At 46.9% G+C, this 288,358-nt stretch overlaps 2 protein-coding genes and 3 pseudogenes across 3 annotated transcripts in view; 3 read left to right on the top strand and 2 right to left on the bottom strand.

Annotated features, from left to right (window-relative positions):
- The window catches only part of RAB12 (RAB12, member RAS oncogene family), a 23,240-nt gene extending 13,124 nt beyond the window's left edge, over positions 1-10,116 (top strand). The window contains exons 3-6 of the mRNA XM_060028686.1: positions 5,409-5,547; positions 7,199-7,288; positions 7,892-7,996; positions 8,929-10,116. Coding sequence (XP_059884669.1) covers positions 5,409-5,547; positions 7,199-7,288; positions 7,892-7,996; positions 8,929-9,042 — 448 coding nt within the window. The 3' untranslated portion in view covers positions 9,043-10,116. The remainder of the gene's footprint in view (positions 1-5,408; positions 5,548-7,198; positions 7,289-7,891; positions 7,997-8,928) is intronic.
- Positions 10,117-48,623: 38,507 nt separating this feature from the next.
- On the top strand, positions 48,624-172,270 carry MTCL1 (microtubule crosslinking factor 1). Of its 2 annotated transcripts, XM_060028684.1 has the most exons (15): positions 48,624-49,852; positions 59,408-59,632; positions 60,722-60,880; positions 119,521-119,580; positions 124,860-126,134; positions 127,178-127,333; positions 134,492-134,614; positions 137,439-137,669; positions 138,879-139,076; positions 150,473-150,640; positions 155,548-155,802; positions 160,462-160,758; positions 162,650-162,681; positions 164,116-165,601; positions 170,634-172,270. In XM_060028684.1, exons 1-15 carry the CDS (start codon positions 48,803-48,805, stop codon positions 170,826-170,828), a joined length of 5,910 nt encoding a protein of 1,969 aa, XP_059884667.1. In that variant the 5' UTR covers positions 48,624-48,802; the 3' UTR covers positions 170,829-172,270. The 2 variants fall into 2 exon arrangements, with proteins under 2 accessions (XP_059884667.1, XP_059884668.1); XM_060028685.1 differs by lacking the exon at positions 134,492-134,614.
- LOC132436378 (small ribosomal subunit protein eS27-like) lies at positions 70,597-70,806 on the bottom strand (annotated as a pseudogene).
- On the bottom strand, positions 80,800-81,219 carry LOC132436574 (large ribosomal subunit protein eL33 pseudogene; annotated as a pseudogene).
- A 46,604-nt stretch (positions 172,271-218,874) lies between the features above and the next one.
- Positions 218,875-219,203, top strand: LOC132436573 (small ubiquitin-related modifier 2 pseudogene; annotated as a pseudogene).
- Positions 219,204-288,358: the final 69,155 nt, after the last annotated feature.

Here is a 288,358-nt window from a genome sequence, read left to right as displayed (position 1 = left end):
GGAGCCATGTGCCCTGAGGCCCTCCGTGCCCCATGGAGGGGAGCCCGGAGAGACTGGGCTCCCTGCACGTCAGGAGCGTGTGAGAGACTAAACCAGCCATGTGCGGACCGCTCAGCACTCGGCCACCGCGGGGACCCCCGGAGCCCCTCTGGAGGAGGGCCCGGGGGCGGCGGCAGTGGGAGCGGCCCTGCCGGGGGTGTCCCAAGTCGCCCTTGCTGTTAACATGGTCGCGCGGCAGCATCTCAGCCACTAACTCCTCCCGCAGGTAGACCTCAGCTCTGAGTGTTTGTCCGCCGTGTGTGTGTTGCTTTCATCCGCGTTCATTGCTGCCACGTCGGTAGCTCCATCGTCACCTAACGCTTGCGTGTTAGTGCCATGCCTCATCCTCACCCGTGTCCCTGTCTGGGGCGCCACTGCCCCCGAACCAGCGGAGGAGCTCGCCGGCCGTCAGGTAATGTCTGCATTGGTGACTGCTGACTGTTTAACCCACTTGAAGGATTGGGGTGGGGAAGTGTTGCTTTTCTGTTTTGTGTTTTTGTTTTTCGTATTTTTGTTTGGGGCTTGACTATGAGACGTTTATGGTCTTGCCTAAATACTTGGTAATAGAAAATGGGTATTTCTTACTCTGTTAGCCCATGACTGAAGAAGGCATCAGGCTGTGTGTGTGCATTGCTACCCAGGTTTTGAATTCTGGAAATAGCAGCCGAGTACCTTTCACGCGAGCCGCTGTTTCTAACCGTACACTCTTTAAGGTAAAGACAGTCTTTAGGGACTTCCCTGGCGGTCCAGTGGTTAAGACTCTGCGCTTCTACTGCAGGGGGCACAGGTTCAATCCCTGGTCAGGGAGCTAGGACCCCACAGGCCACATGGCGTGGCCAAATTTAAAAAAATAAGACGGTCTTTAAAAGGATTCTCGGAGGCTTCCCTGGTGGCGCAGTGGTTGAGAATCTGCCTGCCAACGCAGGGGACACGGGTTCAATCCCTGGTCCAGGAGGATCCCACAAGGCGTGGAGCAACTAAGCCCGTGCGCCACAACTACGGAGCCTGCGCTCTAGAGCCAGTGAGCCACAACTACTGAGCCCACGCGCCATAACTACTGAAGCCCACGTGCCTAGAGCCAGTGCTCCGCAGCAAGAGAAGCCCGCGCACCGCAACCAAGAGCAGCCCCTGCTCGCCGCAACTAGAGAAAGCCTGCGTGCAGCAACGGAGACCCAACACAGCCAAAAATAAATAAAAATAAATAAATTTATTTTTTTTTTAAAAAAGGATTCTAGGGGTGTGTCCACCTCCGTACCTGGCACCTGTGAAGGTTGCCTCACAAAGGAGACACAGGTGTTGTGAGAACGTTTGTGACGCACAGTGGGTGACAGCAGTGTCCCAATGATGACACTGTCACCTGTCCAAAGAGGCACATCCTAGGTGATGTGTTAATACTTGGGTTCCATCTCAGGCAGGAGTAATCTGATTTACAGAGGTATTTACGTCCAGGTGTCCTGTGCCCTGGAACTCTGCTCACTACAGGACTTCTGTGCCGGTGACATTGGATCCTTCTGGAATCCAGCTGCCTTCCTTTGAATCTGAGCTAAGACGGCCCAACCTTGTGAATCCCGCTCTGGGGGGTAGAGTGTGAGCGTGCAGCTATGGGAGATGCACGCACGCCCCGACACCACGGCTCTCTGGAATGTGAAAGCTGCCTCCACGTCACTTCTCTGCTGCTCCTCACCCTTTGCACTTCATTCCGGAATTTTTAAAACTGCACAATGTTGGTGGAAAATATAACTGAGGGAGGGGCCGTCAGATTCATTGGAATTTTTTTTTTTTTTTTTTTTTTTTTTTTTTTTTGCGGTACGCGGGCCTCTCACTGTTGCGGCCTCTCCTGTTGCGGAGCACAGGCTCCAGATGCGCAGGCTCAGGGGCCATGGCTCATGGGCCCAGCCGCTCCGCGGCATGTGGGATCTTCCCGGACCGGGACACGAACCCGTGTCCCCTGCATCGGCAGGCGGACTCTCAACCGCTGCGCCACCAGGGAAGCCTGTCATTGAATTTTTTGAGAGGTTGATTGCCAGTTTTCTACAGGGAGTGTCCCAGGGATTCAGTGAGGAAGTAGAGTTTGTCTTTTCCAGAGGGGTTTTCACCAGTGAATAATGTACCTACTGACGCCAGCTACCTACTAGTCCCTTAATACTTGAAATAGGATTCTTATCTGAAATAGGATTTTTATCTTCTGGAGTATATTATTTAAGGAAGGAAAAACCTTCTTTCCATCACTGTGACCCCGTAGGTAGGAAGGAAGCACTGGAGTCGTGGCCCAGCCGGTAAAGGGACGCGGGGCTTCTTTCCTCCCTGGGAGCCGTCCTCAAGCTGTGGCTGTTGTGACCTGCTGTGTCCCGGGTGTGCTGTCATCACTTTACTCTGTCCCGGTCGAGGGCGTAGGGGGAGCCGATGTGTTGGAAAGAGCTCTTCAGAGACCCTGTGCTCTGACCTAGACTCAATCCATGGAAGCTTCACTGCTGGCCGGTTTTCACAAGGAGGTTGTGTTAGTAGACATGCATTTTTTCTTGATGATTTCTGGATCTAGCCAATCTAAGAAAGTATTATTTACTACAGATTCCTAAAGGTTTAAGGTAGCAAAAGCTGCAGATGTCATTGTCGTGTTTTTAGGTCACACTTTATGTCATTGCCACATTTTTTAAGTCCCTTGATTATCTGTGGTTAAGAAAAGGACCATTTTCCCATCTCTGCTTGAAGCGTTTCCAAGTGTATGTATATAGAACTTGGTGTAAGTATAGCTAAAATAAGATGTCGACCAGAATGTAGTTTCATGAATTTGTATCCACATGCTGTCTGGAAATTATTCACAGAGACTTAGGTCTGTTGTGTTGAGATGGACTTGAAGCTGAGAACTTAGCCTCCCACCTTTAGGCAAACACAGAATTAAGATGCTTCCTATGAAGGCCTCTTGTTCTGTCCAGTGCTCACTGGCAGGGAATTTGGTCTTCACCAGCGTTCTTACGTTGACATCAAGTTTGTTTCCTTTCATTCTCTGCTTGAAGAGGTAGAACGCTTCATACACTGACTTTGGTTCCTACAAATTAAGAATTGTGTCATTTAAACTGATATATTAAATTTTTAAAATGACAGTCTTTGAATTCTCAAAGCATGTTTGCATTACCCAACTGTGGAAACAGGATAGCAGGAAGTTTTCAATTTGCACCAAAAGCAGAGAGAGAAATAATAATGAGATCACAGGCCACCGGTAATAAATGATGATTTGGCTGACAGTAATAAGCTGTAAATCTGTAAGAATCAGCTCTCAGTCATTACAGTGAAAATTCAGGTTCATTGAGATAAAGATGGGAAATACTAGGATTCTTCATCTTCATAGGTAGATAAACCAGGATCCGGGCATTGGTATCGTGTTATCATCTAGCTGTGTGAAAAGTGGAGAGTACTGTGGAATTTTTGTGGTACTGGCTCAGCGTAGGTATTTAATATACACTTAACTTTTGCAACCCAGACATTTTGGAAATGTGGAATAGTCTCTCAAGGGAAGACGCTTTTCTGCCGCAAGCAGTGTGAATGAGGCACAAAGAGACGGAGTCAAAGGAATGGCCTTAATGTCTCCTCTCTGGGGTCTTGTGAGCTGGCCTTATTTGGACTTATTTGTGTTACAGGTCGCCTCAGAGTTTGCCTCTCGAGGTCTCCGCCCTCTTTCTGTGTGTCTGACTTAAAGCGGAGAGAGTCAGCTAACTTCACAATGTTTCTAAGATCCCTAAGTGTGCTACTCATGTAGTGGGTTTTTTGAAACTGTATCAAAAATGCCCGTTACAGGCTTCCCTGGTGGCGCAGTGGTTGAGAGTCCGCCTGCCGATGCAGGGGACACGGGTTCGTGCCCCGGTCCGGGAAGATCCCACATGCCGCGGAGCGGCTGGGCCCGTGAGCCGTGGCCGCTGAGCCTGTGCGTCCGGTGCCTGTGCTCCGCAGCGGGAGAGGCCACAACAGTGAGAGGCCCGCGTACCGCAAAAAAAAAAAAAAAAAAAAAAAAAAAAAAAAGATCCACATCCAAAAAAAAATCTTAAAAAAATAAAATAAAGTTTGTTTGCCTTGAAGTGACATCCACTTTCTGCATTTTACCCATGTAACCTTTTGTTCAACACCTGTGGATCGAGGGCCCGCAGTGGGCCGGGCACCCACTGGACCCTGGTGGACAAAACAGACCGGCCTCAGGTCGTGGGCCTTCCAGCCAAGGGCACAGGGCAGTCTTACAGCCTCTGGAGCAAAGCAAGTAGCCTTGTTTTACCAGAAAATGAATTTGCCAGCGAGCTTCGTCGTTTGTTTGGGCATAATGACATATCCCTAAGCGGAGCTAATTTGGTGGCAAGTCTAGTCTGATCAAAGCTGTAAGTTACAGCACCTTTGCCGTATGTGTTTTAGGGACACGGCCCCGCAAGTTTCACCCCATCCAATGCGTTGGGAAGAGGTGTCACATCATCTCCCCATTTCAGAAGCTCACATGCTGTCCTGTGAGAGGCTGTGGATGCCTTGCAGGGGAGAACCCCGTTTTCTGTGTACCCCACCGCCCCTTCGCTTCCTCTGCCACGAGCCACCCATGTCACATGGCCCTGGGAGTATGCTGTGAGTTAGGGTTCTTCAGGAAAAACTAAATTATAGGTGGTCTTTAAAGACAGTCTGTAGATTGTCTTTAATTATAGATTGTCTACAACGGTAGATTGTAACTAAAGATTGTTTTCCTGATCAGAAGGCCTGCTCTGTTGAGCCTCGGTTGTAAATTTGTGATGATTCTCAAGCAGTTTCTTGGCTTCTTAGGTTTAGAAAATGGGTTTCAGCCAGCTTCTGTGCACTATTAGTGTGCGTGTATCTTCATGTGGAAACGGACAACTTTTCCTGGAGGGAAATAAAGCTTTAGATTTCAGGGCAGCAGTCAGAGAGTGATGAGCTTGGTTGTTTGCAAAGCCATTTGGTACCTCTTCTCCCTTTGCCTTTGACCACTACTCTGGAGGGATTAAGATGATAACAAGACCAATTCTGTAGCGTTTTTCATTAGTGGGGACTCCATCAGCAAAATCAGATACTCACCGTCGAGTTCAGTTAAAAGAGTTCTAGGCTTAAATCTTTTCCGTTATCATCCATGCATTTTGTCACTGTTGATAACCACCTGGTTTATGGTGTGTTATACTTTCCACCATTTTACATGGCATTTGCTTCTCTTCAAAATCTTGGTTTGAAAGAAATTGGGGCTTCCTTATGATTTTGTTTGGATGTACTTAGCTCAGAAAAGCTACCCCCCACTAAGAGTGAATATGCACAGATGTGTGAGGAGTTGCTCACAATTGGGCTGAGGCTCTCCCTGTTGTTGTTCAGAACTAATTTTTGCTGCTGTTTCTTAGGGACACAGCAGGTCAGGAGAGATTCAACAGCATTACCTCAGCTTATTACAGAAGTGCCAAGGGGATCATATTAGTATATGATATCACAAAGAAGGAGACATTCGATGATTTGCCAAAATGGATGAAGATGATTGATAAGGTAGGTGTTGCGTTTCTCTCTCAGATGTGAACTCTTTGCCTGTAGGTATTAATCATTACAAAAGGAAGAAGGGAAACATTTATGGAGCATGTTTTTCCATCCTGAATGGCATTTAATCCAGATGACAGCGTTCAGAGTAGGTATATAGCCCTGCATCATAGATGAGGCAGAGAAGAACTAACATGTCCCCAGGATCCCCTTATAAATAATAGAGCCAGGATTTTTATTCTGGTACCTGGGCTGTGTGACTTCAAAGCCCAGACACGCTCATTGCACACTGTCCAGCTGCATCCCTGGAATCAGATTCAGGACTCCTTGTTTCTGCAGAAAGTTCACTTGGACGCACACTTTGTGAGTGTCCACAGAGTGACAACCTCCCAGGGACAGCTGTCTCTACTGTGCCCGTGGGAGATGCCAAGGGCCTTGGTCACCACGGGACCTCTGCCCTCAAATGAGAGATGGCCTTCACCTCCTCAGTTGGAACTAAAGAAGAGTTTATCCTTTGGACCACACTTGACTATATGGAGACAACCCAAGTCTATATGAATCATGTAATCTGTGGGTTCCCCTCTGAGAAACGGGGACCCAAAATACACATGTAGACGACACAGCCGCTGAGGGTGAGATGTGGTGGTCAACAGTGGCCACATTTTGAGAGTTTTTTTCGCCCTTATTCAGTAATTTGATGTTTAGTTCCTTTGTGTAACAAGCACACTTAGTATATTATAAATTGGATTTTGTTTACAAATTGTATTAAACCCATCTGTTAGATGATGTTGGAGAATGTTCCTTTGCAGGTCTTACTAAGCACATTTTCAACGCGTGCCTCTTTAAAGTGTGTTAGGGACCAGGGTTGCCAGGGTTACGGAGATGTCGGGACCCAGGGCGGGTCTGGGCTCTGGGATGGCGAGTCTCCGGATGTGATGTCCTCCCCTGCTGAAGCCGCGAAGTGTGCTCCTAAGGACCTCAGACAGGGGCGCCCTCGCTGCCAGCTGCCAGCACGAAACCGAGGGATGGAGTTAAAACCGAAGGCAGTGGCCTCCATGTTAGGGGCTGCTGTTCTTTTAAAACTTAGAAATGGAGCTTAACTTTTCCTCATTCTAAAATTAATGGTACCTTGCCATTATAGAAAATTTAGAAAACCAAGAAAAGCACAAACGTAAATTTTAAAAATCTTTAGTTCTGTCATCCAGAAAAACTAGATTGGGTCCCTGCTCCATTTAGTTTTACACCTGCTTGTTTAACTAACTATTGTCACAGGGGCCTTCCTGTGTCAGCTTAATGTTCTTCCGAAGCTTTTGTTTTGTTTTGTTTATCGCTTCATTCTTTTGTGTACTTTATTTCATTCTTCACCTGCTTTGTGGGATTTTTAGGTTTTTTTCAACTAAGTGTAAAACTTTGCCTATATTTTGAGTCATTTCCCTAGGATAGATGCTTAGGAATCATGGGTCAAGGGTTGAGAACATTGTGCTTCGTCAGGCCTGTGACCACAGTGCCGTGAGCCCAGCAGGAACCCTGCCCGGGACAGAGTAGATGCTCAGAGATCGTGAAGCAGGTGGTCGGAAGGGTGAGACGTGTTGCCTTGGTTGATGTTTCCCGTCGTGTGTGATGTGCCTGTCTTTGAAATGCAGCTTCTTTTACAATCCCACAGTACGCTTCAGAAGACGCAGAGCTTCTTTTAGTTGGAAATAAGTTGGACTGTGAAACTGACAGAGAAATCAGCAGACAGCAAGGTGAAAAGGTGAGGAAAGGGGGTCTTAGCACCCACGCTCTGTACAGTGAGCACTCTGTGTGCTTTCCCTTTTAATAAATGACCTTATAATTATTTCATAATTTTAAAAAAGTAATCACTCAGTTGCATCCTTCTTATTCATTTGCTCTTGTTAACTTCCTGCTCCTTTAAATTCATTTTGAAATGGAGGGGAGAAACACGCATTAGTGTATCCTGCATTATTTAGTATCTCACCTGACATCTTATACAGAGAAATATTCTTTTAAACCATATAATCGCTTTCGTCGTGGTTTTTCTCTCACTCTGACCTTCCGTGGAGAAACTGTGATACTCACGTTTTAAATGTCAGATACACTACAGTTTAGAAACTTGGGCATGTAGTTTGACTTGGCGTCACCTTACAGGTTTTGTTTTGTTGTTTTCTTATCATGTAGGAAATTGGCTACACTTGTGAACTTTACATTTGAGGGTAAACAGGACTTTCCAGGCCTTTCGTCCCAGCCCTTCCCTGAAAGCCGAAGCCCCAGAGCTGTCCGTCCCCCGTCACAGGCCCCGTGCGTGTACATTAGATTGTGTTGCATCCCCGCAGAGAAAAATAATTTGTTTCCTTAGTTTGCACAGCAGATAACTGGGATGCGGTTCTGTGAAGCAAGTGCCAAGGATAACTTCAACGTGGACGAAATATTCCTGAAGCTTGTGGATGACATCCTGAAAAAGGTAAAAAGAGAGAATCGTACATCGTGAAAGCGTTTCATCTGAAACCTGTTCATTGTTTCCTTTGCTATTTTTGGTTGGGAAACTTTTACGTAGAAAGGGAAGCACGGGGGTCATCGTCAGGCTGAAGACCAAGGGGGCGAGGACCCGGCCCAAGGAGCCAGCTCGCTGCCGTGGCAGCCTCTCCCCACGTCCCTAGTGCCACGTTCCCGTCCTCGCTCAGCCTCACACGTGGTCTGGGGAGCGGGTGTGACCGCGGGCTGTGTTATTTGACTTTTGCTCCCCTCTCGGAGTTTTCCGACAAAGGACTGAGTTAGATACAGACAGTGGAGGTCTTGCCCCGCCTTGGGGCCCTGCTGTCCGGCGGGACCTGAGGCCGTCCCGGGGCCTTTTGTGGCGCCAGGTGGCAGGAAGATGGCTTCACTGGACAGCAGCACTTTGTTCAGGCATCTTTGGACTTGCATCCAAAGATTTCTTAGTGAGATCTTTAAGTGTATTTGTATTACTGTTACACATAATCGACTCTGTTCAAACGTAATTCAGAAGCTTCTAATACAATGGCTGTCTGTACAATTACCAGGAGAAGGTGCTTCTTTCTTTAGTAATGGTATAACCCCGGAGAACACAGAACTGTTTTTTCCTTTTTTGGTACGTTAAGTTTCCATTATACTGGACTGTGAAAATAAATGTTTATGAGGTCCGTCGGCTCTCTTCTGCCGTAGGGTGTGAAATAGGCTGCGCGGCATTTGTGTGATGGTTGAAGCTCCCTGAACCTGGTTCTTAGGTTTTGGCTTAATGTTTTCATGCCTAATTAAATTCTGATGATTGAAGAGTTTTCTATACAAAATACTTTGGTCTTCTATAATGGTATGATTTGTAGTCTTTACATATACATTGCTGGGTTAAAAGGTACTTGTCTTTTTCTTTATCCTCAGATGCCTCTGGACATGCTGAGGAACGAGCTGTCCAATAGCATCCTCTCCTTACAACCAGAGCCTGAGATCCCACCAGAACTGCCTCCACCCAGACCACACGTCCGATGCTGTTGATTCACTACTTTGGAGACAAAGTGGGAGCAATTCCTGGAGAGGGGAAAGTTTCCATTCTGCACTACAATCATTTTGACCATTTCCTTTCGCACTTTGTAATCCAAGTCAGAGCTATACACTAACTTGTAAATACGCAGATATGCAATCCTGGGTAAGTTTTGGTTATAAATGACATATTTCCCTCCAAATTGTTATATTTCATGCATTATCCCGGTGCCTAGTGTATGTACACTGGGAAACGTAGTACTTCTAATACGAAGAACAGGAGAAATGAGAGCTATAATGTTTCTTGAAATAAATAATTGTCCTTGTTAATTATATTATGAGGACAGAGATATTCTGATAAGAAGAAAGAACGTGGTGCTTTGCTTACTGTTTTAAAGAAAATTTGCAAAACTAAAGACTTTTGGGGGAGGGGGGAAAGCGATCTTGAATGCTTTTTCTTTATTTACATTTCTCCCAGCCGTAGCATCTTTGAAGTGTTGGAGTGTTTCCCACAAAGCAAGCCCATTTGTAGCCGTCTTGAAGGTTATTTATTCACATTACGTATTACTGATAGAATATGACTAGTTAGAAGGTAGGACTTGAATTGGCCGCGAGGCCCGAATCTCTCTGGTTTCCTGATGGACATACCCTGTGCTTTTAAGAACTACAAAGATTCAATAAAGAAATGTTTTTGAAACTATAGAAGATTTAAAAAGAACACTGCTGTCCTAAACAAATCTTGTTTAAAGGAGTTTTAAAGAGATACATTTTACTATATCAAAGAACGTACATGTATTTGCCTAAACATTCTATATACCTTTGTAATGATAAAACTTCTCCCCTTGATGGTGAAGCTTATTCCTATTAAGCCTAGACTGTGTTCTTTTTTTTTCCCCCCCTGGTCTGATAATGAATTTGTGAACTCTGTCTTTGGTATATCTTTTCTTAAACTGCACTGTTTGTTTAGTCAAGGTAAATAAGTCATTATGTATTTGAATAACTTGGCGTGTCTTGAGTGTTGTGATATGAGAAGCATTGTGGTCTTTCTACACTAATGAAATGCAAATAAAATTTTGTATTTATGAATGACAGTTGAGTTGCCACACTTATTTGTGCAGTTACAAATTACGTGTTTGACAATATTCTTCCAAAACTCCACATCTTAATCTTTTGAGTGTCTTCGATAAGAAAAATGCAGCCTCCTCCTCCATGGAAAACATTTTGATAGTTTCTCAAGAGTTTTAAGCATAGAACTACAATACCACCCAGCAATTCCACTCCTGGGTCTACATCCCAAAACATCAAAAGCTGGGGCACAAACAGATGCTATACACTAATGTTCACAACTTTATTCGCAGTAGCCAAAAAGTGGAAGCAACCCAAGTGTCCATCAGCGGGGGATGGATTCTGACACAGGCTGCAGCGTGGATGGCCCTTGAGGACGTCATGCTGAGTGAAATGAGCCAGTCACACGAGGGGCCTAGGCTAGTCCAATCCACAGACACAGCCCTGGTGGGTGCCAGGGGCTGGGGGAGAGAGGAATGAGGAGTTACTGTTTAGTGGATACGGAGTCTGAGTGCAGGATGATAAAACTTTTTGGAGGTGGACGGTGGTGATAGTTGCACAACAATGTACTTCATGCCACAGGGCTGCACACTTTAAATGGTTAAATATATGTCTGTTTACAGATAGTGTCCTCAAGAGAACGTTCTGTTTATCCTCAAGAGAATGTTCTGGTTAATGTCTCTGCCTTCTGCCGTCCAACAGCCAGTCACGGATCGTGCCGATCATTTACCTGTTGTCTCGCCTCCACGACGGCCCTCCTGTGCTCTGCCCTGTGATGCCAGGGCCCCAGCTCTGAAGGACACCTGCCAACACCCCTGCTCTTCCCGTTAGACCTGCTGCTGGGATGAACTCGGGGGGATGGGAGGAGAGGGGAAGGGACTTGCCATTTCCCCCCCCGCTCTTTTCCCCTGCAGAGACAGCTGACCTTCAGCTCCAGCTCCCTGCGGACCCTCAGCTGAGCCTGGCTGCACCCACCAGAGAGGCCAGGGCAGTGGCACCGCTACACTGCTCCTTGCAAAGTCTTCCTTTTTCTACCTCCTGGATCCTTGAGGTGCTGTTTCAAGTTGGTAGGTGGTTTTATTTAACACTTTAATTAAAGTTTTGACTATTAAAACTGAGGGGTGGGACTTCCCTGGTGGTCCAGTGGTTAGGACTCCACGCGTGCACCACAGGGGATTCAATCCCTGGTTGGGGAACTAAGATCCCTCATGCCACTGAGTTTGAGGACGCAATGAAACGAGATTCGTCTTGCTTGTCTCAAGCTGTAAAGCTACCTAAACTTAGTTGGTGGGTATTTTCCCCCCACAAATGACTTGCGTTACCAGGGAGAGAGAAAGTACTTATCTTACAGATTATTTATTGCCTAGAAGTTGTAAGTAGGCCACAGACTGCAGCTAAGGGTGGGTCAGGACATGATATACGGGCTAGTATTTATGCTACGATCCCGTGGTGAACAAAGGTGATGTTTATCGCATGGTTGCTGTTAAGCCAGGCCCTGTGCTTGGAGCTGTAGGGACATGACAGAGACCATAGACAGACCCTGCCCATAAGGATAAGTTCATCAGGTGCAACAGAGGGACCCCTAACAGGAGTGAGTGCAGGGCAGAGCTTCCATCGTGAAAGGACGGGTGCAGAGTCTGGGAAGCGGAGGAGGAGAAGCATGGCCGGTGTGGGGAGAAGGGGTGGAGGGAGGTGGGGGTGCTCTTCCTGGGCCTTCAGGAATGAGTAGGCTACTGACCGGCGGCTAGAGGGATGGTGTATTCACAAGCTGTTGATTTGAAACCAAAGGGACCCTCTGGAAAAAGCAGACCTCATAGTAAAGCGTGCACTGCTATCCCCATGGCTTATCGCTTCCTGAACACTTGGCCACTCCTTGGAAATGTTCTCGTGGTAGAGACGAGGCAGTGACTGGAAATTCAGTCCAGCCGTTTGCATGCAAAACCTGGAGCACGTCTCATTCCCATAAATGGACAGTTACTACTGAAAATGGTTCTGGAGATCTGCCCCTGTGAGCTGATGAGTTTGGTCCATTTGCCAACAGGTCTGCTCTTCCATAGGCTTAAACCGTAACCCTTTTTGACGATGTGAGAACAGGATAAACCAGCCCCAATCCACCCACTATTGACAGAGAACTCAGCCGCGCACACGCCCAGTGGGTGGAATTTCCCAGGTGCCCTCCTAGCAGAGACAGCAGGGCCCCAGGGCAGTGAGGACTTCATCACCCCTGTTGACTGATGCAGGCCTGGGGGTTTAAGGCTGTTGGGCAAGATCAACAGTAGAATCCCTACATTGTACTGGGTTTCTTTCTTTAAAAAAAACTGCAGACCTTTCCAAAGACAGCTCGGCAAATGCTTGCGATTAAAATGCATTTTATTGGAAGAGTGCGTTTTCTAAAAGACAAGGGGTGCTGCCGGGGCTAAAGCTCTCTGGAAGAGACTGGCCTCAGGGTGTGTCTCAGATCCAGCAGGCCTATGGGGGTCATCATCTTTACCTGTAGGGTCAGCTGCTTAAACCCGTGGTTAGCTCAGGGGCCCCTCAGCCCATTAAAGATGTACCTCAAGTTGTTGAAATGCCCTTTAACTCTGGAAACAGCTTTTCAGTCCATAATTCGAACCAAAAGATTATAGTATAAGTAACTTGTTAGTTTGAATCCCCATCAAAGAGTAATCTGGTGTTGCCGAGTACCAATAACTGGATGTTGAATGGAGCAGGAGAGTGTGAGGTACCTGAAGGGGGATCATGAAAATAGGTAAGAAAATGGTTTAGAAAGAGAATGAGGCCAAAAGCAACTGGGCCAACTTCCATTTGGCTCTCTCCTCAGCCAGGCTGGACAGACTACAGACGTTCACCCCACCACCATCTCCCCCAGGCCCTGCCGCTCTGCGCTCTTGGGTGGTTGCCACCTACTGCGGCCTGTCGTGGGACCATTGAAAATGTGTCCAATGCAAGCAGAAGGAAGGAAATAATAAAGATGAAGCATCAATAAACGAAATTAAGAACATAAAAATAATAGTCAATAAACCAAGAACTGTATCCACACAACAATTTAAAGAAAGACTTCATTTTTAAATGGGTAAAAATTAGTCATTAGGGAAATGCAACTCAAAACCACAAATGAGATGACTTCACACCGGTGAGGATGGCTATTATCAAAAGAACAAAATAAGTGTTGGCAGGGACGTGGAAAATTTGCAACCTTTATGCAAGGTGGGAATGTAAAATGGTACAGCCACTGTGGAAAATGGTACGCAGTTCCTCAAAATATTAAACATAGAATTACCGTATGATGCGGCAATTCTGCTTCCGGGTATCTGCCCCAAAGAAGTGAGCGCAGAGGTTCAAATCGATATTTGTACATCCATGTTCGTAGCAACATTATTCAAAATAACCGAAAGATGGAAGGAAGGAACGCATGTGCCTATTGACGGATGAATAAAGAATGTGTTCTGTGATATATACTTACAATGGAGTATTAGCCTTAAAAAGGAAGGAAATTCTGACACCACGTGCTACAGAATGGACGAACCTTGGGGACATTGTGGTGAGATAAGTCAGTCACAAAAGGATATACTGAGTGATTCCACTTGTATGAGGGACCTAGAGCAGTCAAACTCACAGGGACATAAAGTAGAACGATGGTGGCCAGAGGCTGGGGCAGGGGATAGGGAGTTAAGTGTTTAACAGGTGCAGAGTTTCCATTTGGGAAGATGAAAAATTCTGGAAATGGATGGTGGTGATGGCTGCACTGTAGTGTGAAATGGATGTGATGCCCCTGAGCTGTACATCTACAAATGGTTGAACTGGTAACTTTTATGTTACGTATATTTTACCACAATGAAAAAAAACATTAAAAGAAATGTGGGGGGAAAGGTATCTTTTAAACGATCAACAAAATTGACAAACCTCTAGCCAAGCTCATCAAGAATATAGAGAGAAGATCGAGTTACCCGTATCTGGAATAAAAGAGGGACATCATTACAGGCACTTAAGACATCAAAAGAATGGTCATGGAACACCATAAAACTATTCTGTGCACATAAATTTAACAGCCTAGATAAAATGAACAAATGTCTTGAAAAATACAGACTGCCAGAGCTCATTAGGAAAGGAAAGAAACAGGAAATTTTCTCAACCTGCTGAAGGTCACCTACAAAACCCCACAGCTAACCTCATACTTGGTGGTGAAAGAATGATCACTTTTCCTCTAAAATTAGGAATAAGGCAAGGATATTTGTTCTTTAACATCATACTAGAGATCCTAGCCTGCAGTAGAGCGCAAAAAAAATAAAAGGAAATAAACAAAACGCTCTCTATTCGCAGATGGTGTGATTGTCTACATAGAAATTCACAAAGAATTTACAAGAAAACTGTTAGAACTAATAAACGAGATGGCAAAGCAAAGGTGGCTGCCCCTCCCCCTTATTTGTCACCGCTTCTCCATCTCCCCCAGGACTGATCCGAAAATAACTTGCCGCAGCCTGTTTTAGAAAAGCCGATAGAAGATGCAGTGGTTGCACATAAACTGGATGCCAAGAACGATGTTGGAGGAGCCCCCCGTCGGTCTAGCACTTGCATTAGGCTTTTTATTTTCCATCAGGATTGAAGGCACCCCTCCCATATGCTTGGTGCTTTTAAACATACGGACTGCGCTTCATCAGCTGCACAGTTACCCATACTCCAAGCTGTTAAATTCAAATATCTGCTGCTCGACTTTGTCAAAAATGCCGTAGCTCATAGTGGACAAGCCGTAGTCTCCATTCCCTTCTTTCTTGTTATTCCCCAAGTCGGGACAGCTCATAGGAGAGCTGGGTAAGGAACCCGTGGTCTTCACTTCCAGGAATTGTCTGCACTGTGCCCTGATGTCATGCCTTCAACTAACATGGAGCAACCCCAGGAAACCTCTCATGGAACCCATGCTTACCTTGAGTGAAGGGATGTGGTTGAGTGCACTGTTAGCCTGAATTTCTATTTTTTTTTTTACTCTACTCTAGTGCCTGTATTCATTAACCCGTCTAAAATCCCTTGGGAAGCCACATGGACTGTATAATGCAACGAAATATCTTAGTGGTGCAAGGATCATCTCTGAAGGAATTCTGCAATGATGCAAACTTTCCATTAGGGGGAGCTAGAGTACTAATGCTAAAAATACTGCAGGTTAAAATAACATCGTTTGCAAATTGCACAATTGTTTCTCAATTAGTCTTTATTATTTTCATGTTTTCCGCTATGTATAAAAGGCATACATAATTTAAAGGTATCATTTGAATATATGGTATAATTTAGGAGGGGAATGTGAATCTTAAAACTTACGCCCTACTTTTTAACAGTACTTTGAACAGACCTGATGAATTTGATTTGAACTCGGGAATTTTCCTAAATCAAACGCTGAAGTTTTTTTAAGCCTAAAAATGTTTTAGAGGTAAACAGAGTACAATAAGAGTTTTAAAGATAATTCTTTTGGTAAAATGTATTGTTTGCTTTTTATCTGTCACTGAAGGAAGACAAAAATGTATTTTATTCACTAAATCTACCTGGCGTTTACTTTTTAAATTGTAACCACGGACCACACTCAGAGATTAGGACTCACAGCTGTGGGCATATATAGCAGGACCAGTTAAGGAAAGGAGTGGGTGCTGCCAGGTAAGGAGTCCACAGAAGGCTGAAAGGGAGGGAAGCAAGGGACCGGTTTTCCGCCACGCGGCACAGTCCCCGTGAGCCTGGGGAAGGAGTTTAAAGAGGACACATTAATGTCAGAGCGTGAGGAGCAAAGAGGCCAGAAGTACAAAATCTTCTCCGAGGAAGAGAAAAAGAGACGCCAACGTGAATTTTGTAAGTATGTAACCCTTGGCCGGCATCCCTTTGGAGGGTTATGATCTAACTTACACCAGCAGGATGTAAAACAGGACTCCTCTGGCTACAGGATTGTGTTTGGTAATGATTCAGTTTAGAGTGTAAGCAGAGGATGTGAACTTCCCTCTGGTTTCTCTCCTTGGCAGTTGGGTTTAGACAGAGAGAGTGCTTGGAGAGGCCACGGAGGGGTGAACAGGAGAAAGAGGAGAGGAATAGCAGGTGCTGAGGAAAGGTCATTGTCTCCTGGTTTCTTTGAAAGTAGGGCATCAGCAGCAGGTGACCAGGGGGGTTCCAGGGGGGCGGGGGTCCCGGGGACTGGGCCGGAACAGGGCTTCTCAGCCCGCAGGCTCTCCTGGAGATTTTCTGGTTTGGTTCTGTTCTGTGCTATTCCAGTCATTTTTATGGCGGTATACATAAAGAAAAGGACACAAATCGTAAGTTGTACAGAGGACAGGTTTTTCTCAAAGTGGACAAGAAAGAGTAGCCTCCAAACCTCAGAAGTTGCCTCTGACGCACCATCCTAACTGCTAACGCCACAGCCTAGTCTGGCGGCTGTTGAACTTTATGTAAATGGGTTGTTTGTAATGTATGTAAATGAGTTGCTCTGTTGCACAGAACAGGGCCGATAGGGACATTCTCGCTCTGTCATGTGGTGGACAGAGGTGTGCACCCCTGTTGGGAACACCTAGGGGGAGGATTGCTGGGTCATAGGGTGTGCTTATATACTCATAGATACCAACGAAGAAGTTTCCCACAGGACTGGTACCAATTTACAGTGTCTGTGTAGCCTGTTACCGAAAGTGGGGTCTGGCTGCTCGCCGCTCAAAAGCCAATAAAGAGCAAGGTTGGTGGAAAGGAAAGTTGGCTTCATTTCGGAGGCCGGCAACTGAGAGAGAGGGCAGACTCCTGTCCAGAGGCTGACTCCCCCCTGACATCAGTGGGCGAGAGCTTTTAGAGGGGTGTTTCAGGGGTGTATAGTCGGAGGGAGGGGGCTACATGCAGAAACAGCACAGTCAGCTCTGACCGTCATCTTGAAATTGGCCATCGGTGGTCTGACCAGCGTCGTCTTGATTGTTTTAAGTGCAGTTAGTCTTCAGTTCCAGGGTTGGTTTGTTCCCACTTCCTTGAGGCCAGTTCTCGGAATTGTGGCAGCTTATGTCATGGCTACAGTCTGGTCATCATGTAGTTAACTTCTTCCACCTGGTGGAGGTTTCAGTATCTACAGGACAGCTCACAGGAGATGGCTCGGAATCTATCTATAGCCCTTGAGAAGGAACTGAAGGTCCTTGACAGTGCTTAATGACTATTATTATTTAGTCTTGTGGGACTGTTTTCCTTTGCTTCTGCATTTTCCCACTTCTCTAATTAAACTTATTCTTTTTTTTTTAATATTTATTTGGCTGCACCCGGGTCTTTGTAGTTGCAGCATGCATGTGGGATCTAGTTCCCCGACCAGGGATCAAACCCAGGCCCCCTGCATTAGGAGCCAGAGTCTTACCCACTGGACCACCAGGGAAGTCCCTAAACTTATTCTCTGACTAAAGTTTTTCTACAGGCAAAAGGCAGGCGGAGGACATGGTGGGGAAGGACCATAGGGTTCTGCTCCATTTTAATACCAGTGGCTCTATAATTAAGCTACTGGCATTTAATATTACTGTAATAATAACAATCTATTATCTTAAAATACTATGATTATTCAAATAATCAAATAAATAAATATAATTGTTAATGATAATTATATTAATAGAATCTCTTAACAATTGTATATGGTCAGGCCACTCAAGATGGCTGTTCTCTTGCTCTCTGGACATCCCCTGCCCGACCAGGGCCTGCTTCACCTACGACCTACTTACAAGACTGACCTCCCTATGTACTTGCCCCAGGCCCCAGCAGGTGATTATACTTATAAAAGTGGGTGGTGAGGGGTGTGCCCCTCTGCTGGTTTCCCTGGTAACTAATGAGCCCACCTGAGTCAATTCCCCTGTAACTGGCAATCTCCCCTTCCCCCACCCCCGGGAGTGAAGACTGCCACTATGTCCGGCCTCCTGTCCACTGCACACGGTGGGGTGTCGCTCCAGGACCCTGCTTCATATGTGTAAGCTCCCCCATCCATTAAACCACTTACGTCTGTCTTGCTGACTCTGGGCTCTTTCTTCGATCTTGAAGCTGGGCAAGCAGAGGGTTTGTAGGCCTGTGAGGTACAGCCCAACGACTTGAAATTGCCCATCTTTTTTCATTTTGTCCATTTTGATGGGTGTATTATTTCATTGTGGTTTTAATGGGTTTTTTTCCATTTTTTTCTATTAAGTTGTCCGCCTTTTACTTAATGATTTGTAGACACTCTACATATCCTGGATACTCTCCTGAAGTATTCGTGTAAAGCTATAAATGCTAACTCCTGATACCAGAGACACCGATGTCTTTGAGCAGACAGAGCCTCAGGGAGAAAATCGTAGATGGTAAAGCTCTTACTCAGCGGCAGCTGGCCTTCCCAGGACTGTGGTTCAAAAAGCCGCAGGTGCCAACGCCACTGTATGGGTCACTTCCAGGAAACAAGGGTGTAAGTTAAAAGCAACCCAAGGAATATGTGACTCTGATTTACTGGAAAACTTTTTTGTCTCATCTTCCAAAGAAAGTCACGGTGTTGAGAGCAAGTTCGAGAATGAGGGATTCCCTCAAACTGTGGTCCACGTGATCTATAGGCGAAACAAGCAAGCTTCATACCTGGCTAACGACTTGCTCTAAAATGAGCCCCACCTGGCGCTAAGCAGAATCCTGGCATCGACTCACTGTCTGGGAAACAGTCACATGGGTTCACTCAGATGAATTTATAATTACCAGCCATTGTCACTCAAGAGTTAGGCCTTTCAGGTTAGGCTGTGTGAGAGTCAAGAAGGCTGGAGGCTTTCTCAGGGGTGACCTTCCCACTCAGGCTCTAATGCCTGGTCTGCAAGCCCAGCAGCCTGGCCAGGGGTCCTCTTACTTAAACAGTGACAGCCAATTACTCACCCAGTTGGCCCCCTGGAGTATCTTATCTCTCACCAGGTGGATAAGGGCTTGGAGAACAGATTTGATAAAAGACAGGAACTCCTGCAGATTTGGCCTTAACCTGACAATAAAGCAAAACTTTATTGTCTGACCCTTTTTTTGCATTTTGACCCTGGCATAATTTATGATGACTATTTGAAACTAAATAGTTTCATTTAAATTAAAGCCATGTTCACATTGCAAGAAAGGTCTGATTTCATAGGAAGAAATATCAATACTTGAAGTTTAAAGGCAGTGCAAATATCTCCAGCCATCGCCAGCACTGATACAAAGCAGTTGGTGAACTCCTGGGTGCCGGTGGCCTCAGCCCTTTCATTTCCATCACAGACCTGGCTTTGTCATCGCCAAGGTCACTTCCAGCCCCTCCCGGTCACACGCTGCCCCGGGCTGCAGGCAGAGGGAGCTGCCTCGGACTCTCATTTCCTTTTGCCTTTGGCCCAAAAGATCCAGGTTCCTTTTTTCTTTTGCCTTTTCTCCTTGGGCAGGAATTTAAATTGTGCCCCCGAGGTTTTCTCACTATCCCAGGTCTTCGCTTTTAATGCCTGGCACCTGGTCCCTTTCAGGTTTTCCTGTTGGCTTTCCTTTTCTTCACCATTTGTGCAATATTTTTCATCCTCACTACTTTATGATTTTTCCCTTCATTAGGAAGAAAAATGCTGTAAGTCTTACAGATGCTCGAAGGTCCTTTGGAACTGCTGGGCCCACCATACCCTCTACCCTGACCCCATGCAAGCTTAGCAGCTGCCAGGCCTTCCTCCTCTTCGGACCCCACCCTGTGGAGTGGGGGAGGAGTCATGTTGCCATGACAACCAGCAACCTGCAAGTCAGCTAGTTGAAGGTGTGCTAGCTCAGGCCTGGGGCCCTGGCCCAGCCTGGGGGCCCTCCCCAGCATTATCAGAAACAACCCCATTGGGTGCCCCCCAAGTCCTGGCGTGCTCTCCCAGCTCTGTGCTCACTGGTCTTAGCAGCTACTTAGGGTGAAGCCTACAGCTGGGGAGGGTCCACAGAAAGTGATGAGTATTTTCTCTGCAGGGAATCAGTCATCACTCTGTCCTCAGTGTGTTTATTCCGAAGTCAAGAATGAATGTCCAGGGACTTCCCTGGTGGCGCAGTGGTTAAGAATCTGCCTGCCAATGCAGGGGACACGGGTTCAAGCCCTGGTCCGGGAAGATCCCACATGCCGCGGAGCAACTAAGCCTGTGCGCCACAACTACTGAACCTGCGCTCTAGAGCCCACAAGCCACAACTACTGAGGCTGCGCTCTAGAGCCCGTGAGCCACACCTACTGAAGCCCACGTGCCTAGAGCCGTGCTCCACAACAAGAGAAGCCACTGCAATGAGAAGGCTGCGCACTGCAACGAAGAGTAGCCCCCGCGTGCTGCAACTAGAGAAAGCCTGTGCGTGGCAACAAAGACCCAACGCAGCCAAAAATAAACAAATAAACTTATTTAAAGAAAAAAGAATGAATGTCCAAAGCCGCCATGATGGTCCAGCTTGGTCCTGACGCTGAAGGCAGGGGAGAGAGGAGAGCTCTAAGAAATTGGAGGGGAAAACCGGACAGATTTGGTACCTCATTTGCAAGGGCAGATTTGATTTTAACATCTTGCCATCCTTAAACCATAGTAGTTCTTCCTAGGGAAGGCTTCCTGGGGGGGTCTGTGCAGTGTCTGTCTGGAATGCTGCTTAGCAACCAGCTTAAACACGACACGGATGGATCATGTATAAACCACTTTGAAACAGAAGCTCACAGGCGCTGGTCACCGGGAGACACTCCAGAGGCAGCTGGGGAGCAGGGAGGCCGCCTGAGCCGGCGACTGGCTGTCCTGTGTGGCCCCAGCAGCAGAAGCTGACGGTCTGACCTTAAGATAAAATCCCTATTGATCGACAGTTGTCTGGGCACTAACAGATCAGGAAGCAGAAAGGCTTTACTCTTTGCTTCATGTGACTTTCCTGCTAATGATGCTGAGATGAATAACAAGCCTCAAACTGAAACTCAATTTCCTCCCAGGCTGCAGAGGGAAACAGGGGCAGCTGGAGACGGGGTGGCCGGTGGTGACGCACCTCGTCTGCCCAGGGCACGGGCGAAGCCAGCGCAGCCCATCACGTCCACCGACTGTAATTAGGAAAAGGCCCTGGACTCCGACAGATCTTGGTTGTAGTTTTTAGTCTGCCGCTTAGGAACTATGAATTTGGAAATTTCACCCGATTCCCTGAACCTTCGATTTCCTCTCCTCTATAATATGAGATTGTCAGGAGGATAAGAGCAGATATGCAGGGTCCTGCCTGAGACAAACACTGGCTGGGAGTGTTCACATTTCCCCCATTTGGGGCTGAAAAAAGGGCATATCCCTGGGAGCCAGGCATGGGTGGATGGCCCCTGGGTAGATGTCCTAGCCCCCATCACAGAGGAGGACCCTCAGAATGGTTCATGGACTTCGGGGGCTGAGTGGTGACGGAAGCCCAGGCTCCTCTCTGCTCCTGCTGCCGGAAGCTTGCACCCTCCTTGAGCCCGGCTCAGATGAACATCCTCGACCCTGGTTCCCTCCTTCCTTCATCGCAGGCAATGACTTCTCACCCGTAGGCTGGTTTCAGTGCTTAACTCTTCTGTTAAAGCCTTTCTCACGCTCCGCTTTGGATGGCTCTTTCCTCCCCTGGCTTCTGCCACCGCAGACCAGCTCTGCGGTTTTTGAACTTCATGCAAATGGACTCACCAAGTGTGCTATTGGTGGACTTTTACAAAATGCTGGGTACATTCCCATCAGCTCCGGAATTGGAGGCAGGTGAGCTCCCTGCTCACAGACCCTGACCTGCCTGCAGGCCCAGTCAGGACCAGCTTCTGGAAGGAGAAGCGTTGAAAAAAGTAAACAGCTTTCCACTGAATGCCCGATGGGAATGGAGCACGCACAGCCTGGCGGGGACTGTGGCCACTCAGGTGGGCCCCTGACCTGGCTGCAGGTGTCTCGGATTCTACGTGGCTTCCTAGGTGGTTCTCTTGGATGTTATGAGACCTGTGAACTGGAGGAAAATCCATACGTGAAAATCCAGACCAAACAAAGTTGATTAATCAGAGTCATCACCAAATGATGGTAATTTCCTTGCTTTGCCAACGTGACCTAAAATGAATTGAACCGATTTTCAGGAACATATCCACACGTCTATCCAGATGTACCTGATTGGACAGTATTTATGTTTTCATTCATTTATTTGATCCTTTATTTGCCCATCCTGCTTTAGCTGTCAGCCACAGGGTGAGAACAAGAACAGGAACTGACTGTGAATATTAAGGTGACTTTCTTGACTCCACAGGCTGGTGTAGGCTGCTCCCTATTTGAGTTATAATTACTTCTTGAGTCTGTCCCCTGCAACTAAATTGTAAAGTACTTGAGAGCCTGGGAGGTTTCAACCTTTGTAAATGTCTCTGACCCAGAGTAAACATTCAGTGAATGTACCCTGATAATAAATGTTTCTGGACAGACAGAAAGGGGGGAGGGGAGAACGGAGAGGGAGGGAGGAAGGAAAGGAGGAAGAAAAGCAATGCAGTGTGACTGTACAGAGCTGGGGCATTTCTGTAGGTACATGGATGGATACACAGATACATGTAAACCACACCCCTGCAAAGTTCTTGAAGAAATGCGATTTCTGTTTCCTTCAGAGACAGAAGTCTACATTCTTACAAGCTTCACTGTCATATTGTAACTTGAGAATGTAGCATTAATTGCTACACAGAAAGCAAGTGTAACTCACTTGTGAAAAGGCAAATTGCGCTGTTGTGCTTGCTTTATTTATTTGGCCTCTGAATGCAAATTGAATAATAAATGGCGAACAATCGAACTTGCCATGGATGGTATTGACTGGGAGAAGGATTAAGGCCCACAGTCCGCAGTGACGGCTGGAGGTCAGCCTTTACCAGTCGGGGGCGGTCGGGCTGGTGTCCCGGCTCATTTTTATTTTCACTTTTACTTCCCTCTCCTCCCTGTGACTTTACCCAGGAAAATAGCACCGCCTGTCACCTAGGAAACTGGGCTCTCTCGCTGGCAGGTGGAGATGGGTGACCCCACCCTGTCTCATTACAAATGTGCATTTGCAGCTGGGCTCTGGGTGACCTTGCCAAGGACAGAAAGCTAATCCGATGATGCTGGTGAATTGAGGCCCAGCCCCACCCACCTGGCGTCCTGAGGGCCCGGCTGAGGGGTGGGGATCTGCCTGTTTAAGCTGCTAAACACGCCCACCTCTTAAGAAGGAGGCTGCAAAGTGGTTTCGTTCTGAAAATGATTAAGAAATAAGCCTGATGCTCTGTATTGTGACCGTGCAAGACCCCGGGCCTCTAACTTTGACCACCTTCCTTTTCACCGGGTTCCCCGGAGCGGACGGTTAGCATTGGACTTGAGACTGGGTGAGCTGAGGACAGAGGCCTTGGGTTCCTCCTTTAGTTATGTTAATTGAGAGAGAAGACAGGGGTGAGGGCCGGGACAGTGGGGCCCGGGCGGCCGCTGTCTGCGGGCTGAGTCTTTATTCTGCAGCTTTGGCAGTGACGGCTCCTTTCTGGGCCCTTTGTCGCTGTTGGCTCAGGGACCTCGGGGCTGCGCTCCAGCTGTATGCAAAGTGCGGCCAAGGGCTCGGGGAGGGGGCCCAGCGCATTGTCCTTCTGTCGCAGCCTCCCTACCATCCTCCCATCCTTTATGTGATAACAGCAACCAGCACCTTTGGCTACTAGGTGCTATTTTAAGCCCTTCGGCTGGTGAAAGGACTTGATTCTTACCACAGCCTAGGGATGGGCACGGTGTGTGCTCTGATTTCAGACGTGGGACCACAGACTCCCAGGCTGCCTGAGTGCCCGCGGGGGAGGTGGGCCCAGTGGGGAGGGCCACGCGCCCTCCAGGTGGCTCCTCCGTCTTCACTGGCTGTCGGCCTGTCTGTCCCCTGCCGTCTAGGGTGACCCGCCGGGCCTGGACCCAGAACTGCCGCGTCCTCCCCGCCTGGCGTTCCCAGTTCCGACCACGGCCGGCTGCAAGGCTAAGGGCAGTTCCAAGGTAGGGTGCTCCCCGCAGGACAGTCCAGATTCCAGGGAAAAGACACCTCTTGCTCGTCTAAAGAGAGGCTGTGTGTGTGTCTTTTACCCAGGAGAACAATGATGGAATCAACGATTTTAACCTGCGTTGTAGGAGCTCCTAACCAGGTGATGCTCTGGGAAGCAGCCAGCCAGGGGCCCACGCCCAGGAGCTGACCTTCCCAGGGCAGTGGGCGAACTTTTTCTTCTCTATTTTTATTAAAAATAAATTATGAAGTTTATTTATTGATTTTTGTATAATCCAACTAAATAAAAGCATTTTGACTTATGTATCCCTCGACTGACTTTTGTTCTGTACGTGTGTAATCCATGGTGAAAAACGAGGCCCTCCCTCACACTGTTCCGTCTCCCATTTCTGAGCTAAAGAAGTTTGTACTGCTGTTTTCACTGGTTAATTAATTGTCTCATCTTTGGGTAGTTACGGTTTTAATCCAGGTGTTAGTGATAAAGTTCTCAACTTTAATAAGGTTGAGAAAACAGGGCTAAATTTTTGCACTTCTAAGTGAAAAACATGCATGTTGTCAGTTTCTCCAGCTGATATAAAATGTGACATGTTTCCTTAAATCAGCAGTTGACTAAACTTCCTATGGTTAAGAGAAGGTTTAACTTAAGGCACGTTTTTAGACCTTCATTTGCAAAATTGCCACATTCCCTTTATAGGAGGGATGGGGAAATTTACAAAACGTATTTGAATTCTGGAGGCCAAGCCTTTGCTTTTCATTGTCTCTTGAAATTCTCACCTGGAGTTTGCTTGCCAAAACGTCAGTGGAATGTTATAGCTATTGCTCCCCTTTTCCTTCAGGAACTTCTCAGAACTTGAAATGGGAGCTAGCAAGGTGTGGTGGAAAGGAAATTGCACCGAGGTAAGGCGATCCGGTGAGGCTGATGAATGGCTAAAACTCTGTTTCATGTGATTTGTGTACTTTCATCTCTAAATATGATGTACAAAATCTTTTTAATTTTTTTCTATAATTTAATGAGAGTGTTTGTAAACTACTGAAAGGTGGATTTACGTAAAAGGTTTTTTTCCCCTTTTGAAGATGTCAGATTTGAGGCCCTTGTTCCTCCTCTCCGGAGCCCTCCCCCCACCCCTGTGCAAAGTCCCACAAGGTGGGACAGGGGGCCCAGGCAGGTAGGCAGGAGTCGGGCAGGGAAAGCTCCTCAGCGGCTGCCTGTTTTCTCTAGACCAGCAGTTCTCAAAGTATGGCCCCTGGACCAGCAGCCACAGCATCACCGGAGATCTTCCTGGAAATGCAGATTCTCCCCAGTCCTGCTGAATCAGAAACTCTCGGTTTGGGGCTTCCCTGGTGGCGCAGTGGTTGCGAGTCCGCCTGCCGATGCAGGGGACGCGGGTTTGTGCCCCGGTCCGGGAAGATCCCACATGCCGCGGAGCGGCTGGGCCCGTGAGCCATGGCCGCTGAGCCTGCGCGTCCGGAGCCTGTGCTCCGCAACGGGAGAGGGCACAACAGTGAGAGGCCCGCTTAACCCCAAAAGGAAAGAAACTCTTGGTTTGGACCTCAGCGATCTGTATTGAAACAAACCCTCTGGGTGATTCGGATGCACATTAAGAATCACGACCCCATAGTCCCAAAGACAAGAATATTTTCAAATTAAGAAGGCTCTGTGGCCTCTTCAGATGCCAGTTCAAAGCAGGAAAACAAAACACGAAGGGAAATAATACTGGATAAAAGCTTTTCTTTCTAAAATATACAAGAAGAGAAGTGTGGAAGAGACGTCACCACAGTGCACGAATGTTCATTATAGCTGGTGGACAAGATGTTATTTTCCATAATTTGTTCAAATGGTTTGAAAAATCCAAAAGAGAAAATGCTACTTTTCTAGTTAGAACTTTTCACTTTGCCTTTTCCTTTGCTAAATTCTTCTAGGAATCAGTGGTGTAAATTTAAGAGACACTCTTTTAAGTATAAACACAGTGACATATATCTTCAGGATTTTCTTTCCTCCCAGCATGAAAATGCTTAAAAACAGGGAATACCCTGGCAGTCCAGTGGCTAGGACTCCACGCTCCCAATGCAGGGGGCACGGGTTCGATCCATGGTCAGGGAACTAGGATCCTGCCTGCTGCACAGTGTGGCCAAAAAAAAGCTTAAAAACAATAGTCAGAATTCCCAAAGGAGATAATTTCCCTATGTTCTTATGGTGCCTGGTTAGCTAATGGTTGATTTGACACGTGGCCAGTAATAGTTTACTCCTGTCTACCCGCGGACCCCCAGGGAGGGGCTGCGAGCACAGGTATTAGGACATGAGTGTCCTCCTGACCTTTGACTGTAGCACGGGGTCCCCGCCTGACACAACAGTGTCAAGTTGTGATAGGTCAAAACTCTACCAATAAAAACACAACCTCTGTTGACAGAAAGTCCTCGAAATATTGACAAAATTTAAATTCAAAAATGAACAAACAAAAGAAAGGAAGGAGGGGAGGGGAGCAGAGGGGAAGAAAGGAAAGGAATCCTCCCCTAGAGAACCTACCCAGACGCCTCATGCTGACTTTTATAAGCCATTGTCTCTGTCGGGGCTTACAAAAGTTTTTTTTTTTCTCCCATAAACTGGCCCAAAATAACACACATGCTATGAAATCCACACCTTCAGTCAAGCATTTGGATTACAGTTAACGATATGGTTTAGACCCTTGAGATCAAGGTATAATTTTACACATTCATAATTTTTGTCACCTTTTTTGCAAAAAAAAAAAAAAATTGACAAATGGTCACACTTCTCTGGAGTGTGAAGAGCTGTGTGACTCCCTTGGTGTCCTGAGCTGACAGACCTGCTTCCATGGAGCCGGGCTGAGGATGTGCCCGAGCCCTGAGGTGACACGAGTTGTGTGGCTTTAAGGGGGCAGATCAGGGCTCAGAAAACCATCCTATCCCTGCCATCCTCCACAGGCGGTTAACCAGAATCCTCTACCTGGTTCTCTAAACCCCTACGAATTGGCGAATTTGCAGAAGAAATGAAGAAGAGAGGAAACTTACCTTAGTTACTGAGTGCCTGCGTGCTTTACACACAGAGTCCTGTGGAGGTAGGGTCCCCAAGCTGGTGGTAGCTGACAGCGTCCATCTCAGCCTCGCTGCCCACACTCTCCTTTCAGGATGAGTGCGCGACCCTTGACCCCGGGAGCTGGCAGCCGCCCTCACAGGACCAGGGGCAGACACCTGGCCCAGGCTGGGTCAACCAGATTTTCTCTCCTGGGAGCTCAGGGACACAGCGGCTGTGTCGGATAGATGTGGGGAGCAGAGCTGCAAAGGCAGATGTGGTCAGCGGTCCAGGCCATCACTGCAGGAGACCAAACCCACAGACGGAAAAAGTACTAGAGCAAACAGCCACAGGGAGCCTAGACAGATCGCTGGCAGAGAGATGTGGAGACAAAGAACTCCACTGCTGTGCAGAAGGCAAACGCTCTCAGATTCCCTCATGCCACGCAGCGGGGCACCGTTTCCTGGAGGTCTGAAGGGGTAGCTCTGGGTCCTCCTTAGTGAACTTGAGTGGGCTTGTGATCCTGGTGTAAGAGAGTGTATGTCCCAAACCCAACAGACTTCTGGGAAGACGTTAGCATTCTTCTTCTTTTTTAAAAAAATTTATTTATTTGGCCGGGCTGTGTGGCACGCAGGATCTTAGTTTCCCTAATAGGGATCAAACCTGTGCCCCCTGTTTTGGGAGCGTGGAGTCTTACCCACTGGCCCACCAGGGAAGTCCCAGCATTCTTGATTTTTAAAAAGTTAAAACAACAATTTAACAAATGATAAACTTTAATGGGATAAAGAACTTGTACTGAGAAACCTGTCACCCGCCCACCCAGTCAAGTGAGACAAAAGTGATCTTTAATCAAACATCCTTTTCTTATCGTATCTGGTCTAACAGCAGTCATCTAATAATCTTTTCCTTCTCCTATAAAATGTCCCTGGCAAGAGTGCATCGTGTATCTCTACCAGGGGCCTTTATCTCTGCGTGCAAGATTGCACTAAATCTCAGATCGTGATCTGCAAGGTTTGCTTCAGGCACAGGGATCAGTCATGCCCTGGGACAGCGGCGGTCAAACGTGGTCTCACCTGGGAACTTGCTGGAAACACAAATTCTCAAGTCCCACCACAGACCTACGAATAGGACCCTGGAATGGAGCTCCAGGTGACGCTGACTCGGGGGAAATTGAAGAACCACCGCCCGAGGACTCGGAAGCTCCTAACAGTGGCTGCGGGATACCTGTCAGGCCTGCCCTTGGGTGGGTTGCATGGAAATGGAGAGACCCACCCATAAACCACTTTTCCATATTCTTCTTGACCCCGAGAGGCCTCATTCCACTGAAATGAGCCCTCTCTCACTGAAAGGGGCCCCCACCTGCTGTTTACACTTAGCCGGGAGCTTTGTTTGGGGAGCACAGCCGGTTGCTGTTTCACTGCCCTGTGGTAACCCTAAGCTGTTGGCTGCCCAGTTTCCCGGCTCACTCGGGAGAAGGTTAATGAGAGCCTGCTGAGCCCTCCTCGTGGGGAACAGGCCCCAGCAAGGCAGTGAGACCGGGCTCGGCTTGCGGTTCTCAGCTGTGCAATCCCCCCACCCCGACACACTTAGCTTGGGGATAACGTCACGTCCCCAGTTGGGAGGCTCCAACTTGACAGATGGCAAGAGCTAGCGTCTTTCTTTAGAATGTGGAGCAGGGAAGGAGCCTTAATAATCAAGGGAATGCAAATTTGGAAAAGACAAAAGCGGTCACCTCCTTTCTAGACCATCTCTCTACCAGCCCCCTCCTCCTTCATCAGGGAAAATCATTCACTCTTTCCTCTGTGCCCACTGCACCCCTCTCCCCGACACAGTGTAACACGTCCACCTTGCTGGTTCCCTGGCTGCTTAACAAGAGTCTTTGAGGCCAAAGCAATGGTTAGTCATATTTGTGTTCTCTGTTGGGCAAAAATTATTTGCTGAATGAATGAGGCTTAACTAGGGCTGACTCAGATGTTTGGGTGGAAAATGGAGTCAGCCAGCAAGTCCTGAGACCCATTCCAGCAAAGCTTCCTGACTATACAAGTTCCTCTTGGAATCTACACGCATGCACACATGCACACACACACACACACACACACACACACACACACACACCTTTTTTTAAATTGAGGTCTAGTTGATTTACAATGTTGTGTTAGTTTCAGGTGTACAGCAAAGTGATTCAGTTATATATATATATTCTTTTTCAGATTCTTTTCCATTATAGGTTATTATAAGATATTGAATATAGTTCCCCGTGCTCTACAGTAGGTCTTTGTTGTTTATCTATTTTATATATAGTAGTGTGTATATGTTAATCCCAACTCCTAATTTATCCCTCCCCACCGCTTTCCCCTTTAGTAACCATAAGTTTGTTTTCTATATCTGTGAGTCTGTTACTGTAAATAAGTTCATTTGTATCATTTTTTTAGATTCCATGTAGAACTGACATCATATGATATTTATCTTTCTCTGATTTACTTCACTCGGTATGATAATCTCTAGGTCCATCCATGTTGCTGCAAATGGCATTATTTCATTCTTTTTTATGACTGAGTAATATTCCAGTGTGTGTGTGTGTGTGTGTGTGTGTGTGTGTGTGTGTGTGTATCACATATTCTTTATCTATTCCTCTGTCAATGGACATTTAGGTTGCGTCCATGTCTTAGCTATTGTAAATAGTGAACATGGGGTGCTATGAACATTGGGGTGCATGTATCTTTTCAAATTATAGTTTTCTCCAGATATATGCCCAAGAGTGGGATTGCTGGATAATATGGTAGCTTCATTTTTAGTTTTTTAAGGAACCTCCATACTGTTCTCCATAGCGGCTACTCCAATTTACATTCCCACCAACGGACACAAACACACATCTTGATGGTGATTTCAGGTCAGTTAAAATTCCCTTAGCTTCCAAAAGCTTCAAGAGGCTGTCACAGCCCATTGCAACACTCCATCCAAGTACAATTACCTTCCTCCACCTTCCCTCCAGACCACAGGTGGCTACTGCTCACATGTGGGGTCATGTCTGTTCCCATCACTGAACCGCAGAAAAATCTTAAGAATTCAAACTGCATTTTGTCAACCCGGTCAGTTCCTTAGGGGCTGGTCAGACATGGACCATTGTGTTCCCAGTGAACAAGCGTTCGCTAAGGAAGGGAGGAGGGTCAGTAAGATGGGACACTACTTTCTTGGTTGAGTTCTGCAGGCACAACCCAGGGACTGGCAGTGTCATTTACATATAAACAATGTAATTGCAGTGAGAGGAGGAGCTGGCAGAATTAGGCTGGTGCTTGATATGCTAATTACAAGTCTCTCTAATATCTGTAGGCTGTTTGCAAAGAGAATTTGGAATTGGAGAGAACAAAACCCGGTGAGGTTGACTTGTCCGAAGGTCACAGGGCTAATTAATTGAAAATTTTCTGTGTGTTTCAAATGCACGAAAGGTCTTAAATACAGTATCTCATTTAATCCTTGCAATGACTCTCAGCTGAGTATTTCATTACTATTAGCTGTTGGTGGAGAAGGGAAGCCAAAGGTAGTGAGTGAGGGATCCACTGTGGTCCTCCGAGATTTCAGCCAAGGTCAGTCTGGTCCCAAAGCCGGGCGTTTGCAGGTCATTCTTTCCTTACGGGGCAGAGCTAAGTCTGGGTGTCCCAATTCTTAAACCAGCAAAGAACATATGCCGCCTAGTTCCCATTATTTCTGTACATTAAAGCTGGTTTCTTAAGCCAGAAGAAAAACAAATCTATACATTTTCTATAAATTCAAATTAGCCTTCCAGTTAGTTCCTGAATAAATTTACCACTAACAAGATATTTCTATTTCATTCTACTCACAAGCTAACTAGCAACAAAGGTTTTATTAATATTGCAAATCAGGATCAAAAACTGTATGTCTTTTCCATTTCCCCCTTCATTTGAGGTTTGCAGTGTATCCAGTGGTGATTGATGTGACATATTCTCTGTCCTTTTAAAAATTAAAAAAGTAAACATTCACATCTACATCTTTGGAGAGGAGTCCTTATATTTTGCACAGCAAAGGTAATAAATAAATAAATACATGGATAAATAAACACATTTCTCCTTTAATCATTTTTCAGCAGCTAGCAGGGCATCTGTCAGACATATCCTGAAATTTGTACACACCCTGGTCCTGGTTTTTCATGCAGGATAAATATGGGAATAAAGGAAAGCGATTCATATGCCACAGTCCTAGTCAGACATTCCCCTCCTGAAGCCCGCCAGGCAGCAGAGGAAGCAGGGGGCAGTCATTGCCCAGAGGCCTTAAGAGAGCTGAATAGGGTTGTTGACTGAAAAAAAAAAAAAGCACAACCTAAAAGTTGAGAAGAATGTTTTATTTGGCAGACAAAACTGAGGACTTAAGCCCAGGACGCAGCCTCTCAGATTGCTCTGATGGACTGCTCCCAAGAGGTAAGGGAGAAGCCAGGATCTATAGGGGGTTTTGCCACAAAGACCAGGTAGTTGGAACATCAAAAGATCACTGTTAATTAAAGAAAACCAGGCATCTCAAGTTAAGGAATTTAGCGCTTTTCTAGGTATGGGAAGATGTGAGTCTGGGCTCACTGAGATCATTCCTTTGACATGCACCTCAGCTCTCTGGGGCCAGCATCCTGTGCTTCCCCATCCTGAGGCCCCTCAGGGTGCACCTTCGGGAGTGGCTGCAGTGGCTGAGGGCTTGATAACGGGCATCCTGTTTCCACCCTGAGTGCCCTCGGGGCTCACCGATGGGGCGGCTGTAATGTGATGGCTTGGTGGCTGCAGCATCCTTTGTGTACTGATAAGGCAGCAACATTTTTCATTCGGAGGGGGCAGGGTGGAGCTGAGGGGCTGGGACAGGGACGCAGGAGGAGAGGTGATGCCTGTGCCTGGTGTAAAGAAAATGCTCATTGAAGTTTTGGGAAAGCAGAAGGAGAAGGTAAACTCCTGGGACCTGTACCATCTTAAAGAGACAGGAAAGCAGCATGAGAAGGGCCTTCTCTCCTAAACATCTTCCTGCTGCTCTGTCCTCTAGAAGGTCTTCCTACTAAAATTTCAGGGGCACGTGCCTGGCCATCCTTTTCCTTTCTCCTTAGATCAACCGTCAGTTACAACACAGCCCCAGTAGACCTCAATGTCCTCCAAAACAGACAAACAGAGGAAGCACAGGATTGTTGCAGCCCTCTCCCTAATCTTTAATGTGGAAAAACTGCCATGGGAGACAGGGAGCTGAACACGTCCACTGGGACCTAATAAGCTCAGCCACTTACACACACACACACACACACACACACACACACACACACACACACACATGCAAAAGCATCCATAACATCACGCAGCCTGATGGCAGGAGTTTTGCATCTGTGATGCTATTACTGTTTTCAAGGGCTTTCCTAAAATATCTGGTTAAATCAGCATTCGATCTGATCTCACTGTCTCTGTGCTCAAATGAATGTCTGGGATTGAGATACCCATAGTTTTTGTTTGTTTGTTTGTTTTGTTTTGTTTTGCCATACATGGGCCTCTCACTGCTGTGGCCTCTCCCGTTGTGGAGCACAGGCTCCGGACGCGCAGGCTCAGCGGCCATGGCTCACGGGCCCAGCCGCTCCGCGGCATGTGTGATCTTCCCGGACTGGGGCACGAACCCGTGTCCCCTGCATCGGCAGGCGGACTCTCAACCACCGCGCCACCAGGGAAGCTCGAGATACTCATAGTTTTTGAAGCTGTGGGTCAAAGTCCTGCTTCTTACTCACCCTATAGCTCGTAATGCAACCCAAGACCACTCTTGGTGGCCGACACTGGTCCACTGTTTATTTCACAATGCAGCACGAGGGAAACGTGTCCAAACACAAGAGTGTCCTTAAACAGACACTGGAAAATCATGAGTAGGTTCCCTGATGCCTTAACAGTCTCTGTTTTCCCGAGTCTCAAAGAATCTAACTGCGTTGTCCTTTGGTCCTCTCAGATAACATCCTCCCCGGACCACATTTAAACTTCTGGAGGGATCTGTAGACGAGTTATTTCCACAGCTTTAGGCTAGGCTTCCCATGTGTGGGTGATACTGCTCCACACTCGATGGCCCTATTTACATTTTTATTTCAAAAACTGTTTCTCCACCTTTTCAAATTCTAACTTATATAGAATTAGTTTAGCAGATCTTGTTCTTCCTGTACGGACACCATTCAGCCCCAAAGACCTGCAATTCCTGATAAATCTAAAATCCTCCTCCCACTATCATCTCACCTGGGAGTGGAAATTCCAGAATGGCTCCCAGCTTTTAGAACTCAGAGGGCAGACAATCTAGCATTACATTTCCCTTGAAGAGGGCAGACCCGCGGGCATCACCTACCTGACAGTCGTCAGTTCTTTCCTTCCAGCTGTCTCTCCAGAAGTTCTCTCCTCTGCATCCTGTAAGGTGGGCTGTTTCACTCCTGGGAAAGGTCCGCAGCCACTCTGATTGGGGGGAGGTGTGTGTGCAGCACGTGCTAGGAGTGGGGCGCAGAGTACAGTGGGGTGGAGGGTGTGCATGGACACGGCACTTCTGAGTGTAAGCCTGGTCCTGCCACATAACAGCCTTGTGTTTGGTGAATTACTTCTTTGTGCTTTGGTTTCTTCATCTGTAAAACTGAAAGCCATCATGGCTAGGATCCATTATGCCTTGTGATAAAGCTCATTTTCTTCCTCCATCAGAGAGCCTCACCAGATTAATTACTTCCCTCTGTATGTTTTTGTTCTTGTTTTTCAAATTTGCAAAGCAGAATATCTATTTATTATTTTCCAGTGAGGAAGGTACTATCAAGCATATCCGTTGCCTGCAGGCAGTTGGATAGAGGAAGTTAAATTACTATCAGAAAGTTGGTTACTGAGTATGGAGCCCTAGATGCTGGTGTTTGGAAGCATCATCTCATACATTCGTCTCTACTAGCAACAGCTCATCTTTATTCACGGCTTGCTAGATGCCAAGTCATATGATTCTAAATATTTATATGTACATTAAAATCTAATCCTCACAATAACACTATGATCTAGGAACCATCGTTATGCCCATTTTACAGGCAGGAAAGCTGAGGCACAGAGAGAGTAAGTAACTTATCCGAGGATACATGCAGGCAATGCTGGGGTCTGGCCCCAGAGCCCAAGCTCTCAGCCACCGTGCTGTGCTGTCTCTGCAGAAAGAAGCCTCCTGCTGGGCTCCGTGAAGGTGTGGTGAAGGCACCACACCTTTCATCATGGACTTTCATGCCCCTGGGCGGGCTTCCTCCACATGACCTGGGCAGTCAGGCAGGATCCCTGCTTAGACGGGCTCCATCTTTGGCTTATAGCTCTGCTGTTGCATTAGACTTGAAATTCTTACTACGTTTAACTTTGAACCTGTTTTTTCAATTTACTTTTTATTTTATAATGGAGTATATTTGATTTACAATGTGTGTTAGTTTCAGGTGTACAGCAAAGTGATTCAATTATACACATACATATATCCATTCTTTTCCAGATGCTTTTCTCATATAGGTTATTACAAAATATTGAGTAGAGTTACCTGCACTATATGGAAGGTCCTTGTTGATTATCTATTTTATATATAGTAGTGTGTATCTGTTAATCCCAAACTCCTAATTTATCCTTCCTCCCCCACAACCTTTCCCCTTTGGTAACCATAAGTTTGTTTTCTAAGTTTGTGAGTCTGTTTCTGTTTTGTAAATAAGTTAATTTGTATCATCTTTTTTGGATTCCACATATCAGTGATATGATACTTGTTTTTCTCTTACTTCAATTAGTATGATAATCTCTAGGTCCATCCATGTTGCTGCAAATGGCATTATTTCATTCTTTTTTTATGGCTGAGTAATATTCCATTGTATATATGTGCCACATCTTCTTTGTCCATTCTTCTGTCAATGGACATTTAGGTTGCTTCCAGCTACTGTAAATAGTGCTGCAATGAACATTGGGGTGCATGTATCTTTTCAAATTATAGTTTTCTCCAGATATATGCCCAGGAGTGCGATTGCTGGATCTTATGATAGTTCTTTCTTTTTTTAAAAAAAAATTAATTAATTTATTTTTGGCTGCATTTGGTCTTTGTTGCTGCACGCAGGCTTTCTCTAGTTGCAGCAAGCAGGGGCTACTCTTCGTTGCGGTGCACGGGCTTCTCATTGCAGTGGCTTCTCTTGTTGAGGAGCATGGGCTCTAGGTGTGCGGGCTTCAGTAGTTGTAGCACGCGGGCTCAGTAGTTGTGGGTCGCGGGCTCTAGAGCGCAGGCTCAGTAGTCATCGTGCACGGGCTTACTTGCTCTGCGGCATGTGGGATCTTCCCGGACCAGGGCTCGAACCCGTGCCCCCTTCATTGGCAGGCAGATTCTTAACCACTGCCACCAGGGAAGCCCCCGGTAGTTCTATTTTTAGTTTTGTAAGGAACCTCCATACTGTTCCCCATAGTGGTTGTACCAATTTATATTCCCACCAACCGTGTGAACCTGTGTTTTTAAGGGAAGTCCAGTGGGACAGTGAAGCAGATGGATGAACAGAGTAAACCCATGTTACATGTACGTCTGCTGTTCCCCGAGCCTCCTTTGCATCTGCATCTGTGATGCCCCAGAGAGCAGGCAGTTCCCGGCAGATCCACGGCAGACCCACGATGCAGAGCGTTCAGCAGACTCCAAGTGAATCCAGGTAAGTGTGTTATGTTTATGAGTGAGCAAGGGTGCTGGCGGCTCTTAGAGGCTTTCTTTTCGAATCAGAAACTGCTTTGACCAGAACTAGCTTCAAAACGCAGAAGGTAATGATGTTCGAAGAAACATGAATGGCCAAGGGACTCTATCGTAGTATTTCTTACTTGTGCCACTCCCCTGAATTAGCCACGGATTCCACTGAAAATAACATAAAAGGAAAGGAGAAGAAAGGGCAATCCATCATTTCTTCTCCTTTCAGGGCTTTCCCTGAAGGTGGGGAATGGTGGGAAATGTGTGAATATTGAGAAGCAAAATAAAAACAGTTGAGCTAGTTTGGGGAAATGTTTCCACTGTCTTAATAAGAATGAAACACATATACATGTATGAGAATCAAAATACAAATTGTGTAATTTCTGTGATTCAATATATGAGCTAAGAGTTGCTGTTTTTGCATTTAGAAGTGGCATTGCACAATGTAAAGATTTAAGGCAAAGTTCATGCTCTTGATTTCAAATCTTAACTTTTCTTTACTTAGAGCAACATAAATAGCAAATAAAAACACCAGGACAAGTTGGAAGAGAGACTGTGGATGAAACGAAAAGCTTTGTCTTTTGAACTTTCATGGCACTTTTCCCCTGATTTTTAGAACAAAGGGTTCCTGTACTGAGCCCTGCAAATTACGTAGCTGGCCCTGGATTCTCCTAGCATAGAAACTTCCTTTCAGTATTTTCATTTTTTTAAATGTCTGTCTCAAAAAAGAAAAAAGAAGTCTGTCCAGAAACTTCTCAAGGGCAGAGGCCAGTCGTTTTCATCTTTTATATAAATTCAGTGCCTGTGACAGCATCTTTTGAAAGAATAAATGAAAAGTGTGTAGGAATGAATGAAGGTAACAGATGTCTACAGAACAGGTCACAGAGCCCCTCTGAGTTGTTTCTCCAGTCAGAAGTCCCCAGAGACCAGGTCACAAAGCCAGAAATCTGTCCCTGAGTCTCAATGCTCTATGTGATTAGCTATTAGTTACATTCATAAACCAGGGAGATTGGTTCAGTATTTGTATTTTCCACATGAGATAGCTTTTGTCAGTTTTAAATGGTTTGCTTGTCTTAATAACTTGGCTGAATTTTTGTTTTTGTTTATTTCTTACATGTGTTGTTTTCCCGAGAGGTAAGATGGGGTTGGTGGATTCCAGTTGGACACAAGGGTTCTGGGCATCTTCAAGTTTCACAGGAAGGACCAAGTGGTATGAAAATACCAACTGTGGTTTAGTGAAGAAAGTTGTCTCTCAATTGCATCTTTCAGCCCACTTTATGTCCATTTCAGGAGGACCAAGACCCAAAATTTATATAAAAATTACACACTGTGACTCTTTGTATCTTTCATACCTCAAAAATAGCCCGCCCTCCGCAGTTCCTGAGTTTACGAATTCTTTAAAGGGTATGAATCTGCTTTGTAGTTCACATTGAAAAGTTCCAGGTTTCTAGGAGGTATTAACTGCTGATGCTTTTTTTTTTTTTTTTTTTTTTTTGGTGGTACGCGGGCCTCTCCCGTTGCGGAGCACAGGCTCCGGACGCGCAGGCTCAGCGGCCATGGCTCACGGGCCCAGCCGCTCCGTGGCATGTGGGATCCTCCCGGACCGGGGCACGAACCCGTGTTCCCTGCATCGGCAGGCGGACTCTCAACCACTGCGCCACCAGGGAAGCCCCGGCTGATGCTTTTGATTTTGATTTCTCTACACTTTATTAGTTGAGAGGAAAATGAGTTTCTATTTGAAAAAGCTGTAAGATAACTGAACTTCCGGTCCATCTTCCCTCCCTGGAAGTATATATAGAAGTGATATAAAGGAAAACTTTGGTCACCATTATTTTCAGTGACTAAAGCAAAAATGAAATCTAGAATGTTCTGTGTGATAGAATGTAGTCTAAGATTCTAGAATCTTGCAGGGTGACTAGTTGGAAGGAGAGATTTAAGCAGAGGACAGTTTGAAGTTTTTCTAAGTTCTAAGTAATAACTCCTTTGAACTTGATACATGTGTAGAAACTTTTAAGAGTAAGAGCAAGGGAAGAAAAATGAAGGCTACTTTTATGACTGCGTACACTTGCTCCCCTGGTGACTGATATCAGTTATATAACAGGCAAAGACACATTAACTACCTACTGTCAGCGGATTTCTGTACTGCCCTGGGGCTCTGTACTACAGAAGGTTACACTCTATGGAAGAAGCATGAATGTAACTATAGAGATGAAAGCAACCCCTTTGCCCAGATAAGCATCTCCTCTACAGCATCCTTGAAAGATTACCATCAGCCTAGGCAGCATCCTTCCAGAGGCCATCCAGTGGTACTTCCGGAGACAGCCCATTCCACTCTATTTCTCCTATCTTTTTAGGGACAAAAACAATTACAGCCTTCAAATTATATTTTAGAAGCATCCTGCAGAGAAAATAGAAATGGATAAACACAACTTCAGTGCACGGCGGAGAGGCCTTGAGAACTCATGAAATCACTGACTGCTGTAGCCTAGATTATAAAACGGCATTATGTTGGTGCAAAAGATAAGATCCTTGCTTCACAGTGGAACAAAAGAAATTCATGGAGATAAAAGACTTTCTCTTCATCTCCAAAGCAGGCTTTGATCTGGGCAAACAGTAAGCAGATTTAGCTGCTCAGAGATTTATAGCATTTAAATATATCGATAATTTTTTTTCCATATTTATGCCGTCTTTTTCAAAGAGCAACAAGACCCATTAAAGCACAAAAACTATGTTTCACATATTGATATATTTGTAAAACAGAGAATGGGTGCTATGTTAGGTTTCCTCCGGAGTCATAATTATCCTACCAGGAGCTCACACACCGCGGTTGAGTACGTTGGGTTTATTGCCCATGGCAGTGGAGGGATGGACACTGTGGGAAGCCCTCTGCAGGACATGGATTTGGACTTGTGTTAGGTGATTTGGGGAGGGTCCAATGGAGCAGGGCTTTGGGGTGGATTGGATGCTGTCAGGAAGCAGGGATAATTCTATGACTGGGTATCTTAATCTCACCTAGAAGGGGGGACCACTTAGGCAAAACTGACGCTGTAATTGGTAAGAAACAGCAGCTCATATAGCAGGGAGAAAGGGATATTTGGTCGTTTCTGTGGTTTAGAAAATATCCGTGTTTCGTCTGTATTCAGACATGACTACAGAGTGGTCTTGCTTTTGTCTTGACCCATCACAGTCCCAGAGTGACCTTGTCTGATGTTGAGGTTCTGTAACGTTGTATATATTTGATAGGAGACTGCCAGGGCCTGGCTTTGAGAGCCAGGCCAGACCCTAGGAACGTGGAGGCCTAGGTGATACGGAGGCCAGCTCCGGTACCTGGGGCAGCTTTTCTCTTCCTCATTATATTTTCTATATGAGATGATGAGCCCCAAAAAGGCAGATGCCATGTTTTTTTCATCCCTGCTATTCCCATTATCTATACATAGCCTAGCATTTTAGAAGGGGTTCAATACATAATCTTTTTCTTTTTCTTTTTTTAGGCTGCATTGGGTCTTCATTGCTGCACGCAGGCTTTGTCTAGTTGCGGCAAGCATGGGCTACTCTTTGTTGCGGTGCGCAGGCTTCTCATTGTGGTGGCTTCTCTTGTTGCGGAGCACGGGCTGTAGGTGCAAGGGCTCAGTAGTTGTGGGTCGCAGGCTCAGCAGTTGTGGCGCACGGGCTTAGTTGCTCCGCGGCATGTGGGATCTTCCCAGACCAGGGATCGAACCTGTGTCCCCTGCATTGGCAGATGGATTCTTAACCACTGCGCCACCAGGGAAGCCCCAATAAATAATCTTTGAATGAATGAGTACATGAGTGAGTGGATGAACAGGCTGTGGAGATTCTTTAACAGGCTTCTCTCCCAAGTATATTTAAAAGAGATAAACAAAGTGAAAAGAGTTCATGTTCTTAGAGTAAGTGGATGTAAACATGAGTCAGTCTGACCCAATCTGGAGACATTCTTACCTTGAGGAATGGACATTAATCACAGGTGACCGTACAGCCTGAACCAGCTGCCCTGGTCCACTTCAGGCCTGTTGTCTCGTGTAATTACTAACTGTGCCCCCTTTCATTCTCAAATATTCTACGGTCTGGATGATAAATTATACAATCACCCTAATTATGGAAGGGAGGTCTGCTTCAGAATTACAACCAGTGGATACCAGCCCCGGGGTTTCCCAGATAGGAGCTGATGAGCGAGAGGACTGCTGTGCTTTCTCTTTGCGCTCAAATTCCTAGATCCTGATATTTAAATATTTAAAGAGGCAAATATGACATGGACTTGTCCTCAGGAATAATACTGAGAATCTCTTAAAAACATGATTAACTCTCAATAGTCTGCCCCAGTACGGTAAGTAGGAATATGTCTAACGTTTGTCATACTTATTCCATCCTATTAACCTTCTAAATGATGTTGTTCTTGTATGAAAATTAGTTCATATTCTTTGAGGATACTTTGTCTGAGAATGAACAGAGGTGACCTACAGTTTCCTATGAATAATCCCATGTTGATAATTAAAATAGCACTGAAAAGTTTACCTCAGTCCTCGGATATGTGAAGCTGGGACATACACTAAAGCTTCAGTTCAACTCTCTAACTTGGTAGATTAGGCCTTGAAGGCCCAGGAAGACTGGGCTCTTTTGTCCAAGGTATCTGAACAAACCACTGTGCCCAGGCATAGAACCCACATCATTCTATCTCCTCGTTCCTAAAATGAGCTTGACGGTAATTTTATGAGAATTAATAATGAAAATGTATTTTATGTGTGATTTTCTTCTAGGGGGGTGTGCCATGCTATGCAGCTTGGGGGAATCTTAGTTTCCCAACCAGGGACTGAACCTGGGCCCTCGGCAGTGAAAGTGTGGAGTCCTAACCACTGGACCACCAGGGAATTCCCTTGTGTGTGTTGTCTTAAACAGTATCCCATCTTCTGTATTAATCAGGAAATGTATGCCCTAAGTACTTTCTGCTATGCAACCTACAAATGCCTGTTCTATTTCTGCTTTCCATGTGAGCCTACTCTTATTTTGTATGGGAAGATGAGCATTGAAGTTGGGCAGGAACCCCAGAGTCAGCAGGAGGAAGTAGTTATTGGCCTCATATCTCCTTTTCTGTTCTGAAGGGTTGTAAGTCTGTAAGTAGAGAAATAAATAATGGTGAGTTACAATAAAACAAGAAATGCCATGCATTTCAGAACCTGCATGAGGAAATGAGCGATGTTCTAAATTAAAGCGGTGACAACATAACCTATTAATTTCCCTGAATTTTTTCAGAGTCCACATGCTGCCGATCCGGAAAGATACAGTACTTTGCTGAGTTTTCCTTTTTAAAATTTTATTATTATTATTTTGGCCACGCCGAGGTAGCATGCGGGATCTTAGTTCCCCAACCAGGGATCGAATCCACGTCCCCTGCATTGGGAGTGCGGAGTCTTAACCACTAGACCACCAGGGAAGTCCCGAGTTTTACTTTTTTCAGCAATATGTTTTCCATGCGCATCAAGCTGTGAATCCCACAATCGTTTTTTAAAAATAATTTTACAGATTTTAGCAGTTATGTTGTAAGAGGAAAGAAGTCTGAATTTTTAATTTCAAGTTTAGCAAACATGCAAAAGCTTGCATAATGAAACACTGCTTCTTTTAATGAAAGGACACGTCTTAGAATCTCCAACCTCCTCTTCCTCCCCCCCAGGGGACACTTCTAGATTCAGTTTTCTTCCTGTGGGGGAAGGGATGTCATCCCAACACCCACCACGAGGGGGCACCCTCCACAATAGCTCATCTCTTTCTGGGCAGGAGCCCCGGTTCCCAGCAAGGGCAGCACATCGCCCCACCTTTTCTTACAAATGCCCTTTCCTTTCGTTCAATGAGAATCAGTTAGTGTGTGAACATCTCCCCAAAACATGTATTTTTAAAAAATCAATACAATGCTCTGATAGTAATATAAAAGAGAAATAATAAGAAAGTTATTTATAACAAAATAATATGTATTTAACATATAAAGCTTACAAATATACTAGAAAATATATACAATGAAGTACTCAGATCTTATACACAGAGACAATTGCAAAAATGCAGACAAATACAGGTGTTATACTGATGACTCAAATATTTTGAGTGGCAGTGCCATCAATGACGAAATGATCAAAGATGAAAAACTTATTGCAGGGCTTCCCAGGTGGCACAGTGGTTGAGAATCCGCCTGCCAATGGAGGGGACCCGGTTTCGAGACCTGGTGTGGGAAGATCTCACATGCCGCGGAGCAACTAAGCCCGTGCGCCACAACTACTGAGCCTGCACTTTAGAGCCCATGAACCACAACTACTGGAGCCTGCGCGCCTAGAGCGCATGCTCCGCAACAAGAGAAGCCACCGCAATGAGATGCCGCGCACCGCAACGGAGAGCAACCCGCGCTCGCCGCAACTAGAGAAAGCCCGCGCAGCAATGAAGACCCAACACAGCCAAAAATAAATTAATTAATTAGATTTAAAAAAAACACAACAACTCATTGCAAATCTCCAAATAAAATGAAGTCCAGTCTTGATTTCTACTGCGGCTGCATGCCTTAAAAAAATCCAGTATATAGTAAAACAAACTAAAAATACTGCCTTATACGTAAAAGTGTTGTGTTTAGGTGTGAAACCGTGCTATAGATTGAATGTTGTGTCCCCCCAAAATTCATGTTAAGTCCTAATGCCCAAGGTGATGGTATTAGGAGGTGGGGCCTTTGGGAAGTGATTAGCTCATGATGGTGGAGGCTGCATGGCTGGGATAAGTGCCCCTATAAAAGAGGCCCCAGAGAGATCCTTTGCCCCTTCTGCCAGCTGAGGACATGAGATGTTGGTCTGTAACCCAGAAGTGGGTGCTCTCCAGAATCTGACCTTGCTGGTGCCTTGAGCTCAGACTTCCAGCCTCCAGAACTGTGAGAAATAAATGTCTGTTTTTATAAGCCACCCGTTCTGTGGGATTCTGTTATAGCAGCCCGACCGGACTAAGATAAACAGTTACGTTCTAGGCTCAGATGATGGTAAGCAAAAAAATTTTTTTTTTTTTTTTACCTTCATGAATGTTTCAGGAGGACATTTGGAAGTTGTGCAGCATATGGGGCGATTCTCTGGGGTTATTGCAAAACATCCAGCATCCCTGACTCCCCTCCTAAAATCAGCTAGTGCTCCCCAACCCAGTTTTTGCAACGACAGAAAATACCATAACAAACTTCCCAAATGCTCCAAGAGGGAGCTCCCTCCTCATAAAGAACCACTGCTCACAAGCAAAGAGCCCCCTTGCCACCATCTAGCCCCTTCCTCTGGGTTCTTGGATCAGAGAGACACCACTTAAGACTGGCTCTAGGACAGGCCTGGACTTTGTGACATTGTCTACAGCTGGGGCTTCACTGGCTAAACCTTTATCGTGGTCTCTGCATCTCTTATCCGCCAGAATCTCATACCAAAATGGGAAGGACTCAAACTGAACCAGGAGGAAATGACAAGCCTGTGATGCTTGGAGCTGTGTTTGAAACACTAACTCAGGGCTTCTCGGGTGTGGTCAGAGGGTCATCAGCATCAAACGTACTTGTTAAAAGTTCAGACTGGGGCTTCCCCGGTGGCGCAGTGGTTGAGAATCCGCCTGCCGATGCAGGGGACACGGGTTCGTGCCCCGGTCCGGGAGGATCCCACATGCCGCGGAACGGCTGGGCCCGTGAGCCATGGCCGCTAAGCCTGCGCGTCCAGAGCCTGTGCTCCGCAACGGGAGAGGCCACAGCAGTGAGAGGCCCGCGTACTGCAAAAGTTCAGATTGGGGCGCCACTCCACACCTTTGAAATCAGAGCTCCAGGGCGTGTGGCCATAGAACCTGCATTTGTAACAAGCTCCCCAGGTGCTTCTGGTGTCCTCAAGATTTTTGAGCCTCTGAAGCCATCATCGTGACCATATACAGGGGCCAGTCTGGCCATGTGAAGGGGTCTGTGGGCCCTTGTAGGATTGGCCTGCATCAAGTCCCACGTGGCATTTTGGCAGTAACCCTGCATGGGCAGCTGGGAGGCACCTGCACCCCACGAGGGCCACCTGACTTCCAGCTGTCCCTTTTCAACCCCACCTTTCCTGAGGTGCCAAAAACTAGCCCACTCTGTTAAAAGTCTCTTCTTTCCACTCTTTTCAAAGAGGATGACTTCTTCTGACTTAGACCAGGAATGATTTCACATTCTAAAGTGCCTTTGTGTTAAAATAAGGGAAATAACTGGAAAATAGATAAGTACTGTGGACAAGGTTTTGAGGGTGCAGAAGTTCTGCAAAGAACTCTGTCGTCCAGAGGCAGTCATGTTTTTCCCCTCTATGAGTCAAACAAGAAAAAAAAAATTTGTTTCGCTTTATATAACTGTACAGACACAGACTAGATTTCTAACTCTCACTCCAAGTTCGCTTTACTCACATTTTAAAGTATTGGAGATTACGCCACTGGTATTAAATCATAGTGATGATGATGATATTGATGATAATACTTTACCCAAGGCCACACACAGTGCAAGTGACTTAGGCAGGATTTGCCCCAGATCTGCCTGGTGGCAAAATCTCAGCTCTTGTTACTGTAGCACGCTGCTCTTTGACAAGGCTTTTTAGAAAAAAGCCTTTTTAGAAAAAATTTTTTTAGAAAAAAAATTAAATATTTAATCCGAATTTTCTCTTTATTTTTCAATGAATATTTGTAATATATTTTCTTTTCAGTTATACATATTCATATATATATTCATTCTTTTTCAGATTCTTTTCCCTTATAGGTTATTACAGAATACTGAGTATATCCCTGTGCTATACAGTAGGTCCTTGTTAGTTATCTATTTTTTTTTTTTTTTGGTTATCTATTTTATATGTAGTAGTGTCTGTATGTTAACCCTATGCTCCTAATTTATCTCCCCAAACTACTCTTCACACCAGTGCTGCATGCAGGCCCTAGACAGGCACTGCAGTGCAGGGACTGGTTATGGGCTGGGGGGATCAAGGGCCGAACAGGGGCAGTGACGTCACCCACAGATTTGCAGCCCCAGGAAGCCATAACCATCCTTGACTGAGAGGCTTGTGAGGAGATGAAGTTACCGGTAGGAGCAGGTCATCTGGGGAAAGCTGGAACCCCAACAGGCCAGTCCGCAGAGGAGACCCAGCCGCTCAGAAGCCACTTGAGGCACAGAGAGAGGATAAGAAATCCCCTGATTTCTTCCTTGCTGTTACCTTCCAATCTCCTGACCGCACCTCTCAGAGGCCAAACCCAATCAGCAAACCCAGGAGCCCAGCAAGCCCACCTTTGTGGGTTGTTCCCTGGCTACACAGAGCAGGGGGCAGGGTCTGAGGGCAGACAGACCCGAACAGCCACACCCACACTGGATTTTGTTGTTGTTTTCCAGAACAAAGCACTTTAAGGCTCCTTTAAATAGCAAACCCCTAATGCCTTAAGACTAAGTTGATTTAACAAGAACAAAACGTTATTTTAAAATCATCTGTGACTTTAAAAACCTATGATGCAAGCAGGTATCTGGTACACCTGTAACGCACTGACTGCTGGGAACAAAGGAAGCATTCCTGGACACCGCCTTGCCAAGGTCCAATGGAAACAATCGCCAGGCTAATCGTTCAGAGGATGAAGTTTGTTTGACTTACTAGCTGAGGGAAAGGAAGCTGGCGACAAAGAGTATGGTCACCTCGCTGATATTTTTGGAAGACTAGCTTACCGAAACATTTTTGAGCTGGTCTTTTGCATGATTAGATGCGGTGTGAGAGCTGGCAAGCTTGTGCTAAGTGTCCTGGACATAATTCTTGAGAAATGTGAGGGTGTCAGGGACGTCTGTGTCTCTGGAAGAAGGTCGAGGAGAAGGTCCTAGAGTTCCAGGGGGCTGTGCTCTGGGGACTGATGGCGGCCGCTTTCTGATTAATCACTGGGCACCAGGGAGTGTTAGAGCGCCCTCTAGGGAGAGCTGGATGGGCCTGGCGTGGGAGCAGGGCACCTGTCAGCCTTTCTGCACTGTTGTCACCACCTGTGTCCTTTTTCTCCAAATACCCCATGATAGATGGCTGTGGTCTTATTAGCTATTGCGTCAGTGATGACTTTGTCCTGCACTTTCTTTTTTTTTTTTTTTTTTTTTTGCGGTACGCTGGCTTCTCACTGTTGTGGCCTCTCCCGTTGCAGAGCACAGGCTCCAGACGCGCAGGCCCAGCGGCCATGGCTCACGGGCCCAGCCGCTCCGCGGCATGCGGGATCTTCCTGGACCGGGGCACGAACCCGTGTCCCCTGCATCGGCAGGCGGACTCTCAACCACTGCACCACCAGGGAAGCCCTGTCCCGCACTTTTTGAAGGAGGTGGCTAAGTAGGGTGATTTAAGGTTAAGATCACAGACTTTGGAGTCTATGTTTTCCCTTTTTTTTTTTAACATTTTATTTATTTTTTATGTACATATATTTTTACTGAAGTATAGTTGATTTACCATGTTGTGTTAGTTTCAGGTATACAGCACAGTGATTCAGTTATACATATAGATATATTCTTTTTCAGATTCTTTTCCCTTATAGGTTCTATTTTTCCTTTTATCTTCAAAAATCTGTCCCCCTTTCTCTATTCCTACTACCACTGCCCTCATCTGCGCTTTTGGCCGCAGCTGCTAACTGCTCCCTGTCACCTGCCTCCTTCTCCTTGCTGCTGCGGCCAGTGGGATCCTCCTAAGTAGAGATCAGTCATGCTCAGCATCCTCCAAAGGCTCCCCCAGCCTCGAGGATAATGTCCCACCTACCTGGGTACTCACCTACTAGACCAGCCCATCCTTCCGGGGTCAGGGTCCGTGCCGACCCCAGCAACTTGTAAGCACTGCCCGCCTTTGCCTCCCAGCAAAGCCAAGTCTAGACGGCAGGCTGGCCCTTATTCCTCTGAGTATTGCCCACCATCCTGTTACTGAGTCCAAGTTTGTACTGCTCGCTGCACAACCGGCCAATAAATCCAGAGGTGAGCTGTTGGGGCAAGGAGTAGCGACTTTATTCAGAAAGCCAGCAGGCCACAATGCAGGGGACACAGGTTCGAGCCCTGAGCCGGGAAGATCCCACATGCCTCGGAGCAGCTAAGCCCATGCGCCACAACTACTGAGCCTGCGCTCTAGAGCCCTCGAGCCACAACTGTTGAATCCTGTGCGCCTAGGAACCGTGCTCTGCAACAAGAGAAGCCACCGCAATGAGAAGCCCGTGCACCGCAACGAATAGTAGCCCCTGCGTGCCGCAACTAGAGAAAGCCCACGCACAGCGACGAAGACCCAACACAGCCCCCCAAAATAAAAATAAATAAATAAATCTTAAAGAAAAAAAAAGCCAGCAGGCCAGGAGATGGTGGCCTCATGTCCCAAAGAGCCATCTTCTCCAAGTTACAATTCAGGATTCTTTTATACTGAAAGGGGAAGGAGATAGAGTCGTGTTTCTGGCCAAACTTGGCGGGGAATGTGTTAATTTCTTCCTTCCTGCAGCCATTCACAGGTGGGCCTGGTCAGGAGGGTTCCTGTGAGCTTAACAAAGGTGTTTTAGCTTAAAGCTCATTCCCTGGGAGGTGGGCTTCCCAGAGATGGGCGGGTCATTATGTATAATTTAAGCTTATAGGCAACGTCCCTTTAGTGATTAATTTGTAATAGGACACGAAGGTTCTTTTCTATTACGAACCAACACCTGGGACAAAAGCTGCACTCAGTGATATAGGACTGCACTTTACAGCTTACACAGTGTTTTCTCATCCTTGCTGAGTCACGCCCCACACTCAGGTGGAGGTATTTTCTAATTATGCAGAGGCTTGAAAAGGTCAGTGAGCCAGGCTAGAATCTCCTGTGGTCGAAGCGGCGCTCAAGCTCCGGGTTCTCCGAGGGGACAGCACGTAGGACTGAACACTGCACAGACTCGGGCATGAGTCCCAGCCAGCGTGCACTGGCTGCGGCACTGACTTCACCTCCCGCACCCATGTCCTCATCCTTCAAGAAGACAGAAGTAATTCGTAGTCGGGTTCGTTATGAGGATGAAATGAAACAATGCCGCTGCCCGAGTTGCTGGAGTGTCTAACAGGGCCTGGCTTGCAGCCGACACTAAATGTGAGTTCCCTTTCTGACGCCAAACTTGGCGAGATGCTTCTCCTACTCCAACAGCGGCTCCTCCTCTGAGCTCCAGAGGCCACTGGGGTGCCAACTCTTGAGCCCCGTGCGCCTCTGGACCCGATAGGTAGCTGCGTCGGGTCTCAGCACTCCTTAAAGGAAGGTGGAGACTTCGGCCCTGAGGGAGAGGACGGTGGGGCGGAACTAAGGGGCCGTGGGAGGCCGGCCTGGATGCGGGGGCCTGTGGGGCGGCGTTGTTCCGCGGAGGGGACGTCGGCGCCCCGAGAGTGCACCCCGCATTGGGGCCCAGGCACCCTCCCGGACCTCCAGGTTGCCGCCACCCTGGGGGGCAGCGCCCGCCCCCCCAGTTCACCTCTGCCCCTTCCCAGCTCCCGTACTGCCTCCCCGGCCTCCAAAAGCACGAGGGTCCCAGGGCGGAGAGGACCGGGGACCACAGCCGGCGCGCAGTCCGGGAGCGCAGCCCCGCCCCCATCGCGGCGCCGGCTGGCGGGAGGCGGGACATGCGCACCGGGCGGCGGGCCCGCGCTGGGAGGGGGGCGCGGGCCCGAGCGGGCGGTGCTGCGGAGAGCGGGCTGGGCGGAGAGCGAGGCGCGGGAGCGGGGAGCGCGCCGCCAGCGTCGCTGCCGCTGGACTAGGGCGGGTGTGCGAGCCCGGCGCGCCGCGCGCAGAGGATGCGAGCGGCAGGGAGCCGCCGCGCCGCCGCGCCCGGAGAACGCGAACGCGGGTGACCTCAGCCGGAGAAGAGCCGGGAGACGGAGGCCGCGAGCCCCGCGGGGATCCTCGAGGCCAGGGTGCGGGGGACGGCGGCGGCGCGGGAGTGCGAGGCGCACACCGGGCGGGGCTGGCGGACAGTGATGAGCGGGCGTGCGGGGAGGCTGCACGCCGCCGCCGCCCGGAGCATCCGCCGCCTGAGCTGCTGCTCGCGGCCCGGGCCCCGGCCATGGAGACGCTGAATGGCCCCGCGGCCGGCGGCGCCCCGGATGCGAAGCCGCAGCCGTCCGGCCAGCACCACCGCCACCACTATCTCCACCCGCTGGCCGAGCGAAGGCGGCTGCACCGCGCGCCCTCGCCCGCCAGGCCATTTCTCAAGGACCTGCACGGCCGGCCCGCGGCCCCCGGCCCGGCCGCCCCTTCCTCGGGCCGAGCCCCGGCGCCCGCCGCTCCGCGCTCGCCCAGCCTCGCGGGCAAGGCGCCGCCCTCGCCGGGGCCCCCGGCCGCGCCCGGCCGCGTCTCCCGGCGCAGCGGCGGCGCCCCCGGCGCGAAGGACAAGCCGCCGCCGGGCGCCGGGGCCAGAGCAGCGGGCGGCGCCAAGGCCGCTCCGGGCCCCAGGAAGGCGGCGCGCGCGGCGCCCGCCGAGCCGCTGCCCCGGGTCGGGAAGCCGCCGCTCGGGGCCGAGCCGCTGCCCGCCGCTGCCAAGGGCCGCAAAGCCAAACGCGGCTCCGGTGTGGTCCCCGCCCGCGCCTCCGGTCCCCGGGTTCCCATCGTCCCGGTCCCCGCCGTGATCCTCGCCGTGACCCCCGCGGCCGGCTCCCCGGCCCCCGGCTCGCGCATCAGCCACACCGACAGCAGCTCCGATCTCTCCGACTGTCCCTCCGACCCCCTGTCCGACGAGCAGCGCCTGATCCCCGCCGCCAGCAGCGACGCCGAGTCCGGCACGGGCTCCAGCGACCGGGAACCCCTGCGGGGAGCCCCCACGACGAGCCCCGCGGCTCGGGGGGCGCCTACGGGCAGCCCCGAGCCCTTCCCGCTCCTCGCCGTGCCCCCCGCCGCCTGCCTCGGGGGTCGGAGCAGCCCGAGCGGGGTCCCCGCGGGGTCCCCGGGGCCCGGCGTGGCGGAGGATGCCGGGGGGTGCGCTCCGCCAGAGCGAACGGTCCCCGGGAACCCCAAGGAGCACGGCCCGGGCGAGCAGCCCCGGCTGGTACCGGCGGCGGCGGCGGAGGAGCTGCTGCGGGAGATGGAGGAGCTGCGCTCGGAGAACGACTATCTCAAGGTGCGCAGCCCACCCCGCCGCCGGTGGCCTGGAGGCGACCCCACGTCTGGGTGCGGGCTGGAACCCGCGAGCCCCGCCTCCCGGTCCCGAAAGCGCTTTCTCCTGCTGTCGTTCACTTTCCTGCCCCCCGCACACACCGGGCGCTGGGAACTGGAGCCAAAACTTCTGGAAGGAGCAGCAAGACCTGTGGGTCCAGGCTGCTTTCCACCCACTTAGCTTGTTTCTAGAAGTCTTGCTGCTTTCCGCGGATGCCTCTGCCCCTGTTGATGCTGCGTTGATTATAGAGTGTCGGCTCTGATCACTTTTTGGATGTGCAGTCGACCCCCAGACCCCTAGCCTGTGGGAGCGGGTTTTCCCCAGCCGAAGGGCTCTGGGCCGGGCTCCGTGGGAGGAGAGGGGGGTTCGGAGGGTGTGGTGGCCCAGGCTGCAGACTCGCCTGCCGCTTCTCCCAGTTACAGAAAGACGGGCGCCCTCCGTGTCTCTCCCGGGGCTCACAGAGCAGACAGAGGGCCTCGGCGTTTTCAGTGATAAACCTGCAGTTCAGGAGTCTCTTGAGTGCGGCCTGAATGGAGGGACCACTGTGTCCTGCTGGCCGGTCCTTTGTAAGCGTCCACCACCTGGGTTTTCCGTGTCAGGAGAGGCCACTTGATGCCCTTCTCACGCCGGGGCACTTTCGAGGGAATCGCAGCCTCTGCGTCCTATCTGAGCACTTGGCGGCGGGGCCCGCTCTAAGAGGCTTCTGGGTCCTGTGAGCTTTGGGGCACAAGTCTGATTCCATCTTTTCCAGGAGAAGGAGGGCTGGCGCTGCAGGAAAGAGGATTTAGGCAGTGTTGGGGGTGGGGGTAGGTCACCTGAAAGTAAGGAGGGCTGTCCTGAAAGCAATTGTTTTAATTTATTGTGATACGCAGGTTAGTAAATAGCTCCACTGGTGTAAATCTCCTGTTTCTGTTAAGACAGTTAAATATATGTTTGCTCCGAAACCTCCTGTATCAGTGGGTTTTGTGATTCGCCCTGTGTTCTCAGCAAATGCTGACGGTCCCTGATGGAGGCCAAGTGTTGGCTGGTGGGACCAAGGATGTGAGCTTTTAAGGTGCTTGGTGATGAAGTGTGCAGTTCAAACTGGGATCAGAGCAGTGAACTGCTGAGTATTCCTAAACTCCGGCTGCAGAAGCTGCTCTAACTCACTGAGCCCAGTGGTTATTTTATCCTGTTCAAAGAGGCAGAGGAGGAGAGTGGTGGGGAAAGAGAGCAGATGGAGACTTGGAGTAAGACGTTTCAAATAGTGCATTTTTTTTTCTTAATTCATTTATTTATTTTTGGCTGCGTTGGGTCTTCGTTGCTGCGCGGGGCCTTTCTCTAGTTGTGGCGAGCGGGGGCTACTCTTCGTTGTGGTGCTTGGGCTTCTCATTGCAGTGGCTTCTCTTGTTGTGGAGCACGGGCTCTAGGCACACGGACTCAGTAGTTGTGGTGTGCAGGCTCAGTAGTTCTGGCTCGCGGGCTCTAGAGCGCGGGCTCAGTAGTTGTGGTTCACCGGCTTAGCTGCTCCGCGGCATGTGGGATCTTCCTGGGCCAGGGCACAAACCTGTGTCCCCTGCATTGGCAGGCAGATTCTTAACCATTGTGCCTCCAGGGAAGTCCCTGTCACTGACTCTTGTGTAATAGACAACAGTGAAATTCAGAGGTGTGGTAGAGAAAGAGCCACGGTATCATGTGGAACTCTGTTGTGAAATCAGCACTTTTGTAAATTTGCCCTGGAAGTAAGCTCCCTGAGGACAAGAAAGATGATCTTACTGAATTTTGTAGCCTTGGCTCTTAGCCTAATCCCTGACCCACAGCGTTTCTGATTGAATGATGTTTATCCAAATCATGACAGCTAAGTAACAGAAAATTAAGGGTTTTAAAAATTTTTTTTGAAAAGAGGTTTTCTCATTACATCTTTAATCTTAAGGTAGGCAGTCATTTCGGGGTTCATTCCTAGATGACTGGTTATTTGCTTTATTTTTTCATGTTAGATTCTCAATGAAGGAAATAGGTGTCTGACCCTGGCACCTAATCTGATGTATTTGATATTTCAGTGAATCTCACAGAAACATAGGGTATCATTGTTACATTTATCATAATCCCAATTTCACAGACAGGGATGCTGAGAGCTGAGAAAACTTAGTGACTTGCCCAAGGTCATCCAGCTAGTAAGTGATGCAGCTTGTATTTTCCCTGCCCCCAGACCTCTGTTCTTTCCCTGCTCCAGGCTGCAACCCTATTTCCATGAAGGCTCCTTTTCTGAGCACACGCTTGCCTTAGAGTTTATTAGCTCAAAATGTTCCCAGCGTTTAGCTTTCCTAGGGGCCCTCTTTTTAGGTGAAAGGGCCACCAAGAACACCTCTCCACTAGCCTGTGGATAAATGGTCCCATAAACCCCACTGACAATGTTTAATTTGTGGGAAATGTCAGTTGCCATTTCCTGTGGAGAAAAGGTCACAGCCGACCATTTATGATGCCTGAATCCATCTCCCAGCCTTTCCTCTGACAGGAGAGAAGCGGAGATAGAGGAGGTCTGGGGAGGCTAGGAAGTCAGAAGAATGATCACCAACACATGTGTGAGTTACGTGATTGGCTATTCAAAGCTTAAATGACAGTAGTTCAATGTGGGAAAGACAGACAACAACCCTGCTAGACTTTTCTAAAGGCCAGCGAGCCCACCCACTTGTGCAAAATGGGGCTGGGAGCATCAGTGACCTCCTGGGCAATGACGTTTGCTGTAGGCCTGCTTTGCACGTGAGGTTTAGAGTGTGTGTATTATAAGCCCAAACGTCTCTTTTTGTTCCTCTTGTCCTCACTGGTACTTCTTTTGATGGTAGATAAAAGCGAGCCCGTGACCTAATGCTTTCTTAGGGAATGCTGCACAGAACTCTCGCGATTAGAAAGGAGACTCCACCCAGAAATTTTACTTTGATATATTGTGGAGGATGGTGACCACAAGTATTACAAAGCTTTCCTGAGTCAGTTCTGTCACCATTACTGTATAAGACGGTTTCTGAGCTAGAATGACCTAAGAGTAATCTAGGCAGAAAACTAAGGCCTCAAAACTGTAGAAGGATGTGTTGCTGATCAGGAAATTTGAGGGGAATTCTCTTGGTTTTTACCAGCCTGCTGTATTTTCTTAAAAATCAACTGTCAACAGAGAAGTACCCCCTTCTGTTGTGTGGAGCTGTACGGGGCCATCCCTGACCCTGCTTTCCTACTGTCATCACGGAGCAACGTGGTGACTAGGTGAGAAGTGCATAATTAATCCAGGTAGCTGGCTTTTTGTCTGAAGGCACAGTCAGAAAAGCACTCTTGGCCCTTGACCACTGATGAATTCACACGTGTTCCGAAGGCTTTAGGAATTAAGGTGCGAGATTGAGTTCAGTTATTGAAAGGCATTTGCTTCTTTCTCAGACCAGACCCAGGCACAGGTTAGTGATGAGGGCGTCCACGAAACCCTGCTGGAGCGTTGCTTGCCCGCCGCCCCTGCGATTTTGCTCGATTGCTCCAAGACAGTCATACAAGCCTTAGAGCTCATTGTGAACATATTAATTATGTTCTCTGTTCTCACAGGCTTTTCAGGAGGGTTTTAATCGCTTTGAGTTTATTGGCCTATTTTGAAAATGCTTCTCGCGTTACTGGGGATGCTCGCACGACACCATTCCCCCTGCCCTCAAATAGTGTACCCCAAAGTTCCCGTGTCCTGTGGGGCCCGCGAGGTCAGTGGGGGAAAGGGCTGCTGAGTTTGCTCTGCCTTTTCAGTTACTTCAGAAGAATTATTTCTGGTTAAAACAAAAGTCAGCGCTAGCTACAGAGCAGGTACTATTGGATTCTTGGAGAGGAGTGATTTCTTAGGGAGACCGCTGGTGAGGCCATTTGGGTTGAGAGGTTGCAGTGCATCAGCGCCGATCCAGCCTCGCCATCCTGCGTCTCACTTGGAGTCTTTGGAGTTTCAAGGTCTGAAAGGATTTGGTTAAATCTGCCTGCGCAGAGCCCAGATGCTCAGCCGCCTGGAAAGGGTGGAGGTGGGGTGGACACGGAGGCAGGAATAAACAGTTCTGAGCTTGAAGCGCTGCAGCCCCTCCCTCCGTCCCAGGCCCCTGGCCCTCCTCCCTTCTTCTGGAAGGTTAAAGCAGACAGTATCCCTATTCTTTCCTGACCTTCTGCTTTCCACACCCACTCTTTATTCAGCCTTCAAAGCGGCAGTAATCACCTTAGGTGGCAAGATCATGTAGACCAGGGAACACAGGGCCATCGCTGCTGGATGAACTGTGCTTGGTAAACAATGGGAGGGTCCCTGAGCCCTCTGAGTCTCAGCTGGGACTCTGCAGAGAACAGTTCCATTGTCCGGGGGGAAGCGAGGTGGATTCATTGTATATTACAACAGAGGATAAGGTCTGTAACTCCCAGAAGAGGGAATTATTGCAACAGTAGCCAGCTGTGACTGCTCTCACTGTCTAAGTTGGGTCTATTTAGGGAGGGGTGATTAAAATAGGACTAGTTATTGATTTCAGGTTGTTTAAAGGCGATTAAGATCTGATGAGATTGTCAGTATAATCAAGAGTTTTCACCGCTTTCACCGTGTGGATTTGGTTTTTATATTGGTGGATAAAACTATCTGCAAAGAGGTTTTCGTTGAAATTTTAATCTTGGTTTATTCTAGTGCACACGTGGTACCTCATTATTTCTCGAATTTGATATGTGTCAGATAGATGTAAAATAACGCTTGATCATTATCTGCAGGCAAAGGGGAGTAGTTGGGGAACTTCCCACTACATCAAGATTTCATTTTACATACAAAATTTGAAAAGCATATTTAGTTAAAACTAAATTAGCTTTTCAGTGTGGTAATGATCTAACATTTGAGTATCTGACAGACCTGATGTTAATTCAATATAAAACTTGATTAAGGGCAGTTTTTTCTTAATATCTGTATTAAAAAACAACGATTTTCCACTTCTACTTACTGTGTGTAAATGTTGTCTGCCAGAAACATTATATGTTCTGCTTGACTTGGTTATTTTTAAGCATTTAAATGGCAGACATCTTTAAGGTTCTTGAATGTTTTCTAAATTAGAGCATGCTGTCAGAAAATTAATGTCATGTTAGTTTGAAAATCACTCTCATCATGACCCGAATCTGAATAATCAGTTTTGGCTTCTCAAATGTCTGCTGCCAGCTTACGTGGTTCATAATTCGCTTTTCTTAGAACTTCTTTTCATTGAACCTGAAAATTGCTTTTTTCAAGGCTCTATGAAAAGAGCTGAAACCCTGGCCTCGTCCCATCTCTGCTACAGGCTAGTGTTGGGAAGCATTTAAACTTTTAGAATTTCAGTGTCCTCATTTTAAAAACGGGGGTATGGATACCTTTTCTGCATATTATAATGCTTTCGTGAGGACCAAGTGTGAAAATAAGTATACCTGCACATTGACAATGTCAAGGTCTAAATGTTAGCTTGTTTTTATTATTTTACACCGACGATGGACTTTTAAAAATATGATTTAAAGCTTATTGTTTCGTTTGTCCTGGTTGTTGCAGATAATTTCTAGCACTTACCGGGAAGAGCCTGTGTATGGAACCAGACATCCTGGGTTTGTAGCTGGGCTTCCATTTATGAGCTGAGAGGGTTTGGATGTGTTTACCGGCTTGGGTTTTGCCTCCTTGTCTGTCAAATGGGGGTCGTGTGTCCCTGGCAGGGTTATTTTAGGCTTAGTAACGAAGGTAAAGTGCTTAATAAAGGATGCCTTTTGTTCTACAAATTTAGATAAAATGAGGTACAAAAGCAATGATTCAAATACATGCAAGTATGGTCTCCCCCTAATTTTCTTTTCAATGCATCTAATGTTAGTGATTATTTATGCCAAAAAATTTTAGCTGTTTACATGTGGCCTCCTCGGTGATCTGGAGGTGTGGGTTCGTCTAGCCCCGGAACAGACCTTTTCAGCCTGCAGCGGGGGGTGTAGGCGTCCGTAGAACGTAGCCAGCGTTTAACATTGGGCCGAAGAGGGCCTCCCCCAACCCCGTGCCACCCCCATTACGAAGTCTGAAAACCAGAGAACATTTTTTACCTGCAAGTCGTATCATGTCTTTTTATGGTTATGTCACATTTTAAAACTCGTGTTTGAATAATAGATCGTTTCAGGCATTAATGATAAGCTTTCTAGAAGGAAAAGCAATCGTAAACAGTTCCTTCCATAAATGGAACGCCCAACACCACTGGATATTTGTATGTGTACATACATATAGTGATTATTGCCTGTATTGAACTATTTTTTATTACCCAGTGTAACAATTAACTTTTAACTGTATTCAGACGTGTGTAGAGATGAGGCTTTTTCTCAAAGATCAGATTCACAGATGGGATCTGAGTGAAGCTTGACCTTGATTTTGAAGATTCAGGACTAGCTCTACTCTTTTTTTTTTTTTTTTTTTTTTTTTTTTTTTTTTTGCGGTACGCGGGCCTCTCACTGTTGTGGCCTCTCCCATTGCGGAGCACAGGCTCAGCGGCCATGGCTCACGGGCCCAGCCGCTCCGCGGCATGTGGGATCTTCCCGGACTGGGGCACGAACCCGTGTCCCCTGCATCGGCAGGTGGACTCTCAACCGCTGCGCCATCAGGGAAGCCCTAACTCTCTACTCTTTATGGGAGGATGGCATGCACAGGCCTGTTCTGAAGCTTGCAGCTGGTAGTTGGTCTCCTCCAGCGTGGGTTGGGTCAAGGGCACAGCTTCCATGGCTCAGTGCAGTGATCGGGCATCAGGAACAACCTCTTTGCTGCAGTTTGAAAGGACCTTCCTGAAATAGGTGGGTTCTCCAGGCACCTGAAGAGCCCAGCCTGTCCATTCTCTTCATGGATGTTCCAGTGACCGGCCTCTGTGCTCGGCCCAGTAACTCCCAGTGCCAACAAATTTTCCTACCAGGAACAAGATTGACAGGAAGAGATCTCCACGAAGAAAAAAACAGCAATGAAACTTGCTTTTACATCGTAACATTTTCAACGTTAAGATTTAACTTTCTTAAGACACATGAGAAGATCTTATATTTTTAATGAGGCTGTCATCACTGGTACAGAAATTCTGTAAGAACACGTAGCGGATGAGAACAAAAACGTTTTTATTCATTTGACTACTAGGAATGTTGGTAAAGCTTTCCCCTTTGACATCCGTTCTCCTTGGTGGTCCGTTGAAACAGGCTCCACTTGGAGTCATGGTCAGCTGAGTAGGTAATGCTCTTTGGTCAGGTGGTGTGGACAGAGTGAGAGAACCTACAGACTGGGACTTGGAATGAGGTGCCGCGTCTGTGCCCTTTCCCATATAGGTGATGGCTGCACACAGGTGGGGTTGGCTGGACAATTGTTTTCACCCCGTTGGCGCTAGTCTGTATTTTTCCACAAAGTTTCCCAGTTCGTTTGTTACACTTCTTGGACCTAATCTTACCCAGGGTAGGATACTCTTCTAGGAGATTCCTTTGTAGTCAATTTCTTGTCTACCTGAGGCTCTGGTGTTGGGAAACTCTTGTTCTTTATTGTAAATAAATCCCTGGGTTTAAGAATAAATGCAGGATTAGCAAGGGTGGTCAGACTCCAGGAACAGACTGACTAGGGTGAGAGCTGACAAGTTAGGGTGTCCACATTTGGGAGAGTGTTTCCCTTGAGCCTCAGTATTAATTGAGCAAAACAAACGGGAATGGGGAATTCTGTGGCGGTCCAGTGGTTAGGACTCCTAACGTTCACTGCCGAGGGACCGGAGAACTAAGATCCCACAAGCTGCGTGGTGTGGCAAAAAGAAAAAAAAAAAAAACGATGAACAAGTGTACCCTAATCTGGAGGCATTTATGCCATCAATTATCAAACTAATCAAGACAGTTCTAGAATGCTTTTCTTAATCTCCCGCCTTCCAAATTGCTCCTTGTTGAAGTCTTTATAATAGAATTTATATCTCATCACATGCTGCAGCTGTGTCTATGGGTTTGGGAAGAATTTTCCAGGACCAGACTGCAAGACTGGAACAAAGCCATGTGCGGGGATGTCTGGTTTGGGTCCTGTTTAGGGTTTAGTCTTTCTGGGTGTTGACCGAGGTTCATGGGTAGTCATTCCACAAATATTTATTGAGGGCCTGCCGTGTGGCTCGCGCTGCCCTGGACACTGGGAGACACCAGGTGTCTGCCCTCCTGGCGCTTATCTTCCTGGGTGGGCGACAGATGATGAACAGGAAGAAACGCAGATAACATGAGGCGGCGGGGAGGGGCAGGGCCTGGACTAGAGACTGGGGGGGTGGGGGATGGCAGGGGGTGGCATTGTGTGCCTTCCAAGTTGTGTGACAGTGTGACTGTGAGCTCCGCAAAGAGCTGGGGAGGAAGGGGAGGCCATAACAGGTGAAAGGACTCCAGCTGCCTGGACCCTGTGGAAGCAACAGGGTGTCAGGGAATGAGGGGTTAGCATGCAGGTGCTGGGGAGGACCTGGAAGAACTTTCTCTGTGATGCGGAGCCCCCTGGAGGGCATGAGTAGGGGGAGGAGGTCTGAGTTACTTATGAAAAGGGTAGGTCTGGGTGGAGCCTGAGCTATAGAGGGGAAGCGGGGCACCCAGGTGACAGATGGGCTTACCTGTGTAAGTCTTACCTGTGGCCCTCTTGAGAGGGATAGAGGCGGGAGAGCCGCAGGTATTTGGACTTTGAGCTGACAGCACTGCATTGGCTGTGGCCTGGCATGCGGCGGGGAGGGAGCCAGGAATAACTCCTGGGTTTCTCCTGTACCCGCGTGTCTTCATGTTGACACCAGAGTGGAGTGGAGATGGGAAATGCAGGGCAGACGAATGGGAAAGAAACAGCGCACGAGGTTTTATCTTTATTTTTTTTAACATCTTTATTGGAGTATAATTGCTTTAGAATGGTGTGTTAGTGTCTGCTGTATAACAAAGTGAATCAGCTATACATATACATATATCCCCATATCTCCTCCCTCTTGCCTCTCCCTCCCACCCTCCCTATCCCACCCCTCTAGGTGGTCACAAAGCACTGAGCTGATCTCCCGGTTTTATCTTTAGAATCATGAGTCAAGACAGAATTTTAGGGACATTTGCGGGTATAATTCCCGGACAATACAGTTATGACCGCACTAAAGTCTGTGTTCTTTGCAGGCAGTGTCTGTCTTACTGCCTAGATTGTGTCTTAGAGACGCGGGTTTAGGTCAGCGTTTGGTTGGAATCTAAAGGTTTAATTATCTGCAGAGGTGACTTCGTTTATGGTGATGATTATGTAAGGAAAGATTGGGAGCAGGATAAATGCTGAGAGCCTGCAATGCATAATCCTTGCTCGTTTTTGGCTTCTGGATCTATAAGATCTGAACAGACGTCTGGTGATAATTGTCTTGCATGAGAATTTCCAGAGTCCCTGTGTCGTATCACACAGTTGTGGCCAGAGGCCGACAGGTAACTGTGCAGAAGGTTCACAGTATTGCAAAGCAGGGGTGGATGGACGACTCCATCCTTTCTGATGGACCTGGCTTCTCAGTCTCCTCTGTCTGGCTTGTGTAGGATGAGTTGGATGAACTCCGTGCTGAAATGGAAGAGATGAGAGACAGTTATTTAGAGGAAGATGTTTACCAGCTGCAGGAGCTTCGGCGGGAACTGGACCGCGCCAATAAAAACTGCCGAATCCTGCAGTACCGCCTCAGGAAGGCTGAGCAGAAGAGCCTGAAGGTGGCAGAGACCGGGCAGGTGGATGGCGAGCTCATCCGAAGTCTGGAGCAGGACTTAAAGGTGAGTGAGCGGGGGCTTCCCTGGTGGCGCAGTGGTTGAGCGTCCGCCTGCCGATGCAGGGGACACGGGTTCGTGCCCCGGTCCAGGAAGATCCCATATGCTGCGGAGCGGCTGGGCCCGTGAGCCATGGCCGCTGAGCCTGAGCGTCCGGGAAAAAAAAGTTGGTCATAGCCACTTAAATTTTTTTTTTTTTGGTTATTTAAGTTTCTAGGATGCAGAAAACCTGAAAGTACCATAACCCAAGTAAGACTTGTAGTGGTGATTTAACTGAAAGAGAAATAGGAACATAACTAATTGTCTAAAGTGTCTTTGAGAATCGTTGGTGGAAGTGGGAATGAGGTGAAGAAATCCCAGACTTTATTCCATTTGTCCTCTCCACCATGGCTTCTCTCCTGCCCCAATTATCAAATCATTTATCTAGAGATGAATTATGTATAATATCCTCCTTATTAAACGAGTCCTTAGGAAATCTCATTTAGCCTTTCATTATAATAACAGAAAGAATCTTTGTAACTATCAGATTTATAAACCACTAACAAAATGTCATTCAGTGTGATAAAAAGGTGATTTATATTTCTCTCACAAAAATCTCCTTCCTTATTTCCTTTTATAAAGTAAAAATGTTTAACTGCCTTTAGCATTCAAATATTTTACCAGAGTAGACAATTTAAAACTTGACTACATGAAACATCTACTGCATATAGAATTACTTCATTTGTTTTTTTTTAAGCAGGTAGGTTTTGTATTATTTTGGGGAACAGAAATGTTTATTTTTTTGATGATGATGGTGATGATTTTTAACTTGTCATTTAAAGCATGTGCTCCTGGGATATTGATATTCTAGAAGGAGCAGGGCCTTGCAAAGTGGCTTTTAATCCAGATGAATGTCATATTTTCCCTTAATGTGGATTTCATGTTTCAAACTAATACCTTCCTCCTTTAAAACTAGGCTTGTTAATATTGCCAGCGTCTTTGCTCTTTGGTGTAATATAATATTCCTTAATGATTCTGCCTCTGAAGTTGTTTGGAGGTACCCTTAACACACAGAAAGCTTCCCATCCTGATGACAGTCTCTGTGGGTTGATGCAGGTGGCCAAAGATGTGTCGGTCAGGTTGCACCATGAACTTGAAACTGTGGAGGAAAAGAGAGCTAAAGCTGAAGATGAGAATGAAACTCTACGACAGCAGATGATTGAAGTGGAAATATCCAAACAGGCCCTCCAAAATGAGCTGGAGAGACTGAAGGAGGTAAATCAGACATGGATGGGGGTTTGCCCCTTGGGTTGAATTGTGAGGGACTTGGGACTCCAAGTGTCCTATTCTTTCTTACCATGGTCTAAGGCGGGTCGGCCAGCAACGGTTTGTATGGCCTGGGAACTAAGAATGGTTTTTACATTTTTCATAGCATTGTTGGGGGGAAAAAAAACCGCACAGAAACCTAAAAAAGCAAAGATGATGATGTGACGGAGGCTGTCTTGCTTGCAAAGCCTGGAATATTTGCTCTCTGGCCCTTTCCAGAAAAGGCTTGTTGAACCCTGCTCTAAAGCTGTTTTTTATAATTTCCATTCCGATGAGCTGGCCGTTAATTCCCTTTATGGGTCCAAGCGAGGTATATTATTACTAGAATACAAAATAAGGTGGTAGCATTTTTCTCGAGAGCCTTCTCTTCCAGTGAGCTGGAAAATATGTTACGCTTGTTCATTACCCTGTGTCAGCAGATGATGGGTGTGTGCTGCCTGTGTCTGTTATTCAGCCGATATGATTTATTTATTTATTTAACATCTTTATTGGAGTATAATTGCTTTACAGTGTGTTAGTTTCTGCTTTATAACAAAGTAAAAGTAAATCAGCTATACATATACATATATCCCCATATCTCCTCCCTCTTGCATCTCCCTCCCACCCTCCCTATTCCACCCCTTTAGGTGGTCACAAAGCCCCGAGCTGATCTCCCTGTGCTATGAGGCTGCTGCCCACTAGCTATCTGTTTTACGTTTGGTAGTGTATATATGTCCATGCCACTCTCTCGCTTTGTCACAGCTTACCCTTCCCCCTCCCCATATCCTCAAGTCCATTCTCTAGTAGGTCTGTGTCTTTATTCCCGTCTTACCCCTAGGTTCTTCATGACATTTTTTTTCTTAGATTCCATTTATGTGTTAGCATACGGTATTTGTTTTTCTCTTTTTGACTTACTTCACTCTGTATGACAGACTCTAGGTCCATCCACCTCACCACAAATAACTCAATTTCGTTTCTTTTTATGGCTGAGTAATATCCCATTGTACATATGTGCCACATCTTCTTTATCCATTCATCTGTCGATGGACACTTAGGTTGCTTCCATGTCCTGGCTATTGTAAACAGAGCTGCAATGAACATTGTGGTACGTGACTCTTTGAATTATGGTTTTCTCAGGGTATATGCCCAGTAGTGGGATTGCTGGGTCATATGGTAGTTCTACTTTTAGTTTCTTAAGGAACCTCCATACTGTTCTCCATAGTGGCTGTATCAATTTACATTCCCACCAACAGTGCAAGAGGGTTCCCTTTTTTTTAAATAAATTTATGTATTTTACTTATTTATTTTTGACTGTGTTGGGTCTCTGTTGCTGTGCGCGGGTTTTCTCTAGTTGTGGTGAGTGGAGGCTACTCTTTGTTGCGGTGCATGGGCTTCTCACTGCGGTGGCCTTTCTTGTTGTGGAGCATGGGCTCTAGGCACGCGGACCTCAGTAGTTGGAGCACGTGGGTTCGGCTGTTGTGGCTCGCGGGCTCTAGAGCGCAGTATCAGTAGTTGTGGCACACAGACTCAGCCACTCTGTGGCATGTGGGATCTTCCCAGACCAGGGTTCAAACCCCTGTCCCCTGCACTGGCAGGCGGACTTCTAACCACTGCGCCACCAGGGAAGCCCGAGGGTTCCCTTTTTTCCACACCCTCTCCAGCATTTATTGTTTCTAGATTTTTTGATGATGGCCATTCTGACCTGTGTGAGGTGATACCTCATTGTGGTTTTGATTTGTATTTCTCTAATGAATAGTGATGTTGAGCATCCTTTAATGTGTTTGTTGGCAATCTGTGTATCTTCTTTGGAGAAATGTCTATTTAGGTCTTCTGCCCATTTTTGGATTGGGTTGTTTGTTTTTTTTGATACTGAGCTGCATGAACTGCTTATAAATTTTCGGGATTAATCCTTTGTCAGTTGCTTCATTTGCAAATATTTTCTCCCATTCTGAGGGTTGTCTTTTCGTCTTGTTTATGGTTTCCTTTGCTGTGCAAAAGCTTTTAAGTTTCATTAGGTCCTGTTTATTTATTTTTGTTTTTATTTCCATTTCTCTAGGAGGTGGGTCAAAAAGGATCTTGCTGTGATTTATGTCCTAGAGTGTTCTGCTTATGTTTTCTTCTGTTTTATAGTGTCTGGCCTTACATTTAGGTCTTTAATCCATTTTGAGTTTATTTTTGTACATGGTGTTAGGGAGTGTTCTAATTTCATTCTTTTACATGAAGCTGTCCAGTTTTCCCAGCACCACCTATTGAAGAGGCTGTCTTTTCTCCATTGTATATTCTTTCCCCCTTTATCAAAAATAAGGTGACCATATGTGCGTGGGTTTATCTCTGGGCTTTCTATTCTGTTCCATTGATCTTTATTTCTGTTTTTGTGCCAGTACCATACTGTCTGGATTACTGTAGCTTTGTAGTATAGTCTGAAGTCCGGGTGCCTGATTCCTCCAGCTCTGTGTTTCTTAAGATTGCTTTGGCTATTCGGGGTCTTTTGTGTTTCCATACTAATTGTGACATTTTTTGTTCTAGTTCTGTGAAAATGCCATTGGTAGTTTGATAGGGATTGCATTGAATCTGCAGATTGCTTTGGGTACTGTAGTCATTTTCACAACGTTGATTCTTCCAATCCAAGAACATGGTATATCTCTCCATCTGTTTGTATCATCTTTAATTTCTTTCATCAGTGTCATAATTTTCTGCATACAGGTCTTTTGTCTCCTTAGGTAGGTTTATTCCTAGGTATTTTATTCTTTTTGTTGCAGTGGTAAAGGGGAGTGTTTCCTTAATTTCTCTTTCAGGTTTTTTGTTGTTAGTGTATAGGAATGCAAGAGATTTCTGTGCATTAATTTTGTATCCTGCTATTCTACCAAATTCATTGATTACCTCTAATAGTTTTCTGGTAGCATCTTTAGGAATCTCTATGTGTAGTATCATGTCATCTGCAAACAGTGACAGCTTTACTTCTTTTCCGATTTGGATTCTTTTTATTACTTTTTTCTTCTCTGATCGCTGTGGCTGAAACTTCCAAAACTATGTTGAATAATAGTGGTGAGAGTGGGCAGCTTTGTCTTGTTCCTGATCTTAGTGGAAATGGTTTCAGTTTTTCACCATTGAGAACGATGTAGCCAATATGATTTAAACACAGATTTCTTTTGAATTTTAAGGAGTGAATGTGTTCTAGCAAAGCAGTCTAGACAATGCGTATGTATTTTTTTTCATTTGCTACAGTAATGCAAATCCTGTTTTGTTGTTGACTTCCATTATAAGATTAAAGCTGATGTTCTCTTGGAAAATATCCTGCCTCTTGATGAAGTTAAAAGCTGTTGGTGAGGGCTTTAAGATGATGGCTAAAGCCAGTGTGTTACCTGCCAACAGCGTCACTTAGTACTTCATGGTTCCTTTGGATTTGTTTACTGATCCGACACCTTATGGATTTGGGTAAATTCTGCGTATGTCGCCACTTCCGTGAAAGTGCTGCATGTTCTAGTTCTTCGGCCCTCATCACTGTCCCCTTTGTGAATACTCTGTGGGCTCTGTCCGGGTCACTGGGGGTGCCTGTAGCAGTGCCTGCCCTCGGGGGAAATCGGGGACTCGCCGGGTGAGTGGGGGATGAAAATGAGAGCGTGGAGCCGTGCCGACCTTCGCGGCGGAGGCGGGGGAACCTGGGCAGGTTTGTCCCGGTGGGGGGCGGGGTGACCCTCCTCTGGTTGTGATCTCACCTCTACACTTACGCGTTCTAATAACTTACTTCCCTCTTTCCGCTTTGGTCCGAGTTTGCCAGGAGGCAGGCCGTAATGGTTCCTTTTCTCAAAATTTCCAGTTTGAGCCTGACCTTAAGGGTACGGACAACAACTTTGAAGTATATTTTATAAATTTTATATGCGTGTTTGTTTTTGTATAAATAGGTAAATTATACACACATAAGTAAATACATGTGTTGAAAGCGAGCAGGGATTCTTTTGCAGACATTCAAATGGATTTGTGAAGGACCTGGCCTCTGGTCACGAAAAGCTCTTTGGGGTGAGAAATGATCACTGACATTGGAGGCCCAGGCTGGCTGTGAGGAAGGGGTGGGGTGCTGGCCCCTCCCTTTCTTTACAGCTTAAAATTACTCAGAAGGATGGCTCACTTGGGACACAATCATAGTATTTTATCTCCAGAGTCGCAGTCAGACTGGTGGGGCTGCATATTGACACCAAACTTTTCAACGAAGCATGAAACAGAGTCTCAGGAGGGTCGGACGCTGGTGGACCGTTCTGGAAGCAGAGAAGGATGAATCAGCCACACAGGGTTCAGAGGTGGCGGAGGAGATGCTAATCAGAAAATTCGAGCTGGGGTCTCCGTGAATGGGCCCTTTGTAGCAAAGCCAGAACAAACTTTCTCGTGGGTCTCGCTCTAGAGGGAGGATAATGTTTTCTCTGTCCTGAGCCGTACTGGTTATTGTTCGCCTCTGAAGTTTGGTAAGTGGACGATGTGCCACATTCTGAGAAAGGCCAGGGTAGTTTGTGCGTGTGTCTCCACGACAGGCCTGGTTGCAGATGTGTCTGTGCCCCTCGGGGGACAGTCACACGGTGCATCTCTGTGCCCCTCGGCTCTGTCGCCGGGGCTTCTCTCTGCAGCTGCAGACTGTGCTTTCAGCCGCCTGGTGGCCTCCTCCAGGGTGGGTTTCTGGTCACCCTTCAAACTCAGACTGTCCAGGAACAGCCTGGTCACCTTTGCCCCCACCTGTACCTTCTTTTGTCTTTCCCGGCCGTGTTAATGGTGCCACTGTCCTTTTAGTCACCCCGGCTTAAGCGATGGCAATTACCTTACCCCTCCTCCTCCCCACCCTCAATTGCCGGCTGCTCTTTCACGGTCTTAGAAATTCTTTCTCACTGGTACATGCTACATGGGCGAACCTCGAAAATACACCGAGTGAAAGAAGCCAGACATGTTGTGTGAGTCCATTTATAGGAAGTGTTCAGACAGGTAAATCCACAGACAGAAAGCAGCTTGGTGGTTTTCAGGGACTGGGGGAGGGAGAAAGGAGCCTGGCTGGGGTTTCCTTTGGGGGTGATGACAGTGTTTTGGAACTGGATGGAGGTGATGGTTGCACAGCGTTGTGAATGTACTAAATGCCACTGGATTGTACACTTGAAAATGGTTCATTTTAACCTCTTAAACATTTTGATTTTATCCACGCTTTCACTCATCTCTCAAATGAGTATTTGAGGGCAGACAGTCTGTGGTCACCACATTAAAGGATGCACTACTTCTAGTCGTTCCGTTTTCTGTTTTACCTTCTGTATCCCCCAAATCCGACAGTGTTAATGCTTGGCTTAAACAAACAAACTTGCCTTGGGCCGGATTGTCTTAGCCCTTTAGCATGACACAGAGGTCCTTTCCTGCCTGGCCCATCCCTGTCTCCCAGCTGGGGTTCCCACCCCTTGGCAGGAAACCCTGCAGTGAATTACAAGGCAGTTGAGAAGGATGAGAAGACACAGGCCCTCTGGTCCTCTTGAACTGGTAGAGGTGTGTCTTGGAAAAGTCGCTTTCTCCACAGATAGATGAGACGCTTAAAAGAAGGCTGATAGTATTAACGCCTCTGGAATCGTCCCTTCTGGTTAACAGCTTCCTTGCTGGCTGGCTTCCTGTGCTGTTCACGCCATGTCCATGCACCCAAACCCCCATATACCACTTGTGCAAAGCTCAAAATTTTTTTGCCCTTTTTTTGGGGGTGTATATTTCTTCTAGTACTCTCTCTATGGTGGAATATCTCAAAAGGTTGAAAATAGTTCACCTTAGTTTAGTTCCAACTTCCTGAAGATTGCCCAAGTGCTTTCACTCAACTGTATTTCTTTCGTTCTACTGAAAGGTTTTTTGAGTACATGCTAGACACAAATAATAACTAGCCAAGTTAGTTGACACTTGCAAGGGACAGAGGCGTGTTTTAGATCGCTCCTGGGAACTAGGGTTAGTGAATGGAACCACAGGAACCAGCTAGCTGTCAGATAGCTCTTGGGGGACATCTTTCATCACCATTCAGGACATGATACTGATTCCCTGGGTTTGGTTGAGACTCCTTTTGTGCCAAGTAAATGATCAGATTTTTTAACTGTTTTTTGAGTGCTTGAGAGGAATTGTATATGCTCCAGTTTTTGGGTGAAGATGTTGAATCCATTAGATTGAAGACTTTAAAACTTGAACTATAACTCGCAGCAGGAACGACATTTTATACCATCACTGAATAAACAAATGGTGGAAGGGTTTCACTAAAATGCTTATTTTTTTGCCGTATAGGATGCGTTCTGATATTTTCAGTTCTATTTTATTTTGATGGTTGTAAGTTTAATCCATTACTAGATTGCCACAATTTGGAAAAAAGAAAAAGTATCAGATCATTTGTTAATTGTGTTGTTCAAATTTTTATATCCTTTATAGTTTTGTTTTGTCTGCTAAATACATCTCTTTAAGATGAAGATGTGTTAAAATCACCCATTAGAATTCTACATTTAAATTTTCTTCTTGTAATCTGTCACTTTGCTTTTTAGATTTTCAATATGAATGCATAAAGATTTAGAACTTTTTTGTGTGATGAGTTGTTGCCTTTATCATTTGATAATGACCTCTTTATTCTGATACCTTGCTTTTTTGCTGTAAGTTCTATTTTTTCTACACCATTATGTTTTAGGTGTATTTCTTCTGAATGAACTATAGCTACCTTTCTAAAAAAAACGGAATCTGGGAATCTTTTTTTTAAACTTGTGAATTTAATCCAGTTACATTTATTGTGGTTATTAATGTGTTTGAATTTATTTCTGTCATTGTATTTTATGCTCTCTATATTCCATGCCTTTTCTTTTTTTAACATCTTTATTGGAGTATAATTTCTTTACAATGATGTGTTAGTTCCTGTTTTATAACAAAGTGAACCAGCTATACATACATCCCCGTATCTCCTCCCTCTTGCATCTCTATCCCACCCTCCATGCCTTTTCTTTGTTTCTTTTTTCTATTTATTTTTTTTAAGATTTTTTGATGACCATTTTTAAAGCCTTTACTGAATTTGTTGCAATATTGCTTCAGTTTCATGTTTTGTTTTTTTGGCCACAAGTCATGTGGGATCTTAGCTCCCCAGCCAGGGATCAAACCCACACATGGTCCCCTGCATAGGACCACTAGACTGCCAGGCAAATCCCTCTATTTTTTAATGTTGATTTCTCTCTGAGTTTTTGTTTTTTTTGTTGTTTTGTTTTGTTTTGTTTTGCAGTATGCGGACCTCTCCCGTTGCGGAGCACAGGCTCCGGACGCACAGGCTCAGCGGCCATGGCTCACGGGCCCAGCCGCTCCGCGGCATGTGGGATCTTCCCGAACCGGGGCACGAACCCGTGTCCCCTGCATTGGCAGGTGGACTCTCAACTGCTGCGTGACCAGGGAAGCCCCCTCTCTGAGTTTTTAATTCCTGTGTTCTCTCTCTTGGTTAGGAAGTTATACATTCTATTACTATTATTTTAATGATCACTCTTACGTGTTTAACATGCATGTTTCTCAATGTCTAAAACTAATCACTATCTATATTCTTTTCCTGAATAATACAAGCATCTTAGAAAGCTTCAACTCCAACTCCTTTCATACTATTGTTACCCAGTATTTCAGTTTCATCTTTTTAAAATCATCTCCCCACCTAAGCTGACTAATTTCATAGCTGATTCTTATTTAGATTCATTTGCACATTTTCCAGTCTGTTATCATTGCTTCTTGAGTGTTGCTCCTTCCTTCTGAGTTCAGTTTCCTTCTTGCTGATCTATTAATAGATCTTTTAGTGGTTTATTTCAGTAAATGATATTGTCTAAAATACTTTTATTTCATACTCAGTCTTGAAAGATATTTAGTTGGGCATAGAATTCTAACACTTTGAAGATAGTATTTTTATTATCTTTTGGCCCTATGTTGCTTATCAAGAGGTCTGCTGTTAGGTAATTCTCATTTTTGTAGATAATCTGTCTTTACTTCCTGGTTACTTTTAAGCTTTTCTCTGCGTGTTTGGTATTCTGTAGTTTGAATCAAATGTATCTAGATTTATTTTTATTTTACTCAACACTCATTGCCAATCTGAGTTTTTGTCTTTCATAAACTGAAAAATTCTCACTCTTTGAATAGTCTTCTGTAGTGAAACTATCTCTTTGAATCATGTTTCTTCCCCATCCTCTGTATTTCTTCTAGAATTCCTGTTAGTCTTATGTGGGCCTTATGTTGGCCATTCTTATTCCATCTACCATCTCACTTACCTGTTTTTTTGGGTTTTTTTAAGATATTTTTATCTCTCTGTGCTACATTCTGGGTAATTTCTTGTCCAAGTTACTAATTCCCTTCTTTACAGTTTTATTCATCCACTAACTTTTCATTTCTAGAAGTTTTCAAAAGTTGCTTGTTCTATTTTCATAGTTTCTTCTTTCTTCATCATCTCATAGTTCTTGCTTTAAATCTTTAAACATTTTAAAGTCAGTCTTTTTCAGTTCTGTTGAGTTCTTGGTGTTACTAAGCCTTCAGTTTGTCTGATCTGGTGACTCTTACAGTGGATTTTATTACAAGTCCTTCTTAGTAGGAATTCCATGAAGTTTGTCGAAATGTCCTCCTAGGGAGCTTTTGTGTTGGTCTTTTCTGGAGGCCTTGGTGGTATCATTGGTCCAAATACAGTCCTTAATTTTTGGCTTGTGGAGTTGTGTACCAAATGGGTGTCAGTTGGACATTGAACTTGTATAGGCCTAGGGTATTTTCATATTTCAAAGGAGATTTTTTTCCACCACCCAGTGTCCTGAGCAGAAGCTTACTCTCCCCTCCTCGAGTGATTTTTAGTTTACTTTCAGTGGGGGTGCATCTCTGCAATGGGTTGCCTTGGTGCATTGATCGAAGCCTCTTCTTACACCCCTGGCCTATTTCTGGTAACTCCCCCCATCCCCTCCTGCCCCCCTTAACACATACCCTTGTGCTCATGGCTTCCAATCCCTTAGGCACTGCGGACACTAGGGAATTTTCCTTCTTTGTGTGTGTGAGTTCAGCTGTGTATAAACTTTTGCTCGTTACATTTTCTCTAACATTCCTAGCTGTTTACTGGGAGTGGGGCTCACGATAGCTCCCTGTGCCGCGTTGCCAAAACAGGATGTGACCGTTCTTGGGCCCCAGAGTAACCCTATGTGTACTGTCTCCTGACCCAGCACTTCATCCCTGCCTCCTTCTGTGGCTCCCCGACCCCCCCGTGACCTCAGAGCCTTTCCTTTTCATGGCTTCTCCACGTTGTGCCTCCTCCTCACTGTCTTCTCTTGGGGTGGCTGCTGTGGCCTGAATGTCTGTGTTGCCTCCAGGTTCATGTTAAATCCTAATCCCCAATTAGATGCTATGAGGAGGTGGAGCCTGTGGGAGGTGATTAGGTCATGAGGGCGGAGCCTCTCCCACTTCACAAGAATTAGTGTCCCCCTAAGAGGGACCCCATACAAGCACCGTCATTCCATCCATCACGTGAGGACACACTGGGACCTGGCCGTCTATGAACCAGGAAGCGGGTCCTCACCAGACAAGGAATCTGCCAGCATCTTGATCTCAGATTTCTCAGCCTCCAGGACTGTGGGAAATCATGTCCGTTCTTTTTTTTTTTTTTTAACCAAAGTGTGTTTATTGGGATGGTTTCCCATCCATCTTGATTCCAGGGGCTTTTAGTGCTGCTTCCGTCTGAAAGCACCCTTCTGTAAGCCTTGCTTTTCCTCCTGTGGGCTGGCAGAGGACGGTAGAGCAGCCAACACACAAAACTACTGTTTGTGCCTGGCTAAAGACGGTGGTCATTATATAGCATCCTGGGCATTTCACATCCATGAAATAGGAATTGGGGCTCTGCATCAGCCGCTTCTTCTTGTGTTTCCTCTTCTCTTCTGGAGAGGGATGAAGGAGATCCTTTGCGAGAGGCGTGTTCTCGTGGGGAGGTCATCACCGTCGGAAGAGGTGAGGTCTGTTCTTTAAGCCCCCCAGTCTCTGGTATTTTGTCAGAGCAGCCTGAATGGATTAAGACAGTCTTTCTACTTTTTTCTCAGCCAGTGGGTGAGGACATTTTTCTGTGTGTCATTATATTCAAGCTCTCAGGTGTCCATAATGTCTGGAAACAAAGGTGTACAAACATAGTAAAGGGTTTTATTGCTGTCATGCTACACTTTAATAGCACTGTCTGTGATTTCAGAGTTTATGGTCCCCCTTGTAAGAAAAAGATGTGTGTGAGTCAGTTGGTGTGAAGCACGTATGGGCAGAGTCCTCATGCCTGGGCGCCTCCCGGACCCTGACTAGGTTGCCATCGGCCGCCGCGGAGTCGCTCAGGCCTCGGCCCTGGCCGAGGCCGTGACTAGTGGACAGAAGGACGGGCAGGCCAGGTGGATGAGGCAGCCGTCCTATGTGGGAGCCTGGCGGGCTCTGTGGGCGCCTCAGGGAACACGCAGCACCTGCTCTATTTTGCTGACCTGAGTTTGGAGGGAGGGTGGCAAGCTAGAGAGCAGGATGGGGAGAGCAATCCGGTGTCCTGAGTGGTCTCAGTTATGTGCCTGCTAACTTAATAACGAGGTGACATGGGATGGAGTGGAAGCAGGAAGAACTGGAGGTGTCTGGTTAAGTCCTTTTCCCAAACGCTGAAGCATGAGTCTGGGGTGTGTGCGTGTGCATGCAGCATCAACACAGGAATCTGGAGGGAAACGGCCTTTGTGTGTCCTGCCCACACCCCGAGGGCAGGGGTACGATTGGACTAGAGCCCCATCAACCAAGGGAATGACCCCCAAGGCCGGGCGATGCAGAGCTCAGGGGCCTGGAGGGTGAGGAACAGGGCAGGAAGCACAGGAGCCCTTGGCAGGGACAGCTTTAAATGCTTCAGCCATGGGGCTTCCCTGGTGGCGCAGTGGTGAAGAATCCAACTGCCAGTGCAGGGGACACAGGTTCGAGCCCTGGTCCGGGAAGATCCCACATGCCGTGGAGCAGCTAAGCCTGTGCGCCACAACTACTGAGCCCGCGAGCCACAACTACTGAGCCCACGTGCCTACAGCCCGTGCTCTGCAACAGGAGAAGCCACCACAAGAAGCCCACGCACTGCAACGAAGAGTAGCCCCCGCTCACCACAACTAGACAAAGCCCGCGCGCAGCTACAAAGACCCAACGCAGCCGAAAAAACTTAAAAATAAAATGTTTTAGCTGTAAATGGCACAGTCTTGCTGTCTGGGAAGAAAGGGTGTGTGTGCAGTTAAACAACCGTAAATAGCACTAATGGCTGATTCACTGTTGTTGGAAGGGATGGGCCTGTCGAGGCCTGTGCTGAGCCCAGAACCTGGCCCTGGAGCCATATCTTGGGGAAGTCAAGGTGGAATCATATCAAGGTTTTCAACGAGACTAGTGAAGGCCGGGCGGCCCCCTCACCGCGGGTCCTGGCCAGGCTGGGACTTACGCACGCCTCTGACCCAGCAACCGTCCCCTCTCCTCTGTCCTCCAGACCTTGGCTCAAGCCCCACCTCCTCCTTTGCTGTGAACTTGGAAGGAGGAGGCTGGTGGGCAGGTGGGCACTGGAGGGGTGGACGGGAGCTCTGTGCAGCCGCCTGGACGGGGGGCCACTGGGGAAGCTGCCGGAGGAGGAGTGGGTCCAGGAGGAAGGGCATCCGCTGCTTGCTCTGACCCACTAATGCTGCTCTATAAAATTAATTTCTACTTTGGAAGTGTTCATTAAGCTGCTGCTTTCATCTCTACTGAGAAAATTCTAGGAAGAAGGAGGGCAGAGTGAGAGTGAGCACAGAGTGAGCACAGGCCCTCTCAGCCCACCTCACCCCTGCTCCCCCCGGACTGTACCTGGAGTCCCACCTCCACTTAGTGAGATGCAGCCCATCCTTTAAGATTCTCCCAGAAATGACACCTCCTTCTTGAAGCCTTCCCCAGCACTCTTTTTCTGAACTCTTTCATGAGGCCCTTGCAGATTCTCATGCAGTTGTAAGAAATAATACAGAAAGGTCCCATGTACCCTTTACCCTGTTTCCCCCAAGTTTTTGTTTGTTTTGGTTTTTCGGCCGCACTGCAGGGCGTGCAGGATCTTAGTTCCCTAACCAGGGATTGAACCTATGCCCCCTTTGTATGATCGAACTCATGCGAAGCGCAGAGTCTTAACCACTGGACCGCCAAGGAAGTCCCTTCCCCAAGTTTTATTAGGTAACGTAAAACTCTGGTATGATCTCACAACTAGGATATCACATTGGTTCAGTCAAGCTACAGAATGGTCCCATCACCACAGGAATCCCTCACGTTGATCTTCTATGGCCGCACCTGCTTCCCTCCTGTCCTAGCTCCCATCCTGCACCCCTGGCACCCACTGCTGTGGTCTCTGTTTCTATAATTGTGTCATTTCAAGAATATGACAAGTGGAGTCACACTGTGTAACCTTTGGGGACTGGCTTTTTTCACTCAGCGGCATTCTCTGGAGATTTGCCCAGGTTGTGGACACATCTGTGGTCTGTGCTTTTTTTTTTTAATTAAACTATTTTAAAATTTATTTTTCACTGCGTCGGGTCTTTATTGCTGTGTGCGGGCTTTAGTCGTGGTGAGCAGGGTCTAGTCTTCATTGCGGTGCGTGGGCTTCTCACTGCGGTGGCTTCTTTTGTTGTGGAGCACAGGCTCTAGGTGCGCAGGCTCAGCAGTTGTGGCGCACGGGCTTAGTTGCTCCGCAGCATGTGGAATCCTCCCAGACTAGGGCTCAAACCCGTGTGCCCTGCATTGGCAGGCAGATTCTTAACCACTGTGCCACCAGGGAAGTCCCCTTTTTTAAAAAAATTTATTTTTGGTTGCATTGGGTCTTCGTTGCTGCGTGTGGGCTTTCTCTAGTTGCGACAAGCGAGGGCTACTCTTTGTTGCGGTGCGCGGGCTTCTCATTGTGGTGGCTTCTCTTGTTGTGGAGCACAGACCCTAGGCGTGGGGGCTTCAGTAGTTGCAGCACACGGGCTCAGTAGTTGTGGCTCGCAGGCTCGGTAGTTGTGGTGCACAGGCTTAGTTGCTCCGCGGCATGTGGGATCTTTCCGGACCAGGGCTTAAACCTGTGTCCCCTGCGTTGGCAGGCGGATTCTTAAGCACTGCTCTACCAGGGAAGTCCAGTGCCTTTTTATAGCTGAGGAGTGGTCCACGGTGACCATGCACCACAGGGGGCTTAACCAGTCTGGTTGAAGGACATCTGGGTCGTTTCCAGGTTAGGGCTGTTATGAATTATAAAGTTGCCGTGAACGTCTGTGTGCAGGTTTTTGTGGGACCATCAGCCTTCATTTCTCTGGGATAAATGCTCAGTTCCTGGGTCACATGGTAGTTGCATTTTTTTTTTTTTTAAGCAAGTGCCCAACTATATTCTAGAGTGGCTGCAGCAGTTAATGTTCTCACCAGGCATGTGCAAGTGCTCCATTGCTCTGCGTCCTCACTGGCATTTGCTGTTGTCACTTCATTTTGGCCATTCTGATAGGTGATATCTCTTTGTGGTTTTAATGTGCGTCTCCCTAATGGCTAATGATGTTGGATAACTTTTCAGGCCATATTTGCCATCTGTATGTCCTCTTTGGCATCTTCATGTCTTTTGCCCATTTTCTAATTAGATTGCTTATTTTACTGTTGTGTGGTTTTTTTTTTAAAACTGCTGAGTTTGGGGAGTTCTTCTAGATACTTGGTCAGATAAATGGTTTACAAGTATTTTCTACCGCTCTGCAGTTTGTCTTCCATCCTTTCAGCAGGGTCTTCCCCAAGGCAAATGTTTAATTTTGATGAAGTTCAATTTATAAATATTTCCTTTTATGGTATCAATTCTCAGAGCTCTGCCTAGACCTAGATTCTGAATATTTTCTCCTGTGTTTTTTTGGGGGTGGGGTTAAGTTTTACAGTTTTACGTTTTACATTTCAATCCATGGTGTCCGTTTTGAGTTCATTTTTTTTTTTTTTTTTTTTTTCCTCTTCTTTTTTTTTTTTTTTTTTTTTTTTTTTTTTTAACATCTTTATTGGGGTATATTGAGTTCATTTTTGTATAAGGCGTGAGTCTCAGGTCAAGGTTCATTTTTTGCCTGTGGGCCTCCAGTTCTGGCACCATTTCTTGAAAAGGCTGTCTTGGCTCCATTGAGTACCTTTGTCAGAAATCAGGGGACGTATGTGTGTAGGTCTATTTCTGGGTGCAGTTCTGCTCTGTTGATCTCTGCCCACACAGCTTCGATTACTCAGCTGTATAAATCTCGAAAGTGCTTCCTTGGTAGATGTCTACTCCAGCCTGCAGTTTGAGGGTCTCACGGGATCCCTCAGTGGCATTTCGGATCTCCCATCTCTGACTTATCGGGTATATACACGTGTGTCTGCACGTCCTTGCCCTTGTCAAGCACTCAGTAAATATTTGTTGAATGAGTGAAGGTTTTGTCACCTTTATCTTGAGAAAGAGCTATAACATTATCTTAAAATCTCTTGGCGGGGAATTTCTGACTCTGTAAGTGATCGCCTCAGGACAGTTCATACAGACCTGAGATTCCAGGTGAGGTCAAGTATGAATATTTTGATGATGACTGAGTGCCATCAGATCGCCCTGTTTTGTTAGCTCTGAGGTTCAGGGGGTCCCTCGCTGGGGTCGTGCCACACCCGGTTATCCCTGTGAGAGGGCAGCCTCCTCTCTGCCTGTTACCTGTATCACTGTGGGCGCCCAGGTGGCCTTTCAGGCAGAAGCAGCGATGCTGTGTGAGCGGCCATCAGCTTCAGTCCACACTCACTCCCCCCTGAGATGTAAGACCCAGCCCTTCCTCTGCCCTCAGCATGGTCTGTCCTGGCACGTGGGAATCTTTTATACTGTGGAGGGCGGCTGTCAGCCTGTCATCTGCTGTTAAAATAAGGAGCTTGTGAATTTCAGTGACACAGACACCGTTCATGTGGCTTTTCTTAAAAAATAATTAAACTGTAGCCAGAGGGACTTCCCTGGCGGTCCAGTGGGTAAGACTCTGCGCTTCCACTGCAGGGGGCACAGGCTCCACACCCTGGTGGGGGAGCTAAGATCCCTCATGCTGCACAGCACGGCCAAAAAATATATATATATATGTAGCCATAGCACGTATTTCTGGATAATTTAAACTCCGCTAGACGGTTAACCGCATCCAGTTTGTAATGCGGGAATAAATAACACTTCTCTTTTCAAAATATACATTTGATGCTGGAGGGGGTGGTCTGTCATATGTATACACTGTACGTGGTGTTAGTGACGTCGTATGATTTGGATAACTTTTATCCTCAAACGCAGAATCAAGAGTCCGAGAAATAGAAATGCTTAGAAGATGCTGCCTGGTATGACTGTTTCCCGACTACACTGTCTTGGCATTTCTCTGACTCACGTGAGAACCATCAGACATTGAGTGGTATGATCATGGGCCAAAGAAGCTGTTTTCATTTTTCTCCTTCAGTCGTCAGAAATTATTCAGCATTGAAAAGACGCCAAGCTGTATATATAGTTAGCATCTGTGCAGAGCGTCTTGCTGTTGAGCAGCTGATTGCCAGCATTTGAATCCCTGACATAAGGATGAGCCTGGGAGAAATGAGAGAGAGACCTTGAGCCTCCAGGGTGCTTCGCCTTGGGCTGGTCAGTTCCTGTGCTGAGAGAAGGCTTGTGTGGGAGGCTTGGTTCTCATTGTCCCCCAGCGTCACAGATGTTCTTTTTGGTGACCCACAGCAGGTTGACTGGGACAAGGCAATGTCTATTCATCAGATGGTTGGTGTTTGAGCGTAGATGTTCTTCAGCTTTGGACGCTGGGAGCCCAAGCCCAGACTTGTGTGGATGATTTAACCCTGAACAGTTGGAGTAGCCTCTTGGTGGTGGTTTGCCCGTCTCACGCAGCTTCCCCTCTTCCGGCTGGAGGTCTCACCATAGTCTGGGCAGGGCTGGGAGCCGGAGGGGGCTGTTTGGGGGAAACCAGGGGTGAGATATGGCGGCACCGGCTACCGTTTCCATACCCCCCGCCCCAGGACTATTGGTCAAGGCGCTGGGAGCGGGGGAGGGGGCTGCGAAGAGGCTTGTGGATGTTCCATCACCTGTGCTTATTCCCGGGGATTAGCAATAATGTTTTTCATGAGTGAAACAAAGTCTGAAAAATCCTCCCTTATTTTTGCGGCTCCTAGCAAATAGGACAGTTCAAAGATGATGTAATTTTATGCAACAAGTGCCTGTCTGTCTGGGTCTAATGCGTGTGTTTAAAACACTCTTAATGATCGAGAGCTTTACACGCTCCTCCTGGAGGAGTCGTAGGAACTTCTCTGGGTGAAATGAGATGCCTTCCTTCTGGCCAACTGAGTCCATGGTTGGGCCGCTCGCTTCCTTTTCAACTTTGAAGTGTCGCTGGGAGTTTCTTGTTGTTTCCAAGGGTTCTCTTGTGTAGGGTTTGGGTTTGGATTTATTTTTAAACCAGGTAACTCACAGGGTCACTAAGTGACGCGGCCCAGGTGTCGCATAACCCTCACATTGTCGTATAACATTGCACATTGGGATTGCACGACGAATCCCTGCTGAGCCATCGCTCAGAGATGGTTTCTCAGCCTCGGCTCTGCGGGTGTTTTGGGCTGGATAACTCTTTGCCGCGGGAGGCCACTCTGTGCCCTGTAGGATGCGTAACAGCATCTCTGGCCTCCACCCACTGGATGCCAGTAACAACCCTCCATTTGTGCCAGTGTCTATGGGCAAAGCCAAGTGTCCCTGGGGAGGGAGGGGCCCCAAGTTACCCCCAGTTGAGCACCACCGGCTGGGAGAGAGAGACCACGTGCACAGTCTGGCCCGACACCTCTCCCCCAGCTCCCCTGGAGCTTCGGAGGGAAGCATCCCTGCAACCAGATGGGCGTGGGGTGCTGTCCACGTGCCCCTGGCCTTGACAGCGGAGTCGTGTTCTTCCTCTCGAGGGAGGGATGGTTTGACATGATTGTGAGGGGCTGCATAGGCTGTTCTGGTACCTTCGGAAGCCTTCTCATCTCCCTCCTCGCCCTGTATGGGCGGACACACACACACACACACACACACACCACACACCACACACCACACACCACACACCACACACCACACACACACACACACCGCCGAGCCTCCCCAGTGACGTCTGAGCTCGGCTAATTATTAGATTTTCCCGGGGGCAGGCTGGTGACAGGATGTGCAGAAAGCAGACACTGCTCGTTCGCCTTTGCTCTCAACCTCTTGACAAACATCTTCAGAGGTGCCCTTTGAAATGGGAAGGTGGGAGGGTAGACGTTCGGGTCTTTCTTTGCAGGAGGATTAGAGACCAGCAGTGCTCAGAGCAGGGAATAAGGTGTGCTCCCCGCTCCTCGGCTTTTATTAGGAGGTGAAAGGGGTCTTGTAAACCCGTGCCGAGGACGAGCCCTTGAGCCCTGTGACACTCGCCCCAGCTGCCTGATAGAAGAATCCCTGGGGAGGTTACAAACCCAGATGCCAGGCTACGCCCTGGCCAGTTGCGTCAGAGCATCTGGGGGTGGGACCCAGGCATCTGAGGGGTTGGTTGTGTTCTGTTTGTTTCTCAGGCAGCTGTGTTTTGTAAAACTTCCCGGTGCTTTTAGATCAGCTGCCGTCACTGCCCTGGGAGGATGTTGTGTCTGGAGCATCTCTGTAATTGTAGCTAAATAGTTCCCACCTAGGAGTGGAGCTGTGGGTGGGTGAGATTAACGAAGGGTGAAATAAGAGTTTGCAGGACAGGCGTTTGGGGAAGAGGAGGCCTTGGAGTGACCTCTTTCCATCGAAGCAGAGGCCCAGACGACGGGCGGCAGCGTGTAACTGCCCTCGGGCGTGAGTCGGTGCCCAGCCTCAAGTTGTGTGTTTATGACCACGGCAGTCGTAAAGGGCCATGACCATGGGGCTTCCTGGCCGCTAATTATAGTTTTCCTAACGCACATCACAGGCCTGATTCCGGCCTGCTCATGACAGTGGAATTCATCTCTCTCAGGTTCGTTGGAACCTGCCACTCGTCAAATTTGCTCTGCCCCTTTAGTTGTCTTTTTTCTCTTCTGTCCTTTCCCTCTTTGGCTCATCTGCAGCGTGCACACTTCTAGCTGTTGTGGATTGTGTCGTTTGTGTGTGACTCTGGTTCTCCAGGTGACAGCGGGACAGGAACCCGCATTAGGGGGCAGGGTGGCTGTGTGGTCAGTCTCTCCTGTCCTCCTGGTAGCCTCTGAGCCTCTCATGGGGACTTTGAAACCACCCACCCGAGCACTGGGACTTTGTTTCATTCAACTGAACACATTGTCAGTAAAAGGACACTCTTGGGACTTCCCTGGTGGTCCAGCGTGCTTTCACTACAAGGGGTGCGGGTCTGATCCCTGGCTGGGGAACTAAGATCCCACATGCCTCGTGGCGAGGCCAAAAATTTTCTTCTTAATTTTTGAAAAGGGAATAAAAGGACACTCTTGAATTTAATGTATATAAAAATATGACTTTTACACTAAACAAATGGGACTCAGTAGGGAAAACGTAAAATAGTTGATGTCTCCCCACAATTGCCTCATTCTAATTTATCTTATGAGTCTAGTCCTTCCCTGCTTCTTAAATGAAATCTAGATCTATAATTTCTATGGTCACTCTTGAATAATACATAGCCGTCTGTTCACTTTTAACTCCCCCAAATAGTCTCATTTCTGTAATTAAAATAATGATTCTTTTATAATGGTCAAACTCAAGGCCATGATATGTCCCACCAGTGGGCCCCTCTGACCAGTGGCTTGGCTTTCTTGTCTCTTGTTTTTGGGGCCATTTCAGCAGAATAAAGTGAATTTGGTTTGGGAAAGTGTTTGCTACTTTATTATTGGGTGCATAACAATTCATGATTATCATAACTTGGTAGGTGGTTCTCCTGTTATTAAATGCATTGTCTCTGTTAGTGCTTTTGCCTTGGATTCCAACGTGTCTGATGCTGCTCTCAGTATCACATTGTACCAATATTGCTACATCGGCTTTCTTTGCAGTATTGTTTGCTGGTATAATTTTTTTACTTTTTTGTTTTCAACTTTTCTGTGTCATGTTTTAAGCAGTTTAAGGCTGAGTGTGTGTGAGAGGTAATCCACGTTTATCTTAATAAGTGAGTTTGTTCCATTTAGAGTTACTGTGATTGCACTTAGAGTTGGACTTGTTCTGCTATGTTATTTACTTTTCCTGCCACCATGTTTTTTTTTTTCTTCTTTTTGTAACCTTCCTGCATTCCATCAAAAATACAGGGCTTGTTTTTTTTCTCTCTCTGTTGGTTTAGAATTTATATCTCTGTTCTTTGCAAATTTTAACAGACATACTTAAAAGGGTATTTACCATTCTCCTGAAGGACACAAACTCCCTCTGACACTGTGACTTGCTGAAAATAATTGAGTGTCAAATCCCTGCTACCCCATTTTAAGGTCCATTTTATTTTAATTGTAAGTACTTATGCTGATTCACCTTTTACATCTAAATTTACCAACTTTGGTTACCATTTTCTTTCCAGGTTCTGTTACTTCTTGCTGGGATGCATTTAGGGTTATTTCAGTAAGCATAAGTAGGAGATAATCTCTGCACAGAGGCCCCTGTCTATCTAAAAAATACTCTCAAATGGTAATTTAATTGGGTAGAGAATTTTAGGTTAACAGTTGTTTTCCTCAGCACTTCTAAAGATACAATTCCATTACTTTTTGATACCTGTTGCTGTTGTAGTAACTGTCAGCCTAATTGTTGTTCTTTGCTGGTAATCTGACTTTCCCTCTGGTTCCTTTTAAGTTTTTCTTGTTACCACTGCAGTTTCACATGCAGTGATTCATCTTGATGTGGATTTCTTTTTTTTTTGTAACTTTTATTTTAGTTTTAATGAGATATAATTGACATGCAGCACTGTATAAGTTTAAGGTGTACAGCATCATGATTTGACATATCATTTTTTTTTACAAGAGAACAAATCCACAGTTTTATCTACTTTTCAATAAGTTTAAATCCTTGAAGGGTACAGCATCACACGGATTCTGTGTCCAGTGGCGTTAGCAGGAAGGTTGCTTCCAAATTTGGCACAAACCATGCCACTGTTTCCATGAGTGCGAGTTATCTTTCCCCAGATTACTCTGGTTTTAGATTTTCCACCAGGAGTTACTGTGTTGTTCTTTGCTTTGTACATATAAGCACATCTCTTGCCTAGATAGAAATCAGTTTCATCTCGAGCATATACACCATCAATTTTCAGGAGAGCTGTGTGCTCCCTCTGGTTCCATAGACCCTGCTTATAGTCAGCAAAAATGGCCTTGGACCACAGCCTTCCAGACATATTTGTCATTTTAGAAGTCCTGTTCCCAGCAGGCTGGAGCACCCATTCTTGGAGGTCAGGGGACCAGCACCGTCAGTCCCATATCTCCTCCATTCTGTCTTCCCTGTTGCTGGATTCCATAGAAATCATGAGCTGGTGGAGCCTCGGGGCCACACCAGTGCCTCGTTGAGGCATATAGCCGAGCCTCCCCCACTTGTTTGCCCCCGGAGTTTCATATATCATTAAATGATTATCACAGTAAGTTTAGTAAGCACGCATCACCTCATATAAATACAAAATTAAAGAAATCAGGAAAAAATTTTTTCTTCCGATGAGAACTCTTAGGATTTACTCAGAACAGATGTCCTATATGTGGATTTCCTCTTATTTATCCACCTTGGGACTTGCAATGTGTTCTCATTTCTTATTGATTGTGGTGGCCCAGCCTGTCTAGCGCAGGGTATGTTTGCTGATGTCTGGGTCCCATTGCCCGGCAGTGTCTGGCAGGCATAGCTGACGACGCAGAGACTGGTAGCAGAAGGTCTCAGTCGGAGCTTCTGGAAGTGAAGATCTGTTTCCCCGAAATACAGGCTCTCTGAGGCAGCCACCGTGTAAATCTTACTGGAGTGCATTGGTCTAAAAGAATAAATATATTTCAATTTTCTTATTTCACCTCTAATGCTCTTCATGAAATAACAGTTTTAGTCAGTTTCATAGTCAACAGCATTTCCCTCCAAAAACGTTTTGCCTTGTCTCCCTTTCCATACTGGAGGACTTTCCTTTCTGTCTGTAGCTATTCACTGGAGCCGCCACCGCCATCCAACTAAAAAGCTTAGGAACCCTCTGCTCTGAGCTTACTAGTGCAGTTTTTGTTGTTGTTTGTTTTGCGGTACGCGGGCCTCTTACTGCAGTGGCCTCTCCCGTTGCGGAGCACAGGCTCCGGACGCGCAGGCTCAGCGGCCATGGCTCACGGGCCCAGCCGCTCTGCAGCACGTGGGATCCTCCCGGACCAGGGCACGAACCTGTGTCCCCTGCATCGGCAGGCGGACTCCCAACCACTGCGCCACCAGGGAAGCCCCCACTAGTGCAGTTTTTAAACGATAATTTTATGCATTGACCATTTGCTGGAGCACAATATTGTCATTCTAGCTAAGTTACTCTATATACTAATAAGTGTTTGCATTTATGGGTCTTACAGATGTATTTTTGTCCCAGTTTAAAGTAGGAAACTCAGAGTGAGCGAGTAGGCGATTTTGGTTTTCTCTTGCAAAGTTATTTTTTTATAGGTGCTCTTTTTAATTTATTTTTTGATTGAAGTATAGTTGATTTACAGTGTTGTGTTAGTTTCAGGTGTACAGCAAAATGATTCAGTTATATATGTATATATACGCATATGTGTATGTATATATATGTATATTCTTTTTCAGATTGTTTCCCATTATAGGTTATTTAAAAATAATGCATATAGTTCCCTGTGCTATACAGTAGGTCCTTGTTGGTTATCTATTTTATATATAGTAGTGTGTATCGGTTAATCCCAAACTCCTAATTTATCCCTCCCAGTCCTTTCCCCTTTGGTAACCATGAGTTTGTTTTCTATGTGTGTGGGTCTCTTTCTGTTTTGTATATATATTCATTTGTATCTTTTTTTTAGATTCCGCATATAAGCAATATCATATGATATTTGTCTTTGCCTGGCTTACTTCACTTAGTATGATAATGTCTAGGTCCATCCATGTTACTGGAAATGGCATTGTTTTAGTCTTTTTTATGACTGAGTAATATTCCATTGTATGTATATACACACACACACACACACACACACACACACACACACACACACACAGCACATCTTCTTTATCCATTCATCTGTTGATGGACATTTAGGCTGCTTCCATGTCCTGGCTATTGCAAATAGTGCTGCAGTGAACATTGGGGTGCAGGTATCTTTTCAAATTACGGTTTTCTCTGGGTATATGCCCAGGAGTGGGATTGCTGGATCATATGGTAGCTCTATTTTAGTTTTTTAAGGAACCTTCTTACTGTTCTTACTGTTCTCCATAGTGGCTGCACCAATTTGCATTCCCACCAATGGTGTAGGAGGGTTCCCTTTTCTCCACACCCTCTCCAGCATTTATTATCTGTAGACTTTTTGATGATGGCCATTCTGACCGGTGTGGGGTGGTACCTCATTGTAGTTTTGATTTGCATTTCTCTAATAAGTAGCAGTGTTGAGCATCTTTTCATGTACCTTTTGGCCATCTCTGTGTCTTCTTTGGAGAAATGTCTATTTAGGTCTTCTGCCCGCTTTTTGATTGGGTTGTTTTTTTTTTTGATATTGAGCTGTATGAGGTGTTTTTATATTTTGGAGATTAATCCCTTGTTGGTTGCATCATTTGCAAATATTTTCTCCCATTCTGTAGGTTGTCTTTTCATTTTCTTTATGGTCTCCTTTGCTGTGCAAAAGCTTTTAAGCTTAATTAGGTCCCATTTGTTTATTTCTGTTTTTATTTCCGCTATTCTCGGAGGCAGATCCAAAAAGATGTTGCTGTGATTTATGTCAAAAAGTGTTCTGTCTTCCTCTAGGAGTTGTATAGCAGCCAGTCTTACATTTAGGTCTTTAATCCATCTTGAGTTTATTTTGTGTATGGTGTTAGGGAGTGTTCTATTTTCTTTCTTTTACATACAGCTGTCCAGTTTTCCCAGCACTATAGGTACTCTTAATGCAAAGCCCCGTGGGTTGATAGCATGATTTTTGAGGAGCTAGTCTTTAATATTTGGAGACAAGTTGGCCAGTAAACACACATAATTAGAAAACTGCCTTGGGAGATTTGGGAAATCTAGCGGACCATTTGCAGAGAATGAAGGCATGGTGTTTCTTTTGCTTTTGGAACGGAAACTAGAGCTGCCTCTTGTGAGCTTGCCCCGCAACACCGCGCCCCCGAACACATTCTGCCCAAGAGCTGCCTTTTCAAGTCAGGTTGGACTGACCTGGTCCGTGGATGAGTAGCACACGGCGCTTTGAGAGTTGGGAGGGAAGCTCACCGACTCCTTCTTGGCCAACTTCTACCCTGCCTGGCTCTAGCCGCTACAGCGTATCCACAGACCAGGCTCCACGGAGCGAGAAATCACAGAAGAAGACCTCAGCACCAGGGGCTGTGTTGGAAGGGGGGCCAGTTAACTTGTGGAAGACACTGCAGAAGCCTGGAACTGGTGGCTTTCAGTGCTTGTCATGCACATCTGAGAAAACATCCCTGAAATGTGGGAGCTAAGGGGTGGCAGAGGGGTGCTGCCAGGAGGCAGGTTCCCCGGCAGGACTGGGGTGTGTGCACAGTAGGGGAGAGGCAGTGACCGAGGGCTGCCTGCCAGGAGCATGAACGTGCCTTCCTGTAGAAATCCCTCTGCGTATCTGTGGCGTCTGTAAGAGAGCCTACGCTGCCTGGGATGTTTCTTCCCTTGTTATTAAGGATGCGTGTTCCAGAGATGCACGCCAGCATCTGTCAGAGAGGTCAGAGTAATTCAAGAACGGACGAGAGCATTATTTATCTTGGTGAAGTCTGGTCAGGGAGGGCTGTGTGCACGTGGATGTGCTGGACGGAGGGTCGCCCCCGACGGCTGTGATTGTAAAGAGGAGCGGGGAGTGACGTAGCTTGTCTCTGGGTTATTAAAACAACCATCTCCTTGGAAAACAACTGAGCGTCTCCTGGAGCCTGTTCTGCTGAGCGAGTTTGGAGGCGAATGTGTCCTAGTAATTAGTTAGTAAAGAAATAGTTGTATGTTGCTCTTCTACTCACTCACCTCCATCTGGCTTGTTTTTTCCATTAACGAAAGTCCAGTCTTTAGAGCTCTCTTACTGCGTTCAGGGAAGCGGAAACCTGCTCAACTCTGAGAAATCCTTAACAAATAAGATAATGGCCATTTCGAGATAGTGCTTCATGCTTGGGTTTATTTGCACCTTTCAGCCCCTGTGAGGGGAACTGTTTCATCACCCCCATGGGACAGATGCCCTCGAGCCCAAGGAGATGAAGGTGTGTAACCTAAGACAGTTCCTTGCGAGAACCTTGTGGCTTGCTCGGGGCAGGGACTGTGGCTGTCGTTGTGTCCTGAGTGCCAAGGTGGTGCCTGGGCCAGAAGTTGCTCTGATATTTGGTCAGTGAAGTTAAAAATGGAGCATCAAGTGCCAACCGAGTGGTCTCCTCACCGCACGCCTCATGCGGGAGGATACTTGCTTTTGGCGAACATTTCGAAGTGGGATGAGTGGAAGGTTGAAGGGTCTTGGGATTTTTGTTGTGAAACCTCGGTCAGGTCTGCAAAAATGATATGGGTGCTGACGGCAAACTGCACAACCGAGAAAAGCCTGCGGGATGGGAAATGTGAGTGGAATAACAGCTAAATAGAAAACTGCAGGAGACGAGAGGAGAGGGCCCGATGCACCCACCGGCGAGGAAGGGCGTGAGGGAAGTAAGCAGAAACTCGCACATCGGTTAGCGGGTGCCGTAAATTGCAATGCGGTTGCTGCCGGGAGTTCATTTCTCTGTGCTCATCACATCAGGTTAATGGAGAGTTAAATGGCTCTTGAAACAGGCCGGCTGGAGGAGCTGGGAGCTGGGTCCTGTGTCCCGGGGCCTGGCCACGCTCTGCAGGGGAGGCTCCCTTGCCCATGCTCCGAGCTGCTTCCATTGCTGCCTGTCCGGCTCCCCCGTGGGGGGCTGCAGCAGAAGTAAGTCACTCGCTGGCTAAAATGAAGGTTTTCCAGGACTGTGTTCCTTTCTGGAGACTCTAAGAGAGGATCCGTTTCCTTGCCCTTTCCAGCCCCCAGGCACATCCTCATTTCTGGGCTCAAACCCTCTTCCTCCACCTTCAGATCCAGCAATGGCAGGATTCTCTCTCCTGCTTCCATTTCCAAGGACCCTGATGACATGGAGCCCACTGGGATAACTCAGGAGTGTCTCCCTATTTCAAGGTCAGCTGATTAGCAGCTGTAATTACCCTTTGGCATATGGCATCATGCAGTCGCAGGTTCCGTGGATTAAGGAAGCGGGCCTTTTGGGGAGGAGGGAATTGTTCTGCCGACCGCAGCAGGGAAACAAGTTTAAAGCTGGTGAGGCTAGAGCTCCTTTATTCCTTCCTGCAATTGCATAGTTGGGAAATTGAGGCCTGGGGCGTAACATTTATTATGCACCACTGGGTATTAAATGCTTCCAATGCTTGTCTAATCTTCACGACCACCCTTTGAAGTGGGCATTTTTATGTTCCCACTTTAATGCTAAGAAAACCAAGGCTCACGGCTGACAAGCCTGCCCTCTGTCAGCCTGCCCTGTGTCGCAGAGCCGGTACGTGGCAGAGCTGAGAATCTCACACCTCCAGGTGTCAGAGGGCCCAGCCCATCCATACCCTTCCTACCACCTACCACATGCTGGGTGGGTGTAGCTCCCTAACAGATCCCCGGTTTCCTGCCTGGTGTTCTTTTTCCGTTATACCATTCTGCCAGCTCACATTTTCCTCCAGTGATGGAGCAATAATACATTTTCCAGAAGTTCCTTTTTCAAGGAAGATTGCAGTATCATTGGTATTTCAAGCCTTTTCAACTTTTGTCACTCCTTATTGCCTTCTCTAAGGGGCACCATGTTTTTCTCATCCCCTCGGAGCATGATTTTTTATTGTGTTGATAAATTGCCCAGTTCAAACACATCAGAAGATTTACGTGGAAATTCTAAGATGAAAACTTCACCTGGTCCCCATTCCTCTCCCTACCTCCTGCTGTTTCTTGGGACTGAATCCTGGATTTCTTTTATTGTCTTTGGCACATTCCTTCTGTCTGTTTTGTTTCTTCTGTCTTTTTTTTTTTAACAAGCTTGGATACTTTAAAAAAGAATGTATGAACTCCGATGTGTGTATGACCCATTTGAACCCTGGTGTAATATCTGTCAGGTTCTGTGAAAAGCTACAGCAGCCCCTTTGTCCAAGACCACGGCCCTCACATACTGTTTTCTGTTCCTTTTCATCTTTGTAAGGCTCTGGGCTGGGCTGCACTGAAAATCGGAAGAGTCCCTCATTCCGCCACCCAGCCCCATAGGTTCCCTTGTTCTGACGCCTGTGCAGGGCGCAGAACAGGGCAGCCAACCCACAGAAGTTGTCCAGCCATGGTCTTTGGTCTCCACTAATCCCATGATCCACAAGGGGATAAGAGCTGGGGAGAGGTCTGGACTGCTCACAAAGGATCAGAGGGACAAAATCACCTCCTAATATGTGAGAGGGTTTGAGATTTGGAGCGTCTCAGTCGTAAACTAAACTCGTTCTCTTTTGCAAACACTGTTTTTAAAAAACATTACAAACTATATTATACAGAAAAATAATGTATTTAAAATATGTATACATATATGTATATATACATTATATATATTACATATAATATATGTAAAATTTAAAGAAGAAAGTAAAAAGAATACTCATCTTAGACAGTAGAATGTTGCCAGTTTGTTTGACCATCCATGTAAGATAATCTGTCACCCTCAGGTCAACATTATCTTGAATTCTAATTTTTCCTTCCTTTTCTTTATAGTTTGCCAACTGTTTGTATCCCAAAGAAGTATACTGTTTATTTCTTCTAATTTTTATTTTATATTGGAGTAGAGTTGATTAACAATGTTGTATTAGTTTCAGGTGTACAGCAGTGATTCAGTTATACATGCACATGTATCTATTCTTTTTCAAATTCTTTTCCCATTTAGGTTACTACAGAATATTGAGCAGAGTTCCCTGTGCTATACAGTAGGTCCTTCTTGGTTATCTATTTGAAATAAAGCAGTGTGTATATGTCAATCCCAAACTCCCAATTTATCCCTCCACCCCACCTTTCCCCTCTGGTAACCATAAGTTTGTTTTCTAACTCTGTGAGTCTATTTCTGTTTTGTAACTAAGTTCATTTGTATCATTTTTTTAAGATTCTGCACATAAGCGATGTCATATGATATTTGTCTTTCTCTGTTTGACTTACTTAGTATGATGATCTCTAGGTCCTTCTATGTTGCTGCAAATGGCATTATTTTATTCTTATCGCTGAGTAGTATTCCATCGTATATATGTACCACATCCTCTTTATCCATTCCTCTGTTGATGGAGATTTAAGTTGCTTCCATGTCTTGGTTACTGTAATAAATAGTGGTGCAATGAACACTGGGGTGCATGTATCTTTTTGAATTATGGTTTTCTCCAGATATATGCCCAGGAGTGGGATTGCGGGATCATATTGTAGTCCTATTTTTAGTTTTTTAAGGAACCTCTCTACTGTTTTCCATAGTGGTTGTATCAATTTACATTCCTAGCAGCAGTGTAGGGTTCCCTTTTCTCCACACCCACTCCAGCATTTACTGTTTGTAGACTTTTTGATGGCTATTCTGACTGGTGTGAGGTGATATCTCATTGTAGTTTTGATTTGCATTTCTCTAATAATTAGCGATATTGAGCATCGTGTTGCGATGTTGGCATTTTCACGTGCCTCTTGGCCACCTGTATGTCTTTGGAGAAATGTCTGTTTAGGTCTTCTGCCCATTTTTTGATTGGGTTTTCTTTTGATGTTGAGCTGCATGAGTTCGTAAATTTTGGAGACTAATCCCTTGTCAGTCACGTCGTTTGCAAACATGTTCTCCCATTCTAAGTGTTGTCTTTTCGTTTTGTTCATGGTTTTCTTTGTTGTGCAAAAGCTTTTAATTTTTTGTTTGTTTTGTTTGTTTTTTGCGGTACATGGGCCTCTCACTGTTGTGGCCTCTCCCGTTGCTGAGCACAGGCTCCGGACGTGCAGGCTCAGCTACCATGGCTCATGGGCCCAGCTGCTCCACAGCACGTGGGATCTTCCTGGACCAGGGCACGAACCCGTGTCCCCTGCATCGGCAGGCGGACTCCCAACCACTGCGCCACCAGGGAAGCCCAATCATATGATTTTTATTCTTCAGTTTGTTGATGTGGTGTATCACACTGATTGATTTGCAGGTATTGAAAAATCCGCGCATCCCTGGGATAAATCCCACTTGATCGTGGTGTTTGATCCTTTTAATGTGCTGCTGGATTCCATTTGCTAGTATTATGTTGAGGATTTTTGCGTCTATGTTCATCAGTGATATTGGCCTGTAATTTTCTTTTTTTTGTTGTATCTTTGTTTTTGGTATCAGGGTGATGGTGGCCTCATAGAATGAGTTTGCGAGTGTTCCTTCCTCTGCAATTTTTTGGTATAGTTTCAGAAGGATAGGTGTTAACTCTTCTCTAAATGTTTGGTAGAATTTGCCTGTGAAGCCATCTGGTTCTGGACTTCTGTTGGTTGGGAGTTTGTTTTTCTTTTTACCCTTTTGGGAAATTTGATATTCTAACCCAGGTAACTCCAAATTAAAAAATGCCAGCTTTTTCATAAATTTTTGTACAGTTCCACTTGCAGTTACATATAAACTTAGATATTAGTGATATTTTTAAAAATAAAAGGGAAGGCTTTTGCCAACTTTTAAAAAAATTTATTTTCTTACTAGTCATACATTTTATACACATCAGTGTATATATGTCAATCCCAATCTCCCAATTCATCCCACCCCCACCCCCCCACCGCTTTCCCCTTGGTGTTCATACGTTCATTCTCTACATCTGTGTCTCAATTTCTGCTCTGAAAACCGGTTCATCTGTACCATTTTCTAGGTTCCACATATATGCGTTAATATACAATATTTGTTTTTCTCTTTCTGACTTACTTCACTCTGGTTGAGAGTGTTTTAATCACAGTTTCAGTTTCATTACTTGTGATTGGTCTGTGCATATTTTGTATTTCTTCCTGGTTCAGTCTTGGGAGATTGTACCTTTCTAAGAATTTTTTCATTTCTTCTAGGTTGTCTATTTTATTGGCATATAGCTACTTGCAGTAGTCTCTTATGATCCTTTGTGTTTCTGTAGTGTCTGTTATGACTTCTCCTTGTTCATTTCTAATTTTATTGAATTGAGCCCTCTCCCTTTTTTTTCTTGATGAGTCTGGCTAAAGTTTTGTCAATTTTGTTTTTCTTTTCAAAGAACTGGCTTTTAGTTTCATTGATCTTTTCTATTTTCTTTGTCTCTATTTCATTTATTTCTGCTCTGATCTTTATGATTTCTTTCCTTCTACTAACTTTGGGTTTGGTTTGTTCTTTCTCTAGTTGCTTCAGGTGTAAGGTTAGGTTGTTGATTTGAGGTTTTTCATGTTTCCTGAGGTATATTGTTTAGTTTTGCTTTTTTTTTTTTTTTTTTTTGCGGTACGCCGGCCTCTCACTGTTGTGGCCTCTCCCGTTGCGGAGCACAGGCTCCGGACGTGCAGGCTCAGCGGCCGTGGCTCATGGGCCCAGCCGCTCCACAGCATGTGGGATCTTCCCGGACCGGGGCACGAACCCGCGTCCCCTGCATCGGCAGGCGGACTCTCAACCACTCTGCCACCAGGGAAACCCTAGTCTTGCTTATTTATTTATTTTTTTTTATAATTTTTTTTTTTGCGGTACGCGGGCCTCTCACTGCTGTGGCCTCTCCCGCCGCGGAGCACAGGCTCCGGACGCGCAGGCCCAGCGGCCATGGCTCACAGGCCCTGCCACTCCGCGGCATGTGGGATCCTCCCGGACCGGGGCATGAACCCGCGTCCCCTGCATCGGCAGGCGGACTCCCAACCATCTGCGCCACCAGGGAAGCCCGTCTTGCTTATTTTTGAATAAGCAATGGAATGGAGTCATACTGTAGATAGTCTTCTGTGACATATTGTATCACTGGATGGTACAGTTTTGATATTCATCCATGCTGATGCAGGTAGCTGTAGTCTATTCATCGTCACTGCTCTTTGTTACAGGCACTGTCTGGATTTCTCCTCTTGTCTTTTGGGTTGTTTGGTTGCTTCTCGTTATTATAAAACCGTGTTTCTGGTTATTATGTAACCATGTCATAAAAAGATGCCTCGGCATCTCCCCGTTCCTGTGTGTCATCACTTCTCCAATGTATATTCCTAAGAGGAGGTGTGCTGGGCTATAGGATGTGTATGTGTTCAATTTATGTTATTTTTATTGTTTAAAAATTGTGGCAAAATATACGTAACATAACGTTTACCGTTTTGACCATTTTTTGGTGTAGAGTTTAGTGACATTAAGCTCATTCACATTATTGTGCTACCGTCACCAACATCCATCTCCAGAGCATTTTTTCATCTTACAAAACCGAAACTCTGTGCCCATCAAACACGAATTTCCTATTCTCCCGCCTTCCAAGCCCTTAGCAGCCACCATTCTACTTTCTGTCTCTATGAATTTGGCTACTCTAGGTACCTCGTATAAGTGGAATCATGCAATATTTGTCCTTTTATGACTGGCTGATTTTTCTTAGCATGATGTCCTGAAGTTCATGCGTGTTATAACACATGTCAGAATTTCCTTCCTTGTTAAAGCTAAATAATATTCTATTGTGTGTATTGACCACATTTTGTTTACCCATTGATCTGTCAGACACTTGCGTTGCTTTCACCTCTTGGCTCTTGTGAATAATATTGCTATGAACATGGGTGTACAAATATCTCTTCAAGTCCTACTTTCAATTCTTCTGGGGTACATACTCAGAAGTGGAATTTCTGGATCAGATGGTAATTCTATTTTTAATGTTTTGAGGGCCCTCTGTTCTTTTCCACGATGGCTGAACTCTTTTACATTCCATCAGCTATGCACAAGGAGTTCCAGTTTATCCACATCCTCACCAACACTTGTTATTTTCTAATTTTTTCATAGCATCCGTCCTAATGGGTGTTAAAAGGTGTCTCATGGTGGTTTTGACCTGTGTTTCCACAATGACTGGTGATGCTGAGCATCTTTTCATGTGCCTATCGGCCATCTGTGTCTCTTCTTTGGACAAATGTCTATTTAAGTCCTTTGCATATGTTCCATTTTACTAAGAAATGCCAAATGGTTTATCAAAGTGGTTGTAATAGCTTATACCTAACCAGCAATTTATGAAAATTTCATTATGCCTATCTGTGCCAACTCTTGTATGGTCAGACTTTCTGCCATCTGCTGAATGAAATGATATATCCTTATGGTTTTGGCTTGCAAATGCTATAAAGTGTCATCTTCTGGTTTGTGATGTATCGTTCTCATTTTTTGGGGTAATATCTTTTGATGAACAGAAGTTTAAATTTTAATGTGGTTAAATGGATCAGTCTTGGGCTTCCCTGGTGGCGCAGTGGTTGAGAGTCCGCCTGCCGATGCAGGGGGCACGGGTTCGTGCCCCGGTCCGGGAAGATCCCACATGCCGCGGAGCGGCTGGGCCCGTGAGCCATGGCCGCTGAGCCTGCGCGTCCGGAGCCTGTGCTCTGCAACGGGAGAGGCCACAGCAGTGAGAGGCCCGCGTACCGCAAAAAAAAAAAAAAAAAAAAAAAAAAAAATCAGTCTCTTCCTTTATGGCACATGCTCCCAGGTCATGAACATATTTTCCTATAATTTTTTATAGGTTTGGCAACTTTCACAATTAGGTTCTTCACCCAAATAGGATTTAGCTGTGAGGTAGGGTGTGAGTGGAGCTTTTCTCATTTCCCCAGGTGGATGACCCGTTGAATTGTTTCTTAGAGCAGTCTGCCCATTATCAGGGACCTTTTGCAAACTGTACACCCTTTTCCCCCTATTCTGACAAGTGAATCCTGAAGTGTGTGTGTGTGTGTTTGTGAAAAAACACCCAGTGGGCTCTGACCTCTGCTCTTGCTGGGAACCGCTGCCACGAGGGGGAATATCTCACCTGTTGACGGGCTGCTAGAGTGTATTAGTAGAGTGGTCTGTTAGTCACGTGCCTTCAGCTCTGTTCAGAGCTAACCGGCTGCCCTCTCACGGTTGGACCTGGAACCTTGTCTTGTATTATATACTTTTACGTGTCTGTGTTCTGAAGAAATGAAGAGAGGGTTGACTGGCAAGTTTATCACAGGTAACATGAGGCAGCTGTAAGGATGCAGCCAAAGGGGTGATGGCCCTGGTTTTCCCACCTGGCAGATGTTTTTTTGACCTGTCCTCCCACGTCCTCCCTGGAGATGATGTTTCCTAGGAGGCCAGCATTTTCTTTTTTAATCGGGGTCGTTCCTGCCTCCCTCCCTAGGCAGGTGGTCATGGGGAGTTGGGAGGCGTGTCTAGGTTGCCTGGGGGATACAGCCATGGCTGTCACTGCTGTTACTGGCGTTGTTATTCTGGGCCAAGGTGAGGGGCATGATGGGGGGGCGTCCCATGTAATTCCAATCCACAAAACCCTGGAGATGCTAAAGTGGGTGCTCCCCCACATGATTCCTTGTCCTCTTTGGAGTAAAATAAGGTTGAGGGTCAGTCGGTGGTCTTCCTTCTTGTAAGGAAGTCTCTCTCCCAAGGTGCTTTTAGGCGCTGCAGACCCTGCTGCCACCTCCCCGCCGCTACGCTTGCTCGCCATCCCCCCACGCTGGAGAGCTGAGTCCTCCCTGTGGCGGAGCCCAGAGCTCCTGGAGCGATGGACGTGGGTTATTGATGCGGGATGATTAACCATAATTATCTCATGATATTTGGTTGCAATGAATACATACCTGAGGATTGGGTGTGCCTACAATGGGATTTTTTTTTTTAATTGGACTGATCTCTCTGGGCTTCCCATGGGGAAACTCTGTCCTTAAGAGACTTAAAACGCCGAGTTCACTGTAAATGCAAAAAGGGGGGGTGTTCTGTTCTCAGAGAGCGCAGACAGCAGCTGAATGCTGGGAGCCAGTTGCAGGTTTAGCTTGGGAATCTGGCTAAACTTGCAGGTTCGCTTCTCCCCATGACAACTGTTGCCTGGGGCCCACTGATAATCACAGCGGTCATTCTTCCCGAGTGTCCTGCAATGGCCTGGCTCTTCCCAGTGGAAATCTGAGAGGATGCTCAGCTTTCTGGAGTGACTACGTCCACAGCCTTAGACCTTCCCTGGCGGGTCCTCAGGTGCTGCCAACCCACACGGGTACCAGGGACCCCTGGGCTGCCGTCACAAAGTGCCACAAACTGGGTGTTGGCTTAAAAACCAGAAGTTTATTCTCTCCCAGTTGTGGAGTCTAGAATCAAGGTGTCACAGGGCCACGCCGTCTCTGCAGGCTCTGGGGGGGGGCCTGTCCAGGCCTCTCTGCTCTTCTGCTCCCAGGCTCCCTGGCTTCAGCTGCCTAACTGCCGTCTCTGCCTCCGTCCTCACAAAGACATCTTCCCCTATGTGTCTGCGCCCCACAAGCTGTTCTCTTTCCCTCCCTCTCTCTCTCTGTGTCTCTCTGACTCTGCTCCTCTAACGAGGACACCAGTCACGCTGGATTAGGACCTATCCTCGTCCAGGTGATCGCATCTTACCTCAGTGACATCTGCAAAGACCCCGTTTCCAGTTAAGGGTCCATGCACAGGTACGGGGGTTAGGACTGACCAGATCTATTTATTTATTTACTTATTTGGTTGCGCCGGGTCTTAGCTGCGGAAGGCGGGCTCCTTAGTTGCGGCATGTGGGATCTAGTTCCCTGACCAGGGATTGAACCCGGGCCCCCTGCATTGGGGGCGCAGAGACTTAACCACTGCGCCACCAGGGAAGTCCCATTGAGCAGATCTTTCTGGGGGACACAGTTCACCCCCCAGCACTGGACGCCCAGTGATGGAGAGAAAGCCCCTGGAAATTCTCGTAGGAATGTGACATCCACACGCAGGGTCAGTGGGCTTGCATGTTCCGTTTCTTCTCTTGGTAATTCATTTTACTGTACTTCTCTTAAACTGGAGGGGTCGCCTGAGCAGGGCTGCCTGACCCTATCCTCACCGCCTCCCCCCAAGTCCCCCACACTGGGGTCCCCCGAGAGGCCTCCCATGGGGGTCAGGACAGCTGGCTGGACGTCACCCCAGCTCCCCTTCCTCACTTCCATGTCGTGGTGGGTCCACTAGTCCTCAGTTCCCAAACGCTCAGAACTGCCCTTGGCCGCCATCTCTGCAGGCTCCGCGGGCCCAGTCAGCTTCCTCCACCGCAGGGTCTCCTGGTCCTGCCCCTTCAGTTCCGGCCTCTATTGCAGGGGTCCCATCCCCACCCCCCACTCGGCCCTGCCCTCCAATCAGTTGTGCACAGTCTCTCCCAATCCCAGCAATCACTGGGGACTGGCTTTCCGGTGGATGAAGTAAACTCCTTAGCTGGGCATCAGGAAGCCCCTTCCACCATTGTCTTCCACGCCATCCCCAGGAGCCCTGGTGACCGCCCAGGCCACGTGCCATACACCTGCTCCTGCCTCCAGGCTGCAGCCCCCTGGTCGGCTGCCCTTGCAGGGCCCTCTCCCCTCCAGTCCCTGGTGCTGAGGCTCCCAGATCCCTGAAGAACCCTCTGGAAGTGAGTGCTCCCTCCCTGGGAGCTCCAGCACGCATCACACACTGCCCTGTTTTTTTCTTATTCGGGTGTGCGTCTGGACATCTCTGCTGGACCCTAAGCTCCTTGAAGGCAGACACTGTCTTAGGCGTTTTTATCTCCATCACGGTGGAGTTCTATTTAACATATAGTCAAACTCAAATGACTATTTGCTGAATGAATGAATATCGGTGCCAACTAAGGCTGAGCAGCTGAGCCCACTCTGGTGAAGGTGAGGGCCCCTGGCACATGCGTCCCCATGCAGACAGGTGGAGCTCCTCTCCCTCCCCGCCGAGAATACAGGGCCATCATGCATCGCCACTACATTAGCTGTTGACGCCAACACACTAAGTTGATAAAAATAATTTTTTTTTAAACTGTAACCATTTCTACCTAAGTCCCTTAAAACTCCCCGTGGTTTCTGCTTTTCCTCGACAGTGAAATGTTTTATGACTTTGGTACAATACGTATAATGAGCAAAAGATAAACTCCCACTTGGAGAAAATACTAAACAAAAATTTCGACAAGCTTAAAGGAACCAAATATTTATAACCAAGAGAAAGAAAACGAAAATAGTTGATGGCAACTTATTTAATAACAGGATGAATGGAAATTCAGAGCTACAGAAAAATATCACTGACTCACGTTTTCAGATGCTAGGGTGTGAGATATATACCATATATAAGATATATAAATATGTGTAACATACGTATTTCTGTTGGAACTATGGAAATTGATGGATTGGAACAGATTCTTCAGAATTTCTTTTATGTTAGTTCAGGGTCAGCCACTTCTGTGTTTTGGGGTGGAATCAGTGGACCGAGGGTGAGATGTTGGTGAGGGAACCACTTGGTTTGTAAACTGGGACGGACACCAGATCCTTGTATCTTACAACCTGAGGTCATAGGTGGTCACCACTGCTTTTCAGGGGCTGTCAGTGACCTAAGGGGTGCTGTCCTTTCAAAGCACTTTGATGCACAAGGACGAAAGAAGTGTCCTCTGGTAGCACCACCAGCACATGACACCACCATCGCAGTGTCAGGCCTCATCTCTACTTTTAGTCCTGTTATAAATGGAGACCCAGGGCTCGCCTCGGGTGACCTCAGGAGACAGTTGGCCACTTACCTTATTTGTTTGGCAGCAGTAAGAGATGGGGTTTTTGATCCACCAGCAGCGTTTTTGATTTCTGAGGCTTTCTTCCCTGTGCAGTATCCCCAAACTCATTTCATAAAGGCATCGAAAAGCCATTAGAAAATAACAGCTGCTCTGCGGCACACTGGCTGCAGTTGCCCAGCCTCTGGCCCTGGCCTTGGCAGTGATGGAATTGTTTCAGAGAGGGACGTGCTGGAATGAGAGGGAGGGGTCAGATTGCCTGAGCGGGGCCTCAGGCCATGCAGTGTGACCGCCCTGGGGGCACAGGGTGTGGTGTGGCCGGGTTCAGCCGGCCAAGGGCAGACCACATGAGACGCGCGTCCTGCTCGGATTGTTGGATGAAGGCAGTGGAGCGCCCCAGGAGGGCTTTAAAAGGTGAGTGACACGCTTAGAATTGCCTCTTTGGGAGACGACCAGCAGGAGAGTGACGCCGGAGGAGAAAGGCCAGTTTGGAAGCTGTTGCAACAGTCTAAGCGGGAAACACCAGCCTGGACCAAGGCAGGTGCAGCAAGTGACGGGTTGGAGCTCGTAAAGGCTGTGCCACCTGCTAAAACCCATGAGAACAGTACCTCCCACTGTAGTGGCACCAGCCTCAGCGTACAGTGCCGGGGAGCCCAGGGCCTGTTCCCCTGTCACTTCCTAACCGTGTGTCTCAGGCAGATTGCTTAATCTGCAAGTGTGAAATAGACTAGTCCCTACCTCATAAGCTTGTTCTGGCGTTTAAGTGAGATGAAGCTTTGCTCCAAGAGGAGGTCTGGGCTAACATAAAATTATATTTTGAATTCGTTGTTGTTAATCTGTGAGAATATTAATGTTGTCAGCCGGTTGGCCGTGTGAGACTGCCACCGCCGGACCAGCCTGGACAGAGCCCAGACCCGGGGGCTGGGCACCCAGTGCCCAGTACCCAGCACTGCAGGAGCTGTCGGCTGGCTGGCTGGCTGGGCGAGGAAGGAAATTTCTATCTTATCGGATGGAGGGCAGGGAGCAGCTCTAGAGAATGGCCCAGCTCTTCCCTGGGGTTGCAAACCTGGACCCCAAATGCATACATCCGGAGGGACGCTGCTCTGCCACGGGCTTGAGAACAATTTTTCTCAGCTTGGGAGGAGTCGTAGCAAGATTATTGAAATGCTTTTTGAAGGCATGGCGGTTACAATCAGATTACTCATCTGACTTGAGGGAGTTCTTGGTTTATTAAAGTGGCTTTTCTTCATTACAGTTTAGCGACTTGCCAGTAGAAGTTTATTTTGGGGAGTCACAGGATAGGCATCTGTGGGTTTGCTGGAGTTGAGGCCTGCGGAGCTGCCTTCTGTGTGTGTGTTGATGTGTTTATTGGACCAGCATCGGGAGAGAGTTACTGGAGAGGGCAGGGGAGTAGCTGCGGGGCCAGTTGGGGGGAGGGACGCGGGGGGGAGGGAAGGGGCGGGGCGGGTCCCCCCCAGGCCTCCACGCGGGGAAGATACGATGCGCGGTGCTCTGGGCGCCGGACCCAAAGCAGAGCAAGTGCGCGTGGACAGGTGACTGTGCCTCTTCACGCTCCGCGTGCGCCCCCCTCCGCACTCGGGTTGTGTGTGTCTGGCTTCTATTGAGAAGAAAATATTTGTTCAAGAGATTGGTAAGGCTCACGCGGCCACCGACCTTGAGCTCTGACTTGAACGTTTATAAGGAATTTTAACATGTTTGGACATAGCTTGTGTGTGTTCTGTCAAAAGCAGGTTCCAGAAGAGCATTCCACCAGGCGCTTGGTTCTCTGTTTTAAGTTTTGTGTGAGGAGACGTTAAACACGTCTCTTTCAATGACCACCCAGGAGTGTAACGTGATATTTTAGCCGTGCTTCTGGGGATGCGAGCGATGCCGTTACTACCGTTCTGGGTTGTGCTCAAAAGGTGGCCATCCCAGTCCTTCCAGAATAGGTTGGTGGTGTTTTGGAACAAGATCATTTAAATTTTGTGCTATAATTTCTCACTGGGATGGTGTTTTTGACACTCATTGCCCGTACGTCAACACTAAAAACAAGCGCTTTTTGTTCTTGGGGAGGGGTTTGCTCCTTGCCCTTCAACAGCCAAAGAGACACGCAGCAAACCTTTCTCATTGTTTTGAATCTCGCATATCCAGTGCAGGAAGGGCAGGTGGAGGGGTGAGATACAGGGGGGTCTGCAGGAAGGGCAGGTGTAGGGGGTGAGATACAGGGGGGTCTGCAGGAAGGGCAAGTGAGGTCCGCCGCTGCCCAAAGAGGAGCCACTGCTTTTTGAGAGGGGACATCACAATAAAAAATAGTTCTATTTTGGTTGTCATGCAGCAAATGAGATTAAATTAGAAACGCCTGGCGCTGGGACAGGTGAAGTTGATGATATTGTCTCTGGAAAGTTGTTTTATTAATCTGGGCGTAAGGTGTTGAGGACCTAGCTTAGGGTAGTGATGCTGGAAATGAGGGGGACTGATACATATGGTGGGGGTATCTTGAAAGGGGGTCTGTTGATGAATTGATAAGACGGAATGGAAGAGAAGAGGTTGTGAGGACTCCAGTGCTTTGAATCTGGGACATCTTGATGGCAAATGGAGAGGGCTGATTTGGGGTAAAGAGGCTGAGGTCAGGGTTGGCTTATAGAACGAGAAAATCAAACATCATCTAATGTTTTAAGTGAGAACAGCTAAATAATGTTATTTTGAGGAAGACGTGTAAATTTCATCACGCTGTGTAAGAATCATCTGCATATTACAAGTACTGGAGAGTAGTTTTGCAGACTGTTAAACTTTTTTTTTTTTAACATTAAAGCTTCCACATACTCATTGCATAATAAAGGAAAGAGAGCTGACAGTTGATAACTTCAATAGAAAAAACATTTTTTTAAGTTTTATAGTTGTCTCTAGCAACTGTGACTTGTTTTTCCAGGTTTATTTGGAGGAAAGTTTAAGAAAGGCCAGGTCTGGCTCTTTGTCTCAGAGAAAACCACACAGAAGAGCAGATGAAACAAAGAGTGAAAATATGTCTAGTCTTAGGTGCACTGTAGTTTTTAGGCCAGATGCAGAGTGCTTCTAAGGTTTTGGGGGTAACTGTTTAAAAATCTTACTGGCTACTTTCCCACTTTTTTTTTTTTTTTGCGGTACGCGGGCCTCTCACTGCTGTGGCCTCTCCCGTTGCGGAGCACAGGCTCCGGACGCGCAGGCTCAGCGGCCACGGCTCACGGGCCCAGCCGCTCTGTGGCATGTGGGATCCTCCCAGACCGGGGAACGAACCCGCGTCCCCTGCATCGGCAGGTGGACCCCCAACCACTGCGCCACCAGAGAAGCCCTACTTTCCCACTTTTTAAACCCAGTAGAACGTTATTGAAAAGTATTGTCGCAGGTGATTTCTAGAAATGATGATCATTGATCTAGGCACTCCTCAAGGATGGTGGAGCTGCTTTGGGGGTGCAGGCGCCCTCTTGCCGGACACATAGGCTGTTGCAGGAGCACAGGGCCCCTGCCCTGCAGGAGGGATGAGCGGGGGAGGGTTTGCCCAGAAACCACAGGGGAGGCAGAAGCACTGGGCCCTGAGAAGCCTCAGGGATTGCGGAGGGCAAACTTGGGCACCACTGCCATACCTACCGTGCCCGTACTGATCTGTTTCTGCAGGGAGCCAGGGTGGAACTGAGCCAAGGCAGAGGCTGGCTGCACTTGAACTCTTACTCTCTTGGTCCCTAGGCCAGGAAACAGGTTGGCATAGCAGAGCCAGGGGGCCCTCAGAGAGGGATGAGAGGAGAAGTGGTGAGACCAAACCCCCAGTCAGGCAGTAGGGTCCCCTGGCTGGGCTGATGGCATCACCGACGGGCGACCTCGTGCACACTCGGAGCTGCACGTGGAGGAGCCCAGGGTGGGCAAGGTGGTTTTCACCACCAGTTCAAATCCCTTTTTAAAGGATCAGATGCTAAATTCTCTTGTAGGCATGACCTTTGAATCTAGTGGTTTCCCTTTCATTCAAATATAAAGTCCGTAGGCAACACGCAATCGTTATTTGAAGTAAAGATATTGACAGACATGGGATTTATTGATACGAGCCAACAAGCTAGCCTGTTAGAGTTCCAGGGATGCTGACGTGAGACTCTGGGGTCAGAAACAGAGGACTTTATTACTCGGGGCATAGCAGGCAGTATCACCAGTCAGGTCCCCAAGTCTAGGGAGCAGGACCCAATGGGCCCAGACGGATGCTGCAGTCACAGTGGGCTCGTGTCCCTGCTGAGGAACTGAGCTGCAGCGACCCCCTATTTCATAGCACATTGTAGGCAAGCCTGCTCTCTGTTGCAGAGGGAGATGTTACCGAATCCCTCAAGGTTGCTCCCTGCAAACACAGTGCTGAAAAGTGGTCCAGGTATAGACTGGGCCCGAGCCTTGCATGCGTGGCACACCCAACAAAATGTGTAAGTATGTGAGAGGCCCACAGATACCATCTCCTGATGATGTAAAAATATAACTGTAATGGTGTTATAGGTGAAAATCTGGAAAGAGTGTTAAAAATTTGTGTCTGTTTAATAAAGGACCATTTCACAGCATGTCATTTGGCTATATATTTCAAATTTAAAATATATATTCTTATTTCAAACTATTTGAAAGTCCTATTTTTCCTACAGACTGTGTTATAAACAACTGCTTGCAAAATGTTCTCCCCTCTGTCTCTTACTCTCACCTTTATTTTTAAACAATCATGTATAAAATAACCGCTGTGTGCACAGCATTCTACCAGGTGCCATTGGGCATACGGAGGAAGTAGGTGATTCAGTCCTAGCCCTTGGTTTTCTGACATATTAGGATGATGAGGCAGGCTTCCGTGAAGCCGCCAAAATAAATCTATGCAGTGCTTGATAATGCAATGCAATGATGCCAGAGAAAAGTGAACCAAATCATTTTGTACGCTTTCCATCAAGAGTGGTTACATTTTATTTTTTATTTTATTTATTTATTTTTGGCTGCATTGGGTCTTCGTTGCTGCGCGTGGGCTTTCTCTAGGTGCAGCGAGCTGGGGTTCCTCTTTGTTGTGGTGTGTGGGCTTCTCACTGCGGTGGCGTCTCTTGTCGTGGAGCACAGGCTCTAGGTGCACAGCCTTCAGTAGTTGAGGCACATGGGCTCAGTAGTTGTGGCGCACGGGCTTAGTTGCTCCGTGGCCTGTGGGATCTTCCTGGACCAGGGCTTGAACGCGTGTCGCCTGCACTGGCAGGCGGATTCTTAACCACTGCGCCACCAGGGAAGTCCCGGTTCCATATTTTTTTAATCGGTCTGCACTCCCGTAGCCATAGGCACCGTGGGTCCTAACAGCTATAGTGCAGGTGCGTGCAGTTCTGCAACATATCTGCTACCTGATAGTGCCACCCGACTCCCCTCGCTGTGTCTTGTGTGCTCTCTTGTTCTGTGTCTCTGTCTCCCAGGCATTAAGCATAGAGGTATCCGTGGGAAAGGGGTTTAGTTCCTCAGGCTTTCTGGTGGGAGGAAATTGCTCGCGGGTGGAACTCACACATCAGAAAATGTCCCCAAGGCCACACTGGCTCTTTGGTCATTTTCACATGACAGTGTCAGAGCCCCCTGGCTGGGAGCAGCTGGCTTGACCAGGAGGGGGTCAGCCGACACTGAAGCTGAAATCACTGAAATCATTACTTTAGAGTCTTTGGGAACCTGTGACGTAGACACGCTGCATAACGACGTAGCACCTTTGAGTCATGCCGAGCACATCCGTGCTACGTGCTCGCTCCCCACCTCCACTCTGGGGGGCGTCCACCCACGGGACGGCGTGGCCCAGGGCCTTGCCTGAGGTCATACAACTAGCGACAGGACGAGGTCCGGGACTCAAGCTTTCTGATGCCAAGGTCCCAAGTGCTTTTTGGGTTTTTGGCTGTTATTGTTGTTTTGTAAACCAGGATTTATTTGAGATGAAAACTACCATATCAGTACAAAAAATTGGTATGTCCTCGATGCTCTCAGCCTGCACAGGCGCCGTTCCTTATGAGAGCGCGATGACCCGGCAAGGCTTCCTGTCTGCCAGGGACACTCCAAAGGCATCATGCAGCCGTGTCCTTGCCTCCCCTGGGACCAACTCTGTCCCAGAAAATCCCCCGGAAGCCACTGCAGCTTCTTAGGATTCCAGGACATCTCTCCGGGGCCCCCAAGACAACCTGCCCTATTTTGTGAAGGGTCAGGACTATTTTTAGTGTCCAAGCCCCCTCTGAGAGAACATAGTCCCGTGTGTGGGGCAGGCTGGATGGGGGTTCGTACAGCAAGTTACAGCACAGCACACAAGTGTGATTACCCTCATCTGTTGTGCTGGGCTTGTATTCAGTGTTAGAACCAGCAGGCGTGGAGTGAGGGCCGTAGGCTCTGTCCTGGGAGCAGGGTGCCTGAGCTTTAGCACACGAGGCTGTGGTCTCTTTTGTAGGGAGCCAGGCCTCTCCAGAGGGAGCGAGGCAGTCTGGGGACTCGGGCCCTCGTCTCTTTCCATTACAAAACAGTGTGGGATTTCAGCCCTCTTCTCCTTTCCATTACGAAACAGTGTGGGATTTCAGCCCTCGCCAGCCATGAAGAATTGAGTGTAGCAAAAGCAAGAGATTCAACTTCTCACCCAGAGTTTCAGGACTATTGACGGAGGAAGGCAAACTTTTTGGATATAAAAAATTTACAGACTTTACAAGGGAGGGAGAGGGAGAAGATAGAGTGTGAAAGAGGAGAGAGGGCGTCTTTACCTGGAATTCAGATGTTGTCAGCTTTAAGCACCTAGATCACGGTCACAAACCGCAGAGTGCTTAAAAAATGCTCCGAAGCCCCAAAGGTGCTGCCGTGAATGCCGAGAGACGCATCCGGCGGGCGAGGTCTCCTCCTGGAGCCCTTCTCCCTGATGTTGGCTGGATTTTACCTGCGTGCTCATCCGGTCCCCCAGCCCCTAATCCATTGATACCAGCCGGTCAGCTGGAGCCAGGCAAAGGCTCCACTGATGTCCTAATGACCAGTGAGGGGGCAGCTCAGGCCCCGGGCACAGTCAGCCAGAGAGCCCGTGGCAGAGCTCACGAGGCTGGTAATGGGGTTCCAGACAGGACGACAGGTTGACCTGTATCCTGTCAACCCCTTTAAGGAGGCAGGGGGCATGGAGACCTGTGTCCAGGTGGAGTTCAAGTGTTACCGCTATTGGGGGTCAGTCAGAAGCGATGAGGAGGGTCTGGGAGGTCGTAGTGGCTCCGGAACAGGAAGGCTTAAGGCTCCACCTTCTACCCCATGTCCCGGTGCAGAAGCACATCTGTGGCGAACGCAAAGGTATATTCGGAGATGCACGTACAGAAAAAGGAGGTCATTTGTGGTTCTGAAAAGGTTTGTGAGGATCTGATTCTGACACCAATTCTAACGTGTGATCCCCCCAACCGCACCACCAAGGAATTAACTCAGTTCTGTCTACCTGGAGGTGACATCTGGTTTCACAGGTTAAGGGCTCAGCCACACCTTCAGATGCCAGCCACAAGTCCAGGTGGTTACCTGTGCTTCTGATGGACCAGCTATAGATGGAGTTTCCCACGACCCCCTTCTTTCAGTTTGATTAATTTGCTCGAGTGGCTCCCTGAACTCAGGAACGTTCTACTCCCTACAATACCAGTTGATTAGAAAAGGATGTAACTCAGGAACAGCCAGGGAAGAGGTGCACAGGGCGGGGCACGAGGAAGGGAATCACAGCCTCCGTGCTCTGTCCAGGCCCCACTCTCCCTGAATCTCCACACGTTCCCCAACCCGGAAGCTCTCTGAACCCCATCCTTTTGGGGGTTTATGGAGGTTTCGTTACGTAGGCACGACTGTGATTAAGCCATTGACATGGGCAGCTGATTCGATCTGCAGCCTCTGTCCCCTCCCCAGAGGTCAGAGGATTGGGACTGAAAGTTCCCATGGCCTAATCACATGATTGGTTCCTCTGGCCACCAGCCCCCATCCTTAGGTCCAAAAGTCACCTGGTGAACATAAACTCAGGGTGCTTGATAGGCATTTATTAGGATTATCAAGACACCTCTCATCACTTAGGAAATTCCAAGGGTTTTTGGAGCTTCGTGCCAGAAAGAGCAAATATCAGTGAAGACCAAATATGTATTCCTTATTATACATCACAGTGGAATATTGTCTTCTAACGATGGTGCTCTGCTGAAGTGTCCATAGTTCTTTAAGAGCAATATGTTTTTACTGTATTAGACACTGTCGTTGTCTTCAGTGTTGTTGGTATCAATAAAATGTCCATGTTCTTTTGATATAGACATTCTTTCTGTAAGTGGTTTTTTTTTTTTTTTTTTTGCGGTACGCGGGCCTCTCACTGTTGTGGCCTCTCCCGCTGTGGAGCACAGGCTCTGGACGCGCAGGCTCAGCGGCCATGGCTCACAGGCCCAGCCACTCCGCAGCATGTGGGATCTTCCCGGACCGGGGCACGAACCCGCGTCCCCTGCATCGGCAGGCGGACTCTCAACCACTGCGCCACCAGGGAAGCCCCTGTAACTGGTTTTACAGCTATAGATTTGGCTAAACAAGGTTTTTAAAGATTGGTTTGTCAGCTTTTTATCCAAGAAAAATAAAAGAAATGTTTGCAAAAATGACTCAAACTAGATGGTAGCACCCCCTCTGGCTAATCCTTCCCTCTGGAGTTATGCCTGACATCACGGAAAGCTTTTCCTAGTTATCTGTGGCGCACTTCACATTTCCCAGGTGGAAATAATTTCATGTTCTTCTATAGATCACGGTGGAACCATCACCTGGGTTTTCCTTAATCCTTAGGATTTAGGGTCAAAGACAGTAGATAGTTTCTCGGGCTGATTAATCTCATCTGTGATGAGCTTGGCATTTCTGCCTTAGGGTACTAGTTAGCCTCATAGGACTTGATACATCGATAAAAGTCTGGTCTTGCATGAACTACGATTGGGTGACTTTGTGCTGTTGACATTTTCCTGAGAACCATTTGTGCTAATTACATACCGAGGCACTTTTTCTCTCAGGAACCCCAGTGCCTCAATGAATTGTGAATTCTTGTTATCAAGTGTTTGCGATCAAACAATAGATAGACGATAATAAGTGGCACAAGGAAGCAAAACTCTATTATTGTGGGCTTCCCTGGTGGCGCAGTGGTTGGGAGTCCGCCTGCCGATGCAGGGGACGCGTGTTCGTGCCCCGGTCCGGGAAGATCCCACATGCTGCGAGCAGCTGGGCCCGTGAGCCATGGCCGCTGAGCCTGCGCATCCGGAGCCTGTGCTCCGCAACGGGAGAGGCCACAACAGTGAGAGGCCTGCGTACCGCAAAAAAGAAAAAACAAAAAACCCCTATTATTGCAAATTGTCCTTGATACCCTGGCAAGTCAATGCAGGGCTTTCAAAATAGAGATGAGGGGGAGCTGAATATACCAACATGGTAGATTTCTCTCAAAGAGTCCTCCTTTTTTCTCCCCTTACTGCAGACCGTAAAATATGGTGAAATACTTCCTCCGGAACCTCAGTCCAGGATAGTAATAGTAGAGGAGCAGAAGGAGAGGACCCAGAGGGATGGGGAATGTATTGTGAGGTGGGGTTACTGTTTTATTCCACGCTTGGGATCACTTTGCGAGGAAAAGTGCCTTGAGTGGAAAGACTTCAGTAGCAGATGCCACACACAAATGATGCAGGGCGCTTTTTTTTTAACTGAAAAAAAATATTTTTAATTGAAGTATAGTTGATTTACATTGTTGTTAATTTCTGATGTACAGCAAAGTGACTCAATTATACGTATATTCTTTTTCATATTCGTTTCCATTTTGGTTTATCCCAGGGTAATGAATATAGCTCCCTGTGCTACACAGTAGGACCTGGTTGTTTATCCATCCTATATGTAATAGTTTGCCTCCGTTAATCCCACACTCCCAATCCTTCCCTCCCCCACCCCCTCCCCCTCGGCAACCACCAGTTTGTTGTCTATGCGAATCTGTTTTGTAGATAAGTTCAGTTGTGTCGTATTTTAGATTCCACATATAAGTGATATCATATGGTATTTGTCTTTCTCTTATACTTAGTATCATCATCTCTAGGTCCATCTACATTGCTGCAGCTGGCATCACTTCATTCTTTTTTATGGCTGAGTCATATTCCATTGTACATATGTACCACATCTTCTTCATCCATTCATCTGTTGATGGACATTTAGGTTGTTTCCATGTCTTGGCTATTGTGAATAGTGCTGCTGTGAACATAGGGGTGCGTGTATCTTTTCGAATTATAGTTTTGTCAGGATATATGCCCAGGAGTGGGATTGCTAGATCATGTGGCAACTCTCTCTTCAGTTTTTTGAGGAACCTCCTTACTGTTTTCCACTGAGTGCCTTGAAATTCAGTGTAAAGCCCGCCCGGCTGCCGAGCAGGCCTGTCTGTGAAGCGCATCTATCCGTGTGGCTCACGGTCTGGAAGTGAAGGCAGGCAGGAGGAAATCGTGACGGGTCCTCAGGATTCTTCCCGAGCTCAGCGCTTTCGTCCATCCTCAGGCCTAGCTGGTCTCCCGCTGCCGGGTTCAGGAGGAATTCCGACAGAGCTGCTGAACCTTCTCCTGTCCTTACTTTGTCATGGGACTGTTTCCCCCGAAGGACCCCCTGAGACCCCTCTGATGAGGCAGTTTCGTTTGTCACGATGTGGAAACAGTCTCCTGGGAAGAAAGGAGGTTCACAGAGCAGAATGCCAGCCGTCATGAGACCCTAATTAGAAGGCGGTGGTCCTCTCCAACCCAGGATTTGTGGAGAAGCGTGTAACTGGCATAAATTTATAGGGTGTCACATCCATACATGACCAGCTGTTATTATATTATTATAATATATAGTATTATATTTCTATGCCCACCAGTAACGCGGAAAACACTAGACCAGGTCTGCAGGGTCCCCAAACTGGAAGGGGGGAGAGGGGACAGTGGGGGAGCTTGGGAGGGGTCACGACAGAGGGTGGTGCATGGGGTGGGACCCAGGGTTTTCCAGGGACTGCCTCGCAGGGGGCTCTGGTCTGCTCACTGGGCACGCTGCAGAATGGAGTCCTTTCTCCCATTTGTACGAGAGGCGAACGTGAAACGACTCTAGTCTGTGCTTCTGGCCCCTCTGTGCCCCCAAAACATGAAGGGCAGAGCACTGTTCCCTGTTGCATTCTCTGCTAGGTTGGGGGCCAGTTTCCCAGGCCACCTGGAGTGGGAGAGCAGTGGACAGCGGCGAGGACCCAGGCAGCCTCTCTTCTGTGCAGAGTCAGGCTGGGAGTGGTATGGTGCGGATCCTGCAAAGTAGGTTCTCCGAGCTTCCCTCACATCTGAGATGAGAACAGTAACACCCCTCGGTGGGGATGCCGTGAGGACAGATGGCGGATCGCGTTGGCTCTGATGGAACACGTCGTCGGATACACAATACATTGATGACGACCCTCCAGTGGGTGTATTGTCACCTCATCAGGTTTGCCTGACTCCCCCATCAGAAAGCTGGGTCATTATCTCAACGTATCGGTTGACCCTGAGGCCAAGGTCCACGTCAGCCAGAGCTCTGTCTGGAGCTAGAACATAACGCTTGGATTCACTTCCCTTTCTTCTTTCCAACTTCCTTAACCCCTTTCATTTTTTTCTTCCTCTATTTCCATAAGAAGCAAAATATGTGTGTGTGTGTGTGTGTGTGTGTGTATGTATAAGAAGCAAATATAAAATATTGTAGGAGGTACTCCTCCTGGTTTGCTTCTACTGAGTGTTAGGATTTTGAACTCTTGTGAAAACAAGTAAAATTTCTACCACTAGTATTCTCTGGTAAATTTTAGATTTTCTTTTTCTACAAATAAATTACGATCCTTGGGAGAAGGTATTGACTTCTTATGAAGAAACCATGCGTGTAATAGTAATAGTTGATTAAAATATAGTGGCTTGAAACATCAGTAGAGGAGAAACTACCCTTCAAGATATAATAAACATTTTTTAATGTGTGCCATTGTTTAAAAAAAATAAGTCTCTTGGAGAAAAAGCTTGCTAAGGCTTAGGTCACAGTTTAAAAGCTGCCTTCAAAACATTTATAAACAGTTTGAGTCCATCTGAATGTATATTTTACAGGTTAAAAACAGTACTGGCTAATCTTAGCTTCTTGGCCATAAAAGGAGAAAAAGAATGTATAGTACTGTACACATGGAACGTGAAATCAGTCAAGGGACCTTACAGGGACACCCAAAATGGAAGCTATAGCAATCCATAGAGTTTTGTTTGGAGTGCTTTGTCATGGCTCTTAATTTTGGACATAATTAGTTTTTTTTATTGTGGTCAAATATACGTAACATCACGTTTACAATTTTAATCCTCTAAGTGTATAGTTCAGTGGCATTAAATACGTTCACAGCGTTGTGCAGCCATCATCACTATTTTCAGAACTCGTTCATCATCCCAACAGCAGCTTTGTACCCATTAAGTAGTAGCCGCGCCCTCCCCTGCCCCTTCATCCTCCCACCCAGCCCCTGCGAGCCTCTATTCTACTTTCCATCTCTATGAATTTGCCTAATCTAGGTATCTCATATACGTGGACTCGTACAATGTTTGCCCTTTTTTTGTCTGGCTCATTTCACCTGGTGTAATGTTTTCAAGGTTCATCCGCCTATCAGAATTTCCTTTTTATGTAAACTGCGTGGGCAGAGCAGAGACCCTCAACTCCGAGCTCTCCGTGGCCTGGTTCCTGCCCTCCAGAGGCAGCTGTGGTGGTCGCGTCCAGCCAAGCACCCCAGGCGGAGCTGAGACTCCCGCCTCCCCCCCCCACCTCCCGATGTCCTGGGCGCATTCGGCAACCTTTCAAGCCTCGGTTTTCTCCTGGTCCTGGGGGACCACGAGCCCCGCTCTCCATCCTGGTGCGGTGCCAACACCTGTGCGGTTCCAGGCCCGTGTCACCCTCCCCCAGCCCAGTCTGCTTTGGGTGGGAGTGGTTTTGCTGAACGGCAGAATCAGAGAATCTAGAGGTTGGAAGGACCTGGCACATCTGCCCTCATCTCTGGGCAGGCGATGGCGCAGGACAGGTACGCAGGCTTGTCAGGGGTGAGCAGCCTGTCCCAGCAGGAACGGCCACGGGAGCTGCGTCCAGGGAGGAGGCAGGACCAAGCTCTCAGGCAGATGGTACTTCCTGATCAAGTCCTTTCCTCTGTCAATTCAGAAACCATTAGAGCCAGGCTTGTTGCACAAATGGGTCTACAGGCAGCCAGGGAGGAGCCGTTGTCGTAAGATGCTCCGCGAATAAAGAACGGTCTTTCCTATACCTAGATGAGGTCATCTCTGTTTTGATGACTTACGTGTAAACATCTAACAACATCTGGATTTTCTCTGAGTGGCTTTTCATGGGAGAAGCGGGTTATAGGTTTGGGGTCATTTAGAAGACAAGCAGCTAGACTGCAGTGGTTGCAACAGCACAAAGCGGATGCCACACACAAGATGGCATCAGGCCTGCAGCCCTGCGTGTCCCCAGTGCCACGCCGTGGAGTGATACCTCAGGCCACCTCCATCATTCCCAGAGAGTCTCGTCCACGATGTTCCATCCTCGGCAAGACACGAGCTGTCGGGGCTCTTTGCGGGAGAGGAGAGCTCCCCGCAGGGAGTGCCGCTGGGCTGCAGGACAGCTCCTGGGGCTCTCTGACGTGGTCGCCGAGTCAGAGCCTGGGGCCTGGCGGGCCGAGGGGGGGACTTGCAGGAGATGGCGGCTCTGACCTTGGCCACCCTGCTCTGGCGGTTGAGGGGCTGCAGTGGAAACACCTGGTCTGGCAGCCAATCGGGCTTGTAAACACTGGGAAGTTCTGTGCTGTCATCTGCTGGCAGAAATATGTGTGGTTTGGGGCGGCCGGCCTCATAGCCTGTGTTCACAAGAGACAGCACCACCTAGACAGTAAACCTGGCTTCTTTGCTTTTAATCACCTGAACCAGGGCTGTTTTTATTCTTCCACAGGAGGCCTGCTCCTAGCCGCATAGCTCTAGCCTTGCCTGGGGCCGTCCAGGGACAAGGCTGGGTCCCGCTGGGCAGGGGGAGCAGGGCCGCCCTCCCTCTGCTTCTCTGGCCTGTCCTGAGCCCGGGGTTACATCCCCCTGGGAGCACTTTTCTCCCCCCAGTGCTCGCTGCTGGCCCAGCTCAGCAGGCTGGGCTGGCGGCCCGTCCATGGCCCCAGCAGCCCTCAGGCGTCCAGGGCTATTCTCACACTGCGATAGCCCTCTTCCCGCAGGTCAGGGCCTGGTCTTGGCTGATTGAATCATCTGTAGTTCCCTGAAGGTGCTGGAGGCTCATGGAGAATACGGAGAGCCTTTGCTCCCTCGTGAAATCACGGTGCAGGCATCCCCACTGCCCTTAAATCGCGTGGAGCGTGTGCTTGGTGTCAGAGTTGGGAATCCAGGTAGCCACAGCTTGGAGATGAGAATCGCTGAAGATGTACCCAAGGGGCGGGACTGGCTTTGTGCAGAGCCCTAGGAGGGACACTTGGAGATTTCAGAGCCTTTTGGTGGGTGATCCACGGGGCTGAGTGATGGCTCCAGACAACAGGGCTTCCGGGCAGACGTGGGTCAGCACGTCGGCCTCGGTCTGCGGGGGAGCCTCTTGGAGAGGAAGCCATCAGCCCGGGAGGGCAATTAGAATCTGAGCCATCTGCCCTCCCCAAATGTCCATTAGGCCCTTCCTTGTCCTTTGTGCAAAGATGCATTTGATAATCCCCAGCAGCACAGTGCTAATCCTTCCCCGGGGGACTAATCCTCCAGTTTCATTTCCTGTTAGTTTCTACCTGGCTTCAGGGCTCTCGGTCCATCAGATCTGTCCACTGCAGCATTCGGTGTAGCCGGGTGCTTGCATCACGAGTCAATTCTGTTGTTTCCGAAATATAACATCTTTTCTGATCCAAAAAAATAGCATATGAATTTTGGCTCTTTCAGAGAAATTTTTTAAATCTATGAAGAAAAACATGAAGTCATTCATAATTCTACTGCCCATTGATAAGACCTGTTAGCATCTTAGTGTAATATTTGCTTCTAAACATTTCAAAGACAAAAATATTTAATCTTGATGAGATTATATTAAATTTGTTTTTCATCCTGCGTTTCAAAGGTTGGCATTTTGTGGGAAATTTCTCACGTCATTAAAATGTTTTAGTAATCATTTATAATGGCGATGCAATATTATATTAACTGTTTTCAGTGAAATTGGAAACGTGCATGTTTTTCTTCTGAATATTATGAAAGTTTTCAAACATAAAGTTTAAGGAATTTTCTAGTGAGCACCTGTATAGTCACCACCTGTATTCTACCTCAGCATTTTACTGTATTTGTTTATCAAATATCTTCATTCATCTATTAACCCATATTATTTTTTTGATGCATTTGAAAATGTAGACACCACTTTTCCCTCAATACACGTTGTTAACTGGAGCTTAATTTTTTTTTTTTTTTTTTTTTTTTATTTTTTTTTTTTTTATGGAGCTTAATTTTTGCTGATACTTTTTTTGAGTTAATTTACGTATAGTGAATGCACACATCTTAAGTTTATATTCCCTGAGTTTTGACAAATATGTGCATACACTGTAATAGTACAACAGTGAGGTCTGTGATTTAGAACAATGCTCAAGTCACATTAGAAGGTCCACAGGGTGCAATGGCAGATTATTGTGAAATAGAATCGTAAGTAAATCAGAACTGTTCCCTATGCTCTTTTCGAGTGCCAAGTATTTTCTCATGTGTCATGCACCTGAAAAGAAAAATCAGTGATGAATGTTCTCTGAAAAGGGGGCAACACTTGAATATATCATTTATTTGTATTTTTTGGTTTTGTTTTTCAAAGTACTTCTAACTTCTGTATTTCATCAGAATAGGAAATAGTTGGCCTGTCTTGAAGGACGGGCGAGTAGATTTCTTTCCAGTAGACCAGTGGGAGCCAGGAACAGATTATTTTTAAAAATACACGAGCTTGGGCTTCCCTGGTGGTGCAGTGGTTGGGAGCCCGCCTGCCAATGCAGGGGACACGGGTTCGTGCCCTGGTCCGGGAGGATCCCACATGCTGCGGAGCGGCTGGGCCCGGAGCTTGTTCTCCGCGGTGGGAGAGGCCACAGCAGTGAGAGGCACGCGTACCGCAAAAAAAAAAAAAAAAAAAAAATACACGAGCTTTCTCTTCAGTTCTGATAGGCAAATGGGAAACATTTCTATAGATTTGCAGCCTCCGTGAATGCCCAAGGGCCTTACTGATCACCTACTAAGTGAGTCAGGCTTCTGAAATGTGGATTCTAATTCAGTATTTCATGTAATGCTTGGTGGTGTGGCTGAGTGCCTACATGTGTATGTGCACAACGAGAGCTGAGATTCCTATAATCTGGGGAACGGACACTTTGTTTTTGCTGTAATCATCATTTTGGTCTTCAGTAGTCATGATTTTTCATGTTTCTTTTCACGTATTAATGATAATTTGTAGTTTTACTTTACCGTCTCTATTTTGTGATGTCTGGTTGAGAGTACTGTGCTGTGACATGGTTTAACCAACAATTGTCTTATTACTAGGCCTCCAGACACGTGTCTCTAAGGTTTAAAATGAATCCACCAGCCCTATTACAAATCATGTATGTGTCACAGTCCCCAAATTTGCGTGAGCAGCGACTTGTCTTTTTTTTTTTTTTTTTTTGCAGTACGTGGGCCTCTCACTGTTGTGGCCTCTCCCGTTGCGGAGCACAGGCTCCGGACGCGCAGGCTCAGCGGCCATGGCTCACGGGCCCAGCTGCTCCGCGGCATGTGGGATCTTCCCGGACTGGGGCACGAACCCGCGTCCCCTGCATCGGCAGGCGGACTCTCAACCACTGCGCCACCAGGGAAGCCCTGTGACTTGTCATTTTTATCATCGTGTCCTTTCTTCTCCCAGGAGAAAGTGGTGTCTGATAGGCTGGGTGTGCTGGCGGTCCCCATCCATCCGAGCGGGCCTCACGGCCCTGGATGGTGTGGCGTGTGGCTGGGCAGCTGCTCCCCTGGCCTCCCCCTCTGCGTCGTGGCTGAGGGGTCCCCACCAGCTGTACCTTTCTTCTGCCGAAGCGGCTCAGTATAACTTTCCTCCTCTCCTCCTCATTTACTTTGTGGTATTTTGTCCTCTGATAATGAGTTTTCTGTCTTTTCCAAGTAAGGACTTTTGCTGTCTGCAGCCTCAGATCCTTTGGAAATCAAGAGCGCCAGCAAATATTTCACTGCTTCGAGGTACCTCGTGAGTTGAGCAGTTTGCAACCATTCCTGTAATAGTCCTTAGTGCTCTTTTGCTAAAGAAAGGAGAGACTAGTTGGATGAAAAACCCCAGCCATTTGGGTCTCAGAAGCCTCAAGAAGACAAAAAGAAAACCAGACCAAATGGGGAGATTGGGCTGTTGGGCCTGGAGCGTGGCTCTGTGGGTCAGAGGGCTAGGAGTCAGGGTCAGGCTGGTGCCCCACCTCCAAGTTGGGGGACCTTGAAACATGACCTGACTTCTGTGTCTTCTTGTCTGTTAACCAGTGATAAGAGCATAGCTTATACATCATATATCTCGGGGCTCTGTGAGAAGTAAATTAGGTTACATGTATGGAGAGAGTTCATCCGGCCTGACACGAATAAGCAATCCAACAAGAGGCAGTTGTTAACATCGTAACTATCCTCCCAGGCAGGCCGAGGAGAAAGGTGTCCTTCCCACTGCGGCCTTGGAGGGTTTTCCCCAGAATCCCAGGGGCTTTTGTGTATTGGAGCCAGCGGTGTAACTGTGGTGCAGCTGACTTCAGCAGAGTGAAGGGAACCAGTCTCCCTGGGAGATGTTTAGGGGCCAGTGGAGAAGACGAGAGGGAAGGGAACGTCTGCCAGCTGGGACCTCGTGCTTCCGGCTGGAGGAGAACCTGGTAATCCCTTTCCTTCGCATCTCTTAACATAACGAGAACTGTAATGTGGGAGAAATGAACCCTGATAATGTCCTCCTAAAAGGAAGAAGATCTAGGCACCTTCATTTTCTTATTCTGATGGTATAACTGTGTGCTGCAAACCAGCCCCCCATATCCAAACAACTTTCTAAATAATAAGAATCTAAGAATTCTGGAATCTTCTGCTTCCATCCCTACTCTTCCCATACTGACTCATGATTTACAGCATTCTAAATTTCATCTGCCTCCTTTTTTAAAAAATTAATTAATTTTTGGCTGTGTTGGGTCTTCGTTTCTGTGTGAGGGCCTTCTCTAGGTGTGGCAAGTGCGGGCCATCTGCCTCCTTTTACTCCCAATCTAAATTTTAAGCCCAAAGCCTGTCTCTGAAACGTTGTAGCAATTGAGAGCTTGTTAGTTTTTCTGAAATCGCTTGGAAGAAACTGGCTCACTTAAAGTAGGAAGCGTTAAGAATTGACATTCAAGTCCAAATTGCCTAACTTCATGTTTTATTTAATCACGTTCGGTACTCAGCAAACGCATCAGCGTAGATGGATTCAGTTTGGATTCAAACTCAATTTTTTTCCCTTCTCAGTAGGAATTGAGAGTTGATTTGTTGGCAGTTGGCCAGACTAAAACGGAAGAGTGGACCGAATCACAGGGGAGCCGCCCTTCTGGGTTGTGTTTATTTGATAGTCAGCATTCACCCCTTTCCTTACTGTTTCTTGGTAGATACACTCCACTGGATCTGAGTCATCCAGAGGGGTGAACCGGCCATGATGCTCATACAACTCCTTCTGTACCCAGGGTCCCCAGCCAGTGCACCCAGAGCACAGATCCCTGCCTGGGCGAGACTCGAGGCGCAAGCGCAGAGGGGCCTGCACCCCGGCCGGGGGCTCAGGACGGCTTGGCACCTGCCTGCAGTGCCGTGGAGTACCTGGCCGGTTCCTGCTATCCTCGGGGGGCTTCCTGGTCTTTTTCACCAACCGTATATGTACCAGTCATACCTCAAGGACCAGACTAATAAAAACAATATCATCTTATGGAAAGAGACCCAAAAGTTGGCAGATAACTTCTAATGAAGCGCTACTGAAACCCTACGTAGGACATCAGCGATAGCCTCTTTTCTCTGACCTCTTTACAAACGGATTCTAATTTCCTGTTTTTTGTGTTTTTTTAATTGCAAAGGAAATAGTGTTCACTGTAGATAATTTGGAGACTTTGAAAAGCCCCAAAAAAGAAAATTATTGACTCACTCATAATTCTATCATCCGAAGAGGATCGCTATTAACATTCTGATATACATTTCTCTAGTTTACTTTTCTCACATACACATGTAATGCATATGCATACTTTTAAAAAAATTTTATTGGAGTAGAGTTGCTTTACAGTGTTGTTAGTTTCTGCTGTACAGCAAAGTGAATCAGTTCTACATACACATATATCCCCTCTTTTTTGGATTTCTTTCTCATTTAGGTCAACACAGAGCATTGAGTAGAGTTCCCTGTGCTGTACAGTAGGTTCTTATTAGTTATTTTATACATAGTATCAGTAGTGTATATACGTAGATCCCCATCTCCCAATTCATCCCACCCCCCTTCCCCGTAGGCATACTTATAACTTATTAGATATAAAGTGAAGTCACAAAATACATGGTGTTTGTCATCTGCATCTTCCTTCTAATGTATTATATTTCTGGCATCTTTAAGTATCCTTCAAAAACCTCATTTTAACAACCTACACGGTATTCATTTACTATTATAAAAGGTACTGTCACGAGCACTCTTGATTCATTCAAATCTTCACACAGATCTCTGCGTTTTTCCTTAGGGTGCGCTCCCAGAGGTGGGGTTCCTGGCTGACGATATATGCACTTGTCAGGCTGAGCTGCCCACTGGAAGTGCTATAGGACCCCTCGCCGGCCCCTGACTCGCGGATCGGTCGGGGGGGGGGGCGGCCTCTGGGGATACTTGCTAACACTGGACGTCATGCTTCTTTTGGTCCATAAATCTCGAAGTGAGAGACGATACCTTGTTGTTTTAATTACTAGTCATCGTGTTTATTGGCCATTTGTTTATTTTCTTATTAAGATGGTTTTATTGCTTTTGCCGAATAGTATTCTTTTGTCTGTCTTGTGTTTGAAAAATCTTTTTTTCCATTTTATCATTTGCTTTTTAATACTGTAAGTGGTTTATTTTGATAATATAAAAACATTTTAATTTATAAATCCACTCTATCTTTTCCTTGGATGTTTCAGCTTTTGTTTCTTGTGTTTATAAAGTTCATGCCCCCAGAACAAATAGAAATTCATCTCTTTCTTTCTGGGATTTTGTGTGTGTGTGATTTCTACATTTAGATTTTTAAATCATCTGGAATTTTTTAAAATACATGGTATAGATCTGGTTTTTTCTGATCCATAGATGAGGCTGTGCTCCAGTATAACTTAGTCACAGAAGAGGCTGTGGGTTCATTGGTGCTGACGGCCAAAGCTGGCCTATCCCTGATCTAGTTGAATTTTTAATCTTTCTGTCAAGTCCTTCCATCCTCTTATCTCCCTTACAGATACACAAAAAGTATTTGTGTGTGTATGTATACATACTCACACACACACATGCTATTTGTGTGTATATATGTTGCACTATGTATATATGGAGACAGAGAGGAGTTTGGTTAAAATGACTTATAAAATTATTCGGGGAAAACGTGACATCTTTGTAACATAGGTCTTCCCATCAGACAACATCTAGCATTCATTTATGTCCATCAGCAAAGTTTTATGCTTTCTTAATTGCTGGTTAATCTCAATCCTTGCAGTGTTTTTTGTTGTAGTTGCCACTGTGGCTGAGATCTATGTTGGGGGTCCCACAAACTCCTGCCTGTTCCCTGATTCGCTAGATGGATCACAGGACTTGGGCAGTTCTGCTCAGGGCAGGGCAAGGGAAAAAGACACCCGGGCGGGTCAGAGGAATCTGTGCCCGGGCCCCTCCAGCGGGAGCTCCCCCAGAAAGCGCCCCTTCCTCCAGCACCGAAACGCAGCAACTGTGATTCTGCATAGATTTTCAGAAACTTCTGTCTCCACTTCTAGCTTTCCTCTGGCTTCCAGACAGTTTTCTTTCAGCAAGTGCAGAATCTGTTTTCCGTTTCTTGGAAGATGTGATGCGGGAGGGCGGCTTGCAGAAGGCTGGCTTGCTGCAGTCACTGTGGGCCCTGGTTGCGACCACAGTCCCAGAATTAAACCCCTCAGGCTGAAGCCTCGGGAACAGCCGCTCTCCCTGATGCTTTATCGTAACTCTTCTCTATAGTCGGAAGCGTTCATCTCACTCGGCTCATTCAGATCAAAGAAACTCCTTCACTGCAGCGTGAAGAATCTTGGAAAACCTACTTACAATGGGTACAAAAACTCAAGCTCTTCTTAAGACAGGCTCAACGTCACCTGTTGGAGGAGATGGTGATTCTCTTTGTAGTCTGACCCTGCTTTTACAGAAAAAGCTAAAGGAAAGAAAGCCACTTCTGCAGCTGGGGTTTTAGGGACAAGCCTCCACCCCCCTTGGCTGGCCGGGGGGCGCCCACACCCCGTGCTGACTCTCTACTTTCTCATCCCTTATCTCAGTTACCTTTCTCCCCAGGCCTCCAGCCTCCGAGAGGCTCAGGGGCAGCTAGAATTTCAGTTGTTTCTTAACCCTGAAATTCATCCAGTAAATGGCACGGTCTAACCTTCTGACATCGAGACACTGTAATGCACACAGAACTGAGTGAATTAACGTTGAGATCTGATGTCACGGAGGCGACTTGCAGGAGAGCCTCCTTCCCAGGCTGGGCGGTGTGCGGGGTGCAGCAAAGGTACAAAGCAGAGAGGGCACTGCCCCTCTCTGGGTCAGCTCCCAGGGGACCCCGGTCCCCCTCATTCAGGTGAAGCTGGCCGTGGGGGGAGTCTCGTAACTTTCCAAATTGCTTTCTTGTAACTTGTGCTGTGATGACACCCATCCTTTCGGGTTTCAGGTTCCTTTGTCTTCCCTTCAGAGCTTCTGGCTCTCCTTCCAGCCGTTCTTTCTGGCTCCGCACTTGGCGTGAGCGGGAACTGCCTTGCCTCCCTGTGCTCCTGTCTCAGGCATCCCTTGGCCTTTTGATTTACTTCAGACACACTTCTTGCCCATAGCAGGCAAAGGTGCGCTGTAACGCATGTAAAACTAGGCGGGGACCCAGCCTGGCCGCTTCCCACATGAAGAAATGATGAACTCGCTAAGACCTAAGAGGTATGTTTAATCAGGAATTGGCGTGGGGTCGTGGAGAATGTCGCAACCTGGATTCTCCGTAAACAAGGGCCACCGTCTCTCCCTCCGACCACTTTTCACCTCACTGCTGACCACAGGTACTCAGGAAATGGTAATTCATTTTGATATTAGCCCAAACAAAACATAATTCGGAAGGTAAGGCAGCTCCAGAAACATTACATATCTTCTACCCAAAACTTCCTACCCTTTTCCTTTTCCCGTCTCCCCTCCACAGTCACAATGACCCAAGACTCCCTCCTTCATGAAACTGAAGGATTGGGGAAAACCCCAAATCCAATAATCAGGACTTAAAGCCTCTCAGGATGCGAAGGCCTCCCTGAGCTCACCCAGCTCCCTTTACTGTATTGTATTGTATTGTATTCTTTTATATTTATATTTACATACTTCTTTGGCTGTGCCGCGTGGCTTGTGGGATCTTAGTTCCCTGACCAGGGATTGAACCCAGGCCACGGCAGTGAAAGCTCGGAGTCCTAACCACTGGACCACTAGGGAATTCCCCCGACTGCCTTTATATTGTTGACTCTAGTTTGTTTCTTGATTCCAGTGACAAAAAGAGCCTCCGTCCACTGTGTGTGTCCCCTCCCAGTGGGGACCTGCCACCTAGTGCCGGCTCCCCCGTGTGACCCCCCCTCCTCCGTAACAGAATGTCACCTGGATCTATTTCAGAGTTCCCTGAAGAGAAGAGGCAGCCGGGAAATGTACAAAGAAAAGAAAGCCTTCACTCAGGTAAGCAGCGTTCCGCTCTCATGTTACGACGTCTCCTCATTTTGAATTTTCTCAAGTGTTAGTGTCACCTTCAATATCGTCAGAGAAACATGAGCTGCCCCAACATCTGGACTCATCCAAAGCCTCTGTGGGGTGAAAACTGTCTTCCCAAACCAACAGCTCTTTTGTTTCTCGCACCGATCAGCTGGTGGTTTCTTCAAGAAGGAGGAGAGCAAACCGGCTTCCTGAGCAGCATGATTGCATGCCGTTCAGGCAGGGCTCTCATATGCTCACAGCTGGTGGCAGGTGTTCTGGCCTCGAAGACATTCACACAGTAAAGCAGTAAAAGCACAGCTGCCGTTGTGTCGGGTCATCCGTACAGCATTGTTTTGAGTGTTGGTTTTTTTTTTTAATGCACAAACTGAAGGGTGTCTTAAATTGTCCTAATTGAAAACAAGGTGTTCTCTCTAAGGTGGTAAGAGTGGGGCCCTTTCTGTGCACATGGCACGTGGCCTTCAGAACTTCCTTAGCTTTTCTGAACACTCGCTTTGCTGGATTCCTTCTTTTAAAAAAAAACAAAACTGCTGCTAGTATTAGGTGTTGGCGAGAACAAGGCATCATTGGGGTGTCAGCTTCCTGAGCTCTCAGAGTGAGGACTAATTAGAGAAATGCAGTAAGTCCAGGAAACTACGAGCTCCGAGGCCCGGGGCCGGCCTCCCTGTGAATCCCACACCTGATTCCCTTTGCTTTCTCCCCTCTCCAAAGTCCCCCATCCCCAGAGCAGCCTTCACGGAGGGCCTGGCTGCGTGAGCTGGAGGAATGCCAGAGGTTAACTGTTCTCCACGTCTCTGCTCCCCAAATCTCCCTTTGGAATCCGCTAAGAAGGGCGACATTAAAATCTGTCGTCCCCACTACTGGGAGCTTCAACCCCCTTGGGCTTTGAGTCTGTTTCAACGTACTGGCTCCTGACCAGGGAAGAGCTTCTCTTTAAAAGGGTCGCCTCTACCCATCGCGGGATGGACAGCGTGCAGTGTACTCACCCGAGGGTCAGTCAGGCTGGGGACAGGAGAGGGGAGACCCGGGCTCGGGAGCAGGTTAAGTGCCCAGCCTGCGGGATCGTTGAGCAAGGAGTTTCTGTCTGGCAGAGCGGTGGAACGGAGCGCCTTGGGAACTGCAGGTCCGCAGCCAGAACTCAGAGGAAACTGGCGCCCCGGCGCAAGGTAGGCGCACGCGCAGTCAGCGCTGGGGGGCTGGCCAGACGGCAGACTTGCAAGCCTAAGAATATATACCCGTAGCGATATATTTCTGTCGCTTGTCAAGGCCTTTCCGCTGGTGGTGGCGGCGGTGGCCCTGTGTGTGTCCTCCCCTCCATGCCCTGCTTGCCTTCTCTGCCTGCACCAGGTGAGTCACGTGGGAAGGTTACTGGACCTGCTTTCACGCTGCATTCCTGGAGCTATCGGACCATCTCCTGAAACCAGAGCCTGAGATCAGCCTAGACCCCTCCCCTGGAGTCTTGGCTGAGTTTTAGAAAGTCTTCAGTTACAAGATAAGATGGGTATCCAGCCCATGCTGCTTTAGCTGAGGCTGTGATTCCCCATCTTATTAGAAGGACTTGGCTTCCCGCCCCAGAATAGGCTGAGCCCAGCTCCCCACACACCCAGTCCCCAAAACACTGCTCCAGCCGCCTCCACTGAGTGAGGAAGTCTGATCCCTTTGTTAAAGCCACACACTCCCTTGGCTTCAGAGATGGCCTTTCCGTCAAAAACTGCATTAGTCATGGTTTAGTCAGGCCCAGTAATGCATGGGTGTTGCATAGAAATGAAGCATGCTTTAATCCTCTATTAGAATTTCTCGTATGTGGGTAGTTTCTTTAAGGAACAGGAAGGCTTTGGGGATATTTGACCAATCCTCAGGTAATCTATGAATTGGACGCTCACTAGGGTATATCATAGAATCTTTTTTAAAAAAATTTATTTTATTTTTGGCTGTGTTGGTCTTTGTTGCTGCAAGCGGGCTTTCTCTAGTTGCGGCAAGCAGGCTTCTCATTGCGATGGCTTCTCTTGTGGAGCACGGGCTCTAGGTGCACGGGCTTCAGTAGTTGTGGCTTGCGGGCTCTAGAGCCCAGGCTCAGTAGTTGTGGCACACGGGCTTAGTTGCTTCACGGCATGTGGGATCTTCTTGGACCAGGGCTCGAACCCGTGTCCTCTTCATTGGCAGGTGGATTCTTAACGACTGTGCCACCAGGGAAGCCCTATCATAGAATCTTGTTTCTTTACCTGACCTGGGTTTAAGTTCAAGGAGACAGAGAAGGATGGTTGTAATTTATAATCAGACTGTGGGGAATGGCAGAGAGGGGGTGGGGGCGGATGGTGTGAGGTTTCTAGAAATCAAGACAATTTGAGGGCTCTCTGGGGTTTTTTTTTTACCTGTATGAGGGGGGTGCAGATGAGTACTTACAACCAAGTACAGAACCCTTGGGGAAGGCCCAGTCTCCATGTGCCTCTCGTGTGCCTACCCCGATTTCTCAGTTCAACTTTTGGGGGAAACTCTCAGGAGAGATGGCCTGAGACCCTCTGATCTTGGTTTGAGACAAAAGCATCCTGAACTGTGCAGGTGACTCTGCCCCTTGGCCTCCACCGTCTCAAGGCCTCACCAGTTGTGAGTTTCCAGGGAAGTAGGGTCAGGACACTTGTCACGGCTGGGGCCCTGCCCATCCCTGGGTCCGCCCAGGCTTGAGTCCTGGGCTGGAGGTGGAGTTCCCTTGTGGCTGGCAACATTCTCCTCTCTGATCTCCACGTCTGTCCCCAGGCACGAAGTTGAATTTCTGTGCTTCCGGGGAGATAGGATCGTTTAGGTGATTTTGGACACAGTACAAACACTGGCTATCAAGTTAATGATGGGGCTAAGGGTCTTCCTATGCCAGACTTGTCACCTCCAAACTGATTCATTTACAAAGTAGTGACAATCTATCTCCATTAATATGTATTTTAGTTGATTCAAACTCCATTCCTTCCTGTGACAACAAAGACCTCTCTGTGTATTTGGATACAATAGATTTCCTACAAATCTATGTTTACCAAAAATTGAAAAGATGCTTTTGATCTACTCTCAAAAGTTCTAAGAAACTGGGTTGTTTAACATGCCAATTTCTGGTACATAGTAGGTATTCAGTATTTACCGAAGGAATGAATGAATCAACAAATAAGTATGCTTTTCCCCTTAGGATTAAATATAGTACGTCTTTTACAGCCCGCGTATTCTAGGTAGGCCCTTTAAAATATATATATATCATTACCCCAGCAGTGATAACCCATCTTGCTCCATTGAGCAGGTCACAGACACCCTTGTTATGTCTGCCTAACCAAAAACAACCCAGATCCTTAATGTGATAAGTTCTTAGATCATGGAGACCATGCTCTCCTCCCAGTGACATTTATATATAACTCTCCTGATGTGCGAACAGGAAAAAAAAAAAAAAAAAAAACCAGAATTACTGGCTCCTTTTCCCCAAATTAATTGAGTTTCAGACAAAGCAGAAGGTTGGCTTCAGCGTGCTCGAGTGTGGAGATGGGCTACATACAAACTAGTCAGCTATATGCTGTTCCTTTTGACCTTCACAACGACCTTGATTGAGGGCTCTGCTTTGGACAAAAGGGGCTGGTTCCCCAGGGCTCTGCGCTCAGCCCCTGGTGCCGTGGACAGAAGGAGCAGGACCGGTAGGCCCTCTGCCGAGAGGTGGCGTGAGAGATAGTCCCTCAGAGGGTGTGCGGGCAGCACCAGGGCTGCTTTCCGTGTGGTTCTGGCTCACAGCTGGCCTGTGATTTTTCTTTGAATCTTACCTGTCACTCTGCTTTTCTTTCCTTCTATGGGTTTGTGGCTCGGGCAGGAGGGGTCTAGGGGTGGAAGGAGGAGGAAAGGTGTGGGCACCCGGGGAGGCGTTTCTATGTCTTTCTGCCCAATGGTAAGCGAGCGACAAGAACAGGGCAGAGAATGAGCCATGTTCTCTGAGGATGAGGCTGCGTCAGCCCTGCGGGCCTGTTTGCACACAAGTGATCTGGAAGAGTCATCCTCCCCCGGGGGGGCTGACTTGACGTGGAGATGACGACTCTCCCTCCCCTGGGTTGATGGAGTGTGACCGCCACCCAGCGCATCACTGAGTTTGCGTGGCAGGGGGAGCCTTTGCCTAAGCCTTTGCCCCCATGACAGCCTTTTGAAACTTGGTAGCCAATCCCAGAGGAATGATTCGTGAAATCGGTCACTGTTGCCAGCCACTGAATATGAAGAGTTTTCACGCAGCTTCAGGGCGTTGAGACCTGCGCTGCGCAGGCAGAGGCCACTTTCCAGTTGCTCCAGAAACTGCCTTCTTGACCTCAGCCGAGCAGTGTGGGCTTTTAGTAGCCGCGAGCCTGCTCCGGTGACCCTCCAGAATCCTCTGGGATCCCGATGACCACCACTTCTCAGGTTTTAAACCACTTAACACCTGGCCTTGGGTTTCTGAGTTTAATTTCGTGCTGTGTTACAGCCACTAAAGGCGCAGAACGTAACCAAAGTCAAGTTCGCGTGGGGAGAGGAGGGTGCGAGTCACCCGGGCTTAGGTTTGCAGTAACCATTTCATACTAACCGTCAGAGCTTGGTACTTTGCACCTAGGCTTCCAAAGCACCCTCATGCCCATCATCTCATGATTTGTCCTCGTGCCATCCCTGTGATTCGTTGGGGGAGGGGAGGCAGGGGAGGAGGAGAGTTGGGTTGCCGTGTCTCAGGTTCCAGCAAAGCCGGGCTCTGATTTGGGGTCACCTGGCCTCCCCATCCTGTTAATACCTGTGAGGTGCTGGCCCACCCCTCTGATGAGGTAGGAGGTAAGTGGCAACAGGTGGAAGTGGCCACAGAGGCCTGTCTACCTGCCCCAGGCTGAGCAAGGGGCCTGGGGTCTTTCACTTGTCAGGGTGGACCCACAAAGTAACGGAGCGGGGGGGGGGGTCGCCACGTTGCTGATGGGGCTGGGTTTCATCTCATTCACTCATCTCCTGGGTGATGGTTTTCATGTGCACGTTTTTCCAAACTGTTTGGTTTCCTTTGTTCTGTGACAAAGCCACCACCAGCAGTCCCCGGTGCCCCCATGAAGACCCCGGGCTCACCCTGGCTCTGTCGTGGTCCCTCTAATGAGCGACTCCACGCACTGATGGGAAGATCGGTGTTTTGTGTGTGCGTGTGTCGGGGGCGAGGTGCGAGGGAAATCGTCACAAACAGGAACACTGGGTGTTTTCAAATAACCGTCCTCTGGGCTGTTCTCTCCTGGCAGGATGACAGCGCCGACCTGAGGTGCCAGCTCCAGTTTGCCAAAGAGGAGGGCTCGCTGATGCTCAGGAAGATGGCCAGGCTGGGGCGGGAGAAGGACGGGCTGGAACAGGAGCTGCAGAGGTACAAGGCCCTCTACGGGGACGTGGACAGCCCGCTCCCCACGGGGGAGGCCGGCGGGCCGCCCAGCACTCGGGAGGCCGAGCTGAAGCTGCGGCTGAAGCTGGTGGAGGAGGAAGCCAGCATCTTGGGCCGGAAGATCGTGGAGCTGGAGGTGGAGAACCGGGGTCTCAAGGCGGAGATGGAGGACCTGCGGGGCCAGCACGAGCGCGACGCCGCGGGCCGGGAGCCCCTGCCCGGCGTTCCGACCTCGCCCTTCGGGGACTCCCTGGAGTCCTCCGCAGAGCTGCGCCGGCACCTGCAGTTCGTGGAGGAGGAGGCGGAGCTGCTGCGGAGGTCCATCTCCGAGATCGAGGACCACAACCGACAGTTGACCCACGAGCTGAGCAAGTTCAAGTTCGAGCCGCGGCCGGAGCCCGCGTGGCCGGCGGGGGGCGCGAGCGGCGGAGCGCCCCTGCAGGAGGAGCTCCAAGCGGCGCGGCTGCAGATCAGGGAGCTGAGCGGGAAGGTGCTGACGCTGCAGCATGAGAACCAGGCGCTGCTGTTGGGCGCCCCACGCTGTGACCCGGTCGCGCCCCCGGGCCCGCGCGCCCCAAGTCCCCGCGACAGCGACGCTGACAGCGACGCGGGCAAGAAAGAGAGCGACGGGGAGGACGGCCGCGCGCTGCAGCCCCGGCGGGAGGGCCCCATCGGCGGCGAGAGCGACTCGGAGGAGACCTTCGAGAAGACGTCGGGCTTCGGCAGCGGGAAGCCGTCGGAGGCTGGTGAGTGCCCGGCAGAGCTGCTCCGCGCTCGGGAGGGCTCGGAGCGCCTGGCGAACATCAGGCAGGAGGCCGAGCGGCTGGAGCGGACCGTGGAGCGCATCATCACCGACACCGACGGCTTCACGGACATGCCGCTGCAGGGCGGTGGGGCCTTGTCGGGAGCCGGCGTCCAGGGCGCCAAGGAGGAGCCCCAGCTGCTGGGGACCCTCAATGCGAGGATGAAGGCCTTCAGGAAGGAGCTCCAGGCCTTCCTGGAGCAGGTGGAGCGGCTGGGGGAGGGCCTGTCCCCTCTGCCCCACCTCACCGAGTCTTCCAGCTTCCTGTCCTCTGTGACCTCCGTGTCCCGGGACTCCCCCGTCGGGAACCTGGGGAAGGAGCTGGGCCCGGGCCTGCAGGTAAGGGGGCTCCCGGCTCTGCCTCCCTGCTCCCTCCTCCTCCTCCTCGCTGGCCTTGCCGCACTGCAGCTCATCCTGCTCACGGCTGCTTGGTTATGATCGCAAACCTGCATTGTACTAAAGCCTCAAGTTCCAACCAAAACCTTTCTATTGGTTGGGTTTCTCCTTTTTTTCTTTACCCCCCCCCCCCCAGTTTGGTTTGATTTGGTTTAGCTCTCTTTTGTCGCCTTGTTTCTTTCTCCCTTTTCCTCTTATTTTTAACTGCACCGCCGCTGCTCTTAGCTAAGAGCTCCTCCCTCTTGACACAAGGCTAATCCTGCTGGCAGCGCTAGGATCGTCGCAGTCTGTCCCTTCTTTTTTGTTTTGGCGTCCCGAACGACCAGCCATCCCAACGAAGAAGCAAAGAGGAGTTTAAGACGCAGTACAAACGCACTTCATGGTCAGGATAATTAGCGGACTTCCCGGGAGCGCGTGCGTCCCTGCCTGGGTTCACTGCCCCAGGGACAGTCCAGCCCTGAAGGCCGTAGGCAGCCAGCCCACCCGCTCCCTCTGCGACACAGCCCAGCCGGGCGAGGAGCGTGGCAGAGAACCCCCGGAGCAGCGGGCGGCGAGTGGAGTAGCCCCAGGACTGCTCTCGCGTGCGTCGCCCTGGACTGTGGCTTTCGCCGCGCGACCGCAGAGAGGAAGCAGCAGGAGCCTTGTTTCCGTATCCTTCGTGGGTAGTGCGCTTGCGGGCGAGTCTGACTCATGCGTCCCCATCGCATGCGCCTCATAACCAGCGTGCTGCCGCCTTCTCCCTCTTTCTCTGTTTGCTTTTCAATCTCTCAGCCCGCCATTTTGCTCAGCTTCATCTTGGCTCTGTTCTCTTTTCTCTCTGAGGCTGCTGTGTTTACGTTGGTTACTCTGGTCATGCTTTTCCTCATCCCGTAGTTCTCCAGCCATCTGTCTACCTTCCCCACCTCACCCTGCCCTCTTGTCCTTTGTGTTTTGTTTAAAATTTTAAAACAAAAACAAAAAACAAATCCCTCCCGTGCACCTAACAGTCCAAACTGAGAGATCAGCTGGAGTGGCAGCCCGGGCAGGAGCGAGGGGAGGAGCGGGGGCCCCTGCACCTCCGAGCCACACGGGAGCTGCACCGTCGAGCCGACGGGGACGCGGGGAGCTGCCGGCCCGGAGCCCAGAGCTGCTTCAACCTGGAGGTCAGCAGGGGTGGGTCCCAGCGGCCACGCCCCCTATCCTCCTTCCCTTCCTTTGCTGTGTATGGTGTGAGGGTTCCTACCTGGGTCCGAGGCCCCTACGGAACGGGGACGGGGGGCGATGTGGAACCAGGGGAGACTTAACTGAATCAGGATCCATTGCATGCAACTGAACTGAGGGGTCCATACAGGGTGAGGGCAGGGGCACTGGTTCTGCTGGGTTCTCTGGCAAAGCATATGAGACTGACTGGTGAGTGCTCTGTGGCTTCTTGTCAGGCAGTAAGGAAAGCAGGACTGAAAATGAAGCATGTCCCTCCTGCGTCTTGTGGGCCCGCCCCACGTTTTCCATGCCGGTGCTCCAGTTGTAGGGCAGAATCAGGGATGCTCTCCTGACCCGGCGGCTCTTCAGCAGTCCGTTGTCATAGCAACCCATGTCCACAAAGCTTGGAGCCACCACAAATACTCCATTGTATGCAGCAGTTGTCCTCTCGGTGAATGCTCTTCCCTGCAAGTAATTCAACCCAGTACAGAAGGACAGGTGGCCCCGAGGAGTGAGTGTCTGGCTCTGGTACTGCCCATTGAGGCAGGTTACTGCAGGGTTAGAGCCGTATGTTCTGCATTAGAAAAGGTCGGGATGAAGGGTCTTCATTCATCAGTCCCAGCGGGGATGTTGCCATTCAGCTCTGAGGCATCATAGCAGTTCCCAAAAGGCAGGGGAGAGGACGAGGAGTGTTGCGGCTCCTGTGGCTGGTACCGATTTTCTTTTTTTTCCTGTATGATTTTATAACTATAAATTTTATTTTATAACTATAAATATACAGTAAAAATGAGCAAAAACTAGTCAATCAGAGTACGTCAAATGATAGGACACGTAAGGCCACGACCGGCCCGTCTGCGGCCTGTCCTGCACACAGGGTACTGGCACCAAAACCCATGGCCAGAGGTGGGGTGTCGACGCCCGTTTTTCTCTGCCCACCGTGGCCCTTCCTCGTTTTCCACGGGCTGCTCCCTGGTCCTGTCCCTGGAGTCCTCTTCCCTCTGATACACCGTTCAGGGCATGTCCCATGTAACCATGTCCGGTTCACTCTGGTGAGTGTCAGAGGGCTCCTCGCCCCCCAGGCCCTGCTGGATCCTGCAGGAGTGATGAGCGTGCTCCTCGCTTGCCCAGACACGTGTGCTTTGCAGAGCTTCAGAAACTGGCAGTGGTTTTGGACAGAGGGAAATGCTTCGTTGAATCAAACAATGCTGTGGGAAAACTAAACCTTCGTAATAGGTCAATTAGCAGAGTTAGCTGTTGCCATGTGACTTAGGGTCACTGAACAGTGTAGCTCAGAAGGGAACTTCAGACGAATCCCCTCATTGTGCAGATGAGAAGAAAGAGTGTGATGCAGTGTCAGCAAATTCTCCCCACCCCCCAGCCGGTGGTGGTGGAACTGGGTCCAGAACCGTTTCCTCGGGCCTGGTCAGTCCTCTCCCCACCCCGACCCCTCCTGTGAGGAGTGCTGCCTGTACAACAGGGCCTGGTCCCCACTGGGCCTGGACACCTCCATACCGAGCTCTGTCTCCGTGGGGGTGGTGTTTCCAAATGCAGATCCCCCGGGGGACTAATTGTGTGGCCAGCTATCTTGCCGTGGAATGTTTCTTCTTTTAAGCATCCGTCTGGTTTCCTTTAATTTTATACATTTTAATGAGGAAGTAAAAAAACTCAAAGTGAAAGGCAAGGTCCAGGAGCATCGTTTTCTAGAAGGGGAAATAGAATTACTCAGGAGTTAAACATCCTTTGTTCTCATTTTTTATTCATCAAGGCATTTCACACAGAAGAGAAAACTCAATTATGGATGCAAACACATTGTATATTAAAATACTTTCTAAAAGATGAAACGTATTCTAGGACCCCTCTGATGGCTCCATAGTTTTCCCTTTTATAAGAAGAGCCGCGTGGAGATCGCTTGTAGGGTCTGGACTCAGTGGAGCTGCTGCATCCCTGGGGTGGACATCGCCCCGACAGACTGCTCAGTTTGGTCTTCGAATATTACTTTGGATTAAAGAATTGTACAGTGGACAGTTCTAGGGAGCAGAACTCTTAAAACCTTTTAATGAAAATGTAACCGAATTCATTGCCAACAGTTGCTTTCCTGTGAGGCTCTAATGGAAACAGTGCACAAAGCTTCCGTCAGGTAGCAGGGAGGCCCAGCCAGAGAAGCTGCTCTGGGTTAAAGACACACGTCACATGGCATGGGTGTCATTTCTGCTGTACAGCAAAGTGATTCAGTTATATATGTTCTTTTTCATAGTCTTCTCCATTATGGTTTATCGCAGGATATTGAATATAGTTCCCCTTGCTATACAGTAGGACCTTGTTTATCCATTCTATATGTAGTAGTTTGCATCTGCTAATCCCAAACTCTGAATCCATCCTTCCCCCTTGTTAGCAGTTTTCTTTACTACCTCTTCCGTTGTCCTTGAAATGACCCTGGTTTGTCTGCATAGCCAACTACTCCTGTACACGTGTGAATTTCCTTCAGCTCCTGGCCCTTAGCTCCTCGGAGTGGGTGGTGGAGGGACTGATGGGAGCCCCAGGATCAGTGGCTTAAAAGAAGAAACAACTTTCTGAACTTAAGCTGAAGTTCAGAAAATTTCTGAGTCCCAATTTCTCAAGTTCCATCTGTGAAGTACTTTCTATGTTTCTTGCCTTATGGATTTTCAAGTCTGGGGAAAGGGGAAAGAAGTTAAGTGCTTATTTGACAAGATTTGGGTGTTTGGCTAAACGCCCAGACTTAACTACTACTAGTACTAGCAGTACCAGTAGCAGCGGTAACAACAACAGGGTGAAAAAGAAAGAAACTACCTTCTTCCAGGGTACTGTGTTAGCAGATAACAGATCTGTGAAGTGAGAGGTCTGCCCCTCTGACTGCACACGATAAGCTCAGGGGAGGGGAAGGTGTATCTACCCAGCCTCAGAACTGTCACAGCCAGAGAGAGCCGGAGTCACAACCTGCTAACACCCACTAACCTACTAATGCAACCACACAGAAGTTAGCTGCTCAGAGGAGAACAAAGCAACCAGACTTCAGAAGGACCACTACTGCTGTTGCCCGTTCGTCTCGGTAGATATCAGCGAGATTCTCACGTGGCACCGGATTCTTCCCTGACTTTGCTCCCTGTGGCTCCCGGCAAATCTGCTGAGAGATTCCCATTTGTTAAGGAGAGCAGGGTACGGAGTATGTGGTTTGGAATGTGTGGGGTGCCTTAAAAATAGTTCTGAATGAGGAGTAGCCGAGCACGGGCACTGGTCAGATTACACACATAAATGACACCGAGCCTGTGCCCAGAGGATTGAGTTTCTGGGTCAGAAATCTCAGAGATCTTCTCCTGAGCCCCTCCTCTTGTCCTTTAATCAACGAGCTATCCCTTCGGCCTCAGCTGTGACATACCAGCCTCGATAAAACGACGTGGGGTTTATGCCAAGTATGTGTGCGCAGGTGTTGACCTGATAAACCACTTTGGGAAGAAGGGGTAGCAAAACCGGCCAGAACAAAATGGAAGTCACGGGAGATGAGGTCACAGGGATGCAGGCGGAACAGAGTCCTAGTTAGAAAGTAGTGTTGCCAGTGTGTAATAAGTAAGTGGCTACAATGAAAAGCTTTTTTGTTTGTGTTTGGTATATCGGGATAGTGAAGTTGTCTCCTTAAGTGTGGAAAGTAACTTATAAGCCACTATCTCTGAAGATGGCCAGGAAATTAGCAGTGTAAATGGGCGTGGGACACGCCACGTAGGGGCAGGTGTGGGCTGCGGGCTTCCCAGCAATAACACAGGGAGGTGGCTGTGGTGTCGAGACGAACGCGAGCCCACAGCCTGGGGGCCACTGAGGAGGGTGTCCGTTCACGTAAACGGTCTGCACGGGACGAGGTCAGTGCGTTCGATGTCTTAATCAGAATCTCAGGTGAGTGGGCGGAGGATGGTTTCAGAATCTAACCTTCGGGAACTTGGCGATGAAGGGGGAAGTACGTGTTTTCTGGAGGAGATCTCTGTGTTGCGTGAAAATGCTGTGAATGTGGCGGTTGTGTGGCCCTGGATGGAAATTTCTGCCACAGCCTGTTTGTATTTTGGCTTTTGTAACAATGGAGTAATGGCACCCTGACAAGGAGCAATTAGTTGTCCATAGAGTTTAATGTTCCGTTAGCAAAAATAGACCAGAAAAGAGTAAAATGTGTCGTAGATGAGGAGGATCTAGAAGTTTCTGTCGTCGACCAGCCTCCACAGATGACATGGGAGCCGCTGTAGGTGAATCAAATGTCCCAGATGAACATCCTCATAGGACTTCAAGGGTCCTTTTCTGTGACCCTTCAAAGGTGAGGTTCAAACAGAGGAACACATTTTTAATCGAACGACACTTGAAGAAGCCTGTATATTTGTTCAAAATAAAAAGTTTATATAATTATTAAGATGACAACCAAACGAAATAGTGTAATATGTAGAAACTAAATTAATAGGTCTGCTTTTCTTAAAAGATCAGCTTGATTTCAGTGCTCGTTTTAACATCTAATAATTCAGAGCTTTGGGCTGGTACCAAATGTGTTAAAATACGGAGGCTTTTCATATTTTAAATGTACAGAGTAGCATGTAACTCAAAAGTAAATCTGGGCCTTCCCTGGTGGTGCAGTGGTTAAGAATCCGCCTGCCAGTGCAGGGGACATGGGTTCGAGCCCTGGTCTGGGAAGACCCCACATGTCGCGGAGCAACTAAGCCCGTGCGCCACAACTACTGAGCCCGCATGTCACAACCACTGAAGCCTGCACGCCTAGAGCCCGTGCTCCGCAACAAGAGAAACCACCGCAATGAGAAGCCCGCACACCGCAACGAAGAGTAGCCCCCGCTCACCGCAACTAGAGAAAGCCCGCGCGCAGCAACGAAGACCCAACGCAGCCAAAAGTAAATAAATAAATAAATTTATTTAAAAAAAAAGAAAAAGTAAAGCTGGAGGAATTCCCTGGTGGTCCAGTGGTTACGACTTGGCGCTTTCATTGCTGAGGGCCGAAGTTCAATCCTTGGTTGGAGAACTAAGATCCTGCAAGCCGTGCGGCATGGCCAAAAGGAAGAAAAAAGTAAAGCCGGCCGAAGAGCAACCAGCTGACCTGGAAGCACTCCTGTGCCAAACTCCTAGAGGGGCAGGAGGGAAGCCCCAGGAGGGCAGGGGTCGGGGGCCGCTTACTTACTGCTTTGTCCCCAGCATAGAGCCGAAAGCTATAGGCACTCAGTAGATAGAAAGTGCTGCATAAAATATCTACTGTCCTTTTAAATATAGAGCTCTATTCCCAAGAAAGTTAGGAAAATCTTCAAGGGTTGGAATTGACTTCAGAATTGAAAATGGACAGGGAGAGAAATGAACCAGGACCACCCCTGCAAACTGCCCTTTAATGAAAGGCTGAAGAAGCGTCTGTCCATGACGGGGGTTGGGGGGGGGGGCAATAGGACAGCTTGCCCAGCAGCGTGGAGCCTCCCCAGGTACCCGTCAGGACAGCGGCCTCACCAGGACCAGGCTCTAAGCTGATGTCACCTGGAGCTGCAGAACCCCCGAGGAAAGGAGAATTTCTGTTCAGCTGCTGGCTTCTGCAAATTCAAGACCATCTGCGGACACATCCTCAGCCCAGGCCACACTCGAGATCCTAGCTAACGCCCCAGCACCGCAGATGCGCCCACGGCGCTAGCGCAGCAGCAGCTGGAGCCACTCTGAGACCTCCACGTCCTAAAATTAGCAGAGAGAGACTGTAAAAGAAGTGCTCTCAGATTGACCAAGGGCCAGCAAACAGGACAAAAAAGTAAGTTGTACTGTAAAAGAGCCCACATATTAAAAAAGAATAGAACTTTTAGAAATGAGAAATTAGTCATTGGGGTAAATTCGACATGTAGAGAAATACCCCTCTTCAGAGAGAACCCCAGACTCTGCCTAGTAGATATAAAAGGCTGCAGTAATAATATCTAGTAACCAGCAAAGTATAGAGGCATTCACGTTCTCAGTAGTTCTTGAGTCTCTTGAAAAGAGGATGACCTTAAATCTTTAGCTTTCAAACATTTTATCTCAAAGTGGTGAGTTCCCAGGGTCTCTGATATTCGGTCTCCATCCTTCTTTGTGTAAATTCTCTTGTAGTCAACCCTGTGCTAGGGCAAGTGCTCTGCTCTTTTATTGTCTGCATTTCCTACTCTTGGGATGTGATCTTCACTCATGACGATCCAGGCAACACCAGCTTATATCAGAGGAGAACAGCGGTACCCTCGGTGAGAAACAACAGATGAGTTAAATGTAATCAGAATGAACTAGCGAAGTGACAACTGTTTTTCTTGCAACAGACCACTCTAATCCCCAGCTTTATAAATCACCTATCTTCACGCAGCAGAAACCAGTGAGTAGCACGGCACGCCTCAATTTTAATGATGACTGAGATTTTCAATGACACCGTTTCCATCTCTGAAAAACATTTCAAAAGGAGAAGCTCGGCCTCTTTCATTGCCATTTGCACATAAAAGATGGATTTTACTAATAACAATTATGTTAAAGATTCCTTCAAGTATTTTAACCTAAAATGTAGCAAGCAGATCTTATGTAGCTCCTCCAAGGCACCGTGTGTGTCTGTTTGGCGAAGGAGCCCCAGGCCGGTTACCCAGAGCATCCTGGGTGGGAATGTGAGGAGGAAAGACAGGCCTCCCATGGGGCAGGGAAAACTCTAACAGGAAAGTGTACGAACTCATTAACTATGCAACTGAGAGGCACACGTGAACTTGGGCAGTGAATCTACGAGGCCGTGTGTGAGGGGGTCATGCTTGACCATCAGGACTGCCAGCTCAGGCGCCACCAGCATTTAAAAAGCCATCTCGAAGCTGCTATGGGGGCTGCCTCCTCTCGGCCTGGTTTGTCTTACCGTGGTGGCCGAAGCTCAAGTGATGGGTACCGCTTGCCCACCCGTCTGCTGGGGTGAGAGATGCAGGGCAGGCGGAGCCCAGGTGAGGCACTGGGGGAGCTGCCGAGAGTCACTCCTCTGCCGCCGCGCCCACGCGTGCCATGTCACTCCATGTGCGTCCTGCCTTGTGCACGTTTGTCCTGTGTCTTCAGCTCAGACCGAGTTCTTGCTGCCACTAAACCCCTTCCTTTGTCCCACCAATCAGCTCAGGGGCTCCCCCGTTTTACCTGAACAGAGTGTATCGATAAAGGAGCTGCAGGGTCAGCTTGTGCAGGTGGCCAGACGGCATCAAGAGGAGGCAGAGAGATTTACAGACACCATCCGGCAGGTAAATACGGACCACGGCTCAGCACCACCTTCTCTGTCTGCAGGGCCCCTCGAGAGAGAGACGAGAGAGAGAGAGAGACAGAGACAGAGAGAGAGAGACAGAGACAGAGAGAGAGAGAGAGAGACAGAGAGAGAGAGAGAGAGGGAGAGAGAGAGAGAGAGAGGGAGAGGGAGAGAGAACGAACAAGAGGTGTTTTATAAGGACTCTGTCTCCCGCACAGGCTGGGCAGCCTGGGCTCGGCGCTGGAGGGCCTGTGGAAGGGACATCCCTTCAAGCTGCCCCCTGGGGATCTCATAAAGATCACTATCTCCCTCCCTGCTCGAAAGCATGCACTTCCATGTTGACATTGTGGTCTCGGGAAGGTCTTCCTAACATCTAAACTTTCCTGCAGCCAGACCAGCAAAGCAAAGTAAGGGCCCTAAACGCCGGACATTAAAGCGTGTCCATAACTTTCACTGTCCTGCAGATTGGTATGTTTTGTCAGTATTAGGTTAATTTTCTGAGAGAAACATCAACAATTCACCCATTGTTTTCAGAAAGCTGCCGTTAACTGAGCTGTGGCCTTATCAGCTCTTTCAGCTGTTTTAGAGTAACCTGTTTCTGGCCCCTGATCCCTCATCCACTCAGTCCTTCCCTAGAGTTCCTAGGAGACGGACTTCACTGCCCACAGGCCTCTGAGGACCATCCAGTTCCTGCCACCCCGGATCTACTTGAGTCGTAAACAGACACCCAGGTTCGGAATTGCCGTGGCTGCTGCTTTCTGTATTTGTTCTTGAGAGAGATCTGTATCTTGAAAACCAAAAACCAGTTGATCTTGAAATGGCACCGTGGTATTTTAAATGCATGTCCTATGCAAAATAAGGTACCTGTGTATCCAAGAACTTATTTTGGCAAGGAATGTGCATTACACCAAAGCCCCGTGTTGCTGTGGCCGTGCTTATCTAAATGGGTCAAAAAACTGATTAAGGGAGCCCCTTCTGCACCTTGCCACGCAGAGCCGAGCCGGGTACCCTCCTTTACCACTAGACGTGCACCCCTTTTTAAAAGTTACATTTATAGGTCAAGTTTCATGTATTATTAGGTAATACGAAATAATGTTCCTTCTGTAAAGGGTAAATTCCTACGTAATTTAACTCTTTTGCATTGCACCAGAAATCATGCTTGAGTGAATTTATCCCTGGAGACGCCGTTAGCAGAATGGCAGGGTCCCAGGTGTTTCTAGTACTTGGATTCAGGATAAAGGGGTGGGTGTGGAGAGTCTCCCAGTCCTCAGTTGGAGGTGGAGAGATGGCATCTAGGCTTGTTCAGAGGGGAATGGAAGGGGTCCACCTCACCTCCCCGAGGGTAGAGGACCAGAACTCTGCGACTTGGGAAGTGTGTGGGGTCCTGGAGGAGAGGTCAGAGCCAGCGAGTCAGGAAGGGTCGTTTCCAGGAGGTTAGGGATGAAAAGACCAAGAGAACAGCCCCTTCCCCGGGCTGCGCCCCCAGCGGCCAATCCTGGGGCCCCTCTGGGGCACCCGCCATGCACTGGTCGCTGCACAGCATGACTTAGCGGCACTCGGCAGCTGAAACTTTACCAGGGTCAGTCGATAGCCTAAGATAACACAGAAATAAATTGCAGACACTGGATTTCCAGCAACTGCGCTGACGCTTCGTCACTCCGTCCTGTCCTGCATCCACAGGGGAGCGAGCCGGTGGTGGGACTCAGGGCTGCTGAGAGCGTGAATGAAATCGCCAGTGCTTTATGTTATCCCAGCTTCAAGTGCAAACTCGGTCTGGTATCACGACAGTGGCCATGCAAGTGATCGCATAGCCCAGGGCCTCACAGAGCGGCCTCGCTGGTCACCGGCCTTTAGCACGTCAGTCAGACCTGTGTCGACCTCAGGCAGCCACAGTCATGCTCCCATGGTCCCATGGCTTCTGAGCACCCATCAAGTTCTTCAGGGAAACAAAGCCAAACCCACCCATTGGCTTTTGGCACAAGAGGGGGTATTAGGTTAGGATAACGATAAGGCTGGCGCTCTAACCCTCTCTTTGGTCTGTGCAACAGAAAGCTTTCATCCCAGGTATCACTTTAGCTACTAGGGATGTTATTCCTGTGCCCTTATCTGTAAGTTAAGATTTTATTCGCACCCTTTTGCTTAGTCATTATTGACACGTAACAGTTGTTTCCCGCTTGGAAGAGTGTCTATACCCACGTGGAAAAGGCAGCAACTAACATCGTGATGGAAAACGTTTCTTTCCCAGCAATGCTTTTGTTTCCCTGAGTGTCGCCCATACCTGGTAGGAAGGTGGGGTCTCAAGCGTGGAAGTAGCTTGTCGGTCTTTCCTGTGCGCTCGCCCTGTGTGCAGTCTAGTACTAGCTTGTCCTCTTTCTGTCAGGGGCTGTGGGGACCACAGGGCCCAGGAAGTCAAGGGGAAGGATTCCCCCTTGCTCGGCCTCGACAACTGCAATCTGCCTTGGGTACCAGCCCCTGTGTGGAAGGCAAACGGGGTCTGCATATAAGTCAGCTGTGAGCCCTCTCTCCAAGAGACAGTTCTCCTGACGGAGTTTAGAAACATCTAAAAACACCATGAGAGACTCCATGATGAAAACTGATCTTGACACGTCCCCTTGAAAGAGCACTTGCTTCTGAATCAGAAAACGCTCAAGGTTTTGTAAATAGCGAACCTCTCAAGGAGTTTACTGAACGTGGGGGAGCTTCTGCGTTTCACGTCCCACGTGCAGAATGACACGGATTGGATGGCAGTTTGCAGAGACCCTCGGTTTGGGTGCCAGGACGGGACAGGTACCCGTGACACCGTCTCTTTTCTTCCGTTCAAGGTGGAGGAGGGGCACCTGTGTGCCCTGCGGCGGCGGGAGCTGGAGGTGCACAGCCTGGCCCTGCAGAACTCGCTGCAGGAGCAGACCTGGAGTGACGAGAAGTACTTGATGCAGCGGGAGCTGTGCTCCCTGAAGCAGAACATCTTCCTTTTCTACGTCAAACTCAGGTGGCTGCTGAAACACTGGCGGCAAGGGAAGCAGGCGGAGGAGGACGCAGAGGATTTCACGGAGGTACCTCTGCCGGGGGAGTTCCTTTCCTTTGCATCTGTTTTGCTCTTGCTCCCACCCCCAGCCAGGCCCTGCTGTCCCCCCTCCCCCGACACGTACAGTCATGTTCTGCTGTTTCAGAGTATTTTGTCACGTCCAGTCCAGGCAGTGGAAATGCAGTGGGTTGTCCGTGCTGCCCTTTGACCTCATTTTAAGAGCATGCTGGTCTGTAACATCATCTTGCAGACAAGTGTTGCTGCCGTGTCTTTTGTTGCTGATAGATGAATTCATTAGTTACCACCGAGAGCTTTGTGGAATGTCCTTATCGGTTCATTCCACAGTGATGGTTTGTAAAACCTAGTTCTAACTTGTTCTCTCTCCTTTCCATTTCAGTTTTTGGTCCTAAATGCCAGAGCCCGTTCTGCCAGTGCAGTTTCATACGGTCTCTCTGAGCTCCAGGGGGTACTTTCTTGCCACCTCTGCAATCTGTATACGCTTCCTTCTTATGCCTCAATTCACAGATTCACAACAGAACCAGAACTGAGTTATTTGCTTTCTGATTTTTATTGATTAAGGCGGAGTGACCTCCAGCTCTGCAGGCTCCTCCTTGGCCTTGCTCTCTGGTGAACCCAGGGCTGGAGCCGCTGGTGTCCATTTGCTCTGGACATCCGTGCCCCTGGCTACCTTGTCGGCTGCTTTCAGGGCTCTGTGACTGTTGGTTCCTTTTAGCCCCTAAACACCTTTCCTCTGCCTCCTACTCTCACAAACAGTGTATGCAATTTTAGGACACCCTATGAATGGGAAGATACAGTGATGCTCTTGCCTCAGGGTGAAGCATGTCTTCAAAAATGAATTCAACCTGCTTCCAAATAGCCATGACCTAGAAAACCACCGTTAAGCAGAACCTAGTAATGGTTGTAAAGTTTTCTGTTGATCAGTACTTTAGAGTTCCTCCTCCTCTCATTTATAAAACTGTTAACTGTGAGCAGTAATAATTTATAAATAGTAATATTTCTAATCTCTTCTAATAAACCTGGGCACCCACTCTATGAAATTTAAATGGAGAAAGTAGCCAATGAGTGCCATGGCCAGAATGAGCCTGTTAGGGGAAAGGGCTGAGAAGCAAAGACATGATAACCCCTGTAGTGGGTAATTATCCTCAAACACTAAAAATCAGGCTTCAGGGCAAAAGGATTCGGGTGGAGCTGTGATCATCCCCTCCTGCCGTTTCAGAGCGAGCTTCCAGAGACCTTCCACAGGCTTGGGGAGCCTGGCGTTCAGGAGGATGCGAAGGTGGACGGTCCAGACCCAGATGACGACGGTCCAGGCTGTGGCTTTTCCCTGGGGGAGCATCCTCCACAGTTTGGTGTGCAGATCGGTGACCACGGATCACGGCTGCAGCCCACAGACGGGGGACAGCTCCACAGGCAGGTGGGTGCCCACGCCGGGGAGAGGAGACCCCTAGTCTGTCTGTCATCAGTTCACGTGCTCTTGTTCCCAGGGCAGAAAGGTCTTGTTTATTTGGCTTATTGACATAAATAAGGACATGATAAGGTCACATGGATTGTGTCCCCTCAAGGCCAGCGAATGTACCTCAGCAGGAAGGAAAAACAGTATGGGATAGAGTAGCCTGTGCCTTATAAAGGTTGACCGTTCTTCCAAGGAGGAAGTACCATGACCATGGCCAGAAAAGGAACTTAGGGCTTTGCTGGCGTCTGCTGAGTGGGCATCGGCACCATCACTGAACTGGCACCGTAACGCACAGGAGGAAAGACACAACAAGTTTGGTTTTTTTAATCCCCAAACATGTATAAAGTGTTTTAGGATCTTTTTAAGCCACATGAAACATAATGTCCCAAATAAAAATATTTGACGACACTTGGAAAAAAAATTAAAGCGTGTGTAGAGAGGTGGGATTTCAGTGTAGAACCTTAATTATTAGTGCTGCCAAACGCCCCATTCATTTGTATAAGCAGACAGGCCCACAGGCCCTGCTGAATAAGCCGAAAGATACTACGGCCCCCAGAGTTTTTGCACTTTTCTACAAAACGGCAGGCGTAGCGGGTTTGGAGTGCTGAGGTCCTGTGAGACTAAGGCTTTCTTGCTCCTGGGCATCGTGGCCTGAGTCCCTCCTGACCCTGTGCTGCTTCTTTGAGGGTCCGGCAAGCAGAGCCTGGCTCTGGGGGGAGGCGCAGGGCGGGGTGGCCCCGGACACAGCTGCAGCTGCTCCGCCACAGGCGTTTGGGTGCTCCCTGAGCACACACCGGGCTCCACAGCTGCGGCCCCTCCCTCCGCCCAGAGCCTCAGGGCATCAAGGGGGAGAGGAATGGCAGCAGAACCTAGGCTCTGATCCAGAGGAGGAAAGTGGCGACGTCTGAGCTCAGGCCTGGGGGGGTGTGCCTTTCGCCTACTGCTTTCTCTCCGTGTACAACTCAGATTTTCACAACTGAAGACCTGCTTTCTACACATACTCATCCACCCTTCATTTTTCCCAGAATAATATGACTCAAGAAAGAGGTTATACTTTCAGATGAATTTTTAATTACCGTTATTAGGAAGTTTGTCATTAGGCCAGTGTCCATGGGGAGATTTTTAGCTCATGGAATGTGTTTTCCGGCAAAGATCCAGTTAGAAAATAAAATGCTACTTTGCAGAAACATCCTCTAAAATCTACCAGTTTTATCATTTTTAAAAGCGATGTTGTCACTCAGTCCTATGAAGTATCTGTGATTAATTCACATAGTATTCCTCAATTGCCATTTAGCCACAAACCCACTGCCTCTGAGGGCGCCTGTTGGGTGTTTCCCACACGTGCATCCAAGTGCTTTGGAAGGGAGGGGGGGAAACAATGTAACACATCTGGTTTCCCAAACAACAGTCATGGAAAATCTTCCCGTGAGATGGAAAATTATGGAAAGTCACTCAGCTGGAACCTCCTGTTCAGTGTATTTTAACATCCTCTCTCTTTGCTGCCGCCTCCTTCCAACATTCACTTCTCAGCTCTTCTGCTTGGAATGGACCAGTGAGTCTCCACTTTGCATGGTGCGGGGCAGGGGCAGAGGCTGTGGATGGGCTAACAGGGCGGCTTCCAGATGGCAGATTCAGATCTGCCGTTACTGGACCCGTCTGCCCATGGCAGTCAAGTGCACGCGGACGGCCAGCCGTCCGTCCGAGGACACAAGATTAATGAGCTCCACCGCAACGAAAGCTGGCTCGCCGGGAGTGCACGTTCCCGGGGAGGAGGTTTGTCCGCCCTGTTGCGGAGTGGGTACCAGCCAGGCAGCCCGGATGCAAGAGCCGAGCATGTGTCTCAAGGGAGGTGCCCCGCAGAGCTGCACTTTCTCAGAAACTCCCAAGAGAGCCTCCCAAGGTGATAAGCAGAGTGGGAAACGTGGCCTGACTTCTTTCCCAAGGATAACTTAGCAAGTAACAGAATTTCCCAGGCCTCGCTTGGTGTCATACTGAACATTCTTACAGTTAAACACAGTGGATGGCAACATTTATCATGTCAAATGAGGGGGAAAAAAATTACATGTACCGAGTTGACCTTGGAAATAGTTGATAAAAAACCACCAGATTGGAAAATGTTTGGCTCTGTGAACATTCCCCACTGACTGATGGTGCGGCAGGGACCCGACTGTCCTGGGAGCAGTGAGCACTTCCAGCTCGCCCAGCCTTCGAGGAAGGGCCCAGGCTGGGATGAGCTCCAAGACGCCCGCCACTGCATTAAGCTTCTGAGGCCAGAACTGCTATGGCTATGTATGCATTTCATACTTATTAGTAAGTCCTGAAATCAGGTTTTTAAACACAGGATGGTTAATAGGGCCAGAAGTATGACCTTGGGGTTCCAATAGCCAATCTTCCCAGAATTGGATTAATTAAAAGAGAAGTTACTTTTTCATTCAAGGCTGTGACCTAATACTTTCTTTTTTTTTTTTTTTTTTTTACATCTTTACTGGAGTATAATTGCTTTACAATGGTGTGTTAGTTTCTTCTTTATAACAAAGTGAATCAGTTATACATATACATATGTGTCCATGTCTCTTCCCTCTTGTGTCTCCCTCCCTCCCACCCACCCTATCCCACCCCTCTAGGTGGTCACAAAGCACCGAGCTGATCTCCCTGTGCTATGTGGCTGCTTCCCATTAACTATCTATTTTGTGTTTGGTAGTGTATATATGTCCATGCCACTCTCTCACTTCTTCCCAGCTTACCCTTCCCCCTCCCCGTGTCCTCTAGTATGTCAGCGTCTTTATTCCCGTCTTGCCCCTAGGTTCCTCATGACCATTTTCTTTTAGATTCCATATATATGTGTAAGCATACGGTACTTGTTTTTCTCTTTCTGACTTACTTCACTCTGTATGACAGACTTTAGGTCCATCCACCTCACCACAAATAACTCAATTTCGTTTTTTTATGGCTGAGTAATATCCCATTGTATATATGTGCCACATCTTCTTTATCCATTCATCTGTCGATGGACACTTAGGTTGCTTCCATGTCCTGGCTATTGTAAACAGTGCTGCAATGAACATTGTGGTACATGACTCTTTTTGAATTACGGTTTTCTCAGGGTATATGCCCAGTAGTGAGATTGCTGGGTCGTATGGTAGTTCCGTTTTTAGTTTTTTAAGGAACCTCCGTACTGTTCTCCATAGTGGCTGTATCAATTTACATTCCCACCAACAGTGCAAGAGGGTTCCCTTTTCTCCACACCCTCTCCACCGTTTATTGTTTGTAGATTTTTTGATGATGGCCATTCTGACCGGTGTGAGGTGATACCGCATGGTAGTTTTGATTTGCATTTCTCTAATGATTAGTGATGTTGAGCGTCCTTTCACGTGTTTGTTGGTAGTCTGTATATCTTTGGAGAAATGTCTATTTAGGTCTTCTGCCCATTTTTGGATTGGGTTGTTTGCTTCTTTGATATTGAGCTGCATGAGCTGCTTGTAAATTTTGGAGATTAATCCTTTGTCAGTTGCTTCTTTATCCCGTTCTGGGGGTTGTCTTTTCGTCTTGCTTATGGTTTCCTTTGCTGTGCAAAAGCTTTTAAGTTTCATTAGGTCCCATTTGTTTTTGTTTTTATTTCCATTTCTCTAGGAGGTGTGTCAAAAAGGATCTTGCTGTGATTTATGTCCTAGAGTGTTCTGCCTATGTTTTCCTCTAAGAGTTTTATAGTGTCTGGCCTTACATTTAGGTCTTTAATCCATTTTGAGTTTATTTTTGTGTATGGTGTTAGGGAGTGTTCTAATTTCATTCTTTTACATGGAGCCGTCCAGTTTTCCCAGCACCACTTATTGAAGAGGCTGTCTTTTCTCCATTGTATATTCTTGCCTCCTTTATCAAAAATAAGGTGACCATATGTGCGTGGGTTTATCTCTGGGTTTTCTATCCTGTTCCATTGATCTATATTTCTGTTTTTGTGCCAGTACCATACTGTCTTGATTACTGTAGCTTTGGAGTATAGTCTGAAGTCGGGAGGCTGATTCCTCCAGCTCTGTTTTTTTTTCGTTCTCAAGATTGCTTTGGCTATTTGGGGTCTTTGTGTTTCCATACAAATTGTGAAATTTTTTGTTCCAGTTCTGTGAATAATGCCATTGGTAGTTTGATACGGATTGCACTGAATCTGTAGATTGCTTTGGGTAGTATAGTCATGATATATCTCTCCATCTGTTTGTATCATCTTTAATTTCTTTCATCAGTGTCTTATAGTTTTCTGCATACAGGTCTTTTGTCTCCTTAGGTAGGTTTATTCCTAGGTATTTTATTCCTTTTGTTGCATTGGTAAATGGGAGTGTTTCCTTAATTTCTCTTTCAGCTTTTTCATCATTAGTGTATAGCAATGCAAGAGATTTCTTTGCATTAATTTTGTATCATTCATTGATTAGCTCTATTAGTTTTCTGGTAGATTCTTTAGGATTCTCTATGTATAGTATCATGTCATCTGCAAACAGTGACAGCTTTACTTCTTCTTTTCCAATTTGGATTCCTTTTATTTCTTTTTCTTCTCTGACTGCTGTGGCTAAAACTTCCAAAACTATGTTGAATAATAGTGGTGAGAGTGGACAACCTTGTCTTGTTCCTGATCTTAGAGGAAATAGTTTCAGTTTTTCACCACTGAGAACGATGTTGGCTGTGGATTTGTCATATATGGCCTTTATTATGTTGAGGTAAGTTCCCTCTATGCCTACTTTCTGGAGAGTTTTTGTCATAAATCGGTGTTGAATTTTTGTCAAAAGCTTTTTGTGCATCTGTTGAGATGACCATATGGTTTTTCTCCTTCAGTTTGTTAATATGGTGTATCCCATTGATTGATTTGCATATCCCTGCATTCCTGGGATAAACCCCACTTGATCATGGTGTATGATCCTTTTAATGTGCTGTTGGATTCTGTTTGCTAGTATCTTGTTGAGGATTTTTGCATCTGTGTTCATCAGTGATATTGGCCTGTAGTTTCCTTTCTTTGTGACATCTTTGTCTTGTTTTGGTATCAGGGTGATGGTGGCCTCGTAGAATGAGTTTGGGAGTGTTCCTTCCTCTGCTATATTTTGGAAGAGTTTGAGAAGGACAGGTGTTATCTCTTCTCTAAATGTCTGATAGAATTCGCCTGTGAAGCCATCTGGTCCTGGGCTTTCGTTTGTTGGAAGAGTTTTAATCACAGTCTCAATTTCAGGGCTTGTGATTGGTCTGTTTGTATTTTCTATTTCTTCCTGGTTCAGTCTCAGAAGGTTGTGCTTTTCCAATGATTTGTCCATTTCTTCCAGATTATCCATTTTATTGGCATAGAGTTGCTTGTAGTAACCTCTCATGATCCTTTGTATTTCTGCACTGTCAGTTGTTACTTCTCCTTTTTCATTTCTAATTCTGTTGATTTGAGTCTTCTCCCTTTTTTTCTTGATGAGTCTGGCTAATGGTTTATCAGTTCTGTTTATCTTCTCAAAGAATGAGCTTTTGGTTTTATTGATCTTTGCTGTTGTTTCCTTCATTTCTTTTTCATTTATTTCTGATCTGGTAAAGCATCTAAGTGTAAATGTGAAGAACCTAAACTTCAGAGCATGATCTAATGCAATTATGTTTCATGTTCAAGTCTTCCTTCAACTGCCCCTGGTCACTGAGGAGGCTGACCAGGGATCCAGCCTGAGGACCGGGTAGAATCTGCTCCCCTGGACCTTTGCTAGTGACTCAGGACCCATTTTCAGTATAGGGCCTTTGGGGGCTGCCCTAGGTCAAAGCCAGCCTTTCCCCTGTAGACAGAATGCCTTTGGCTCCAGGACTTCCTGGACTTGGACTCACCTGGTGCCCAGCATCCCACTTGCTGGCAGCCCACCCTTTCTGCTCTGCCCAAGATGCAAAAACTTCCGGAAAGAGCACTTCTGCACATCAGACCTGTGATCTGCCCTGATTTAATTTTTGAAATAAGCAAGTGCTCCACTGGAGCCTAGGTAGCTTTTATCTTTCATTTGTGTATGCTGCACCAGATTTATTCTTCAGACTCTTCAACATTATAACCTTGCCTAGGAGACATGCAACTCTGTATGAAAGGAACCAGACCAGAGCTTAAGGTTAGGAAACACTTTATTCTTGCTGTGTATTCTGTTTGTTTGTTTCTATTACTGTGAAAATAGTATGTGCAGGACGTGGAGGGTCACAGTACCAAAGGGTACCCAAGGAAATACTCTCTTGGCCCCAGTTCCACTTCGCAGAGCTAACTGTGGCCGGCAGTTTGCGACGTATCTTTCAGAGAGTGGCAGGAGATCTAAATACGCTAAGAAGCTTGCTAAGAAGCTCATTGTTCCCATCTGGCCACTTGACTTTCATCAGACCTGCCCTTGTTTCTTTGAAGTCTTCGGCGACAGCTCTGGGTTTGTACGTTATTCAACCTACATCTATTTGTTCTCTCACACACCCACCTTTATTCCCCAGAGGCTCTTGGTGAAAATGATGGTGACCTGCAGGCACGGAGCCTGCACGGCCCAGACCACCTGGTGTATCCTCAGCCAGTGAACACAGGAGTTCTGTCCATAGATGAGTCCATCATCTCTGCAAACTTCCATCATAGATTATATTTTCACGGCCAGTCTTCAATGACTGGTTCTCTTTTATCTGTGGGGGATAAGGGTTTTAGAAAAGAATCTTAATCTGAATGTAACAATGAAGGTAGGAATGACAAATGGCTTATCTGTTAAAATGTTGCTGGATGTGTAACTGTATCCTTTCTGGCTAATCTCAGTAGAGGACTTGTCTTGGGGCTCCTGCTGGTGGAAGAGTTATTTTATTTTGAACCTGGAGGAGGCCCCTCTCTTTATATGTATCAAGTAGGAACTATGCATGCCTGTGTTGGGGGTCGGGGCAGCCACCACAGCATTCCAGAACTCTCTGCCCAAGTGAGTAGGAGGTGGAGGCCAGCACCTCTATTTTGTGACTGGCTTTTTGCGGGTCAGCCCATAGCAGCAGGTCAGTACCTCTGTTCCAACTTTAGATTAAACCCATCTCCAAGTTAATGGCTGTGATGCAGGCAAAGTAGTTGATGGCAGTTTAGCTCTTTCACAGAATTAGATGATGCACATCTTAGAAATCTTAGGCAAAAGTGATTCTCTAAAGTAGCTGGTATTGCCTCACCAGTTGGTATGCTACCTTTCTATAAATTTCTTTTTCAGTTTCTATTAATATTTTCTTATGTCCTATAATTGGGTAGCAGTCCTATTGGCTGAAGCCCAACCTTGAACCTGTTATAAGCTTAAAACGTTATAGCACAGTCAAGCTCCTGATGCCAACTTTGGGATTCTTTTAAGCCTTCCCCAAGAGAGAGGAGCTTGGAAGGGCTGAAATGCCCTTAGAATGAGGAAAAGGAAATACTGGAACCATTTTATCCTGTTTCTTTGCAAGAAAACCAACCAGGTGATCTTAAGGAGATCAAAAGGTTGGTCTTTTTAATTGACCACACTTACCAGATATATAAGTTAAAAGGTCGCAGAGCCTTGACCCTGGCACAGAAGGTTCAGAAAGCTCTGTATCCGAGACTTTCACCTGAAGACCTCGAAACGGACCAGAGTCTTGATTCCATTCTCGACTTGATTTGGGTCTTTTTACCAAAAACATAGCCCAGCAAAGGGCCACCACTGAGAGAAAAAGTGAGTGGAGTAGCTTCTAGGAATTCTTTCAGGATAGTTCACTATTATTATTTCTCCTGATGTGGGGGGATGGAATTTGCTTCACAGAGATTAGGCATCTTAAAAAAAAAAAAAAAAAAGCCCGGATAGGGTATGATGCCAGAACTCACCTATGTTGGTGGGCTTGTCTGGCCTCAGGTGGCACAGGCCTGGATTGCACTCGAGCTCCACACTTCCTCACGGCCAGACAGGTCTCCAGTCACTGTGGTTCCTCCCCTGTAACGCAGGCACGGGACAGTGTGCACTCAGGATAGACGTGAGATGCAAGCAAGGTTCTGTAGGTGAATGACTAACACACCTTGGCCCATTAGAAACCATTAGCATTAGTTACCGTCATTGGGTTTTTGTGTGTGTAACAGGATTTGGAAGGATCATGCCCATCTATGGCTCATTCCCTTGGACGTCAGCCCTTGCCATTGTTCTCCAGTGGCAGAGCTAGGCTGGCTGCTTGCCAGGCCACACTGCTGCTCCCGGGTGACTATGGGAACAGGTACCAAATATCATCAATTCTCTGGGCTCTTGTTCCCTTTGGCCACCCTCACCCCGAAGCAATTTTGAGCTCATTCCATGATGATTAAATATAATATTGGTATAACAGGACATTATGTTGATTACTGTGACCCAAATGTGCATCAAAACATTAAGGCTTAATATTATTTAATCTGATATCTGCGAATGCCAAAAAGTACTTACTTCCAGAGGAAGCAAATTTTCAATCTGCAGAAGGACTGTCATGTGAACCCTGCTTTCAAGGAGCACAAAGTTCTGGTCCTAATGTTGTCACGGCTGTTTGTTATATGCCTAAGAAGCCCACAGCTGACCACACACAGGACTTGGGCTTCACAGGGAGTTATTGATAACATATAAGAATTTATTATGTGGTTTTCTGCTTTTTCTAAAGTGAAAATGAGATGACTACTCCAAAGAGTGGATCAAAATTATTAGTTATTTTATGCTTAAAACTGTTTGACTTGAAAAAAGTAATGATTTTTTTTTTTAAATTTAAAATCCACAGATGAAGAAATCAAATCTATCATAAACCATATCTAATTTTTCAGCAAACAAATTCTGTACTTAGGGAGATGTGTATTTGTGAAAAGATTGTTGCAACACGTCTTGTCACTCACTTGCACTTCTATCATTTTTAAATACTTTTGGTGTAGAGTTGAAAGGAACTTCTGCATTTATTATCGATACGATTTCACACATTTTATGAGCATCTCGTTGAGAATAGAGGTAATTTACTTCTATTCAGATGGTTGGAAAGAACATGTAGGATTTTTAGAATGTTCTCTCTCTGCTGAGTTTTGCAAATGTTAACTGAATTGTCCTCTTAGTGCCTTTCATCTCAGAGCTAAAAGTGAAAACTGCTGTTCAAGGTGAGAAAAATCAAGGAGCAATAAATGCTAACAAACAGACCATTCCACTCAACCAAAAGTCTACTGTATCTAATATTAAAACTCTTCAGATAAACTATGGAGAAAACTATGGTGTTTTCAGTGATAAATCTCATGTTAAGGAATTTCTCTTTTCTAATTCAACTTTATTTAAATCCACACATATATGGGAAGTATCTCAAATTCTTCCCAAATGCAGTTAGCCATTTTTGTATACGTACATGTATGTTTTGTGCACTGACTAGATGCTTTTAGAAGCACAGCTGGCTCTCGAGCTGATGGAGGACAGAAGGCTGATGGGCATGCAGATCCAGGCTGGAGGTCCACTCCTCGCTGCCCCGGCACTGGAGGTTTACCATGTAGCGGATTCTCTGTCTTCCCATATTACAGACAACCTGCCTCCAGCAGGACTGAGAGAGCTTTTATTTCTCCTGCCTCATAAATATACCAAACAGGATTGCCCTGAGACCAGTCTGGGAGCTCGAGATAGGCTTTTAGTGTTTTCTGATGGGAAGAGATGGGCTCGTGTGGCTTTTATCATCCAGGTACCATAATTGATTCAGTGTGTATTAATTCACTTGGCCAAACCTTTCTGGAAAAATGCCCATGCTGAAGCATACTAAGATAGCAATCACAGTTTTGAAATGTGTGTCCAAAGGGCTGGACAGGTTTTAGAAAATATAAAATCTTTTAAGTTAGGTATAAGTAGATTAGTAATAAAAATCCATTCTTCATTTATCAGACCTGTTTGCATGCTTCCCATGAGCTAAGCACTGTCTCCTCCCACAACTTACAGATCTGGGGGACAGGGGAGGAACAGGATAAACAAGTAGGTGCAGTGGTTCTTCCTGCCATTAGTGAGCAGGAGGGGTAGTGATTCTATCTCGGGGACCACGAGGAAGCCTTCACGAACAAGTTAACCGTTTACCTTTGGCTTTTTTTTATTTTAACATCTTTATTGGAGTATAATTGCTTTACAGTGGTGTGTTAGTTTCTGCTTTATAGCAAAGTGAATCAGCTATACATATGCATATATCCCCATATCTCCTCCCTCTTGCGTCTCCCTCCCACCCTCCCCCATCCCACCCCCCTAGGTGGTCACAAAGCACTGAGCTGATCTCCCTGTGCTATGTGGCTGCTTCCCACTAGCTATCTATTTTACATTTGGTAGTGTATATATGTCCATGCCACTCTCACTTCGTCCCAGCTTACCCTTCCTCCTCCCTGTGTCCTCCAGTCCATTCTCTACATCTGCGTCTTTATTCCTGTCCTATCCCTGGGTTATTCATAACAAAATTTTTTTTTAGATTCCATATATATATATGTTAGCATACGGTATTTGTTTTTCTCTTTCTGACTTACTTCACTGTGTATGACAGACTCTGGGTCCATCCACCTCACTACAAATAACTCAGTTTCGTTTCTTTTTATGGCTGAGTAATATTCCATTGTATATATGTGCCACATCTTCTTTATCCATCCGTTGATGGACACTTAGGTTGTTTCCATCTCCACGCTATTGTAAAGAGAGCTGCAATGAACATTGTGGTACATGACTCTTTTTGAATCATGGTTTTCTCAGGGTATATGCGCAGTAGTGGGATTGCTGGGTCGTATGGTAGTTCTATTTTTAGTTTTTTAAGGAACCTCCATACTGTTCTCCATAGTGGCTATGTCAATTTACATTCCCACCAACAGTGCAAGAGGGTTCCCTTTTCTCCACACTCTCTACCTTTGGCTTTAATTGTTAAACCTCAAAATTCACCCCCACCCCATGACTATGCTTGTCATATATTGTAATATATGATTTCTTAGTAACGTAACTACAAGTCTGAGTATGACCACCTATGTTGATGAGAGACACGAGCCCTTTATTAATTCCCTTCTGGTTCAACATCTGGCATTCAAATGACAGCATACATACGTGAGTGTAGGTATCTCGTTATTTCTGCTCCTCAACCAGAGCCGGGACATCTGAAGTCAAGCAGAGTGTCCTGGCAGCCCTGGCTTGGCTCCCCCTGGCCTCCCACAGCTTCCTCCCGTCTCTGATCCAGGTTCCTGTGGCGCTAGCATCCTAATGCAATGAGCCCTTGGCAGCGTCAGCCCCAGAGCCTGCAGGCGACCAGGCAACCCGGCTCTGCCACTAACTGCAGATTCCCTCCCACCCACCTTGGAGACAGTCCGGCCCCAGTGCCCTTTTGCTTGCCAGGCTCCTGTCCTCGCCCTTGTGAGATGGCAGAGCCGCCTGGTGTCCCCGCAGGTGGCAGAGAACCAGCCGCTGTTCTGCGCGCTCAAGGCACTGCTGGAGGAGCTGCGCGTGGAGCTGCGGGAGGACGAACGTGCACGGCGGCGGCTGCAACAACAATATGCCGGCGATAAGGCCTCCTGGGACGTGGAATGGGCCGCGCTCACATGCCGACTGGAGCAGGTACGGCCGCCAGGGCTCCGCTCCGACCGCGGGGAGGGTCCGGATCCCAGGGCCCTGCCAGGGAAAGAAGGTGCGAGGAGAAAGCCAGGAGCAGCTGCCTCTGCCACCCTAGAAAGTCCCCGCCTTCCCACAGTGCTGTCTTTTCCCTACTATTACCTCTCCCAGATCTAGAACACTGCCCCAACCCAGCAGCATTTCAAAAGTAGCGTTTATTTTCCCATTCTGTGTAGAACAAGGTTGTCTCTTTTTATTATTATTAAATTTATTTAAAAGCAAAAAGCATTCACCCATTCCCTGCCCTCTTCCCCTGGCAACCCCCAATCTGTTCCATGCATCTCTGAGCTTGGCTTCATTTATAATATTTATAGAGTCCACATATACCAGAAATCATACAGTATTTATCTTTGTCTAACTTATTTCACTTAGCATAATGCCTTTGGGGTCCATCCATGTTGCTGCAAATGGCATTATTTCATTCTTTTTCATGGTTGAGTAGTATTCCATTATACAAAAGTACCACATCTTCTTTATCTATTCATCTGTCGATGAACACTTACGTTATGCATTATTTCTCGGCTGTTGTAAATAGTGCTGCTATGAACATGGGGGATATCTTTTTGCATTAGTGTTTTCGTTTTCTTCAGGTAACAAGATACATGAAAACATGTTCTACGTTATTAATCATCAGGGAAATGCAAATCAAAACCACAATGAGCTGTCACCTCACACCTGCTGGAATGGTTCTTATCAGGAAAACTAGAAATATCAAGTGTTGGTGAAGAGGTGGCGAGAAGGGAGCAAGGCTGTCTTTAGTGCCACTGAAGCATGGCCAGGGTGAAAAACGTGACCAGAGTGCACTGACAGAATTCAGACAGGGGCAAAGAAAAAGCAGATTGTGGTTTAGTTACCTCTGAAAAAAGGAAATGAATGCTTTCCGTCAGATTTCTCCCAATACCAGAAAAAGCTTGTAGACCTACCTCCACTACGTAAGCCCTGGAAGTCTGATCAATTTCGGTGTCCTTATTTACATGGAAGGAGCCCGAGGCCCAGAGAAAGCGTGTCGCCTCAGATCACAGAGCCTTTAGTGCAACTGGAGCTGAGAGCAGGTTACTGCCTCCACCGCCCACAAGAGAGCAGAGCCTCTCGGAGTTTGAGACCCCAGCCCTGGTCGTTAAGATCGGGCTGAGCCAGGAACGCTGTTTTCTAAGTGCTTTCTCCCTGGAAGTCTTTGAAAGCGGTGTCACTTCCCATGTAGGGTCTGCTCGCTCAGATTGCTTCTCCAGGTTTCTTCCAGCCCCTTGATCACGATAAGGGAGGAAAGGTCTGCACGTCTTTGATAATCTATTTTCTAGGCCCTGTTTTGAGGCAAACCATAAAGTAATCAAAACTTTATATGAATTGGCTCAGTCATGAAAGAAAAAACGTGCCTGGAAAGAAGACATCTCCTAAATGGCCTTGATAAAAGATTAAAGGGCCTGTCCTGTCAAAAGAAGACAGCTCCTGTGGTACCCACAAGTTCACGGGCACTGCTGCCTGGTCCAAGGGAGCAGAAGTGTCCGGCTCACATCCCTGGGGGGAGCACAGGCGAAGCAGCAAAGCATAGCTGGACCAAAGCACCAGGCCAGGCTGGGCAAGGGGTGCAGCCGCTAACCCAGTTATGACTCCTGCCTACTGCTGGGTAGGAGGTTCTTACTAGATTTTCTGTTTATCTTAGTTCACAGCCTGAAGAGCTGGCAGTGGATATGAAATGAGTAAGGACGTTCTGATGAGCTGCCTTTAAACTTACTTGAAACTATGTTTATAGTGGAAAAATCTAAATATTTTCAGAGATGTAAGCGTAGCTAAAAAGAGGAGGCATAATCTTTGATGTGAGCCAGTTTCTCAGACATTTGGAGCCCGGGGAATGATGGATGTGGGCTGATGCTAGTTCACTCATCTTTATCCTTTTCTACTTAAATGCACAACAGTTGAATTCTACCGAAAGTGAAGTATTTTCCCTCAGTGGAGGCCATCTTGTGTCAGTTCCCAAACCTGCGATTCCTTCAATTGACTCCTAGGTCAGACCTTGCTCTAACTGCCAGGATCCCCCAACAAATAAGACAGATCTTGAAAGGCTTCTCAGTGCAGTGGGAGACCAGACAAGGGCCACAGTTAGTACTAGTGTGGCAAGTGCCCCGCCAGGCCTGTACACAGGCTCTCAGGGATGGGGGGGCATGCAGGGCACACACCTCGGCTTGAGGGTTCAGGGAAGGGTTGTTTGTGAAAGCCCTGCTTATAGTGAATCTCGGAGGATGAACAGGAGTGGGCACATGGAAAAGGAGAGAAACAGTCTTTGGACAAAAAAGGGACATCATGAAGAAAGGAGCATGGCACACCGGAGGAGCTGCACCTTGTCACATACGAGTGGGAAGCAGAACAGCCGAAGAACTGAAACATTAATCCTGATTTTATCATGCGAGTAAAGCATTTTGACTTGCGTTTTTAAGAAGTAATTCTGGTATCGAGGTAGGGAATGGATTAGAAACCATTAGAATTGAATGGATTAACATGGGTCCATGGGTAGACTTCGGGGATCTGCTGAACTAGAATAGGCAAAAGGATTCATCTTTATGTTCATGAATCTTTCACTAAAATTTATCACATTCACCAACAACAGTACACCCCCAATTCCCTCCTCCTGTCCTCTGTGCTGTTGTCAGTTTACTTCTACACATTCTGTAAAGACAAAACACAATGCAACTATTTTTACTTCAGACACTCAGTAGTATTCTAAAGCAGTTAAAAACAGGAGGAAATGAGTTATATTTGTATTTAGGTCATTTCCAGTGTTCATTTTTTGTGCAGGTCAAAGTGTTTGTTGATATCATATTCCTTGTGCCTGAAAATTTCCTCTATCATTTCTTGAAATGTAAGCCTGCTTTAAAGTTTTCATTTGTTGAAAAAGCATTTTTCTTCCATCATTTTTGAAAGATGCTGTTGCTAAGTACAGAATTCTGTTGAGGTTGACATTTTCCCCCTCCAGCCCTTTCAAGATGTCACTCCATTTTCCCCCCTGACTTACATACTTTCCGAGGACAGGTCTGCTGTCATTCTCGTCTGCGCACCTCCATTTGTGGTTTATTTTTTTTCTCTGTCTGCCTCCAAAGTTTCCTCTTTGGTTTTCAGTAGTTTGCATGTGATGTCTAGATGGGAGTTCTTTTGCTTGTTAGTTTTTGGTCTTTAATCTCCTGGGTGTTATTATAGACTGCCAGGTTACATCCCTCTCCCATCACCAGGTTCCACATGGGGGCTAAGGATGTAGGGACAGACACGTGCCTGCCTGCAAGGACTTGTACAGCAGGACAGGCAAGAGATGTGGTGACTCACAGTTGGGAAGGGAGAGTAAGAAGCAGACTCTGGGAAGCTGGGTGGATTCACTGCTTCACCTTCTGTGTGACTCTGTCAGATTTTTTTTTTTAACGTCTTTATTGGAGTATAATTACTTTACAATGTTGTTTCTGCTGTACAACAAAGTGAATCAGCTATATGTATACGTATATCCCCATATCCCCTCCCTCTTGTGTCTCCCTCCCACCCCCTAGATGGTCAGAAAGCACTGAGCTGGAGATCCTTGTACTATGCAGCTGCTTCCCACTAGCTAGCTATTTTGCATTTGGTAGTGTATATATGTCAATGCTACTTTCTCACTTCATCCCAGCTTACCCTTCCCCCTCCCTGTGTCCTCAAGTCCATTCTCTGCGTCTGCATCTTTATTCCTGTCCTGCCTCTATGTTCATCAGAACCACTTTTTTTTTTTTAAAGATTCCATATATATGTGTTAGCATACGGTATTTGTTTTTCTCTTTCTGACTTACTTCACTCTGTATGTATGACAGACTCTGGGTCCATCCACCTCACTACAAATAGTTCAATTTCGTTTCTTTTTATGGCTAATATTCCATTGTATATATGTGCCACATCTTCTTTATCCATTCATCTGTCGATGGACACTTAGGTTGCTTCCATGTCCTGGCTATTGTAAATAGTGCTGCAATGAACATTGTGGTACACGCTTTTTTTTGTGGGGGGGGGGGGGGCGGTACGCGGGCCTCTCACTGTTGTGGCCTCTCCCGTTGCGGAGCACAGGCTGCAGACGCGCAGGCTCAGTGGCCATGGCTCACGGGCCCAGCCGCTCCGCTGCACGTGGGATCCTCCCGGACCGGGGCACGAACCTGTGTCCCCTGCATCGGCAGGCGGACTCCCAACCACTGCGCCACCAGGGAAGCCCCCATGCCTCTTTTTAAATTATGGTTTTTTCAGGGTATATGCCCAGTAGTGGGATTGCTGGGTCATATGGTAGTTCTAATTTTAGTTTTTTAAGGAACCTGGATACTGTTCTCCATAGCGGCTGTATCAATTTACACTCCCACCAACAGTACAAGAGGGTTCCCTTTTCTCCACACCCATTCCAGCATTTACTGTTTGTAGATTTTTTGATGATGGCCATTCTGACTGGTGTGAGGTGATACCTCACTGTAGTTTTGATTTGCATTTCTCTAATGATTAGTGATGTTGAGCATCCTTTCACGTGTTTGTTGGCAATCTGTATATCTTCTTTGGAGAAATGTCTATTTAGGTCTTCTACCCATTTTGGGACTGGGTTGTTTGTTTTTTTGATACTGAGCTGCATTAGCTGCTTGTATATTTTGGAGATTAATCCTTTGTCAGTTGCTCTGTTTACACATATTCTCCCATGTCAGATGTTTTTAATTATGACTTTAAAGATGAAAAGTGCTTCCTCCATAAGATTGGTTAGATCTTGGTTTAAACATGTTTCCAGGGATAATACATGAACGTGCTGAGATTTTCTTCACCTACTAACGCGAGACTGTCAGGGACTAAGTTCCTAAGTCTGTTCTCCTTGACAGCTGGAAGCGAAGACGGAGAAAAGCTTGGGAGACCTGGGCTCCTCTGCTGACAGCAAAGGGGTGTTCACGAAGGAGAGGGAGGCACAGCAGAAGCTCCTGGCTGACAGTCATGGGCTGGTCATGGACCTGCGATGGCAGATCCACCACAGCGAGAAGAACTGGAACCGAGAGAAGGTAGAGCTTCTCGACCGCCTGGACCGGGAGCGGCAGGAGTGGGGGCGGCAGGAGAAGGAGCTCCTGTGGAGAATCGAACAGGTGAGGATGCCCCAGGGGAGGAGGCGGAGACGCCTGACCTGGAAATCAGAGCACTCAGAAGGGGAAAATCAGACAACTCGGAGGTCTCTGCTGCATCAGGCTGATGTAGGGGCTTCCAGAGGAAGAGGAAGAAATCCTAGGAGTTCTGGTGTTGGAGACCTAGGCTCAGCCCTCCCATGACACAGACCTTTTCATCGGAAAGTCTGTGGGTAACTTCCCTGTGTGTGTACGGTTGGGGGGTAACTTTTTAAAGGTGTTTAAAGACGAAACTTGAAAGATGAGATTATTTCAGGCCTTAGGAAGTGATTTCTACCAAAAAGCAAACTAGCTTTTAAGTCTGCCACTAAAGATGTGGTCATGGTGACTGCTCCAGCCTGAATGGAATTGTTGTCCGTTAGTAAAGAAACTGCTGAAGTCAGCAGGAAGTCAGGCTGTTTGCACCTGCTGTGGATCTAGTGGAGCTGTGATTAGACAGGACACAGTTGGGGAAGTGACTGATCGTTCATCATCTTCAGCTAAACAAACACTGAAAAATGTAGATGAGTTCTGTGGGAAAGGGGGAGTTGTTGTTCTAGAGATAATCACTCCCTGCCTTGCGTCAGCCTTAGGACAGTTTGTGTAGCTGCAGTCCTGCCTGAGTAGGGCACAAATTAAATTTTCACATGAAACTGATGAAGGACTGGGATTCTACCCTGGCTGGATTTTTACATAGCATGCACTGTAGTTCAGCCTGTCACACTTATAAATTCAGGAGGCCTCAAGGAAATGTATTAATCAATAAACTGAATGCAGGAAAAATAACTTCATTATTCCAAGTATCCATGCTGCCTTTTGGAAAATGTGCTGTATTATCCCTAGACATGGGCCCTGTGTTCTGCAGGTGCAGTGGCAAAGGTCCGTTTCTGCTCACTGCTGAGATGGGAGGGGGCGAGGGAGAGAGAACTGAAAAGGACCAGGAATCTTTGGCTCTGAAACCTCTGAGCAGAAGTGCACTGCAGATAAAGAGGCCCGACATCCTTCCTGGGTTTGGTTACTCACACAGCTGAGTCACCAGACTGGTAGATGATATGGCTCATTTCAAAATTCCCCAAATTCTATCGAAGGAAAGTTGGCCACTTCCTGTTCGGCCTAGAAATGTGGCACCTGAGAAGAATCTTCTGTCTTAAATCCCCTGTGTGCCTGTGCTCTATGCAGAGGATCAGCTGTCGGGTGGGAATCGTAGGGGCAGATGCAGCACATACCCTTACAAAGTGGTCACGGATTCATCCGTTGTTCGTTAACCAGTATCCTGGCTCCTCCAGGTACCTCGTTATCAGGGAGGGTCCCTCCTGGCCATCCCTCCAGGACCGTACACACTGTCCCTCCCGCACCCCAGCAAGGCCATCGTCATCACCCCTTTGCCCGTGAGCTGTAGGCTTGTTGGTCTCATCATGGCTTCATTTTGGAAGTCACACGTTGGATGTAAGTTAAGCAAGTCTTTTAAGGGCTTCATTTTACCTTGAGAAATGAGGAATTTCTAGTAAAGGAAAAATTAGTAAGACATCCCGTGACATTTAAGGTTCGAAGAGTTAATGCCCTAGGGATGAACAGCCACCCCATTTTAAGACTATCTTTGGAAAGATGAGTGGGCAGGGGCTGAACTCCACTTCCAGACTGTCACTACTGCCATGGCCCTACCACAATGACAGCCTCAGAACCTCAGTCATCAAGGTTAACATCTTTGAGCAAAATGGACTCAAGACACGTGGGTTCTGGGGCGTTCATTCATCTGTTCCTGAAATCTGTGTGGTGGATCCCGCAGGCTTTGTACAATGATTTCATTGCTGTTTTTAGAAGAGGGTTAGTTGATGCTTCAGATATGCAACTGTGGCTTTCAAAAATAAATCCAGCCTTCCCCCCCACAAATAATTGACATTTAAAAAATCACAGTACCCAATCCTGAAAATGAGGAAAAGCAGGTATTCTCTGTAAAAGAGGAAATCGGCTGAAGTGTAGTGTGTGTAGATTTTTTTTAATCAGTTACTGAGTTGTTTATTCATTTAACTTTTAGCTGCACATTCCGTAGATGTGCAGACATCTACAACAAGACACGTAGACAAACATTCTTCATAACGTATGCCCCTCGATATCTATGCGGTGGGCCGTGTAACCTTGTCTGTGATGACCTAATACAGATGGCCAAAGAAGTAACACTAAATCCATTTTCCACTTTGAGAACACATGCTTCGTACTTGCCCGGTGGTGTTGAATTCCTACATAATTTCTGTGCCATGTGAGGCATCTGATATGACGAATGACTGTGGGAATGTGGTTAAGGTCATGTAACACACACCATCTTATCAGCATCTGTCTCAACCCGGATCTGATGCGTGAGAGTTAACTTTCCTGGAGTTACACTACTTTCTCCTCCGAATTGTTCAGTCTGTTAGCCTGCAGAGGCGTGAGGAGTTGGCTGTGGTAAAGAACTAAATGAAAGCTCCCAGGTCATTCTTCTTCCAGTGACTTCCTTAAATCAGTTACCTCTGCAGCATGAAAGGCTGTTCTTTTAAAACCTGTGTACAAAGTAACCTTTCTTCTTGTGAGCAATTCAGGTAAAGTGACATTCTCAAGGGTTTACTGTTGCCTGCAAACCTTGTAAATTTGGTGTTTGCTTTGTAAGTTGTTCTACTGCAGGACTCTAAGTACAGTAGGTGCTGATGCCTGGTTTGAAATGACTCTCCTAGGAAACCCTATCCTTGTAGGGACCATTTATTCTATGACAGCACTGCAGAGGCATCTTGGCCGCAGAAACCTCCCGCTGAAACCACTCCAGCTCATTTTTAGGGAACCTAACTAACACTTACAGCTTTAGCGCACATTGCTCCTGGCTGCCCAGGTTTATTTTTGAAGCCCCACTTTGCTGAGTGAGAATGTGCTGGATCATAGCTCTCCCCTGTAGTCACTCTCCCCGCTCTTCACACACACCCTCCGTGCACATTTACAGCTTCAGATGGGATTCTCGCATTTTAATTCTGTGCCCGAAATAGCTTGGAGATGATCATATGTTGAAACTAAATTACACTGACATGCATTAGATGAACATAATAAGAAACTTTCCTTTTCATTTTTTTAAAAAAGAAAGCATTTAGCATCTTTGAGAGCTATGTCACTGGGGAGGGGGTAGAGAGCAGAGGGGGCTGAGCTGAAAGCCCCGGTGACTTGCTTGTTCCCTAATTCAACTGGGATTCTGCCTCAAACTCTAACATTTAAGCTGCAGCTGCTTGAATCGCCATCTTTCTCCTAAAATGAAGATAATACCCTGAGGCTGGTTCCACCGCCTCAGAAATTGCTAGAAATGAGTAAAAGTCCCCATGACTCCTCATGGCTTTGTTCCCTATGACACACAGGCCACACTTATCCAGCTTGCTGATGAAGGCTTGAGTTAGGACAGGAGGTTAGGACAGGAGATGCCTTGTTAAAGGGTAAATAAATGTGCTTCCAAGGGAGGGTCAAAGCCTCTGGGCACCGTCTCAGCACCACTTCTGCCGCCCCTGCCCTTGAGTTCAAGTCCAAAGAGCAGCCAGGGCGTGGAGTGTGTGAGCCGACCTGTCAAAGGTGCTTTCTGCCTGTTTTGGAGCGGAGCTCGGGAGGGTCCAGGGCAGCCCCTCAGGGCTCCTCCATGGAGAGGGCACTGCAGGCACGCGTGTCTCTGCCTGTCCCTGTGGTTCCACGCGGCTCCTCCTGAAGGGCCCCCTGCTGTGAGGACATGAGGCGTTTGTTTATCAGTGCACCCAGGCCCAAGGAATCACGCAGGCCTCAAGGGGGGTCGGTGGTGGTCCTGCTGACGAACAGCGAGCTTTACGCTGGGCCCGGCCTGCAGCCCTCCCACAGCCCCAGAGAGAGGGGCACCCCTGTTACAGGTAGGGACACTGAGCTGAGATGACCAGCCACACACACTGGTTGCAGGTCTCCTGAGGTTTCCCTGCTGCTGCTGCTGCTGCTTGCATTTACCAAGTCAGAGAAAAGTATGACTCCAAACTACGTGGCTCATGTTTTTGTTTCTTTTTCTAGTCATACCAGATCTTTAATTACCTCTGTAGCTAAATTTTAATCCTCTCAAGCCAAGTGTCAGATGTTTTCGACACCCAATGGTTGTAACCCAGGTGATCACTCGGGATTTATGTAGGACCCATTTCAAATAATTTGGAGACCATGCTCTGTTGTTATTCAGAAACTCTGCTAGTTAGGAAAATCGAATTCACCCTCAGAAGTTTGCTATCACTGATGGCTTTCCACTGAGTGTGCCTCACATTCTGAAGGTAATTACCGAAAGGGAGTTCTAAATGTGTCGTTTGGTAATGTTAGATTAAAAAAATCCATGTGTAATTTCCTGTGAGCACAGTACTCAGTTACATGCAATAACATATTCTCATCAGAAGGAGCTGGCTTGCGTGTGGTTAATGCAGATTTTTCTAGTCCATATAAAATTGTGATTTTTCTTTTCAAAAAGCATTTGTGATGTGTTATTTTTGAAATTAAGGTCAGAACTTTAAGAACGTAGACTTCTCACCATCTTTCAGATAGACCATATGTTAATTCCAAATTGTGGAGAAACCACGACCTTAGGGAGCAACAGACAGAAAAATGAGGCTGACTGTTTTCATTTTTAAAACCCTCAAGTTGCAGAAAGTGAACAGTCCCCGGAGAGGTGGCAGTTTCCTCTGTGATCAAAAGGAAGGCGATGTCCACCCCTGCGCCCACACGGGGAGCCCCTGGGCACCGCACCCCACGGGGACGTGGCCCTGCATGGACACTGACTCCAGCACGTTTGAGGACCAGCCGCTGTCCAAGCTGAAGGAATCGGACAGGTGCTCGGCCCGGGAGAACCTCTACCTGGATGCCCTGTCCTTGGACGACGAGCCAGAGGAGCCTCCAGACCGCAAGCCCGAGAGGGAGTTCAGGAACTGCTTCCCCGAGGTCAGCCTGGGTTTGGGGTCTAGTTACCTGCGGCAGGACCGAGGGCAGGGGCTTGGGAAGCCGCCCGAGTGGCTGGCAGGCCCCTGGTTTTGCATATCACAGCCTCTGGGGTCAGTAAAAAACGAACGCTTCTTGATGCAGGAGCTTTGCTTGGTGGTCCTGACCCCAGGCTCCCTGCTTCACTTAGCTGCTTGTCTCAGGCTCAGAAATTCAGGGCTTGGGTCCTGTGTGAATGGGAGTCTCAGGAATGGGAGTGTCCAATGAAACACAAGAGGAAGTATTGGGGTGACCAAAAAGCTCGATCAGTTTTAAGTAAAAATAAAAGACATTTTTCATTTTCAGCAAGAATTTTATTTAACGACATATTCATTAACCAAACGAACTTTCTGGCAAACCCAATAGATCATCCTGGGAAGTGTAGAGCCGCAAGTTTTCTTAAAGTCATAGTACGGCCTTCTGATTCCAGAAAACATTAATAACAGGAAAAAATCTGCTTTAAAGAAAGTAACAAATGTCACTAACCAATGACATACAGTAAATACCTTATCTGTGCAAAGGGAAAAAAATCCAACGCTAGAAACCTATGTAATTAGATTAGCAAATAGAAGAGCTTAGCTCTGTGCAGAAATCTCCGCGGCACAGCACTGGGTTTTTTTGGTTATGACTTTCTAAAAACTGGGATTTAAAGATTGATTTTAGGAATCATACCTGTGAGCCAATCTCACAGTGGCTGCACCTGTCATTTGACACGCTCAGCAGACGGGGTACCCGTCAGGCAGGGATGTTGAAGTGGGGGATCACCCTCAGTCACAGGTCGGCGAGGTCAAGTGCCTTCTCCTCAGCACCTGTACCCAGCAGAGGTGACAGCGCCAGCATGCCACCCCGGGGACCTAGTGGCATCGTCTCCTATGCCATCTTCAAAGCAGTGGCCAGATCCCACGGGAGGGCTCCCTGGGGGACGCTCAGGTGGTTTGCTGTGCCAGGACTCAGTCGCAGTACCTCCAGGGCTCACTGGGCCTCGCTCCCCTCAGGACTGGTCCGCACGGGGGTGTCCTCAGGAGGACCGTGTGTGCATGTTCTCTTCTTTAGCAGAGGTCACTTACCTTCCCTGATTCCCAAGGGCGATATCTAAAACAAAGAGCCCTCTACGGATGTCACACCGACTTTTTTGCATTTTTTATTGCAGTACAGTTGGTGTGCAATGTAAGCTGCAGGTGTACAACAGTGATTCACAATTTTTAAAGGTTATGCTCCCTTTAGTTATTATAAAATATTGGCAGTATTCCCTGTGCTGTACAATACATCCTTGTAGCTTATTTATTTTATACGTAGTAGTCTATACCTCTCACACCGACTTCTATAGACAGGCTGAGGCCAAGAGACGTCTCTCCCCTAACTTGCTCTCACCCTTGTCTTCCCTTCCTTCTTCTCCTCCATCTCCTCCTCCCCGTTCTCCCTCTCCTCTCTTGTGTTTGTTCTCTCTCTCTCTCTCTCTCTCTCTCTCTCTCTCACACACACACACACACACACACACACACACACTCTCACACACTCACACACATTCAGTCGTTAACGAGGCAGCTTTGAAGCTCACGTGCTTAGTGATGCCCTTTGAGGAGCACGGGAGAGCCACTTTGTGACAATGTTTATAGACAATTTTTCTCCTTCACGTGGGCCCTCCCTGGACGCAGAGGCTCTAACCCCTCATCACCCCTGGATTCTGGTGTCATTATTGTACTTCAAAGGGCTGAGAGGCAGAGGCACTCTTGGCCCAAACTTGGCTCCCATGTACGTTTTAAATGGTATTGTCCTAAGAAAAAAACAAATCACTTAGCACCCTGAAGGCCAGCCAATGTTAACCAATTCAGATAAACTTCCTTCTTCTTTATAGGAAGAAGAAAATCACAAGGGAAATCTTCAAAGGTAAGTAAGATTGATGAAATGATAGTAGACTACTGCAGTAAAAACCTCCTGGTCTTGGGCTTCCCTGGTGGCACAGTGGTTAGGAATCTGCCTGCCAATGCAGGGGACACGGGTTTGAGCCCTGGTCCGGGAAGATCCCACATGCCGTGGAGCAACTAAGCCTGTGCGCCACAACTACTGAGCCTGTGCTCTAGAGCCCTCGAGCCACAACTACTGAGCCCGTGCTCTGCAACAAGAGAAGCCACTGAAATGAGAAGCCCCTGCTCACTGAAACTAGAGAAAGCCCGCACGCAGCAACAAAGACCCAATGCAACGAAAAATTTAAAAAAACCTCCTGGTCTTAAAATTCTATCTTGTCACTGCAGTGTACTGTGACACTCTTCAAAAATGACTTAGAGTAAAACTTCTGGATAAGTAGTTGCTTTATTATTAATTTCATAAATACGGCATCTTAAATTATTAGCAACAAAAAGGCCAGTGCTATGCTGCGTTCACGTGTGTGTCAGTGTCACAGTAAGAGCTGTGTGATTAGAGTTGTGTATATAAGGAGGTGATTGTGTTAAATGGTTTTTGAAAAGTCCATGGAAACCCTTTCTTCTAATTTAATCTGATTCTAGTAACCCATACATGTATGGCGGGACATGTCTGAAAAGGCACATATAAGCAAATTTGTTTAAATTGAGTAGAGAGGGAAGGGGAGGACTGAGCCTGTGGGTGGGTCTGGGCAGGGCCAGAGGGGATTTCTGTTTGAAACGGTGTTGAAATCACTCGCCAGCCTGATCACACCTTCCACTGCCCCTCCTCTCCTCCACATCTTCTGTTGGCCTTGGGAGACTGTTAGTGCTTTAAGCCAATAGAGGATGAGGTCCATGGGCGGAGAAGGCTTCAGGTCACCGTTGCTTTGTGGTGGCGTCTCTCCCTCCCCGCCGCTCCAGTTTCTCGTTTGGATTGGGACTGTGGTGTGTTCACGTCTGTGGGATGCGCGCCTGCTCTAATGCCGGGAACTCGGGAAGCTCCCGCAGCTTCGACATTGAAGGTGCCCATCAAGTACGTGGAGAGGCCAGGCCACAGCCAGGCTCCCCTTCTTCCTGTGGAGCATCCACGCACTGAACTAGAATACTGCAGAGCAGGGTTAGAGCTTAGCTCTGACTGCCCCGGAGCCCCACCTCTCCCACGGTTTTGAGGGTCGGCTGTAGTAAATTCTGACCAATACAAGGCTCCTGCAGCAATTCCAGAGCCATAAAAGCCTGTTGGACACCAGAGGGTCAGCCCAAGAGTGGAAAACATCAGGCAGCTGGGACGTGTCCTGACCCTTCAGGAGGAGACACAGGCACTGTGCGTGTGGGCAGGACACAGGCTGTGCTGGGTCCGGGGTTCCAGGGCCGTGGCTCCCTAGCCAGTGGCAGCTGACACCTCTCCTCTCCCCTTCCCCAGGGCCGTGTCCGTCTCATCCATGTCTGAGTTCCAGCGCCTGATGGATGGCTCTCCCTTCCTGCCAGAGAAGGGCCTGCCCGCCACCAGCAGCAAGGAGGACATCACCCCACCCCTCTCCCCAGATGACCTCAAGTACATCGAGGAGTTCAACAGCAAGAGCTGGGACGACAGGCCCCCAGACCCCTGGGCGGACAGGACCGAGGCGGGTCGGGCGAGGCCCGAGGCCAGCACCGACCCTTTCTCCGACTCCTCCTGGTACCTCACCACGAGCATCACCCTGACCACGGACACCGTGACCAGCCCGGAGCACTGCCAGAAGCAGCTCCCGCGGAGCCTTGTCTGCGCCGAGCAGGCCGGGGTGAGGATGCTGCACAGCCCGCCCGCCGTGCGGAGGCTGGATGGCACCGTGGTGGCAGGCGGTGAGGGCAGGGCCCGAGGGGGCCCGGGGGACACCAAGGGGGGCTGTTCTGAACACATTGTTAGGTGGCCCTGTGCCCCCTCCAAGCACCCCCGAGACTACACGGAGGGTGGGCTCTGGCCCCTCGACAGCACCCTCGGTTTCTCCTCCCCGCTGCACAGCCTGGAGATGTCCAAGAACCTGAGTGATGACATGAAGGAGGTGGCCTTCTCCGTCAGCGCTGCCTGCTCCAGCCCCAGGGAGCCTCTGGTCAAGGACACGGCCTGCCAGACCAATGGGTCCCGGACAGCAGGGACGCAGACCATCCAGACCATCAGCATCGGCCTGCAGACCGAAGCCCTGCGGGGCGGCGCCGTCACCAGCAGCCCCCACAAGTGTCTCACACCCAAGGCAGGGGGTGGCACCACGCCCGTGTCCTCCCCCTCCCGCGGCCTCAGGAACAGGCAGCTGGCCCCCGCCATCGAGAAGGTGCAGGCCAAGTTTGAACGCACATGCTGCTCCCCCAAGTACGGGTCTCCCAAGCTGCAGAGGAAGCCCCTCCCCAGAGTGGACCAGCCAAGCAGCAGGACCTCCCCGGGGCTGGCCCCGAAGGGCTGCGGCGAGTCAGCCTGGGCCCGTTCTACCACCACTCGGGAGAGCCCCGTGCACACCGCCATCAACGACGGCCTCTCCAGCCTCTTCAGCATCATCGACCACAGCCCTATGGTGCAGGACCCCTTCCAGAAGGGGGTGCGGGCCGCCAGTCGGTCTCGTTCGGCAGAGCCCCCGCCAGAGCTGGGCCCGGGCCAGGACACGAGCCCCAGCTCCCGAGGCCGGTCACCCAGCCCGGTCGGGGGTGGCTCCGAGACGTGCAGGGAGGAAGGGGGAGAGGGCACACCTGCGAGGCAGGACCTGTCTGCTCCCCCCGGCTACACGCTCACCGAGAACGTCGCCCGGATCCTCCACCGGAAGCTGTTGGAACACGCCTTAAAGGAGGAGCAGAGGCAGGCCGCCCACGGCACCCCCAGTCTCAGCAGCAACGGCCCCATGGGAGAAATGACGGTCAGAGCCGAGCCAGGGTCCATCGAGGTAAAGGAGGCCGAGGCCGAGTATCCCACCCCCTCCCCCTGCGGCTCGTCCCTTTCAGGGTCAGCACAGCTGACCCTGGGGCTGTACCAGGTTATGTGAGTTCAGGAGGTTCAGGGGAGGATGGAACAAGCAGGAACGCAAACCCTGAGCTGCTTCTTAAAAGAGAACTTGGTTTTATTGCCGTCAGTGATCCTCTGAGGACCATGAGATGGTTTTCCTAAGTAGCTCAGGGATTGACTCAGGTCCTCCACTGGCCTCAGCGATCCATGCTTGTCTGTTTATCAGGGCTTTTCATTTGGGTTCATATTTCCCCTCCTTCTGTATGAGTTTGTCCCCTGGGAGCGTGTGTGGGCAACATCAGGCTTTCTGCTCCAGCTGTGTGTGTGATGAAGAGAGAGGGTTTTGACAGGGTGGACATAGAAGACCTCTGGTCAGGACCTACAGGAAGGGTGTCTGGATCCCAGCGCTGGCTTCAGTGCAGACAGCGGGTTCACGTCTCACAAATCCCATTACCCTCTCTGTATGCGTGCGTTCTCTTAGCAGTAAGACCAGGTGAGACGAATAGATAAGGTCAAAATCCTGCCTTCATACAACGCGATTATTATCCTTATCCCCTTAAACATCACCTATTATTATGTTACCTGTGACCACACTTATTATCCACATTGTCACATATTATTATGTGATTATTATTATTGTATCCCTCCCCCCCTTAAGGTTATTTGCAAATCGATCTTGAATTCTGCCCTGATTATACCCACATGTGGTATAACTGGACCACGGCAAGGATGAGCCCGATGATGATGCCGGGGTTGAAAACGGTGGTGATGTTGGCCTTATCGTTCACGCAGTGCCGGAGGTGGTTTCCCAGCCCTTGGTCAGACACCCTTATGTGTAGACCTGGGGGTGAGGCCTGACCCACCAGGAACCCAGATGCAAAACCTCCACAGCAGTGGAATCCAGACACCGGTAGGCATTCTCCAGGCTGGGCAGACAGCAGATGGCGAAGGTCAGAGAAAGACACATACAGGCTCCCTCCCAAGGCTCTGCAGCCCCAGATGCACAGGTGAGGAGAGGAGGAGGTGTATTTCCTGTGTCACCTGATCCACCTGCTGCCCCACATTTCCCACAGTGGGAAAAGGAATGCTCAGCTTCCCAGTAGAACCCAACAAGAGGCATTTAACTCAAAATATAGAGTTTAAATCTGAAATAGATTAAACCATGTGAAATTGCCAATGGCCTACAGAAATGGCAACACCATATGGTTCAACCTAATAATATTGACAGTCTGTGGCCTACGCCTGCCAGAGGTGCACGTCTTTGTGATAAAGCTGTGTGCTCTGAGCAGGAGGTTGTGTTCTCAGGTAACAAATGGTGTCTTCTGCGGGCTTCTGTTACCCCATCCCTCAGGGCCCCTCAGGTAAGTGGTTTGCTGCTGCAGAGGGTCTAGCTAGGTGAGTGCCACACCTTCTTGGAAGGAGAGCTTTGTCCCAAGCATTAACTAGCTTGTCTGTGGTGTCCATTTATATTAGAGACATTTTGAGTCACAAATGAATGCTGCAGGCAATCTATGAGACTAGAAAGGAAATGGTGCTGTGATTGGGTCATTAAACCAAGGCGTGAAAATGGCTTTATGCATATAAAGCTGTGCCCCCTTTGGTCCTCTGTGAAGTGTCTGTCTGTTTAGATTTTCTTCTCGCTCGGTGTGTTTACTACCAAAAGAGGTGATGGCTGATTTAAAAGGGGGACCAGGCACGGTGTCAGGGGTTCAGAACTGGCATGGAGCTCTCAGGGGCAGTGTTTAAATGTCATGGGCTCTTTTTCCTTTGCTGTTGGAATTTGGCTTATTCTAGACTCCAGTGGAATTATTCCTTACCTGAACTGACTTACTGTATTAGGCCCATTGGAGACCCCAAGACCCCTTCCCATCCCTCCCTAGACTTGTGGTAGTTTTTTTCATTTCAAAATCAGGATGAATTCAGATTTCCCACCCTCCTCTGAGCCCATGTGGGAGAATCTTTCCCGGAGCGCTCAGTGGGACATCTAAACGTGGGTGATGATGGAGTCATCCCTAGCCAGGAACGGGCACAGTAGGAAACTCCCTTTCTCCCCTCACTCTAACCCCATGAGCTACTTATTCCTCTGTTTCTCTTGAAGACATAGCACCATTCTTTCTCTCTAGAAGCTGTGAGCAGGTCTGGTGTGAAGAGAGAGGATAATCTGGAAATGTCTCAGTGGAAAATTCGAAGGGCAAGTTTTAGTCTGAGCTGCAGTCATTTGGTCATTGTGACTAAAACAATCTGGCTGTTTAATGGGCTCTGTTTCAAAAACAGCAGTCGTAGGGTGTTGGAAATGTTCAATGCCAAGGGGCAGCTCGGGAAGAAGAGAAGAATAGCCAGCGGAAGGGAGAGGTCTGTAGCTGTTCTGTCGGGAGGGCCCCTCCTGCTCTGGCCAGGCGGGGGCCGGCCTGTGTGCCCGCTTCTGCAGGACCTCGCGTCTCCAGATGGCTGCCACCAGGCCTGTTGACTTTAAACCTTTACTGTTGTTCTTTTTTAAAAAGTACTTTCAAACCTACTTGCTTTTTCTCTTCTTTGTCTGTCTGTCCTGTCCAGAACCAAACTGTCTTACTAACTGCCCCCTGGGGACTCTAGCCCTGCCTGCCTCACGCCGTAAGTGCTTTCTTCCTTCTTTCCACACTGTCTGGAGAGGTTGTCATGCAGCTCAGGGCGGGCCCAGGGTCCACCTGCCTGGACGGGACCACTTGCCCCCCGGGGTACTGACTGCTCAGTAGAGATCCTATTGACATCTCCTGTGCAGTCTGCAGCCAGTATGCTCCCGAAGGGGTAAAAGGACATTGGCCAGCGAGGGAACTGTCCAGCCTGCAGGGTCTCTGAGCTGAGCGTGTTCCCCGTAGGCCTGCCTGCTCACTGACATTTCGGTGGCTGTGCACTGCCATGTGCTATGGTGTGACCATTACGCATAAGGCTTTTCTTTTTTTCCAAAAACCACACCAGAGGGAATAAATACAAATGTATCTTGCCCTTCCCAGTGGTCACCATAGGGGTCGTAGTAAGTGCTCAATAGATTTGTGTTAATTGACTAAACACAATCATCCCTGCTCCAAAACTGCAGAATCACCTTCAGAGCCTGAATCAAAGCTTGTGAGAAAATACCAACCTTGTTTCTGATCAAGGATATAGTCACCCACCCCCTTATCCACTGGCCTTAAATACAACTGGCTCTCAAAGAAAGACTAAGCACATGCCCCACGAAAAATGACAAAGAATGGCTCCAGAGGCCATTTCCAGAAGAGGTGCTGGGAAAAAACAGCATTGCTTGCTTAGATGTGCTGCTGTGATACTAAAGAGAACTTTGTTCCCTTGAACTCATAGTCACACAGCATTTCTTCTGTGCAGAGACGCTAGTGACGAGGTGGCACAAATTAACAGAAAACCCTTGTCACTCAGCATCAGCTTGTGCAGTGGTGTCCAAAAATCCTATGCCAGCAACCTCCACACACTGCTAGACAACACATATTACAAACGAACACACTCATACGCAACACAAACCACACATCTCTTGAGCCAGCGTCCCTCGTGCCCTGGGCTGGGCTAAGGTGAGGACGTTTCCTTTGATTTTGGCTGTTTCAGTGCTAACGTGTTTTCACAGGCGAGGTGGCTCTGGCTGCCGTGGTTTCCATTAGTGTAAGTGCTTTGCTGACGAGGCCTCCCTGTAGTCACGTGAAGCGCCACCAGCAGGTCCAGGGGTGTTAGAGTCATCGTGTGTGTGTGTGTGTGTGTGTGTGTCGATGCTCCTTTTCTGCTCCGCCATCCCTCCTGCCCCGCCCTCCATCTTCTCCCTGTCTTTTGTCGCTCTGATGACTACATGCTCCTCGCTCTGCTCATCACATCTCTTTATATCCCTCGACTTACTTCCTGAGTGGCTCTGAGGTCCTTGTTCTGTGTTCTTCATCACAGTGGTTTCCCACCTCAGCCTCTTTTTGTGTGGGTGTCCGGGTGGATAGAACTCACCGTTTCCTCAGGTCACAGCTGCCCACACCTCTGTGCCCACAGATCTCAAGTCAGTGTCCTCTGTCCTGGCGTGCAGAGTAAGGACAAGTAGCTCAACAGTCTCTAATACCAAAAAAGGAGCAGCAGCCTTGAGAGGACGTACTGTAGGTGATTGGTCCCAGGGTTACTGGTCCTCAGAAGGTGCAGGAGCCCGTAGCATAGAAGCACAAGCACACTTGGGCTCCACTTTCTAAAATCTTATAAATTTTTGTTTGTTTCTTATTTTTAGCTGTGTTGGGTCTTCCTTGTGGTGTGCGGGCTCCTCATTGTCGTGGCTTCTCTCGTTGCGGAGCACAGGCTCAGTAGTTGTGGCGCACAGGCTTAGTTGCTCTGTGGCATGTAGGATCTTCCCAGACCAGGGCACGAACCCGTGTCCGCTGCATTGGCAGGCGGATTCTTAACCACTGCACCACCAGGGAAGCCCGGGCTCCACTTTTTAAGTGCTGCTGCCAGGAAGAGTCATTAGATAAAACCACCTAAATGAAAGTTTCTGCCTGCAGCATTATCTCCATGTGGTGGGAGTTTAACACAGTGCCAGTCAACCTGGAATAAACGGTAGCAGAGTTGGTTTGAAGGTGCGCCCCGTTGCTGGTGCAGCCTGATGGAGTCATAGATCCCTTCATGGCCAGCCTCTTAGGACTAGGCAGACCACTCAGGACTCTGGCTCCCCCCTTCCATTCGCTGCAGCCCAATTCCGAAGGCGCCTCGTATACACACCCATCTCATGCCACGTTTTCATCATAATTTGCTATCTTCCCATTACTGTCGTCACTAGTCATTCGTGTTGAATTCTTACCTTTTTAACTTATACTCCGTGAGCAATGTATAACTTAGCATTCAGAAGTTGCAGGCACCCTGGTCTATTGCACTTGAGTCTACTGAGAAGTTTGTCTGGGGGAAATCACCTCCCAGAGAACCTGTCCGTCTGAGTAACCCTGTCTTTCTCTTCCTCGGCTTTGAAGGAACTCCCTTGTTCTGCACTAGCTCCATCCCTAGAACCCTGCTTCTCCAGGCCCGAGAGACCAGCAAACCGTCGCCCTCCGTCCCGTTGGGCCCCACATTCCCCCACTGCCTCACCAGCTCCGTCACCCAGAGACCTGACCTCCTTGGAGGAGCTCGGCGACGAGGGGCCGCCCGGGGAGAAGCCACACCTGTGATGCAGGCCCGCATGGATTATCTAGAATAATTCACTGTAATTGCATAACCACACCGTCATCATCAACCGAACTCTACCCCAAAAGGAGAGATCTGGTTTTCCCAAGGTCAAAGAATGTTTTTTTTTTTTTAAAATAACACAGCTGCTGAATGTTCAACCTGTGAATCTGAGATGTTTCTAGAATGAAACAGTAAACGTGCCTGTAAGAACTTAATTTTTTTCATAGCTCAGAAAACTATTTTTGTCTCCATCTTTTTTACAGAAAGTATATTAAACAAAAAAGTAAATAAGATATAAATTTAAAAAAAAGTTTTTAAGAGATTCTGAACACCCTCGCGCGCGATACTGACTGCCTCACTGTTAAATTTGCACTGTTAACATTTGGTTTGGTTTATTTTCACGTTGAATTATAGTGTTTTAAGTTAATTTTATTTTGTCAGTGTTCTGTTCTTGTTTTTTAAGAATTTTTGAAATGCTTCAGACTGTCTGATTCAGTGAACTTTTTGTAATGAAAAAACCATGAAGGCAGATCTCCTATACCCTTGAGGGGATAGATGGCAGCATTCTGGAAAGGTAGAGAGGCCTCAGCCGGGTTGCCCAGACCTGCTGTATACTCCACATATTCTTCTCGACCTGCACGTCTTTGGGTTCGAAGCACTGGGGTGCATGTACATACCGCTGCTGTGGTGTCGCCCGCTTATGTGTGAGCCCTCTGTCCCACTGTGATACGGTGTGAACCCCCTCGTACCGTACTGTTGTTGTCTTCTCACACTGATGATACAACAGCAATGGCATTTTAAAATTATTGTTAAAAGATTAACAGGCAATACAGTGTTTACTCCAAATTTCCTTGTTTAAGGAAAAACACTACAAAAAGTCCTGAGGATACCAAATGGAAAGAGAGGGTTGTGCCTCGGAGTCTGTATGAGATGATGATGAAGAAGAAATAAAGCCTTTACAAGACGGCGCCTGTCCCAGACCTTGTGTCTCACACACCCTCCACCTTTTCCTAACTACTCACGCAAAAGTTTCCCATTGGAGGGGGTGAGGTGGGGGGGTCATACAGCCACTCACGTATCTGACTGGGATGCACTGTGAGTGCACAACGGCCTTGCAGTTTCTCTGCAAGGGCATCCTGGAATAAACAGGCGACTACATTTTTGCTAAAAAAGCCAAAATGGGTGGGCGAGGGGGTGTGAGGAAAACAGTTACCCACAGTCAGAATGCGCCCACCCTCTCCCCTCCTTGGAAGGTGGGAGAGGCCGTTTCCATCCCTGGACTGAGATGCAGCCCAAGCTGCCGGTGTTTGATAAGGAGGAGTTTACGAAGAAGTGGTGCTGATGAAGAAAACACGAACTATTTCAGGCTGAAGCTTCTGGCTGTAATCTTTCAGTAACAAACCCGCTATGGTATAAGTTATTTTCCCAGTATTACCACAGTTCCATTCCCATTAAACTAAATATTTTTTTCATAAACACAAAGTACTGTTGGACATTGGAGCCTGCTGTAGCTGCTGCAGAAAACAGCCTGACAGTTCCTTAAAAAGGTAAACAGTTACCATATGATCCAGTAATTCCACTTCTGGGTGTAGGCCCAGGGGAACTGAAAGCTGGGACTTGGACAGATATTTGTTCACCCATGTTCACAGCAGCTGTATTCACAGTAGCCAAAAAGTGGAAACAATGCAAGTGTCCGTCGATGGATGACAGATAAACAACATGTGGTTCGTCCATACACTGGAATACTCCAGCCTCAGGAAGGAGATTCTGGCACCTGCTACAGTGTGGATGAACTGTGAGGACACTATGCTACGTGATATAAACCAGCCACGAATACTGTATGATTCCCCTTATCTGAGGTACCTAGAGTAGTCAAATTCCAGATACAAAAGTAAAATAACAGTTAGCAGGAGTTAGCGAGAGGAAAGAACAAAGACAGTGCTTAATGGGTGCAGAGTTCCAGTTTGGGAAGGTGAAAAAGCTTGGAAATGGATGATGGTGACGGCTGCACTATATGAATGTACTTAATGCCACTGAGCTCTACGCTTAAACATGTTTAAAATGGTCAGTGTTGTGTGTTTTTTACCACAGTAATTTTTTTTTTTTTTGCGGTACGCGGACCTCTCACTGTTGCGGCCTCTCCTGTTGCGGAGCACAGGCTCCGGACGCGCAGGCTCAGCGGCCATGGCTCACGGGCCCAGCTGCTCTGCGGCATGTGGGATCTTTCCGGACCGGGGCACGAACCCGTGTCCCCTGCATCGGCAGGCGGACTCTCAACCACTGCGCCACCAGGGAAGCCCCACAGTAATAACTTTTAATGCAAAAAAGGAAATATTCTACTTAACCCCCTAGACACAGCTGTAGACAAACTATGAGCAAGCTGACAAAGATTTCTTTGAGGCCCAGCCTCTGCCCACAGTACGTGCTGGGAGGTACAACAACACTCTTCCCGTTGGAAGCAAGCAGGCAAGTTGTTGGTGCTCATAACGGGAAAAGTGCCAGCATCTAGCACAGTTACAATCCAGGACTCTCATCATTCCATCAGGACATGCCCTGTCTCCCAGCTCTGCTCTGTGTCGCTTTATTCTCAGACAAGCATCCTAAACGTTGGCAACCCTTGTTCCCAGAAGCTCTTACTAGTTTAGCAACTCCGAGAGAAAGAGGATCTCTTACCAGTAGCACCAACAAAAGCCCCAGGACTGAAGAATCTCATGGTTCTGCTTTAATTCACTCATCTCACTCTGAGCCTGTCACTGCCAGAATGGCCCAGCAAAGGAAAACCACCGGAGTGGTTAGGATAGAGGGGAAAGGGTGCCTAGAAGGCAGGGAAGGCTGAATGTGATGGTGGGGCACCCCGGAATTACAAGGAGAGGTTCTGGTCATCACGGAACTTGCTCTCTGGCTGGAGGAGATGAATCCCAGGCACAAATGCAGAAATGGCATGGTGTAAATCCAAGTGGTGCTTGAGCTGGGCTTGGGAGGAAGAGCAGGATTTAACTGTGAAGGCAGGAGGGGTTGTCAGGTGGGGGAAGAGAAGGGGCAGAGGTGTGGGGAGGTGGTGATGGGACCTCTAAGCAGGGCAGGGCTGGAGGCAGAACCTGCAGGGACAAAGCCACGTTAGTGGCACCAGTGCCTTGAAAGCACTTTGGAACTTCTCCAACCATCCAGTTCTCTAATTGTTAGGCATTTGTATTCTTGAGTCCATTTACTGTGGAACCATTCCAACTTTTGTAAAGGCAAGACCAGAGGATGAAATCACTTGCTATGCTCCTGTCCAAATGGACGGCGAGGCACTAAGTAGGTAAGAGCAGCTGCTTGTCTCTTCATGTCCCCACCCGCCATCCTTAATGTGCAATTCGCTTTTATGTTCTAAACAAAGAAGCAGATTCCTCAAACCCAGCAAAGAGCCCTCACACACACACACACACACACACACACACACACACGCTGGGCGTGCCCTGCCCACTGGTCTCACCCAGCACCAGCCTGACATTCTCACCAAACTGCTGTCAGTCTGGCTGGGGGCAGCCACAGTGCAACTTTCCTTTTCTCTTCTGATGAAAAGGTAACCTTGTGACGTTAAGGTTTTCAGTATTATGTGTCTTCTCAAAAAATATATTTGCATGTGATAATTCTAATTCTCTTTAGCACAGTTGTGTTTCATCTACTTTCTTATTAAGCTTGCCAGAGTTATGCACATTTATTTTGTTCAAAAAATAGTTAAGTGCAACTATCATTTTCTCTTTTCTAATTCACTGATTCTTAAAATACACGTAAAACTTAGCATTTTAACCATTTTTAAAAACCATTTTAAAGTGTACGACTCAGTGGCATTTAGAACATTCACAGTGTTGTGCAATCATCACCACTGTCTAATCCCAGAACACTTTCATCACCCTACAAGGAAATACAGCAGTTCCCCCCACAGTCCCTGGCACCCACGAACCTGCTTTCTGTCTCTGTGGGTTTGCCTATTGAAGACATTTCATATAAATGGAATCATACAGTGTGGCCATGTCTGGCTTCTTTCACCTAGCATGATGTTTTCAAGGTCCACCTACATTACTGTAGCCTGTGTCAGTACTTCCCTTTCAGAGTTGAATAACATTCCATTGTATGGATTACTGCATTTTGTTGATTCATTTTTAAAACAAAATGCTTTATTTACCTTAAACAGCCTTGATTATTCCCCAAAAGGAAGCAAGTCACAATGAATAATCAAGACACTCATCCATCAGTTTGCAAAATTAAGGCACTTTGGCATCTTTAACTCAAACATAGTTGTTTCCAGGGGCCACCAGGACATATTACACTTATGCTTTTGTTTGCATTTGGTCCTTTCAGCATCATTCTTTGATGCAGTGTGCACTGGAAACCAGTAGTAGCAGGAAATCTGGCTGAGTCATAAGCAAGTTGGCCATTTGGGTGAATTTGATGACACTGGGTCTTTAGTAAACTCTGGGCCACTCCACTCAGTGGAGAAATCTGGATTTGAATCCTGGTTTGAACACAAAGTAATGCAGCCTTAGGCCATCTCTTTGAGACTCATGTGAAGAATAGCAACAATACCTACTTGCCAGACATGTAAGGATTAAGGTTTACTGTGTACCTACTGTATGCAAGATACTACACTAAGAGTTGTGAACACCAACTTTCAAGCAGAACAGAAAAGAGGCTCCGGGCTCTCACAGAGCTTATGTCCTGGTGATGAGAAATGTGTAGTAAACAGGTGTGACTGTGATGGAGAAGAGCTAACTAAAAGGCTTCCCTGGGGAGATACCCTCTGAGCTGAAGCCTGGGCAACAAGCAGCTGTCGGCCGGGCAGAGGACGTAGCTGGTGCAAAGCTGGGATGAGGAGCAGAGCCTGTCTGTTCCTGGAAGCGAAGGACGGGTACTGTGTCCTGAGAGGGGAAGGGGAGGCCTCACGGTGCACAGGAAAGAGTGAATTTTACGCTAGGTGGGGGGGAAATCCACTGAAAGGTATTAAGCAAGGGAGTTACTTTCTGGAAGACTACTGTGATGTGAGGATAAGGAGGGGCAAGATTGGAAGGCTTCCCGACAAAAGACTGTGGTGTTGGCCCAGAGAAGCCTGGTGGCCGCTCGGACAGTTCTGCATCACACCGCCAGGCTTGCCGCATGTCACTCATCAAGAGCTGGGCTTTAGGATCTGCTGCTGAGGATTCCGCGGGACCCACTGCCAAACGCCAGAATCTACTGCAGTTGTTCAGATAAAAGCTGAACCAAGCCCTTATTCTTCTGCCGCCTCTCAGGCTGGGCCAGCAGCCTTGTCAGTGGCCTTGGGCCAAGAAGAACAGTCACCCTCTTAGCCCCCTTCCCTTCGGGGCACAAAATCACACAGCAAGCTTCTCATTTCTGTTTTGTTTTTAAGGTCTGCTCTTTCTCCAAAAGGAAGGTGGCACCTTCTAAGCTACTGTCATTTGTGATTTAGTAAAAATGGGTTCCAGCTCTGGGTGTGCAGATGGTGGGGGAGGGTTGGGGAGGCACCCAGTTATAAGCGCTGCACAGTGAAATAGAAGAGAATGGGATAGGAACACAAAGGTAGCCGACTTCGTTTGTTCTAGGCCCAGTTTTGTCCATTAGATTCAATGAACCCAGTCCATTTCAAAGACAGAAGCTTCTATAACTTCCTAGTGAGCTCATAAACTTCAACAGGGCACCAGGAATCCAAACCTCACAATCCGCACAGTAATCCTGGGACAAATTCACCACTCATTATTCATCAACTCCAGCCTCCCTAGTACATGTGACTTTAGCTGATTAAAATAAAAACAAAGCACTGAAGACACTATGATGAAGTAGGTGCACCTGAAAATAGCTGGCAGCATTATAAATTCTGAATTCCAAATGTCTTGAGAATGACTAAGCAATAAGCAATTATCTGTAAACCTGTTTATACTTATTGAGTCATTTCACTTAGAGGAATTTACCCCAAGTAACTCCAGTGAAACCAATGTAGTTTGTATAATACATTCATAACAGCACAAATTATACAGAAAAATCTGGAAACAGGCTAAACAAGTTATAGTTCATCAACAGATTGAATATTGTGCTCCTTCACCTAGAAAACATTCCTAGTGACCAGGGGCTGGATGGACCTGTGGGGACTCAAACATAAATGTGATACAACTGCCCCTACGAGGCTCATCACCTGGTCAATGGTGTCCACCTACCTGGGCTCGAATCCTGCTTCACCACTTTCTAACAAAACACCGTCAGGAAAGTTACCTGTGCCCCCTAAGTCTCAGTTTTCTGCTATGCAAAATAAAAGCATTAATAATCATCACCTAATTAGCTAAGTTAGGTTAAGTTATGAGGTCTGGATAAGCTAATACTTGTCAAGCACTTAGAACAGTGCCTGGCACTAAGATTTGTTAAGTAAAATGATTATGCAAATGTCACATTATAAAACAATATGATACGTGCTATAAGAGTATATATAAGTGTAGAGTGGGCACAGAAAAGGGACTGACTCTGCCCGGGGCTGGGGCACAGGAGTGGTGGTGGTGGGTGGAAGAGGTCTAGGAAGACCTCATGCTGACCTGTATGGTAAGAGTCTTGGAGGAACTGATGAGGAACGAGACTGAGAAAGAGAACTTCGAGAAATACTGCCTAGGTTGTGCATGTAATACTCCTCTGGGGTCTCTGGAGAGAGATTCAAATTTATTTTCAATTACTTTTGTATACTGGACTGGTGTTTTTATCAAATGTTGACACCATGCTAAGCTTTCTTTATTGGAAAGAAAAGCAAAGGGTGAAAAGTAGCTCATCCATCCTGAGCCCCCCAGGACCCTGCCATCCATCTCAATACAGGGATCCCATAATAAGGGCTGCTGTATCCAGAAAGCAAGTTACTCCTTCCTGGGCACCCATCTGCTATGGCATTTCACAGGAAGAGTCGCTTTTATCCACTGAAAGACTCTCACTGCTGAAGTATTCCTAGTGACACCAGCAGCCACATCTGCACTGTCTTCCTGTGGTTCATGCCTGTTTGTTAGATTCTGGACAGGTGTCAACGTTCTCAAGGTAGTGCTAATAAAAATGAGACACATATGAATTTTGTTGTGTAGTCATTAGAACTGTTCATGAATATTCCATCAACTTCTGAGCACATTATAAAATCACCCTTCCCCATTGCCCCTTGAAGTTGGGTGTGGCTCTTTGCCAATGAAGTGTGAACAAGAGCCACGCATGTCACTTTCTGCTGACAGTTTTAAGAGCCAATGCACCACTTGCTATGTTCCTTTTCTGCCTCAGCAGTTGTGGGAGCATATGTCCCTCCATCTGGGCCCCTGAGTGGCTGTCATACACAGACCCACTTCAAATATGTAGCATGAGGGACAAATAAGTCCTTGTGTGTTAAGCCACTGAGAGTTGGGAACTGTTCATTAAGGCAGCACAACTTAGCCCATCCTGACTGCAATAACTGTCAAAAAATGGGGATGCATACACAAATAATATGAAAAAACAAAACCACATCATCTCAATAGATGCAGAAAAAGCATTTGATAAAATTCAACATCCATTTATGATAAAAACTCTCACCAAAGTGGGTATAGAAGGAACATATCTCAACATAATAAAATAAACCTGCAGCCAACATAATAGTCAATGATGAAAGACTGAAAGCCTTCACGCTAAATTCTGGAACAAGACAAGGATGCCCACTCTCACCATTTCTATTCAACGCAGTATTGGAAGTCCTAGCCACAGCAATCAGACAAGAAAAAGAAATAAAAGATATCCAAATCAGAAGGGAAGAGGTAAAACTGTCATCTACAGATGACATAGTACTCTATATAGAAAACCCTAAAGACTCCACACAAAATCTATTAAAACTGATAAACTAATTCAGTAAAGTAGCAGGATACAAGGTTAACATACAGAAATCTGTTGCATTTCTTTACAGTAACAGAAATATCAGAAAGAGAAAGTTAAAAAGAAGCCTTTAAAAATCACATCCGAAAACAAAAACAAAAACAAAACCTAGGAATAAACTTGACCAAGAAGGTGAAAGACACATTGAGAACTATAAAACTAAAGGATATTGAAGATGATTGAAAGAAACAGAAAGATATCCCATGCTCTTGGATTGGAAGAATATTAATACGGCCATATTACCAAAACAATCTACAGATTTAATGTGATCCCTATCAAATTACCCATGACATTCTTCACAGAAATGGAACAAATCATACTAAAATTTATATGGAACCACAGAAGACCCAGAACTGCCAAAGCAATCCTGAGGAAAAAGAACAAAGCTGGAGGCATAACCCTCCCAGACGTCAGGCAATACTACAAAGCTATAGTAATCAAAACTGCCTGGCATTGGCACAAAAACAGACATATGGGTGAATGGAACAGAATAGAGAGCCCAGAAATAAACCCACACATCTACAGTCAATTAATCTTCAACAAAGGAGGCAAAAATATACAACGGGGAAAAGACAGTCTCTTCAGCAAGTGGTGTTGGGAAAGCTGGACAGCCACATGTAAATCAATGAAGTTAGAACATACCCTCACACCATATACAAAAATAAACTCAAAATGGCTTAAAGACCTAAATATAAGACAAGACACCACAGAACATACGCAGAACACTCTGACATAGGGGCTTCCCTGGTGGCGCAGTGGTTGAGAATCTGCCTGCCGATGCAGGGGACACGGGTTCGTGCCCTGGTCCGGGAAGATCCCACATGCCGCGGAGCGGCTGGGCCCGTGAGTCATGGCCGCTGAGCCTGTGCGTCCGGAGCCTGTGCTCCACAATGGGAGAGGCCACAACAGTGAGAGGCCCGCGTACAGCAAAAAAAAAAAAAAAAAAAAACACTCTGACATAAATCGTAGCAATATTTTCTTAGGTCAGTCTCCCAAGGCAATAGAAATAAAAGCAAAACTAAACAAATGGGACCTAATCAAACTTAAAAGCTTTTGCGCATCAAAAAAAAAGTCCATAAACAAAACAAAAATGTACAGACTGGGAGAAAACAGCAAATGATGTGACCAACAAGGGCTTAATTTCCAAAATATACAAACAGCTCATACAACTCAACAACAAAAAAACAAAACCCAATTAAAAAATGGGCAGAAGACCTAGACATTTCTCCAAAGAAGACACACAAATAGCCGATAGGCACATGAAAAGATGTTCAACATAACTAATTATTAGAGAAATGCAAATCAAAACTACAATGAGGTACCACCTCATACTGGTCAGAATGGCCAACATTAAGAAGTCAACAAATAACAAATGCTGGAGACAGTATGGAGAAAAGGCAACCCTCTTACACTGTTGGTGGAAATGTAACTTGGTGCAGCCACTATGGAGGTTCCTCAAAAAACTAAAAACAGAGTTGCCATATGATCCAGCAATCCCACTCCTAGGCATACACCCAGACAAAACTATAATTCGAAAAGATACATGCACCCCTATGTTCACTGCAGCACAGTTTACAACAGCCAAGACATGGACACAACCTAAATGTCCATTGACAGATGAATGGATAAAGATGATGTGGTACATTTATACAATAGAATATTACTCAGCCATCAAAAAGAATCAAATAATGCCATTTGCAGCAACATGGATGGACCTAGAGATTATCATACTAAGCGAAGTAAATCAGAAAGGGAAAGACAAATACCATATGATATCACTTATACGTGGAATCTAAAATATGACATAAATCAACATATCTATGAAACAAAAACAGACTCACAGACACAGAGAACAGGGGTTGGGGGCAGAGGGGCGGGAAGGATTGGGAGTTTGGGATTAGCAGATGCAAACTACTATATATAGGATGGATAAACAAGGCCCTACTGTATAGCGCAGGGAACTATATTCAATATCCTGTGACAAAGCATGATGGAAAAGAATATGAAAAAGAATATATATATCTGTGTATATGTATATATATGTATAACTGAGTCAGTCTGCTGCACAGAATTAACACAGCATTGTAAATCAACTATACTTCAATAAAATTTTTTAAAAGTTTTAAAATCTTCAAAAAAAATGTCTACAAATAATAAATGCTGGAGAGGGTATGGAGATAGAACCCTCCCTACACTGTTGGTGGGAATGTAAACTGGAGCAGCTACTATGGAGAACAATGTGGAGGTTCCTTAAAAAACTGAAAATAGAGCTACCATGTGATCCTGCAATCCCACTCCTGGGCATATATAGGGTTGGCCAAAAAGTTCATTCAAGGAAAAACCCCAAACAAAACATTTTGGCTGACCCAATATGTGGAGAAAACTCTAATTCGAAAAGATACATGCACCCCAATGTTCACTGAAGCACTACTTACAACAGCCAAGACATGGAAGCAACCTAAGTGTCCAATGACAGATGAATGGATAAAGAAGATGTGGTATATATATATACAATGGAATATTACTCAGCCATAAAGAGAATGAAATAATGCCTTTTGCAGCAACATGAATGGACCTAGAGATTATCATTCTAAGTGAAGTAAGTCAGACAAAATATCACATGGCATGTGGAATCTAAAATATGATACAAATGAACTTATTTACAAAACAGAAAGAGACTCACAAACACAGAAAACAAACTTATGTTACCAAAGGGGAAAGGGGGGAAGAGATAAATTAGGAGTTTGGGATTAACATATACACAGTATTACATATAAAACAGATAAACAAGGACTACTATGTAGTACAGGGAACTATATTCAGTATCTTGTAATAACCTATAACAGAAAAGAATCTGAAAAAGAATAAATATACACACATACATACGCATACATAACTGAATCATCGTACTGTACACCTGAAACTAACACATTATAAATCAACTATACTTCAATAAATAATCACACAATTAAAAAGTATGAAAAAAAGAGAAGATCAAATTTTCACAGCATATATCGATAAAACTGCTACTTCATGTTAACAAAGAGGTAAGAGGGACTTCCCTGGCAGTCCAGTGGTTAAGACTCTGTGCTTCCACTGTAGGGGGCATGGATTCGATCCCTGGTCAGGGAACTAAGATCCTGCATGCCGCGTGGTGCAGCCAATGAATAAATAAAATAAAGAAAAAAAAGATGTACGAGAATTTAAAGCTATGCAAACAGTTATTATTTTCCTTACTGAATTCTTTAAATTCACCGTAGAAGAAACTTCCAGTTCCTTTACCTAAAAGGGTAGATGTTATTACTGAACTGAAGTGACTACATGGATAAAGCAGAGGCAAACGGGTCGAGTGATGCCACTTCCTGCCCCCTCCCTTTTCTTTCCAGCTACATTTTTTGGAAAAGTACGGACTGAGTCCCTCCCTTGAGCCAGCAAACTGAGACAAAAGGTGAAAAGTGGTTTTCCTAAGGAGTTGCAAGTGCACATTGGAAGAGACGGTAAAAAGCGCCCTCACCAAGCCCTCATTTAACACATAATTTTAACAACAGCAACCATTTTCAGAGGGTGCTTCCCCTGAAACTTAGCACAAGGGTCTCTGCCTCGCTGCATCAGAGTCACTGGGAGTAACTTAAGACCCTTCCTAGATCAAATAAATCAGGTTCCCTTGGGCATGGCCGTCAGTACATTTTACATGTTTCCCCTGCTGGTTCTGGGCAGCCAAGATTGAGAACTACTAGTAGAGCAGAATTGCTTAACCTAGACGTTCCCAAACCTTACTGCACGCTGGGATCACCTGGGGGGCCTTCGGAAATCCCACACCTGCCTCCCACCCCAGACCTCATGATGCAATTGGTCTGGGGTGAGACCTGGGCATTGGAATTTTTTAAAGAATTAATCCCCACTGGAACTAATTCTATTTTGCAGCATTGTTCAAGAGCCAGTCTCAACCAGATTTAAGAGCTCGGGGTCTGAATCAGACAGGCATGGGTTCTTCACTGTGCAGTCGTGGGCATGCTCCTCACCTTGTGTGGAGTTTGGTTTTCTCATTATGTAAAGTGGGAATCACAACAGCTACCTCACAAGGTGGCTGTGAGGATTGGAGGAGACAGTGAGTTAGCACGAGGCCTGTCAGATGACACTTGCTCAACAAACAGCATCGTCTCATGTAAGTGGACAATCCTGGACATCAAGGTGATTGTCCTTATCTGACAGCTAAAGGCACTGAGGATCAGAAAGGTCACGGGCTGCCTCAAGATTACACGATAATAACTGGAAAGCAGGACTCAGCCCAGGGCTTCACCGAGCAGAGAGGCTGCAGGGGCCCCACACCCACACGCCCCCCCACAGACCAAGTGGGGCTGAACTGGCCCTGCTGTGGGACACGCCTAGGTTGTCAGGTGGACCTGGTCCAACTCAGCTCACCTGCTTCTGTCCTGGAGCTTAACAGACTAAATCATGTCTTGAATTTCACTGACTTCATTTCTTTTCAAGGTTGTAAAATAGCCCCAACCAACCTGTCAGACCTGAATTCTTTTCTCGATGTGTTCTCAAAAAACAGCAGCTACCTACCAGTTTCTTCTATTCATGTGGTGTCCTTTCTAACATAACTGACACAGAAGGATGAACTCGGGCACAGGTGACACAGTATTTATATTTGCACGGATGACGTAGGCAGGGAAACTGCCTAAAACACTGCTACCACTTGAAGTGTAATATACCTTGACCCAAGTGAAGAAAAACACAGACCACAGGACTGGAGGGGGCACCGAGCAGCCACAGAGGTGACCACAGGAGCACTTCGCTTACTTAAAATGTGTGTTTGTCACCAAGGAGGGGTCGTCCTGGCACTGTCGCACCCCCACACCTCCATGAGCAAGAGCTGAAACCGTGACTTTGGTGGAGGCAGCACCAGGCTGGGCTGGGCTGGCGTGGGGGGAGACGGGCGTGTAGCCCACCTCGTCTCATCTCCATCATCCCCTTACACTTTATTCAGGTGTGAATAACTGACTTCTCACTACTACGTAAAGTGATATGAACACAGTTTCAAGGACGTTCCCTAGTCCCCTAAGTGGCCCCTCTTTAGGAACCCTGGAGCAGCAGCCGCAGCCTGGCTAAGGCAGGATCCCCCATGGGCTACGGGCTGCAGCGTTGCAAGGCAGCCTGTGCTCACAATTTTCACGGCCCAGGAAGGCAGAAGGGATTTTTGGTGTGAAAAGCCACCGTTCTCCAGGCCACAGAGGGAACCTCTCCTGTCACTTTTTGCCTTGATCTCAGTCCTGAAAGAGGTCATACCCAGACCATACTGGTTAAAGCAGAGTCTCAAAATAAGGCACGAACATCTTCCCCCTAAGAACTGTGTCCTCAAGCGTCAAGTCCAAATTGAACTGAATTCTCAGAGCCATTAAAGATCTTATCTAAATTTACCCTGACCCACTTAGGGGAGGAGCCAGAACAAAGGGGACCTTTTTAAAATGACATTTGGGACACTGAACTCAAGGCACAGAGGACCATAAAGCAGCCAGTTAGATCCCATATTAAGTCACCACCTGGGAGACCAGATGGGCAGCAAACTGCTTCTGTGGCAGTCAAGGCCACACTTGGTCAGCACCTGTGTGCAGTGGTACCTGGGGGGGAGCTGTGGGCTGGACCATGATGAAGGCATGCAGCTTGTTGCCTAGTAACGCCACACAGGTATCACTCAGGAGCATCAGTACCACACCTGATGAGGACATCACTCTGGCATTTCAACAGAACGTACAATGGGTTTTGAGTCACTGCTCCAGGTGGGAGATACAGCGGATGGGGCATGTGCATTAGAGGCCGGAACCCTATCTCTTCCTCTGCATTAAAATGGCCTGATCTCCCTTCCCCGGGCAGGAGCATACCCCCATGCAACCCAGGCACGTGGCAGGCCTGGTAGGCTGCTGTGCACTTGCCCAGGAAAGCCAGTTTATATTTCCAGCTTCCTCCAGCCTAATTCAGCTCTGCCACCTGCAGTGAGGTGAAGCTAAGGAGACTTCCTCCTGGCCTCGGTGGATCCCTGAATTAATGCCTTATGGCTTCACAGGCACAGTGGGTTGTGAGCCTCACAAAGGCAGGGCTCTCTTCCCTATAACCTCTCAGTGCCCTGCACAGTGCAGACGACCCTCAAGAAACGCTTGTGGGATCCAATACTCTCATTTCCAAATTTTTTTTAGAGAAGGTACATTAAAACTTAAGACCCACTGTCTAGCATAAATACCTGTTAACACAAGGATAAGAACACTGTGATGCTAATAGCTAGTCTGCACACAAATTCACGATTTCACAAAGTGCTGTGAGGCCGCATCTTTCCTTTAACCCAGTGAGGATCTGGGCGCCTCATTCGAGCCTGTTTCCCTTTAGTCATTCTTTCCCGGCCCTTTCTACAACTCCCTCTCGCTCAGGTCGCCCGGCTGCCTCTCAAGCCATGAACTGCTCTCCCCAGGAGCCTCAGAGGCACCGGCCCACCCTGCAGCCAGGAGACTCAGAAGCAGACCCTGGGGAAGGATGGGGTAACCAGAAAAGAGAGGTGTCAGAAAACTCACGTCTCCCCTCTGTCTCCAATTTGTAATCCTCCTCCACCTGGGCCCCCCCCATTACTGGCTGGGCCTAATATGCCCAGGAATTTTACTTACATAAACATGATAACAATCATTTATTGAGCCTTAACTGTGTCCCGGGTACTGTCCCATTTAATACAACAATCCTAGCCATCTCTCAGATGAGGAAACGAGGCTGAGAGAGGTTAGGTCATTCACAGGCAGTTAAGAGTGGAACCAGCTCCTGGATCATATGACCGAAGGCCACGCTCACAGCCCGTGGCCAGCATGCGCTCCTCCTGCACTGCCTATCCCCTACCCTGGCTCAGTGCAGAAATCCCTCTGTAGCATCTCTGAGTATCTCCAGAAACACATCACTGGTAATCTGCTCCCTATCCCCACATCATTTGGGGGGTCCCTGGTGAGGCTTTGCATCTGTCCACTCACTCAGCAAAACAGACAGTGAGGACCCACCCCTATGGGTCGCTCTGCTGGACTCGGGACAGGAGTCACATAAGATCTGGTTCCTGCCCTTGGGAAAAGGAGACGCAGACACAGCAAATCTGTTCAGAACAGCATCTAGACAGGACAAGAGCAGGCCGAGTGCCGCAGGGCCCAGGAAGGTTTGGCCATTCAGCTGGTGGCTCAGCAGTGATGTCACAAAGATGAGAAGATCAAGCCTCTGACGTCACAGAAGACTGATGAAGCCCCACAGATGGTACACAGGGGGCTCGGACTCGGAGACCTTACAACAGACAGTTCCCTTAGTCCTGAAAACACAAAACCAGCTCCTTGGTCTCCCCACAGTGGTCCCTTTCATGCAGCCAGTCAGCAAACAGCTGACCTCTCTCATGTAGTGGGTGCTCTGCTAGGGGCTGGGCCTATGGCAGGAGCAGGACAGACCCGACTCTTGCCCTCAGAGAGCAGACAGCTTGGTTACCAGACTTGTCACACAGAGAACCTGCCCAGCTGGCATTTGCTAAGGCATCAACACATACGGAGGCTTACTGTGGTGCAATCTGCAAATGCTGGCTCATAGGAGCTTGCGAACAAAGCTGCTCTAAACCGGAGCCACTGCACCAGACGCCAAGGGTGACGGAGGACAGAGACACAGTGTCTGTGGTGGCCTGGGACCAAGAGCAGTGATGTGCTGACATCTGTCAAGTGGTGTGCTTCCAAGACGACATTTTGTCAAAAACAGGTGATCCACTTGAATAAGCCCATTTCTCAAAATCTTCTAGAAAACAGACATTTCCTTCCTGTCTTGATCACTACCCTCCAATGTCTATTCTTCTATTCACTGTGTGGGTTGAGGAATCAAGATGGCAGAGGAGTAAGGGGACATGGAGTTCACCTCTCCCCACAGATGCATCAAGAATACATCTACAAATGGAACAACGCTCACAGAGCACCTGCTGAACATTAGCAGAGGACCTCGGACACCTAACAGAACAAGAAAGGTCCCTGTGTAGCCAGGCAGAATGAAAGAAAAAACAGAAAAGGAAGAGGAAAGGAAGTGGGATGGGACCCACACCCCTGGTGGGAAGCTGAAGGAGAGGAGAGGTTCCTGCATCCAGGGAAGCCCCCTCCCCGGAGAGCGGATCAGCTGGGACAGAAGGGGAGCTTCGGGGGCTATCAGAGGAGAGCCCAGCAACGGGTCTGTGGCAGGCAGGGCAGAGTGAGACCCACACAGATGGTCTGTGCCACAGCCCTGCACGCCCCAGCCTAAGAGGGGTGTCTGCACAGAGGCTGGGTGCTGGAACATGGGGTTTGGAGAGCAGTCCCAGGGAGAGGACTGCTGTTGGCACAGGGAATGGGAGTGAGGAGCTCTTCAACCAGGAATGCTTGTGGAGGAAGCCCAGACCACCACAGAAGCGAAGTGCCTTTGTTGAGTGATGTGCGAGGGGAGGGGCCGCCACTGACACAAAAGAGCACACCTACAGGTGAACAGCTCCAGAGGAGGAATACTCAGTGGCTTCTCTCCCAGTGGCAGTGCTCCATTCCTACCTACCTTGCACCACAGATCAGAAACGCAGCTAAGAAACAGATCTTGGGGTCTCTACTCCAACAACTAGGGAGCAGCCCCCACCCCAGACAGGACAGTGACAACCACAGAGCAAAGGGGAGGCCCTGCTCAATATCCACTAATCAATATACAGTGCAGGCTCTGGTCACCACAACATCAGTCACACCTCCTATCAAGGGGATAACAGTCAGCATACACTGAGGAAAGAGGTGGCAGACATCCATACTAAAAACAGCACTCGCACCAAAATAAATAAATGAACCCACGAAGGTTACACAGGGATGTTCCCACATAAAAATAGCCCTCCAAGACAGTCTGAGGGTCTGGCATTGGGAGGAAGAACCCCCAGGGCACTTAGCCTTGAAGGCCAGCAGGGCTTCAGTGCAGCAGCTCCAAAGGGCTGAGGGAAACAGAGACTGCACTCTTGGAGGGCGCACACAAGGTGTCACATGCACTGGGACCCAGCACAAAGCAGTACCTCCACAGGAACCTGGGCTAGACCTCCCTAGGGGTCTTGGAGAGTCTCCTGGGGAGGCGAGGGTTGGCTGTAGCTCACTGTTGGGACAAGGACACCAGGAACAGAGGCCCCAGGGAATACTGATCAGTGTGTGTGCTCCCAGAGGTTGCCATTTCAGCACCAAGACCCAGCCCCACCCAACAGCCTGCAGGCTCCAGTGCTGGAACACCTCAGGCCAAACAACCAGCAAGACAGGAACGAACACGAACACACACACACACACACACACACACACACACAGCCCCACCCATTAGCAGACATGCTGCCTAAGGTCATACTAAGCTCACAGCCACCTCAAAACACACCCTCTGACATGGCCCTGTCCACCTGAGGGACAAAATCCGGCTCCACCCACCAGAGGGCAGGCACCAGTCCCTCCCACCAGGAAGCCTGCACAAGCTCCTGGACCAACCTCATCCACCCAGAGGCAGACACCAGAAGCAAGAGGAACTATGATCCTGCAGCCTGCCAAAAGGAGACCTCAAACAAAATGAGACAACAAAGAAATATGCTGCAGACAAAGGAATAAGATAAAAACCCACGAAAACTAACTGAAGAGGAGCTAAGCAATCTACCTGAAAAAGAATTCTGAGTAGTGACAGTAAAGATGATCCAAAATCTCGGAAAAAGAATGGAGGCACAGACTGAGAAGATACAAGAAATGTTTAACAAAGAGACAGAAGATTTAAAGAACAAACAGATGAACACCACAATAACTGAATTGAAGAAAACCCTCGAAGGAATCAACAGCAGAATACCTGAGGTAGAACGAATAAGTGAGCTGGAAGACAGGGTGGTAGAAATTACTGCCACAGAAAATAAAGAAATAAGACTGAAAAGAAATGAGGACAGTCTCAGAGACCTCTGGAACAACATTAAATGCGCCAACATTAGCATTATAAAGGTCCCAGAAGAAGAGAAAGGGAAAGGGCCTGAGAAAATATTTGAAGCAATTACAGCTGAAAACTTATCTAACATGGGAAAGGAAACAGTCACCCAAGTCCAGGAAGTGCAGAGTCCCCTATAGGATAAACCCAAGGAGGAACATGCTGAGACACATAATAATCAAACTAACAAAAATTAAATACAAAGAAAAAATATTAAAAGCAACAAGGGAAAAGAAACAAAGAACATAAAAAGGAATCCCCATAAGGTTATCAGCTGATTTTTCAGCAGAAACTCTGCAGAGGCCAGAAGGCAGTGGCATGATATATTTAAAGTGATGAAAGAGAAAAACCTACAACCAGGAATACCCAGCAAGGCTCTCATTCAGATTCGATGCAAAATCAAAAGCTTTACAAACAAGCAAAACCTAAGAGAATTCACCACCAACAAACCAGCCTTACAACAAATCCTAAAGGAACTTCTCTAGGCAGAAAAAGAAAAAAAAAAAAAAAGAGGCCACAAATGAGAAAGCTCACAGGTAAAGGCAAACACACAGTAAAAGTAGGAAATCATCCACACACAAATGATACCAAAACGAGCAACCATGAGAAGAGGAGAGTACAAATGCAAGAAATAGGAACTGCATTTGAAATTAAAAGATCAGCAACTGAAAACACTGTACATATATACTGTTTTATCAAAACCTCATGGGAACTGCAAACCAAAAAGCTACAATAGTTACACACACACAAAAGAAAAAGCAACCCAACACAACACTAAAGATAGTCACCAAACCAGAAGAGAACAAAAGAAGAGAAGAAAGAAGACTGACAAAAACAAATCGAAAACAATTAAGAAAACAGCAATAAGAACATACATATAAATGGATTAAATGCTCCAACCAAAAGACATAGACTGGCTGAATGGATATAAAAACAAGGCTCATCTAATATGCTGTCTACAAGAGACGCACTTCAGACCTAAGGATACATACAGACTGAAAGTGAGGGGATGGAAAAATATTCCATGAAAATGGAAATCAAAGAAAGCTGGAGTAGCAACACTCGCATCAGACAAAACAGACTTTAAAATAAAGACTGTTACAAGAAACAAGAAAGAACACTACACATAATGATCAAAAAGGATCAGTCCAAGAAAAAGAAAGAACAATTGTAAATATATATACACCCAATATAAGAGCACCTGAATACATAAAGCAAATGCTAACAGCCATAAAAGGAGAATTGACAGTAACAAAATAATAGTGGGGGATTTTAACACCCCACTTACACCAATGGACAGATCATCCAGACAGAAAATCAGTAAGGAAACACAAGCCTAAAATGACACATCAGACCAGATGGACTTGATATTTATAGGGCATTCCATCCAAAAGCAGCAGAACACACTTTCTTCTCAAGTGTACATGGAACATTCTCCAGGATAGATCACATCTTGGGCCACAAATCAAGCCTTGGTAAATTTAAGAAAATTGAAATCATATCAAGCATCTTTTCCAATTATGAAATTAAAAATAAATTACAGGGAAGAAACTGTAAAAACCACAAAAACACGGAGGCTAAACAATGTTACTAAACAACCAACGGAACACTGAACAAATCAAAGAGGAAATAAAAAAATACCTAGAGACAAATGACAACAAAAACACGAGGATCCAAAACCCATGGGATGCAGCAAAAGCAGTTCTAAGAGGGAAGTTTATAGCAACACAATCTTACCTCAGGAAACAAGAAAAACCACAAATAAACAACCTAACCTTACACCTAGAGCGACTGGAGAAAGAACAAGAAACAAAACCCAAAGTTAGTAGAAAGAAAGAAATCATGCAGAAATAAATGAAATAGAGACAAAGAAAACGATAGAAAAGATCAATGAAACTAAAAGCTGGTTCTTTGAAAAGATAAACAAAATTGATAAACCTTTAGCTAGACTCATCAAAAAAAAGATGGGAGAGGGCACAAATCAATAAAATTAGAAATGAAAAATGAGAAGTTACAATGGACACCACAGAAATACAAAGGATCCCAAGAGACTACTAAGAGCAACTCTAGGCCAATAAAATGGATAACCTAGAAGAAATGGAAGAATTCTTAAAAAGGTGCAATCTTCCAAGACTAAACCAGGAAAACAGAAAATCTGAACAGACCAATCACAAGTAATGAAATTGAAACTGTGATTTAAAAAACTCCCAACAAACAAGAGTCCAGGACCAGATGGCTTCACAGGTGAATTCTATCAAACATTTAGAGAAAGGTTAACACCCATCCTTCTCAAACTCTTCCAAAAAATTGCAGAGGAAGGAACATTCCCGAGCTCATTCTACAAGACCACCATTACCCTTATACCAAAACCAGACAAAGATACCAGAAGAAAATTAAAGGCCAATATCACTGATGAAACAGACACAAAAATCCTCAACAAAATACTAGCAAACTGAATCCAAAAACACATTAAAAGGATCATACACCATGATCAAGTGGGATTTACCCCAGGGATGCAAAGATTCTTCAATATATGCAAATCAACGTGAAACACCACATTAATAAACTGGAAAATAAAAACCATGTGATCTCAATAGATGCAGAAAAAGCTTTTGACAAAATTCAACACCCATTTATGATAAAAACTCTCCAGATGGGCTTCCCTGGTGGCGCAGTGGTTGAGAGTCCGCCTGCTGATGCAGGGAACGCGGGTTTGTGTCCCGGTCCGGGAGGATCCCGCATGCCGCGGAGCGGCTGGGCCCGTGAGCCACGGCCGCTGAGCCTGCGCATCCGGAACCTGTGCTCCGCAACGGGAGAGGCCACAACAGTGAGAGGCCCGTGTACCACAAAGAGAAAGAGTACTCTCCAGAAAGTGGGCATAGAGGGAACATACCTCAGCATAATAAAGGCCACAGATGACAACACGCACAGCTAACATCATCCTCAACAGAGAAAAACTCAAAGCATTTCCTCTAAGATCAGGAACAAGACAGGATGTCCACTCTCACCACTTTTGTTCAACATAGTTTTGGAAGTTCTAGCCATGGCAATCAGAGAAGAAAAGAAACAAAAGGAGTCCAAACTGGAAAAGAAGAAGTAAAACTATCACTGTTTTCAGATGACATACTATACACAAAAAATCATAAAGACTCTACTAGAAAACTACTGGAGCTCATCAATGAGTTTGGTAAAGTTGTAGGGTACAAAATTAATACACAGAAATCTCTTGCATTCCTATACTCTAACAATGAAAGATCAGAAAATGAAATGAAGGAAACAATCCCATTTACCATCTCACCAAAAAGAATAAAATGCCTAGGAATAAACCTACCTGAAGAGGCAAAAGACCTGTACTCAGAAAACTATAAGATGCTGATGAAAGAAATCAACGATGACACAAACGGATGGAGAGATATACCATGTTCTTGGATTGCAAGAATCAAAGCAATCTACAGATTCAATGCAATCTCTTATCAAATTACCAGTTGCATTTTTCACAGAATTAAAACAAAAAATTTTACAATTTGTGTAGAAACACAGAAGACCCCAAATAGCCAGAGCAATCTTGAGAAAGAAGAACAGAGCTGGAGCAATCAGGCTCGCTGACTTCAGACTATACTACAAATCTACAGTAATCAGGACTTTCTTGGCGGTCCAGTGGTTAAGACTCCACATTTCCACTGCAGGGTAACTAACTCTTGATTCCTGGTCAGGGAACTAAGATCCCGCATGCCACACGGTGCCACACGGTGTGGCCAAAATTAAAAAAAAAAAAGCTACAGTAATCAAAACAGTATGGTACTGGCACAAAAACAGAAATACAGATCAATGGAACAGGTTAGAAGGTCCAGAGATAAACCCATGCCCCTATGGTCAACTAATCTATGACAAAGGAGGCAAGAATATACAACAGAGAAAAGACAGTCTCTTCAATAAGTGGTGCTGGGAAAACTGGACAGCTACAGGTAAAGGAATGAAATTAGAACACCTCTAACTCCATACACAAAAATCAACTGAAAATGGATTGAAGACCTAAACGTAAGACCGGATGCTATAAAACTCTTAGAGGAAAACGTAGGCAGCACATTCTGACATAAATCACAGCAAGATCTTCTTTGATCTACCTCTTAGAGTAATGAAAATAAAAACAAAAATAAACAAATGGGACCTAATGGAACTTAAAAGCTCTTTCACAGCAAAGGACACCATAAACAAAACAAAAAGACAACCCACAGAATGGGAGAAAATATTTGCAAACAAAGCAACCGACAAGGGATTAATCTCCAAATTATACAAATAGCTTATACAGTTCAATTAAAAAAAATCAAAAAATGGGCAGAAGGGCTTCCCTGGTGGCCCAGTGGTTGGGAGTCCACCTGCTAATGCAGGGGGCGCGGGTTCGTGCCCCGGTCCGGGAGGATCCCATGTGCCGTGGAGTGGCTGGGCCTGTGAGCCGTGGCTGCTGGGCCTGCGTGTCCGGGGCGGGAGAGGCCGCAGCAGTGAGAGGCCCGCATACCGCCAAAAAAAAAAAAAAAAATGGGCAGAAGATATAAACAGACATTTCTTCAAAGAAGACATACAGATGGGCAAGAGGCACATGAAAAGATGGCTAACATCACTAATTATTAAGGAAATGCAAATCAAAACTACAGTGAGGTTATCACCTCACATCGGTCAGAATGGCCATCATCAAAAATCTACAAACAAGAAATGCTGGAGAGGGTGTGGAGAAAAGGGAACCCTCCTACACTGCAGGTAGGAATGTAAATTGGTACAACCACTATGGAGAACAGTATGGAGGTCCCTTAAAAAACTAAATATAGAATGACCATATGATCCAGCAATCCCAGTCCTGGGCATATACCTGGAGAAAACCGTAATTAGAAAAGATACATGCACCCCAATGTTCACTGCAGCGCTGTTTACAACAGCCAAGACGTGGAAGCAACCGAAGTGTCCAATGACAGATGAATGGATAAAGAAGATGTGGTATATGTACACAATGTAATACTATTCAGCCATAAAAAAGAATGAAATAATGCCATTTGCAGCAACATGGATGGACCTAGAGATTGCCATACTGAATGAAGTAAGTCAGAGAAAGATAAATACGATATTGCTTATATGTGGATTCTAAAAAGTGGTACACATGAACTTATTTACAAAACAGAGTCAAAGATATAGAAAACAAATTTATGGTTACCAGGAGGGTAGCAGGGGAGGGATAAATTGGGAGATCGGGATTGACATATACATGCTATTGATATATATATAAAATAGAGAGCTAATAAGGACCTACTGTAGAGCATAGGGAACTCTACTCAATACTCTGTAATGACCTACATGGGAAAAGAATCTAAAAAAGTGGATATATGTATAACTGACTGGCTTTGCTGTATACCTGAAACTAACACAACACTGTAAATCACCTATACTCCAAGAAAAATTTTTAAAATTAAGAGTATACAGCGCCTGGCTCCATTTCTATACTCCTTGAGAATGCAGTAATTGAACTGCCTTGTTACATACTTGTTATAAATGTAATCTCCCTCCTCTCGGTTTCTTTACTTCTGAAGGTAAGGTAGAATAATAAACATAACTTCTGAGGAAAAAAATTGTGCAGGTTAAGCCACCATGAAGATTTACAACTCCTGGATGGTGTGCTTCAAATGCTAACTGTGTTTTAAGTTACTGTAGGGCACGGATAACTTGAGGTGCCTATCGTGCCATCCAAGCCAAATGATAAAGAAACGTTCAATGCCTCTGCCTCGATTCCTGGTTTAACTATCATCCTCCTCCTCATTATTATCATCACTCATTTCCTCCTGTTAGTCCAATCATCTCTCTGCCCACCCATCCATCCATCCTCCATTCATTTCATGCTCTTGTTCATGCCGGGGCACCAGTTAGTAAGAGATTCCCCAGTACATCCTCCCAGCTCAGAATAAGAAATGAGGAAGGTTATAGTGGGGAAGCTTATGTGAGTAATAAAAGAACACTGATGCAGCTTGTGAGATGTTTTCTGGAAAGCCCTGACCATAGATCCATGGCTACCACAAGGAAGAGCCATGTGGTCACCGCCACCTGGGCATTAGCAGTCATGTCCCACCTCAGATGCCCCCTAGGGACGTCACCCCAAAGGCTCACCTCCCTCCGGAGTGGGCCAGCCCATGTCTCAGGGGGTCATGGCTCTGGGCCAGGTGACTCCCCTGCCCTGAGCAGCTGGGGCAAACCTTTCCCCTCCCTCCCAGGTATCTCCTGTTCATGAGCTTCTGGGGCCAGAAGCTATGCTGTTTGTACCCTGTGCTTTTTCTCACGTGCATGAAGAACACGAGAGAGCCATGAATACAGCTCATGTGGGGCCCTGGTGCCATTCTACACCATAACACCATCCAACATGGAACACAGGTCCAACAGGAATCCTTCCAACTTCTGATCACATGCTCGTACTGAATTGCACTGTATACCCACTTGACATCTGACACAGCCTGTGCATAGTCCCCTGCCAGTAAATCCAGTCAGCTGGATTATCATGTGATTATGTTTTTAGTGTAAAGAATAATTACACATCCATACTGCTGCCAAGATTCTTTCACTCCATCAACAAACATTTATTAACCATCTACTACATCCCAGTCTCGGTTCCAGGGATGTGGAGATGAGTCACTGGAGACCCTGTCTCGAGCCCCTCGTAGACCAGGGGAAGAGAAAGGCACAGTTACACTTCACTAAACCACAGGGTATCATGGAGCACAGAGGAGGCTGGGCCGAGTTCTACCTCAGGGGCAGCAAATTCGAAAAAAAGTGAAACCCACCAAGACATCATTGTCTCAGTTTAGTCCACTTTGGGGATAAGACTCTTGATTCATCCCCTTCTAATTCAGTCTTTCTGGATATTATTAAACATGTCTAGCTAGGTTCAATTCAGAACTTTATGAAGAGAGCAAAAGGATTTATAAGACTGACACCTAAATTATGAACTCACACCTAAATTTTGAAGTGTTACAGCATATATCCACATTAGAGGCCATGAGTAGTCGTGAACACTGACCATGGGTCGTGGCTGCCTTCTTTCTCATCAAGGAGGCGGTGACCCTCCTGCCCAGTGTGGCAGGGGCAGGGTCGAGTCCCATCACGTTCTCTGCAACACTCCCTGTCTCAGCTGCCAGTTCTTCTGATGCCACTACTTATGGAACTGCCGTTATCCACTGGTCTCCTTGGACCAGTGGGCTCTACTACATGCTGTCAATACAGCGTCACACCCCACACCCCAGCCCCAGTGCTGCTTGGTGCCACTGCCCCCTCTGCAGGATTAGGGGTCCTGGTGAAACTGCCATCCTCTGGGCTGTAGCTGCAGCCATGACAGAAGCATGGAATCTACTCTGCAGACAGATCCCCCGCTGCACAGACACAAGGACAGTGAAACAATGTCTGTGCACCCTGCGGAATCACAGGTCACAGTGTAACTCTGAGTCACTTCCTGATGTGTATCACATCCGCTACAGAGACTGGAAAGGGTATGGACAGTGGGAGAAATAATACCGAGAGAAAATGTGGATGAAGCAAAACTGAAGTCTTGATAAGGTTGAGATATAAACATAGGAGAGAAAAAAGAGCTATAATTTGGATTGAAACTGGTTGCAAGGGACAGAAAACCCAAAAGAACATTGCCTTAAACAAGACTGAGGCTTATTTCTCTCCCAAGGAAACACAGGCAATGTAGGGCTGGGATGGGGCACCACAATCACAGGGAAGCCAGGTTCCTTCCACAGTGTAGCTCTATCACCCTCAACATGCTAGCTTCTAACTCATACTCCGAAACGGCTGCTCAAGTCCCTGTCATCAGAGCCTTATTCCACCCAGCAAGCAGGAAGGAGGAGTACAGAATGGATTGCCCCCTTCCTATGGGGACGGTTCTCAGAAGCTGCATCCATCACTTCTGCCTACATCCCATCGAAGTAGTACTTAGTCACAGTGCCACACCTAGTTGAAAGGGAGACTAGAAAACACAGGCATTCTTCTGAACAGCCTGTGCCCTTCTGTGGTAACTGAAGGCTTTCTAGCAGTCTCTGCAAAAGGCCAGTCAAACAGTGAAGTTTAAGATCTCAGAGACGGAGCACTTCCAGGTACTAACACAATGATAAATATGACCCCAGGAGTAGGCAGCTGAAAGGCAGACGAAGTGAAGGTCATGGACATACTGAAGTTGGGGACAGTGAGGCTGATTTACTGAGTGGATCCTTAACAGCGTAGAAGATGAAGCCAAATGGGTTGGCTGAAGGAGTCAGGGTGGAGAGGACGACCCCGAGGCCACTGGGATGAAATCCTGGCGGCAAGGCAGACCTCGAAACCACGTGACCACTGGTTTACGTTTATCCTAAAAATTACTTCATCTAATTGTCTCACTAGACGCATATACACCTTAAGGAATCAGGGACCATCTCTGCTACATCCCCTTTGATTTCCTGCAGTCCTAGAGGCATGGCACACAACACACAGTTGAGCCAATGAATCCCCAACACTTCGCTGGGGCCCAGAAGATAACCTAATATGTCCTCTTTCCCACAACACTCTGACTCAGCATTCGAAAAACAATAAACACTCCTCTGTTTGGTGCAGCAATTTGGTAAACTGCCCAGCTTAACAGGCTACCCATTTGTTCTTTGAAGACTGAAAATACTCTAAAGTTAAAGAAATAAAACAAAAAATAAGGAAGTTTTATGTGTGTTATGTTGCTGTAATAGACCGAGAACAGGCCCAAGTATCTCAGTGCAGCACCTGTTACCAAAATAGCCAAACCAAAGGGGATTCACTTCCTATGTTCTTTACTAAATAACAGAACTGCTGATTTGGGAAGAGAAGAACAGAGCAACTTCTTTCTCCTTACTGTGAAGATGATAAGCAAACCTACTGGCTTCCGTATAAACTGTGCACTTAAAAGACAACCATCTAAGCAGCCTGGAGGTGGAGGGGCCATTTTCCACACCTGGCTGCCGCCTGCTCCGCAGACCTAGCCCTGGACGGTGCCCCAGGCTAGGGCCTCCTGTGACTGGTTTCCCTCTTCCCCTCTCTGGCAGGTGGACACCTTCGCTCTCATGCCAACAGGCTTCATCTGTTCCGAGTTAGGGTTAGGAGACAAGCAGATGAGGTTTGGACAGCTGAGACAGATCAGAACCCTGAAAGTGCCTCGTGCAAATTGAAACACAGATTCTACAGTGAGTGGGGCTTCAGGTCCAATCTGAGACTAAGACAAAGACTTAAAAAGAGGCTTTCATGGTCTAAGTGGTGCTGAAGACTGCCCTGGCAGTCTTCTCCCTAGAAACCCTTGATTAGGAATTAGGAAGGCCCTGTCCCCTCTGTTGTTTTTTTTTTTTTTTTAAAGTGTGAGCATTCTAAGTGTATTTGTCAAGCTAATATCAGGAACAGGAAAGAAAATAGTTCTTAAATTATCCTGTGCTTACAGTCCAAAGCAGACTGTTTCTCTTTTTTTTTGAACGACAAAATAGAGATAATAACCAAGAATTACATAACAATATTCACGTAACCACTATTCAAAATGAATGGTTAACTTTGTTAACATTTACGTATTATACAAGTTACAGCTGATTTTCGTTTTCCACAGTATTTATGTTCTACAAGCTTACTATGAACCCCTTAGTTAGATAATACTGAACCACTGCTCTTAGAGGGAATACAGTTTTCCTAGGAGAAACACGGTTTTCCTAGGGGAAGTACGGTTAGGTTCCTGGGAGCCTCTGGTGTGTGTACTCATAAACAGAATGTGGTATGGTTCTGTAGGTTAATACATTTTTTCCGTAAATGATATCACACTCTTCCAATGTTCTACAACTTGCTTTACCCACTTAATTGTGTTTTCAAGATCTATTTACATGGAAACATAGCTCTAATTCATTCACCGAAACTTCAGTATAGTAATTCCAGCCTCAGCAAATCAGATGATAGATACCAGTCGTCAAGAGTTTCAGGCACTTCCAATGAAAAGCTATTATTCATCCTTCTCTAGAAGAGTTGTCATATTATTCCTTTGTGTAAAACTCTCTTGAGCACATGACACAGACTATAACCAATGCTCCTCAGTACATCAGGTCATGGTCAATCTGACCCCAGGACCATTCCTCTGACATCATCCCCCGACACTAAACCCCATGCAATCAATGCTGTGATACACAACATTTTCACATCTTTGGCCCTTGCAAATACGAATAGCTTTGCCAGGTGGGTTAGTCCTTCTTTGTCTGGCAAACTCCTTGATAACCTTCAAAACCCAATTGAAATGTCATCTCCACAGGTAGATTTACTGTGAAGCCAATGAAGTTTAAGCTCCAGGCCTTGCATTTCCATAGGCCTCTACTGAGACCAAGGGAGAGATTCTAGCAATGTGTTCACATGGACATTTGTTGTTTAGGTAAAATTACAGGATTAAGATTTTTTTTGTTGAAGGGCCATCCAACTGTATAACCTTCAGACCCTTCCAAGCCTGGATCTGCTCTGATCACTACTTGTGAAGCTTTACAGGACCTCCCTAACATGAAGCCCTCTGGGGTCCCTAAGCACTGTATTCTCATGTCTAATCCCTCACACGTTATAGTATGGCTTACTAGCTCACCTCTGATTTGATAAGACAAATGAGGATTTCTGTTCATACGTTGGTCTCAACAGTAGGTATTCAAACATTTGTTAAATGTATGTTAATAATGGAAACATAAACAGAGGTTTGTGCATTTGCTAATTGTTCCACCATTCTCAGACCAGGCTACTTCCATCTTCAGATGGAGCCTTCCACGCTGGCTCACTGCACACCAGCCACGTGACAGCAGTAAGGGAAAGTGGGTTTCAAGAGTGTGTGGGGGGCTTCCCTGATGGCGCAGTGGTTGAGAGTCCGCCTGCCGATGCAGTGGACACGGGTTCGTGCCCCGGTCCGGGAGGATCCCACATGCCGTGGAGCGGCTAGGCCCGTGAGCCATGGCCTCTGGGCCTGCGCGTCCGGAGCCTGTGCTCCTCAGCGGGAGAGGTCACAACAGTGAGAGGCCCGTGAACCGCAAAAAAAAAAAAAAAAAAAAAAGAGTGTGGGGGAAGAGATGTGAAGACAAACCCCCAAAGGAATGGGAGTCAAATGGAAATGAGACAGAAAGTTTAAATAGGGAAGCAGATAATAATGTGAACCTATAATCTGGGAAAAGTTCATGTTTTAGGTGGTGGGAGTGGTTTCATTTAAAAACAAAAGGAAAAATACAGAGGACATAAGATGGGAGACATAAGGAAAATGGGCATTTAGCTACAACTGGGTGGGTTAAATTTGACACGGAGCTAACCCAGTGCCCTAGCACCTGCTGTTCGTTCTCTGGAGGGCCAGCCCCAGACAGCTCTCCCTCCGCCTCCAAGAACCAGCCTTGCTGTCACTGCTCCGGAGCCACTTCTGGATGTTCCCATCCTACTGGCCCAGATCTCATTTCTCCCTCAGCTCTGTAACCACAACTATGAATCTAAGTATCACTATAAATAAGTGTTGCTTTACTTATCTTAAACATCTGAGGAATTACTGAACTGTGCATGTATAAACTATTCTTTACATTTCATCTGATAACCTAAACTTTTCCACAATTAATCAGTTAAGAAAATTGTAGTGTTTTCTATCTCAACTCAACCTTCTCTCCCATGTACCCAAGAGTGAGCTACGTATGTTCTGGAAAAATATGACACTGTTCTGCTGGTAACAGGCAAGGAGGCAGGTGAAAGCAAAAGACGGAAAACAAACACATTTGAGAGCATTTCCTATAGGAAAGAATGTCACATTTGAAAACAGATGCCCCTGTTGTTTCCTGGGTTTAAGCCTAAGTTACTTGCTCTGTAAAATTACAGTTGAAACCTGTGCTGCAGAGCAAGCAATTCCCTACCCTCCTATGTGGAGATGGGCTCGAATAGAATCTGAAATCATTCCAGATTTACACAGTGAGTGCCACAATCAGAATGTCACTGGGTTAGGGAATGGATGAATAATTTAGCTCTCTAAAAGGTAACATTCAGAAAAGACCAGGCCTGCAAATTTCAGGAGGGAGTGACAGCCTGGAATAAGATGATCTCCTCCCTTCAATTAAAAATAAACTGACCCCAGAATCCAGACACCCCACTGTTTTGATAGGAGCACCGTTCAGACCTGAGAGCCAGAGAGGGGTCCGACCACCCCAACAGGGCGTACAGGAAGGTTATTTGATTTCAGTTCATCCAGCACTTTCTGGGCTCATACCAAGGCGGGAAAACCCTCACTGCCCTTGAGAGGCGTGTGGTTTGGTGGGGTTGACAAGGACACAGGGCTGTGACGAGGACAGGGGAAGCCCAGGGAGGCCCACTTGCCTGAGCTTGTGTTTGTGTGGGGTGCTGTGTGGTAGAAAATCGGGATCACCGGGTGGTATCTAAGAGAGCCTGGGTTCTGAGGCAGTGACTGTCGGGCGCTCCAGCAGCAAACCTGGGGATCAGGGCCGGAATCTCCCAAGGACAGCCGTGCTCTTACATCCCATGGTGCCTACACGTGTGGTGCTTCTCTGCCCAGGATGTGCTCACCCCCTTCATCCTCCTGGAAACTGCTGCTCTGCCATGAGGTGAGACGCTGGCACTGACACGGCCCCAGGGGTCCCGGTGCTGGTGGGTCCCCGTGCTGGCTCGTTTCCAGCATTATCATCACACCAGCAGTGAACACATCCTGTTGTGACTGCCACTCGCCCGATGCACTGGACGCTCAGCGACCAGAGAGCAAAGACCATGTTTTCTCTCCTCTGCGTGTGCACGGCCTGGCAAGCAAGGCTCTCAGCAAGTGTTTGTTGAAATGAGTGAGGCAGAGCTCCCCTCTGCTCAGGGAGAGAGCTCGGCTTCCACCACCACACCAGGAAAAGGCCAGACACTCTAAAACATTACAGCTTGGGCTTCCCTGGTGGTGCAGTGGTTGAGAGTCCACCTGCCGATGCAGGGGACACGGGTTCGTGCACTGGTCCGGGAAGATCCCACATGCCGCGGAGTGGCTGGGCCCGTGAGCCATGGCCACTGAGCCTGCGCATCCAGAGCCTGTGCTCCGCGACAGGAGAGGCCGCAACAGTGAGAGGCCCGCGTACCGCAAAAAAAATAAATAAAAATAAAAATAAAATATTATCGCTTTTCTTGAGCCCATCAGAGAGGTGAACATAATTCTAGAGTGACAAGTCCCCTGAGGAAAGACAGGACACGCTGCTGACTCACCTCTGGCGGAGGGAGGCACGGCTGCCACAGAAATCGGGGGGAGGAAAACAGCTAAAATGGGAACAAATTCTTAAGTGTGGCCTCAGCATGACAATTTACAGTAACCAGATGCCCGGGCACAAGGATGGTGGTCTGCACTTGCAAACAAGCTCTTTTCCATGGCCTCTATCAGGCATCACTCAAAGATGGGGGCCGAGCAGGAGAAGGAAGGACCAGAGGAACCGAGAGCCCCCACGTCCCCGCACAAGCCTAACACAGGGTATGGAACCGCAACAGTCTTGGAGAGAGGCCCCCGCGAGGTGGGCGCAGGGGCACCCAGGAAACCCCCGACACCACGGACCCCACGGGAGGCACAAGCACCAGCAGCCCAGCGCTGGAGGGCAGGACAATGCAGCATCCAGGGAACCACAAACCCAAAGCCGACCTGTGCCGACATCACAGGCTGACCCCCCTCACCCACTGCCCGGCCAGTGCAGCCCCACCTCCAGTTCCTCTGCAGCTCTCAGAGCCCCTCTCCCCTTCCTGGCATTCTGCCTCAGAAATTCTACCTGCCTTCACCTCCCCTCTCCTCTGACTCCTCAACTCAGGGAGACCACTAGGCCCTGTCTGGGCCCCCCTTCCTGTGCTGCAGCTTGAAGACCCTCCAGGTGGTCAGTGGAAGCCATTGTGGGCTCACCTCACTCGTCTCCCCTCATTCAGGGCTGACTTTTCTGTGCTGCCTCTTGTCCAATGTCGAAACCACCGTCTCCTAGAGTTTGTCCAGCTGTGTAGTGTTTTATGGCTCTGATAAATCTGGCGCCAGTTACACCATCTTGGACAGAAGCCAAAGTTCACTTGACTTTTGACAAAGGTGCCAAAGCAACACAACGAAGAAAGGAAAGCCTTTTCAACAAATGGCGTAGAAATAACCGATACGCAGAAAAAATAAACCTAAAAACCTACCTCCCAATATACAGAAAATGTTAATAAAGCTTTTTGGGGAAAACATAACATCTTTATGCCTTAAAAATAGGGAAACACTTCTTAGGCAATAAACAGAAAATAGTGACCATAAAAGAAAAAAAAGATAAATTAGACTTCATCAAAATTAAAAACTTTTGATCATCAAGTGACTGTTAAGAAAATGAATAGGCAAGCCATAGACGTAGATAAAACAGAAAACTAAAGACTAGAATCTAGGATAAATACGGAAATCCTGTAACTCGATAATAAAAAGACACCCAATTAAAATGGTCAAAGAATTGATCAGATACTTTAGGTATACAAATGGCCAATAAGCACATGAGAAATTGCTCAATACCACTAGTTGTCAGGGAGATGCAAGTAATTAAAACCACAAGAGATACCACTACACAGGCACCAGGATGGCTAAAATTAAAATCACTAACACCAAACGTTGGGGAGGAAGTGAAGCAACTAGACCTCATGTACTGTTGGAGGGTGTAGAGTGGTAGCTGGTAGTTTCTTGTAAGGCTAAACACATACCTACCCTATAGCCCAGCAATTCCATTCTAGGCGTTTATCCAAATGAAATGAAACATCTGTCCACAAAAGACCTATGAAAGATCACTCATATTTATAACATCCCAAACTGGAAACTCCCAGGTGCTCTCATATTTATAATATCCTAAACTGGAAACTCCCAGGTGTCCTCATATTTATAACATCCCAAACTGGAAACTCCCAGGTGTTGTCAACAGGGAGATGTATACACAAATTGCAGTATGTTCACACAGTGTGACAGTTCTCAGCAAGAAAAAGAAACAAATTAGTGATACACAAAACCACATGGATGACTCTCAAAAACATCATGCTGTGTGAATGAAGCCAGACCAAAAAGAGCATGTGTTACTGTATGTACTGTGTGATTCCATTTATTTGAAATTCTAGAATAAGCAAAACTACTGTATGAAAAGTATCTATCTGAAAAAAAAAGAAAACGCTACGATACAAAAAATATCAGATCAGTGGTGCCTTTGGGGAGGGAGGAGCTGGGAATCATGGGAAAGTGTGTGAGGGGACTTTCTAGGGATGTGAACGTCCTGACCTTGACAGGTTGGAGTTTGGGTTACACTGATTTAGGCAGTTATCAAAACTCAAAAAACAACCATCTCAAAAGAAAAAACAAATGCATCCAAAAACGTACAAGCATTGATGGATGGAAAGAGGGATGATAAATAGATAAATATGTGAAAAAACAAGGGTGGTAATAGCAAAGTCTAGGTGGATGGTAGATGGGTGGTCATCTGAAGTTCCTTCAACTTTTCTTCATGTCTGCACATTTCATAATGTTAAGTTGATGTGGAAATTGACGGGCAAGATGCTAGTCTCAGCTAGGCCAGGATACTAGGGCAGAGACTCCAGCACCCGGTTATAGGACAGGACCGGTCAAATAAACACAGGGGATAACAGCAACAGCAGCCATCATTTATCAGATACTCACTGTGTGAGGCCCTGAACCCAGCACTTCTCAAAAGTCAGCTCATGTAAGCCTCCCAACAAACTCATCTGACAGCCAAGACGCTAAAACTTAGAGGATTTCTGTAACTCATCTGAAGTCCAACCCCACAGCTCGTAAAAAGCTGAGACATGGCTGGAGCCCTGCCTGCCAGGTCCCAGACCTCGCCCACCACGCGGTCCAGCGGTCCACCTGCCACCTGCAGAGGGAAGATGAGCGCCTGCTTACTGAAACCAGCGTGTTCAAGGTCAGAGCGGGGCTGACAGCGAAGATGACATGGGGAGCCATCGAGAGTGCTCTAACTTTCTTCCAGTTGGGCAAACGATGGACTCCGGAGCTTAGGACCAGGCTGACGGCCTGACGGCCTGCAGGGTAAGCTCTCTGAGGGCAGGGACCATATCTCTCTCTCATTTCTGCTGTCACCCCACAGGCACAGTGCATGGCAAACACACTTACTGAACGGATGAATACATACATTGAATACATAAACAGGAATGCAGGCAGACATTATAAATTCACAAGCAGACATGTGACCACATGAATGGGAAAAATCATCTTTCTAGGTCAATCTTATTTCTCAACAAAACTGCAGCTCTGAGATTCCCCCCAAAGAATGTAACTTCTTTTGAGTGACTTATTCTTGGAAAGGTTCTTCTTTTGCTGACACTGGAGGTAGTTTTCACACATTCTAACACAGACCAGGAAATCTGTAAGAGTTCTGAAACAGTCCCGCAATTTTGACTTTTGGAATATCTTTAGAGATGGTTTAGGTTAGCAACTTACCAAATGTAGGAGGTAAGACTCTTTTTTTTCTTTTTTTAATTTACTTTTGGCTGCATTGGGTCTTCGTTGCTGCACATGGGCTTTCTCTAGTTGCGGCGAGCGGGCGCTACTCTGTTGCGGTGCACAGGCTTCTCATCGCGGTGGCTCCTCTTGTTGTGGAGCATGGGCTCTAGGCATGCGGGCTTCAGTAGTTGTGGCACGTGGGCTCAGTAGCTGTGGCTCGTGGGCTCTAGAGCACAGGCTTGGTAGTTGTGGTGCACGGGCTTAGTTGCTCCACAGCATGTGGTATCTTCCCGGACCAGGGCTCGAACCCGTGTCCCCTGCATTGGCAGGTGCGTTCTTAACACTGCGCCACCAGGGAAGCCCAAGGTAAGAGTCTTGTAATCACTTTTCTCCCTCTTTCCTGGGGAGGTTCTAACCCAACAGGAGTGACATGAATGAGGACCCCAGAGCTCTCTGCTTGCTCTACCCACAATCCCCAAGGAGAGAGCTGCTGAGGGAGCCTCCAAGGGCAGGGAGGTCAGGGTCCAGATCCTGGGCATCCAGTGAAGCCTGGTCTGCCTGAGCCAATCTGGGGACAGTGGTGTTTGATGGGCTGGGTCATGGAAAAGAATACCTCCCCTAAAGATAAACTCAAAGTAAATTTAGTCCATTCCCACTTTCTTCACCCAATGCTCCCAAGCCACTCTTTGAAGGAGATGGGAGCCTATTTGCTTCTTGGTACAAGAGGAATGGGCTCCTCATGGCATTTAACTAAGAGCCTCGTGGGCTCCACAGATGCTCGTGTGGGCCTGGATTTTGTCAGTGGCTGCTGGTGTTAATGTGGCTGTAGAACCCCATCTCAGTGGTTCTTCTCCCCTAGTCCTTACGACATGGCATTGTTTTATCCACATTGTGCAAACGACAAACTAAGACTCCAATCAACGGAATATTTCATCAAAGTCATGCAGCTGGTTCCAGGAAGAGCACAACGATGCTGCAGGCTGACCCCCTTGCCCAGGCGAGACGTCCTGCCCTCAGTGAGCTCCTTTCTCTGCCGTACATGGGTCTGTTTTACCCAATCCAGTCACTAAAGCACACCTGCTAAAGCTCACCGGAGGACAGCCTGGGAGTGTGTACTCAGCATTGTGGGTTGCTGACATTTAGTTCGTGACTTATTTAGGAAGCATCAGGCACTCCCTGAGACTTGATGTCAGATTTGGGGTCAATGACCTATCTCCAGAATATTCCCTGTGAGTCTGGGTGGGAAAAAAAATGCAGATCCCTACACCCTCACTGTGTGCCTAGTGTGTTCAGAGCAGTCCAGTCTTCTCCCTTTCTGCCTTTTCTCCATCACTCACGGGGAGGTAATGCAAGAGTCCCAGTGAGGCTGACCACCCTGTGAAGGAAGGAGAAGGGAGCTGGTCTCTGAGTGGAACAGACCTATCTCTTCCTTGCCCTTGCTTTCTCATTAACAAGTCAAGACTATGGTGCTGGCCAACTGGGGATCCAAAGCAGAAGAATTCACAGAGGAGAAAGTTGCTTTTTTCAAAAAAAAAAAAAAAACAAAAACAAACTGGAATTATCTTGACAAAGTTTGGCAAAGCATACGGAGAGCTGGCCTAAAATGGCAGCCAGGAAGGGACAGAAAGGGACCATAACCTTTTAAAAGCCTCAATCATTGGCAAGTCTTCAATTTCTAATGCAGGGGGATGATAAATTATTCAAGTGAAATCATCCTGGCTTCCACTCACCGTGGTACAGGAATATTGATTCTCCCCTTACTAACCCACAGAGGCTTTCAGTGTAAGAAGCCAGTGAAATGCAGGAGCGCAGCATTTCTGCTTCGGATCTTTTACCCCTTTCCTTACCCTGGATTTTGTTTGCTTTTCCCCAGGCTCCAGAAATGAACTATTCTTCCAGTCACTTCAGAAGGCACCGTGAAGATCCGTTATCTACACATATTCCACTATTGTGCTCAGGATTTTAGGTAACGAAGGACTAATTCAGAGCCCTCTGTCCCCACACAAGACCACGATTCCATTATCTGACATGTAGACCAGTGCTTTTTAAACTTCGATGTGCATGAGAATTACCTGGGGATCTTATTAAAATGCAGAGTCTGACTCACTAGGTATGACTGACTGGATAGTGGGCCTTTCTAATAAGCTCCCAGGCGGTACCAGTGCTGCTGGTCACGGATCACTCTTTGGGTAGCAAGACACTAGATGGCCATAAAAACCGAGCATAGCGACCCCCCCTCCCCAAGTCTAACCTGCACATCACACCAATGTCACATCCCTGCTCAAAACCCCTCAGTTGGAAATGCAGATGGCCAACAGGCACGTTGAAAGATGCTCAACATCGCTAATCAGGGAAATGCAAATCAAAACCACAACGAGATACCACCTCATACCTGTCAGGACAGGTATAATCAGAAGGTCCACAGATAACAAATGTTGGCGAGGATGTAAAGAAAAGGGAACCCTCGTATACTGTTGGCAGGAATGTAAATTGGTGCAGCCACATGGGAAACAGTATGAAGGTTTCTCAGAAAGCTACAAGAACTACCATATGACCCAGCAATTCCATTTCTGCATATGTATCGGAAAAAAACCCCAAAACACTAATTTGAAAAGATACACGCACCCCAATGTTCACAGCAGCATTATTTACAATAACCAAAACATGGAAACAACCTAAGTGTCCATCAACAGATAAATGGATAAAGATCTCACACACACACACAGACACACACACACACACACACACACACACACAGGACTACTACTCGGCCATAAAAAAGAACAAAATTTTCCCATTTGCAGCAACATGGATGGACTTGGAGAGCATTATGCTAAGTGAAATAAGTCAGAGAAAGACAAACACTGTATGGTATCACCCATATGTAGACTAAAAAATACAACAAGCTAGTGAATAAATCAGAAAAAAAGCAGACTCACAAATACAGAGAACAGACTAGTGGTTACGGTAGGGGCAGGCAATATAGGGGTAGGGGAGTGGGAGGTACAAACTATTGGGTGTAAGACAGGCTCAAGGATATACTGTACTACACAGGGAATATGGCCAATATTTTGTAGTAACTATAAATGGAAAAATTTTTATACAATTTAAAAATTATATAAACAAAAAAATAAATCTGCAATGCAAAAATAAAAACCCCTCAGTTGCCTACTAATAAAATTCATACTCTTGCCTGACATTCAAGACCTTGTACAAATAGATCCTACCTACTTCTCTGCTTCCTAATCTTTTCCACTGCTCCTGTCTCATGATCTACATCTCAACCAAATGGAACTATTTGCGGCTTCCTAGACATTCCCTCACTCTGCCTTTATTCTGCTTTTTCTACCCAGAATGTTCTTACCCAACTCCTTCCCAACTCCTTCCAAGTCCAGCTCAAATGCTGCCTCCTCTATGAAGCCCACAATGGTTCTTCCAGCCAGAAGTCATCCTCCTTCCTCTGACTTCCGATATGTCACTTTGTACCTACCTCTCTTAGGGATAATATTACCAGCTATCTTTCTTTTTATAATAAGGACCACAAGGGCGTCCTGCTACAACATTGGCTCCAGCTGGGGAAATGTCTGTGGGGCTCCACAAGCAGTACAGGCCCAGATGAGTGCCCCAGGCATTCTTTTTTTTTTTTTTTTTTTTTTTTTGGGCCATGCCGAGCAGCTGGCGGGATCTTAGTTCCCCAGGCAGGGATCAAACCCATGTCCCCTGCAGTGGAAACGCAGGGTCTTCACCACTGGACCACCAGGGAAGTCCCAGCTATCTTGTACAATGACTTGTGGGCACCATGTCTTTTATCTTATCTATACAATTGTTTACTCCCTACTTCCTTAAGGCAGGTTCTTGTTTGATTTATGCTTGTAGCTTATAGACACCTAGCACGATGCTCTGTATAACTGGACATGACTGTGTCTGTATTTATTAATTTTATTGGGTTATAATTTACATCAGTAAAATGCATTGATTTTAAGTGTACTGTTCATTCAATTTTACACTCAGGTAACCACCATCCAACAGAGACAGAGAACATTCCCATCAACCCAGAATGTTCCCTAGTTCCCTTTCCAGCCAATCCCTACCAACAACCAATCCCTAGCCAGAATGTAACTGCTCACATTTCTACCAGCCTAGATCTGTTTTGTCTCTTTTTGAACTTCATCATAAATGGAATCACACCACATGTACTCTTCTGCCTACCTTCTTTCATTCAACGTAATGTTTTTGAGATTCACCCATGTTGCCACATGTTAGAAACAGCCTCTTAAAGAATCCACTGATGGTGGGAAGGAAGCCCTGCTTTACTGGACTTCACACCAGCCCCGGGCTTCCCTGAGTCAATGGCATTTGGACTTCCTGGGCTTGCTTCTTGCCTGCTATCAGGTTGTTCACAAATCAAGGAACTCCCTTGAAGCCCTGTCGCTCTTGCTTGCGGGCACTTCTGCCTCCTCCACATCGCCTCTGTGCCTTCCAGCCACCTTCAGCAAGCAGACAGCTCCTGACTGTTTTCCCCACCACCCGCCCCTGTCCAGCTCCAAGGTTCTATGCTCCCATGCAGGGCCCCCATCTGTCAGGAGGAGATGTCATCTCCACTGTTTCTTTGCAAATATGTTTTTCTTGAGGCTCAGCTAGAGTCACCTGTCCAGGGGCCTCTGGGCCCATGTCCTGCTATGGCTCATGTCCACATTGCCAAGAGGCAAGTGTGACTGGAGCCACACAAGAGGGAGAGGCTGCTGGCTCTGCAGCACTCTGTGCCGGCTACATCGTAGGGGTTCTCAGGTGATCTCACCTGATGATGATGGGCCGGCTCCCACCGGCCAATGCTCGTGATGCAGGGACGGTGGCTTCCTGGCTGGCAGAGTCACTCCGTCTGGTTCTCAGTGTACATTTGGGTGGACAAGCCCAGGTGCTGCCCCCTCCCATCACAAGGCCCACAAAGGGCTTATGCTCATGCCTGTATCAACTCTGCCACAGTCTATGTCAGAACCGCCACTTCAGGGTGAGAACGAGGCCCAGCCTGGACAAGTCCTAAATCGCCACTCCAGAAAAGGAGATCCAGCCTGCACCCCAGACACTGTGACATCTGGCTAAAATGTGACAGAAGGAGTAGGTATCACCCCAAGGAATTATCTTAACTGGGAAGAACAAGGAAAGGACTCCAGAAGGTCAATTGTGTCACTCGAACTTTTAAAACTGTGCTAAAGTACACCATCTTCATCAGCTCGGGCACCATAACAAATACACCACAGACGGCAGGGCTTAAACCAGTCACTTACTTCTCACAGTTCTCGGGGCTGGACGTCCAGGATCAAGTGCAGCAGATCCACTGTCCCACGAGCTCTCGTCCTCATCTTCCTGTTGAGCCCTCACCTAGTGAAAAGCAGAGACAAGCAGCTAGTTCCCTCTCAGCTATTCTTATCAGGGCACGAATCCAATCAGGAGGGCCTAGCTCTCATGACTTAGTAACCTCCCCAAGGCCCCACCTCCAAATACCATCTCATTATCTCATTAGGGATTAGGGTTTCAACATGTGAATGGGGGCCTATAACATGATAATTAACAGTTCAGTGGCATTTTGCGCTTTCTGAGATGTCATTTGCTGAAGGCTCTTCTAGGACACGTGTAACTAATTGTGCAGAGCACTCCCTTAATCTTGCAGACCTGTGAAGTAAGTAGTATTATCCGTCTCAAGGAACTAAGGCCCAGAGAGGGTGGTGGTTGCACAGGGCATATGCAGATCTTGGGTATAAACCCCGTCTGCCTGCTCCAGGCTGGTCGCCTGCCGCTCTGTCACCCTGCCTTTCTGTCTGGCTCCTTGAAGGTGATTTCAATGTCTCTGAGCTCATATATCCCATCAAAGTGCTTACCGTGCTGACCACAAAATCCTTCCATCTAGTCACAGCACTTACGGAAAGGGAGCCGGGAAGGAGAGGATGGCTTTCCCTCTCCCTGTCAAGCTGTGGTCCCCACCCATCTGCACTGGCCTGTTGTGTGACTTGAGATTTGCAGAATATCAACGAGGCGTATGCAAAAATATTTTCCATTCCAGGGTTGTGACCTACCTTGAATTCCTCCCAACAGTCCTCGCAGCTAGAGTTTTGTTAAAGCGGAAGCATTTTAAGAAAAGGGAAGACATCTGGAACCATTATCTCCTATTAACACTGCAGCCATTTTGAGTTATGAATTACGAGGTCCAGCGCCAAGCCTGCTGGGATGGCCCCGGGGCCAATTATTTCAGAGAGAGGAGAAAAATGAGGGGAAGAACTGTAGCTTAGGATTCCACCCAAGAGCCCAGGGCCAAATGAGGCCCTGTAGTGAATTGTGGCTTCGTGGACGCAGTGTGAGAGGAGAGCAAAAAAGGCTGAAAGCAGCAGAGATGAGATTTACTTACTGGAGCGTTTTGCTGGGCACCTGTGTGGTGGGGCGTCAGAGGACGAGCTTTGAAATCAGGCAGGACAGGGGTGTCTGGACACCGGCTGGGTGCCCGGGGCAAGGTGCTGGAGCTCTCTGGAGCTCTGCTCCCACTGACCACGAATTGGGGACTTCAATGCCTTCCCTCCAGGGGTGGTGGAGGTGAGCCACTGTCAATCACGCACAGGGATGGCGCGGGGAGGTGATTAGGCAACGGCCCCTCATGAGCTGCGCGGAGACCCCACCGGGAAGTCTGGGCGCTGGGGACGGGCGGGGACCACAGGTGTCCGCCTCCGCTCCCTCTGCTTCACTGGCTTCCCCACCAGCCCTGGAGGCGGCCTAACCTGGGATGCAAGGCCCAGCCTCTCGGCAGAAACAGCCGTGACCACGCACCTGGAAACTATTGCTATGATTTGGTCTGTCGGGTTTGGCTTCTGACCGTGAACCGGTGGTGAGAGGCCCTCGGCGTTCGCGGAGGAATGAGCCGGTCAGCCCGGAACCTCAGGCCGCGGCGGCACTGGGAAGGGCCAACCTCCCCGGGGGCAGAGCCCCCCTGAGGAGAAAGCTGTGACCTTTCACTAGCGGACACATGAGCCAAACCAAGAGCAAAGGGAAACAGAATCCAGAAGAGGTGGCGTCAGGGTCCGCGGTGGCCACTCACGTTGTCACTGGCAAACCCCATTAACAACTCACGAGAAATAAAACTAGAACCTGGGGGAAAAAACAAAGTCTAACCTTGTTTCGTGTGCGCTGAGTCTAGTTCACCAGCTCCCAGGGCACCGCGTGCAGGCGCCTCGCAAACCGCCAACACCTCAGACCAGGCTTCCTGGTGCAAAACCGCGGCGCCGACAGCTCTGCTCAGGGCCGTGTGCAGAAGGTCCGCCCACCACGCCCAGTTTAAGATGGCGGGCGGGCCGCGTGCAGAGACGCTGCACCCTGCTCTGTGATCAGGGGCGGGAGCAGCAGCTGCGCCTGCAGACGGCCCCGCCCCTCCCCGAGGACGGGACCCCTGCAGAGCAGCCTCGCCCACCGCCTGACTCAAGATCACGTACTCCAGAGCCTCCTTCCATTGGCGCCAGTGACACCGGCAGGAGGACCCTTGTCGGGGCCGGACTAGGAGGCTGGGTAACAAGATCTCAGATGGAATTTCAGAAGTGATGCGGAAAGTTTTCTTCCTCACTCAGGAGGGACCACGATGTCCCAGGGAGGAGCCCAGCCCCGAGAATCCAAGTAGCAATGGAACCAATGTGGGAAAGTCCAAAAGTCTGGGAACCCTCCAGCGTGGGCTCTCTGGAGAAGGAGGGAGGTAGGAGAAGCGCCTGGCACAGCGGGCGGGGCAGCCCCTTCAGTTGTGAACCTGAGCTCCACAACCCGGCAGTCCAAGCCGAGAAGTTAATCTGAAGGCAAACCAATTCTCAACAGACAACAATCCAAGAACCAAAGAGTTCCAGCCATCCAGAAGCCAAATCACAAGGAGCAGTTAATCCAGGAGTGGAGCCAAGGCCAAAGCCACACCGAGGTCGGAAGGGCAAGGTATCCTCAAAGCGGAGCAGGACAAATGTAGACCAGGAGCGATTCTCAAATCCACAAGCCAGGGGCCCACACCTGTGGCTCACAGTGGAGACACACTAGATGCCTTTTAGCTGGCACAATTAAACCTCTTTCATATGCAGAGTGAGAGAAAACCACATTCTGGTGCGGCCAGCACACCTGCTACCCCACAGGCAGGTGCCTTGGGACGAGCAGTGAGTGGGAGCAAGGGCTCTGCTGTTCCTGCGGGCAACCTCTGCATCTGAGCAGCACACCTTGTGAGCATCTTGCCATCTGGAAGTGATTTTGTTGATCTAGATCCATACTTTTAAATAAAAAATGGCTCCTGAATGCAGGCCAACCACTGCATCTGATGCTCAGTACTCCCCCACCTCCCCCACTCCAAGCAGTCAGTTCCAACACAGGAGGGGAAACCAGCTCTGTCTCACTGAGAGGTGTCATTCATTGTAACTTGAGGTGATATAAGGATTTTCAAGGTTAATGTTAACTGTGTAAATTTTACTGTATGGACTGACCGGACAACCTAATGTCCACTCTACGTTGGGCTCGTATGAATGCCGGGAGGGGGTGGCAGATCCCAAAGGTAAAAAGCACAGTCAGACTTGCAACAGGGACATTTAAATCTACCTAGAGCTACATGGAATCCGTAGGGTTTAGGGGAACAAAATCTACCGAAGTCAAAGCAGAATGGGTACTACCCTTCAATGACGGAAGGACAGTCTTTTCAACAAATGGTGTTGAGAAAACTGGATATTCACATGCAAAAGAATGAAGTTGGACCCTTACATTATACCCTATATATAAAATAACCCAAAATGGATCAAAGACTTAAACCTAAGAACTAAAAATATTAAACTTTTAGAAGAAAGCCTAGGAGAGAGCTTATTACATAGGATTTGGCAATGATTTCTGATATGACACCAAAAGCACTGGCAACAAAAGAAATAATAGGAAAATTGGACTTTATCAAAATCTAAAACTTTATGCATCAAAGGACACTATCAACAGAATGAAAGGCAGCTCAAAGAATGGGAGAAAATATTTGCAAATCACCTATCTGTTAAAGGATTAATATCCAGAATATATAAAGACCACCTAAAACTAAAAGACCAAACAAACAAAAAACCGTTAAAAAATGGGCAAAGGACTCGAATGGCCATTTCTCCAAAGATACACACATGGCCAATAAGCACGTGAAAAGATGCTCAACACGCAATGCAAATCAAAACCACAGTGAGATGCCACTTCACGCTCACTAGGACGGCTGTCATTTTAATAAAAGGAGGGGTGGAACAGAGAAAAGCAAGTGTGGACAAGGATGTGGGGAAATTGGAACTCTGGTGCTTTGCTGGTGGGAATGTAACCCCTGTGGAAAACAGTGCGACAGGTCCTAATGATATTCAACACATAATTACCACACCATCCAGCAATTTCATTTCTGGTTTATACTCAAAAGAATTGAAAAGGGGGACTCAAAAAGATATTTGTACACCCACATTCATAGCAGCATTATTCACAATAGCCGAAAGTTGGAAACAACCTAAGTGTCCATCGAGAGATGAATGGATAAAGAAATTGTGGTGTAAACATCTAATGGAATAGTATATAGGCGTAAGAAGGAAAGACATTCTGACACATGCTACACCATGGATGAACCTTGAGGACAATAACGCTCAGTGAAACAAGCCAGACATGAAAGGACAAATAGATGAATCTGCTTAAATGAGGTACCTAGAGGGGTCAAACTCATAGAGACAAAAGGTAGGAAGATGGTTACCAAGGGCTGGGCGAGGAGATAGGGAGTTAGTATTTAATGGAGACAGTTTTTCTGTTTGGGAAGATGAAGAAGTTGTAGAGATGGATGGGGGTGATGGTTGTGTAGTAATGTGAATATACTTAATGCCATTGAACTAGACACTTAAAAGTGATTAAAACAGTACATTTAATGTTAATATATATTTTACCACAATAATAAAAAAGGAATTGTACTATGTAACCAATAGGCCTCCCCCTCCCCCCCAGAAAAGCTCTGATCTCTAAATCCCCTGGGCCTGCAGTGCTCTTGGCCCAGCGAGGACTGGAGCAGAAACCCCACAGGACTGAGCCCGGAGGTGGCGGGCACAGTCTCGTCCAGAAGAAACGGGGAAGGCAGAGGCTGCGGAGAGAAGGTGAGACGGATGGGGCCTTTGAGACTTTACTCCTGACCCTGACTTTCCCTGAGATGAATTTGCTCATCCAATGGCTCCCCTTCCACCAGCCAGTTTCTCCTAAACCCCTCAACTGCTTTTCTATGTCTGCTGCCTCAGACCATCTCTTATGTCAGGTGTCAGTCTCGCATTCTGCCCGGCTCCTTTTCCTCCGTCCACTTCTGAGGTCTCTGCTCCTGACTCAGGCTTGTGCGGAAGGATTCTAGCGCATCCTGACCACGACTTGGAAAGGCCATCTGTCAGTCAGTACTCCTGCCTCAGCATCCGTCTCATCCACCACCCGGGGGGGGCTGGGTGTGCATCCTGCATGGTGGTCGATGGCGCTCACGGCTTCTGGTCCATTAGGGGTGGAAGGGTTCCAGCCTGCGCGTGGCAGCAGCAGGTTGCTTATTGGCCCCACCAGGGAAGGATTCCGGGAATGCTCCTCGTAGTTCCCTGAGCGCTCAGGACAGGGCACAGTGGAAGGGAAACGCTTCTCTCTGGGCCCTCTGCTCTGTCCTGTGCCAGCTTCCTTCTCCTCCCTGGCCCTAAGGAGACAATGCCTGGCAGAGAGTCGCCCCACGAGGCAGCTTTCTCGCCTGATCTTTTAGTGGAATTGTCTGTTTAAACAGTCATCCTTCTGTACCCCAGACCTCCCAGTGCGTCCTTTTAGTCGTGACCTCCAATACCGCGGCACGACCACACAGTTTCACCCCAGAGCACCTCCTGTTATCCGGGCAGCAAGATCCTACTGAGCACATCGTATTCACTTTTACCCATCCTTTAGCAGCTGTGATGTATGCAAATCTTCATCTCTAGTGCTACCAAAATCCAAGATCCCCAAAGCAAATGTGGGCAATGGCTGGAATTTCCCTACCCTCTGGGCAGCAATTTTTGGGAACCATAACAGAAAAGAACGAGAAAGGGCCTGGATTCTACCTGCATCTTAAAACCAACAGCTGAATGCAGCCCTGACGCCTCATTTTGACATGCTACCAGGTTTGAATCATGCTGACACTGCCCCACCTCTCAGCTATAATAATGGGGTTTTGAATGGTTGGACTGCAGCCCCAGGATTAAAGTCGAGCTGAGTAACGTGGTATTGAGTTAAGGCATGCCCACAATAAAGAGACTGCTCTTCACTGTGGAAACCAAAGCATAGGCAGAGTTATTTTTGCTCATGGCGAGTCCTGTCTTCAGATCTATTGCTAAAAGGGAAATAAGCCCTTCTCCTGTTTGTTCTTTTAAAAGCGCCATCTCTAATATAAGGACCTTCCCACCTCTAGAAACTCAGCATTAAAATGATATCTTTGAAATTTGCCATAAATAGTGCAAATATTTTCCCAAAATGATCTTGACTATGAGCAAGGTAACACAGCAACAACCACCACCCTTCCCAATGCCAACTAAAAATATTTTAAGTAGTTTTCTCACTATTCCAGCCCAGGGTCTTCCACCCATCCTATCTGCAATGCAAAGCAGAATTTTTAAGACTATGAACTCCGTGATTCAGACATACCTGAATTCACATCCCAGCTCTGGAAGTTACTGTGGGGTGTGGCAGTTATAAAATATGTCATCCGAATTTAAACACTCCTCAATGAAGAGCTGAAGTCTGTGCTCCCTGCTCTTCAATCTAGGTTCTTTGACTGCTTGACCAAAAAATGCAACAGAAGTAATGGTACCAGTTTCTAGACCCAGGCCCCAAGAAACTAGCAGCTTCTACTGCCTGTCTCTTGGGGTGCTCCTCTCCTTCTTGAAACCTGGTCACCATGCTGTGAGGAAGCTGAACAGCCCACGGAGACTCCTGTGATGAGTGGTCCCATGTTCTCAGGCCCGTGGACCCAGCTGAGCTCCCAGCCAATAGCTAGCCCTGTGAGGGAGCCGTCTTGGAAGTGGTCATCTAGCCCCTAGGCGACTAGGAATAATGCTGCTGTGAACGTTTATGCACAAGTTTTTGTGTAGACATACGTTTCCATTTGTCTTGGGTATATACTTAGAAGTGGAATTGCTAGATCACGTGGTAACTCTATGCTTGACCGTTTAAGGAACTGCCAACCTCTTTTCTGCCATGGCTGCACCATTGTACATCCCCACTAGCAATGTACGCGGGTTTGCCAACACTCTATTATCTGTCTTTGTGATTATAGCCGTCTTAGCATCTAAGTGTTACCTCCTTTTGGTTTTGACTCGCATTTCCCTGATGGATGATGATACTGAGCATCTTTTCAAAACGTGCTTATTGGCCCTTTGAAAATCTTCTTTGGAGAATGTCCACTCAGATCCTTTGCCCATTTTAAATTGGGTTATATGTGGTTTTACTACTGAGTTGTTCTTTATATATCCTAGATCTCAACCCTTTATCAGATACATGATTTACAAATGTTTTCTCCCATTCTGTGGGTTGTCATTTTTTACTTTCTTGATGCTATCCTTCAAACCACAAAAGCTTTTAACTTTGATAAAGTCTAATAGATCTATGTTTTCTTTGGTTGCCTGTGCTCTAAGTGTCATATCTAAGAAACCATTGCCTAATCCAAAGTCACAAAGATTTACACCTTTTTTTTTTTTTTCCTGAGAGTCTTATTGTCTTAGATTAGGTTTCTGATCCATTCTGGGTTAGTTTTTGTATATAGAGTAAGGTAGGGCATCCAATTTCATTCTTTTACATGTGGCTATCCAGTTACCCAAGAACCATTTATTGAAAAGACTATCCTTTTCCCCCATTAAATGGTCTTGGCACCCATTGAAAATCAATGAACTGCTACTGTGAGGGTTTATTTCTGGACTCTCAATTCTACTGCATTGACTTATATGTCTGTCTCTATGCCAGTAACACACCATCTTGATTACTGTAGCTTTATAGTAAGTTTTGATTTTGGGAAGCGTGAGTCCTCTAACTTTGTTCTTCTTCAGGATTGTTTTGGCTACTCTGAGCCCCTTGCACTTCCATATGAATTTTAGCACCATCTTGTCCATGCTTGAACGAACTCAGCTGGAATTTTGATGGCAGTAAATGACTGTGGATCACTTTGGGGAGTGTTGCCATCTTGACAATATTAAGTCTTCTGACCCTGAGATATCTTTCCATTTATTTAGGTCTTCCTTAATTTCTTTCAACGATGTTTCGCAGTTTTCAGAGTGTAAGTTTTGCACTCCTTTTGTTAAATTCACTTCCCAGTATTCTATTCTCTTTGGAGCTATTGTAAGTGAGCAGTTCCTGTTTCTCAGCTGATGGAGAAGTCCTTCCATGCTAAGAGCTTTGTCTGACACAGGTGTTTCAGTTACCTAGGAGTTTCAGACTTCTCTGGTTAAGTCTCAGCTATTTCATAATTAATGAACTGGAAATAAACTCCATAATAAAGATCTTCCCCTGCCCTGGTCTAACAGGTTCTAACTAAATTTATGTTCTCAAGGGACTTATTTTTTATTTTAGAAAATCCCCTTTGACTGATTGCTACCTCCTCCTTCTGCCACTACTGGTGCTGCTCTGTGCTTGTTTGGTGCCAATCCTGGTACCTTTTTTGTGAAGCAGCCACTGAGAAGGCTCCAGAGGTTACCATGGCCAATGAAGAGCCCCAGGAGGGAGTCAAGACAGAGGACCACGATCACGGTAACACGAAAGTGGTGAGACAGGATGGTTCTGTGGTGCAGTTTGAGATTTGGAGGCATAACCACGTTTGACGAAAGCCTATTGTGAATGACAGGGTTTGTCCATGAGGCAGATCAGATTCTGATTTGATGGGCAGCCAATCAACGAAACAGACACACCTGCACAGTTGGAAATGAAGGATGAAGATACAGCTGATGTGTCCCAATAGCAGACAGGAGGTGTCTACTAAAGAGAGAACCTGCTGCTTTACTCCAGAACCAAGAAGTCATTCTGAGTTAGAAAACCACGATTTGGTTCCGCCGCATCGTGACTGCTGCCGTACAGTTTTCTCTAGTCTTTCATTTTCCCCTCCCCCACTCCTTTGTTGTACATTCAGTAATGGAGGTATGTGCAGAGGAATATTGATTTTTTTTTAACTAAATGGCCAATGGTACATATTGATCAACATCACAAGGAGATGGGATGGGGGGAAATACTGCTTCTGTGAAAATAGTCCCTTTCTCCATTATTGACATGCTCATTCAGCTCATCTCTTTATATGCCAGTAAGTTCTTTTGATTTCCCTGTTTAACGAAAAAAGAACAATGTAAAAATTATTGCATACTTTGTTCGATTGGAGAATTTTAATGATTTCATTTTCATTTCAAAACCAAGAACAATTTTATAACTTTTTTGTATGTAGCTGTTATAGGTAGGACAATCTGTCTTTAAGCAAGGATAAATGACTGTAAAAGAAATGAATTCTAGATAGTTTTCCCCTTCAGGTCAAGCATCTTGTTGTTTAAATAAACTTCGTGGGTTTCTTTTAAATGCTTTTTTACTTCTGCTTCTCAGCTCAAGTGTGTAATTAACAGGAAAATGGAAAGTTGCTCACTATGCTTTCTTCAGATCGCTGTTAAATGACCTTATTTTAAGGAAAACTAAGGGAGAAATCCTTCCCCAGATGCTCTTCTTGGGAAGAATTTTACTCCTCGGGCTATTTCTGAATGTGCTTTCAGCAAAAAGATTTTCAGTCACAGCACATGTGATTTTCAAGTTTCTTCTTTGCTGGGAATAATTAGAAAAATCACAAAATGGAGTTCAGAAATAGAAAAGAAAGATGATGTGAAGGAATAGCAGTGGGAATTCTGCCAGAAGCCTTGGGAGGAACAAAGGGAGCTGGGAAAGGCCTCTTGCCTCCGCCAGCGCCTGCCTGGGGAGGATGCAGCCCTCAAGGGGCTCCGGTGCCCACTGGGTGCAGCACTGCAGTCATCCCAACCAGAGTGGGACCAAAGTGGGCTTCTCTCTAAGAAAAAATTTCAAACACACAAAATAAAAAGGAATTAAGTATTTGTCACAATGAACAAATACAGTGAAACCCCCTATGACCCCATCACCCCAGATTCAACAGGCATCAACTCACGGCCAAATTGGTGTCTTCTATAAACCGACTAATCCCCCACCCCAACCCCAGGTTATTTGAAAGCAAATCCCAGGCATTATATTATTACACCCATAAACCTTTTTTTTTTAACATCTTTATTGGAGTATAATTGCTTTACAATGGTGTGTTAGTTTCTGCTTTGTAACAAAGTGAATCAGCTACACATATACATATATCCCCATATCCCCTCCCTCTGGCGTCTCACTCCCACCCTCCCTGTCCCACCCCTCTAGGTCGTTACAAAGCACTGAGCTGATCTCAAACCTTTTTTTTAATTGAGAAATTTCTCGATATTTCTTCATGAAGTAGTAAGCAGAATTAAAGAAATATACAGTCTAAAAGAGTCAAAATGATCCGAAAATTTTTGTGACAATTACACATCTATAGCCAAAATAAAAATGAAGTTTTTAATAAACCACTTTAAAATTTTTGCTCAGTAATTTATCTGAAATTGAACAGATATGAGGATAACTAGGATAATGCCACTTTGTGCTTCTCCAAAAAAATTGTCATCCTTGTAAAACAGTGGTTTGGTTCTGCAAGATTCTGCAAATTTTCTTTGCCCAGTGTGAAGGGAAAGCCTGAAGATGAAAATAGCAGAGTTGGCAACCAAAGAACTAGATTCTGCCGACCCTGGAGCGGGATGACCATCTGACTCAGACCCGTCCTGGTGAGGAGCAGAGGGAGGACCACAGATCCCGCTGGGAGGAAGTGAGTGAGTCAGCCCAGGTCAGGATGGTCAGGACGTGAGATGCTCTGAGGAAAGCATGTGCCCAGCTCATGACACAGCTGACTGTTGAGAAGGCCAAAGGCTCCCACTGCCTTGCAGGTGGCTGGGCTGTTTCCAGTGCAGTGAAAATTGTCCGTGTAAGTCTGAATAACTTCCTATAAAAGGCAAATGTATGGGGCACAACTCTGTGAGTTCCCTTACGTTCTGGCATATAAAGTAAGCAATGCCTTGGAAACAATTCCTACTCTAAGCTGCTAACTGGCTTGCAAGCTAGATCAATGCACTGCTGGCTACTCATCTGAAAGCTATACTGGTGTCTTACCTCTAATTGGCATTTGGTTTGTTTTTTTAAAAAATAAATTTATTTATTTATTTTTGGCTGCATTGGGTCTTTGTTGCTGCACGTGGGCTTTCTCTAGTTGCGGCGAGTGGGGGCTTCTCTTCGTTGCGGTGCGTGGGCTTCTCATTCAGTGGCTTCTCTTTGTTGTACAGCACGGGCTCTAGGTGCGTGGGCTTCAGTAGTTGTGGCATGCAGGCTCAGTAGTTGTGGCTTGCTGGCTCTAGAGCACAGGCTTAGTAGTTGTGGCACATGAGCTTAGTTGCTCCACAGCATGTGGGATCTTCCCAGACCAGGGCTCGAACCCTTGCATTGGCAAGTGGATTCTTAACCACTGCACCACCAGGAAAGTCCTGGTATTTGGTTTGAAATCCAGTTTCAGAAGAATGTTTTATAAAAGTTTAAGAAATTTACTAGTGGTATCAATTTGAAGTAATAACTTACAAAACTACAATAATTAAAACCGTGTTCTACACAGGAAAAACAGATCAATGGAACACACTAAGAAGTTTAGAAGTAGATCTGTATACATACAGGAATTCAGTATAAGTCTGGCATTTCAGTTCAAGGAGGAAAAATCATTTATTCAATAAGTGGTTTGGGGACAACTTATCTAGAAAAAAGAAATAAAGTTGAATCTGTATCCTATAAACTAGAATGAGTTCCAGATGGATCAAAAATGTATGTTGGATGTCAATTACATCTCAAAAAGCTGAAATAATACATTTGGGGGGAAAGTGGAATCATTCTGGTACCAGAGGAAATCATGGGCAATTTGTTTTTGTAATAATTTCCTTTAGAAAAGGGAAGAATCTTCTATATACAATACAAAATCCAGAAATACAAAATCCAAATCCAGAAATCTTCTATATACAATACAAAATCCAGAAATTATTACCTATTATCCTAGGTAATAAAGAAATGGGCTGGCCTGTCTCCAGTTCCTGGGTGGTAACATTTAAATACCTGGAATTTCCCGGGTCATAAGAATGTCTTTGTCATTCTTGGTGGGCCCTGAGAGTTTATACTGAGGAGATGACTCAGATGGTGGCCGGCCAGGACAGGAAGACCAGCAGGTGATTAGAGGGCTGGGGCTTTGAGTCACATGGGATCAGCCCAACCTCTGGGGAAGGGAGAGGGAGCTGGAGGTTGAGTTCAATCAAGTGGCCCATGATTCACTTACTCACACCTTCACAATGAAACCATGGAAACTCTGGACATCAAAGTTCAGGTGAGGACCCCTCGCTGCCAATCCTAAGCATGTTGTCATGCATCACTGTGCCAGGAGGGTGATGCATCCCAACTCCACAGAGAGAGGACATCTGGGACCCTCCCAAACCTTGCCCTCAGTGTCTCTACTTTTGACTGCTATTGATTCGTATCCTCTTTGCTATAATAAACTGAAATTAAAAAAAAAATTGTATCACACTTCCCTGAGTTCTGTGAGACATTCTGGAGAATTATTGAAAGTGAGTGGGGAGTGGGGACCCCAAATTGTAGCCTGTTGGTCAGAAGCATGGATGCCTGGGGAGCCCCGAGCCTGCGGCTAACATCTGAAGCCTGGAAGGGGATGGCGCCCTCACCTGCAAGGTTTGGCCTGACTCTGTAGTTGAAGTCAGAAGTCGGCACCATTAACAAGGAGACTAATAACTGCTTATGTTAAACGCCAGAATTTTCTACATGGGCTCCTCAGAAGAATGTAAAAAGACCGACACCAACTGGGAAAATGTTTGCCCCTCATACCACAGAAAATGACCAAATTTTCTAACAAGTAAGGGATATCTACAATACAAAAACAAAACAAAACAAAACCATTAGAAAAAGAAGCTTAACCAAAACATGAAATACAAAACTCTTTTAAACTTATAAAAAGATATAACACGACTCATAATAAGAGAAATGCAAAATGATACTTCCCAAGACATGATTTTTTTACCTATCAGGTTGGGAAAGATCAAAAGTTTGCATCACAAACAGCTTGTGGGAAAAGCTGGAGCTAAGTTCTCACTCTTTCTGGTGGAAGTGTCCATCTGTGAAACCTCCAGGAAGAGCAATTTGCCAATGACTACAAAAATTTTGCTGCACATGACCTTCAACCCAGTGATACTACTTCCGGAAATTGATCATATGGATAGACTTGTCCATGTGTAAAATTATTTATGTACAAGCTAATTTATTTATTTATGGCAGTGTTATTTCTAATAGCAAAATATTGGAAATTATATGTTCATCAGTAGGAGAGAGGTCAGATAAATTATGCAACATCCAGACAATAAAAAGAATCTGTGTATCCAGACGACAAAACGAAGTAAAAAGCCTTTATGCAGCGGTCCCCAACCTTTTTGGCACCAGGGACCGGTTTTGTGGAAGAAAATTTTTCCATGGACTGGGGTGGGGGGGTGATGGTTTCAGGATGATTCAATCACATTACATTTACTGTTCACTTTAGTTCTATTATTATTACACTGTAATATATAATGAAATAATTATACAACTCACCATCATGCAGACAGGAGGCAGAGCTTAGGCAGTAATGCAAGCAATGGGGAGCGGCTGTAAATACAGATGCAGTTTCACTCGCTTGTCTGCCGCTCACATCCTGCTGTGTGGCCCGGTTCCTAACAGGCCATGGATCGGTACCCCTTCCAGGGGTTGGGGACCCCTGCTTTATGTGCTTCTTTAAAATACAGTAAGTGAAAAGAGGGCGCAGCAAAGAAGGCAGTTTGTCAAGGGAGGGGGTACGTGAGTCTCCTCAGGCTTCCTTAACAAAGTCCCACAGGCTTGGGGCTTAAACAACGGACACATATTTCTCACTGTTCTAGAGGCTGGAGCGCTGATATCACAGTGTTGGAGTTGGTTTCTTCTGAGCCTCTCTCTTTGGCTTGCGGTCCTCTCTCCTTGGCTTGCGGTCCTCCCTCTGTATGCATCTGTGTCGTAATCTCCTCTTCCTATAAGGACACCAGTCATTCTGAATTAGGGCCCACCCATAAGACTTCACTTTACCTTAATCACCTCTTTAAAGTCCATCTCTCTAAATACAGTCCCATTCTGAGGTGCTGGGGGTTAGGGTTTAAACATATGAATTGCGGGGTCAGGGGCAATTCAGTCCCTAAGAGGGTAGAAAAGGGGGATAGCTATAGATACAGATACATGTCTGTATATGAATAAAATATCTATGGAATATACACATGAAACCACGAACACTATTTGCCTCCAAGGATGGGACATGAGTGGCTGGAGGATGGGGAGGGAAGGGAGATGTCTCATTCCTTACCCTTTAGAACCTTCTGGATTTTGTATCATTACTTAGATTATGGATCAAAAGGGTATACAAATTTTTTAAACTTTAAATCAAGAAGTTGAGTTGTGGGACTTCCCTGGTGGCGCAGTAGATAGGACTCCAAGCTCCCAATGCAGGAAGCCCGGGTTCGATCCCTGGTCAGGGAACTAGATCTCACATGCATGCCCCAACTAAGAGTTTGCACACCACAACTAAGGAGCTGGCAAGCTGCAACTAAGGAGCCCACACTCCACAACTAAGGAGCCTGAGAGCCACAACCAAGGAGCCCACCTGCCGCAACTAGTATCCCATGCAACCAATTAAATAAATAAATATTAAAAAAAAAAAGAAGTTGAGTTGGCATGTAGGACTTCAGACTGCATCTGGCATTTAATGGGAAGACTGTTTCTCTGTTGATGAAAGAACTAGTCCTTACATTCCTCAAGGCTGATAATTGTCTGCCTGGCACTTACGTAGTCGCATTAAAGCTACTGGAAGCCAATGTTGTCACATGATTAATGCTTCCTATTTTCAAAATAAGCATTTGGACATTTATTATTCTCAGAGTCCAATTTTCTGTGACAACAGCATTTTTCTGTCACTAGCTTTATCGCGTAGGATAATGTGTTTGTAGCTGACAACTATTTTACAAATAGTAAAGTATGGTGCGTAATGATGGATGTTCACTCAGACTAAGAGATGTGTAGTTGAACAACATTTTCATAAGTCAGCTATAGCTACATAATACATCCTGTATTGCCATAAGATGGGGAAATAAAGCTGAGATTTTAAAAATCTCAGTGATAAGAATAAATTTCCCAGCTTCTCTTGAAACGATGTAGAGTATAGACAACAGGACTGGTAAATTCACCCCAGGATATTTTGAGGAACAATAATAGCGACTAGTAAAGGGTGCAATCGTTCGGTGCTAGATGTTTGCGAAGTGCTTTCACACAGAGCTCATTTATTTCTTGTAACTACTCTTCAAAGCATACATTTTGATTCATATTTTACAGATGAAAAATGTGAGTCAGTGTAGCTGGAGAATGGCCAGCATCAATTCTGAGTCATCTTGTAATTCAAAGGCTGTTTGTTTGGTATATGTATCTAGAAATATTGCCAATTTGCATAAATTGGTCCAACTTCCATTCGGCCAATGGATCTGCCCAAATACCAAGAAAATGTGATCCAGGGACCAAAACATGAAGTTAAACAACACACAAGAGAAGGGAAAATCTCCAACAGTACACGAGCACTCATTTATTGAGTGATAATTGTGGTATGCAGAGCATTTTCACATAGCTTGTCTCATTTAATCATTACCAAGGGAAATATGCAGGCCAGTTCTTATCACAAACCCTCAAAGAAGCATTATATTAATAATATAATGTCTTTAATAATATGAAGCCTGTTTTACATTCTGTTTATGTTACTGAATGCTTCAATATATATCCAGAGATGTACCTAAAACCCTACGAAGTATAAAACTTAGGTATGTGATAGAACTCCAATGACAGAGTAGTAACTGAACATGAAAAGGTTGTTTCCCCAAGAATTAAATATTCAGTGATCAGCACTGTAGTGTTGGAAGACAGTCACAGCCTCTCTCCGATGTCCTGAGCCCCTCACAGGGTCCCAGCCCACCATCCACACAGCACGACATAATGGACTCCTTAGCTTTGGTTACCAGTTAAAGATCTGATTGTAATTGTAACTACAGGGATTCACTTGAGTTGCCTATGGACTAACCAGAGATAGGAAGCATGTTCAGGAAATAATATAAAGTAACCAAAGCAGCTCTGATTCCAGGCTTAGCCTAGACGCAAGTTCTGAAATAGTGGTTTCTATCATTTGTTCTCTGTGGAATCCTGGCTCGCCTCCAAATTTCAGAGAGCCACCAAAAGGGACCTTAGCACATCTCTCTGGATTCTCTTATTTTTTCATACTAGAAAGTCATGATCAAAACCCAGACAACACGTCACTTTTCAGAATACCAGGAAAATAGAGTTTTAAAATATTGTGTGTTCACTATGCCTCATTTTGCCTGTCAAAGACAAATACAGCATCGTGGTAACTTATTTTGGAAATGACACTGATGAACTTACTTGTTGACAAAAGTATCTGAAGAACTTAATAGCATTTATTTATTCAAATATTCTCTCTATATTGACAACCTGTGCAAATCACTACATGATCAGGTAGTAAGATAATAGGGAAAGCTCTGTCTCCAGAGTCAGAGGGACTTAGGTTTGAATCCTGACTCTGCCAATACTACCTGTGTGATCTTGAGCAAATTATGTCACCTCCCTGGGCCTCAGTTTCCTCATCAGTAAAATGGTCACATGATGTCACCAACTCCAAAATGGTTGCTGAAATACTCAATAAAATCATTCATATAAAGCTCTGGCCAAACAGTCGCCCCCCTTTCCGTGTGTGTGTGTGTGTGTGTGTGTGTGTGTGGTCAACCTCAAAGAGGCAGTAGATATTTCATGATGTATGTGAGTCAAATCTTTATGCTGTACACCTTAACCTTATACAGTGCTGTATGTCCATTATACCTCAATAAAACTGGAAGAAAAAAAAAAAGGCAATGGAATGGACCAAGAATATTTTGACACATTTGATACTTACCTTTACAGTTCACTTAGTTTCGATGAGCCTGAGTTTCCACATCTCTGAAAGTTTTCCTGCCTTCCTTACAAAGTTGTTGTGAGTTCTAAATGGGATAACACACGTAAGTGTTCCCTGGAAACTATACTGTTACAACCCATTCCTCATTTTCTGTGCATTTCCACAGTCACAGACAGAATCGCTGTCTCCAAAGATGATCCCCAGTGACCCACATTCCCAGCATTCCTGCCTTGGAGACTCCCCTTTCACATTGGATCTGGGCCGGCCTGTGACTCGCATCAACTGGGAGAATGTGGGAGGAATGACTGGGCCAACTCCAGCCTCCAAGAGGCTGCGAGCACCTGCCTCTCAGCTTAGCTCAAGTGCCTGTAGGGCCCTCGAACTGCCTTGAGAGGTCTGGCTACCTTGCTGGGGAGAGCACAGGAGACAGTACATGGACTTACCATGTGGAAGGAGAAGCCCCATCACTGTACAAAGAGAGGGGGAGGGGGACCGGCCGCCCCACATCCCGGCTGAGCCCCAACTTCCATTCATCCCGTCCAAGGCTTCATGGGCGGGAACCACCCTCAAGGGTGTGAGCCATCCCTCCAGGCCAACCAAGCACCTGGGTGACTGCAACCCAGCTGACATCACAGGAACAGAACCACCCTGATGAGTCCGCGTCATGGGAGGTAATAAAGTGTTGTTTGAAACCACTGAGCGGTGGCGTGGTTTGTAACCCAGCAGAGACAACTGGGACACAGACCCAGACCAGTTCCATAAGAAATGGCACGTCTGCCTTACTTTCCGCTAACTTCACAAATGCAGCTTGTTACAACTGAAGGAATCATCTTCCCAAAAACTGCATCCCCCCAACCCCAGGCCCCTCCTAGTGAGCTCTGCACTACCATGCACAGGGTTGGGGAGGAGGAAGCGCATTAGGTCCTCAGCTGTGACACCAATGTCATTCCCTCCCCAGGACTCGGACCTGGCTTGGCGAAGGTGCCGGAAGGATCAATGAGCCTAGGCGGTTCTGAGTTCTCACATTTCTACTCCCCATGCTGCCTCTCCCAACACAATCTCACTCCTGATCGATTAGTTTAAATCTTTATCTTTAAGCTGGGAGTCCCCTTTTCCCAGGGGACCCCTGCTCCCCCGCCCCCAGCCTGGTCATTAAGGCCCCTCCCACACATCCCCCAACAGCTGTGCATGGACATGGGTGACAGCAGCAGGGACAGCACATGAGGACAGGATGCACATCGGGCCTCCGCTGCGTGTCAGGGGGACAGTTTCTTTGACCATCTGCTAACGTCTCCTCCCTCGTCACTGAGAGGCTTATTCCCCTGGAGCCTTCCCGCCCTTGACATGCAGCCATGAGGGTTTTCATCCAACTAAGACAAACGCGCAGGAGCTGCTGGAACAGAGTCCTTCATCTGCTTTGAGCCACAAGGTGAATTTCTGGAGTCCATGGTGGGAGAACTCTCTCTTACAGAGAGAAAAAGTGTTTTCTAAATTCCAAAAACTCCCCTAACAGATCAATAGCCAGGCTTGGCCAACTTGAACTAGAAAGTTTGGGGTCCAGATAGTCCTAGGTGACCTCTGGAGGAGGCTTGCAGGGGGCTGTGACTTGGGGACCACTGGCCCGCTATGGGGCTCTGAGGTGAGGCTGGGCTGACCCGGAGCAGGACAGCTGGACGGTCACCCCCAGCATCAGAGCAGGTCAGGGCTGAGACCAGGAAGGCGTGTTGCACCAGCCAGGGCTGGGGAGGGGGTGGAAATGTCCGCTGGAGGGAAGGAGACATAGGATCGTGGGAAGGGGGTGGGTTCTAGAGACCCTAGACTCTGATCATGCTGAGAAACCAGACCTCAACTCAGATCAGCTGCAGCACCAGGGCCTGCACAGCTACCAAAGAATCAGACGGGACCACTCATACCTGAGCAGAGATCCCCAGGCCATCACCCAAATGCCAGGGCCAAGGGGTCCCTCCTCGGCCAGCAGGAGCCTGTGCAGAACATGCCAGGAGGAAACTCGAGCTCTTCCCCGGACACAGATGCATCTTAGGAAGGAGGAGAAGGAAGAAGAAAGAGCCCAGGCGGGGAGCTGAACTTCAAATCACTGTTTTCAACTGAAACGGGCTGGGAGGGGTGGAGATACAGGTAAGAAGCAGCTGTAAGTTCGTGCTACAATCAGCAGCGGCATCCAGCATAGATGCGCTTGGTCACAGAAGGCAGAGGAGCCTTGTAAGCTTCCACTGTGATGCACACCGGGGCAGCCTTGCTCAGGGTTAACCTCTTAGCTTCCCCACCTGTGCCGTGAGGATAACGCACGTGCGTCAGAGCCGTGTGGAGAAGACCTAACCACACAAGACCTTGTAGGGATGGTGCGGGACCCAGAGTTGGCCCGGGGCTTGTGGCAGGTGTTCCTTCCGTCTGGACCTCACCACGAAGTCTCCACAGATGGCTGTCTTCCCTGAGTTGTTGCCTAGACATCCAGCTCATAGACCACAGGCAACTGAAGGACAGGGACAAAGTCTTACTCGGTTCTGTGTCTTGGGCACTGAGCCTAGTGCTGGGCACATATTTGTTGAATGAATTCATCCTGAAAGATAAAGATAAGCAGGTGTGCAGCCCAGGCTTCCAGAAACACCGGCGGGCAGTTTGGAGAACGAGGCTCCAGGGACTCACATTGGCTCCCTGCCTCCATGGACCAGCCTCCCTCCCCAGTGGGTGAGGCCGGATGGGCCCCGTGGTGCCAGGAAGTGCCAACAGGAACTGGGGGTGGTGGTGCTGAAGCTGTGGGTCATGCCGGTCAAGAAACCACGGCTCACAAAGACTGTCAGAAGTTAACGGCACGAGGACGCTGGCCGTCTGCTACTGGGATCCGAGCGGCAGCCGGGCAGGCAGAGCACACCCTTTACTTACCTGAGGGGAGGCTGAAAGTCTGTGAAATGAGCGAGTAAAGAGCTGGGAAGAAGGGGCGATGGGGATTTGGTGACTAACAAGAATAACCAGGGGGCCGCACATTTACTCCGAGCTGGCAGGACGCCCAGACTCTCTGTGTTATCAAATCTTCACAACACCCTCCAAAGATGGTACTCAGTCCCCGTTTACAATTGAGAAAACGTAAGTCACAGAGTTCAAGTAATTTTCCCAGGAACACAGAGCCAGTGATAGGCGGCTGGAGAGCTGGGCCCAGGCCGTCAGAACCTACAAGGCAGGTTAGCAGGTGGGTGTGTGCACAGACTCGGAGCCAGCACTCATCCTCACAAAAACTGGGCTTCCTGCAGCCTTGGAAGCCTCCCCAGTTGGGACGTGATCTTGAGCCCCATCATTCTGACTAGACCAGGAATGGACTCGCCTTCTCCCTTGATGGTACCCCTCCTCCACTGTCCCTGTGCAAACATCTCTAATGAAAGCGGACAGCAGAGGGATGCGAGGGGCTACCCAGACCCCAACTCAGCTCCAACGCCAGGCAGCAGCCCTTGGACCTGAGTTTGCATTTCTGCCAAATGCGACTGGTTGACCCCTAATTGCTTGCAGCTCTGAGAGTTCACGGTTCAGGAATTGCTACACAAACGATTCCCTCTCACAGGACCGTTCCAACCTATGTGGAGGTTATTAACCCCAACTAGGCCCTGTTTAAAAACGTCACACCAGAGATGTGTCCTTAGAAATAAGCATGTGTGATGAACTGCAGAGTCTGGCTCCCGAATACGGAAATATGAAGATAAACCCGGACGCATCAAGTGCAGGAACCTCACCATTGGCTACGAACATCACAAAGACTTCAAGGAAGACACCAACCATCTAACTGGCAGACCTGAGGCTGCAGCTCATACCCAGCAGGGCAGGTGTGTTCCCTCCACCCCGAAATCTCAGGAATCTCTTCACCCAGCAGCCCAGACAAATGGTCTCAACGCTCCGCAGTACACGAACATTCCAGGCCACAGGGCAGCACAGTACAGGGAAGATTTATTAAGGGAATAAAACATCCAAAACCTACTGACCTTATGCCACAGGCAAACCATGCCCTTTCCCGAGCACAACACTCATTTCTTCCGAAGCACGTCCGTGTACCATCCCCATAATTCCTGGTGGGTAATGGAGGACATGCTACCGGGTCTCAGTGTGCAGCCCTGGGGGCCCCTGGAGAGACGGTCCTTTGACAGCAGCATACAATACTGCGAATCAGATCAATGCTCTTCACATCCACCTCCGAAACAAACAAGACCCCAAGGAAAATAAGTAGCCCAATTACTACTTTACAGTCTTTACATATCTTTAGCAAATCTGGCCAAATTCTTAGGTTTTTAGCAGAGCAACAAGAATTTTTGACACTTCCCAGGTTCTAAGGAACCCGTGGAAATTACTCAAAAACCAGAAATAGAAGGTAAGTGTGGAGGACGTCTTGGTAAAAACTGAGGGCGTGGGCTCCGCTTTTCCTCCATCAAGTCAAGAACCTGCTTCTGCCGGGGCCTCACTCATCATCACCAGGCACTACGGGCCGCCGCGAGAACTGGGCCCCTCGACAGCACCTGTCTGTGATCTGGGCGGATGTGCCAGCTGCTCTCCTGTCCCTCTTGCTGAGCACAGGGAACAGCCAGCCCCCAGACCCCTTTCCTTCCAATCCACGTCCTCCTCCTCCTGACACCCCAACACACACACACAACATACGAACTCTGGATGACAAATGAGCAGTCAATTTGATCTCTGCTAACAAGATCGCACAACAGATGGAAGGTCAGGGGTAGTGCTGAGTGCCTGGGAGGGGAGGGGCGGGCTGTTTGGGGGGCTGTCACCATAGCAACAGGAAGAGCACTGCTGAGGTTTCCATTCTTGTGCTGCCACTAATTACTACGAATGTGGCATTGGGCCTTGTGATCAGCCATCCCCAGAGCAGCCTGTTACCGGCAGATGCTGGTTTTCTTCTCTAAGAAAGCCAAAGACTGAAGTTGTGTTTGGTTGTTTTCCATTTTAAAAACAATGACACGTTTAAGAACGCTTTGTTTTACACTGTATTGTAAGAGCTCAGATGCCTCAAGATTCTCTCCAAACAAACACTGTTCTGTGGAAATAAAAGGCAGGCCCCATAGCATTAACAAACGTAGTGTTTAAACGCGTTCGGGGCAGGGTGGGGAGGCCACTTGTGTGCTCACACCAGGAGAGACTTAGCAGGTGCCTCTACCCACCCCGCTGACAACTAGATCCATGTGAAATTCTTTTTGGAAGTCAAGTTTTCCCTGTTTATATATTAAACCTTTTACTGAGATTCATCCCAGAAAATCTTAGGGTTAACATGTAGTGACCCTTAAAACCGACACAGAATTGGGTGGGTTTGGTGTGGCTCTGGGGACAAAAGTGAGACCAAGTTTCACTGAGAATGACAACAATTCAATCTATTTCTTCAAACCTATGTTAAGTCTGTTCCATAAAAGTTTGAGACAGCTTTACCAAAAAATACATATGATATTTAAAGACAAATAAAGAGCTGATGTCAGAAAAAAAATAGGTAGGAAAATAAATGAGAATAACACAGAGATATATAGCTCTGCACACTTGGCGGAGGGAAAAAATGCCATATTGCGAGATATTTATTTCTTCCAGAAGCTAAAACAAACCAGATATTCACAAGAAGCACAACTTTTCTGATGCTGGGACCTGAGGGGAGTGGTTCCATTTCTCCCCATGAAAAGGTTGTTCAAGAAAAAATCATTCATGGTACTTGTTAAAGAACAGTCAGACAGTTTTCATTCAGGGAACTGTCATGATGGGTGAAGGACCACCGCAGTGAGGTTTTATGGGGGAGAGAGGTTGGGCTCAACTCCAAATACAAGGATAAGGGGAATTTATAGCCAAGGAGGAGGATGGTGGGGACAGGGTCCCTGGGCAGCCCACAGTTTCTCAGAAAGTACCTCATAGTCAGCTCTTACCTGAGGAAGCAAAACACGATGATTCGAGTCACAGCCCTCAGAGGGTTGAGAGCCTTCTGACAGGAATTGCTGTCTACAGTGGGGTCCAGCTTGTCCGGCAGGTCAGCCGTTCTAATGGGGGAGGGGCAGAGAATCTGTAACACCAAGTCGGAACCAAGGGGGTGCCGCATTTTAAAAGCCTATTCATTATTATACTACAGTGTTCTAAAGTCAGAAAAAAAATATTTTCAAGATAGAAATAAAATAAGTTAGTCAACAACAAGCTTCTAGACTCTAGAGATACATGGAGTCAGTAATTCTCAATCGGGGGTATAATCTAATCTTCAGAAAATGTGAAATTTTTTTTTTGTGGCAGGGGGCTGCATTGGGTCTTTGCTGCTGCATGCGGGCTTTCTCTAGTTGCAGTGAGCGGGCTTCTCATTGCGGTGGCTTCTCTTGTTGCGGAGCACGGGCTCTAGGCACGAGGGCTTCAGTAGCCGTGGCTCGCAGGCTCTAGAGTGCAGGCTCAGTAGTTGTGGCGCACAGGCTTAGTCGCTCTGCAGCATGTGGGGTCTCCCCGGACCAGGGCTCAAACCCATGTCCCCTGCATTGGCAGGCAGATTCTTAACCACTGAGCCACCAGGGAAGTCCCAGAAAATGTGAAATTTCTTTTAATCAAAAGGATGAGGAATCGAAAGCAATGAGGTAAACTGTTGGTCAGGTGGTTTAGTAGAGAAAACTCAAAGCATCAGAGAGAAGCCACACTTTTGAATACCAGAAGGTGCTCTGGAGACTGCGCCGTTATATCAAGCAGTGGCACTCATTCTAGAATTTATGTGGAATCTCAGGGGACCTCAAATAGGCAAGACAGGCTTGAAAACGACGATGAACGTTGGAGGACTCACACTCCTGATTCCAAACCTTACTACAAAGCTGCAGTAATCAGTGTGATGCTGGCAGAAGGACAGACACACCAGACCAATGGAGCAGAACAGAGAATCCAGAAAAAAACGCACGTGTGGTCAAGTGATCTTTGACAAGGATGCCATCACAACTCATTCCTGTCTCCTAGAGTTCTCACGAGGTTCTCACCACATAAAAGGGTGTCCACAGTGAGCTCACAGCCCTCAACAGATAGGAGCTACACTCACGGCTGTGATGACCCTGTCTCCGTTCTGCTAGTAGATGGAATCCTCCCAGGAGGGAAGAAACAAACCTCGGCATCTCTGCCTCTCCCCTCGTGCAGGACACACAGCTCTAGCCATGCCAGGTGGCCAGTGAATGAATGAATGATCAAGTGGGTGAATGAATGAATGTCCAGGAGGCCCTCCTAGGGGAGGAGCAGTCCAGGTAAACCACCCCCCGTGCAACCGCGGGTGCTCAGCCTCTCTAAATCCGAGTAGGCAGCTGGCGGTCTGCCCAGCCGGTTCCTCGGGACCTCAGGGCACTGACACCTCCCAAGCTACCCTTAAACCAAAGGCCTTCTGCAAAAAGAAAAGAAAGAGGAATCCCTTGGCTTCCGTTTTGGATTTCAGTGACGTTTGTTTCTCCCAAAGCTCTCACGACCTTTGGTAACATCTGAAACGTGATATTCCCTGCAGATTCGCTCATCCCTGCTCCAATGAGGAAAATATCGAGAGAAAAATGTTACTTCTATGTCAACGGGGCTTTCAGTCAGTTTAATGGTGATAAGACGTGGGTTCTCAGTTATTAACTATAAACCAGTGGTTCAGAACTGGGGATGGGGAGGGGGTGATTTTCCCCGCCAGGGGACATTTAACAATGTCGGGAGACATTTTTAGTTGTCACAAGTGGGGGAGGGGAATGCTATGAGCATCTAGTGGGTGGAGGCCAGGGCTGCTGCTAAATAAACCTTCTACACTGGGGACAGTCCCTCGGCAAAGAAAGATCCAGCTCAAAATGTCACCAGTGCAGAGGCTGAGAAACCAACCCTACCACAAACTAAAACAAGAGAAGAACAGTATCACTGTTAAGAGAGAATGTTCAAAAAACAGATAAAATCATGACTCTCATACAGATAAAAAAAAGGAACCCATGATAAAGATTTTATTTAACTCATGAGAGAATCAAATGTTATAGCCAATTCAAAAAAAAAAACCTGAAGAACAAATTTATAGATCAGGTGTATTGAAGTTAATATGCAAATTGAGGCAAAACTGGGCTTCCACAGTGGGGGAGGGAAGCAGGCTGAACCTCTACAGGACAGGATGGAATCCACCAGCCCCCAAGAGGGCACAAAACTGTGAAATAGCTGGATTTTTTTTTTTTTTGGCCATGCCTCAGGGCATGCAAGATCTCAGTTGCCGGACCAGGGGTCGAACTCACGCCCCCTGCAGTGGAAGCATGGAGTCTTAACCACTGAACCACCAGGAAAGTCTCTGAAATAGCTCTCAAAGGACCCGGACTACTTGGAAGGGTGTGCTGTAGACAGTGTGAAGGCAAAACACCAATGCTTCTCAGGATTAAATGTTTGCTATGTCAAGGTCAGTTTTAGAGTCTTTTGGGGATTACAAACTAATTGGCAGAAAAGTTTCAACATGAGAGCACTGAGGTCTGTTCCTCAGACCCACAAGCCCAGAGCTGGGCCTAGATTTCTAAGAGCCTGAAGTCCGCAGGCTCACTGAGGTCTCACCTGCTGACAGCCTGCTGGGATTCAGTCCTGGCATCCCTCCTCCTCACACCTCCGCCCCATCCTCAGGAACCCGGCCTCACCTGGTTGTTTGAGTGGAGTTTCTCGAACTTGAACGTGCATATGAATCACCTGGGTTGCTGTGAAAATGCAAGTTCTGGTTGGGTAGGTCTGGGCTGGAGTTTGATACCAGGTGTTTCTAGTGAGATTAGACTGGCCAGTGCTGTTCACTTAGGGGCACACTTTGAGGAGCAAGGGTCAGAGAGAAGAAATGTCTTTATTACCAGTTGAGAAAACCAAAGACACGGACTCCCGGAATAGGTGTGGTGACAGATCTCACCCGTGTCCTGAGCTGAGGAATAAGCCTTTGAAATTCTGCAAACCCCTAAAGCAACAGGATTTGCAAGATCCAGGACCAGACCAGGTTCTGGGCCTCGCTCTGGCGTGGAAGAACCCAGGAAGGGGGCAGGGGGTGAGCGGTTCACCGCTAGAGGAAAGACTAGAGGGGAAGGACTTCAGGAGGGTTGGAGGGAGAGGAAGTGCCCGCCTGGGAAGCCGTGCTCCTCTGGAGTCAGCCCGGGAGCAGACAGCCACCCACTGACCTGATCTCCTCCAGACCAGTCCTGTGGACTCCCCTGGGAGTAGCGTACCCTGAAGGTAGGCAGCGCAGTTCAGATGCGCTGGCGGGACTCTCACTCTGGGCCATTCAGAAGCATCGTTTGGGGCCCGTTGGCGGCCAGAGTTCCACCTACCGACAAGTTCTCAGCCAGAGAAACGGAGGATGACTCAGCTTCTGCCTTCCTCCCTGCAGCTCTCCTCCACCCAGAAGTGGCCTGTAGGAGGCGATCAGGAGGCTGCCTCCAACCCTGATGGCAGGGGGCTGGGGCGGCCGAGGAGCTCTTAGGTGGATGGGTGCAACTGGATTCTATCGGGGACACCTGAAGCCAGACCTGCGAGCCCGACCAGGATGATAGAAAATTAAACGAGGAGGCTCTCATGCCTCCGTAAGGGTACCCAAAGCTAAGCCTATAAATGCTTCCCGGTTACAAAATCAAAACCTGAGGACCACCAGTCACAAACAGCCAGGCTATGAGCTGCAGCCCATCTGTAACTTCCTAGCTTTGCCTCCGTACTTTCTCTATCAGTCTCTCCCAGCTCCTGTCCGCGGGTAGATAACCATCTCCAGTTTTGCGCTACCCTAATATATTTTTGCTCAAATAAACTCTTAAAATTTGCAGTATGCCTCATTTTATCTTTTAACAACGCAAACCAGAGAATCCGTGCTTCTTGTAATGTATTTTATTTTGGAGAAGCAGTACTCAGCCTTTACTCCAAACTGTTTTTCTTCTCCCCCTCCTCCTCCTTCTCCTCCTTCCTCCCCTTCCCCTTCCCCTTCCCCTTCCCCTTCTCCTTCCTCCCCTTCTCCTCCCCTTCCCCTCCTCCTTCCTCCCCTTCTCCTTCCCCTTCCCCTTCTTCCTCCCCTTCTCCTTCCCCTTCCCTTCTTCCTCCCCTTCCCCTTCCCCTTCCCCTTCCCCTTCCCCTTCCCCTTCTCCTTCCTCCCCTTCTCCTTCCCCTTCCCTTCTTCCTCCCCTTCCCCTTCCCCTTCTCCTTCCTCCCCTTCTCCTTCCCCTTCCCCTTCCCCTTCCCCTTCCCCTTCTCCTTCCTCCCCTTCTCCTTCCTCCCCTTCCCCTTCCCCTTCCCCTTCCCCTTCCCCTTCTCCTTCCTCCCCTTCTCCTTCCCCTTCTCCTTCCCCTTCCCCTTCCCCTTCCCCTTCCCCTTCCCCTTCTCCTTCCCCTTCCCCTTCCCCTTCTCCTTCCCCTTCCCCTTCCCCTTCTCCTTCCTCCCCTTCTCCTTCCCCTTCCCCTTCTCCTTCCTCCCCTTCCCCTTCCCCTTCTCCTTCCCCTTCCCCTTCCCCTTCCCCTTCTCCTTCCCCTTCTCCTTCCCCTTCTCCTTCCCCTTCCCCTTCCCCTTCCCCTTCTCCTTCCCCTTCCCCTTCCCCTTCTCCTTCCTCCCCTTCTCCTTCCCCTTCCCCTTCTCCTTCCTCCCCTTCCCCTTCTCCTTCCCCTTCCCCTTCCCCTTCCCCTTCTCCTTCCCCTTCCCCTTCCCCTTCTCCTTCCTCCCCTTCTCCTTCCCCTTCCCCTTCTCCTTCCTCCCCTTCTCCTTCCTCCCCTTCCCCTTCCCCTTCCCCTTCCCCTTCCCCTTCCCCTTCTCCTTCCCCTTCTCCTTCCCCTTCCCCTTCCCCTTCTCCTTCCTCCCCTTCCCCTTCCCCTTCTCCTTCCCCTTCCCCTTCCCCTTCCCCTTCCCCTTCTCCTTCCTCCCCTTCCCCTTCCCCTTCCCCTTCCCCTTCCCCTTCCCCTTCCCCTTCTCCTTCCCCTTCTCCTTCCCTTCTTCCTCCCCCTCCCCCTCCCCCTCCCCCTCCCCCTCCCCCTCCCCTTCCCCTTCCCCTTCCCCTTCCCCTTCCCCTTCTCCTTCTCCTTCTCCTTCTCTTTTTTTTAGGGAATGCGGCTTTATTATTTTCAGGCACAATGACTTGGGCTGGGCTAACCAAATACTGCATGATTGAGGGGCGCCGCTTTAATGTGCAGATAAAAGGATGGGCAGTTGGCACAGCTGCTCGTGCCTGAAAGATGCTTCCGTGATGCTTGAAAATAACTTGTCTTAGGAGGCATCTTGTTCCCAGTCATTCCACTACTTAATGTGTGCCCCACAGAGAGCTCAAATATAAACTTAACCTCAGTCCTCCTAGATCACAACATGCATCAAATTAGTCAATATGAATTGAGGACTTTTACCATGTTTCTATATGTGTTGATTTGCCACAGAGACCAGCCTGAGGATTTTAGCAAGCGCACTAAATCCAAATCAGCAAGTTACCTGCTCACAGTGTGAATATAGACACCAAAAAACTGAGTTTCTGTCATTTCAATTAACGACCTGTTGGGTTTAAATATGCAAAAACATGTTTTTAATTTGCATACATTCATGACGGGTAGAAGTAGCTGGATTCTTTTTTTTTTTTTTTTTTTTTTTTGTGGTACACGGGCCTTTCACTGTTGTGGCCTCTCCCATTGCGGAGCACAGGCTCCGGACACGCAGGCTCAGTGGCCATGGCTCACGGGCCCAGCCGCCCCGCAGCATGTGGGATCTTCCCGGACCGGGGCATGAACCCGTGTCCCCTGCATCGGCAGGCGGACTCTCAACCGCTGCGCCACCAGGGAAGCCCGGAAGTAGCTGGCTTCTTTAAGCTGCAACGAGTAAGAGGGTTTACAGTGGTCAGGATGTAACTTTAAGCAATTGAACTGTTCTGAGAAGGGCTGGAAAGACTGAAAACACGTTGAATCTCAACGGAAAAACACCGTTTTTTACTGAGCCTGATCAGTCAGCCTGATGAGGCTGATGGCAGTGATGCAAAGACTATCCTGTAGCCCATTTGGAAATTTCTTCCAGAAAAAATCCGCTTTCCTACAACAGCCAGGGGCCTGTGAGGCCATTATCAGAATAACGCTATGTGTAACAGAATAACACCCCGCCATCTAGGGGCCTGTGAGGCCATTATCATACAAAGCAGCACTTGGTTCTTTTGATAATACTTTTATTTAAAATATTTATTTTTAAATTCTATAGTAATTTTATATTTATGTATTTAATTTTATTTATTTAATTTATGTATTTAATTTATTATATACATATATAATAAATTAAATTATATTTTAAAATAAAATTTTAAAGGATATTGATTTGAAAATGAGAATGTTTATCATTTTGGAGGCGTTTTTCTCTCCACTAGGCCTTGGTACAAGCCAGACTAGGCTGACATCAGCAGTGGTCAGAGCATGTCCCAGGCGCACCCTTGAAGAGGACTCAGTGGGTCCTCGAGAGTCTCTTCCCCCGACACCTTCACCCTCCCCAATGAACTCACCCACACAGATACTTCAGTGATGCAGTTCCCACGGGGCACCTGCCCCACGGGGTCTGATGGTAATCACAGAGACTAAGATTTTCCATGCACTCACCTTTCAGTCAGCCCACTTCTAGACAAGAGCTTCCTTGAGAAAGTCCCTGACTAAAAATGATCCTTTTCTAGGTCCACAAATTATAGGTCTCTATCCCCATGTCTGACATCATCACCTTCCTAAGAGGCATGTATGCCCAGCGCTGCCCTCTGCACCCTGCAACTCAGGCTTGCGATACTTGAAGGGAAATGGTGCATTTGAATGTCAGCGTGACCCTCCTGCACAGGGAGGAAGGAAGGGAATTCCCGGGTCAGGGGAGATGTGGAGATTTTCATAACAGTAGGACTAAACGCTGTATGATCACCCTCAGCTCAGAGCTATTTCATTGTCTCTCTTCAGTCTCTTAAGAATATTGTAAAAGACTCCCAGGCCTTGGTTTGTAAATTACAGGACAGAAGTTTATCACTCGTGTCACAGGCACAGAATGCCTTCCTTCCACGTGGGGAGGGGGGAGGTGTACATTACCAGACAGATGTTCTTAACAAGCTGTGTGAATTTGGGCAAGTCTCTTAACCCTCCTAGATCCCTCTTCTTGTATGTAGAAGTGAGAGTCTGAACATGCAAGCAGACAACGGCCAGACCATGTATAAAAATAGGGCTCTGACGCATATCTGCAGCAAGGAGCCCAGGAAACCATCCACTGTCTGTAACAGCCAGTCCAGGAAGCAGACACACTATCTGTAAATCAGACTCCTAGGAAGTCAGACCGCTGTCTCTAGCAAACAGTCCAGGAAGCCAAACAGCAACTTCTGTAATAATTGGCCCCGCATGGCCAGGACTTGATGAATAACTGACAGCTTCCCTGATTTCTGTGCCTGCTTCCAATTTAGGAACAACCAGAGGAAACCAAGTATGCACCCCTAACCAACCGCATGGGATGCCCTGCTTCTGGCTAGCCTGCCCACAGCAGCCCCATGCCCACAGCAGCCCCATGCCCACAGCCTCCGGGCAGGGCACACCTGAAATCTTCCCTTTGTCCACTGAGAAGCTTTTTCACTCCTCCACCTGGCTCTGAGTCTCTGACAAAACACAAGTGACGGTGGCTGACTACCTTCTAAGCTCTGACTAAACAGCCTTTACCTGCTCTCATTCGAGTGGTCTTCCGTTATTTCCACATAAGCAAGGGCTAGGTTAGGTGATCAGTCTATGGCCCCAGTGTTTGAGAAGTCTACAGAAACTTAAATATTTATTCAACAAATATTTACTGTGCAGCCGGTTTCATGCCAATCACAGTGCTAGATGCCCGAGCCATTTGGTGAGTTTCCAGTCTCGTTAGGGAGAATGTCGTAAATCAAGTGATTATCCAAACAAATGTAAAACTGCCTTGTTACAAGGAGCCATGTGTGATGCTACCAGCCTAAGGTAGGTGGCCTCGTTAAGGAGAAAGGGCAGGATTTTTCTGAGGAAGTGGTACCTACACTGAGATTTGAAGAGGATGAGAGTTTACCGGTGAAGAAGAGAAGAGAGAAGCAAGGTGCTGACCAAGGTCATGGGGTGGGAGGAAGCCCAGGACATAGGAGGACCAAAGCAAGGTGGTCCTGGATGGAGCCGAGAGCAAGGGGGATGCTGCCAGATGAAGTTAGAGAATGAGGGACCAAGCCACACAGGGCTCACAGGCATTCTGTCTCTACCTGAAACTAACAACCGCGATACAGTAGCTAACACTTATTGAAAGCTGACCATGCGTCAGTCACACTTCTGAAGTCTTTAGAGATGTGTTACACTTGTAGTAATATCTGTTACTTATTAAAAGTCAAAATACTAGTAAGAGGTGGATCAGATTGGTGGAGGTGGAGAGAGTGGACAGATGTGTATGAAATTTAGTAGGTAAAATCGGAGGACTTGGCAATGAATGAAGTGTAGAAAGTGAGAAAAGGGGAGATTTCCTCTAGGATGACTCTAATAAGAAAAAAAAAAGAAAAATAATAAGCGTTGGCAAGGAAGTAGAGAAATTAGAACTCTCACAGGAAAGTAAAATGGTGCAACTACTGTGGAAAACGGTTCGCCAGTTCCTCAAAAACTTTAGCATGGAATTACCTTATGACCCAGCAATCCCACTCCTAGGCACATACCCAAGAGAAATGAAAACATGTTTTTACAAAAACTTGTACATAAATGTTCATAGCAGCATTATTCACAATAGCTGCAGATATAAACAACTGAAGTACCCATCAACTGGTGAACGGCTAAAAAAGTGGGGTACAGTCACACAATGGCGTATTGTTTGACCATAAAGGGGAATGGAGTGTGGTACATGTTGCAACCCAGGTGAATGTCGAAAACATGCCGAATGAAAGAAGCCAGGCATAAAGATCACATACGATTCCATTTCTATGAAATGTCCCAAACAGGCAAATCCATAGAGACAGACAGTGGATTGGTGGTTGCCAGGGAACAGGGAGATGGAGGAACGGCGAGTGACTGTGGACATGTACCCGGTCCCCTTTTGGGATGACGGGGATGCTCTGGAAGTAGAGAGTCGCGATAGTTGTACAGCATTGTAAACACACTAAAATCCACAGAGTCATATACTTTAAAATGATGAGTTTCATGTTATGTGAATTTTATCTCAATTTAAAAATCACAAGAGGGCTTCCCTGGTGGTGCAGTGGTTGAGAGTCCGCCTGCCGATGCAGGGGACACGGGTTCGTGCCCTGGTCCGGGAAGATCCCACATGCCGCGGAGCAGCTGGGTCCGTGAGCCATGGCCGCTGAGCTTGCGCATCCGGAGCCTGTGCTCCGCAACGGGAGAGGCCGCAACAGTGAGAGGCCCGCATATGGCAAAAAAAAAAAAAAAAAAAAAAAAAAAATCATAAGAAAAGAAAATCAAGTAGAGAATTTTTTCCGACTGACTGCAATCAGAACACAAGCGGAGGCAGGACTGGTCCGAGTAAACAGCAATTAGGTGGAGATGAGGACTGGTCCAGCCCCGCAGCAGGGTAAGAGCTTTGTCCCTGTCAGCAGGTGGGGCGCTGAGAGCCCCTGGCATAGATTTCCAAGATTTCACCGATGGTGACCTGGAAAGTGTTCAGGTGGAGGGGATGCTATGGCAGGTGCCTTGATGCATGCATTTAAAAAGTACGGGTGGAAAAATGCCTGCAACAACAGCAGGGTGGGCTGGATGCCGCCGAGCTGTTTTGAGGCCTCTCAACATCGGGGCTCGGTGACCGCATACAAAGGGGCCTCTATCTCCCGCAGAGGAAGGACAGACCCAGCCAGGACGCAGGCTGAGGACCGCATTGTTGGAGTCCTGGCGCTCTGGAGAGGTGCCACTGCTTAGCCAAGACAGGGCCCGATGGGGAAAACCTGGGATCTTGAAATGGGGACGGCTGGATGGCTGCCCTGAGGATGCTGCTTCTACGGTGCCCCTGGACCCCTCCCTAGTGAGCCAGGTGCTGCAGAGACCCCTTCCCCACCCCCAGGGAGCAGCCCCACCTCTTCTCTTCTCCTGGCTCCTGGGATGTGCCCTAATGTGGAAAAGAAAAAATGACAGTGAGAACTGCCCCTTCATTAAACTGTACTGGGAGCAAGCAAAACCCCTTTGAACTTTTGCTTCTAGAAGTTAAAACTGTGAAGCAGTTAAAGTAGCTTCTTATCAAAACTAACAGCTTGCTCCTCAAGTCACTGCAAGACCCTGGTCATATGCTTCTCACTTCAAAGCTGTGATGTCTTAACCTTTGCCCAACCTCATCCCATTCCTGGCATTCCAAGGTACACCTTAAGATCACTTACTCCAGGACATAATGCCCGCCGTATGCCCTAATTCCTCCATTTGGGACACTGCTGAGACAGACACTGAGGTATTCTCTCTCCTGGTGCAGGTCTAATACACTTAACTTTATGTGATCAACAAGTGTTTTGGGTGGTCTCCTTGGGAAGACCACTGTCAACACAAAAAAGACATGGATAATAGTAATAGAATAAATTTAACACAGTAGACGTTTCTCACTATGGTGCTGACCTGTTTCGGTTTTGTTTTTTACTTTATTCACCTATGATGTGTCTGACCTGAGTCAGTTCCAACCGGTTCCTTTTCTCAACAGAGAAAACAGGAAACATAAAAGAAACAAATCAGGAAATATACCAATAAACGCACTTCACATCTGAGGTTCAAGAAAAGAGTGGCTAAAAAAGAGTGGCTGTCTCACCCAAGGGAGGAAATAATGATTGGTATTATTAACTTTTATATAAATTTATTTATTTATTTATTTATTTTTGGCTGCGTTGTGTCTTCATTGCTGCACGCAGGCTTTCTCCAGTTGCGACGAGCGGGGCTACTCTTCACTGTGGTGCGCAGGCTTCTCAATGCGGTGGCTTCTCTTGTTGCGGAGCACGGGCTCTAGGCACGTGGGCTCAGTAGTTGTGGCTCGCAGGCTCTAGAGCGCAGGCTCGGTAGTTGTGGCGCACGGGCTTAGTTGCTCTGTGGCATGTGGGATCTTCCTGGACCAGGGCTCGAACCTGTGTCTCTTGCATTGGCAGGCAGATTCTCAACCACTGCGCCACCAGGGAAGCCCAATAATGATTGTTATTAATGAATTTCCTACCCCTGTAAGCATCCTCTGGTGACTCCACCCTCTTTCCTTTAGCTAGAATCCTATATACTTTGTCTGCACTTATTTGGTTGAATAAGATTTATCGTGACTAACTTTTTAGGCTGGCCTTTCCAGGTTCTGAAATGGTTGCCAAGTATGCGACGCATGGACTGGAGATGTGAAGAACAATATCTAGGACACTGGGGCTATTTGGGCACCTCGAGAAGAATCAGATTCTGATAAGAATGTCCATTTTTGTGGACGCAGACTTCGGCCACATTGGCGCTAGTCTTCATTGTCCAAGTTGATCCTTTGGGCATCGTTGTTTATGCGAGCAAAACAAAAGAGCTAAACCTATCAGAAGATTTATCTATTTGCTGTTGTTATTCATGATCAGGTTTTCTTAATGGTATTTTTATGGGTTCAAAAATATACTCATAGAACGAGAAATAGGCATAACTTTTCATACATACTGCTTATGTCTCACATACAAATTTGGCACAAATTCTACTCCCTGCTCAACAGATAGTTGAGTACAAATCAAGGGTTCACAAATCTGGTTCTTTTCCCATGGGTTTCCATTTTAATTTCATGTCTCATCGTCATTTCTAATAAGAATTACGTCCTAAGTGTTTACCACGCATTATTCATTGATTATTCCAGTGAGTTTGTAAGCTAGTTACCTGGCCATAGCTCTCTGGTAATTATAGACCAAAAGAGTGGGTGATTGATGCCTCCTGAGTGGTCAGTCAGCAAGGGTCCTAGTGTTGTCGAACCCAAGATCATGTGTCGGGCTCACAGTGAGGCCAAACAAACCGAAATGCCAGAGTTTGGGGTCCAGAAAGGATTATTGCAAAGCCAAGCGAGAAGAACAGGTAGCTCACGCTCAAAAGACCTGAACTCTCTGATGGTTTTCAGGGAAGGGTTTTTAAAGGCAACATTTGGGGTGAGGGCTGCAGGGTGCATGACTTTCTCCTGATTGGTTGGTGGTAACAGGGTGGTGTTCCAGGAATCTTAATCATCAGCATTCTGGTTCCAAGAGTCTGGGGTCTGCATGCTTGTGGTCACTAGGTAGTCACCCTCCTCCACCTTCCTGGGGGTCTTAGTTCCTGAAGAACAACTCAAAGAGATGCATCAGATTGTCATGTGTATCCCTTGAGGAGGAACTAGGACTCTGTTTTATCCCTGAACTATTGTTTCTTGACTGCTATTCCTTTGTTTCTGCAGTCCCTCACTTCCCTAATTAATGACTGCCTGAATCTGCTCTTCGAAACCCAGGGAAGGCCCAGGAGACTAAAGCCTTTTTCTACAAACAAGAAATGGGGAACACAGAAAGGCTTCTGTGCCCGGGAGGGCCCTGCAGGTCCAGCGTGGTTTCACCAGCAGTGGTTGCTAAGCCTCTGGCTCTGAATATCTGCCTCATCCCTGCTGACTCAAGACTTTCTGCCAAGTGGTTAATCTGTAAACAAACTCTTAAATATACTCAGGGTGTTTCTATGCTTAAAGCACTATTTTATTTGTATTACTCCCTTGATCAAAACTTTCCAATGCCCCCTGATCAAAGTCCAAAGTCCTCAGGCTGAAATTTTAGCTTTTCCAAAGTCAGATCCCTTTTCATTCTTCTAGGTTTACCTCCTGCTATGCCCTCCAGCAATTCAGAGACTCCCAACCAAACAGAACCAGTCCATATGCCCTGCACATTGCTGGCTTTTTCTGCCCCCAGGCCTCTGCTGATGTCACTTCAGGAACACCCTCCCCTCCACCCCAGAGGCTCAGCCAGGTGTAATGTTTAGGAGGAGCCAAGGTGAGGTGATCATAAAAAAGGTGGAGGTCCTGCATTTCAGTGGGTTTGGAATAATTAACATAAAATAACATCACCCTTAAGGCCTCTTCATCTGCCTGTCTCATCCTCCTGCTTTGTTTCTTTTTTTTTCTTTCTGTTCACATCTTTTTAATTTTTTATTTTATTTTATTTTTGGCTGCGTTGGGTCTTCCTTGCTGTGCATGGGCTTTCTCTAGCTGTGGTGAGAGGGGGCTAGTCTTCATTGCAGTGTGCGGGCTTCTCACTGCAGTGGCTTCTCTTGTTGCAGAGCACGGACTCTGGGCACCCGGGCTTTAGTAGTTGTGGCATGTGGGCTCTAGAGCACAGGCTCAGTAGTTGTGGCACACAGGCTTAGTTGCTCAGCGGCATGTGGGATCTCCCCGGACCAGGGATTGAACACGTGTCCCCTGCATTGGCAGGCCGATTCTTAACCACTGCACCACCAGGGAAGTCCCTGTTCACATCCTTTTATCATGATTTTAACAATGGTCATGTAAACCTACCTTAAAAGAGGTTTAATCGTGCTTAGGGGGAATGGCTTCTCCACTTGCTTCCCTGGAATGGAAGACCACCTGGCTGTGTGCAGCCTGCTCTATCTCTGCCCTTTGAGAGCCGCCCCCCTTCAATCCCAGCTCCTCCCCTCCACCCCTGGATTCCATGGATTTCCTTTGTAACCTATAAAATGGTGACATGGTTCTTACACATACAAACACTCCGTAGGTGTTCTGTCTCATCAGCATCTCCGTCCCCACATCTCCTAGCAGAGGGTTTACTACATTGTATTGAATCAATCAAATAAAAGCAACAAAAGAGCAAGATAGTTTTGCAGGCTGAAGAATTCATTTAACAGTAATGAGAATCACCGTTTGTAACTCTGTAAGTGTCCAGCTCTGTGAAGCACAGCCCCATGTGTAGACCATCAACTTGTCTTCCTCCCTCTCTTCACTTTTTGTTCACTCCCTCTCTTAATTTTTACATAAATTTGGAGAAGAGAAGCAGAATTTGCCACCCCAAAATATGCCTCTTTGGTATAAGAATTATTTTGAGCTGGTTATTTTTAACAAACTGCAGACACAGGAGAAACTCTGAAAACTGACTAGAAGTTACCCTTTTGTAAGAGACATTTACATTTATAAGAGAAATCTTGGGAATTCCCTGGCGGTCCAGTGGTTAGGTCTCCTCTCTTCCTCTGCAGGGGGCATGGGTTTGATCCCTGGTAGGGGAACTAAGATCCCACATGCCACGTGGCGTGGACAAAAAAAAAAAAAAAAAAAGAAAGAAAAGAAAAGAAAAAAAACATATAAGAGAAATCTCCATTTGTAAATCTCCTCTCTCTGTACCAGAGAGAGGATGACCAAATCTCTAGAAACTCTATCAAGTGGATAAGGCAGGACTTAAATCTCACCCTCCTTTGCTGTGCTTTGCCTGAAAACCTCCAGTAACTGGTGCCCTGGCCCCAACATCTTTTGTCTTTAGCTGAAGATGATATTTAAGGGGGTGACTTGGGCCATTTCAGGGAGTTACTCAGTTTTCCTGGATGTCTCCCATGTATACAGGAGGTATGCATATTATTAAACTTCTCTTTGTTTTTCTCGTGTTAATCTGTTTCTTTTAAATTTTTTTTTATTATAGGAACATCTCAGCCAAGAACCTAGAAGTGTAGAGAGAAAATTACTTTTTCTCCCCTACAAAGGCAAGTGTCCACTTTGGGTCCATCTCATCTAGGAAGTAGTAGAAGTTGTCTGTAATTCATGCAATACGTGGTTTTGTCTTTAGAATGCCAAATAATTGGTTTCACTTGTTTTTTTAATTATTGAATTGACTTGAGCAAACAATAGTTTGGGGATCTCAAAACAGCCTGAATTGACCAAAAAGAAAATGTCATTGAAATCCCACTACTGGGCATATACCCTGAGAAAACCATAATTCAAAAAGAGACATGTACCACAATGTTCACTGCAGCACTATTTACAATAGCCAGGACATGGAAGCAGCCCAGTGTCCATCGACAGATGAATGGATAAAGAAGATGTGGTACATATATACAATGGAATATTACTCAGCCATAAAAAGAAATGAAATTGAGTTATTTGTAGTGAGGTGGATGGACCTAGAGTCTGTCATACAGAGTGAAGTAAGTCAGAAAGAGAAAAACAAATACCGTATGCTAACACATATATATGGAATCTAAATAAAAAAGTGGTTCTGATGAACCTAGGGGCAGGACAGGAATAAAGACGCAGATGTAGAGAGTGAACTTGAGGACACGGGGAGGGGGAAGGGTAAGCTGGGATGAAGTGAAAGAGTAGCAATGACATATATATACTACCAAATGTAAAACAGATAGCTAGTGGGAAGCAGCTGCATAGCACAGGGAGATCAGCTCAGTGCTTTGCAACCACCTAGAGAGGTGGAATAAGGAGGGTGGGAGGGAGACACCAGAGGGAAGGGATATGGGGATATACATATACATATAGCTGACACACTTTGTTGTACAGCAGAAACTAACACACCATTGTAAAGCAATTATGATCCAATAAAGATGTAAAATAAATAAATAAAGGCTTGATTTGAAAAAAAAAGAGAAAGGAAAACAAGTAAATTTCATATAGCATATGAAGTTTTATCTTTGAGCAGGAAGGTGTCCAAAAGCACTGAAGTGTAGGTACAGAAAAGTGTAGGGACAACAAATTCTCATCCTTGTTTTAAGCCTGAAGTCCTTGGACCTTCATGAAAAGAGTCCTTTGTTGAGTCTCTTCTCTGAACAGGCAGTTGCCAGCAGGTCACCTTCTTGTGACTCCTTTGTCCTCAAAAAGATGACTTAGTAGCCTAATAATGATGATCAAGTCCTCCCAAAGAACAGGCTGTGACAGCGTTAGGTGGTTTGTTTCTTCCTGCACCTGTTTTTGTTACCTTCCAAGTCCCTGGAGAACCAAGGGCAGCCTTTCCACTGCTCTGAGAAATTATTCTGTCTAGAATATTTGATCACACACCAGAACAGGTGCCCAAGGGAAAATAATCCACCAGATGTCCACCCAGGCAGCAGGAAGTTGGCCAGAATGTGGCATCTCCTAATTTAAAGGCCCAGAACCTCACATTAATCCTGAGCTGGTCTTCTCAGCAATTCCACTGTTCACAGATCCTTGAATCCCAGAGTGCTGAGCAAACTTAGGAACCCTGCACTTTAGGACACTCACTTTTCAGGCTGAGGTTTAAACTATCTGAGACCCAGACAGGTTAAAGAATATCCCCAACAATTCATCACTAACTAGTAGCAGATCCAATTCTAGAAGGAACCCAGGTGTTCTACCTGCAAACTTAACAAGAAAAAGTGATCCTTATTCATTATTATATTCTATTATTTCAGAACTAGGATGAAGACATTTCATTTCAGTCCCAGCCAATTTCAATAGATAACAGGGAGAAGATTTGAACCAGCTGAATCTATTATAGAAAAGTATGTGGTGTTTGTCAAACTCAGGAAAGATGAGGGTTTGAATACTCATTAAGTCAGACTCTGAATTTTTCACCCCAAGAAGTTAGCTGAGAATAAAGAGTCACGTGTTTGTCAGTCAAATGTTACAGAACTGTCTATTAAAATAACATTTTAAGACAACTTGGCTATCTTTAAGGAGGTTAATTATATGAGCAGGCTGCATGATCAGTTGGATTTTTCTCCCAAATGCTTTTGTAAGCAAGCAAACCTGCAGCTCAGTGTGCCTTTTGCCACAGGAGAATCAACCACAAAAGGTAGATTTCTGAGCTGGCCCATCAAGGACTACAAGGACTACAAGGTCAGAGAACTCTGGTCCTTCCAGGCCTGAGTCATCTCTGGACACCAGGAGGCCACTACTGCAGGAATGAGAGAGAGTGTTGCTGAACCAAACTCACGTCCACTTGCCCGACATGCAGCAAAGCCAATCTATAGACATCAGGTGTTGTGGTGAAGGCAAGTACAGCATTTATTCACTGGCCACCAAGCAAGGAGAACAGGCAGCTCTTGCTCAAAAGACCTGAACTCCCTAATGGCTTTTAGGGAAGGGTTTTTAAAGTCAACATTAGGTGTGAGGATTATGGGTTGTGTGATCAGCTCGTGGACATTTTTCTGATTGGTTGGTGGTGAGATAAAAAGGTGATGTTTCAGGAATCTTAATCATCAACCTCCTGGTTCCAACCAATCTGGGGCCTGCATGCTTGTGGTCAACATGTAGTTACCATCCTCCACCTGGTGGGGTATTATTTTCTGCAGAACAATTCAAAGATATGCCTCAGATTGTTATGTATATCCCTTCAGGAGGAACTAGGAGTCCTGTGACCCTATTGTTCAAATTATTATTACTTTTTTTGCTTGACTGCTTTCCCATGTTTCTGCATTTCCATTCCTTTAAACATTAACTGTTTAAGTCTGCTCTTTGGAACTTGGGGAAGGCCTAGGAGACAAAAACTTTTTCTACAAACAAGAAGTGGGGACCCAGAGGAGCTTGTACCTGGGAGGGCCTTGCAGAGTCCTGCTCCGTGTCAAGAGGTCAGTGAGCAGAAGGAAGGTGGCATCTGGGAAACAGCATGGAGCCTTCATTTTCTACTCTGACCCTTGCCAGCCCTTTGAACAAATTCCTTATCATCTCTGAACCTCAGTTGCCCTCCTGTAAAATGGAGCTGTTGTGAGGATAGGATGAGCTGAATGTATGTGAAGATGCTGGCATTGCACCTGGCACTGAACAGGTGCTCAAAGAACTATTCTCCCTGACCTCCCCACCATCCAAGGAGCAGTCAGCCCCAGACGAGAGTCTCAACAGCCAGCTCTCTCCCTGGATCAGTGTGTTTCTTCCCCCAGGCCCCCAGTTTACTAGTGGCGCCCAGAGACCTTTACCCTAATATTCCTGCTATCCCTGGCCCTCCACAAAACCCCTCTCCCCAAGCTCAGTTAGGTGTTAGAAAAGAATAATATCTGATTGAATGGGTCCACACTCGATGACTATCAGCTTCAGAATCCTCTGAGCAGTATGTATATTTTTGAAAGGAGCTGCCCAATAACCGAGGTGAATCTCAAATCCATTGCATTTCAAGCATGATGACAAAATCAAAAGAAATTCTTGAGACAATGTTATGAGAAGCCATCATGATGGCAGATCCAGCCCTGCCTCAGAGCCAACTCTAAATCGCCAACCAGGGTATTCTTGCTTTCACTTCTAACTTTCATTGAACACAGCCTCTTCCCACCCAATTTTGGTTGCCAGGCCCAGGAGTGGAGCTCTGGCAGATACACGGAGATGGTGGTTGCTAAGTCCTTGATGGGAGGGGTCATTTGTAATTCCTGCATTTGCATGTAACCACTGTCTGACCTGCCCTTCCTCCGGGCAATCATTCTCCATCTTTTAGGAAAGAGCTATTCAAAATGATGTAATTGTTTGAGTCTGGGCTGTCAAGGGTCTCAGACCTTACCTTTCCCAGCCTGAGATAATGTCTCGTGATTTTGAGGATGGGTGTATTCTATATGTGCCTATATCCTTCATGGGGCCTAGAATTGTATTTAGTGCAGCGTCTTTAGATGAATGATTGCGTGAATGAATGAATGAAGCTCTAAAATCTTATAGATGTTACCAGCGCTCACCTCCGAGCCTCCTCTCTTTCAGGAGCATGGAAGGCCCTGTGTCAACCTCCCTGCCATTCAAGGGGGCAGTGTGACTGGTCCTGCCCAATGCACGCAAGCAGAAATGACGTGTGTCACTTCTGGTCTGAACCACGGATATGAGCTCTCCAAGCAGGCTCTCTTCTCGCTTAGGCCACAGGCCACATTACAGCTGGCAAAGCCTCTGTGAGCCTGAGTGACCACGTGCAAAAGATTAGTCCTGCACACCTGCTGACCTGTGTTGGAGCTATACCATGAGCAAGAAATACATGCTCATTGAAGGATTTTTGTTCTGCCATCTAACTTAGCTTATTCTGACGAATACAGCCAATGGCCACTTAAAGGTGAAGACAAAGGCTTGCATACATTGTAAAATGCACAGATGCTCCACATTGTGGCTGTCCTGTGGCCTCATTGCATTAGTCAGGCAAGATCTAAAGGTCAAAAGCCACTTGAGGGAGGCTGCCCACCCTGCAGTCTCACTTGTGTGACAGCTGGAACAGTGAGTCAGTGCCCTGCAGCACCACAAGTTAGAACACAGATCGCTGGGGGAATTCTCAAGACACACTCTGAAAACAGCGTCATCCTCACATTCTTGAAGCCATGTCCTCGACTGATCTGTGCATAAATGTTTAAAATGCACTCTGTTTCATTTTTAGGTTTTGAAACGACAAGTTGACATTTGCAAGAGCGAGCACCATATGTGGCTTGTCGAGTCTGCGGTGTGCTGCAGGGTGTCACCCACTGAGCGCCTCCCAGGATACCTTGTTTCTCATCTATGGATGGCATTTGGCCGGACACAACAGGCAGTAGGGCAAGGACAGGAAGAGTCCACTTTTTGGCAGTGTCTCTAAATTTACCTCCTCCAAAATTCCACTTGTTTCCGGTTCCTGTGTTGGCAGTGAATTTTACTAGGATGGGTACCACATGCTCTAGTGTTTCCGAAACCATCCCAGTTTCTAATATTTTACTTGTCTCTGTAACCCATTAAAATGCCCCAGAAATTCCAACAATTTAGCATACAAATTACATCTATCAGACAACTTCTCACACTAGGAAGCAATACAAAAATTCATTTTGAGAGCCTGTGCCTCAATTTTTGGTCAAAACTAACTCCCTTGGCCTTCACATACCAGCAAACTATATGAGAAGGAGGTTTATTTCTGCCCCAGGAAATTCCAGCCAAAAGGGCAGCACATCGAGTCACCGAAGGTTGGAGCGTTGCAGGGTGTGACCTCACTGAGTCACTAGTGGCTCCATCCATCCTTGAGCAGAAAGGTTTCTGTTCTGCTTGCCATTGAGTAGCACATCCTAGGGGCTTGTGAGATGCACATTTCAAGCATGGAAATGTCACTCTGCCTCTGAGCAGCTTGGTTAGAAACGTGTGCTGCCTCTCGGGTTCCAGAGACTGATGGGTCACGTTCAGTTTTTCAGGCTGTTCGTCCCCTCTGCTCCAACACTCTTCCCAGCGCGTGAAGAGTGGGCATCTGAAGTGCATGGTGGAGCCCAGCTGTTCCATCGCTGCTGTCCAGGGTCGGTCCCTGCGTCTGAAGCATCGTCATTGTCAGGGATCCATCCTTAAGGTGAGAGCCTGAGCGCTGTTAGAAGTCAGATGCCCCAGAGAGCCCCCCACATTCAATTATACACCACTCACCCCTTGGTGAGATGTGTTAGGGGCGCCCTTCCAGCGGCACCTGCAGAGAGGGAGGCCTGGAAACACAAGGATGGGGCAGGGAGTGCGTGTTCTCTAGAAAAATGCAGCAGAGTGAGGGGAAAGGGCTCCCGGGTGGAGAGGGTGTGGCACACGATGCAGAGGACTATGGGGTGAGCTTCCGCTGAGCCTTTATTCTGTGCCAGGCGCTGCATAAAATGCTTTCTGTGCATTTTCATCTGTCTTACTTCCCTCTCTGGTCCTGGGAAGTAAAGCATTGTGCTCACTTCACAGGTGAGGAAAACACTGGCCAAGTTGGTTAGTGATTTCTCCAGAATCGTGCAGCTGGGATGTGATGAACCCAAGCCCCCTTCTAAAGCACTTGCTGTCCCACTCTCGTACTTGGCCTGGGCCTCAAATTCTGCCCCCCCCTTTTTTTAATTGACATTTATTTCTTTTAGTTCTGGAGTCTGAGAAGTCAAATGCTGGAGTGCCAGCAGACCTGGTGTCTGGTGAGGACCTCTTCCTAGTTTGCAGACGAAAGCCAATTCTAATGGTAACCTAACACTCCCTATAACCAAACCCTGTTGGTCCAGACTCTGACACGGTAGACGTGAAACCATTAGGAGTTAGGAAAACAGTTCGGCAGTGTCTCCAAAAATTAAACAGTGTTACCATATGGTCCAGCAAGTCCACTTCTAGGTGTATACGTAAAAGGACTGAAAGCAGGGGCTCAAACAGAAGTGTGAGTCCACCAAAATTCATAGCAGGATTATTCACAATAGCCAAAAAGCAGAAACAACCCAAGTGTCCACCAATGGATGAACAGATAAACAAATGTGGCCCATCCATACAAGGGAATATTATTCAACGTTTAAAAAGGAAGGGCTTTCTGACACCTGCTATGACATGGAAGAACTTTGAGGACATAATGCTAAGGGAAATAATCCAGTCACAAAAGAACAAATACTGTATGATTCCACTTATATGAAGCACGTAGAGCATCAAATTCATAGAGACAGAAGGGATTGTAGGATGGTGGTTGCCAGGGGCTGGGGGAGCAAGGGATGGGGAGCCATTCACGGGTCGGTAGTTTCAGTTTGGGAGGGTGAAAAAGTGGTGAAGATGGGGCTTCCCTGGTGGCGCAGTGGTTGAGAGTCCACCTGCCGATGCAGGGGACACAGGTTCGTGCCCCGGTCTGGGAAGATCCCACATGCCGCGGAGTGGCTGGGCCCGTGAGCCATGGCCGCTGAGCCTGCGTGTCTGGAGCCTGTGCTCTGCAACGGGAGAGGCCACAACAGTGCGAGGCCCGCGTACCGCAGAAAAAAAAAAAAAGAAGTGGTGAAGATGGATGATGGGTGTTGCACAACATTCTTAGTGACACTGAGCTGAACACGTCAAAATTATTAAAATAGTAACTTGTCAGGTATATATATGTCACCAGAACAAAAAAAGAAAACCTCACAAGGGCAGGAATTTAGGCTTTACCCTTAAATATCCTCTTTTATTGACGAGCACAAAGCATTTCCGCACTGTGCTGTTCTGCTATGTGGTCCTGAGATGGGCAAGGTCGGCAGGTAAGAGAAAGCAGCCTGAAGAAATAAATAGAAACTTTCCGATGGCGGAACCAGGCAGTTTCAGCCAGTTGAGAAATTGACTGGTTTTACCAACTAATTTGGCAGAAGGGGAAACAGAGCCTTAAATAACCTGACTGAGGCCACACAACAAGGGAAGTCAGCCTTCGGTGGCCAAGGCACCTAAAGCCTTGGCCACCCTCCTTGATGTACCCCCAGAACACACTTAAGAATAACACACACAAGAACTGGGGAGAATGGGGTGGATGGAGCTGCTGCCCATGTGCACATTTACCTGCCCGAAGGTAAAAGCATGGGGATGATTTATACATGAGATTTGTCAAATTATTTGCCAAAAGATTCCAGAACCAAATGCATGCTTCTTCCCACAAATGCTGCACATCGACCTGTCCCACCCCGTGTCTGCACAAGAAATGAGCCTACTTCCTAGCTCTTACCTGTCGAGACAAATTCCTGCTGAACAAGGGAAAGATTCAATGGAAATAAAACGCCCTATGTTTCACGCATCCAGTGTTTCTTGGGGACCTATTGTATGCAGAGACTGTGTTAGCCTAGGGAACACAGCTGAGAACTAGCCACACTTGTCCCTGTCCTCAGACGAGGACACGAACGTCACACTAAGGGAACTTGAGTAGCCAGGAGAACACATGGGGACTTACAGGACATCACAGCCTAGGGTTTTGAAGACTCTAACGGGGCAGTTTGGAGAGCTGAGAGAGCAGTTAGGGTGCTTCTTCGGGGCTCAGAAAGGCAGAACCATGAGGAAATAGAGAGAAATGGGGCTGCCATAGGCTGAACATCTGTGTCCTCCCAAGATGCAACTGTTGAAACCTAACCCCAACGAGCTGGTATTAGGAAGCGGGGCCTTTGGGAGGTGGTTAGGTCGTGAGTTGGAGCCCTCGTGAATGGGATTTGTATCCTTATTAAAGAGACCCCAGGAGCTCCCTCACCCCTTCCACTGTGTGAGGACACAGCAAGAATATGGCCAACAGCTGGGGAGAGGACACTCACCAGACACCCAATCTGCCTGAGCCTCGGTCTTGGACTTCCAGCTTCCAGAGCTGCGAGAAAGACATTTCTGTTGTTTACAGGCCACCCAGTCTATGTTATCCTGTTAGAGCAACCTGAGCTAAGATAGGTAGGGAGGTAGATGCATAGATAAATACGTGGATGGAGAGAGAGATAGACGGATGGATAGATATAGATGGTAGATAGATAAATAGATAGATAATATAGATGGTAGATAGATAAATAGATAGGTAATAGATAGAGATGATAGATAGATGATAGATATAGATGATAGATACAGATGATAGATAGATAGATAGATAGATGATAAATAGATAGATATTTAGATAGAGAGATAGATGATAGGTTTGCTGGTGGGACTGGCCTCCTGCACTCGTGGGAGCTGGTTAAGCAGCTTCTGGAAGGCTCTTGTCCTCATGTCTGAGGCTGGAGCTGAGGTCCACAGGGCAGGCAGTCGGGGAAGGAAAGGTGATGGAAAGTGGGGGAGAGAGGAAGCCCTCCTGTGGCCTCTGTCCTTGGTGTGGGCGTCGGACACCAGCCAGGCCCTTTGTTATGGACCCAATTCCACACCTGGGAGGAGTTGGAGGAGGGTCCTGGGAGGCACAGTGGTGGGGTACAGTCCCAGCCTCCTGCCCACGAGCAGAGCGGCAGGTGACAGGCCATGCGGCAGCTCCATCTCCTCGCTCCTACGAGAACCTCTTCTGTGGCTCATCACAACTGGAAACACACAGGAAGGGAGCTCTGAGAGATGTGGTTGTCATGCCAAGCTGACGGATTTCACGCAGCTCAGGGTGACATCGGAGCTGAGGCCCGGAGGGTGGGCAGAAGTCAGGCGGATGGAGGGGAGACGGTGCTCCCACGGGCGTCGGAATCACGTTAAAAAATAGATGCTGCAAAAGTTTGTATTTGTACAAGGAAATGGGAATAAAAGAGGGAGAGATCTGTTTCCAAAGAATGAACTTGCTCAAAACCAAGAATAGAACCATTTATTTAGCACCTAAAATAGTGAATTGAAATCAATAAGCTGGTTGAGAAGCAACCACAGACTGGCTTTCAATGCATATTTTGTCAGTGTTTAACAGTGCCATTGTCTTGAAGGAAAACCTCACTTTTATCAGAGAACTGCAGAAGTAAATACCACCATTTAGCAGTGATTTCTTCTCCTGCTACAGAGGCGCATATGCTGCTCCTTGTCTGCCGAGATAAATCTAGAGGAAGCAACAGTTCAGTTGTTGACAATCATAGGAGCACTCTGTGCAAAAATCTCCATAAAAGTCTTGAGGGAAGATCTACGTCTTGAGGCCGAATTCAGAGCGAAGGCAGAAGACTTGGCGAGAAGCAGCAGGAGGCTTTTACACGAAGGAGGCAGAAAGCTACAGGGAGCAGATCTGAACCCTCTGGAAGGAACGAGTGAGGGAAGAGGACCCCGACTGTAGGGGGAAAGGCAGGCCTCCAGTGTCACCTGCCGCTGTACTGGAAGGACAGGGCAGGCCTCTTAAGGACCTGTGCCTGGAAAATACGCACAACCAGGAGCGTATTGGAAGGCGGCCAGGAGGTGGAGATTGCCACAGACGAAAGAAGCTGCTTTTGCCCCAAGTATCCAGGAAAAATAACGATTGTTCAAAATAGTGTCAATTTTCTTTCTTTCCTTTTTTTTTTTTTTTTTTTGGGCTGTGCCCTGTGGCTCGCAGGATCTTAGTTCCCAGACCAGGGATGGAACGCAGGCCCCAGGCAGTGAAAGCACAGACTCCTAACCACTGGACTGCCAGGAAATTCCCCCAATAGCATCAATTTTCAATAAGCCACTTCGGGGGATTATCTGCAATGCTTACCATTATTATTATTATTATTATTATTATTATTATTATTATTATTATTATTGTGATCCCAGAAAAAAGTGGATGAGTCCTCAGAATATCTAAATGTTCCATACAAACAAAAATGGAGAGCTGGGATGAAGTGCTAAGTCTACTGCTTCTTACCCCTTCTCTGCACACCCCCTCCCCTCCATTCATGGAAATGTTCACAGAGAGACCCCACCCCCCAGTCCTAGACTTCACAGACCAAAGAAGACCAAGAACTTGGGTGTGTAACTGAACCTGGCCTGTTTTTCCTGCCTCCACGACCTGGAACCTGGCCCTCCAGAAGGCGTGCTATCATCCCATTCCACAGATGATAAAACTGAGGCACAGAGAGGGCACGTACCTGGCTTAGATTCACATTGCTGGATAAGATAGATAAGAAACAAGGATATATTTTATAGCACAGGAAATTATAGCCATTATCTTGTAATAACCTGTCATGGAGTATAATCTGTAAACATGCTAAACCACTATGCTGTTCACCTGAAACTAATATAATATCGTAAATCAACTATACTTAAATTTTTAAAAATTGACATAGCTGGTGAGTGGCAGAGCAGGGGTTTGAACTCATATTTGTCACATGTGCTACTATGTCCCTCTAGAGCTGACTATAAAAAGGGAGAAACAAAGAGCGTGGCTGTTTCTACTGTAGGAAAGCAACTCAGATAGAACTCAAGGACCCAGACTTACTGCACATCCTCAGGGGAAAACCAATCTAGGTTTTGCCCTTGAAAAAACTCAGTCAGTAGAGCCAGAGGGCTGCTTTAAATCCCCGCTCCTCCAATTGCAGTCTGCCCTCCGTATCCACGGGCGATTTCTGAATCTGCAGATTCAACCACCCTCGGATGGAAAATATTTGGAAAAAAGGAATTCCAGAAAGGGCCCAAAAGCAAAATTCGAATTTGCCATGGACTGGCAACTATTTACAGAGCATTTACGTTGTATTTGCAATTATTTATTGATACACAGGATTTACACTATGTTAGGTATAAGTAGTCTAGAGATGATTTAAAGTATCTGAGAGGAGGTGCGTAGGTTATATGCAAATATCACACCATTTTATACAAGCGACTTGAGCATCCTTGGATTTTGGTATCTGAGAAGGTTCTAGAACCAATCCCCCCATGGATACTGAGGGATGACAGTAGCTAGCTGAGTGATGTTGGGGGAAAAAAAGCACTAAACTCTCTGATCTGCAGTATTTTCATCAACTGTGTGGAGATTCTAATGACGCCTACCTCCCAAGTTTGGTCGAGGAATAAAGATCACTTATTTGAAAGTGAAAAACACATCACCAGGGTAAGGCTTTTCTTTCTTCTTTTCCACTCAGTCTGAGCTTGGTCTTTCACCCTCAGAATCTGTCTTCTTTCCACCTGATCTACTCATTCCTCGCATCTCACATGATGCCCTCAAAGCTCTCTGACCGCTTTAGATTATATTTTTGTTCCCTTAGCTCAATTATTTTTACACTGTTCACAGGGACTATTACTTCAGAAGCTGCAGAAAACACCAGCCTTTAAAAGCATTCATTAATCACCTAATTATACGTGGCACTACACTTGAAACACGGCCGACAGGATTCCAGGCCCGGTGGCACCGTGGGAAAGGCTGGGAACACGGCCCCAGAAGACCTGGATCTAGTCCCAGTCCTGCCTCTTCCCAGCTTGTAACCTTAGCCTCCCTGAGCCCCAGACTACTCATTTGTAAAACGTCACCCGCAACTATGCCTGTCTTGCCAACCTCACAGGCTGCTGGGAGGTTGCATGAGAGGATGTTTGTGGAGTCTTTTGAAACCAACAAACCTCTGTGTGAATAGAGGGAGTAATTATGTAAGACAGCATTGAAGCAGGCATAGAACCCCACGAACAGAGACCTAGGAAGACTGAAACAATCCACATACGGAACATAAAGACAAATGGCACAAGACATGCATGCACACAACCACAGGTTCAAATCCGAGGCAGGTTCACGTGTGGAAGGCAGTTGGCAGGGAGGCTGGGGAAGAGGGGGCGGGGATGTGTCCTTTACAGATGCGACCACCTGGGAGCTGAAACGCATATGAAGCTGGTGGCCGTGCGGAATATCCAATGACAGAGAGAGCAGTGCCCCAAAGTGTGACTTGAAGATGTGACCCCTAGACAGCACTCATGCCCTGACAGTGCCCGAGGAGGCCACCTGGTCATGAACGCGCGTTCTGTGGCTGCTGGCAACTGAGCCTCCCTCCTCATCACGTGGGTGGAAAGAAACCCAAAACCACCCGGGAGAGGGAGCAGGTGAAAGCCACGTGGCCGGCTTCATGGCATGAAATCCCCAAACCCTGTTTCCTCACAGGACACAAATGAGATGAACTGAGCGTCTTTATTCAAAAAAAAAAAAAAAGAGAGACGGCTTTGGGTGATTCCTAAGTTGGTGCCGAAGTTGGAGAAAAACGCCTCATTTGAAATCTCGCCTTGGGCTGCTCTCGATCATTCATTCATCAAATGTCTACCCAGCACCCACCTGGGGCGGGCCCTCTTCCCCGCCTTTGGGGCTCCCCAGTCAACGGGACTGACAAAACCCCGGCCCTGGTGGGACAGGAGGGTCCTCACTGGGGGTGGGGAGAGGCAGGGAGATTGACCCCGTGCAGTAAAGCTGGTAAACACAGGAGGCCGCGGAAGAAATGGGGACGTGATCAACGCTGCAGAGAGAAGGACAATTTTAGGGGGTCAGAGCGCAGGTGGGGCAACTGCAGACTCCAGGCCTGGCCTCATCCAGAGCAGTTTCCAAGCCTCGGTGGGCCTCACTTCCTGTTCCATCAACCAGATCTCATGCCAGCCTCCTGGGGTCACAGCCACGCTGGACTGAGGCAAAGCTCTTCACCTGCTCCATACAACACCCAACAGTCATTGCCCTCACTGTCAGTCAGTCCCTTGAGTTCTGTTCCCTGGACACACAGAGAGAGGGAGTTAGGAACCGGGTCATGGATGAACCTGTGTTCCCTCTCCTGCCACTACCGCTGAGCCTAGAACTACTCCGAGGGGGAGCGGAGGGTATTTTGATCCTCGGTAACGGAAAAGGGTTTAAAGCAAACGCCCTCGAGCTAGAAAACGCAGAGGCTGAACTCTCAGTTCTTTTCCTCATGGCAGGTGTGCTGGTGGAGGAGGAGAGGGCAGGGGAGGCCCAGCGCAGGGGACGAGGGGATACCAACCAGGTGGGGAGAAGGGGGAAAAGGCCAGGCAGGTTGCTGGCTTCCTGACTTGGTGCCCAACTGCCCTGCCCAGGAGATGCTCAGGCCAAGAGGACCCGAACAGCTTAGACTTCGAGGTACAGGGCAGAGCTGAGGGAACCTCAGTGAAGGCCAGTGGCCTGCTTGGCCTCTGGACTGGACGGGGGCGAGAGAAACAGCTTGCATTGGAGGAAGGACTTATAGCCTGGGAGCAGACGTAATAAGGAACAAATCCTTCATATTTGGTTTAAAACAGAAACAACTTATCAGTGACCTCAACTCTCTCCCATCCACTGTACAACTTAGGACATCTGTCTGCTGCAGGCTGGCCTTGGTTTAGTTCCAAGAGCTAGATGGGCTCCACTCTAACATGTGTGTTGTTTCTTTCTTTCTTTTTTTTTAAAAATAAATTTATATTTTACTTATGCATATTTGGCTGCATTGGGTCTTCATTGCTGCACGTGGGCTTTCTCTAGTTGCAGCGAGCGGGGGCAACTCTTCGTTGCGGTGTGCGGGCTTCTCATTTTGGTGGCTTCTCTTGTTGTGGAGCACAGGCTCTAGGCACACAGGCTTCAGTAGTTGTGGCACACAGGCTCAGCAGTTGTGGCTCGCGGGCTCAGTAGTTGTGCCTCACAGGCTTAGTTGCTCCGCGGCATGTGGGAATCTTCCCAGACCAGGGCTCGAACCTGTGTCCTCTGCGTTGGCAGGCGGATTCTTAACCACCGCGCTACCAGGGAAGCCCGGTGTGTTGTTGCTTCCTGGGTGTTTACTTCTCTCGAGTCTCATAGGGAGCTAATCAATTGAGCATTTGCATAGAAATATATTTCTATTTGTATAACAAATGTTATAAATCCATTTTAATTGCTTAGGTAGCTTCTAGGCCTTGGAGGGAGCTGAGTTTTACAAGGGAATGCTGACACTTGGTGAGCTGGGATTTTTCCCTTAAAAAAAGAGAAAATTTCAGAAGAGAACTAAACACGTGGACCTGTGGAAATGGCCTTGGCGTCAAGATACCTGGATTCTGTGCCTCATTCTACCACTAATTCACTCTGTGGCATTGAACAAAGCTGCTTCAGATTCAGTTTGCTTTTTTCATTTGTAACCTGAAGATGTTGGACCAGATTATATCTAAGGTTCATTTCTCCTCAGCGTGTGATTCAATCATGGTTTCTGGTTCTGCAAGAAAAGCTACTTTTGTGAATAAGTCAAAAGTGGTTTTAAGGGGGAAAAAAGATCTGTGTCCTGTTGCGAAATACACCTAATTTTCACCAGGATAAAAGTCATCATCACTGCAAACTCACCATCACTGTTACCACCACCGACTCTGTCACTTACTGTTTACTGTGTCGCAGACCCCAAACTGGAGCGAGTTACACATCCTTCCAGCAGTTCTTAGCATTTCATAAGATCTGTTCAAAACAGAGATCGATGTGCACTGGGAAAAAAAGAATGAGACAATTACAGATTATGTGATTGGAGCTACCACTGATCAGTACGCTCCTACCTGCCAGGTGCTTTACGTACCTTTTTTCCAATCCTCACGACAGCCCTGACAAGGAGGTGGACAAGTCCTGAGTTCATTTTCTGCTGCCGCTGAACAAACAATTACAAACTTAGCAGCTGAAGTCGACATGTTTCTGTGGGTCAGGAGTCCAGCCTGGCTCTGCTCAGGGTCTCACACGTTGCAGTCAGGGCATCAGCTGGGCTGTGATCTCCTCTCATCAGCATCTTCTTCCAAGCCCACTTGCGGAGCCTACCCCTACAGCCCCCTACAAAGGCCGCCCCGGAAACGACGGCCAGAGTTCTGGTGGTCATAGCAGTGAGGTCCCCGCTGTCCTGCCGGCTGTATGGGCAGTTTGCTTCCTCAGGGCTATCAGAAGACTCTTCCTGGCTTCCGTCTCTGACCTCGGGGCCCTCTGGCCTGATTAGGCCAGGCCCACCTGTGAACTGATTTGGTACCTTGATGACTTCTGCAGACCCTCACCTTTGCCGTCCACTGTGAGATACTCGCAGTCCTCGTATCGGCTCCCACCGTACCCAGAGGCCCACCCCACACAGGGGCGGGGACTACCCAGAGCATGTGCACCAGGGGCGGGAAGCTTTGGGGCCATCCTAGAAGTCTGTAACGAGCCCTGTCTTGAGGTGCTGGCTCAAGTCCATGGGCAGTAAGGAGCAAAGCTGGACTCGCACTCAAGTGCTGGAGTCCTGAGCCCAAGCCCTTCTCATACCCCTGTTCTAACAGCAAACTTCATGTCCCCCAAATATGCCCTTTCCTAAGGTCAGCTGGGGCACCCACTGTGCATAAAATACTACATGTAAACTGCACTGTGATTAAATCAAGCTCAGCATCTCCCTGGACTGTCAATCAGCTCCAGGCTGAGCCATCAAACCCAATTACCCAGAACCCAGCTGATACGGACTCTTAATAAAGCCGCATGAAGCAGGGAGCCGGGGACTTTACTCTCTGCCTTTTTTCTCTCCCCCTCCCTACACTGTCCTGGCCGAGGTGTCACACCAGTGCTCCTGACGCCCTGCTCTTGGCCAGCTGTCGCAGCTCATCTCTTGCCTGGTCCTGGGCCTCGCACAGACTGAGCACTCAAGAAATGTCCTTTGGATTGAGGACACATCACCTGGTAACAAGCACGTTTCAGACCACCTTGATTTTCTCCCTTATGTCTCAGGTGTTTGGGGGTGTTCCAGGTAAGCAACGGTCCCTGTGCGTAGCACCGTGTGTCTGTACAGCCAAGCCCAGGTATGAGTTCAGGGGAACTTCCTGGGTCCTCATGGGACTGCACCTTCACAGATGTGTATTTCTCAAACATGACAACCTAACAGAATAACACTGTGTAACATTTGGTTTTTCTATAGAATTTTCCATACATCTGTGCTCCTTTTGCCTGTGCAGACCTGAAACACATCATTCGTCTTTCAGGAAATATCTGAAGAGAGAAGGGCAGGAAGGGAGGAGAGGGTGGCCACGTGGGGTGTTTGGGGGTGAGGGAGGAAGCTGGTGAGCAGAACAGCCCCTGGACCAGCCTGTCAGGGGCACAGACAACACTGGACTCGGACATTCTCGCAACTTCTGCGTGCTTCTATCTCCCCCTAGTGGTCGCGTGGAGAAACGCTGCTCTCCGGGCGAACCAATGCCATCTCCCACCTACAGGTGTTTATCTTCAGACCCAGGAGTCCACAGTCCTCCCCATAATGTAAGCCTGCGTGCTTTGTCTTTTTTCATTAGGAGCCTTCCTTGGTAGTTGTTTTCAAGTCCTGTGCATTTAAAGGGAAATAGATCTAAAAATTTTTTTAAAAATAAAGGGAAATAGAAAAACTTTCTATCACAGAAGATTGGCATCACTTAAGTTGTCAGTTCTTTAGAAGCTCTTTGCTGGTAAGAACTCTGCCTTGTTTATCTCTGAGTCCCCAACACCTGCAACGGACACTCCATGTGCCCGTGTCCGTATCCACGTGACCAGAGGCCATCTCCTCCGTGAAACTCGACAAGAGCTTCTGTTAATTTCTCATTTACCACATGCCAGGGGCTTGAGGAGCTCGCGTAATCCTCATGACAATCCTGTGAGGCAGGTACGATTATTTCCGTCTTATAGTCAAGGGAATGGAGGCAAGGTGAGGTCACAAAGCCGGGACTCCAACCCTACTGGGCCCCTCCCCAGGCCCAGGACCCTCCCCTCACCACCCCCCAGCCAAAGCCATAGCTCCCTTCTCCGAAGGCATTTGTTTCTGTCTCCCTCATACCATTTTTTACCCCCTTCCCTGCCTTTAGATTATATCCGTCTTTCTCTGAACCAGAAACTCAAGCTCCTTGGGGACATGGTCCTCTGCTGTGCCATCTTTATACACACGGAATCCCATGCCCTGTGGGTCCTCAGCGCAGGTGTTTTCACTCATCCACTTAATTGTGAAACTGCAGCAGCTTCCGGTACCAAGAGGTTGTTACATCCAAAGGGGGAGCTGCAGACAGTGTGGAACAATGAGTCTTGGTTTACATTTTTTTGGTGGACTGATACAGGGGCACGAGCAAATTGGGCAGTCTGGGCACTTTAGCCTTGAGCAGGCTGAGTAGAAGCATCAATGAAAAAAAGTCTCAGAACCTTGGGAGTCTGTGCGACGTCTGCAGGGCCCTCCCCCAGGCAGGCTGCCCCCCTCACCCCACCCCCACCCCTGATCAGAACCTCTGCTGGCAGGTGAGCTGGGGCTGCAGGATGAGGTGGAGGAAGGAGGCACCTGTCCTTCCGGATGAGGAGAGGCGCAAGGCCAGGACTCCGTCGGAAAGGATCCAGGATCCTGGCCTGCAGGTCATTCAAGGGAGCGTGGGATAAGGGGGTGGCCAAAAGCAGGATTTGGGGTGAGTAGGCAGGAAATTGAGTCAGTGGAAGAAAAGAAAACGATAACAGGTGTGAGCAGAGGTGAGGTTCACAACATTGAAGAGCCACATGGGGCGGATGCAGGCCCAGGAGGTCCTGGAGCAGTGCCCGGCAGTATGTGGGCCCTCGGGGCAGGCACTGGGTGTTTCACCAACCACCACTCTCATGGGGGTGCGTGCTGGTTAAATATCTGCACTGGGAATAGGAGAGAGGGAAGAGAAACGTGAATTTGGGGGATCATCAAAGGACAAAGGGGCGTTGGCTGCCCTGCGGGTCAGATGGGGCTGCCCACGCCCCATCCTGGTGATTGTAGCTGCCGACCCGCCCCCCCCCCCCTGCTGCCCTGTCTGGGGAGGCAGCTCTGGCAGCAGCCCCTGGCCAGCTGGCTGAGCGGCAGCCAAATTTCCAAGGTAGGGTAACCAACTGGTCAGCTGGGCCAAAGCCCAGAGTGATGCACCTCCAGGCTGGTCCTGGCAGCCTCCCCGCCCTCCCCTGGATGCCACCGCCCACACAGGTGGCTCTCCTCCACACCGGAGTCAAAAACAAAATCCCTGCCAGCTGAGAAGGAGTGGCCACACCCCTCCCTCTGGGCTTCATGAAATGTGCAATTCGGATTACACTCCCACCCTAGAATCTCTATTTCAAGATGCAGAATTTCTGACTTTCCAAGAAGAAACCCAGCACCCAGGGCTTTGTGAAAAAAAAAATAACAGATATAAATGTTTTCAGAGTCAGCTCCTCCATGTCTACACGTTCCAAAAAATCACCTACTCAGAGTCCCCTGCCAGGTCAAGACCACGTGGTTCCACAGCACCTTGAGGACATTGGGGCTGTTTCTAATTACTCCCTGCATTGGGGGAATTCACAGTTTTGCTTTGGGCAATTGGAAACTATTTCCATCTTCCCATATGTATTTGGTTATCACGAATTGGGGAAAGTTATTTTTAGTATTTCCTCTTTTTTTCCATCTTTGCAGATCTGCCCTATTTAGGGAAAAAATCTAGAGAAGAGTAGTTGGGTTTTTTGTTTGTTTGTTTTTAGAGGAATGCCAGAGATGCTTTTAAAGTTCTACAAGCAACCTTTTCATGACCAGTGGAATGGTCAATAAAGAACATGGATCACAAATCCTGGATTTTATCTCCCACACCTGTGCTGGCAAAGAAGGGGAAACAAAGGTCCTTTCACCCTTCAAGACCCAGGTCAGTGTCATCAGCTGTAATAGGTCTCCTGTATCCCCCATCCCACTCCTGCTCCAGGCAGACCTACAGTCCCCAAATTCAACAACCACACTAGCCCTACACCTTGCTGTTTTTCTTATATTGCAGATTCTACCTGCATCCCCAAAGAATTCTGCCAAGTTTAGGCATCTTTTGAAAAAATAAATATGAAGAATTCAAATCAGATTTAAAGTTAGTTTTATTTAATCTGTACCAAGAGCAACTGCTATCTATTAATTAGTAATTTGATAGGCAGCTTTAGAATTATTTTAGTATTTGAGTTTAAAATAATCCCAGCACACAAATGTTTATTGATGTCAAAATTAAGAAATAGTTTTTTCTTATCACTTAGTTTAATATTTTGTTTTTAACTATCATTTACCAAAAATAATAAAAAAAACAGTTGTTGAACCACATAGAAATATGAAACTTCTACTATTTTGATCAGAGTGGACCTGATTGTAGTATTCAAAAATTGGTTACTATTGAAGCAGGTTAATTTTTTCAGTTCCTATTACTCAAAGACTTAAAATTAGAAACTCTTTCAAACATGTGAGAATTTCAGAAAAGTTTAATTAAAAAAGAATTAACCCACTACACACATATTAGAATGAGCAAAATCCAAAACACTGACAACACCAAGTGCTGGTGAGGATGTGGAGCAACAGGAACTCTCATTCGGTGCTGGTGGGAATGCAAAATGCAGCCACTTTGAAACACAGTTTGAGCATTCCTTACAAAACTAAATGTGCTCTTACCATATGACCCAACAGTTGTGCTCCTTGGCATTTACCCAAATGAGTTGAAAACTTATGTCCACACAAAAAAACTGCACACGGATGTTTATAGCAGCTTTATTCATAATCACCAAATCTTGGAAGCCACCAAGATGCCCTTCAGTAGATGAATGGATAAATGAACTGTGGTCCATCCAGACGCTAGAATATTATTCAGCACTAAAAAGAAATGAGCTACCAAGCCACGAAGAGATGTGGAGGAAACTCAAATGCCTATCACCAAGTGAAAGAAGCCAGTCTGAAAAGGCTGTATGATTCCAGCTATATGACACTCAGGAAAAAGCAAAACTATAGAGATAGTAAAAAGATCAGTACTTGCCAGAGGCTGAGGAGGAGGGAGGAATACATAAGCAGAGCACAGAGGATTTTTAGGGCAGTGAAACTTTCCTATATGATACCGCAATGGTGGATACATGTCATTATATATTTATCTAAACTCCTAGAATGTACAATACCAAGTGTGAACCCTAATGTAAACTGGGAACTTTGGAGGATAAAGATGTCAACGCAGGCTTGTTGATTGTAACAAACGTCCCATCTGGTGTGGGATGTGGATAGTGGGGGCAGGAAGTATACAGGAAATCTCTGTACATTCTGCTCAATTTTGCTATGAACCTAAAACTGATCTAAAAGTACTATAAAAAACATTTTTAAAAGAATTACCCAGCTCTTGTTAAAAGACTTGGTAGAAAGCTAAGTTTAAAGAATAACTATAGTTGCATTTTTTTTTTTTTTTTTTTTTTTGGCCTCGCCGTGTGGCTTGCAGGATCTTAGTTCCCCGACCAGGGATCAAACCCGAGCCCCAGCAGTGAAAGCGCCAAGTCCTCACCACTGGACCACCAGGGAATTCCCTATAATTGCTTTTTTTTTTTTTTTGCAGTACGCGGGCCTCTCACTGTTGTGGCCTCTCCCGTTGCAGAGCACAGGCTCTGGACGCGCAGGCTCAGCGGCCGTGGCTCACGGGCCCAGCCGCTCCGCGGCATGTGGGATCTTCCCGGACCGGGGCACGAACCCGTGTCCCCTGCATCGGCAGGTGGACTCTCAACCACTGCGCCACCAGGGAAGCCCCTATAATTGCATTTTGATCATTGCTATCTTCCCAGTCTCATTCATTATCCTGCACATACAAGAAATTAACTTGGGGAAGGAGAGGGAAAGTTTTTGTTTTCAGATGCTGGAGAGGTATTCTAGTATTTCCATGTCCAACTCGCCTCAGTAGCAGAGGGCTGACTTGGCCAAGTGCATGCTCTTCCTGGGGCACCCACATCCATAGACCAGTTGTGGCCAAAGACAAAGGCCCAGCTATTTCAGCCCAACCTGAGACCACTCTGATGGGCCATTTCTGCTCCAAAGCTCTCCATAGGGCTGCTGTTGGTCTGCATTGTAGTTTGACCATTTTCCCTCAAAGAAATCCCTCCCCCTTCTCCTCCTTTCCACAGATGTTGGTCTCTAATAAATACCCTATACATCAAACTCCATCTCAGCATCTGTTTCTGGAGCACCCCACCTGCGATATCTTAGAACTTAATTGTTTAATTACTGATTGAAATAATATATACCTTTATATATAAATACATTATTCTTGAAAATAGTGTTTTATTTTTATCATAGGGGAAACTGGTTCTTTTATAGAATGACTACTGGAGTGAAAAATTCAAAAGTTGAGTATCAAAAAAAAAGCTGTCTCAAAAAACAGTATTTTGAACAGCTATTATGCAAATCCACTATTTATGTTATGTTTCTCCAATATAAGCAACCCCTTTGCTTGGGGATATATTCCCTGTTATTCACTACCCCATATATCTCACTTTATACTTCTCCACATTTTATTTGAATATCTTTTATATCTATATCTGCCTCCCCAGCACCTAGAACAGAGCATGATACACAGTAGGTGTTCAATAAATATTGGCTGAATAGATAAATGAATAGATGAATAAATAAATAAGCAGCTTAGGGCCAAAGACAGATAAAATATATTCAGACCAATAACACATATGGCCTCCCTCTTCAGGAAAATGAAGCATGGTATTAACTTGCCTCATGCAAAGTGTTCATTGTACGTACACAGATGTATCCAGACCTCTCTGGAAAACATTTTTCTCTGCTTCCTCTTTTTTCCCAGCTTCATGCCTTTGCAGGCTGCAGGATTGCATAGCTTCAGGGAAGCTCACAGAAAGGTTTGTGTTCAGGGGATCAGGAATGGTAACAGATGACTGGGTGCCCTCATTTTGCAGATCCCTCTCTATCTGTGCTGCTTAAAAGCATTTTAACTAGTATAAGGTGAGACGTGTATTATCTTTCGGTTACAGCGCAAGTTTCTAGAATCCCAGATTAGTGCCCAGCCCCCTAAACCCCATAGCCCCTAATCCTCTGGGATGGCTCTTATGCACCCGTTGATGTTGGCTGCTTCCAGAACTCAGTGAATTCTGCTTCATTATATCTTGTTTGGGGTTGGATTTTCTCAAACATTAGATCCCTGGCTTGGAATGTGGTTGGCTCATATTTTTTTGGTCAGACTATTTAAAGACAGGAGAATAAATTTGGAGAGGGGAAGTAAAGGTGATACAGGAGACCTGAGATAGAGCTGGGACTTTTGTCATCGATCCTAGTCATCAAAAGCAGTCATTAACCTTGTTGTTCTGCGACAGGATGGCAGAAAAGCACCATCGACTTAAAGATTCCATGCAATGGGGAACAGCCACGCTCCAATTCTTCCATGGGAGGAGCTGACCTAAGAATATAACTTAAGTGCACAGAAAGTCCAACAAGCACAGTCCATGCTCTTATTCTTAAGTTCAGCTGCAGGATCTTTGTCACATCTCGCTACAATGAGAGGATCTTTAAGGCTGTAATTGTCCAATAGCTTTTCATCTGAAAGAAAAGGATGAATATTAGTCATGCAAAGTCTTTAAACAGTAGAATCTTTCTAAGTTTCTAAATGAACCTTTTCCAGTTTAAGTAATGTGCAGGGGGAGGGGGCGTTGATTATCATCTTTTCCATTTTTCCTCAGAGGTAATTGATCTTTTTTTCTTCAGAAGGAAGTGATTAGACAGAACAAATGCAGAAGACCCCAAATGTTGAAATCAGCAGACTTTTAAATTGCATAGAGTCAAATTCCTTAAGACACAATTCTACCTGTGTTGCTGAAAATAGAGATGAGAAATCATCAGCTCTTGGCTTTTTTCCCATTTTTGTAAGTATTGTTATCACTTCCTGTATTGTGAAGTATCTAGTATGTGAATCCCCTTGGGAATGGCTTTTCCATCATGACAGCTCATCACTGCTGTCAGTACAGAACTCCCTGGAGACCACACTGAGACCCTGAAAATAAAGGAACAGTGAGCCAGAGGGGTTGTGTTGCTGCGTGATGAGTGCCGTCCCCACCGCACCTGTGCTTCACTGAAACAGTTCAGGACTCTTGACCTATAAAGTCATTTCAGAGGAGATATCCAGGCTCTGGTATACTTTTCATCCCTTTTTACAGAAACGTGACCAACCACGTTTTAATGGCCACAGAGGGAATAAAATCCTTTTCCCTGGTGGCCATTATTTTTGTTGAGTTTGTAACTTGAAGCGGAGTGTAAGGGGAAAAAAGGCCCATTTCCCCAAGAAAGGCAAGTGGAGGAAAGAACCTGATAATCTTCTCCAGGAGGAGTAGCTAGAATGTAAAATTACAGCATAAAGAACTTGACTGTTCATCGTAACAATCTCTACAAGCTGAGATGCTAGCTGTAAACCATCAGTGGGTCATTCTGGGGCACCCCAATGAATGTTGGCTCTGACCCAGATCTTGTCTTGCACCAGCTAATACAGCTTACAGCAAAGGTAACATTAGATTAAAACGAGATGAAATATTTCCCCTTGTGTGCCAACCATGATCTATTCATAGTTGCTGCCTAGAGTGCTGTGTTGAGAAGGATTCCAGGGGTTATATCCCAGCTTAGTGGAAAAGAACATTGTGATCAGTGATCAGTTAGTGATGTCTGCTATGGTCACAGAGTGGACAGGTCAGCATATGGCCTGTATTATAGACTAACTGACCCTGGGTTAAATGTTTACATTTAATCAGTCAACAAACATTTATTACTCACGTACTGTGTGCATGGCCTTTTGTTAAATACAAGGTCGATGCAAAGATGTAAAAAAGCGCAATTCCTACACTAAGGAAGATCCCAATCTAGTTAGGAAGATAGATAGGCAAATAGCTCATTTTAACACAAATGATAATTACATCAACAGAGATATACACAGGGTATCATAAGAACATAAGGGAACGAAAAGTCTCAATTAATATGCACCTATATTAATTGAGATAGGGTCATAAATGATAGAAATCACAGAGTTCCTATAAGGAAAACAGAAGAATTAGGGCAGAAAATACCTACTTTATAAACTTAACTGCACAAAGTTCAGAAGACATGGAAAATAAATACTGATTGTCACCATCTTCATCACCCAAGCCTATCTAGATTTTGGAGGCATTTGTAGCTTAAGTCTAGGGCAAACTGGCAAATTATTAAGCTACAGTTCTCACATGAGTACATTTTTTGTAAATTGGGCCATGCATTCCAAAGGCCTTCGCGGATTCTGGGACAGGTGGCACTACCATCATGCTGCTGTGTACCCTCCAGGACAGGCTGTTTGTTAGTTGAAGGCAGTGAGGGAGACAGAAACGGGGAGCAGAGGAAAAGCCTTAATAAGAGTTCTGTAATTTTCAGCTCCCTTAAAAGAGAAATATAGACGGGCTTCCCTGGTGGCACAGTGGTTAAGAATCCCCCTGCCAATGCAGGGGACACGGGTTCGAGCCCTGGTCCAGGAAGATCCCACATGCCATGGAGCGACTAAGCTCGTGCGTCACAACTACTGAGCCTGCGCTCTAGAGCCCGTGAGACCGTGCTCCGCAACAAGAGAAGCCACTGCAGTGAGAAGCCTGCGCACCCAACGAAGAGTAGCCCCCGCTCACCGCAACCAAAGAAAGCCCACATGCAGCAACGAAGACCCAACGCAACCAAAATAAATAAATAAATTTATTTTAAATAAAAGAGAGAAATATAGAGATGGAAAGAAACCACTTAATCTACTTACTCCTTAAGCTAGTGCCTTGGAAAGCAGCACTGCTTTTTTTTAAAAAAAGGACATGAGGTCAGAACTGGACACAGTTAATTCCACCAAATGGATGGAGAAAAATGCATGTTCTCTTTAGGAAGAACAAACGTGAGTCTCTTCCTTTTTTTCCACTCTGGACACGAAGAGCAGCCAGGAGTTCTGACCCCTCACCCTCCCTGACTCATCCAGGCTGCACAGCGGGCCTCATGAACCATCTGTTTCAAGCTTAACCTTGAGCTGAAGGCAGAGGTGTGCAGAAACTGAAGCCCGGGGGGCGGGGCGGGGGGGTGGTCAAACAACTTGCTCCCAATCCTTCATTCATTCACTTCACAGATGTCTGTCGAGCCTCGCCCTGTGCTGCGTTCCCTACGACATCTGCAGAACCACATGACAGAGACAACCTCAAGACTGGAGTCTATCACCTTAAACCCCAACTCAGGGCTTTTTCCATTGCCCCACTCTGCCTTGGAAGCCCCGTCTGTGGATATTCAAGGCACAGGAGGCTTTGGTTCCAGGAGATGTGGGTTTCCAGAACTGCAGGTCAGAGAGAAGCAGTGAGCCTCAGGCTCCAGTGAGGGAGAGGTTCTGACACTGCTTGGGCAGTGAGAGAACAGAAGTGACCACAGCTTAGAAGAAGATTCTCCTATCAACCTATCTATGAAACAGAAACAGAATCACAGACATAGAGAACAGACTGGAGGTTACCAAGGGGGAGGATGGAGTGGGAGGTTGGGGTTAGCAGATGTGAGCTTTTATAGAGAGAATGAGTAAACAACAAGGTCCAACTGTATAGCACAGGGAACTATATTCAATATCCTAGGGTAAACTGTAATGGAAAATAATATAAAAAAGAATGTATATATGTGTATAACTGAGTCACTTTGCTGTACAGCAGAAATTAGCACAACATTGTAAATCAGCTATACTTCAATAAAAAAATAGTCAACTGAAGGCAGATTTCAGAGCTGGCTGCATAGAGAATGTATAGTTTACTGCATGTAAGTAAACTCATAGATTCTGATTCTACAGAATGGATCCAAGCATTTCAGAAAAAATTATGCTGTTATCTCCATGAAGCCCAGAGTTTGCAAAAATCTGGGTATCCATAGCAAACTCAGCAGGCTCTACTTTTTCAATAGTTAACTTTATTTTGAATAGATAACACATTCATATACTCAGCTATCAAATCCATATAAAATGATATACATTAAGAATTCTTGTTTCCTTCCTGACCACCTTACCCACTGCCCCCCATAGGTAACCATTGTTATTACTTTCTTATATATCCATCCAGTGTTTCTTTATGCAAATACAAAAATAAATATGTGGTAGTCAGAACAATGGGTCCCTCAAAGCTGTCCATGTCCTGATCCCTGGAATCCATGAATATGCTACCCTACATGGCAAAAAGGCCTTTGCCAATGTGATTAGGTGAGGTTCTTGAAATGGAGGGGTTAGCCTGGATTGTCCAGGTGGGGCCTGTGTCATCACAAAGGTCCTTACAGGAGGGCAGCAGGAGGGTCAGGGACAGAGATAAAACCGAGAAGAGACTGGAAGATACTACACGGCTGGCTCTGAAGATGGAGGAGGGGCCATGAGCCCAGGCATGCAGGCGGCTTCTGGAAGCCAGAAAAGGAAGGAAATGGATTTGTTCCTAGAGCCTCGGGAAAGAACACAGCCCCACCCGCCCATTTTAGACCTCTGACCTCCAGAAGTTCTCCAGAAATAGCAGGAAATAAACTTGCATGGTTTCACACCACTAAGTTTGTGGTGACCTGTTACAGAAAGAACAGGAAACCAACACAACTTATTTCCATCCTTTTCTTAAACAATAAAGTTAGCACACTCTGAACAGGGTGTCCCAAAGTCTTGATGCAGTTTTGGGCTTTAATAGCTTCAGAAGCATAAATGCTACCAAAGTACAAACAACATCATTTGAAAGTTTTATTATTTGAATCCCTTTTACATTTATTTAGTTATGTGAATTTTGAATAATACATTTTAATTTTGTTTCAGTACCTCTGATTGAAGATAACGAAAACTGACTGAAACAAAAGCCTTAAAGTTAAAATTTATCACTCCAAACTCCCAAGACTAAGTGGATGAGAAATGTACACAATTGTTTTCAAATCATGTTTTTTTTCATTTATAGCATTTATACTTCTGACATTATTAAGGTTTAAAACTGCACTAAGACTTTGGGGACACTGTACGTTCTTCAGCAGTTTGATTTTTGTCAGTCAACAGTATATCCTAGAGATCTTCCCACATCGAAACGTAAGAGGTTCCCAGTTCCTCCTACAGTTGCTCAGTGTCCTGACATGCTGATGTACCAGCCTCCTCTTAGTTGGTGCTGGGGGTGTTTCTGATCACAAGCGCTGCTGTGAATCATCTTGTATGGATGTCACTTTGTATGTGTGCTGGTAGACCTGTATGGTACACTGTCAGAAGCTGGGATGTAGGGTCAAACTGTTACCCACCCTTCTGAGTCCTTCCGCAACAAGGGTCCTCCTGCCCAGCGTCGCTCACGCCAGTAGAGCACTTGCTCTCGGGTCAGACGGCGGGCTGCGCGGCTCTGCAGGGAACCGGTGGCCGGGAAGAGGCTGGGTTCTGGCGTGGGCGGGCGCAGGCGCAGATGCTGCTCATGCCCCGCCCCCCCATCGCAGCGCCAGGCGCAGCGTCTCTGCAGGCGGCCCGCCCGCCATCTTGAACTGAGTGTGCGGGGGGCGGACCTTCTGTGTAGCGCCATTTTGCACCGGTATCCCTGGTATGAAGGGCTGGGCGCGGGGCCACCTTCCCGCGGTTCCCTGGAAGCCAGCCGACTAGACTCAGCCTGCAGGAAACAAGGTTAGACTTTATTTTCTCACCCAGGTTCTGTTCTTCCCAGGGAACTGTGAATGGGCCTTGCTGGTGACAAACCCGTCCTCTGCCTTGTGTCCGGCTCCTCATAGTGTGGGGGGGGCGGGGGTGCTGAGCGCCTGGGTCCACCTTCCATTACTGCTTCCTGCTGAGCACGGGTGGTGTCGGAACCCCGTGTGGAGGAGGGGAACTTCTCTTTCGGTCTGCTTGGTGGCCCCCAGGCCTGGGCCCTGACTGTTTACATCCCTGGGTGACCCTCATTTGTGTAACCTGTTGGAGACAAAGGACCCCAGACAGTTTAAGATCCATGGCCCAGATATTAGCGAGAGAATCATGCTCACACGTCACATTTTTCCTGAGAACGCAGGTCTCTAGGTGTTTGGCCCTGACGCTGAGGCTGCTGGGCCTGAGTCTCCCTGGTCACACATGGGTGGTTTTTCGGATGAGAAGCTTCAGGTCAGAGAGAGGGTGACATGAGTGGGCCAGGGGGTCCTTTGTCCCAGGTTGTCTTTCTGGAGGTTGGGACTGGTGCTGGGGGGGGGGCTCTTTCCTCAAATGCAGTGTCCCCCCTGGAGTGACCCCTGTGACTTAAGGGCAGATGGGTGGTTAGGGTCACCGAGTGAGGTCCGTCCACTTAGAAGTGAGCTGGGCTTGTAGCCGCTGGTTTTCCGGGTTGTTAGGTGCACCCAGGCTCCTGGCGGTGGGGGGGGGGGGGCGGGGGGGGCAGGTGGGTGGGTGGGTGCCTCCAGCACCTGGTCACCTTATTCCAAGAGTGCTTTCACCGTTTCTTCCACCTGGAGGGCACCCTTGAGTTGTTCCATTTCAAAGGGGGCTGGGGTGTCCCTTCTCTCAGGCTTGGGGAATAGGCATCCAGGAGTTAAAATGCTCTTAACCTTAACTTATCCCTTGGGGCTACCGCATGTGGAGCAGGGAGCTCCGAAGCAACTTACTTAATACAGTTATCTTGAGTTTCCTGTCATAGCTTGGCTAAGGTCCATTTCAAGGAGTGACTAGATCTCTCAATGTTCCCTGATGATTGGGGTCTCCAGGCTGAGAGCAAGGCCCCTTTCATGCCCAGGGCGCTTGTTATCCTCTTTGTCACTCGAGACACAAATGCTGGGCCATTATCACTTTGTAAGGATCTTGGGAGCTCAAACCGGGGGATTGTCCCTTCTAACGGATGCCTTAGTTACTTCAGCTGCCGTTTCAGTTCTAGTGGGAAATGCTTCTATCCACCCAGAAAATGTGTCCACTAGCACCAAGAGATGCCTGAAATTGCTGGATACTCTAAGCATGACAGTGAAATCAGTCTGACAGCCTTCCCCAGGATATGTCCCTCTGGTCTGATGGACCTTATCAGGGGGCTTCTGGGGGGTCTGATGTTGTCGTTGTTCGTTGTGCAGATGGGGCATGTCTCAACTATCTTACTGATTATACTTTCATGCCAGGAGTTACTGTGACCTTAACTCACCAGTTACATAGGGCTTCCCTCCTGTAGTGAGTTTCCTGATGAGCTTCCCTGAGGGTTTTACAAGCTGCTGTTTAGGGAAAGAAGTTTCACCCATGTTCATTGACTCATCACCCATGGCCTCCTAGATTTCTACTGAAGCCCCATTTTTAGGCTTTGTCTAGTTCTTCCTTTGTGTAGATTGAGGGGTAATTGGATGGATCTGGCCTTCAGGGTATAAGGGCTGGTTGCCAATTTACTGGTTCTAGGGCCACCCTTTTGGCAGTTGGCGTCTGCCTTGTTTCCCTTTATTTCCTCTGCATCCCCCTTTTGGTGACCCCTACAATGAATCACTGCCACATTTTTAGAAACTGTACTGCTTCTAGGAGTTTCAGTATGCTTAACCGTATTTCACCAGTTTATTATCCACAGTAAACATACCTTTTTCCTTCCAAATAGCCCCGTGTGCACGTAGGATGGCATGTGCAAAACAGGAATCTGTATAAACATTCAGGATCTTCCTGGTCCCAAGCTCTAAGGCTCAGGTGAGGGCTGTCAGCTTGGCCTTTTGGACAGAAGTCCTTGGCGTAGAATTCCTGCCTCTGTGACTTGCATCTTAGAGGTCACTGCATGTCCCACCAGACTTCTCCTCTCTCAAATAAAACTGCTCCCCTCTGTGAACCATTCCTCTTAAGCACTTGGGAGAGGCTCACTTTGTAGGTCGCGGTGGCTGGAATATCTCGTGTCTGTGGTTTCCATGCAATCATGCTCCAGGGGTCCCATTTTCCTAGGTAGCAACGTGGCAGGATTTACCGTGTGACAGATTTTTATGGTAGCCACTGAGTTGTCTAAAAGCATAGTCTGAACTTGAATTGACCTTCAGGGGGATAGCCATTCTGTTCCCTTAGGATTTACTAAGGCCTGAACACGGCGTGGAGTCCGTATAGTGATGGGCTGAGCAAACGTTCACTTTCCAGCCTTTTTTAGCAGGGTGGTAGTAGTTGCTACTGCCTGTAGGCAAGGAGGCCACCCCTTAGTGGTTTGATCTGATTGTTGAGAGAAATAAGCAACTACCCTAGTAAGCAGTCCTAGTTTTTGAGCTAATACCCCAAGGGCGATTCCCCTTCTCTCATGAATGTAAAGGTCAGAGGGTTTAGCTAAATCTGGGAGGGCCAGGGCAGGGGGGCCTGAAGTAGTTGCTTTTTCAGTTCTTGAAAGGCCCTTTGCATTCTGAATTCTATTCAAAAGTATCATCATCCTTTCCTTTCAACTTTTCATATAGTGGCCCAGCTCTTAGACAATAGTTAGGGATCCGTATGTGTAAAACCTGACTATCCCCAGGAATCCCCTAAGCTGTATTCTAGTTCTAGGAGAGGCGAGGCTGCAAATGACTTCTTTCCTTTCCTAGGGTGGGCTTCTCTGACCTTCTGTGAAAATGAAGCCCAGGTAGGTCACCCTAGTTTGTGACATTTGAGCCTTTTTCTTGAACACCTGATATCCTTTATTAGCCAGGTGGCTCAGGGTGGTTACAGTATTTTTGTCAGAGGTCTCCTTAGTCAGGCTGGTGATCAGAATGTCATCCACATCCTGGAGGAGGATTCCATCCTCCAGGATGTAGATCTTTTAGGTCTTTAGCTAAAGTTTCCCCAAAGATGGTGGGGGAATTTTTTTTTTTGACTTTTTATTTTATTTATTTCACACACACACACTGTATTTTATTTTTACAAGAGATAAATAAACTGACACCAAGCATTGTAAATGGATGACCACAACAAAGTCTGTTTTATCTGATATGAGAATTGCTACTCCAGCTTTCTTTTGATTTCCATTTGCATGGACTATTTTTTTCCATCCCCTCACTTTCAGTCTGTATGTGTCCCTAGGTCTGAAGTGGGTCACTTGTAGACAGCATATATATGGGTCTTGTTTTTGTATCCATTCAGCGAGCCTGTGTCTTTTGGTTGGAGCATTTAATCCATTCACGTTTAAGGTAATTATCGATATGTATGTTCCTATGACCATTTTCTTAATTGTTTTGGGTTTGTTTTTGTAGATCCTTTTCTTCTCTTGTGTTTCCCACTTAGAGAAGTTCCTTTAGCATTTGTTGTAGAGCTGGTTTGGTGGTGCTGAATTCTTTTAGCTTTTGCTTGTCTGTAAAGCTTCTGATTTCTCCATCGAATCTGAATGAGATCCTTACTGGGTAGAGTCTTGGTTGTAGGTTCTTCCCTTTCATCACTTTAAGTATATCATGCCACTCCCTTCTGGCTTGTAGAGTTTCTGCTGAGAAATCAGCTGTTAACCTTATGGGAGTTCCCTTGTATGTTATTTGTCGTTTTTCCCTTGCTGCTTTCAATAATTTTTCTTTGTCTTTAATTTTTGCCAATTTGATTACTGTGGGTTTCTCCTTGGGTTTATCCTGTATGAGACTCTCTGTGCTTCCTGGACTAGGGTGGCTATTTCCTTTACCATGTTAGGGAAGTTTTCAACTATAATCTCTTCAAATATTTTCTCGGGTTCTTTCTCTCTTCTCCTTCTGGGACCCCTATAATGCGAATGTTGTTGTGTTTAATGTTGTCCCAGAGGTCTCTTAGGCTGTCTTCATTTCTTTTCATTCTTATTTCTTTATTCTGTTCCACAGCAGTGAACTCCACCATTCTGTCTTCCGGGTCACTTACCCATTCTTCTGCCTCAGTTATTCTGCTATTGATTTCTTCTAGTGTATTTTTCATTTCAGTTATTGTATTGTTCCTCTCTGTTTGTTTGTTCTTCAATTCTTCTAGGTGTTTGTTCTTTAATTTTTCTAGGTCTTTGTTAAACATTTCTTGCATCTTCTCGATCTTTGCCTTTATTCTTTTTCTGAGGTCCTGGATCATTTTCAGTATCATTATTGTGAATTCTTTCTCTGGAAGGTCTCCTATCTCCACTTCATTTAGTTGTTTTTCTGGTGGTGTATTTTGTTCCTTCATCTGGTACATAGCCCTCTGCCTTTTCATCTTGTCTATCTTTCTGTGAATGTGGTCTTTGTTCCACAGGCTTCAGGATTGTAGTTCTTGCTTCTGCTGTCTGCCCTCTGGTGGATGAGGCTATCTAAGTGGCTTGTGCAAGTTCCTGATGGGAGGGACTGGTGGTAGGTAGAGCTGGCTGTTGCTCTGGTGGGCAGAGCTCAGTAAAACTTTAATCCGCTTGTCTGCTGATGGGTGGGGCTGGGTTCCCTCCCTGTTGGCTGTTTGGCCTGAGGCGACCCAACACTGGAGCCTACCTGGCTCTTTGGTGGGGCTAATGGTGGACTCTGGGAGGGCTCATGCCAAGGATTATTTCCCAGAACTTCTGCTGCCAGTGTCCTTGTCCTCACAGTGAGCCACAGCCACCCCCCACCTCTGCAGGAGACCCTCCAACACTAGCAGGTAGGTCTGGTTCACTCTCCCCTGGGATCACCGCTCCTTCCCTGGGTCCCGATGCGCACACTACTTTGTGTGTGCCCTCCAAGAGTGGAATCTCTGTTTCCCCGAGTCCTGTCGAAGTCCTGCAGTCAAATCCTGCTAGCCTTCAAAGTCTGATTCTCTAGGAATTCCTCCTCCCGTTGCCGGACCCCCAGGTTGGGAAGCCTGATGTGGGGCTCAGAACCTTCACTCCAGTGGGTGGACTTTTGTGGTATAATTGTTCGCCAGTCTGTGAGTCACCCACCCACCAGTTATGGGATTTGATTTTATTGTGATTGTGCCCCTCCTACCATCTCATTGTGGCTTCTCCTTTGTCTTTGGATGTGGAGCATCTTTTTTGGTGAGTTCCAGTGTCTTCCTGTCAATGATAGTTCAGCAGTTAGTTGTGATTCTGGTGCTCTCGTAAGAGGGAGTGATTGCACGTCCTTCTACTCGGTCATCTTGAACCAATGTTCCAATTTACATTTTAACAGCTGTATGAATGCCCATTCTTAGGCCTTCCCTGTTGACCCCATAATTCTACAATTCTTATGACCAAGTTTGCCTGATCTGGTGTTCAGAGCCAAATAAGTGGCACTGGTGTCCACTAAGAATTCGACAGCCTTCCCCCCTATATCTAGTGTCAGCAGGTGGACTCTTAACCACTGTGCCACCAGGGAAGCTCCGAGATTTATTGGGTTTTTTTATTGGACTATAATTGCTTTACAATGTTGTGTTAGGTTTTGCTGTACAGAAAAGTGAATCAGCTGTATGTATACATATATCCCCTCCCTCTTGGACCTCCCTCAACCCCACCCCCCATCCACCTGTCTAGGTCATTGCAGAGCACCGTGCTGAGCTCCCTGTGCTATACCACAGGTTCCCATTAGCTATTTTACCCAAGGGGGTATATTTACGTCAAACCTAATCTCCCAATTCATCCCCCCACCCCACTGTGTCCACACGTCTGTTCTCTATGTTTACATCTCTATTCCTGCCCTGTAACTAGGTTCATCTGTACCATTTTTCTAGATTCCACATACATGCGTTAATATACGACATTTGTTTTTCTCAGACTGTAGGTACATCCACATCTCTACAGATGACCCAGTTTTTTTCCTTTTTATGGCTGAGTAATATTCCATTGTATATGTGTAACACCTCTTTATGCATTTATCTGTCGATGCACACTTAGGTTGTTTCTGTGTCCTGGCTATTGTAAATAGTGCTTCAGTGAACATTAGGATACATGTGTCTTTTTGAATTATGGTTTTCTCAGGGTATATGCCCAGTTGTGGGATTGCTGGGTCATATGGTAGTTCTATTCTTAGTTTTTTAAGGAAACTCCGTACTGTTCTCCATAGTGGTTGTATCAGTTTACATTCCCACCAACAGTGCAAGAGGGTTCCCTTTTCTCCACACCCTCTCCAGCATTTATTGTTTGTAGATTTTTTCGATGAAGGCCATTCTGACTGGTGTGAAGTGGTATCTCATTGTAGTTTTGATTTGCATTTCTCTAATAATTAGTGACATCAAGCATCTTTTCATGTGCCTCTTGGCCATCTGTATGTCTTCTTTGGAGAAACGTCTGTTTAGGTGTTCTGCCCATGTTTTGATTGGGTTGTTTGTTTTTTTGATATTGAGCTGCATGAGGTGTTTGTGTATTTTGGAGATTAATCCTTTGTTACTTTGTTTGCAAATATTTTTTCCCATTCTGAGGGTTGTCTTTTTGTCTTTATGGTTTTCTTTGCTGTGCAAAAGCTTTTAAGTTTAATTAAACCCTATTTATTTTTGTTTTTATTTTCATTATTCTAGGAGGTGGGTCAAAAAAGATCTTGCTGTGATTTATGTCCTATAGTGTTCTTCCTATGTTTTCCTTTAAGAGTTTTTTAGTGTCCAGTCTTACATTTAGGTCTCTAATCCATTTTGAGTTTATTTTTGTGTATGGTGTTAGGGAGTGTTCCAATTTCATTCTTTTACATGTAGCTGTCCAGTTTTCCCAGCTCCACTTATTGAAGAGGCTGTCTTTTCTCCATTGTATGTTCTTGCCTCCTTTGTCATAGATTAGTTGACCATAGGTGCATGGGTTTATCTCTGGGCTTTCTATCCTGTTCCATTGATCTATATTTTTGTTTTTGTGCCGGTACCATACTGTCTTGATTAGTGTAGCTTTGTAGTATAGTCTGAAGTCAGGGAGTCTGATTCCTCCAGCTCCGTTTTTCTCCCTCAAGATTACTTTGGCTATTCAGGGTCTTTTGTGTCTCCATACAAATTTTAAGATTTTTTTGTTCTAGTTCCGTAAAAGATGCCATTGGTAATTTGATAGGGATTGCATTGAATCTGTAGGTTGCTTTGGGTAGTATAGTCATTTTCACAATATTGAGTCTTCCAACCCAAGAATATGGTATATTTCTCCATCTGTTTGTGTCATCTCTGATTTCCTTTATCAGTATCTTGTAGTTTTCTGAGTACAGGTCTTTTACCTCCTTAGGTAGGTTTATTCCTAGGTATTTTATTCTTTTTGTTGCAGTGGTGAATGGGATTGTTTCCTTAATTTCTCGTTCTGATATTTTGTTGTTAGTGTATAGGAATGCAAGAGATTTCTGTGCATTAATTTTGTATTTTGCAACCTTACCAGATTCATCGATTAGTTCTAGTAGTTTTCTGGTGGCATCTTTAGGATTCTCTGTACAGTATCATGTCATCTGCAAACAGTGACAGTTTTACTTATTTTCCGATTTGCATTCCTTTTATTTGTTTTTCTTCTCTGATTGCCATGGTTAGGACTTCCAAAAGTATGTTGAATAAGAGTGGCAAGAGTGGACATCCTGTCTTGTTCCTTTCCTTAGAGGAAATGCTTTCAGTTTTTCACCATTGAGGAGGATGTTTTCTGTGGGTTTGTCATATATGCCCTTTATTATGTTGAGGTAGGTTTCCTCTATGCCCATTTTCTGGAGAGTTTTTATCATAAATTGGGTTGAATTTTGTCAAAAGCTTTTTCTGCATTTATTGAGATGAGCATATGGTTTTTATTCTTTGTTAATATGGTGTATCATATTGATTGATGTGCATATATTGAAGAATCCTTGCACCCCTGGGATAAACCCCACTTGATCGTGGTGTATGACCCTTTTAATGTGTTTCTGTATTCAGTCTGCTAGTATTTTGTTAAGCATTTTTGTGTCTGTGTTCATCAGTTATATTGATCTGTAATTTTCTTTTTCTGTGATATCTTTGTCTGGTTTTGGTATCAGGGTGATGGTGGCCTCATAGAACAAGTTTGGGAGTGTTTCTCCCTCTGCAGTTTTTTGGAAGAGTTTGAGAAGGATAGGTTTTAGCTCTTCTCTAAATGTTTGATAGAATTTGCCTGTGAAGCCATCTGGTCCTGGGCTTTTGTTTGTTGGAAGATTTTTAATTACAGTTTCAATTTCGTTATTTGTGATTGATCTGTTTATATTTTCTAATTCTTCCTGGTTCAGTAGTCTTGGAAAGTTGTACCTTTCCAAGAATTTGTCCACTTTTTCATGGTTTTCGATTTTATTGGCATATAGTTGCTTGTAGTAGTCTGTTATGATCCTTTGTATTTCTGTGGTGTCAGTTGTGATTTCTCCTTTTTCATTTCTGATTTTATTGATTTGAGTCCTCTCCCTTTTTGGTGATTCTGGCTAAAGGGTTTTCAATTTTTATCTCCTCAAAGAACCAGCTTTTGGTTTTATTGATGTTTGCTATTGTTTTCTTTGTTTCTGTTTCATTTACTTCTGCTCTGATCTTTATGATTTCTTTCCTTCTACTAACTTTGGGGTTTTTTTTTTGTTGTTGTTCTTTTTTCTCTAGCTGCTTTAGGTGTAAAGTTAGATTGTTTTTTTGAGATTTTTCTTGTTTCTTGAGGTGAGATTGAATTGCTATAAACTTCCCTCTTAGAACTGCTTTTGCTGTGTCCCATAGGTTTTGGGTCGTTGTGTTTTCATCATTTGTTTCTATGTATTTTTTGATTTCCTCTTTGATTTCTTCATTTATCTCTTGGTTATTCAGCAGCACACTGTTCAGCCTCCATGTGTTGTTTGTGTTTTTTACAGTTTTTTCCTGTGATTGATTTCTAATCTCATAGTGTTGTGGTCAGAAAAGATGCTTGACACAATTTCAATTTTCTTAAATTTTCTGTGGCTAGATTTGTGACACAAGATGTTATCTGTCCTGGAGAATGTTCCATGTGCACTTGAGAAGGTGTATTCTGCCACTTTCTTGTGGAATGTCTTAGTTGAATCTGTCTGTTCTGTTGTGTCATTTAAAGCTTGTGTTTCCTTATTTTCTGTTTGGATGATCTGTCCATTGGTGTAAGTGGTGTGTTAAAGTCCCCCACTATTATTGTGTTACTGTTGATTTCCGCTTTTATGGTTGTTAGCGTTTGCCTTATGTATTGAGGTGCTCCTATGTTGGGTGCATAAATATTTATAATTGTTATATCTTCTTCTGGGATTGATCCCTGATCTAATGTCCTTCATTATCTCTTGTAACAGTTTTTATTTTAAACCTAATTTTATCTGAAATGAGTATTGCTACTCCAGCTCTCTTTTGATTTCCATTTGCATGGAATATCTTTTTCCATCCCCTCACTTTCAGTCGGTATATATTCCTAGATCTGAAGTGGGTGTCTTGTAGACAGCATATATACCCGTCTTGTTTTTGTACCCATTCAGCCAGCCTGTTTCTTTTGGTTGGAGCATTTAATCCATTTGCATTCAAGGTAATTATCGATATGTATGTTCCTATTACCATTTTCTTAATTATTTTGGGTTTGTTTTTGTGGGTCTTTTTCTTCTCTTGTGCTTCCTGCCTGGAGAAGTTCCTTTAGCATTTGTTGTAAAGCTGCTTTGGTGGTGCTGAATTCTCTTAGCTTTTCCTTGTCTGTAAGGCTTTTGATTTCTCCATCAAATCTGAATGAGATCCTTGCTGGGTAATCTTAGTTGTAGGTTTTTGCCTTTCATCACTTTAAATGTGGCCTGCCACTCCTTTCTAGCCTGCAGAGTTTCTGCTGAAAAATCAGCTGATAACCTTATGGGGATTCCCTTGTATGTTATTTGTTGATTTTCCCTTGCTGATTTTAGTATTTTTTCTTTGTGTTTAATTTTTGTTAATTTGATTAATATGTGTCTTGGTGTGTTTCTCCTTGGGTTTATCCTGTATGGGACTCTCTGTGCTTCCTGGACTTGGGTGGCTATTTCCTTTCCCATGCTATAATCTCTTCAGATATTTTCTTAGAGCCATTCTCTTTCTCTTCTTCTGGGACTCCTGTAATTCAAATATTTCTGTGTTTAATGTTGTCCCAGAGGTCTCTGAGACTGTCCACAATTCTTTTCATTCTTTTTTTTCTTTATTCTGCTCCTTGGCAGTTATTTCCACCATCCTGTCTTCCAGATCACTTACTCATTTTTCTGTTCCAGTTATTCTGCTGTTGATTCCTTTTAGTATACTTTTCATTGCAGTTATTATGTTCATCACTGTTTGTTTGTTCTTTGGTTCTTCTAGGTCCTTGTTAAACATTTCTTGTATTTTCTCAGTCCATGCTTCCATTCTGTTTCTGAGATTTTGGATCACCTTTACTATCATTACTCTTAATTCTTTTTCATGAAGGTTGCCTATTTTCTCTGCATTTATTTGGTCTTTTAGATTTATACCTTGCTTCTTCATCTGTAACACATTTTTTTGTCATCTCATTTTATTTGATGGGATGGGCTGCGTTCCTGTCTTACTGGTTGTTTGACCTGAGGTGTCCAGCACTGGAGTTTGTAGGCAGTTGGGTAGAACTGGGCCTTGGTGCTAAGATGAGAACTTCCGGGAGACCTCACTCCGATTAATATTCCCTGGGGTCTGAGGTTCTCTGTTAGTCCAGTGCTTTGAACTCGGCACTCCCACCACAGGAGCTCAGGCCTGACCCCCAGCCTGGGAACCAAGATTCTGCAAGGTGTGCAGTGCAGCTAAAAAAAAAAAAGAAAACAGAACAAAAATTTAAAAAAAATTAAATTAGAAAAATTAAAATATATTAGAAAAAATAAAAATATAAATGAAACAACAACAAGGCAAAACAGAACCCCAACAGCAAAAAACAAAGGCCAGAAAAGGCCTTGGGTGGCAGTAGGGGGTGTGTGGCATCAGGGCTTAGGTGGGGGCAAGGCCTAGGTGCAGGACCTGTGTGGCCAGGAAAGGTCCTGGGGAAGTCGCGGGGGTGGGACTTGGGCTCAGCATGACCAGAGGGGGCCTCGGTGGTTGGAGGTTTAGGCCCAGGACCCCAGTAGGCTCCCTGGGTCCCAAGTGGGCAGGCGGAAATGATGGCCCTGTTCCCTTCCGATCCTCCGATCCCCTGAACGTGTTTCTCTGTCCCTGCTGATTCCCTCACCATGAGTGGGCACCTCCAAGCGTGGGAACCCCTCTCCTCCCCCAGTCGCCCCTTGGGGCACCGGCCCCATCCCACCTCCACTTCTCCTCCACCTGCACCCTCCCACGTCCTACCTGGTCATGCAGGGGTTTCTCCCATCCCCTTAGATGTCCGAGGTCTTCCACCAGTGCCTGGTAGGTGCCCTAGTTGTGAGGAGATGCAGACTCCACGTCCTCCTATTCTGCCATCTTCTCTGCAGTTCAAGACTTACTTTGAAAGGATGTACAGTATGTTCACATTGCAAGCCCATAACCAACCTTTTGCACAGCCTGTGGACTCAGAAGTTTCCTGAACAAGTGCTGTTGGACTAGTCTTGGATTTATCAGTAGGCATTTAGTATTGTAGCTGTTCAGATAGACCGTAACCCTGAGCACACAAGCCTGGCTGGCCGCCAAACGGTCCCACTTCCAGGAAGTGACAACAGGACGCTTATTATGTGTCTGAATGGTGGCCACATGAGGGGATTCTCTCCACGAGGCATCACATGTCACTGTTTGGTGATTTCCATTGTTAAAGGGAAAAACTCTGCTCTTACATCATCCTGTCTAGCATATGCTAAGGTTCTTCCTAGTTCAAGGAAGGAAGATGAAGAGTCCGAGACTGCCCTGGTTAGCTTCATATGGCTCAAAGGAAAAGGTACATTTGCTCTCAATGAACGAGAATACCAGGTTTTTCAAGGTCAAGAAAATCAACTGTGTTGCAACTAGCATTTTAAAAAAATGGTATTTGTACACCCATGTTCACAGCAGTGTTATTCACAGTAGCCTAGAGATGGAAGCAACCCAGGTGTTCATCGACAGATGAATGGATAAACAAAATGTGGTTTATACATTCAATGGAATATTATTCAGCTTTGAAAAGGGAGGAGATTCTGACATGTGCTACAACATGGATGAACCTTGAGGACATTCTGCTAAGTGAAACAAGCCGTTCACAAAAGAGCAAAATCTACTTATATGAGGGACCTAGAGTAGTCAAATTTGTAGAGACAGAGAGCACAATGGTGGTTGCCAGGAGCTGGGGTTGGGGGGGAAGGGGAATTGTTGTTTAGTGGGGACAGAGTTTCAGTTTGAGATGATGAAAATGTTCCAGATGGATGGTGGTGATGGTTGCACAACAATGTGAATGTATTGATACTTAATGCCACAGAATTGTATGGTAAAAAACGGTTAAAAAAAAAAAAAGTATATGCTATCTATGTCTCACCAGAATAAAAAAAAATTGTAATAAAATGTAGGTTACAAAGACGGTTCGCTGTGTGAAAATTCTTCAGTTCAACAATCAAGTGTGTGTGTGTGTGTTTGCAGGTGTGTACTGAATAATGATGTAAAATGCATTTCTGATTGTGATTTTTAAAAAATTGAGAAACATAATGCTAGAGACAAGTCTCCATTTCCCATTGTTGTGGCTCTTTCCTTTTTGAATTTGATATGCTTTGAGC

This window comes from Delphinus delphis, chromosome 13, assembly GCF_949987515.2.
Source record: "Delphinus delphis chromosome 13, mDelDel1.2, whole genome shotgun sequence".
Classification (NCBI taxonomy): Eukaryota; Metazoa; Chordata; class Mammalia; order Artiodactyla; family Delphinidae; genus Delphinus; species Delphinus delphis.
Note: the sequence above shows the minus strand (reverse complement) of the source record. Positions and strands in the feature narration are given on the sequence as shown.

Coding starts and splice junctions, on each gene's coding strand:
- MTCL1 (XM_060028684.1), top strand. CDS start 48,803: ATGGAGACGCTGAATGGCCCCGCGGCCGGCGGCGCCCCGGATGCGAAG. Junction 150,641..155,547: donor TCACATGCCGACTGGAGCAG/GTACGGCCGCCA, acceptor TCTCCTTGACAG/CTGGAAGCGAAGACGGAGAA. Junction 162,682..164,115: donor CACAAGGGAAATCTTCAAAG/GTAAGTAAGATT, acceptor CCCCTTCCCCAG/GGCCGTGTCCGTCTCATCCA.